The sequence below is a fragment of the Salvia splendens genome, chromosome 7, assembly GCF_004379255.2.
Source record: "Salvia splendens isolate huo1 chromosome 7, SspV2, whole genome shotgun sequence".
In the NCBI taxonomy this organism is placed as follows: domain Eukaryota; kingdom Viridiplantae; phylum Streptophyta; class Magnoliopsida; order Lamiales; family Lamiaceae; genus Salvia; species Salvia splendens.
The window spans coordinates 6,024,032-6,306,162 of NC_056038.1; the positions used below are offsets into that span (position 1 = coordinate 6,024,032).

The 282,131-nt window shown below is 38.0% G+C and overlaps 33 protein-coding genes, 2 long non-coding RNA genes and 1 other non-coding gene across 59 annotated transcripts; 16 read left to right on the top strand and 20 right to left on the bottom strand.

Moving 5' to 3' along the window:
• The first annotated feature begins 5,381 nt into the window (after nt 1-5,381).
• Nucleotides 5,382-8,268, top strand: LOC121742112 (ETHYLENE INSENSITIVE 3-like 1 protein). 2 transcript variants are annotated; one of them, XM_042135151.1, is made up of 2 exons: nt 5,382-5,610; nt 6,360-8,268. In XM_042135151.1, the coding sequence occupies exon 2, from the start codon at nt 6,437-6,439 to the stop codon at nt 8,033-8,035; it is 1,599 nt and encodes a 532-aa protein (XP_041991085.1). In that variant the 5' UTR covers nt 5,382-5,610; nt 6,360-6,436; the 3' UTR covers nt 8,036-8,268. The 2 variants fall into 2 exon arrangements, with proteins under 2 accessions (XP_041991085.1, XP_041991086.1); XM_042135152.1 differs by lacking the exon at nt 5,382-5,610 and adding an exon at nt 5,638-5,927.
• A 2,331-nt stretch (nt 8,269-10,599) lies between these two features.
• LOC121742363 lies at nt 10,600-13,323 on the top strand. 2 transcript variants are annotated; one of them, XM_042135482.1, is made up of 6 exons: nt 10,600-11,053; nt 11,778-12,171; nt 12,377-12,461; nt 12,566-12,652; nt 12,756-13,001; nt 13,095-13,323. In XM_042135482.1, exons 1-6 carry the CDS (start codon nt 10,893-10,895, stop codon nt 13,166-13,168), a joined length of 1,047 nt encoding a protein of 348 aa, XP_041991416.1. In that variant the 5' UTR covers nt 10,600-10,892; the 3' UTR covers nt 13,169-13,323. The 2 variants fall into 2 exon arrangements, with proteins under 2 accessions (XP_041991416.1, XP_041991417.1); XM_042135483.1 differs by lacking the exon at nt 10,600-11,053 and adding an exon at nt 11,078-11,677.
• Nucleotides 13,324-14,348: 1,025 nt separating this feature from the next.
• Nucleotides 14,349-15,056, top strand: LOC121810307 (NDR1/HIN1-like protein 13). The gene has a single exon (XM_042211105.1). The coding sequence runs from the start codon at nt 14,349-14,351 to the stop codon at nt 15,054-15,056; it is 708 nt and encodes a 235-aa protein (XP_042067039.1).
• A 1,654-nt stretch (nt 15,057-16,710) lies between these two features.
• Nucleotides 16,711-18,151, bottom strand: LOC121810308. Its single transcript, XM_042211106.1, has 2 exons — nt 17,333-18,151; nt 16,711-17,250 (listed from the first exon to the last, which is right to left on the bottom strand). Exons 1-2 carry the CDS (start codon nt 18,149-18,151, stop codon nt 16,711-16,713), a joined length of 1,359 nt encoding a protein of 452 aa, XP_042067040.1.
• A 3,038-nt stretch (nt 18,152-21,189) lies between these two features.
• LOC121741641 (nitrate regulatory gene2 protein-like) lies at nt 21,190-25,958 on the bottom strand. 3 transcript variants are annotated; one of them, XM_042134490.1, is made up of 6 exons: nt 25,478-25,958; nt 23,831-24,981; nt 23,422-23,493; nt 22,560-22,774; nt 22,091-22,305; nt 21,190-21,921 (listed from the first exon to the last, which is right to left on the bottom strand). In XM_042134490.1, the coding sequence occupies exons 2-6, from the start codon at nt 24,933-24,935 to the stop codon at nt 21,258-21,260; spliced, it is 2,271 nt and encodes a 756-aa protein (XP_041990424.1). In that variant the 5' UTR covers nt 24,936-24,981; nt 25,478-25,958; the 3' UTR covers nt 21,190-21,257. The 3 variants fall into 3 exon arrangements, with proteins under 3 accessions (XP_041990424.1, XP_041990426.1, XP_041990425.1); XM_042134492.1 differs by having other exon boundaries at nt 25,396-25,483; XM_042134491.1 differs by lacking the exon at nt 25,478-25,958 and adding an exon at nt 25,155-25,466.
• A 1,535-nt stretch (nt 25,959-27,493) lies between these two features.
• On the bottom strand, nt 27,494-30,142 carry LOC121740856. The gene is made up of 3 exons (XM_042133489.1): nt 29,839-30,142; nt 28,667-28,994; nt 27,494-27,887 (listed from the first exon to the last, which is right to left on the bottom strand). Exons 1-3 carry the CDS (start codon nt 29,987-29,989, stop codon nt 27,683-27,685), a joined length of 684 nt encoding a protein of 227 aa, XP_041989423.1. The 5' UTR covers nt 29,990-30,142; the 3' UTR covers nt 27,494-27,682.
• Nucleotides 30,143-41,668: 11,526 nt separating this feature from the next.
• On the top strand, nt 41,669-49,441 carry LOC121741787 (serrate RNA effector molecule-like). 2 transcript variants are annotated; one of them, XM_042134695.1, is made up of 12 exons: nt 41,669-42,217; nt 42,622-42,737; nt 46,194-46,251; nt 46,614-46,688; nt 46,831-46,905; nt 46,974-47,021; nt 47,147-47,215; nt 47,308-48,102; nt 48,171-48,216; nt 48,300-48,571; nt 48,702-48,881; nt 49,074-49,441. In XM_042134695.1, exons 1-12 carry the CDS (start codon nt 41,757-41,759, stop codon nt 49,132-49,134), a joined length of 2,256 nt encoding a protein of 751 aa, XP_041990629.1. In that variant the 5' UTR covers nt 41,669-41,756; the 3' UTR covers nt 49,135-49,441. The 2 variants fall into 2 exon arrangements, with proteins under 2 accessions (XP_041990629.1, XP_041990631.1); XM_042134697.1 differs by having other exon boundaries at nt 42,622-42,734.
• A 728-nt stretch (nt 49,442-50,169) lies between these two features.
• On the bottom strand, nt 50,170-52,044 carry LOC121810310. Its single transcript, XM_042211107.1, has one exon. The coding sequence runs from the start codon at nt 52,042-52,044 to the stop codon at nt 50,170-50,172; it is 1,875 nt and encodes a 624-aa protein (XP_042067041.1).
• Nucleotides 52,045-54,323: 2,279 nt separating this feature from the next.
• On the top strand, nt 54,324-56,373 carry LOC121811094. Its single transcript, XR_006052507.1, has 5 exons — nt 54,324-54,439; nt 54,641-54,699; nt 54,963-55,007; nt 55,919-56,012; nt 56,136-56,373. It is a non-coding gene; the product is annotated as an uncharacterized LOC121811094 (long non-coding RNA).
• Nucleotides 56,374-56,663: 290 nt separating this feature from the next.
• LOC121741660 (protein FAR1-RELATED SEQUENCE 3-like) lies at nt 56,664-62,187 on the bottom strand. Of its 2 annotated transcripts, XM_042134513.1 has the most exons (7): nt 62,039-62,187; nt 61,693-61,797; nt 59,290-61,605; nt 59,077-59,166; nt 58,369-58,515; nt 57,515-57,631; nt 56,664-57,081 (listed from the first exon to the last, which is right to left on the bottom strand). In XM_042134513.1, the coding sequence occupies exons 3-7, from the start codon at nt 61,498-61,500 to the stop codon at nt 57,037-57,039; spliced, it is 2,610 nt and encodes an 869-aa protein (XP_041990447.1). In that variant the 5' UTR covers nt 61,501-61,605; nt 61,693-61,797; nt 62,039-62,187; the 3' UTR covers nt 56,664-57,036. The 2 variants fall into 2 exon arrangements, with proteins under 2 accessions (XP_041990447.1, XP_041990448.1); XM_042134514.1 differs by lacking the exon at nt 57,515-57,631.
• Nucleotides 62,188-65,176: 2,989 nt separating this feature from the next.
• On the top strand, nt 65,177-66,426 carry LOC121811106. Its single transcript, XR_006052509.1, has 2 exons — nt 65,177-65,671; nt 66,354-66,426. It is a non-coding gene; the product is annotated as an uncharacterized LOC121811106 (long non-coding RNA).
• Nucleotides 66,427-69,421: 2,995 nt separating this feature from the next.
• LOC121742642 (bifunctional aspartokinase/homoserine dehydrogenase 1-like) lies at nt 69,422-74,222 on the bottom strand. 2 transcript variants are annotated; one of them, XM_042135841.1, is made up of 12 exons: nt 74,011-74,221; nt 73,758-73,908; nt 73,588-73,665; nt 73,152-73,267; nt 72,916-72,969; nt 72,411-72,498; nt 72,190-72,282; nt 71,589-71,629; nt 70,996-71,049; nt 70,750-70,913; nt 70,516-70,585; nt 69,422-69,837 (listed from the first exon to the last, which is right to left on the bottom strand). In XM_042135841.1, the coding sequence occupies exons 1-12, from the start codon at nt 74,104-74,106 to the stop codon at nt 69,694-69,696; spliced, it is 1,149 nt and encodes a 382-aa protein (XP_041991775.1). In that variant the 5' UTR covers nt 74,107-74,221; the 3' UTR covers nt 69,422-69,693. The 2 variants fall into 2 exon arrangements, with proteins under 2 accessions (XP_041991775.1, XP_041991776.1); XM_042135842.1 differs by lacking the exon at nt 73,588-73,665 and having other exon boundaries at nt 74,011-74,222.
• A 6,477-nt stretch (nt 74,223-80,699) lies between these two features.
• LOC121742138 lies at nt 80,700-82,496 on the bottom strand. The gene is made up of 5 exons (XM_042135183.1): nt 82,185-82,496; nt 81,850-81,914; nt 81,714-81,774; nt 81,265-81,411; nt 80,700-81,040 (listed from the first exon to the last, which is right to left on the bottom strand). The coding sequence occupies exons 1-5, from the start codon at nt 82,423-82,425 to the stop codon at nt 80,937-80,939; spliced, it is 618 nt and encodes a 205-aa protein (XP_041991117.1). The 5' UTR covers nt 82,426-82,496; the 3' UTR covers nt 80,700-80,936.
• Nucleotides 82,497-83,734: 1,238 nt separating this feature from the next.
• Nucleotides 83,735-87,928, top strand: LOC121742137 (BTB/POZ and MATH domain-containing protein 4-like). Of its 2 annotated transcripts, none has more exons than XM_042135181.1 (4): nt 83,735-84,312; nt 85,078-85,423; nt 85,617-85,893; nt 87,552-87,928. In XM_042135181.1, exons 1-4 carry the CDS (start codon nt 83,921-83,923, stop codon nt 87,737-87,739), a joined length of 1,203 nt encoding a protein of 400 aa, XP_041991115.1. In that variant the 5' UTR covers nt 83,735-83,920; the 3' UTR covers nt 87,740-87,928. The 2 variants fall into 2 exon arrangements, with proteins under 2 accessions (XP_041991115.1, XP_041991116.1); XM_042135182.1 differs by having other exon boundaries at nt 87,608-87,831.
• Nucleotides 87,929-88,013: 85 nt separating this feature from the next.
• Nucleotides 88,014-92,410, bottom strand: LOC121742136 (transcription factor GAMYB-like). 3 transcript variants are annotated; one of them, XM_042135180.1, is made up of 5 exons: nt 92,199-92,410; nt 90,652-90,801; nt 90,096-90,454; nt 88,626-89,604; nt 88,014-88,524 (listed from the first exon to the last, which is right to left on the bottom strand). In XM_042135180.1, the coding sequence occupies exons 2-5, from the start codon at nt 90,662-90,664 to the stop codon at nt 88,244-88,246; spliced, it is 1,632 nt and encodes a 543-aa protein (XP_041991114.1). In that variant the 5' UTR covers nt 90,665-90,801; nt 92,199-92,410; the 3' UTR covers nt 88,014-88,243. The 3 variants fall into 3 exon arrangements, with proteins under 3 accessions (XP_041991114.1, XP_041991113.1, XP_041991112.1); XM_042135179.1 differs by having other exon boundaries at nt 91,662-92,410; XM_042135178.1 differs by having other exon boundaries at nt 90,652-92,410.
• An 8,364-nt stretch (nt 92,411-100,774) lies between these two features.
• Nucleotides 100,775-107,323, top strand: LOC121810299 (molybdopterin biosynthesis protein CNX1-like). The gene is made up of 13 exons (XM_042211096.1): nt 100,775-101,010; nt 101,388-101,514; nt 102,061-102,191; nt 102,756-102,857; nt 102,968-103,051; nt 103,787-104,014; nt 104,209-104,399; nt 104,521-104,625; nt 104,823-105,128; nt 106,018-106,175; nt 106,327-106,433; nt 106,694-106,750; nt 106,861-107,323. Exons 1-13 carry the CDS (start codon nt 100,840-100,842, stop codon nt 107,074-107,076), a joined length of 1,983 nt encoding a protein of 660 aa, XP_042067030.1. The 5' UTR covers nt 100,775-100,839; the 3' UTR covers nt 107,077-107,323.
• Nucleotides 107,324-117,976: 10,653 nt separating this feature from the next.
• On the top strand, nt 117,977-119,413 carry LOC121740949 (molybdopterin synthase catalytic subunit-like). Its single transcript, XM_042133614.1, has 2 exons — nt 117,977-118,052; nt 118,709-119,413. Exon 2 carries the CDS (start codon nt 118,769-118,771, stop codon nt 119,324-119,326), a length of 558 nt encoding a protein of 185 aa, XP_041989548.1. The 5' UTR covers nt 117,977-118,052; nt 118,709-118,768; the 3' UTR covers nt 119,327-119,413.
• A 51-nt stretch (nt 119,414-119,464) lies between these two features.
• LOC121740948 (G2/mitotic-specific cyclin S13-7-like) lies at nt 119,465-121,888 on the bottom strand. Its single transcript, XM_042133613.1, has 7 exons — nt 121,641-121,888; nt 121,070-121,260; nt 120,796-120,966; nt 120,586-120,708; nt 120,090-120,500; nt 119,819-120,000; nt 119,465-119,725 (listed from the first exon to the last, which is right to left on the bottom strand). Exons 1-7 carry the CDS (start codon nt 121,678-121,680, stop codon nt 119,581-119,583), a joined length of 1,263 nt encoding a protein of 420 aa, XP_041989547.1. The 5' UTR covers nt 121,681-121,888; the 3' UTR covers nt 119,465-119,580.
• A 2,405-nt stretch (nt 121,889-124,293) lies between these two features.
• On the top strand, nt 124,294-124,366 carry TRNAA-UGC. The gene has a single exon. It is a non-coding gene; the product is annotated as a tRNA-Ala (tRNA).
• A 2,840-nt stretch (nt 124,367-127,206) lies between these two features.
• Nucleotides 127,207-130,667, top strand: LOC121741604. Of its 2 annotated transcripts, none has more exons than XM_042134442.1 (2): nt 127,207-127,339; nt 128,579-130,667. In XM_042134442.1, the coding sequence occupies exon 2, from the start codon at nt 128,611-128,613 to the stop codon at nt 130,534-130,536; it is 1,926 nt and encodes a 641-aa protein (XP_041990376.1). In that variant the 5' UTR covers nt 127,207-127,339; nt 128,579-128,610; the 3' UTR covers nt 130,537-130,667. The 2 variants fall into 2 exon arrangements, with proteins under 2 accessions (XP_041990376.1, XP_041990377.1); XM_042134443.1 differs by having other exon boundaries at nt 127,218-127,339; nt 128,587-130,667.
• A 374-nt stretch (nt 130,668-131,041) lies between these two features.
• LOC121741605 (probable E3 ubiquitin-protein ligase RHC1A) lies at nt 131,042-132,795 on the bottom strand. 2 transcript variants are annotated; one of them, XM_042134444.1, is made up of 2 exons: nt 132,688-132,795; nt 131,042-132,236 (listed from the first exon to the last, which is right to left on the bottom strand). In XM_042134444.1, exon 2 carries the CDS (start codon nt 132,169-132,171, stop codon nt 131,221-131,223), a length of 951 nt encoding a protein of 316 aa, XP_041990378.1. In that variant the 5' UTR covers nt 132,172-132,236; nt 132,688-132,795; the 3' UTR covers nt 131,042-131,220. The 2 variants fall into 2 exon arrangements, with proteins under 2 accessions (XP_041990378.1, XP_041990380.1); XM_042134446.1 differs by having other exon boundaries at nt 131,042-132,250; nt 132,688-132,787.
• Nucleotides 132,796-141,901: 9,106 nt separating this feature from the next.
• On the top strand, nt 141,902-144,052 carry LOC121741274 (elongation factor 1-beta 2-like). Of its 2 annotated transcripts, none has more exons than XM_042133982.1 (6): nt 141,902-142,092; nt 142,199-142,315; nt 142,491-142,557; nt 143,060-143,174; nt 143,432-143,545; nt 143,681-144,052. In XM_042133982.1, the coding sequence occupies exons 1-6, from the start codon at nt 142,007-142,009 to the stop codon at nt 143,842-143,844; spliced, it is 663 nt and encodes a 220-aa protein (XP_041989916.1). In that variant the 5' UTR covers nt 141,902-142,006; the 3' UTR covers nt 143,845-144,052. The 2 variants fall into 2 exon arrangements, with proteins under 2 accessions (XP_041989916.1, XP_041989915.1); XM_042133981.1 differs by having other exon boundaries at nt 141,905-142,092; nt 142,196-142,315.
• A 204-nt stretch (nt 144,053-144,256) lies between these two features.
• On the bottom strand, nt 144,257-148,975 carry LOC121741275 (ABSCISIC ACID-INSENSITIVE 5-like protein 6). Of its 2 annotated transcripts, XM_042133983.1 has the most exons (5): nt 148,734-148,975; nt 148,534-148,642; nt 147,641-148,445; nt 147,470-147,541; nt 144,257-144,486 (listed from the first exon to the last, which is right to left on the bottom strand). In XM_042133983.1, the coding sequence occupies exons 3-5, from the start codon at nt 148,313-148,315 to the stop codon at nt 144,415-144,417; spliced, it is 819 nt and encodes a 272-aa protein (XP_041989917.1). In that variant the 5' UTR covers nt 148,316-148,445; nt 148,534-148,642; nt 148,734-148,975; the 3' UTR covers nt 144,257-144,414. The 2 variants fall into 2 exon arrangements, with proteins under 2 accessions (XP_041989917.1, XP_041989918.1); XM_042133984.1 differs by lacking the exon at nt 148,534-148,642.
• A 10,625-nt stretch (nt 148,976-159,600) lies between these two features.
• On the top strand, nt 159,601-160,455 carry LOC121810311 (zinc finger protein ZAT1-like). The gene has a single exon (XM_042211108.1). It carries the CDS (start codon nt 159,601-159,603, stop codon nt 160,453-160,455), a length of 855 nt encoding a protein of 284 aa, XP_042067042.1.
• A 6,064-nt stretch (nt 160,456-166,519) lies between these two features.
• Nucleotides 166,520-173,598, bottom strand: LOC121741919 (la-related protein 1A-like). The gene is made up of 14 exons (XM_042134874.1): nt 173,249-173,598; nt 171,837-172,374; nt 171,513-171,678; nt 171,086-171,179; nt 170,741-170,812; nt 170,036-170,586; nt 168,889-168,958; nt 168,340-168,429; nt 168,005-168,273; nt 167,723-167,869; nt 167,544-167,607; nt 167,180-167,325; nt 166,986-167,090; nt 166,520-166,908 (listed from the first exon to the last, which is right to left on the bottom strand). The coding sequence occupies exons 1-14, from the start codon at nt 173,501-173,503 to the stop codon at nt 166,755-166,757; spliced, it is 2,721 nt and encodes a 906-aa protein (XP_041990808.1). The 5' UTR covers nt 173,504-173,598; the 3' UTR covers nt 166,520-166,754.
• An 11,081-nt stretch (nt 173,599-184,679) lies between these two features.
• Nucleotides 184,680-185,129, bottom strand: LOC121810312. The gene has a single exon (XM_042211109.1). The coding sequence runs from the start codon at nt 185,127-185,129 to the stop codon at nt 184,680-184,682; it is 450 nt and encodes a 149-aa protein (XP_042067043.1).
• Nucleotides 185,130-197,886: 12,757 nt separating this feature from the next.
• LOC121741185 lies at nt 197,887-198,998 on the bottom strand. The gene is made up of 2 exons (XM_042133881.1): nt 198,737-198,998; nt 197,887-198,529 (listed from the first exon to the last, which is right to left on the bottom strand). The coding sequence occupies exons 1-2, from the start codon at nt 198,935-198,937 to the stop codon at nt 197,996-197,998; spliced, it is 735 nt and encodes a 244-aa protein (XP_041989815.1). The 5' UTR covers nt 198,938-198,998; the 3' UTR covers nt 197,887-197,995.
• A 2,951-nt stretch (nt 198,999-201,949) lies between these two features.
• LOC121811683 (GATA transcription factor 15-like) lies at nt 201,950-202,935 on the bottom strand. The gene is made up of 3 exons (XM_042212583.1): nt 202,714-202,935; nt 202,515-202,622; nt 201,950-202,440 (listed from the first exon to the last, which is right to left on the bottom strand). The coding sequence occupies exons 1-3, from the start codon at nt 202,732-202,734 to the stop codon at nt 202,183-202,185; spliced, it is 387 nt and encodes a 128-aa protein (XP_042068517.1). The 5' UTR covers nt 202,735-202,935; the 3' UTR covers nt 201,950-202,182.
• A 1,577-nt stretch (nt 202,936-204,512) lies between these two features.
• Nucleotides 204,513-208,372, bottom strand: LOC121742366 (importin subunit alpha-like). Its single transcript, XM_042135486.1, has 11 exons — nt 207,968-208,372; nt 207,562-207,658; nt 207,374-207,465; nt 207,150-207,281; nt 206,832-207,017; nt 206,569-206,732; nt 206,363-206,441; nt 205,930-206,058; nt 205,588-205,715; nt 205,133-205,510; nt 204,513-204,942 (listed from the first exon to the last, which is right to left on the bottom strand). Exons 1-10 carry the CDS (start codon nt 208,175-208,177, stop codon nt 205,135-205,137), a joined length of 1,593 nt encoding a protein of 530 aa, XP_041991420.1. The 5' UTR covers nt 208,178-208,372; the 3' UTR covers nt 204,513-204,942; nt 205,133-205,134.
• A 5,392-nt stretch (nt 208,373-213,764) lies between these two features.
• On the top strand, nt 213,765-222,356 carry LOC121742130 (heparan-alpha-glucosaminide N-acetyltransferase-like). Of its 4 annotated transcripts, none has more exons than XM_042135166.1 (12): nt 213,765-214,095; nt 214,207-214,344; nt 214,543-214,624; nt 214,842-214,918; nt 215,059-215,165; nt 215,406-215,535; nt 215,764-215,880; nt 215,989-216,080; nt 216,445-216,634; nt 216,718-216,861; nt 217,099-217,150; nt 221,987-222,356. In XM_042135166.1, the coding sequence occupies exons 1-12, from the start codon at nt 213,913-213,915 to the stop codon at nt 222,046-222,048; spliced, it is 1,374 nt and encodes a 457-aa protein (XP_041991100.1). In that variant the 5' UTR covers nt 213,765-213,912; the 3' UTR covers nt 222,049-222,356. The 4 variants fall into 4 exon arrangements, 3 of the variants coding, with proteins under 3 accessions (XP_041991100.1, XP_041991101.1, XP_041991099.1); XM_042135167.1 differs by lacking the exon at nt 221,987-222,356 and adding an exon at nt 218,074-218,200; XM_042135165.1 differs by lacking the exon at nt 221,987-222,356 and having other exon boundaries at nt 217,099-217,300.
• A 2,510-nt stretch (nt 222,357-224,866) lies between these two features.
• Nucleotides 224,867-225,385, bottom strand: LOC121810313. Its single transcript, XM_042211111.1, has one exon. The coding sequence runs from the start codon at nt 225,383-225,385 to the stop codon at nt 224,867-224,869; it is 519 nt and encodes a 172-aa protein (XP_042067045.1).
• A 22,777-nt stretch (nt 225,386-248,162) lies between these two features.
• On the top strand, nt 248,163-248,567 carry LOC121810314. Its single transcript, XM_042211112.1, has one exon. It carries the CDS (start codon nt 248,163-248,165, stop codon nt 248,565-248,567), a length of 405 nt encoding a protein of 134 aa, XP_042067046.1.
• Nucleotides 248,568-251,633: 3,066 nt separating this feature from the next.
• On the bottom strand, nt 251,634-257,690 carry LOC121741800 (CTP synthase-like). The gene is made up of 23 exons (XM_042134715.1): nt 257,326-257,690; nt 256,567-256,646; nt 256,294-256,380; nt 256,159-256,209; nt 255,948-256,065; nt 255,800-255,856; nt 255,567-255,631; nt 255,384-255,467; nt 254,992-255,042; nt 254,845-254,907; nt 254,710-254,756; nt 254,418-254,487; nt 254,276-254,338; nt 253,870-253,959; nt 253,726-253,764; nt 253,411-253,560; nt 253,250-253,327; nt 253,081-253,166; nt 252,723-252,771; nt 252,557-252,637; nt 252,261-252,354; nt 252,067-252,149; nt 251,634-251,931 (listed from the first exon to the last, which is right to left on the bottom strand). Exons 1-22 carry the CDS (start codon nt 257,441-257,443, stop codon nt 252,082-252,084), a joined length of 1,689 nt encoding a protein of 562 aa, XP_041990649.1. The 5' UTR covers nt 257,444-257,690; the 3' UTR covers nt 251,634-251,931; nt 252,067-252,081.
• A 6,650-nt stretch (nt 257,691-264,340) lies between these two features.
• LOC121811306 lies at nt 264,341-268,639 on the bottom strand. 7 transcript variants are annotated; one of them, XM_042212138.1, is made up of 10 exons: nt 268,513-268,639; nt 268,333-268,420; nt 267,669-267,816; nt 267,473-267,565; nt 267,272-267,364; nt 266,575-267,009; nt 266,213-266,472; nt 265,586-265,809; nt 264,799-264,960; nt 264,341-264,721 (listed from the first exon to the last, which is right to left on the bottom strand). In XM_042212138.1, exons 1-10 carry the CDS (start codon nt 268,553-268,555, stop codon nt 264,657-264,659), a joined length of 1,611 nt encoding a protein of 536 aa, XP_042068072.1. In that variant the 5' UTR covers nt 268,556-268,639; the 3' UTR covers nt 264,341-264,656. The 7 variants fall into 7 exon arrangements, with proteins under 7 accessions (XP_042068072.1, XP_042068071.1, XP_042068073.1 ...); XM_042212137.1 differs by having other exon boundaries at nt 267,272-267,385; XM_042212139.1 differs by having other exon boundaries at nt 267,272-267,385; nt 267,669-267,905; nt 268,513-268,550.
• A 4,596-nt stretch (nt 268,640-273,235) lies between these two features.
• On the top strand, nt 273,236-276,870 carry LOC121742109 (dnaJ protein ERDJ3B). The gene is made up of 10 exons (XM_042135149.1): nt 273,236-273,520; nt 273,606-273,754; nt 273,898-274,030; nt 274,876-274,987; nt 275,424-275,540; nt 275,626-275,712; nt 276,018-276,077; nt 276,177-276,254; nt 276,342-276,413; nt 276,528-276,870. The coding sequence occupies exons 1-10, from the start codon at nt 273,450-273,452 to the stop codon at nt 276,684-276,686; spliced, it is 1,038 nt and encodes a 345-aa protein (XP_041991083.1). The 5' UTR covers nt 273,236-273,449; the 3' UTR covers nt 276,687-276,870.
• A 407-nt stretch (nt 276,871-277,277) lies between these two features.
• Nucleotides 277,278-279,591, bottom strand: LOC121811588 (transcription initiation factor TFIID subunit 13-like). The gene is made up of 6 exons (XM_042212452.1): nt 279,546-279,591; nt 278,482-278,601; nt 278,347-278,384; nt 277,941-278,000; nt 277,755-277,829; nt 277,278-277,566 (listed from the first exon to the last, which is right to left on the bottom strand). Exons 2-6 carry the CDS (start codon nt 278,576-278,578, stop codon nt 277,456-277,458), a joined length of 381 nt encoding a protein of 126 aa, XP_042068386.1. The 5' UTR covers nt 278,579-278,601; nt 279,546-279,591; the 3' UTR covers nt 277,278-277,455.
• Nucleotides 279,592-282,131: the final 2,540 nt, after the last annotated feature.

The following is a 282,131-nucleotide window of genomic DNA, read 5'->3' on the forward strand; positions in this document are numbered from 1 at the left end:
CTATTTCTTTAACTTTTAATCAAGGTTCATCTAATTCAGCGCCACAAGGAAGGTGGAGACAACTTTCATTTGTGAAGAGAACAAATTAAAATTTCTAATTAATTATTTGAAAGAGTAATATGAAGATTCGACCTTGTTTCTTTCATGTTTAGATTATAACTTCCTCGGCCATTTCTTTAGCTTTGGCTCAATATTTACCTATTCTTCCATATCTATTGTCACACCTTATGAAAATTGGTCATAAAGTTTGAGTTCACGTGTTTCTCATGAAGCTGAAGTTTGGAAAACAAATTGAAATTTCTATTTAACTGTTATAAAGAATAATAAGAAGACTCAATCTCATTTTTTCACGTTTAGATTCTAACAACTTCGGCTATTTCTTTAACTTTCGCTCAAGATTCACATAATTTTTCTACATCTATGGTCACATCTATATGCTGATGACAATTAGTCATCAAGTTTGAGTTTGCGTATTTCTTACGAAGCCGAACGTCAGAAAAAATGTCTGGCCGCAATCTGCTAAAATTGACATGTAATATTAATTAACATAAATGTGGGGTTTTTCAAATTTTATGTATTTTAAGATATAAATATAAACATCAACTTTGTGTTCGATCTAATTAAATTAGTATAACAAAATATTACTCCGTATAAGCAAATAAACAATAAACATTAGAGAATATAGCCATTTTCATCCACCAAAGGCTATTCCAGTTTTTTGAGTTTGTCCGGTCTATGAATTTTGAAATTTTTGCCACCCTTCAAAAAACGCACCTACAAAATTATGTTATTCCTCCAGTTTAATTGAAAAGTCATGCTTTAAAAAATAGACTTTAAAAGTAGATATATTTATTAAATATAAGAGACCACATGCTATACTTTCCATCCCAATTAATTGAGCCACGTTTTTATTGAATATTCTAAGTTCAATGATTTATTTTCCCTTTAAAAAAAACATTCAGCTTTAATATTTTGAATTAATATTTTGAATTATTAATAATAAGATTCGATTTCATTTATTCTATGTTTAAATTTTAACAACTTCAACTATTTCTTTAACTATCGCTCAAGATTCACCTAGTTTTTCTACATCAATCGTCACAATCAATCTATTGGTGACAATTAGTTATAACATTCGAGTTTGCGTATTTATCACGAAGCCGAACGTCAGAAAAAATGTCTTGCCGCAATTTATTGAAAATTTACACATCATATATTTCAAAATTGAAATAAAAACTCAAACAAAAGATAATAAAATATATGTCCTATCTAAATCACTACAAGGATGGTGGAGACAATTCTTCCATATTTATATTTTTTTGCTCAAGGTTCATCTCATTCTTCCATATCTACCGTCAGAAGGATGGTGGAGACAACTCTATTTACGATGAAAACAAATTAAAATTTTAATTAAATATTAAAAAAAAAGAAGATTCGACCTCGTTTCTTCCATGTTTAGATTCTAACTACTTTGCTAACTTTTTAATTTTAGCTCAAGATTCACCTAATTTTTCCACATCTATCGTCACATCAACCTGCATGCGAAAATTGGTCATAAAGTTCGAAGCATATTTCTCACGAAACCAAACGTCGATAAAAATGTCTTGCAATATATTTTAAAATTGAAATATAAACATCAACACAAGATAATAAAACACGTGTTCTATCTAAATCTTTACAATTTTTTTTAATAGAATCAAATGAATAATACTCATTACAGATACCAACCTATTTTCATCTACCAAAGATTATTCAGTTTTTTAGTTGTTTTTTTTGCCCGTCTATGAATTTAGAAGTTTTTGCCACCCATAATAGTATGCTTTAAAAAATGATTATAAAAGAAAATTATATATTTTTCATTTTTTATTTTGGAAAAAGTCATTCTTTTGAATATCTTTATTTATCAAAAAAAATTATCCTAGATTTTTTTTCCCAATTGAATTTATAAAAACATTATATTTTAATTTCCTTGTCTTAAACTAACGAGTGATCAGTACTTGATTTCTATGTCAATTTTTAGTGAATACTAGTATTAACCCATCTAAGGTTCATTTAGGGAAATAAAATCGTCGATTAATAGCCAAACTCTCATTTACAAAGAGAACGAACTAATATTTCGAATTAATTTACATTAAGACAATAAGATTTGACCCCATTTCTTGCATGTTTATATTCTAACTACCTTTGATATTTTTTAAATTTTCTAACAAGATTCACCTAAGTCTTCCACATCTATCGTCACATCAACCTGCATGCGAAAATTGGTCATAGAGTTTGAGTATGCATATTTCGCACGAAGTCTAATGTCAGAAAAAAATATCTTGCCACGGTTTGCAGAAATTGACAAATCATATATTTTAAAATAGAAATATAACCATCAACAAAAGATAATAAAATATATGTTTTATTCAAAATCAGTAAAAAGGAAATAGAAGTAAATGAATTATTCAAAGAGAATATCAGCCAATTTTTATTCACCAAAGATTGCTCAATTTTTTTAAGTTGTATTATTTGCCCAATCTATGAATTTAGATGTTTTTGCCATCCATCTGTTGTTCGTCATGTTTAACTAATTAAAACGATAGTATGTTTTAAAAGTGATTATAAAAGAAAGATATACATATTATTTTTTCTTTGGGAAAAAATAATTCTTTGAATATCTTTATTTACTAATGTTATTTTTACTCCTAGTTTATGTATCTCAACTGAACTTATTTAAACATTATAACTTAATTCTCATTTCTAAAACAAATGTGTCAATTAAATTAGAATCGAAGGAGTATAATAAGTAGAATGGTGGTTAGGAATAGAGTTATATAATGCTAGAAAGTAGTACCACTACTCTCAAGTCTCATGTGTTGTGAACAGTAATTGACTTGTTTTTTTATTGAAACAGGCAAATATTATATGTCAAAATTTAGTAAATACTAGTAGTATTAAACAATATCCGGGGTCCATTACTCCATTTAGGGAAATAAAACGTCGATTAATAGCCAAACTCTCAACTACTAAAAAATAAATTATAATTTTAGCTAATCATCATAAAGATGAGAAGTTTCGACCCCATTCTTCCAAGTTTAGATTCTAACTAAATTTGCTATTTTTTTAATCATCGCTCAAGATTAACCTAATTCTTCCACATCTATCGCCACATCATTCTGCATGCGAAAAATGGTCATAAAGTTCGAGTTTGCGTATTTCTCACGAAGCCGAACGTCATAAAAAATGTCTTACCAAATATTTTATAATTGAAATATAAACATCAACATAAGATAATAAAATATGTATTCTATCTAAAACAGTACAAAATATTTTAAAAAAACAGAAGCAAGTAAAAATACACATTATATTAGAGAATATCAACTAATTTTCATGAGTGTACCGTTTTTTTTGAGTTGTTTTATTTGCCCAGTCTATGAATTTAGAAGTTTTTGTCTTTTCTAATAAGATACTAGCTAGTATTTTTTAAAAATGATTACAAAAAAAGATACATTTATTAGTTTTTCTTTTGGAAAAAATATTCATTTTAAATTTTTTACTTATTCATTTTTTTTGTCTCCTAGTTTTTTTTCTCGACCGAATTTATTAAACCATTATATCTCATGAAATATTACTGTGAACAGAACTTGACTTGTTTTTTAAATTGAAATAAACAACATTATATGTCAATTTATAATGAATATATACTAGTATTAAACAATATACATGGTCCAATTACGGCAATAAAACGTCAATTAATAGCCAAACCATCATTTACTAAGAAAACAAATTAAAACAAATTAATTAGTACTTAGAAAGATAAGAAGATTCGATCTCACTTCTTCACTGTTTAGATTCTAACGACCTTTGCTATTTTTTTAACTTTCGCTCAAGATCCACCTAATTCTTCTACTCTATCATCACATCATTCTGCATGTGAAAATTGGTCATAAAATTTGAGTTCGCGTATTCCTCACGTACTTGAACGTCATAAAAAATGTATGGCCACAGAAAGTTCACAATCTGTAACTAATATTCTGTTAATTCTATAAATGTAAAGTTTTTCGTATATTTTAAAATTAAAATATAAGCATCAACAAAAGATGATACTATAGTGTGTCCTATTTGCAATCTAGTAAAAAAAATAGAAGCAGATAAACAATATATATACATTAGAGAATATCGATCAATCCTCGTCCCTAAAAAACTATTCAAATTTTATCTGCCCACCTGAAAAGTTTATGTTGTTTATCATGATGTTTAATTTGAAAGCTATTCTCTCCATCATCGGCTAATTAAGTTACATTTCTAATTTACATGTGTTCGAGCTAAATGAGTTATTTTATCTTTTAGCAAAAATCATTATTTTAATTTTTATTATTAATTTTGTTTTGTCTTTTACTTTGTTTTCACAATTTAATTTAATAAATACAGTACGTATATTTTTTTTAAATCTTACGATGGTAAACAGATGATTCAAATAAATTATGTACAGAATGAAAATGGTATACTGAGTAATAAATAGAATGATGGTTTGTGATACATTGCAATAAAGCTAGAAATTAATTAACTCAGGAAATATTATTGTGTACAGTAATGATTCGTTTTTTAATGTAATAAACACCATTATATGTCAATTTGTGAATATTAGATAATATACCTACGGTCCATTTAGGGAAATAAAACATTGATTAAAAGCTAAACTCCTGTTGCGAATCTAAAAAATTAAAATTTTGAATTAAATATTAGAAATAATAATAAGCCTCATTTCTTTCATGCTTGGATTCTAACTACCTCGACCATTTCTTCAACTTTAGCTCAATATTCACCTAATTTTTCCGCATTTATCGTCACATCAATCTGCTGGTGAAAATTGGTTATAAAATTCGAGTTTGCGTATTTCTCACGAAACCAAACGTCAGAAAAAGTTTATTACCACGAGTCGCTGAAACTGATATGCAATCTACTAATTCTATACATGTGGAATTTTTCGTACTTACATATTTTCATATATTTTATAACTGAAATATAATCATCAAAGGAAGATAAAATATATTCCAAAGACTACAAAAATAGTACTACAAAAATATCATTAAATCAGCAAATGACTTAATTTTAATGATACAAACAACATTACATGCCAATTTTAATGATACAAACAACATTATATGCCAAACTCTCATTTACTAAGAAAATGAATTAAATTTTCAAAAATTAATACAATTAGGAAATATTGCTCTGAACTGTAAATAATTAGTATTTTTAATGTACTAATAAACAACATTTTATGTCAATTTCAGGTGAATATTAAATAATATATAGGGTTCAATTAGGGAAATAAAACGTTGATTAATAGCCAAACTCCTGTTGTGAATCTAACAAAACTCTCTCTCTCACACACACACGTTGTATTAAATTTTCTTACACGGCTCTGCTTCACGAAACGACAATCCGATTTATGAAGCACCACTCCAATAATTGTCATTATAAATAACACTCCTCTTCTCCCATCAATTTCTTCATCCCTCTCTCATTTTCTACACAGGGTCAATAGTTTTCTGCGCCAAGGACAAAAGGGGATTGGACCTCTTTTTCTCCTTCACAGGAATTCTCTCAGCTACAAAGAAAACAGTAACTATCTACTGCTGCTTCTTCGTTTCTTCTTGCTTCATTCCTTGCACGCTTCTAATTATGTCTTCCTTCATTTTGAGTTGAAAAGTTGGAGTCTTTGATCGATTTGTTGTTTATAATAGTAATTTATTTTGAAAACGTGCGGAATTAGGGGTGGGTTGCGTGATGAGTTTTTCTTCTTCAGTGCCCCACTAGTAATATTTTCAATTACAAAATTGGGGGTTTTCAGTTTCATAAATATTAGGCTTCTTCTTTCTTCCCTGACTTTGTGAACAGCTTATGGATCCGATTTTTTGGAGAAATTGATTTCGCAATTTGTATGTAAATCGTTTTAATTCAAATTTCAGATGATTCTGGGCTGTGGCATGAGTTTTTACCAAATACTATAGCTATTTGATGCTTCAATTTGTTTCACAGCTTTCATGTTTTTTAATATTTCTTCTGCAATTGCTACCTTTTTTCTGTAATCTGTTAGATCTGCGGTTTTGCTTTTAGATTTTAGTAGAATTTTAAAACTTTGAACTGAAAGCTCACCTTTCTCTTTTCCAACTTTTTGGTTAAAGTTCATGTGATCTCTGTGATATGCTAAATTTTGTAGTTAGGTTTATTACTATTATAAATTTCTGCATAAATGTATAATCGAATAAACCAGAAATGGAATCTCTGCATGTGTTTTAATTTTGTCTCTGTATAAATTTTAGCAATCTTAGCTGGAAATTTCTTGATGTTCATAATTTGCTTGTTTGCAGGTAGGAACACCTTTTTTGGTGATTCCTTTTTAACTCTTTCAAAGCTTGAAGCTGAATAGAGTTCAAAATCTGAAACGATGATGATGTTTGAAGACATGGGGTTTGGTGACATTGATTTCTTTCAATCTCTCCCTGTAAAGGGAGCAGATATGTGTGCCGTGCAGCCTGCGGAGTCTGAGGCCGAGGCGGTGGCAGAGGATGATGACTACTCCGATGAGGAGATCGATTTGGATGAGCTCGAGAAGAGAATGTGGAGGGACAAGATGCGGCTGAAGCGGCTCAAGGAGATGAGCAAGGGGAAAGAGGGTGTTGATTGTGTGAAGCAACGGCTTTCGCATTCGCATTCGCAGGAGCAGGCGAGGAGGAAGAAGATGTCGAGGGCGCAGGATGGGATCTTGAAGTACATGTTGAAAATGATGGAAGTGTGCAACGCTCAGGGGTTCGTGTATGGGATCATCCCGGAGAATGGCAAGCCTGTGAGTGGGGCGTCCGACAATCTGAGGGAGTGGTGGAAGGAGAAGGTGAGATTTGATCGCAACGGGCCAGCTGCGATAGCTAAGTACCTGTCGGATAACAAGATCCCGGGCGAGAAGGAGGGTTGTAGCGCTATTGGTCCGACTCCTCACACGTTGCAGGAGCTTCAGGACACTACCCTTGGGTCTCTGCTGTCTTCTCTGATGCAGCACTGCAACCCTCCCCAGAGGCGATTCCCATTGGAGAAGGGGGTTTCGCCTCCGTGGTGGCCGACTGGGAATGAGGAGTGGTGGCATCAGCTAGGCCTGCAGAGGGACCAGGGTGGCCCTCCGCCTTACAAGAAGCCTCACGACTTGAAGAAGGCGTTCAAGGTTGGCGTCCTGACTGCGGTCATCAAGCACATGTCTCCCGACATTGCTAAGATCCGGAAGCTCGTGAGGCAGTCTAAGGGTTTGCAGGACAAAATGACTGCCAAGGAGAGCACGACCTGGCTGGCCATTGTTAACCAAGAGGAAGCCATTGCTCGAGTACTCTACCCCAACCACTGCCTGCCCCTGTCCTCCTCCGAGAGCAGCGGACCATTCCCCATCAATGAGTACGACGTGGAAGGGGCCGAGGCGTCTAGCTATGACGTGCACGAGCAGAAGCCTAGCCCGCTTGCTCTGTTTCATCCCCCCATCAAGGATGAAACCATCATCGACTTGGACTTCTCCAAGAAGCGAAAATTGATCAATGAGGCGAATGGCACGACGATGATAATGGATCAACCACCGGCACTCTACAACGACACTCGCTATGGGTTTCGTGATCGAACGTGGAGAGACAACCACAACCACCAGCCTGAGTTTGGGGTTTCGAGCTTCAATAACAACACCAACAACAATCAGATGAACGGGATGAAGCTGCCAACCGCGTTTCCTCCAAATCCAGGATCTTTCGATCTGTCTGGAGCTGGGGTTCCGGAAGACGGGCAGAGGATGATCAACGAGCTTATGTCGTTTTACGAGAGCAATCTGAATGCAGGTAATAATAACAAGGAGGTGGAGACTGTGAACGTAGCCGATGATGCTGGGCTGTTCCGGTCAGCTGATGGTTTCCCGGCGATGTTTAGCTCGCCGTTCGACATGTCTGGGTCGGCGGACTTCGGCGAGGGCTTTCAGAGGGACAACATGGCGAAGCAGGATGTGTCTATGTGGTACTAGCGAACTAACGATGCGGCCTCAATCAGAACATGGCTTGAGTTGTGGAGTAATAAAGCAAATGAGGATTTATGTTTGAATCCTGATTAGGTTTATGTAGATATTATATGAATATGTAGTTTATCATAGTAGTTTAATTTTGTTGTGTAGGTTTGTTTTTATTTGCTCTGTTTCTATTATGTTTGGTTGTTGATGTACAAAGCTTAAAATATCATGTGTTTTAACGTTTCAGGAAATATTTTGTTGGCTCGAGATCTATGATAAGTTGATATCTGATAGTATCTCTCTCTCCTCCCAAACACACACACACACAGTTCATCCACATCCACATCCATAAAACTTGTCTCAATGCAACAAATATTTTCGATGCAAATAAGGGGAAAATTATGTTTAAATATCATACTTTTGTGTTTTTTTGCAATTACGATCAGATCCAATTATAAGTTATTAGTTCTCTATCAAAATATAATTAATCAAAATTAAAATAAGATTAGGTTGGATACATTGAATCCTAACCAAAAGAGTCGGATCCACAAAGTTTCCTGTTATAGCAACTATTAATTGGCATAAATTCATTTGCTGTTTTTGGGCATACTAAGGCACATGTGGGTGTGCATGCATCCACACACTTTGATCTATGCATGTATCCTCGCTCTCAGCATTATGTCACATATATTAAGTCAAAACTTTCTCTACAATGTTTTTGTTAACATCAAAACATAAGGGGTGTAAATTTAAGCAGTCATAAAAACTAGTACTATGATACGGTTGTTGCCGAGCAAGCAACAGACAACTTAGACTAGGAACGCACACTAGCCCGAAGAAGACGAAGAGAACGATGAAGCAGTGGAATATATAGAAGAGAACAACGTGGAGGGAGCAGAGAAGGCTGGAGAGAGTACTCAAGAGAGTGAGAGACGAAGGAGATAAGGGCGAGTGCGCGCCCGAAGAGAGCCACACGGCCACCTAATCGTCTCCACGATTATGTGGCGTGTTAATTAGTTATGTTCGGTCCTTGTTATTAATTGACTTTTATTATTTTTATTACTAACTATTGATTGAGTCGAGCATAATTATAAGCTCCGTTTTAGGTTTTCTTTGTTAGTCATTTCCGAAGATGAGTAGGAGGTCGAACCAAGATATATGGTTCTTAGTCTTTATAAATAGGGATTGGTATTACTCATCCAATTAATGAATGATAAGTTACTACATATTTATCGCCAAAAGTGATCACAAACCCTAAACCTACTTCAGTCTTCAGCAAAGTTCGACGGGAACCCTTTTCACGTATCGAGCCAAAGCAGACGATCGCCGAGCCTCCGCAGGTCGCCGATCACCCCCTGTCTGCCGAGCTAATCGTCGCCGGATGACCGTTGAGGAAAAAACGCCCTTAATAATCTAGTAGTGGTATTTTTAGCATATTACACATATTTCTTGTGGACGAACAAATATAGAAATGATATGTTTTTTTATGATTAGAGTTAAATTTTATTTGAGATTATTTAGTTGTAACTATATGGACTATATAATAAAATTCACTTTTTTGTCATATACGTTAAAAAAATTACTTATTAATCGGATATTAAATTACATTTTTATGAAAAAAATGTGTATTACTACAATTTTTGTAAAAACTTTTCCAAAGAGTTAACAATAATACTAATATTCTACTTTTGGCAGGTATATACGAGTTAATCACATTTTGGTTCACTTTTCCAAATTTGTATTTTTATTACTATATCTTTTATTTTTATTACTAGTACATTTTTTGTAACAACTATTTATATTTTGATATGTCTCTTGAAATTAATTTTTTTTTTTATTTTAGGATAGTTTTTTTTAATCTCTAATAAGGCAAGATTTACTCTCAATTATTTTTATCTTTCTACTATTTATTTTTTACTTTATTAAAAATAGTGTAACTTAAAAATTTTATATTTTGGGGGAATGAATTTAATATTAGTATTAATTTTTTTATATTTCCAAGCCGACCAAGCCCAATGCATTGAGTTTATTACTCAACCTAGGGATTTTTTTTTGTTCTAGAATAGAACTTAGATTCCGTGTTTGTACTGAACTTTTTTTTTTTCGGGTTTGGGAGAGACGCATGACCCTCATGCGTCTCCTTTTAATGAATCGCATGACGGAGATGCGTCTTTTATAGAGACGCATGAGGGACATGCGTCGTTAAATTTTTATTTTTTTTTTCTTTATTTTTTTTAAAAGACTCATAAGCGTCATGTGTCACAGGCAAAGACGCATAAGCGTCACGCCTCTTTCATTTTTTATTTTTATTTTATTTTACTATTAAAAAAAATAAAAAAAATAAAAAAATAAAAAAAATGAAAGACGCGTGACGCTTATGCGTCTTTCAAAAAAATAAAGAAAAAAAATAAAAATTTAACGACTCATGTCCCTTATGCGTCTCTATAAAAGACGCATCTCCGTCATGCGTTTCATTAAAAGGAGACGCATGAGGGTCATGCGTCTCTCCCAAAGGCGCAATAAAAAAAAAAGTCCGGTACACTAGAAGGAATGTTACATGTGGTCTAGAACAAAAAAGGAAAAAACCCCTCGACCTAGGGTTTGAGTGAGCAGCCGATTTTAGATGATCATCTCTGCTTATTCACGGCAATAATCACCCATAACTCTCGATCTTCTGTAAATCTTCGCCGGCTAGATTTGGAAAAAGCGCGTTCCTCTGTTTAGATCTTCATCGGTTTAGGGGTTTGCAAGCAAAAAATCATCATCATTGGTAGTTAAGTAGCATCAGAACCCTGCTATGATTTAGGAAATTGATAAATTTGGGGAGAAATACATTTCGTCGAGTTGAGTTTTGAGCGATAAGGAGCTCCGAACAATGGCGACCAATGCAATTCGTGATGCGCTTATGAAAAATTCCAACTTTGGGAGCCAAGCTTTCAGCTCCAAAGGCCTATTCTCCGGAAGCTTCGTGGGTGCCTCCTCCTCCGCCACTTATTTCGCCATTGCAACTCCTTTTGCTTATCGAGCTTTGTTTGGGTATGTTGTGTTTAATAATGTGTATATTTTTGTTTGACAAATGCAGTAGGTTGAAGCATTGAGCTGTTGATATTTTGATAGATGATAATTGTTTTTGCTTTTATTTGATCCAACCCAGTAATTATATTGGGGAAAAGTTATCATTTTTTATCCCAGCTTAGGTGGAATTGAAGTGTTAATGTAGGGATACTGATGCAATAGGAGCTTGATTGGTTGTAGTAGTACTAAATTAGTGATTGATATAGTAAAACATCGGCTTCTGCTTCCACCGGTTTGCATGTACCAGTCTATCATAAAGCTGTTGGTTATTTCTGCAGTTTGAGAAAATTTGCTTGGTTCTTTAAAGAGTTAGGATTGCAAAGTTTGTGTGATCATTCATGTATTTTGTTAATCCCAAGTAAAAGCCCACTATGAGATTTGAAGAAAGCATGGCTGTTTGAGATTATCATAAGTAATGTAAATTTTCATTGTTATGTTTATATTAATCCCGGAACAATTATTGCTATATCTTTGCTAGTCATTTCCTCAACTTCTTTCTAGAATGTATTGTTTTCAAGGGGGACTTTTATGCGATGGTACCCATGCTATGCAAGGTCTGGATAGTATCTGCATGGCTTATGAAAGGTCTTGTGTCCAGTAAATTTTTTGTATCACAATTACTTAATATTGCTTGTGGATTGATCGGATGGTGTATTAGTATTAATGTATCCACGTTTTATCTCAGGGATGGCCCTATGCACATTACCTATTGTGATGCTGGTGCAGTCCTAGATGAAGATTTCAGTTCTGTTATGCAGAGCGGGCAAGTTGGCTATGTTGATGCATCTGTTGCTGTGAAGAGCAGTAAAAGTATTTCCACTTGGAATACTTTCGGGAATGAAGTAAGAGATAGTTTCAAGCAGTATGATATCCAGTTGAAACCACTCTTCTCAGCATTTCATTGGAAAAATTTTGGCCTGACATCATTGAGGTCTTTTATGTTATTCTATTTGCCTCTTTTGGAACCCCGTCCACCTAGAGAGGATGACGAGGAAGACTTTCTAGTTGAGAATCCTGAAGAGCATCATGTAGATTTGGTTGAGCCATTTAAGAAATCAGTGATACAGATAGCCCGTGAGGTAATATTCTTTACTTGATATCAGTGTAAAAATGGGTATAGTTTATTTTTCCAGTCTAGCAGTATGCCGTAACTAAATATTGATGAGAATTGAGAACCATACATAGAGTCTTGGTTCTTCACCAAAACTAAATTTTTGGCTTCAAGCGCCAGAATTGAGTGTTTTTTGGCTAAATTAACCTTTTTGTCTTGCTGTCCATGTTCAGACGAGTGTGGTTACCACAAGGCGTATCCTTGAAAGACTTGCTGTTCATTTCGCTTCACAACGCATAGCATGGAAACTTCTGAAGGGTAATAATATATAGTACAATCTTTATATGTTAGTAGTATATTTTTTTTATACCAGTTCTTCACACGTTCTCTAAATGCCTTACATTACATATTAACCACCGCAGATGTTCCCAAATCCGCAATTCGGAAGGCAGCAAGGAAAATGCCAACTTGTACATTCTGTTTCTGTGTTAGCAGAACCACCCTCAGAGGTCCCATGTCTAAACCTTGGACTCTTGCATAAGCTTTCGTTGGTGAAACCTAGTACTTATCATTTTTTCTAGATCGTGCTAATACCTATCTTTCTATTAATAGGACATCTCCTCGGAGTTGTAGCTTCATGGGCTGTTCAAGTTGGCATCAATATCTATGGATTTCTTTATACTATAACTAAATCCAAGAATGACAGTGATGCAACAATTGATACAACAGAGGAAATTAAGACACTCGGAAAGAAGGTTTATGGTACCAGTGTCCGATGTGTTTCCTCACTAGTTTTTGCATCTATCGGAGCTGGCATTGGAGCTACGTTGATTCGTCCCTCAACGGGGCAGTGGGTTGGTATGACACCATAATGATTCATGATGATAACCATACTGATTAACTGTAATTAGTGGAGTAGTACTAAGTATTTTATGATTAATTTTTTTGCAGGGTGTTTGCTTGGGGATTTAGGAGGACCAATTATCGTTACATTCTGTTTCGAGAAACTTGGCTGGGCACTTTAAAGGCTCGTACCAACAGAGAGAACAATCGCTTCTACAGACAGACACTTATATTTTTTACTGGCACTTTTTCATTTTTTGCTCTGCGCTGGTTGATGATTGTAACTTATAAATGGAGTAATTTATTTCAAAAGAAATAAAATTGAATTATTTACTCACACGTTTTGTTTTGGTATAAGAATCCGTCTGCAAATTAATGTTGTAATTGCATCCATGAATTAGATGGTTGTAATTTTGGTTTAACAGACATTGAATGGTAATGTATAATTGGATACTGAAGTAGATTCTTAATAGTTTTATTTGCAATCTTACATTTCTGGATAGTCATTTAATTATTTAAAATAATAATAGCTCTGTTCCTTCATAGTTGATTCATTGGGGGACCCCCTGCCTATTCCCCCGCAGCGACAAGCGACCCATGCATCTGGAGCATCATCCCCGGCATCTGGGGGATCGCCCCGGGCATCTGGGGCATCATCCCATACCACTGCGGGTACATGTTGTAGTATCCGAGCATCATTCCCGGTGGCATTTGAGACTGAGGCATCATCCCCGGCATTTGAGGTATCATAGTGGACATCGGCGTACTCCCCCCGATGGGAAAATGGGGCGCCGGTGACTCGCTCGAGGCGGGGGAATCGCTGTTGTGGTGCTCCATTGTTGATTCGAAAGAAAGGTATTTTTAGAGAGATAGAAACTTGTTAATACAAGTGGTGCAAATGAAATGAAGTTCAACGGGATGTATATATAGGAACCGAAAAAAAATATTTAATGAAAAAGCGGAATTCCGCGGGCGTCAACGCAATGGCGGACGTCTGCACGGAACGCCGCGGAACTGCGAATTCCTTCGTGGAATTCCGTATCTATGCCTGGGACGCGCAATGGCGGACGCCCGCTACGGAATTCCCGCACGCCGGGGGAAATTCCGCGTGGACGTCCGCCATTGCTGATGCAACAACTGTTTTCACGCGGATGCCAACTTATCAAACACAAACACACACACACACATATAAAAATTCAAAAAATCTCCACGCTGCGTGTGTATATATTATAAATAGATATCTTGCCCGTAGGGACGTAGCGCAGTTGGCAACGGAGGGGCAGATCTTGCTGCAATATTATAAATAGATATCTTTACTGCCTCATTCCCAATTTCCAATTTCCCATTCCCGATTTATGAAGAATGGCTGCCGCCGCAGACTCTCCGCCTCCGCCTTCGCCTTCAACCGACGCACCACCACAAGCTGAATCCGACCAGATTAAGAAGCCTCCGCCTCCGAATCTGGCTCCTCCACCCACAACCTACGTCGTCCGGGTACCGAGAGAGCAGATCTTCTACTATCCTCCGCCGGGGAACACCGCAAAATACGAGAAGCTCAGCCGAGGTAGAGAACGCCGGAGCTTCTGCTGCAGATGCTGCTGCTTCACCTCATGCCTCCTCTTCCTCTTGATCATCGCCGCTGCCGTCTCCGCCGTAGCGATGTACCTGGTCTTCGGATTCCAATCGCCGGGTTACACAGTGACCAAAGTCGCTATACACGGAATGAATCTAACTTCCGCGACGCCGATCTCACCGGGATTCGACGTCACCGTCAGAGCCGAGAACCCTAATCGCAAGGTCGACATCTACTATTTGAAGGAAAGCTCCGTAAATGTTTACTACGACGGAGTGATGCTCGGCTACGGCGTTTTGCCCGATTTCTACCAGCCGAGGAAGAGTGTGACGGTGGTTCGGGCGACGGTGGCGGGTTCCGATATCGTTCTTGGCGGTGCCGCTAAAGCGAAGTTAAGGAATGCGCAGAACCGCGGGAAAGTGCCGTTACTGTTGACGGTAGAAGCGCCCGTTAAGTTTGAAGTGGGAGCCGTTAAGACGCCGTTTTGGACAAGTTGAGTAATACTCCCTTCGTCCAGCAATAGGAGTCCTGTTTTTCAGTTTTGGGATGTCCGGGAATAAGAGTCCCGGTTCTACTTACCATATTTGGATAATTAAATTAGCCTCCCTCTTCCCACTAATTTACTCAAATGCCATTAAAAAAATAACCCCCCCCCCCAATATTCTCTCACTCTCTTCATTACCCTCCCTTGACTCTCTCACTTCTATGCTCTCACTCTCTGACTCTTGCTTTCACTTATCTTCATCCGTCGAAACCCTAAACTCCGCCGCCTCCTATTCCTCCTCCCCCCACGTCGACCGTCGATGGAAAATGCACCCTCTCCACCCCGATCCCCCATCTATGGGTAAGATTCGGCTGGAAATCGCATTGAACTTCCACGTTGGCCTCGGCTGAATCCGGCGCCGGAGTGGACGTTCGACCCGTCGGAGGGGTCGATCCCGACTCCTATTGCAACCCACCTGTCACCTATTCCTACATACTCCTGGGAGGCGGGTGATTCGATGTCTACCGTTGTTCCTGAAACTCCGACGGTCGACGTCCCTCCCTGGACCGATTCCCAGCCCCCTATGTACCTTGAAACTCCAGATCTGGAAGCTATACCATCGACCATGCTCGAATCTGAGCTTATTGTCCCTAATACGCCGGCGACCATGCTCGAATCTGAGCTTATTGTCCCTGATACGCCGGGTTACGAGAGATCGGAGTCCAATTTGGACCCTGAAGCTCCGCGAGTGAAGAGGCGGAGGCGACCTGTTGAGGAAGAGGATTGGTTCAAGGAGATCCTCCTGATTCTCTTACCCGGCATGAAAGATCTCCTCTAAACTTGTGAGTTGTGTAAGAATCACCCCCTGTGTAGGGTTTGAAGATTCTGGATTTTAGGGTTTAAATTTGGCTATTTTGTTTTGTTGATTTAGCCACCCCCTTATGGGTTAGGAGGTTTAATCTGTGCCTATTTGATGACATTTGTGGTTGGAATATGATGAAATATGTTGTGTTTGGCTGATTACAATACTACATTATCTGATGGAATATGTATGTGGAATATGATGAAATATGCACTATTTGGCCGATTACACTACTGCATTATCTGATGGAATATGTTTGTGGTGATTATCTGTTGATGTAATTGATGGATTATGATGAAATTGGAATTCGGTTGCTGCATTATCTGTTGGGATATGGTTGTGGTGTCTGTTGTGTGTGAAATAGCCACCCCTTAATTCTGGTTTGGAGGCTTTTCACTATGCATATGATGACATTTTTCTGAGGTGATTGCATAATGCTTCATTATTGCTCAAGTACTTATGGAATATGTTTGTAGTTGCTACATTATCTGCTGGGATATGATTGTAGTTCCTGTTGTGTGTGAAATAGCCACCCCAATTTCTGGTTTGGAGGCTAGAGCCAATGGCCTATGATGAAACTTTTATGAGGGTCTCATATTCATTGTCCTGAATCTGTGCATTACACTGGGCTTGCACTATGTATGTATACCAAAAACACCAAAAAATTCAGACCCTAACCCAAAAAACATAGGGGCTGACCAAACACACCCAAAAAAATCAGCCTACCCTATTCACTAAACACTATGGCCTGACCAAACACACCAAAAAGATTAGACCAATATCCCATACCCAATCTGATGCTGACCTAGAAGCCAAATGCATTTGACAGAGGCTCAATATCATACATTGCCCCAACACTGTTCTCTGGCATTTGTAAGTAGTGCAACACATCTCTCACAACAACCTCCTCCACTTCCAGCACATTGGGGAGTTCCCCATTTCTATGCAGTCTGTCCTTGTTGATATGTGGGACTTTGTATCCATTTCCACCTCTGCACTGTAGGATTTCATTGAGGCAAGCTTGCAAGCTTAGGAAAACTTTGTTGAGAGTTTGTGGTGACAACTCTTCAAATGAGCTACACACATTCCCCACAAGTTCATCCACAGTCTTGCAAGGTTTCTCATGTTGCAGTGATTGAATTGCTCTAAAAAATCCAAGGTCTAAGATGTTTGTGTCAGGGGAATTAGGTGGTTGACAAATCAGTTGGATTCTAAATCCATCTGAATTGGCAACAGCCTGAAAATCTGCATCCATGGCAGTTATGTGTGGGGTTGCATTGTCTTGCTGAATGTAAATGTCTTTACTTGCCCCAACAGGCCACTTGGCCTTAATTGCAGGTATAATCTGACATCAAGAACAATAACATAACTAGATGATGATCTTTTTAGAATTATTAAGATCTGATAGAATGAAAAATGTTGCATACCTGTTGGATAAGGCAGTCCTTCATTACTGACTTTGTGACTGAATTGATTGCTTTGGTTTCCATGGTGCCTCTTGCCCTGTTCTTTGACCTCCTCTGTGCTGGCAGAAATTCAGTGAAGGGAAATATTCCCACCTTACCATCATAAGTGGACTGCCCATTTATACCAAAGTGTGGTCTACTGACAGCACACATAAACATGACTTTGGTGATGTATCTCTTGGATTTGCATGTCCTATATGGCTCATCCTCATCCGGCAAGAGGTAGTACCTGTCTGATACCTTGGTCATATAGAACCATTTTTCATCTATATGAACTACATTATGCATGCTCTGAAACTTAACTCTACCTTGAGTAATCTGTGGCTCAAGTTGACTAAGACTCCATCTAGCTCTTGCTATCTTATTCATATTGGTGAGGGCAGGTTTGATTGCATTTGTATGTGGCCTTAGTTTACCTTGCTTCACCCAATGACCTAATGTGCTCTTACTCACATTCAATTTTACTGCCATTTTCCTCAGGGATGATCTTTCAAGAGTAGATAAGTTTCTAACCTTTTCTTGATCAAGTTCTAATCTGTCAACATGTTGATAACCTTTAACCTTTCCTTCCATCAATGCAGGTTCTCCCCTTTGCATCTGCTCCTTGGCTGCCTTCCACAGCCTGTATACTGTCTTCCTACTGATGCCATGAGCTTCTGCTGCCTCCATTACAACCCCTCTTGATAGTACTCCATCATGGCTATGCTTGAGTAGAAACTGCACCACATTATTCTTGATATTGCTGCTCAAGTGCAGGGTTTGCCTCTGCCCATTATCCATCCCAATGATGAAAATTTTCTGAGGGAATTAAATTTACTTGATGATTGGGAGTGTTTTTGGTAGATTTTCAGATTTTGAGTTGGTGTGAGGTGGATTAAATGAGTGTAGTTGATGCATTTATAGCAGCCATCAATGTAACTGTACTTTTTGAAGAGGGAAATTTGAAAATTTGCCTTCCCTCAATTTCTTTGTAGAGGGAAATTTCCCTCAAACTCTATGTAGTTGGTGCATTTATAGCAACCAGCTGGAGCAGCTTTATTGAGGTGATTTCACCTAATTTTGATCAAGTTGTAATGAAATGGATATTTTTATATATTGAGTGTTCTTTTTAAATTCAGTTGTCCATGTCTTATTCCCAATTTAAATTTTGGCAGCCATTAAGGTACAATTGCATTCCATGGAGTCAGCCGAAACGTGCTGCATTATTACATGCAATCAAACAAAAATTGAAGAATTCTTCCTACTGTTATAAAGGCACGTAAATTACCCTTTTGGCAGTCATCAATTTAATTGGCTGCCATTCAACTTTGGTAAACATCAATTTAATTGGCTTTCTTGAATTCCATAGGTTATGCTCAATTTTAATTTAAACTAAAATTGGTGGGTCCCAAATTCCACTACCACACACCATTTATTATACACTCTAACAACTTTCTTAAAACCCGTGCCCGGGAGAATTGAGACTCCTATTGCTGGACGGAGGGAGTAAAGCACAAATTGTTTCTAAGCATTGTGATTATAGCGTTAGAACATCCGCGAGCAGGACGGCGTCCGTCCGTGTCAGCGGTACGGAGACTTTGTCCGCCGTTGCGCTCGCGCCGCTGTCATGACGCTACTCGATGCATCGAGCACGTCCGTGCCAGCGAGCAGGTGACGTGGCAGGCGCTGATTTTTTTTTAAATCGGTTTTTAATTAAAAAAGCTGATTAAAAAAATATTTTCCCACTTTTCAAAAAAATTATATCCTTTTTCTACCCACTTTTAATTTTTTTTTCATTTTTTCCCCTAAAAATACACATTTTCATCTATAAATATCCTCACTTTCACACCAAAATATTCACACCACACTACACAATTCTCATCTACATTCTCTCTTTCCATTCTCAATCTTTCTTCCACTCTTACAACATAACAATGTCCGGCCACGACGATCAACGCCCGGGCTCCCACGGTTGGAATCCCGATTGGTTCGGTTCACAACCGTTTCCTAGTCCGGAAACAGAATATTCAGCCCCTCCTCAAACCCAAAGTTCGGGAGTTCCGGGTGGCTACCGGCCTTACTCGATCGACGACCAAGATGCCCTCGAAGGGCTATACGGGTGGACACCCGAGCCTAGAGCGAGGCCGAGCTGCCCCTCCCAAACTCCGACTACTCCTACTCGCGGTGTCCGCACACCGTACACTCCGGCGGAGATGGAACAATTGTTCAAGGCGTTCTTGTCAATCTCCGAAGATCCGGAGGTTGGCACGAAACAATCCGGCGATCATTATTGGTGGCGCATCTGTCGCCGGTACAATGAAAACCGGCCGGGGGGAACAATCGAGCGCAACGAGAGTATGGTGCGCAACGCCATATACAGAGCCAAAGAAGAAATCCAAAAGTTCCAGGGGTATTACCTCCAGGAAGAGCGGTCGGAGCGAGGTCGACATCATCAGTTCCGCCTTGTCGACCTACCGATCCATGGACTACAAGCCGTTCAAGTACCTCAACATTTGGCAGGAGACGAGGTCGCATCCGAAGTATAGGGGAGGCGTAACATCCTCCTTTAGCGGCTCCTCCAAACGGTCAAGGTCGGTATCCCTATCCGACGCTGGCTCCGAAGACGTGGCTAGCCAACTTGCCGGAGCTAACTTGGGTAGCCCCGACGCCGGCCCGAGCGGTTCCCAACGCCGACCGCAAGGAAGGAAGAAGGCGGCGGCCAACTGCCGTTGCGCCGCGACTCCATCCGGCGATGCTCCCGAACCCGCTCCAGTTCCCGTTCCCTAGGCGCCACCTCCACCCCCCACAAACTCGTTGTGGGCGATTTTGGCCCAACTCAATATGGCCGATAGGTCAACTATGACCCCCGCGCAACTTCGATCGCATGAGACCATGATATTGGGTCTCCAAAAACAATTGGGGGTAGTGCCGCCGGATGAATAGTCTTCCAGGTGAGTATTTTTAGGCTTTAATTATATAATTTTTAATTTTTAGGAGTTTAATTATGTAATTTGTAGGAGTTTAATTATGTAATTTTTATTTTTAGGATTTAATTATGTAATTTTTATTTTATTTGGAATTTGTAATATTATTTTGGTTTTTTTAATGAATTTTAATATTATGGAAATGTTTTTATTTAAATTGAATAATAGAATGGTGGGACCCTTGTGCTCGTCCTTGCGAAAGAGCACGATTGTGGGTGTTGTGCTCTTGCCTAAGACCAGACATAAAAAGTGGAGCCGGGCCCACAACCGTGCTCGTTGACAAGAGCACGGTTGTGGATGCTCTTACACTTTTTGGATAGATACGATCAATTAAAATTCATTTTTCTTACTACTTTAGGGCAGAAGTCTAAATTTTAAATTTCTGTTCATTTATCAATAAAAAATTTTAAATACTACGAAATTGATGAAATTTCATCCATAAATTAGCAATTACTAGCACTTATCTCCTTCTCGTCTCCTCCGCGCGCGAAAGCCTTGAAATAAATTTCCTATGCCGTTTATTTTTGGAATAATAGTTATTTAATTTGGTCAAATTCTTATTTGGCCATGATCTTTGAAATCAGAAATTACTTAAATCACTAAATTTCAATTTTTTCAAGTGTCTCATTCATGCACAAATCGATGACTTTTGATGATATTAAAAACGACCATATTTCAAATAAAAAAATAAATAAGAAAATAAAGAAATATTTATGTTAATGAAACAAGTTGTTTTGAACATCATTTAAATTTGACATTTGTACATGACGAGACAATTGAGAAAAATTAAAACTTCGTGTTTTAATATTCAAATTTCAAAGTTCATGAGACAAGCCAAAATTTGATCACACTTTATAATTTAAATGATTATTATTCATTTATTTTTATTTATATAATAATAATAATACAACATGCATCCTAACTCAGACCACAACCTGTGACTGTGATCGTTGCAACAAAAACTGTTCATAGCTCATCTTGGCATCTTGGGTGGCCTTCTGCAGTTCAGTAAACATCCTCAGCGAACATTCTGCAAAGCTGTTTAGTTTCACAAGAAAACCTTCCAAGCTCGTCCTAACACGGTCCAGACGAGGCACAGCATAGTCTAGATCTCTCAGTGTATCCATTGCAGCCTTGTTTCTGTTGGCTTTGGCCTGCTTCTTCTCTTGACGTGGGAGAAACTGAGCAACTTCCGCAGCCAGTTCCTTGATAGAATCAGCAACGCCTTTAGAAGGCAGGGTGTCGATCATTTCCAACCAGGCACCACATAGCATGTATATAGGCGGACCGCAGTGTCTCATGGATGGTGGTCTCATCCTTCTGTTCCTCTTGGAAGGTTTCTTCTGTGGCACTGAGACGCACTTGAAGAGCCATTTATCGATGGCTTCCACGTAGATTTTCTGGGCGCTGATCCATTTCGTGAAGCTGGATGATAGAGAGCTGAGTCTATACCCGAGCTGGATGATGATTTGTCTTTGTGAATCTGATTGCATTTTTAATTTTGTGCTTCCGGGGGCATGAGATTTCGATATGATGAGTTCTTGTAGCTTGTGGCAATCCATCATTGTTTCCCACATCTTCCGTAACCTGTCATCAATGACATGAAAAAAGTATATGAGCTGACAGGCTAACAGGAACCATCGAAAGGAAACAACAGCGAGATTAGGCTATGATAATTGTTTATTAACAAATTTGGCATCTACAGAAATGGAAGATATCGGGTTAACATTGATTGTAAGCTTTGGATCGAACTTACTCCTCAATTAACTCCTCGAGCTGTGGCTGAAGTTCGGTATCTCTAATAACTTCTATTTTCTGTGAGATTGCATTGATTCTGTGAATAGCCACTGTAATTCTTGAATGTAGATCTTTGGCTGCTGCACGAGTTTTTTCAGTATTCTCTCCGCGTGATTCTCTCTGTCGAAGAAGCTTGCACTTCTGTTCAAAACTACTTTGAAGTGCCTCACTAGCCTGCAGGCAGAGATGGTATCCAAACACAAGAGTTACAATTGTGAAGCGACTCAGGCGATAAATCAAAGTGATGCCTGAAATATCAGCATCAGTTCTAATAAAGTTAATTCAAGATACTTCATCTTTATCTCCTTTCATGTATGATGAGAATGAAACCAAAGCTGGCATTCTGCTGTTTTTATATTGCCATGTAAGTAAAATATCAGAAACAAGATTCCTAATATCCAAGTAAGGAGGAGGGAAATTGAGCTGACCTTCACTTCGTCATAGAGTTTCTTCTCCCATGCGTAAAGCCTATCTAAGGTTGAGGCATGGCTTCCAGAGACCATGCAGAAGTTGTCGAATAGAGTGTTATTAGGATCAGCAATATCACCATTGGAGTTTGTAGCTACAAGATTTCGAGATGATAGAGAACGAAATGATGCTGACCGGGGCCATGTTAAGTACTTGACTGAATTTTGAGAAGGTTCTGATGAAGGAAATGCAAAGTCAATTAAATAAGTAAATAATCAGATAGTGCCTAGTAGAGCAACAAACTGAAAGTCGTACTAAGTTGTTAATTTGCAATCCTTATCTCAAAGCAAGAAATCAGTTCCACCAATTACTAAGAAACTAGAGTAGCTTCATGCTAATTCTATTGTGCAACCTTGTTTAATTGTACACACAAGTCTCTTGATTAAATCACATTTATCTAAAAAAACTCATTAGTTAAATAGACCTTACATATTATGCCACAGAGATAGTACTACATTATAACAAGTGTGATTAATCATATGCATGCTTGAAATTAAGTTCTGTTCTTGTTCAACCTTCTAGACAAAATGATATCGACCCAAAATAAATTGAAAGAAAATACAGTGTCACATGCTATAAAAGTGTATGTTCTAAAATGAATCTACACACTTATCTTTCTCCCACAATGCATTTTTCTCCTAGAACCACTTTTCATATAACATCTATAGATTCAATGTATGATTTGTTTAGAAGCAAAATTAAGTTATGTCTAATACACCAACTCAATCTAAGGTATTTCTTTCCCATCCAAGGATCATGTGTCTTTCCTTCACATTACAATCAGCTATGTCATATTGCAAATCTCAGGCATGATTCACCTACCTTGTTGAACCTCACTTGGATCTTTCCCACAAGAGAAACAAGACTTTAGGAGTGATGTAGCTGCTAACCTACCTGTCAAACAAAGAAAGATTTATTTCCAAGTGAGACAGAGAGTATACGGAAGGAGAAGGCTAAAGAAAATATATGTGATCAGTGATCCACTATGTTAGAGTCAATTTATCACTTAGTAAAAAAATTTCCTTGTAAAATACACCTACTCCTATGATGCATTTCCCCTAATAACACATTATCTTGATGATGCAGTAAATGAGTGCAGAAAGAAGCAACATATAAATCTTCCATAGGTCATTAAACTTTATTCTGAAGTCTCATTTGAAGGGTTGCCTCAGAGAAAATTACTGATTAAAAGCATGTCTAGATAAGAAACCAATAGGCGTGAGAGAGTTACGTTCTCTCCCAGTCAAAACTGGACGGAAATGGAGTTTATTTGCTTCTAGCATCCGCGGAACTTCTTTTCCAGATTCAGATGCTTTAACAAAGAGCTGTTCAATGTCACTGATGCTAGAATACAAGTCCTTAGGCACAACCTTGTCTTCAAGTGCACCTCTGACATCAGCTCTAGTTTCCTTATCATTTCTACGAAGCGATAGACCAGGAGAATTATTTTTTCTCCCATTTGCAGAATTGGTTTCCAATACTACAGCTTCAGGATGCCTGTCGGCTGAACTACCATTTACAACATCAGCTTTCCTTCCGTTCATATGATGCGTGGTTTCTGATTCTGTACTAATGGCAGACTCACCATTGCTGACACCCTCTGCCCCGGTGTTGACATTTTTAAAACTTCTAACAAGTGAAGCTATAGGAGGTTCATCAAATTCTTCTTCTGATCCATGTGTTTCTTCTGAGGACACACTCACACGTACATCCTCCAAATCAGGAATCCCTTCCTCTTTCCTAAGATGCCTAATCTCATCAGAGTCCTCGGAACCCTGATCAAACATCCTCTTTCCTTCAGCAGAATAGTCATTGTCCACATGGTGGAACAGGCCAAAATAATCCCAAGGAGACTCAGGTCCTTCCGTTGAACGGGGAGTGGTGACAGGAGGAGTAGTTGAATCAACTGATACCACAACAGGAACAGGAGGCTTTTCTTCAATTTTGCTGGAAACTGTCCCTGTAAATTTCATAGGATGAGCCTGGTACTGGCTCGAGACTCGAGGTGAAGGGGATGGCAACAGATTCTCTGTTGCATCTACATCTTGTGATTGAGACGGAGACAAGGAAGATAACCGATTGAAAGACTTGTCAGTCAAAGCAAGGAGCTGAGGAGTAGCAGTTATTGATGGATAGACTAAAGATTCAACTTGAAGATGATCAGGTTCCACAAATCTCCTCAAAGCAGCTCCTATGATTTTCAATTCCCCAATATAAGCAGTGTGAGCTGCTGCAAGAGAACACCTGCCATTAAGTGCTTGCTTGATGAACTTCTTCCTAGCGCGGCAGAGCTGCAGGCTCTTGTCTTCCTCCAACCGGGAATTCGAAGCCCCCATCACTTGCACCTATTCAATATACGGCCTTCTTCTAGCTTCAAATGTCCTATGCCACAAGATTAGCATGAAACATCAGATCAGCCAAATCTAATCTTACCTAATCTAGAGATTTTCTTTCTAATAATCACTTGAATAATGATGGTTTCAAATTTTCAGTGCATGAATAATGTGTTCTTAGTTACACCCTCAGCCATCTTCAATAACTGAAAATTGTACTACCTCATAATGAAAAATAAGAAAGTTGGAATGAAATGAAAATTATTCAACACAAAGTGAGGATAATTCTCCTGCAATATGCTAGAAAGGAAATTAGGAAGTCCTTGAAATTGAATTGACAATACCAAACACCAAATCAGATAAAATGCACATTCATACAACAGAATCTCAGAATAACTAGTGCAATTAAAGCATGACAATGCAGGAGCTGAAGCAGCAGAAAATTACAAGCGAAAAAGCATACACGGAAAAGGGGGAAAAGAAAAGTGAAGTAAGCAAAGCCACAGCAAAAAGAAGGCAAGGGATGAAAAGGAATATTTGGCCACCTTTTCCCCTTTATACATGGGAATTATAGATTTATGCGCAACGGAATTCAAAGTGGCGATGATAGTGGTGGTGAAGGAGTTCACTGCAGATTAAGATAGAGGGAATCTTCGCCACACATACACACAAAAAGGAGGAGAGAGAGAGAGAGAGAGGTAACTTTTGATGCGATTGTGTGTGTGAGTGCGTGTAAGCCTGTCACCGTCACGTAGGAAAAAGGCAAACCGGTAAGATCAGCAAAGGTTGCATGCAAATGAAAATCCCCATTCTCCAAAAAGTGAGAGAGAGAAGGTAATCTGACATTGCAGGCAGAAGAGATGAAAATTATACTACTGTTATTCACTTTTTAGGGTGTCAAAAAATGCATACTGGCAAAATAAGTCAAAAACTGAATATTTGATTTATTAAATTAAAATTTAAAAAATTTAATTCGATTTTTTTGATTCAGCTTAAACTTAGCAAATTTGGTTTTTCGATTCGTTTGACAAAAAAAATCGAATATTCATCATAGGCCTCTCTCTCATCTTCCCAATAATATGAGCGTTACACCTACGCAACAGGCCGGTGGACCTATCTCTCTCTCCTCTTTACTGCAAGCTTAAATAGGGTAATATCACTCACATGCCAAATTTCTCTATATTGGAAAATAAAAAAGATTACAATCTACTGGAGTACAATACAAAATTTATAATTGATCATTTATAATCTCTAATTAAAGCTAAAGATGGAATTGAAGAAACAAGCTGCAACACTTAACTGCAGCACAAATATTATCAACATGGGCTTGACGATGAAGATGAAATGCAGCTTAATTGTTACGTCGTTTCTTCTTCAACAATACCACAAATTCGAGTTAACACATATGGTAAATATATCGCTAAGTTAATGAATCATATTGTCACAAGTAATCACACAAATTCGAGTCAACACCCAGGGTAAATATATAACTAAGTCAACGAATCATATTATCACATGTTATTACACAATTTACATTTCACCTATTAAAATCTCACAATTGATTTGGTTCGTCAATTTATGTGAAGTGGGATCCCTATAAGTTGGTGTCACGTCTTATCACATAGTAAATGCAATGTACTGCATGATTTCGTTAAGATTTTTTTTCATTTTGCAGTTGTCGGTCGTAGCTAAATGTAAAATAAATCAAACTATTTATTAAATTTAATTTAAGGCTAGAAGATTGATTACGGTGGATAAAATAGAACTAGTTAAATAAAGTATTGCATTAATATTTTCTCAATTAAATATCACTGCATGAGTGGTCATGAGTAGAGGATGATACTACATACTGTACTATACACCATGACAAAAATTTATACTAGTAGTTTCAAGTTGCAGTGTCAAGTCTTATGTCCTTGGCCCAACTGCCTTATCCATCGGCCAGCTGTTTCACTCATCGATATGCCTATAAATTAGTATAGTGATTAATCATTGGGTTCGCCGATGGATATCATTAGTAATTAAAAATAGAAAAGAAAAGAAACAATTCCAAATTAAATCTGAATCTTTGTGCATTAACGTTAAAAGATTAACCTAATTTCTTAATTATTTTAATCTTCGAACCCGGTCGAGCAAGATTAGTCGGATTCTACCAAAGGCACGCTCGACACTTTTGGTCAAACCAAAAATAAATAAATAATTTAAAACTAGCTCATAATAGAAAAAGAAAATGAAGACATGACCACCACCGTGATATTCGTCACTCTAGATATTTTCAAAGAGACGCAGTTGGTATATTTTCGTTTTATTTGTTTTGTAATATTGCTAAAATATAAATTTGGCCACCACGAAAAATCCCTCCATGTGCGGAGTAACTACTTTTACGTGTTTGTTTTTGTCCAATTACAATTTTTACAACGATTTATAGTAGTAATAGATAACCTACTTCCAAAGAGAGAAAAACAACCCCTGAGGCCCTGACAATAAGTAATTTCAATCACAAGAGAATTGTAATTCTCATATCTGAGGATTGACCATCAATATATATAACAATACATGCATTGGTGAATGCAGCAATCCCGAGGCTCCGAACAATGAAGATCGAGAAAGCAAGAACTTCCATCTTAGCTCGTTGATCTGATTGAACAAGACAAATATGTTTTACAGTTCTTACGTATTTTGTATCATCACTTGGAATCATCAAACCTCAAAACTTAGAAACAAGGAATACATCCCTAATGCTAATATCCTTACAAAGAGATTATTTTCCGATGCAAATGCTCTCCATTTGAACCAGCTTCGCCATCATGATCGTGGAAAATGAGGGTCAGAACTCCGACTAAACATAGAACTGATCCTACAAGAAGCTTGTCGTAGCGTTCCACCCAGTGAAACTTGAGCTGACTTGCACCGTAAAATGAGAGAGCCACTAGCGACGTCATTACAGTTATCGTGCTGCAATGCCATATCATAACATGTCAAGGGTCATATTTCTAACTAAGATAAAATAGCATGAATTCCAAGATTTACAAAGGTACTAGTGTAAGGTTCATTGATTGCACATATCATTCTTGTATCTACAACATATAATCCAAAAACAGGCACACTCCGGTACATCAAGATGCAAAGTTCATTCGTCCTAATTAAATCCTTTTTGGGGATTAATATACCCTAATAAGAGATTGATGAACCTTATTTGGAATTTATCTGGGTGGATGTGCACAAGTTTTTGCCATTCAAGAAAAAGGAATGGAGCCTTCTCTTTTTTCCATTCTCATTACAAGCCAGAAAGTTCTCAATGTGCAACCTTAAATACTTGGATTGCGGGCTTTTGGCTAAAGTAAACAAGCTGGTATGATTTTTATCAGTGTGAAGTTCCTATGACCAAGAAGGGTTGAAGCTTTAAAACTACAAGGTTGTGTTGTAAACTAGATATTGGTCAGATAAATTGAATAACTAAATGATTTAATCTCTTTTAACTTTTAAGGAAATAATTGCACATAAAAGGAAAGGACAATAATCACGCGATGGGAAGATCCATTAGCATTAACCAAAATGCCAAATATTTGAACATAATATTACAACCACAACTGAATATGTCAAGTAAATAGTTTATTTTTGAATCCATCAGTTGAATTAACCATACTTGCTGCTAGATGTAAAACTTGTGGTTATAATAAAGTTTGACAGCAAAAGATGATAAAAGTAAGAAATACACACAAGATATTCATTACCTGAATAACAGGACTATGATAGCAAGCACCATCATCGAGGATGAGTTTCCAACAGCAAGAAATACTGGAAGAGTGGTTGCACAAGGAGACAATGCAGGGACGAGAACAAGACCGGCAACAGCCATTTTTTCCATAGGTTGATTGTGAGAATGGCTATGACCACCCTTTCCAGTAAGAAATAACACAATGTAACCACCACCAAGAAAAATCAGCAACAAAGATGCAAGTTTATGCACAGTTTCCTCTCCAGCTATAGTGTTTGTTATGGTGATTGCTGTTATGCCAAGCAGCGAAGTGGATAGAACATGCAATACTGCTCCAAAAGCAGCTGCAAACAGACAAACAATTAGCGCTCAGCACCATTGCAGTGACAAGAAAGTGGCACATTGGTAGTAAAACGATTGCTAGAAAATGAACTTATACGTTATGACTTTGCAAGGACCTAAAGCACAAGGATAAAACAGAAGCCAGAAAAATACTAACAAATGGCAAATCTTAAGAATTCAAGTCAGTATGTAACCCCAAGTTTACAACACAACCATCTCATTTCTCAAAAAATGAGGTATTACAAAATTTCTCAAAAATTTGTGCACTTCCATCCTAATGAAAATCAATAAGGGTTCATCAATCCTTGACTAGGGTGGATGCACCATACATCCAGATGTACCAAAGGTGTCCCTTAAATATAAGCTTATGTATATTGCTCAGGTGCTGATATTTTTCAGGAAAATTATTAAATACGAAAATTCAGTGGGAGTATAGATTAGGCCCAAGAGGCTGGCACAAGTCCTATATAAGGGTTAGAGACACGCACCTGTGTTTCAGGTGCAAGGACTCAAATTCTTGCACCGGTTTTCAAGAAGCACAGACGATTCTTTTCTTCCAAAACACAATAAAAACAGATCAGACGCTACATTTTACAAACAATAACCACAAACAACACACTGCTCGGATTTGCCTAGCATACAGCACCAAAATGCTTCACACACTTCCACCATGTCATTTCTTAGCCATGTAAAGTTCGAAATCCCCAATTAGCTCAATTTTAAGGTAAATAGGGGTTCAGATGCAGCAATTATGAGATCAATTAAACAAATTAAACAAAACGATCTTACGCAAGGAAAATCAATCTAGATCCCGCAAAACCCTACTAAATCAGGAGCATCACTTACTGACGAGAAGAGTGCGAGAGAGAGTCCATTTCTGAGCGCGGCCGACAATGGAAAACGGGAGCCAATGTGTAGGGATGAAGGAGTGCAGCAGCGAGACGGTGGCTATGCCGCCGATCGTCGACAAGTCCTCCGCCGTAATTCCACCCTCCATTTCCTATCGTCTTCAACCTTTACCCTGGATCGCCACTCTATAAAATACAAGTACGGTTGACAGAGCAGAGATCAGATTCAGGTACAAAGAAAATTGCGTTCCGGTGATATATGGAGTTAAATTTAAGCATAAATAATTAAATACATTACGTGTTTAATTTGCATAAATATAGTACTATCAATGAATATGACTCTAATTTTCTACCTACACCCAAAAAAAAGGATAAAGTTGTAAAACAGAGTGGACTATCTAAGATGGATATATTGTATTAATCTAATTTTAATGAATATAAAAAATGATATAATTAGTCTATTTTTTTGGACGAAAAGGAATAATAGAGTGAATTATAAAAATGATATTAAAAAATGGAGTTCCATCTTTTTGCTACATAATTATAAGAAAAATCACATTTAGGTACTGGACGACGGATAATCACATTTTAGTTATCATTTTATAGTACCATTTTGCCAAGGAGATCATTAAGAGCTTATCGGTCTTTATCAGGTCAGTTATGACATTTAATTTATAATTTTAATTAATTATTATAACTCACTTTTACTTACTAACTTTTTATTTAAAAATAAATTTTATTTAAACAATTGTTATAACAAACTTTTTCGTTATTTATTTTAAACGCATTAACTAATTTCCACACTCAATTGAGGCTTAAATCAAAACCAATTAATTTCGTAATTAGTGTTACGATCTAATTAAATCGTAATTTAACGTGAGAAATAGTAAATGGAGTAATAAATAACTTTTGTTGCTTTGCTGAAGTCAAATCGACGTGCACAAGAAAATATAATCGCTTCACACATTAGAGCATCCACAACGGTGGCGGAAGAGTCGGCGTCCGTCCGCGCCGCTGGCACGGTGGTGTCTCGCCGCTGCTGCGCTCGCGCCGCGCCAGCGAGCAGGACACGTGGCGTTGGGCGATTGGGCAACGGCATAGCCGTTGCCTTTAAATGTTTTTTTATTTAAAATCGGTTTTTAATTAAAAAACCGATAAAAATAAAAAAAATCACTTCCCAAAAAATATGTCCGTTTATTACCGTTTTTTACACATTTTTAAATTTTTTTCCCCCTAAAAAATACACACTTTCATCTATAAATACCCCCACTTTCACACCCAAAAATTCACATCAAACTACACAATTCCCATCTTCATTCTCCAATATCCATTCTCATCTTCATTCTCTCATATCCATTTTCATCTTCATTCTCTCATACCCTACAACATAACAATGTCCGGCCAAGGCGATGACCACCCTCCCCCTCTCATGGTTGGAACCCCGAATGGTTTGGTGGACAACCGTTTCCTAGTCCGGAAACGGAATATTCGGCCCCTCCTCAAACCCAAGATTCGGCCGTTCCGGTTGGCTACCGGCCATACCCTATCGACGACCAAGGTGCCTCCCAAGGGCGATACGGGTGGACACCGGAGCCTAGGCCGACCGCCCCCTCCCAAACTCCGCCGGCTCCTACTCGTAGCGGTGTCCGGACACCGTACACTCCGGCGGAGATGGATAAATTGTTCAAGACGTACTTCGAAATCTCCGAAGATGCGGCGGTTGGCACGAACCAATCCGACGATCACTTTTAATTTTTAATTATGTAATTTTTAATTTTTAGGAGTTTAATTATATAATTTTTAATTTTTAGTATTTTAATTATGTAATTTTTAATTTGTAGGATTTTAATTATGTTTTTTTATTTTATTTGTAATTTGTAATATTTATTGTGGTTTTTTAATGAATTTTAGTATTATGGAAATGTTTTTGTTTAATTGAATTTTAAATTAATTGTGCTCGTCCTTGCGGAAGAGTACAGCTGTTGGTGTTGTGCTCTTGCCAGAGAGCAGACATAAAAAGTGGGACCGGACCCACAACCGTGCCGCTGGCAAGAGCACGGTTGTGGATGCTCTTACAGATTCGTTTGATAAGAAATATGAGATATAAAAAAATATGTGAATTAAGATAAGTAATATGGACTTTGTGTCAACATATGGCCAAATTTTACATTGTTATTTGGTAGGTGAGATATTAATAAAACTTGTGTATTAGATAACACATGAAATAACATAATTGCCCTTCTTTAAAAATGTGCCGTAGGAGTTTGCCGAAAGAAACAAAGCAAACCTCAATTTGAATCCAAAATCATTTTAAGAGCAATTTGTTTGGAAAATCAAATATGCTCATATAACCACGGTATCATCACTACTTTCGAGAATCAAAGAAGCATTTGGACCATTTGAATGAAGAAAATCAAAGTGAAAAATTGGTATAGATCAAAATCATCACTGCCATATCTTCCATTAACAAGAAATTGAAGAAGAAAAGTACTAATTGTCAGATGTCGAAGAGAAAAATCTATCAACATACAAGAACATCTTTGCCCAGATTTTTTCATCATCAAGAAAAAGAAACAAAGAAACCCTCAATTCAGATTTTAGAACCATATTCGTCCAATCGTAGAATCCATGGGAGAAACCCATCCCACATTCGAACCAACATCGGAGTGAATCGCACCCCACAGTTGACGTGCCTCGAAGAATTTGCCAGCCACTGTAGAAACCCAAGCCATTAATCGACTTCGGCCAGCGATGTTCCAATGGCGTTGATGGACGCCACACCTCGGTATTTCTCTCCCTCTGTCTCTCTCTCGCTTGTTGATGATGGCATCGCCGGTGGGCGACGTCCGTCGGTTCTTGTAGAAATCATGGTATTAAATATGCCCGGTCAATGGATTTTGACCAAATAATAAATGTGACGAGACATTTAATTTTGTGAAATTAAATGACATAGCGTCGATCTACATTTTACGCAGATAAATGTAGTATATTCACTTTCTCAAATCCGATTTCCGGTGAGTGAGAAATAGTGGATTAAAGTTGGGCATGATTAGCTTTTAATTAAAGCTTGGAGTTGGAGCTTAGGGAATAATTAACTAGTGTTAATTATCCCACATTGGAGGATTAACACATCTTTTAATGTGTATAAATTAAGTGACTTTATGTTACTTAATAATTATAGTGGACCAAGATGGATGAAAGAGCCCACACGCGCGCACACACGCGCGCCGCCGCCGCCGCCCGCCCGAGCCCGTGCTCGCGCTCGCGCTCGCGGGCCTCGGGCCCGATCTTGGGCTTGGACTTGGACTTGGACTTGGATCTTGGCAATTGGTCTTGGGGCTTGGCCCAAACTATTCTTTTTGGACCACCGCCGAGTCAGCAATCCAAGTGGCTTGACACGTCGTCAAGCGAGGCACAGTCACGGCTGCCACGTGAGAAATCCACACGCTCCACATGCGAAAGGCACACGCCTGCCACACGCTCGTAACCGACGTCGGTTACGAATCTGCCATGATGAGCCTTCATGGCTCGGTTGACCCTGCATGGTGGCTTGGCCTATAAATAGGCTAGCCATACCACTGCATTAGGACACACAATTCCAAGCATTCTCTGCATCATAAGCTCTCTCCCTCTCTGCATTGTCTTTCTGTCGAAGCTCTGCCCTCTCCCTCATCCAGTTCGCCGGAGCTCTACTGATTGCGGTGCTGCATCAAAAGAGACGTAGTCGTTTTACCTTTGGGGACGAAACGCCAAACCGAAGAGCACTACCGGGGCGTATCTAGTCTTGCGGGAAGAGGCCTCCTCGACTCGGCTAAACATTCACGGTTTATTTGTTTCATTGTAATTCAGTTCAGTTTCGTTTCTTGTATTCCTTCTTTTGGGTTGTATTACGTCCGGCTTTTATCTCTTGTAATCAGTAGAACCAACAATCGCAAGACGAGATAACTTGCTTTTGAAGGGATTTTTTTACCTCTAAACTGAACTTAAAATTTCGAAACTTAATACACCTTTGCTGGAGATGTCGACGGAATCCAACACTACCACTGCCGCCGCCACCGCCGCCATTCCTTCAACCATGGCGACCATTGGACCTGTCAACACGTCGTCGATTCCGACGATGATGCCCACTCCCGGGCGCTATCCTTCTTCCTCAACAACCCCTTGGGAGTTCGTTAACCCCCTTGGGCTCACTGGTGGATCCACTTCGAGTGGGTCGGTTGGTTCCACTTTTAGTGGTTCCTTCGGGTCCTTTAATGGATCGAGTGCTGGGGCCTTCGGGTCTCACACGGGTGTTGGGGCCTTCGGGTCTCACACGAATGCTAGGGCCTTCGGGTCTCATGCGGGTGCTAGTCCCTTCGGGGCTGGTACGACCATGGCGGGCTCTATGCCCAACATGAATGGTGGGGGCTCTATGCCCAACCATGTTGTTGGCTCCTTCGGGGGCAACGGAATTGGTTCATTCCAAGGACCAAGTGCGGCACCTGTGGCACCAAGAATGATGCCACCTGCCGAGAAGCCACCAAAGTTTGGAGGATCAGACTTCAAGCGGTGGTACCAGAAGATGTTGTTCTACTTGACAACATTGGGCGTCGCCAACTTCCTCACGGAGAACGAGCCGCCCGCGCCAAGCGACCAAGAGACTAGGCTCGAAGTCATGGCGGACTATGAAGCTTGGAGAAAAGGGGATTATCTATGTAAAAACTTTATTTTAAGTGCATTGGATGATAGCCTCTATAATGTATACTCCAATATAACCACATCTAAACAAATGTGGGAAAGCCTAGAGAAGAAATATAGCATAGACAATGCTGCAGGGACTGAACAGGTTGTAGCATCCAAGTTTATGGACTACAAGATGGTCGACTCTCGACCCATCATGGAGCAAGTCCAAGAGCTCCAAATGATCATCCACTCCTTAGTGGCTGAAGGGATGACATTACCCGATAAGTTCCTAAGGTGCACGATCATTGACAAGCTCCCTCCAAGTTGGAAGGACTTCAAGAGTTATCTCAAGCACAAGCGAAAGCAGATGACCCTTGAAGACTTGATCGTGAAGTTGCGCATCGAGGCCGACGTGCGCAAAAGTGATCAAAAGGCTAAGGGCTTCACCCCAAATGAGGCCAAAGCCAATCTGTTGGAGCGGGGCGGACCCTCCAACAAACGCCCTCGCCCAAACCGTCCAAACGACAAAGGGAAGGGAAAGCAGCCTTCAAAGAAGTTTGAAGGCGACTGCTACAAGTGTGGCAAACCAGGCCACTTTGCTAAAGACTGCCGCAGCCAGAAGAAGAAGCCGGCAGCCCACGTCGTTGAGAAGGAGTTCAAAGACTGAGATGAAAACGACCTCATTGCTGTGGTCACCGAAGAGGTTAACCTTGTGGATAACAAGGGTGGCTGGTACATCGACACCGGCGCTACTGCTCATGTCTGCTCAGATAGGAGCAAGTTTGTCTCCTACACTGCTGCTGAAGGGAGGAAGGTCAACATGGGGAATCAAGCATCGTCCGAAGTCCTCGGCGTTGGCAACGTGATTCTCATGATGACGTCTGGCGTCACAATCACTTTGAAGGATGTGCTGCATGTCCCGGACATCCGCAAGAACCTAGTGTCAGGATCAATACTAGTTAATAAAGGGGTTTAAACTTGTATTTGAGTCTGATAGGTTTGTCTTGTATAAGTTTGGAAAATCCCTCGGAAAAGGTTATGTAACCGATGGGCTTTTCAAGCTTAGTGTAGCAACTCGCAGTGTTGCAAAGCCATTGGCTAATAATAATAAAGCATCTACTTCCTCTTATTTGACCGAGTCTTCAAATTTGTGGCATTGTAGATTGGGACATGTAAATTCAAAATCCATTAAAAGATTAGTAAATTTAGATTTACTAAAGCCTAATGAAGTGGATAATCAAGATAAATGTGAAATTTGTCTTGAAGCAAAAATGACTAAGTTGCCGTTTCATTCGGTTGAACGAAACACAAAACCCCTTGAATTAATTCACACGGACGTATGTGATTTAAAGATGGTGCAAACAAGAGGTGGTAAAAAGTACTTTATCACTTTCATAGATGATTGCACAAGGTATTGCTACATTTATCTTTTAAGAAGTAAAGATGAAGCAATAGAAGCGTTCAAAAATTATAAGAACGAGGTTGAGAATCAACTTGGTTGTAAAATCAAAATGATTCGAAGCGATAGAGGAGGCGAATATGTAGCCCCGTTTGAGGAGTTATGCAACACAAGTGGTATAATTCATCAAACAACTGCTCCATATTCACCACAATCTAATGGTGTTGCAGAATGCAAAAATCGAACTCTAAAAGAGATGATGAATGCACTGCTTCTAACTTCAGGATTACCACATAACATGTGGGGGGAAGCTGTTTTGACAGCCAACTATATCTTGAATAAGATCCATCTCAAAGGAAAAGATGTCACTCCTTATGAGTTGTGGAAGGGAAGGAAGCCATCCTACAAATACCTCAAAGTGTGGGGGTGTTTGGCAAAGGTGATGGTTCCTCCGCCCAAAGAAGTTACAATCGGACCTAAGACGGTTGATTGCATCTTCATTGGATATGCACTTAACAGTAGTGCATATCGATTTGTTGTTCACAAGTCTGAAATATCGACTATCACAGTAGGAACAACAATTGAGTCGAGGAATGCTGTATTTCTCGAAAATACATTTCCTTGCAAAGACAATGAAAAAGTCTCAACCAATTCTGAGACAAGAATTGAAGAAGCCACTAGTTCTAAACAAGTGGAAGAAGAAGCCACTAGTTCTAAATCAGCAGATGCGGAACCTGAATCGCGCAAGCGTGCAAGGCCCGATCCAAAAGATACAGTACTAAGACGTGGTAATAGAGTCAGAACACCAAAAACTTTTGGTCCTGACTACATTGCTTTCATGTTGGATGAAGAACCAACATCGATAAAAGTAGCCTTTGCTGGCCCAGACGGGCTGCATTGGAGAGAAGCTGTTCAAAGTAAAATTGATTCAATTTTGCTAAACCACACATGGGTGTTGGTTGATTTGCCCGAAGGTGCTAAACCTTTAGGATGCAAATGGATTCTTAAAAGAAAGTTTAAGGCCGATGGAACAGTTGATAAGTATAAAGCCCGACTAGTAGTAAAGGGTTTTAAACAAAAGGAAGGACATGACTTCTTCGATACCTATTCACCTGTAACAAGGATTACATCTATCCGGGTGCTTCTCGCTATTGCTGCATTGCACAATCTTGAGATTCATCAAATGGATGTAAAGACCGCGTTTCTGAATGGTGAACTAGAAGATGAAATCTATATGGAACAACCCGAAGGGGTTTGTAGTACCTGGACAAGAGAAAAAGGTATGCAAGCTTGTAAAGTCCCTATATGGATTGAAACAAGCGCCATTGCAATGGCACTTGAAGTTTGATAATGTGATGTTATCAAATGGGTTTAAAATCAACGATTGCGACAAATGTGTCTACATCAAGAGCACTAATAACGGTCATGTTATAGTGTGTCTCTACGTTGATGATATGTTAATCTTGGGTAGCAACACTCAAGTAATTAACGATACAAAGGCCATGTTAAAGAGAAACTTTGACATGAAAGACATGGGTCTAGCCGATGTAATTCTTGGAATGAAGATTCTAAGAACGAATGATGGAATCATCTTAACACAATCACATTATGTTGAGAAGATATTGAATAAATTCAAAGCCTATGATGGCGCGCCAGTTAAGACTCCAATTGAACTCGACGTTCACTTGAGCAAAAACAAAGGCGAGCCCGTTGCACAAGAAGAGTATGCACGGGTCATCGGGTGCATTATGTACTTGACTAATTGCACTCGACCTGACATTGCTTGTGCCGTGAACAAGTTGAGTCGTTACACGAGCAATCCAAGCAAAGAGCATTGGAGAGCTCTTGTAAGGGTTTTGAGATATTTAAAACATTCTCAAAATTATGGGCTACGCTTCTCGAGATACCCCCCGGTACTTGAAGGGTACTGTGATGCCAATTGGATATCCGATAATAGAGACTCACTTTCAACAAGTGGATATGTCTTTACTATTGGGGGTGGTGCTGTATCGTGGAAATCCACAAAACAGACCTGTATAGCCCGATCAACAATGGAATCGGAGTTCATTGCCTTGGATAAGGCTGGTGAGGAAGCCGAGTGGCTTAAGAACTTCCTTGAAGACATTCCATGTTGGTCTAAGCCAGTGTCACCAGTGCTGATCCACTGCGATAGCCAAGCAGCTATTGGAAGAGCAAACAATGGCTTCTATAACGGTAAGTCTCGACATATACGTCGACGACATAACACCGTGAGACATTTGATCACAACAGGGGTGATTACAATTGACTATGTGAAGTCAATAGATAATCTAGCGGATCCGCTAACCAAAGGGTTAAACCGTGATCAAATGAATAAGTTGCTAGAGGGAATGGGTTTGAAATCCACAAACTAAAGAATTATCATAGTGGTAACCCAACCATGATGACTGGAGATCCCAAGAACTTGGTTCAAAGGGACAACTAAGCTATGAGAGTTCATGAGAAACACTCAACTATATCTATTCCCGAGAGAGCAATAGAGTGTTGAAGAGCTTGCCTAGTGGTAAAGGCTAAGTCTATGACTTTTAATGGTTCTTAAGGATCTCAAAGAGATGGAATTCTCAAAGAGACCAAGTATGGCAAGGTACTTGACTAAGAATCACCTATGTAAGTGCGAAGTGTGGTCGCTTCATAAAAAAACGCACTTATGAATCCAAAGTGGTGTCCAAGACCGCAATGGACACAAAACGTGAGAACGGATGAGGTTGAGGTGTTTAAGCGTTAACACCATTGTCTCGGTGCACGCCGTGAGGGATTAGTTCAAAGCATCGCGCTACTAAGCCGCCTGTGTATCCGATGGTGTCGACTATGGAGGGTTCAAAGTCAACAACTACCTATCCTTATGCTTATATACCTCTCGAGGGTTGAGCTTGTGTCTGCATGTATATGCATTCGGCTATTTCCACTCATGTGGGGGATTGTAAAAATCATGGATTAAATATGCCCGGTCAATGGATTTTGACCAAATAATAAATGTGACGAGCCATTTAATTTTGTGAAATTAAATGACATAGCGTCGATCTACATTTTACGTAGATAAATGTAGTATATTCACTTTCTCAAATCCGATTTCCGGTGAGTGAGAAATAGTGGATTAAAGTTGGGCATAATTAGCTTTTAATTAAAGCTTGGAGTTGGAGCTTAGGGAATAATTAACTAGTGTTAATTATCCCACATTGGAGGATTAACACATCTTTTAATGTGTATAAATTAAGTGACTTTATGTTACTTAATAATTATAGTGGACCAAGATGGGTGAAAGAGCCCACACGCGCGCACATGCGCGCGCCGCCGCCGCCGCCCGCCCGAGCCCGTGCCCGTGCCCGTGCCCGTGCACGTGCACGTGCTCGTGCTCGCGCTCGCGCTCGCGGGCCGCGGGCCCGGGCCCGGGCCCGATCCCGATCCCGATCCCGATCCCGATCCCGATCCCGATCTCGGGCTTGGGCTTGGGCTTGGACTTGGACTTGGACTTGGACTTGGATCTTGGCAATTGGTCTTTGGGTGGTCTTTGGGCTTGGCCCAAACTATTCTTTTTGGACCACCGCCGAGTCAGCAATCCAAGTGGCTTGACACGTCGTCAAGCGAGGCACAGTCACGGCTGCCACGTGAGAAATCCACACGCTCCACATGCGAAAGGCACACGCCTGCCACACGCTCGTAACCGACGTCGGTTACGAATCTGCCATGATGAGCCTTCATGGCTCGGTTGACCCTGCATGGTGGCTTGGCCTATAAATAGGCTAGCCATACCACTGCATTAGGACACACATACAAGCATTCTGCATCATAAGCTCTCTCCCTCTCTGCATTGTCTTTCTGTCGAAGCTCTACCCTCTCCCCTATCCAGTTCGCCGGAGCTCTACTGATTGCGGTGCTGCATCAAAAGAGACGTAGTCGTTTTATCTTTGGGGACGAAACGCCAAACCGAAGAGCACTACCGGGGCGTATCTCGTCTTGCGGGAAGAGGCCTCCTCGACTCGGCTAAACATTCACGGTTTATTTGTTTCATTGTAATTCAGTTCAGTTTCGTTTCTTGTATTCCTTCTTTTGGGTTGTATTACGCCCGGCTTTTATCTCTTGTAATCAGTAGAACCAACAGTTCTCTCGTGCCCTTCGTCCAAATTCTTCTTCTCTATCTGTCTCTCTCTCATGGCAAGTCCCAAAAATCGGGACTCTAGCACCTTCGTCCTCGCCGGCGTTCCTCACCCAAAATCCGGTTTGGCCTCCCTATTCCCGTCTCTTTTGCTCCTCCGACCGCAACCCCTCACAGCCATTGTCCCACGCAGCTCCATCATCGGCTTGGGTTCGCCATCCATGGTTATTTTCCGGTGGTCTGCCTCTTCGAGGTCATCGTGCAGCGTCTGATCGAAGAATACTCTAGCCGCATTGCGTCGTTTTCCTGCCGCTCTCGGGCAACCGAAATCGTGCCTCCAGATGCGGTCGTCGGCGTTCTTGCTCCACGGTGGTATGAATTTTATTGAGCGAAAGGGTGAGAATCATTGGAATATGGGATGGGTGAAGAGTGCTGGAGAGGGAGGGTAGAATCAGATATATTGAGAGAACGGTGATATAACCCACCAAATTGGTGGGATACATAAATTAGCATAACCATATATATTTGGTCGGGCCGAGACGAGCTTAGGCTTTATGTTGGGCTTTGAGATATGTATTTCTATGATATCAAACAATTAGAAAAGTCAATATATAAATCTCTATCTTGGCATTACAGCCTTATCAAACAGACCCTAATAATTACATCAAAACAATCTCATAATAAAATAAAAAAAGTAACATTATAATATTACTAGGGCATATACACCGCTCAATCTTAAATCTTATTGCATTAATATTTTATTCTAAAACATTTTTTAATAATCCATGTTTTAATAATTCTAATAGGTCCGGAGATTGGAAAGTATAAATCCAAGTATACAACCCAATTAACTACGCAAATGATTAAATTATTGTAAAAACGAAGTATTATTTATACTACTAAATTGGTCATTGGTAAATAAGGTTCGCACCTTTTTATACTTAAAAGTAGGAAAAATCACTTTAGGTATCTGAACAGAGAAAAATAACAAATCAGGCATCTTAATTGACCAAATAAAAGACTAATATGCCCTTAAAAAATTTCAATTTATTTAAAATTAAATATTATTTTAATATTATGAAATGATATTTCATTGATAAAATCAAAATTCCATAATTGAAATTTCTAGTATATAATTACAATTTATTACAAATGAGAAAATACATAATCCTAAAATCGAAAGCTTCGTTGAAAAGCATCCGATGAAGAGTTATGCCAGAAAACTATTGTGGGAGATCGGTTACACGTTGCCAAATCTCGATCAAATATGTTAGATCACAGGTGATTTGGGATGGATCGGAGAATACAAAGCTGGAAAAATAAACAAGGTGAAAAAAATGATAATAGTATTAAATAATTTTGTTTCCAAATAAAAATAAATACTGTAAAAATTATTGCGGCCGTATACGAAGAGCGTGTCCCGTGAGTACTAATTACGGGACATCTGCAACGGGAATTTGCCGTTGGATCATCCCGGCAGGTTATTGGTGCAGTGCAGGTGCTTGTGCTTTAAGATAAAAACCTTTTTTTTTCTTTTTTTAATCTTCCGAACTTACCAAACGATCAAGGGTATCAATGTAATTGTATTACTACTAATTTATAGAGGTGAGTACTAATTAAATTTGGTCACAAAACCCCAACCCAATCTTCAAGTTTGGGGCACGCACTTGCACGCACAGAATCGAATTAGGGTTTCGCCACTCAAACCGATAAATCATCGCCGATGACCGAAGTTCTGAGCGCCACCGACGAAGATAACGACCGCCGCCGCGAAAAGGACACCGACGAAAAGCCCCCCGAAGCCGCCCCCTCCGATGCTCCCCCGGGGGACGCGTCACCGCCGCCCCCTCCGCCTCAACCGCCGCGCCGCGGCATCCGAGACCGAGAGCGCGACTCCCGTGATCGGCGTGATGACCGGGACTATGACCGTCCTCCGCGTCGCGAGTACTATGATCGCAACCGATCGCCGCCTCCGCCCCCACCGCGGGAAAGAGATTATCATAAGCGGGGCAGGATGAGCCCGAGCCCCCCTCCGCCTCCATATCGAGACCGGCGCGGAGGAGGTCCGCATTCTCCGATTCCTAGAAGGTCTCCGCCGTTTCCTCCTTACAAGCGGAGGAGGGACGATGGTTATGATGGTAGGAGAGGGAGTCCGAGAGGAGGATATGGCCATGGGGATCGAAGGTGCATTGTGCATTTGGTTAATTTAGCCACTATTGCTCTTAGACAGCTTACTGTAGTTTATGTCTTCCCATTGGTTTTTCAGTAACTAGTTTAGGATTTCATGGAGACTGTTATTTGGTTCAGATTTCTGGTCTTGATTTTACGCTCCGCTGATTATCCATTGCAACATATAGTGGTAGAATATAAATGTTCACGAGTTTGTGCACCTTGTTTAAGTTACATTTTTAAGCATGAGAACAGGATTTCCGCATTGGCAATTCTGCATCCCATTACGTTTTGTTTATCTGCTAATAGGAGTATAATAGTGTTCCCATTTTACTTAGTTCCTTCGGTATAACAATAGGTGCATTTTGCACATAAGGATTTCATCGTGCTGCTCAACTAGACATAATTTTTTGGTTCAGGTTTGGGTATGATCATCCTGGTGGATATGACCGTGAAAACGGGGGCAGAACTGGTTATCCTGATGAAAGATCTCATGGTCGATATATGGGCCGCGGAGGTGGCGGCTATCAAGGTGGTATGTCTGTATTTTTTCTGTTTTTATGGCATTGGGATGTGTATTCTATGGGCGGTTGCTATCAGTGTTGTTAAAAACGCGACCCGAGCGCGCTCGGGGCGTGGGGCGCTCAGGTCGAGACCGGCTTCGCCCCGACATGGGTGAGTCGAGCGAGATTCATGGGGCGCAGTTGGGGCGCAGTTGGGCGGTGGGGGCGACGGGCGACTGGGGTGAGCCGAAGAGGTTTTCCGTTGTGTTAACAAAATTTTTTGGGTTTTGAAAATGGAGATGTGCTTTAATGGGTAGAGAATCGAGGCATTCATTATTTAATCCACCTTTTCCTCTATTCAAGATTAATTAATTGTTTTCTCAGCCTCATCATCTCTGCGACCCACTTTTTGATATTTCCCTAGATTAATTAATTAGTTTTTATACCACTAGGTTAGTCTAATTAAATTATTAATTCTTATTCACCCACTCAAGTTAGAGTCTGTATCAATTTCAATGCATTAGTTAGTGCAGTTATTTTATTACTCAATAATTCTTTTTTTACCCACTCTACAAGTTAGAAAAGTAAAAATTTTAGTTTTTTTAATTAAAATATTCATTATATTGATTAAATACCTTTAAATATTACTACATAAATGATAAATAATCTAGAAAATGGTACTTTCACACCAAGAAGTCTTTTTCACACAATGTATTTCATTAACCTGTATTAAAAGTATAGATATAGCTTAATTAGGCTAATAGTACGCCCTGATTCGTGGGTCCATATTCAGATGTGATATGGAGTAATGATGTATGTAGATTTATTTGATGTGATAAACATTCAAACAACAAACTTATAAAAGAGACACAAATATAATCATCATTCGGCTATTCTGGCGCCCCGATTCGTGGGTCTCTCGCCCCGTCGCCCCATCGCCCCGCGACCCGGGGTCCCCCCTCATCGCCCCGGGCCGCCCCGCGACCCTAACAACACTGGTTGCTATATCTTCATTATTTATATGATAGATAAAATGTTATTTTCATTTTACCATTACACATCTCTAAGATGTCCATAATGTTAAGCACTTATCCTACCTTGATAATCAAGTAAGTTGTGTTTGATGTTCACTCCCAGCGTGTAATCTTAACTGAATCTCTCATGTTAGATTGTGCCAACCCCCATCCCCCAAAAAACAAAAAGTTGTTATAGTGAAAATGCCTTTTATTTTATTCTAGATTGTTCTATCATTATTCATTAGTGGCGGGAAGAAATGAACAATCTGGAGATAGTGTAATTCAAATGTATGTTGTTCAAACCCTTATCATAAGCCTCTGGTGCATCTCATGAGCTACAATAGAAACTGAAATAGATGAACTGAGAACAACGGTATGAAGAATGACTTTGGAGTGATAAGACCCAGGAACTTGAAAACAATAAGAATTACATATAACAATATTGTAGATTTGTTAGGAATGTTTTATTCAAGACGATATTCATATGTTATCCTTAAGATATAGTACATTGTTTAAGAGTATGAAAAGCAATTTGAAAATGCAATAGTTGCTATATAATTTAAATGAAATACGTAATTGAGGGCCTGTTGCCTCCATAGTTTGGGAGGGGTCGTTGGTAATGAAGTCTCTTTAGCTGCCACTTGGAGAAATGCAATGATGTTTGGTGATGTTAGAGATGGTAATTTGCCCCATCAACCATTGGAGCTAGAGATTTTTTGCTTTACTACTATGTAGTCATCCATAAGGGAGCTTTTATGCTTTGAAATACACTGTATCTCCTGAACTGTCACTTCCAATTTGCAGTTGTGAGTTGATTAGCTTCATGTTCAGAATGTGATAATAATTAATAAGTAGCTCATTGAGTTTAATCTTATGACCTTTTTTTAATTCTTACATACTTTGAACTAGTTATCTTTTGTATCTCTGATCTTTCTACTTTAATCTATACTGGTTGAGTAGCTTACCTTCATGATTCTTTGTATACCAGTATAAATATTTTCGATACTGAGTCACTGACAGAATATGTTGATATGTTGAGAAAAAGAAGCTTTCTTATTCATAGGACGGAGGACCTCAGTTTGTAGAATAAGATGCTTCCTTTTGCAAAGTAGAACAACTTGCACTAGGATTAAATTATGTATTCTAATTTTCATTTTAGGTAGTTCTAGACTTTGATTTCACTGCTGTAAAAATACAATTTTCAGTCGAGATTCATTTTTTGGCTTCCATGGGGCTGGAAAATAATGGACTCCAAATATTTTACTCCCTCCGTCCCTTATTAATTAGAACCGTTTGACTTGACACGGGTTTTAATAAATATAGTGGAAAGTGGGTGAAAAAGTTAGTGGAATGTGGGTCATACTTTTATATATTAATTTTGTAATAAAATGTGAGTGGAATGAGAATGTGGGGTTCATTACCAAAATTAGTAAAAAGTAAGGGTGCCAATTAATTGAGGACGAATGAAAAAGGAAATTAGTGCCAATTAATGGAGGACGGAGGGAGTAATTAATAGTTTTACTACCATTAAACTATCTCGCCATTTGGAGCGCACGGGTTTTCCCATTTTCACTTTTTTGGTGGGTTTGGTATGGCATTGAGTTAATCTTGATTGGGAATTTTTAACTACAATAACTTTGTTGCAAGTAAGCCTTGGATCTATCAGACATCGGAATACTTAGCAATTTAAATAGCAAAAGCAGAAATTACAAAGATTCCTCTGATGTACTCTCTGCAAAGTAGTTGGTGTTTTTCACTCTATATTGACCATGCAACTTGTTTTAATGTTTGTTTTTTGTTCTCATTTTTATGACTTAACAATTTTCCTGTATTGATGCAATACTTCTCTTACCTCACTACTTTATTTTCCTGTTTGATGCAAAATAATTGGCGTTTTTCTCTCTATATTAACTTTTTAGATGAGAAAATATTTAGACTTTTAGAATTTTGATTGAAATTCAGGAATTTGATATTCCAATGGATTTCAAATAAATTTGAAATCTTGTTTGGTTTGGAGTGGATTACTGTCACTAATTTCACACCCTGCAATTCATTTGTTTGGAGAATTTGAGAAATTGTTTAAGTTTCTTCAATTGTTATTTAGTACATATATTAAGAAACATTTATGCAAATTTATATGTAATAGTATATACTATGACTATAGATTCAGAAATGTGTCTATTATATTAGTGTGAAGTATTTGAATTGCATATATAGTATGTGGTGTGTTAGTGTAATGGCCTTTTTTCGACCCAGATGAGTGGATTGAACTATGGATTTGATGTCTACTCTCGAGTCCAATCAAATCCTTCAATCTGAATGCAACCTTAGATTTTTTATTTATGCTTTCAAGGTTTACTGAATGCATACACCCAGGGCTTCCTATGATATCGTTTGGGTGTCGTCATAGCTTTAAATTTCTATATTGTTGTTCCTTGTCCAATGTTTTCATTTGATCTTCTATTTATGCAGATTGGGATTCCGGTCGTGGTGCTTTTGCTGATACTTTTGGTGCTGGTGGAACCCAAAGGTAAAAATCGTGCAATTGTACTGTATTCTGATTATTGCAGTGAATTCTTAGGACATCCGAGGTTTAATAATTTTCTTATTCCAGTACATTCAATTCTTATATATTACAATTCGGTTTTGTTAGTTCCTCTCTCGAGTCACCCTTAACTCTTATCACCTTATTCTATATAAATGTAAGATTAAAGGTAACAGAAATAGTTCTTAGAATATACATATATACACACATACACTAACCTGTGACATCTAAAAGTTGATGTTTGCATATAATGCATTGCTGTTCAGTTTTGAGTATTCTTTTATATGAATAATGTTGTTTCAGTGCTATGAAGCTAAATCCATTGATGTATTTGAATTATTATCCAGGGAAGGAATGATGTCTTACAAGCAGTTCATTCAGGAGCTTGATGATGATATCTTGCCTTCTGAAGCAGAGCACAGGTCTGGGTCTAAATGTTGTAAAGTTTGACAATTTGACATTATTAGATGGGCTTGCTTTTCAAGTAAAATATATCTTTACTTTGCCCCTTGTATTAGTTTCTCATTCTGTTACATATTGTACTAAATGGCTGAGCATGATCAGATATCAAGAGTACCGGACAGAATACATATCAACCCAGAAACGAACTTACTTCAATTCACATAAAGATGAAGAATGGTACTTCTTTTTCTCATCCTTAAAAATTATGCTAAGTGTTCCTTTAACAAGTTTGTTTATTCATTCAGGTTGAAAGACAAATATCATCCAACAAACTTGCTCGCTGTCATAGAACGGTAAGCTTACCAGTGGAAGTTTCCGTTTGGGCCTCTTTTCCACTTCAATGTGAAATGGCTACCAATCATATCCAACTTCCAGTTTGGTGTATATGCAAACTTGTAAACACGATGACCCTTTGCAGGAGGAACGAACTTGCGAAGAAGTTGGCGAAGGATTTTCAGCATGATCTGCAGGGAGGGACTTTGGATATGTAAGACTATTTCCTGCATATTTACTTTGCTTGTGCACTCTGACCATTTTTATAGAGTTAGACTAATCTAGCCAAATTCTTTATGTTAAAAGAGGTCCTGCTTTTAGTCCTTCCTCATCAAACAAGGCGGACCAATCCAGTGAACCCAATTCTGAAGATGAAACAGATGGCAAAAGAAGGCGGCCCAGTCGGGGTGGAGCCAAGGAATCCGAACTTTCTTCTGCACCAAAGGCTCACCCTGTCAGTTCTGAGACTAGACGAATTCAGATTGACATTGAACAAACTCAAGGTCTTGTACGGAAACTTGATAAGGAAAAAGGAATTGAGGAAAACATTTTATCACGATCTGATAATGATAGAATGAGCAGAGATAAATCTCATGGAAGTTCAAGTGGTCCAGTCGTCATCGTAAGGGGTTTAAATACAATAAAAGGTCTGGAGGGGGTTGAGCTTCTGGACACTCTTCTGACTTATCTCTGGCGTATTCATGGAGTTGATTATTATGGGTTGTTTGAAACAAATGAACCCAAAGGTCTCCGGCATATTAGAGTTGAGAGGAAGGACCCCGATGGAATTGGTAATGGGAATGAGTGGGAGAAGAAATTAGATTCTCATTGGGAAGAGAGACTAAAGAATTTAGATCCTTTGGAAGTAATGACTGCGAAGGAAAAGATAGATGCTGCAGCTGTTGATGCTTTGGATCCACATGTCCGCAAAATAAGGGATGAAAAATATGGCTGGAAGTATGGATGTGGAGCTAAAGGTTGTACAAAGCTCTTCCACGCCGCAGAGTTTGTTCACAAACATTTGAAGTTGAAACACCCAGAAGTTGTGATGGAAGTGACATCAAAAGTGCGTGAAGAGTTGTACTTCCAGAACTACATGAAGTAAGTACTTCCATTATAATGTCTATGTTGCTTATTTGCTACAAAATCCTAAAAGGTTCGTCTTGCAGTGATGAAAATGCACCTGGAGCTGCGCCTGTCATGCAACCTTCATTGGTATGTCTTATACCATAGCTACTTGTTGAGATAATGGTCTTGCAGTATTTGGGTCTGCATTATTGACACATATCCATGTCCAGAGGGAAAAGCCACAAAGACGAAGACCTGGTCCAGATAACAGAATGAAAGATGATAGGGGGAACCGCAGAGAACGTGATAATCGTGCAAATGGCAGTGAACACTTTGATAGGTCTGAGAATCCTCTGTCTGGGGATTTCAACAATAGCGATGGTGCTGCCGGGAACAACCCAGACGAGCCAATGTTTGATTCTTATGGCGGGCAAGGAATTCCTGTTACCGCTTTCCCTTCAGACATACCTCCTCCTGTTCTGATGCCTGTTCCTGGTGCTGGGTAAGTTCGGATCATTGTTTTGTCCATATTTTTCTCTCAGTACTCATACTGGGCATGGTTCTTATGTGTCTTCAGAATGTTTTGTATGTGAATTACATATTGTTAATTGGATAAAGTTTGTTGAATGCAGCCCACTCGGTCCTTTTGTTCCTGCCCCACCAGAGGTTGCTATGCGGATGTTACGTGACCAAGGGGGCCCTGCCCCATTTGAAGGAGGCAGAAATGGGAGATCTGGACATCAGTTAGGTGGACCTTCCCCAATAATTGCTATGCCACCTGCACTTCGGCAGGATCCTCGTAACTTGCGAAGGTTGGTGTCTTGTTTATGTAAAATCCTAGCTAAAGCTTCTTTGTCTGTTAGTTTTAATGCACAGTGCACGAAAACTAGAATGTGCAAATGAGTGCTCTGAGAACTTAATATGGCGTCATTCTGCTAGAAGTGATCTTTTTTGCCAATGTTAGTGCAATTGTTACAACTTACCCGAGTTAAACAATTTTGCAGCTACAATGATCTGGATGCTCCAGATGATGAGGTGACAGTTATAGATTACAGGAGCTTGTAAGGAGGCACCTTATATGAATGCTGTTGAGTTGGGCTTGGGCTACTCGAAATTATCTATATGTTTGACGACGTGCTGGGAAAGTATGCGGAGTTTCTGCACAAGATTCTTTGTGAAGTTGGGGATATGTTGAAATAGCGTTTGTGTTGTAAAACAGTCTTTTTTCTATGGCTAAGAGCTCTTTATTCTTTCAAGGCCTAGAATCTGATGAAAGAGCTGACCTCAATTGGGAAACAGAAATCTTACTTTTTATTGTATTTTCGACATTGTCTTTCTTTTTATTTGTAAGGTCAGATTGAAATGAGATCAACATACGGATTTCTGCATACTACTCGTATTTGAGCAAAGAAAACAGCAGGTTGAAGTTGAATGTAATAATTCAAATTAGAACACTTGCAAATAAAAAATACATCCAAACCAACAACGTTTCTATTTTGGGGTTGTATAAAAGAACATTTGACCTCAGTTTCTAAAACGGTCATTTTTAAAGGGCATATGGTCGATTTTTGTTCAAGACGTTTATATAAAAATATCCCATGATTTAGAAAATCAACATTTAGTACTCGTGGTTTCATTTTGAGAATAAATTGTTCAGTAAAGAATTTCAGGTGATCGAAATATTAACGCGACATTTGAAATTGCACACCAGTTCAGTTGAATAATTGATGTGTAATTTTTGGTAATCATTGTGTAATTTGACTAATGAAAATTTCAGTTGATACGTCGATATTCCAATCGCCTTCATAACGATTTATTCAAAAAAAAAGAACTAATAGGTAGTAATTACTTAAAGGGTGCGACATTTTCAGGGACATTTCCTTTTCTAAATTGCCCACCATCCCACATTGTAAAATGCCGCATTTTCTATCATGGTCATGTCTACCAAAATAAAGAGAAACTATCAATTGAACACAATGAAACACATAAGAAATTTGGCCACAAGTTTCGGTTGCAAGGCAATCCTTGATGTAGTAATTTACAGAGTAATTGGACTTGTTATAGAATGGGAGCCATCTAAATGGGTATATCAATTGCTATCTACTGAATCTTTATTTTCAAATTCTTAAACTTATGCAGCAGTGATTCTATTGATCTCTCTACTCTTAAACTCTCAGCAAGCCTCACAACTTCAGACGCCTGGTGCAAGTTTTGGATTCCGCGGCCCAAGCTCGCAATTGAAGGAGCAGAAGGGATCGATTCAGCAGCACACTCGATCCCATCTCCACACGCGAGTAACCCTGCGCAGGTTGCAATGCTACACCCGAAGGTCGCCCATGGCGCCACTCCAACTCTCCGCACTTGGCGCTTCCTCATTATTTCGTAGAACGCTGATCTCATCGCTGAGAGGCTTGTTTTCTCAGCAGAAGCTATCACACCATGAGTTACAGCACGTATCTTCTCAGCCGACACCACAGCCTTAAAAGTCGAGCCTTTCAGCGTGGAACTCGCCATCCCAGGAGCCACCAGCTTTGTCGGACCAAGACCCTTCCCAAGAGCCAAAAGAACAGCCTTCTGCGTCTGCGCCAACAAAATTTGCAGAGAGGCCGGGACGTTAAGAGTTGCAACTTTCATCAAAGTCGATACTGGAACAACCTTGGAGAGGGAGGAGGCTCCAAGAACCGCTGTTGCACCAGCTCCTACCGCCACCATGGGCTTATTCGCTAGCTTCCATTTTCTGTTCCCTTGCGTGGAATCATCATCAAGATTGATGACAAGCTGATCAACCATATGTTTAACCTCTAAAGGGACCTCAGTCGTCCAGTTCCTCCTAAGCCCGGCTAATCCACTAGCATCAACAACTGCAACTATCGATTTGTACTTATTTGCCTGGCTCCGAAGAGCCTGTGCAACAATAGAGTGAGCTTGATCATCCACGGGGAGGTCAGAAAACTCACACTTAGCCGTGGCAGGCTTCCTAACCACCCGACCTGCATTGCTCAGAGCAATCCGCAGCCCCTCAACTGCGATGGGGAATGCATAAACCTCAGAAAGGACCCTATTGTCAACAGTTCCCCCCTTGTTGACATCACACAGCACCTTCTGTGCGCAGGCCAAAGCCGTCCCCATAGACGGGATATCCACAAAGATGTCATGCAAATCAACAAGCAGAGCGTACACAGATCTTGCAAACTGTGGCACCTCATAATCAGTCAGTGCACGAACCTCCTCACCACCCACCAACTTCATAGGCGGGCTCGCAGGAAGCAAGATGGACGACAAAGACTTCACCATCCGAGACTGAACTTCATCTAAGGCGCGGAAAGCCCTTGAGTTCAGAGACACAATTGAACTCCCTACACTCTTGGAAACCAAACTACTCATCTGCAAACCGAACAAACCATGTAAGCCACCGTTTCCTGAATCTTCCCCTTCCGACTCGCCCTCAACACTGCCATCAAAGTTGAATTTCATGAAAGGCGAGTCAAGCATCATGAAGGAAGAGCCTACTTCCTCAGCAGCCTTCTTGGCTGCAACAAGGTGTCCATTGAAACTCACCCCGAAAATCTCCCTCAACACCAAACTCCCTGCAACATCCTCATACTTCTCCTTATTAGCCTTGTGCATAAAGCAATTCATCAAAACCTCAAACACAGAGGTGGGAACAGTATCACCATCACTAATCAATCCAACCCTAGTTTCCTTCAATCCATCCATATCCGTTTCACTCAATTGCACAACAACTGCATCGGGTTTAATCTCTCTGATCAAACACTCGGCATCAGCAGCCGACCTCTCCGACAGATTCTGGACGGCTAGCACGTATATCACGGACTGCGATTCGCGAATCGCGTAGACGAAATGCTTTGTGCTTTCGGGAATCGATAATTTACTGACAATCCTATCCGATTCCCTCAAGTCGTTGTGGTAAAATAGAGTGGTGAAAGGCCATAGGTTTTTAACATAATCTACCATGGCCAGCATGATTACTGAACACCATCAAACGCGGTCTTCAAGAATCGACTTCTTCAATCATTAAATCCGATTAACAAGATTGGAGACTTGCGCAGGTGGAGAGGGGAGAGCAAATGAAATGAAAAGGATTGTTAAATTACCTGATGAATTAGGGATTCTCGGAGGTTCCTGAAAACCTTGAATCGGCAAGATTAACGCTATGCGATGGATAATCTATTCTCCCCATTGGCTTACTTAGACCATCATCAGCGGTGGCGCGGAATTCCCAAAAACACCTCGTGCCATATCATATGGACTTCCCACTGCACTGACACGTCATAAAGACTTCTCACTGCACAGTGGCGGACATCCCCAAGGACTTCCCGAAAGGCTTCCCACAATTAAAAAAACCACAAATTCACAAATTAAACAATTTTCAGAATTAAACAATTTTCGGAATTAAACAATTTCAACACAAATAGGAAAAAAATTCCATTAAATAAAAAAAAAAAAGTAAATTTCACCAAATTAAAAAAAAACATTTCAATAATTTAAAACTACATCAACGGCGACCTCTCCACTACCATACTTATTCAATAATATCGTTTTGGAGCCGAACATGGGCTTGTCTTTGGCGCATGTCGGCAAATGCACGGACTCGATCGACATCGTCATGGGGTATCCCCATGCGTACATTGCTAGTGGCCACGTCGTGGCTTGGACCTGCAGCACCGGCATCATCATTGGTCCAATCAGTCAGTGCTGGACCTTCATCTTCGACAATCATGTTGTGCATGATAATACATGCGTACATGATGTCGGCGATGTTGTCAACATAACACAGCTGTGTTGGACCCTTCACTGCCGCCCATCGAGCCTGGAGCACACCAAATGCCCGCTCCACATCTTTGCGCGCTGCCTCCTAGCGACCCGCAAAATATATCTTCTTTTCATTTGTTGGGCATCTGATCGTCTTCACAAAGACGGGCCACATAGGGTATATCCCATCCGCCAAATAATAGCCCATACTGTGCTGGTTGCCGTTGGCGACGAAGTTGACGGCCGGACCAACGCCCATGCACTGCTCGTTGAAAAGGGGCGACGACTGGAGGACGTTGATGTCGTTGTTAGACCCGGCTACTCCAAAATAGGCATGCCAAATCCACAGCCGGTAGTCAGCTACTGCTTCAAGGATCATCGTGGGATTCTTGGTCTTGAAACCAGTAGTATACATCCATTTCCAGGCAGCGGGACAATTCTTCCATTCCTAATGCATACAATCTATGCTGCCTAACATCCCTGAAAACCCGTGCTGATTCTCGTGCATATCCAGCAGAACCTAACAATCTTCGGGGGTAGGCCTCTGAAGATACTTATCCCCGAATATCTCCCTAACGCCCTGACAAAAATACTTCAGGTAATCGCGGGCAGTCGTCTCGCCGATGTGGAGGTACTCGTCGAACATGTCGGCCGCGCCTCCGTATGCCAGCTGTCTGATTGCGACAGCGCACTTCTGAATCGACGTGTGGCCGGGTTTACCAGCCGCATCCTCCAAAGCGCCCACGATATGCAGAAAGAGCGGGGATGCATCCTAAACCGTCGCCGGAACAGGTTCTCCCCAAACCGTGGCTCCGGCGCAAAGTAATCCTCATACAACCGAGCTTGGGCAGCGAGGTGGTCCCGGGGTATTATAGTTCGACGATGGATGGGTCGAGGTACCGCCTGCACCAAGGCCGCTTATTCCTCCCTCTCCGCTGATTCCCGCACACGTGCATGAATCAGACGCATCATGTGTTCATAATGCACACCACTACCACTACCACTACCACTACCAACCATTCCGGATATATAAAAGAAATGTAGAGAGAGAATCTTGTTAAAACAAGTGGTGCGAATGAAATGCAGTTCAACGAGCCGTATATATAGAAATTAAAAAATGCAATAAACGTGAATTCCGCGCGGACGTCCGTGGAAGTCAACGCAATGGCGGACGTCCGCACGCCCGTCGCGACGGAATTCCGCGTAACGTCGCGGAACTGCGGTGTCCTCGGCGGAATTCCGTATCCGTGCATATCATGCACAATGGCAGACGTCCGCCTCGGAATTCCGACACACCGATCGGAATTTCGCCGGGACGGACGCCATTGCTGATGCTTTAATCTCCTCAATATTTTGACATTCAAATTTTTTTTCCAATTCAACTATACATAGAATATATTAATATACCAACTTTGATTAAAAAAGTATAATACGTGTATATACGAAATAAATTCATAATTCTCAAATTTTAATTAAATAATAGAACTAGTATATTTAAAAAATTATACGTATTTTGATCCGCCGCCACCAAATTCCACTCTACAATCCTAACCCTCTCGCAGATTCGTCATCTTTCTGTGTTGCTTCCACTGATAAGGTAATTCCATTTTCTAGATTATTTGGCCGGCTATTTTCGATTTAAATGTTGTCGAATGGATTAACGAAATGTTTTAGTTTATTTACGCAATTCTCGATTCAGTTCGCTCAGCTAAAACTTCGTCGTTCTATCCATCGATTTCTATTTTACTATTATACTCCATTATTGTTTTGTGATTTGAACCCTAGACATTTTTTGCAGTGAAAATGCCCTCTGTCCGACCAACATTGACTCCTGAGATCGCCAACAATGTCACCAAGGTCAGACTAATTCTTATTTTGAATTTGTTTCTCTCAATTGCTAAACCCTAATTTTATGCTAAATTGGAATTTGAAAACATCAAAATCAACATCTGCTGCTGTTTTTTAATATAAATGAAGCAACGATGAACATGGAATAAGTTTGATAATTTTAGGACCCCTTTCATGTTGCAGCTTTATCAAACTATAATAACTATATACAAGTTCACTTATGGTTATTTTTATGCTACTTCTGCACCTTATTATGGACCTTGTATATGCAGCTTTATCGTGAATGCCTACGGCGAGCTCATTCTTTTGAGCCTCAGGTATTTTGTACTCTGTGCTTAGGGTGACAATGGAATTTTATTTTGCATGCATTGAAGAGTATACATGATTGTTTCATGCGTTGAATCCTTTGTTTTTGCGTTGTTTTGAATTCTGAGTGTTTTGGATCAAAGGACTTCCTCATTGGGAGAGCAAGTCTTCCCTCTTATTCTTTGGCCGGAGCATAACTTTTTTACAAATAAGTAAATTAGCTTGTAGCTCTCGAGCCAGAACAGTTGATAATTAATACCCTACTTCTTGCCACATCCACATTTGCCTTATGACTGGGCGCACTTCATGAAGGGTTTGCGAATCAGCTTGGATTAGGTTATAAGTATAACGTAGTATAGCCTAGAGCCTCTTTAATCTTAGTGTTTCTAGAGAGAGCTGCTGTGCCTTTAGGATCAAAAGTTTGACTGATTCTGTAATGCTTAGTTTATTTCTGAGCGTTCAAAAATAGAGGACTCGTCCCTTATTCCTGCAGCAAAGCAGCTAGTCCAAAGCTCATAATGGAACAACAAAGGATGAACCATGAATTGTGTTTACTGTGAAACTACTGTACTTTAAGAAGAAAGAAAGGCTCCCAAGTATCCATTTGGTTTATTTTGATTACTCCAACAGATCTAGACTTCTAGTGGATTGTCACTTGTAGTCCTTGGTATTCAGTCTTGACCATGGTGAAAATCTGCCTGAATTGGGTGGAAATATGGTGGGTGTAGTTGTACTGAGAAAATGTAAAAATATCTCTATCAGGATTACAAACTGAATAAACCAAAGTAAAAAGCTGCCATATGGTTAATTTGAAGCTGACTGACGCTATTACTTCAAAGTTCATTACTATTTGGGCTATGATTGACCTCCCTGAGAAGTGTTTCTTTCAACTAATCCGTTTCATCTAACTATTCGATTGCAGCAGAACAGAGACTTTTAATTACTTTGGTGCAATCGCAGTTCAGGCATCATAAGGATGAGACCAACCCAGATAAGATTCAAAAGTATAAGGACGAGTGAGTTCCATTTTCTCTCTCTCTCTCTCTCTGGACTACATTCAAATTAATATCAACTTACCTTGCGAGACTCACTACATTAACTTGCTTGAGACTGTTTTGATAAGATTTGCTATGCAACAGTGCGGTAAGAGGAGTGATCGATCATATGATATTCGAAGCCCACCAAACGCAAAGCACTGATGAAAGCTGAATGCCAGTATGTTCTTAAGTTGCTATTAGCTTTCGTTCCTTTATGGTGAGTTGTGGGGAATATTTTCTTCAAAGTAGGGTAAATTTGATGCTGCCTTTGTCCATAGCATCACATTGATAGGATAATGTATGCAAAACCATAATTCGTGTTTAAAATTTGATTGACTTTATCAATCGAATATTGTTTTTTGGTTACAAGATCTGTACAAGATCTGTATTTTATTTTATCAAAGCAACGCAATTTTAGTAATTACTTGCACCAGTTATGTTGCTATACTAAACTTGCTGATGCAAATATGCAACAATATATTTGGCAACAATGAATGATATAGTAGTACAAAGAAGATCAGAGGTTGAGCGAATCAAAATATTTTCCATTTTACTATTCGTTTATATTTTGAATATTTTTGTTGTATACAATCCGAATTTCAAACAAGCTTTTTTAGGCTAAACTCGAGCTTGGGTATGCAAAAATTTTCTTATTCCATAAACATAACCTGGGTACAAAGTTACACTGGAAAATCCCATTTTACATCAATAGCTTGCTAGCTCTACAAAACCATCTAAATAAATGTACAAAGAGTCATCATCTATGCGTCATACAATCTGGGACATAACTATCAAACAAAAATGAGATAAAATAAACACTCTGCTCTACTGAAAGAAAGATCACATTTACAAGCAGGATATACCAAACAAGATTATATTGGAACTAAACTACCCACAAGATGAGAGCATCCGGGGTGAAGTCAGAGAAAGGAATGTTCAGAGAAGAACCTAAGATGAGTCGCACCTAAACTTTCATGTGTGAATGCGTGGCACCAGAAGACACCTACTTCCGTTGTCTTTTTGTTAGATTATCTTGCTTGGGCTCAATCTGCAATGATATTAACACATCAGCCAGATAAAGGTCGCTGTTAAAAGGCGAGACTGGTACAATCAGCTGCAAAGAAAATATGAGAATCACTGGATGAAAGCAATACGACATCTACAGCAGTTTGAGAATTTAACAAGGGAAATATAGGTAGTCTGCAGATGTTGCACATTGTCAGTACAATAAGTAGTTTTGTGACAAACCGTGATATTTGCAACTTATGATATTATTAAAAGCTCGGATGCTAAGTTATTCCCCATCTAAAGGTTAGGGACGAATTTGCCATCTTTACCAACAGATTCTTGTTAGACTAACTTCTACCAAGTAACATAAGAGGAACTAATGTCAAATAAAACTGATAACTTCTTTGATTAGGTAATCATAAGATTTTACAAGAAAAAATCATGTTTTTCCAGCATATGTCAATAATCCTTACTGTGCTTGAAAGCTGTTCTCGAATATAGGCCATTGATCTCAGCATGGCACCTAAAGTATCCTTAGAAACCTGAAACTTCACTTCTGATTCTCCCGAGGTTGTCTCTGTGTCTTGAAGCTGAACATAAGAGCAGATCATATGAAGAGAATGATTATGGCTTAGAACACATCAGAAGGTAAGTGTCATAGCCATCTGATGTTTGATGGAAGAAAATAGTTATTAACACTTCATCATTGATGATTACCTAAACCTACAAGAGACCGAGAGATTCTTGGCAGAAATCGAAGAAATGCGATGTCCACATGAAGTTTACAAGAACCCAGTCAGTCACACATGGCAATACGAATAAGTTAAAAAGGGCTTAACATTATTGCCTGACAGACATTTACGTGAGATCCAAACTCTAATGAAATGCTAATAAAGGGTACGTCCAGTCCAGAAATAACATATGGGTATGCAAATGAACAATTAGCAAAGTTTCTCCTTAGGGTGGTCCGTGGGATAACTGCAACTACATGTTACTAAGCAGGTGATTGCCTCTCGGATACTACTTCCTCTTTTATTGCACCAATTTTGAAAAGATGATACTTTTGCAGTATACTTTACCCTTCCTGTGAATCCAGATTAGTAAAGCGACACTTATAATCACCATCAAAGTTATTGCATAGATTAACTTAAGTATCTCAAAAATACAGTTAGGGCCTAGACACACAATTCCCCTTTGTCCATTCAGGATTAATTTCTGTAGTTGTTGGAGGATGATCTTTAACATGTATAACTGGAATCATGCAAAAGATAAGGGTGTCCATACAATTATTTCATCCAATTCAGTATCAAAATTGAGAGTCACAAACCTTTAAATTGATGACAGCAACCTTATTGGCAGTTGAAAGCTGTTCGCTGATGTAGGCCATGGACCTTAACGTGGGCTCCAAAGTCACCCTTGATAGTGTGAACTTTACCTCTGATTCTCTTGCTGGAGTCTTGGCGTAGTCTTGTAACTGCAGAAGCAGAAAAAAAAACATGTAAATTAGAAACAGCAGGCATAAATTCAACTTCTTCATTAAAGTTGATATCATAGAAGTGGCAAGTATTGAAAGCCATCTAGACAAAAATTAAAAACAATTATTCAAAGCCATGAAGAAAACTAAAATCGCCTGACACTTGTAACAGAAATATCAGTATCATATGAGCTTTTTGAGCTGTAGATTAGTTCCGGTCCTTCCTGAACAAAGGAGACTCAGGGAAATGACATTAATATGGGGTCACATTATTTTTCAAAAGAAATCTATCACCACATAATAGTAACAAATAAAAAGGGAGTAACTTGCTTTTGGCGGATGCACACATTCTCTTTTTGTCTTTTACATTCCTCTTGTTTAAGATTAGCTGTTATATGACTGTTTGAGATTCAAGGTAATATATTTCTGTAACTCTCCTTTGGAGCAACAAATTGGGTTTCAGAAAGACTGGAATTGGAAAAGTAATTAATGGAAGGAAAAAGAAGCTACAGGTGGTACACCAATAATTCTGGAATAAAGTCATCATACTGGAGCACATACCTTCAGGTTAATTACAGCTACCTTATTAGCTGGAGTTGAGTTCTTGTTCTCCATTACCCAGGTCATTGACTTAAGACAAGGAAGAATCATCTGTATCCCAATGTAAAAAAAGAGATTTAAGTGATTAACAACTTTCTAAAAGATAATCTATTTCTATAGTTCCCTTGTAATCTCTCCAAAAAAAAAACAAAAACAAAAACAAAAGGGGAATACCATGTTTTCGGAGTGACCACCATCACGGTTAAGAGAAGCTGGTGCCATGCGTGGGACACTCAGATCTGAATGAGTAGGCACACCAGTATCATTAAGATTAAAGTGTCGAAAAATATCATCTTGGCGTGACCAAAGTAGAGGGGTCATTTCAAGGTTTGCTGTCGATGTTCTACAATCATCATTAGTAACTCCACCAACCTGCGAGCTAGAAGGTGCAGCTTTTGCTACATTTTTTTTAACACCAGCAACCTTTATCCCTCCTTCTCTAAGACTAAGAAGTGATGCTCTGTATGTCTCTAGCGATATTGCCCCTTCTTCAGCGAATCTAATTGCTTCCTTGCATAAATTATTATATCTTGTCATCAGAGATCCCTGCAGATCACATTGTTCATCGGCTACAATGATGCTTTTAGCATTTCTGGTCCACCGCTTTAAGATGTAGTGAGATGGTAAAGTAAGTACATTTGTTACAGTAAATACTGTTAACACGTGTCTGCACAGGATGCCGGAATACTCAAACATCTTACAGCTACAATTAGCTTTCATTTCCACAATATTCAGTTTGACGAAATAGACTTTCGTGACATCCTCAAATTTAGCAACCCTGAATGTACTACTATTCCCATCTCCATCAATTCTATTTGCAGTATATACAAATGTCTCTACTAATTCCTCTTGAAATTTCAAGAATATTCTCTTTGTATACATGCTAGCAGCCTCATTTTCCATTGGGGAAGGTGTCTTCAGCACTGGAGTGGTGCATACTGTATCAAAATCAGCTTCTACTTCCCTCTCAAATGAGTTCTCTAAAGCTCTTTCATATTGTCTAAAGAACATTGGCAAAGTAGTTTGCTGATTCACATAGCCATCAAAAAAGGAGCTCTGAAATCCAGGACTGGGGGAAATGGCAGCAAAGAAGGAGTTTCGACAATAAACAGGCACCCATTGCTTGCGAGAATTATATATAGACTGAAGCCAATCATTTCTATTCAGATCATACTTATCAAGTATTGATAGCCAAAAAGACTCAAATTCCTCAATGGTCTCTGTCATGTTGATGCAGTTATAGAGCTCCACCTGAAAGTTAGGATGAGCATGACATACATGAGCCATTCTATCATGGCCTTCTCTTAGCACGTCCCATTTGTTTATACAATGGCGAGTTTCAGGAAAAACCTGTGTAACTGCAGCCTGTGCGGCTCTGTCCATACCTGTGGTCAGGGAGACAGGCGCATGATCATTCATGGCAGCCAGAAACGTTTTAAATAGCCACATAAATGTAGCTTCAGATTCATCAAAAAGTAGCGCACAACCAAATAAAATAGTTTGACCATGATGGTTCAACCCTGTAAATGGAGCAAATGGTACTCTAAATTGATTCATCCTGTACGTTGTATCCAGAACAACTGCATCTCCAAAATGACTGTAAGCTCTCCTTGACCTAGAGTCTGCCCAGAATGCATTAGCCATGCGATTCTCTTCATCAAGTTGTATAGCATAGTAAAATCCATGATTCTCTGCCTGCATCTTCTTAAAATAATCAAGGAGATTTTGAGCATCCCTACCCAATGTTCTTCTTTGGTTGCAATGCTCAAGTGTAAGGCCCAGTGCTCCAATACTTTTCACTGGATGATTTAATCCGGAAGCAGATATATTCTTCGCTACATAGTTAATATCTGAAGAATTGCCATTTCCATCCACGGAAACATACATGACGCCACTAGGAACTATGTCTACACCATGGAAAGTTTTGGCCGCACTGTTTGTGGTAGCAGCAAAATGTCTTCTAGGTTTAAGGCACCGCAACTTACTACGACTAACAAATGCGTGGCTATGATCTTTCACAAATTTTGACACAATCCATATGTTTTCACCCCTTTGTTCAACTCTGAGCATTGCCCCACAGCTCTCACCAGCACTTTTCTTTAATCCATTCCTGGAACACAAAAACTCCGTGGAGGTTGAACGGTCATAGGAAACTCGAGCATTAAACCCCAGAGTTCTTGCATAGTCTTCGTAAAACATCTTTGCTGCATTTTCAGAATCGAATTCCATCCCAACATACGGTTCAGAAAAAATACCATCCTCAACCAGCAAGTGCCCAGAAGCATCCATGTCACCACTAATATTAGAATCAGCATCCCCATCATATGACAGCTCCCCATGATGGCCCATATTCACCTCTTTGGTACCTACCAATTCAGCATCCATACACTTTATCCTACTTGCACATTAATCAACTCCCACAGAAAACCAAAAGTACCGGCATTTCTTCTCAACTTCATGTGCCAAATTTGCATGAATTTCGGCAGTCCACTACATGCAAAGTAAAAAAGGTAAAGCCGTAATTACACTTCACAAACACAATATAACGAACCGCAGATATTCGGAAAGCACACAAACCGTATCCAGCTAAACGTGCATTCAACTTTTAATCACTCAAAGTCATCATTGATCCTTCCATCCCACCATAGTGGTATATTGAAACTTCAAACAGCATATCAACTTCTGCATCACATACACATATAAAAACATACTTAGATGGCTAGGACCTTTCCTATAACTTTATCACTGAATCTCCTATACAAATAAATTATTTACAAGGATAATACTAAGCGTTCACAAGCACTTGAAAATTGTGATATACACACTAACCAACTAACGAGACAAGTAATTAAGCAATCATATTGGGGGAAATGATTTTCATAACGTAAAAGATGCTGAATATATGAGATATTACAACAAATACCTTTGATCAAAGCCAAATACGCAGATAAGCAAGAATATCTCTCACGATCCGACATAAATTAGGCGCAATTGAAATTTTATGTGTCAAGGTGATACGACGGAGCACCGGCGACGTTGATTGAAGGGAGCGGCGAAAAGAGGGAGGGAGAGAGTGAGTGGGTGTCGCGTGTATACCGATTGATTTTCGTGGGCGCGGCCTTTCTAGCCGTTGATTTTGATCAGCGGCTGAGATTACGTTGAAGAAAGTCCACAATTTGCCTGACTTGCGTACGTGGCGTGGGGTTGTAGTGTGTACAACTGTACATCATTTGCCTGACTTGTTTTTATTATTTTTAATTTTTAAATTGATTCACTTTATACTCCTTAGTATAATATATAAAATACTTTTTTATATAAATTCTATTTCATTAATAAGTACAGTTTTCATTTTTAGGTAAGAAATAAAAACCCTACTCATTTTGTTCAGGATAAATATCTTATTTTGACTCTGCACGAGTTTTAAAAAAATTAAAATAAATTTACCTAAAAATAAAAACCCTACTCATTTTGTTCAGGATAAATATCTTACTTTGACTCTGCACGAATTTAAAAGAAATTAAAATAAATTTAATGGAACATGAATCCTAATTCAATATATTATTTATATAATAAAATATGAGTAAAATTAGTTGTTGAAATGTGAGTTTTATTTCATGTGAGGAGCCAAGAATAAAAACCAAGGGAGCAAAAATTAAAAATTAGAAAGGTTTAATGAAAAATTAGGTGCTAGATTAGCCACTAGTCCATTTTTTTTGGCAAATAGTAAAAGTAAAAAACAAATATTTTGTTGCCTCAAAGTGATAGTATGAGATACTATTTAATGACATATGGAAGGAAGAAATATACATTTCCATTTATGTAATGTTGTAAAACGTTGACGTGAATTTGGAAACTTTAGAGGATCAGTATTTAATGTCGAATTTCTGATAATTGTACATAAAAAAAAGTTGCCTATGTAACATCTATACAAGTATAAAAGGCGAGTTTTGGGGGTATTTATGGAAATACCATTTTAGTTAAAAATTAATACGATCAAAAATAAAAATGGCTGATTAAACATATGATTAAATGTAAAACGTGTGATTAGGAGAATTCTAATAGTAACTAATAATGTGTTTCTTTAATAAATGGAAGACAATGACCATTTGAATTAAATTTAATTCAATAAAACCTAATAATATGAGTAGTGGTTGAACTTCTACATGCATTTGGTTCAGATTCACAAAGTTTTCATTCAGAACGGTTAAAATTTTCTATGCCATTTTATTACCCCATCCGTCCTGCTTAAGATGACACGTTTTCCTTTTTAATTTGTCCCAATTAAGATGGCACATTTCCTTTTTTGGAAACTTTATCTCTCCAATTAATACACCCAACAACTTTTTTTCACTCCTATTAAAATATTCATCTTTCTTTCTATCTCTATTTTAATACTTTCACACACCTTTCATCTCTCCAATTAAACACTTTAACCAATAACTCCTAAAACTCCGTGCCGGCCAAGGAATGTGTCATCTTAGCTAGGACGGAGGGTGTCACGACCGCCCATTAGGGTTAATAAATACGGGCGATCGTGATTAAAAGAATTAAGTAGAAGACGAAAGGAATTAGGGTTTCAACACAAGTTGGACCAACAGCTAATATCCAAATAAATAACCAAGAGTTTAATATTATCCAACCAGGAATTCAGAATATCCATTACCCCAACAATTAAAGTTGTCGGCCCAAATAAATCATAATTTAAGACACGTCACAGCGGAAACGACCAAGAGAAAGAGTGACGTCATGTGTGAAGACACAACGACACTCAAGGTTCAAAGACATCAATAACATATTTAATTCACTTGCTCAACACCAACACGTCCTCGTCGCCGCTCAACCTGCACATAGGGAAAACACATGCAGGGCTGAGTACTATAAGAATACTCAATGGGCTCATGCCGAAAACATTTTGATAAAAGTTATGTCATCCATACCATAGTGAACTCGAGTTTTACATTTAGAAAAGAAATATCATCGAGTATCACAAAAACAGTTTCATAGCCTGGCCAGGCAAAACAATCTCCCCACTTTCTCAACAACCAATCAATCATATCCTCTTTCCATAGTGCGACGAAAGTGTGGCCACACTATTCGCCCACGAGACCGGCCGACTAGCAAGGACGGCTCACGATCCCACATGTGTACACAGCCTGATAGGGTTTGCGGCCCTACTCAGACCCGAATTCGTTTAACATAGCCCTATAGCCTAATGGAGCGCACTCACAAACTAGGCATCAGGCAACAATCTCAACATAGCCCTATAGCCTAATGGAGCGAACTCACAAGCTAGGCATCAGACGCAATCTCATCATCAAAACAAACATGGCATGACATAACAATTTAAACCACCCTTATTACACCATAATCATACTTTTGAAAATCGTAAAAGAGTTTAGTAAAAGAAAGCCCACCTCGAGTGCTTAATTTGAAATTACATTCTTTCCCTTGCGATCACGATTCCCTTGCCATGATTCACCTTTAACAATTAATATAATAGATAAATCAACACACTGTTTCAAATAAATAAATGGAAATGCATGCATCCTAGGCAAAGTCTTTTATCTCGATTTAACTCGGTTTTCGATTATTCGGCAGCCGCTTGCACCCATAAATCCTCCGTTGGCTCCTCATATTTTCCACCACGATGTCAAATAAATCCCCAAAAATTATTTAAGCGCATGATTAAATTATCACAACTATTTCCCTTCGCAGTTATATTTATTTCAAGACTTGGGATATAATTATTCATTCGTTGAAATATTCCGAAATTAATTAAATAATTCGCCACTATTAATTATCGGCCCAATGATTTATTTAAAAGCCTCAAAGTTTAATTATTTTCTCCAACTTATATCCCCAATTTAATTAAGAAGCCCCAACAATTTAAATTGAAGCCCAACTAACCCAATCTTACCATTTAAATTAAAGAGGCCTAAACAATTTAAATGGAGCCCAAAAAATTTAAATGATTCACTCAAGTCAATTAATGAGGCCCAAATGTTTTTTTTTTAATTAATATTACCCAAGCCCAACTCTTCTCCATCCTCTCCCACATCTTTCTCCCTCTTTCCCACTCTCTCTCTTCGACCAAAACTAGGATCTCCACATTCCGTAGCCTTCACCAACAAATCCGGCTCCGTTTTCCTCCAATTCGCGGCCTTGAATTCATCTGAAAACTGCTTGGGTTTCGACTGGGGTGGGGCTGGAGCTGCTGTTCGTCCTCAGCGTTCAACCCCCGCCGCCGTCATCGTCCTCAGCATCGCCGATTTCTGCTGCCGTCGCCGCATGCGACTCGCCGCTGGGAGACGCTGCTGTCGCCAACGTGAGCCGCGACGCCCCTCCGCTGCTCCTGCACAGTCACCGCCGCCGTCGGCACTCTGCTCCCCTGAACCGCCGCCGCTGCTGCTCGTCGCCGGGATCCGCCGCCGTCGCTGCCGGGGACGCGACGCCACCGCTGCCAGCAGCAGCTCTCGGTCAGTCTCCGCCACCCGTCGCCCCAAGTTACCCCGAAACAGACCCGACGCCTCCAACCCTAACCCGATTCGCCCCGCAAGTAAGGTTCTTAGTTTGGTTTCGTAAATTCCAGTTTGATCCTTTAAAAGGTTGCTCTTTGGTTTATTTTACTTCGAGTTTCAAGTTTCGACTGAACAACCAAGCGATATGCAAGGGGATTTGAGATAGAGGGGAAGGTTTATACCTTCACTGAACAGGTCGGCTCAGGCAAAAAAAAAATCAAAGTTGTTGGTTTCTTCTCCCTGAATCTGGATTCTTGGTTTCTGTAAAAAAAAGTATGAACTTTCCGTATCAATGTACATTCTTCTTGAGGAATAGGATGATAGTTTTCCTTTGTTACCTTAGTGGATGAGAAATCAAATTTGCAAGGATTTGGAAAGAATGGTTCTTGAGTCTCTGTTGTCTCGGTCCTATTCAAAAATTTCCATGAGTTCGACGAGTTGATTTAGCAGCAAAAACGTGTACAGAGATGGAGTTGCAAGTTTACCTTGAGTAGGAATTTGAAGAGAAATCTTGTGTTGCTGCAGAGGTGGGAGGAAGAATGGTGCAGCAACTATTATAGAGGGGTAGAAGATTTGATTAAGAGGTTGGAGAGATTTGGGGTGAGATTCATGAGAGAGAGGCGGTTGCAAATCGTGTATTGAGGGGGGTTTTGATTTTTATTTTATTTTTTTTTCTCTTCTTTTTGATTTACTTGAATTTATTTGGAATTTTATTTGTAGATTACGGAGGATGAATATCTTTTCACGGAGCAGGAAAAATCTGCGTAAAATCTTTAATTAAGATTTGAATTAAGGATATTTTATTTTAATTAGTTTAGTTTACTTCGCAGCTCATTGTATTTTATTTTAACTTGTGCAATCCATAATTTATTTATCACGGACTGAACCTTTATATTATTTGTCCAATTATTCGATCCAATACGCAAATTGAGTTCAATAAATATATTCCTCACGGAAAGGAATTATTTAAATTCGCGTAATATTTTATTTCACAACTTCTAGTCCAACAACAATTAATTCACCAATTAATTTACCGACAATTAATTCACGGACTTCGCAAAATTAATAGCATTAAAACCAGTAATTTAGGGTTCACAAATTAGGGTTCAAAAAGTGGGGCGTTACAGAGGGAGTACTACTTTAATTTATAATAAATTAAATTAGAATCACTAAGAGTCAATAAAGAAGAATATAAAAGGAATTAGAATGCCAAAAGCTACTAAATTATCTATAAATACCAATTCTTTTAATTAAAATTGTAATGACCGTGGTGGAAAAAAAGTGCGGTGATTCTCATGTGTTGCTGCCTCAGACATGCTATCGTCGTCATGAACTAAAGGTTTCACAGCGACAATCCAGCAAATGCGTTGTTGGAGGAAGAAAGAAAATAAACATTACTCCTGAGAAGATTGAGAAGTTACCGAAAATAACATAAGAAGCATGGAGGAGTTGCTGGAAATTGCAGGCGGTGAAATGTGGAGAAGAAAATGGAGGAGGAGATTATTTTTAGCTCAATTTATTTAATTTACATTTTTGTAATTTATTTTTGTTCAATTATTTGATGTTAGGAAATTACTTATCGGGGCCTTTGGAGTTTAGCTGTTTTATGATTTTGGGTTTCTTTATCTTATTTGCTCAATATTTAATTTTTTAATTTGGCAATATTTATTAAATTCTATTTATAATAAATTGGTTTGACACAATCTATCCCTATAATTATGGATTAATTAGATTAAATATCATGTTATTTGAGTGTTTAATAGATATAAATCATTTATAATCTATCCCTATAACTATGGAATTCAAATATGGACGGAGTATTAGGATTTAATCTCAAAATATAAAATCGTATTCATGAATTCATTTAAAAATTAGAAATAATTGTAGAATTACTTCAGTTGAGTTAGTTGATTTTTTGGTACAATATTATTAACAAAAATTGTGTACTAATTTAAAATGCTAAAATAAAAAATAAGCATGTGTTTAACAATAAATTAATTGAAGATGTACAATGCAAAATAAAATAAATTATCTCAATACATTACATTAATCTAGCTTTTAAAAAGAATGCGTAGTCAGAAGTTTTGAATGGTGATAATATTTTAAAAATCAGATCAGCTAGTGTGTGAACCGGCGAATAGAGGATTAAAAATCGGACCAGTGTGTGAAAAATAGATGCCTCTACCCAGTGGCGGATCCAGGATCCGGAAATGGAGGGAGCGGAATATATAGTATTAGCTTGGTTTAGTGCGGACATGGCTATTTTTTTTTTATTGTTCGGGGCGACGTCGGAGGCAAACGGAGGGGGCGGACATGGTAAATTTACATCCCTAGATCCGCCACTGCCTCTACCATAACTTTTCACTTCCTCCATTTATAATAAAAAAATATTTTTTACCTTCCAAATTCAAAACCTATAAAACGTCCCCTTTAAGTATGCTAAATAGGTCAGAAAACTAAATATTAAATTTAAAAATTGATTAGCGTTCAAAGCTATAATGACAGTTTTTTTTTCTTATAATGTAGGTAGGGTAATATTAATTGTGGAAATTAAATGTTGAATCACAAAAGATATTTAAATGTTTTTATGATAATAGAAAATAATAAATTATTATTATGCATATTTCAATAAAATTAGAAGTTGGAAATAATTTTTTTTTTATTTTTATGATAATTAGGCGAAGAGGAAGTGAGAAAGTTTATGAAAATTAACTAATACATATCTCCATATAATTGAGATGAAGGTAACGGTTTAGATCCATGTTTCAATGTTTAGCATTTAGGGTTTATGATTAATAGTTTAGGGTTCAAGTGTATCGAGCCATTCTAATTGATCTCAAATCTAGAAGCTAATAGGGTTTAGGGTTTAGTATTTATGGTTTAGAGTTCAAAGTTTAGTGTTTATGGTTTAGGATCCAAATGTATCGATCGAGCCACTCTTATTGATCCAACACTCTCTTTTATATATGTATAGATTTGCACAATTTAAAAAAAACAGAATGTCATCATTTTTTTTTAATTAAAATTGCACTTTCTTAATATGAGCATATAATCAGATTTACAGCCAAGATTCAGGTAAAAAAATTCTCTACTATCAGTAAGGATTATCAAGTAGGCCGACCCAGTGTAAGATATCAAATACAGATTTAAAACCCCCAAAATAAAATAAGTGATCAACAAAGTAAAATTGAACTGGGGAGGAGGGAGAATTTTATTGATATTTGGCTAATTTGTTGGTCATGATGAGTATATTTGAAAGTTAAGGGTTTAGGATTTAGGTTTCAAGGTTTGAGTTTTTAGTGTACAGGTCACTATATTGCAATGAAATGAAGCTCGACTAGGAAGTGTCTCACCAGTGCAATCTTAAATTATTGCAACGTAAACTTGCTCCTACAGTTATAACTCAACGATTAATTCATATTTTCACAGATTTAAAATGCTTTTTAATTTTAAGTCTGATATTTAAATGTCAAGACAAATATGTGTTGAAATTTTAATGTGATCGTATTGACATTTTTAAGAAAAGTTAGCATTTAAATGTACTCTTGTGGTCATGTGGGGTTAATGTGATTGAAAAAGTATAATCCAAAGCAAGAGGATGTTGAATATTCTTTTGTTTATCATTTCACAAATTTTATTTCACATAATGAAATAAATATGAAGAAATTAAAATGACCCGTGCATCGCACGGGCGTGATACTAGTTGTTTAAAATAGATAGATAACCATCATCTTATCTGAATCTTGTAAAACTTAATCATCTAAAATTCAATTCAAAAGACTATCAGATTTTTGAAAGTCGAATTTTTTAGGATCATTATATTTGAAGCTGAATGAATACGTAGTAGTACAAAAAGTTTCCAGCAATCCATCCTTGTAATCACCCAAAGTAATCGATGCAGCTTAAATAATCAAATTCATCAAAACGTCCATTACTAATACTATGCCAGATAAGGCTAAACGATAAACTCATAAACCCTTTATTAACTGCATCATAAAAATTTGAATTTCCACCAGATTCCACAAGGAAATCGACACTATGGTCCTGTGTTTGGCAGTGATCAAGCCGCAGAAGGTGAGTGTCGAAACATGTCCTGTATGTCGAGGATATCAGCAAGGACACCCACTGCAGTAGTGTCGTTGCCTGCTCCAGCACCTTGAATAACCAGTGGTTGTTTGCTATAGCAGCGGCTATATATCTCGACCTGCACTTGAAAATAAGCATGCATAAAATCCCTTCATACTATCAAAATTTAAGGGGCGTTTACTCCACATCATAGACTAGACTGACAATGTGTATGATTGCACATTTGATGGATCGAGCAACACAAAATTGTACAGTATGTGGTCGATGATCCTCTATTTTTTGTGTATATCTAAACTATACCCGCATTTCAATAATGGAATAACTTCATACTATTAAGGTGAGGTGGGTTGGGGGGGGGGGCGCAAAAGAGATCATTCAATTACTAGAAACTATACAGAAAGCTAAAATATTTCAAATGCAGCAAAGATAGTAGAAATTATATAGAAGATAATTAAGTTAAAAGCAGTTAAAGTGGACAGAAAACAATCGTTGTCAACTTGTCATATAAACAAACATAATATCTAAAGAAGTATAAATTCAAGCCCAAAAAATTCTTCGCATATCAACTTCCCTATTGCATGCAGAGAGAATACAGCTTTCAATAACTATATGTTATAAATGAAAATTACCAAAGTTTTGATCTACTATTTAAATGTTTACATATAATGTGGAAGCATGTCGTATAACTAGTTAGGATAGAAATTGCATCGAGGGCATGGAAGGAGAATGGGATGTGAATCATAAGTGTGAAATCACTGAATATGGATAATTGGATATCGATGAAAGAAATGCTTACCACATTATCACTACCCTGCAATCTACCCAAGGCTGAATCTTTTGAAACTTCTTGCAAACCAACTTCACACCTGCCGGAGGTGTAAAATGCATGTCAAATTATAAATTATTATGATGACAAGGATAAAACCAAGAACTAACCAGGAGTAGACAACAACTTATTATAAGAGCATTTATTAGTTTGTCTATCTCTTCCTTATGTGGCAATAGTACCAAGTATGTAATAAGAAGATACCTAGACTCTTCGATCAGACAAACATAGCGCAGAACATTTCCATTTGAAGCAGCACTTTCTATGCGTTTTTGGATAGCTTCATCAAGCAAGGGGAGACCGTTTGCCAAAAATTCATCTAGGGGAATATTAGCAGGTCCCATTTTTTCTGGATATAAACTTTCAACCTGAGGAAAGACACTTGTTCTAAATATCTTATTCTGAAGCAATCAGGAAAAGGTTACAATCGGGCTGATAGCAGGAACCAACCTTGATACTGTCCAACTCAATACGATGTCCAAGAAGTCGTGCAAGGATCAGTGCCTATTTATACAGAAATTTGAATAATTAAGTACCTTTTGAAAGCAAGTATGAGATGTTTTCTTCTAAATTGAATAGGATATGCAATAGCTTAAGAGTGGAGAGTATTTAACTATTTATCACGCATCAGTTGTGCTCATCTAACACTAACTTCTTCCTTCTCCTGTTTGGGTTGCAATCAAATTAAAAGGAGATACAGTTCAAATCCATATCAGCCCTTTCGGCAAGATTTATGAAACTAAAAATTATGGCATCTTATAAGGATAGTATATAAGCAGACTTGCATGGTTCTTGTTGAATGTTAATACAATAATTGAGTAACTTTTCCAGCATCCCATCTCAGAGACTTGGCGGCATTAAGCTTAGTGAAGATGCAGATATGAAACTAATCATTCTTAGAATTTCTAGAAAAGTCATTGCAGATGCAACAGTTAATGAGTGTCGCGCCTTCAACCTAAAATAAATACCTATCATCAACTTTCAAATCAACAAAAGTGTTCTATGCAAATGTCAGCTAAACTGAGAGGACAGAGCTTACAGACCTTTCTAGCTACATCCATCCCGCCGAGATCATCCCGAGGATCTGAGAGAAAATATTAACCTTGAAGTCAGAATAGACCAAGAAAACATAACATAGGAAAGGGTCCCCAATCTTGCTTATGAATATGCAAAACAATGAGCCTGTCTGAATTACATTTCTGAGATCTGAATGAAATATGCAATATCCTACTAGGCCCATGTTGAATACAAGTACATATTACAGACGATTTAAAATGTGTATTTAAGGATTCTAAAGCATTATTTCACATTATGTAAATCCCTTCTAGAAAAGAGATGTATTTATAACAAAATATATCCAGATATTAAGTTTAAAGATGTCTTTCTTTTCCATTTATAACAAAATATATCCAGATATTAAGTTTAAAGATGTCTTTCTTTTCCAATGCAGCAAGGCATTCCCCATACCGAAGAATAATTTATAAATCACATAGTGAAGAATCCATGTAGGCCTTAGATTTCCTATCTTGATCATAATCTACCAAGAATTCCCTAATATACGTCACAAAATTACATGTAACAACCTCGAATGAAAAAGCATAGATTTGTAAATAATTTAGAAACACAATAATCCAATTTCATTACCAGGTTCAGTGAATCCAAGCTTTTTTGCGGAAGTGACAACTTCGCTAAAGGGTCTTCCGCCTTCAACCTCACTCATCACATAGCCCAGGGTACCTTGTAATCAGAAGAATGAAATGTTTCCCAACCAGGCAACCATAAGTTAATAATTAATTACTTAGAAGAACAGCACAGGGCCTAAACACAAAGAAAAGATAGTCCTAAGCAAGGAAACAAGAGCATACCACTCAAACTTCCAATGATACGATTTATAGGATCTCCTGATGAAAGCATACGATTAATAGTTGCTATGACAGGAAGACCTGCACCAACCTAACATGAAACAGGAATTAGACAGGAGTTATGCTTTACAACTCCCTTCAGAGCTGATATATACAAAATTTTGAAACTTTATAAAGCAAAGCAACATGGGCATTCAGGAACGGGTAACCCTTCAAGCACCTCAATTACAGAATAAGAAATCTAATTGTTCCTTATCACAATACTGGAATTTGTTATTTATCTCCATTGCAAAAGTCTTTTAGGGATAAAAGAAAAATATAATGAAGAAAAGCAGTCAATGCAAAACATTTGCAAGATAAAGATCTTGAGTTTGACTGTGAGGTAGAACCTAGGTAAGACTTGTAAGAGTCTGGATTTATTGACTTGCTACATCTCAACATTAAATTGTGTTTGCAAAACTTTACGGCTCCAGTCCAATATCCAAAGTTGATGCTTAGAAACACTTACAGTTGACTCGTGTCTAAGGCGTCGAGGCTGCGAGACCAGCTTGTCATAATATTCCTGCTTATTGAATTGGAAAAGCAATTGATTAGCTATGCAGAAAGCTTGGTTACTACCTGAAGAAATATCTATGATTCAATATTGTTGTAGAAGATGACAACGTTGTTACCGAACCAGTACCAAATATTGGTGCAAAATAAAAGATGTGGGAACAAATGGAGACTTAAAAAAAGTTACTATACCAATGGAGAAGTAAGTGGTTTCTTGTTCGCCAAGACCACACAGCCGTCCAAGTTAATCACTTGACTCAGCAGCCCAATAGTTTCAGAGCTCGCTGAGCAGTCAATTAATGCCAGACCTATCAAAACAGGCACGGTGCGCACATAGTTTGAATTGATGTAGTCAAATTATGGTAATGTAACAACGAGGATATAAATTAAAGTATATGCTAAGAAAAATCATTTAAAACCACAAAATAATTAGCAAAATTTACTCTCGTACATTCTATGCCTTGTTAATTCATGCCAGTGCTAGCTGCGAACAATAGATTGTACACTACCCAATGCATATATATTAGGATCCAACTAAATCAAGAAGAAAATAGCTTTGAAAGAATAACTAAACGAAGAGCTGTGATTACATCAAGCTCGTAAACAAAAAGGTTGAGCCATATCCTACCACTTGAACTACTTAGAGCAGTAGCAACATCAATCACTTTCCTCCCAATTTCTTCACCGGAATACACTTGACATTCGCCTTCATTTTCACAAAAATGATCAATAACTCTAGTTAAAACAACTATGGCGCATTTTGACAGATAACAAATAAGTAAAACGAACTCAACTCACCAGTTTTAGTAAGATCGAGGAAAGAAGAGCCGTTGGACTTAATCTCGCAAAGTTGCAGCAAAAAGTCATCACGGAATTCGGAGGTCAAAACATCCGGTATAGCCACCATAGATTTACTATCACACACTCCCACCACCCTTAACCTCACCCCCTGCAAAATTCAATTACATTTTTATACTCCTCAGTGTTTTCCATTATCTATCAGCACACAGTCGCATACATAATAATAAATGCGTGATTGAAAGGGAGAAACCTGTTGGGAGTGGAGAGGGCGGCAAGAGATGACGTGGTGGAGGAGCTGGCGGCCGACGCCGCCGCAGCCCATCAGCAGCAACGGAATGCTGGCCATTATCCAATCACTCTGGTTTGAGCAATTTGGTGGCAACTCGATTCCGATTGTTGAACTGCTTTTGGAGTTCGATTGAGGGGAATAATTTTTTCTGTGTTTTCCTCAGTTAATTTTAAATTAGTGTGTACTAATTTAAAACGGATATTCTTACCCAAATGGAAATTGATTTTTTATTTTCTTTAAAACGGATATTCAACTTTTGTTTTTTTGAGCATGAGAAATAGTAACTGTTAGAAACAATTATAAGTTTAGAAGAGAAATAATTGTAAGTTAGTTGATGAAACTCTCTTTTTACAAGATAAATTATGTCATAATTAATACTTTTTGATAGATGTGTTGTTTACAAAGATAAATACTACAATTTTCTTCTGGCGTGAAGGAATACCTCAAACTCACTAGCATTAACGAACTTAATGAAATTCTGGGAATCAAACAAATAATGCTCTTAAATATGCTAAGTGATAGATGTGTGTAATACAAACACTCATGTTGATATGAAATAGAGTTATTACTTATAGAGAACAAATCAAACATGCTTTTGTCTCTTCCAAAACCACACTTGACACTTGTGTATATAGGCTGAAGGCCGAAGGCTTCAATAGAATGACAGTTGCAAGGCCAAATGCCACACGTTCACAACATATCATAAATGTCACTGCCTACACTGATTTAACACATCTCACAATACTGTCGGATCTGGATGTGGGGCCTCTTAGAGTTGAGGTTTCAACCTTTTGTATGATAAATTGGTTGAAGTTAGTGTAATATCCCTAACCTAAAACATACACTATTTTATTGCCATTATGTTATCATTGATATTATAGGCAGTATTGTAAAAATAAAAAATAAAAAACGGTACTTTTAAGTCTAGAATATGTATAGTTACAATATACTACTTGTGTGCCTATATTTATATTTATGCATACACTAACCATGCAAATAAGATTTCAAAGCATTGAAATATAAGTAGCTAACAAAAATAATAAAATAAATAATAGATTTTAGCATATATATATATATATATATATATATATATATATATATATATAGGGTAGTGATCTATGGCAAACACCCCTTAACCAAATAACTAGAGAACAAATCATAGCCACAAGATCAAAAAAATCAAGGGCTAGTATTAATTTTTGAATTTAAGGAGATATTAGTTCCATTAATCATAAATTTACTCTATAATAAAAATGCAGGGGTATTATGGTCAAAAGTACAGATCTGTGGCTATAAACTCAATAGAGAGACCGATGTCAATTCACGACTTCGCGGTGACGGAGAAGTACGCCGTGATACCGGATATGCAGATCGTGGTGGATCCATGGCTGATTGTGAGGGGGAGGTCGCAGGTGGGGTGGATCGGGAGAAGGTGGCGAGATTGGGGGTTATTCCGAAGTATGCGGAGGATGAGGCAGAGATCGTGTCGGCGGGGTTTAATCCGCTGAACTGCGTGAATGCGTGCTTGCTCTCTTTAGATTCTATTAGTCTTGACCACACTTTGCAGAATTTCTGCATCGAATTGTCACCAAAAAAGCTACCAATTAGAGTTGGTCGTATTTCTATGTCATCAATGTATAAATGTGCTTTTTTATAATTAATATTGGTTTTTATATAGTTTAAGCTTAGTGATATGATAGTTTATTCGAATGTTAAGGCACTTGTTTTGCAATATCGATTAATCTGCAGTACATAAGAGGAAATTCCTCTTACCAATAAAGTTATAATTCATCATCAATTATAGATTTATAGAATTTCAAATGATCCAATTTACTGTGCTTCATTAGTTTGTAATTAAATTATGGCTAGTGTTTCGTTTGTATATTGAAGTTAGCAGCCATACAGTAGTATATTACATGACGATAATATAGTGAATAATTGGAATTATGATGAGCGTAATGATGGTAGTTTACTAAATTCTATGCATTTTGTAAACAAGAGTGAAGTAAAATCAGAATAAGAGTGATATGTTTTGTAAACAAGAGTGAAGTAAAATCAGAATAAGAGTGATGTGTTTTGTAAACAAGAGTGAAGTAAAATCAGAATAAGAGTGATGTGTTTTGTAAACAAGAGTGAAGTAAAATCAGAATAAGAGTGATGTGTTTTGTAAACAATGGTGAAGTAAAATCATGCTAATAGTGATGTGTTTTGTTAACAAGAGTGAAGTAAAATCATATTAATAGCATGTGTTTTGTTAACAAGAGTGAAGTAAAATTATGCTAATAGTGATTTGTTTTGCTAACAAGAGTGAAGTAAAATCGTATTATCAAGATATAAACAACGAATTGAGGTCCTTGTGGAGTTGGCAAACAAAATTTAGATGTATGAAAATGATTATGAAATGAGATAATCGTAGCTAAAATTATTCAATCTAATTCAAATTATATTCATATATATTCGTACTTGTTTCAAATTTTGAATGACAAATTATGAACCTTTCCATTCTTATATCGGTGAAATCGAAGCTAATATAGTGGACTACGTACAAATCATTCAATGATATAATTGGCATAATAATTTGATTCTGTTATATCTTTTTATTAACATTTTCTCTCATTTTCTTCATCCCCTTTGCATCCTTTTATTATATCTTTTCTTTTTCGCCATCAACAATTGCGGACGGCCACTGCATAAGCGGCATCAGCTCTCTCCATTGCTTCGCTGCCTTAACAACATATATCTTCGCAGGCAGGTTGAGGTCGAAATCCCGATGGCTAACAGTGGACCCCACCACTTACGATGAACTGGTGGCGGCAGCGGCGCCGTCGTAGTGGCGACGCTTGTGCCCTCCCAAGACTTGCCCCGTGGGGAAGCGCTTGTGGCAGATTGCGCACTCGTGGACTCTCTCTCCGGCGCCGGAGGAGGGTGCCGCCAGAGGAGGTGCAAGCTGCTCCGCCACCTCTTTTGTGAGAGAAGGAGAGAGTGTGTGTTTGTGTGTGAGCGTGAATAGTGTGTATATGAAAATATGAGAATAAAGTTGATTTCCTAAAATACCCCATTGCAGTTTTTATTAATTAAAAATGTTTACTTATTTTAATCATTGAATTAAGATAATGAGTGGCTGAGATTTCTTCTCTAGTTATACACTTAAAATTAGTTATATCTTGATCACTATCCTATATATATAGGGATGTATTCATTTCCTTTTCCTATATTTCCTCATTTTTCCTTCTTAATAGCAGCCATTAGATTAGAGAAATGGATGGTCAAGATCAACATTGGGTAATTAATCCCGTGTTGCATTATTTGTCCTATTTTGTGCATTATGAGGGTACAATAGTAATATAATAATGGCTGGAAACCGCTACGAATAATGCACCACATGATAACGAGTAATGCATATAATTACCTATATAATGCACAATATGTGAACTGCAATGCATACGAACAAGATGTGTTGTGTTATGATGTTTGACACACGTTTCTTGTTTCCCCTAAGGGTTTAATAAGCTTAGGGGCTAGGGTATAGTACGTAGACACGTATGTAATCTTCACATGGTAACGAGTAATGGATATAATTGACTATATAATGCACAATTTGTGAACTGCAATGCATACGAACAAGATGTGCTGTGTTATGATGTTTGACACACGTTTCTTGTTTCCCCTAAGGGTTTAATAAGCTTAGGGGCTAGGGTATAGTACGTACGCATTAATAACAAATTATAAAACGATACGAATAATTCACCAAATTGTCACGAGTAATGTATGTTATTAACTATATAATGCACAATATGTGAACTGCAATGCATACGAATAAGATGTACCATGTTATGATGTTTGACACACGTTTCTTGTTTCCCCTAAGGGTTTAATAAGCTTAGGGGCTAGGGTATAGTACGTAGACATTACTAAATGCACGTATGTAATCTTCAATCCGTTGATTAACTCATATACACAATACCTCTAATAATGCATAATATATTGAGATAATGACAATTAACAGCTACATAATGCACTACCTAAACCAAATAATGCACATACGTATATTCCAATAACAACAATTTGTTAGTAATGTCTACGTACTATACCCTAGCCCCTAAGCTTATTAAACCCTTAGGGGAAACAAGAAACATGTGTCAAACATCATAACATGGTACATCTTATTCGTATGCATTGCAGTTCACATATTGTGCATTATATAGTTAATAACATCCATTACTCGTGACAATTTGGTGAATTATTCGTATCGTTTTATAATTTGTTATTAATGCGTACGTACTATACCCTAGCCCCTAAGCTTATTAAACCCTTAGGGGAAACAAGAAACGTGTGTCAAACATCATAACACAGCACATCTTGTTCGTATGCATTGCAGTTCACAAATTGTGCATTATATAGTCAATTATATCCATTACTCGTTACCATGTGAAGATTACATACGTGTCTACGTACTATACCCTAGCCCCTAAGCTTATTAAACCCTTAGGGGAAACAAGAAACGTGTGTCCAAACATCATAACATGGTACATCTTATTCGTATGCATTGCAGTTCACATATTGTGCATTATATAGTCAATTATATGCATTACTCGTGACCATGTGGTGCATTATTCGCAGATACCAAAATGTGGCAGTTACTTTTCCGTCAAATGTCAATAATTACCCTGTAATGCATACAACCACCTTCTATAATGCAACACGGAACCAGTTTTATAGAATCAATCTGATCCGTTGATGCCTTAGATCTAACGCGTAATATTAAGAAGGAAAAAAGATCTAAGATGTGAAAAGGAGAATAACGCTCCCCTATATATATATATATGCATACATGTGTACATCTTTGAGGTTTACAACATTTTACTTGGAGGATATTTACTTTTGCTTCGTATATGACGTGTAGCAACTAGCACATGTTAAATTGTGAGTAAGCTTCGTTTATGCTACATGTATTTTGGTTAGACAATGTGAATAGTCATAGTATCACTAATAGAAAATTTAACTTTGGTAGGATTTTGCCGAAGGAGGAAGCTTTCATATTTTTAAAAAAAAATGCATGATGCTAAAGCTATTAGGAGTGGGTATTCTAGCAGAACTGAAATAGAAAAGTTTTAGTGAAGTTAGTGAAGAATACTGAGAGATGCAAAGCAAAATTACAGGATTGAGAATTGTAAGTTCAAAAGGTAGAATTAGGAGATCAGTTACATTATTCGTAATAAGAATCACATTATTAATTTTTACATATGTTATTGTTTCGCAGTTCATTCTTATATGTAAGATTAGAACGAATATTTAGATTGTATGATATGAACCTAATTTAGTCATGTGATATTTGGAATTATTTTGAGGAATGTGATAAGAATATCTGACTGATGCATTGGATATGTTTTATATATTGTAAAGGAATCATTTGATGGAATATGATAGAAATATGTAATTGATGCAACGGGCATGTTTACACATGATTTTAGATTTATTTGAATCATTGAATTAAAGAGGATCCGTGACAGTCTTGCCCTGGATCTGAAATCACAATGGATATATTGGGACCTTCGGGTCAATCATATTGGGACCTACGGGTCATATTGGGACCTTCGGGTCAATCATATTAGGACCTACGGGTCAAATCACAGTGGGACCTACGGGTCAATCATATTGGCATATTAGAAATTTCGGACAGATACCAAGCTTGATTTGTCACATAATAATAAGCTGGACATAGAGGCATATGCATATGGATGTGAAATTGTTTATGATATTTAATGTTTATGGTTATAGGTGTTGCTAAGAGAATTTGTTTGATAATTGTAATGTGAATTAAAGGTGAAATTTATACACTGGGTTGTGGCTCATATAAACCATCAGTATTTTTCAGGAGATATAGATTAATATTGGTTTTTTTTAATGTATCTAATATTAGTGTTTTATGTGACATGTGGGTTAAGAGTTTTAGTTTTTTTTTTTTTTTGATTTTTTTACTATAAGAATATACGTTAGAGAGGTAAAGGTGTGACCGTTAGATTAGTTCAAACCAATTTTTGCAATAAATCAATTCGTTAGAAGTGCACATGTATGCAGGTAAACACAACTTAATTTTCGTTATATAAAATTTAAATGGAACGATAGCTTAGAACTTTGAAGTTTGAACCTTTCACAATTCCGTCATACCAACAATCTGGTGGACGTGATGCGAGTGAACTGAGGCAATATTATCGACACACTATTATTTACAAACTCATCAGTTCGGACGTTTGTATCCATTTTGGCTATGCAATAACAGTTTGGATTCATAAATGATACAAACATTTAAAGTTTGAAATTGCTCTCATTTCTCACTTACGTAGGCAATTCTTTCTCAATATTTTGTCAAACTCCAACTCCTATAGATTTCAACGAATCATCAAAAGTCATTCTTTAAATATTCAATCTTCTTAATTGTGTTACCACTATAAGACCCTAATCATCTGTTAAATGTGGTTTTCAACCTTGCTCCTTCAAACAATTTAAGCATTTGATCACAACTTAACCTTTGATTAATGGATTCGTCTTAAGTTTATATATTGGCCTTATGTAGTCAACTGAAACACCACGTGGCTATGATCAATTATCTTACAATATTGTGTCGTTGGCAGATATGTTCAGACTTACCGTTATATAATCCATTTTATGCTCTTTATTAATGAAAATGCATACAAAGTCATTGGCTTAAAATACAAAGTTTTGCCATATCAACGTCGATTTTTAATATCATCAAAATTTCAAACCATCCCTAATGTATAGAGAGAGAAAGGGGCATTGAAATCAAGTTTTTGAATGAGGAAAGCTTAATAAGAAAGATAATTGGGTAAAATGATAAAACCCATGGGTGGTAGCGCAGCAACACAGAATTAGGAGGAGGCTGTGGTGTTTGCTACTTTCTCTGCCTCGCCTTCACTGCTTAACTCCTCCTCCTTCACTTTAAATACTTTGAAGATTGCTAGATTAGTGTCGCCTGAACAACAAAAACATCCATCAAATATATTATGCATTAGCAGCCATCAAATTATGAAATAGGTATGTCATGCTTTATGAAGTAAAGGGACCAACAATATGTGTGTGATGGGTCAACTCAAGAGTAGTATGATTGAAAGGAATTATCAGTAGTATTACTATTACTATTACTATTACTATTATCATGTTCATGAATCATGATCATGCACACAAGAAATTGCATACCAAATGTGATGAGATTCCCTGGTGATGCAGGGGAGACTATTCCAGGCAGAAGCCGCTTCTCGTTGATGAAGGTACCATTCGTGCTGTCTAAATCCGTGATCAAGAGGTTCTCTTCTGTCTTCTCAATCCGAGCATGCGCACCCGACACTGCCAATAGTTGTCCAACACAACACAAACCAAAGAGAGGTATCACAATGAGAATCATGTCTAGGATCAATAACACTTCCATTCAAGATTTCAAACCAAACAACTAAACCTTCCTTGTCAACAATTACACTGCCATTGTAAAACACACACACCCACACACCCCAAATCTAAGATTTTGCATAATCATTAATCAACGTGTATGATGCCAAGATCAGCAGCAAGGCTAGTAGGTGTAAACTATGATAATGAATTAAAATGAAAGAAACAAAAGAATACAGAGCATGTATTAGTAATTCAAGTACCTGTAGGCACAGGAAGAACTATATCCGCTTTGTCAGGAACGCGCCCAACAGTAACTACGTTCTGAATCCATCTCAACAACAACCATTCAGTAATGAATTACTTAAAAATAATGCCAAATTATATCCTAAAACTTACAGAATCAATTTGGAATGTGCCTGGCCTCGCAATCTTATAACCTATATGCCTAAAATCGCCATCACCTGTTTAGCAATTAACACTGTAAGAAGATTTTTCTCCCAAATAGTAGAATTTTGCCACTCAAGCAATGCAATGGAGACATCAGTTAAATAATAAGGTGATTTTTCAAACCCTTGGTGTATCAAGGTTTGAATCGGATGAATGAATAACGTATATCTTTGCAGATTACAGACAAGCTCTAAATTTTTCCTAATAACCTTTAGATGATCAATGTATCAATCTCCCTCTCTCTCTCACGCACACACACAAAGAAGGAGATGAGGTTAGCTGACCTACGGCTTGAAGAAGCCACGTTGAAGAGGCATTGGTTGCAGCTTCAGTGGTAGAATCCGAAGCTCTTACGGCGACGAAATTCCTCAGCTCTCTGGCAGTAAATTTGAGGTTTCTGGGCAGGCAATTATAGCCATTAAAATTGACAGTGGCGCGACCTAAAGAGGTGGTTTTGGCTGCGGAAATTGGTGGGGAGAGAGAGTTGGCCTTCGCATATGAGAGAGAAAGAGAATGGCCACTCATTTCTACTACTTTCTCTTTCTCAGGCTCCGGATTTTTTTGGTGTGAATCTAGATTTTTGAAATTAAGGAGTAGTATATAATATATCTGTTTCTGATGTTTTGTGATCATATAAAATAGATAGGTGAACAATAATAGGTGGCATACGATTAATGCTTTGGATAACCAAAAAATCTTGGTCGCTGTCGCCCCTCCCTCATCATTATCATAATCATTTTCATCGTTCTAAATTATACTCCATTTGGTTTTAATTTTGGCCAAATAATTATTAATTTGTAAAGTTCAATTCTAATTGCAAATTTGCAACAGGTCAAACTTTCAACAGATTTGCGATAAATATGCAAAAAATTTCACTAGATGTGATCGATGACTTAAAAATAAACTAAAATATAGATGAATAATCTAATGAAGCTATTGTGCCCTGATTAGTGTGCTTGTTGGGCACATGAATAATTTGGATAATCAAATGAATGATGGAGTAGATATTTAATTGGAGCTACAGCTAAAAAATATGAACTGTATAAGTTTAATGTGGAATTGCAAGGTACTAAGGTCATAACAAGTTCTATATAAACTTATAAAGGGATGTAATGAAATTGTTTGAAATCCATATTTAATAGAGTTTTTACTGGTTGTTGATAATTTGTTGTTCATTTTTGCATTTGTCTATTCTAAATACATGTAATCTAAGTCTTTAAAATAAGAGATAATTGATGCGTAATATCATAAAATTTTCAAAAAATTTATTTTTTCTTTGATATGTAATATCATAAACTTAATTAGTAGTTGTTGAATTTTCCCAATGACGACTAAATTCAGCTACACCATCACATTTTATTAGGTATAGTTACCACAGAAAAATGATAGTGATATGAATATAAAGTTCATAAAATGAAATATGATTATTAGTCTCATTTTAATGTAGTCAGATTTTGTCAATGATAGAAAAATTCAACAACTATTTAAAATCGTGATATCATATGTCAAATTTAAAGTTTGTGGGAAAAAAATAAATTTTTGAAAAGTTTCGTTATGTTAGGCGCCAATACTGCTTTAAATAATGTTTTTGTTGTATTTAGTGTATTTTCTCAATCCATTAGTATAATTTATGATAATGAAATATACAAGGAATAATTTTTTTAAGTAACACTGTTGAATTAGAAAGGTGTTAATAATATATCTTTTTGTACTTATTTGTATTAAATTGATTATTACACTACGTAGTTTAGTATATAAACTAAAATTTCATAATTATGACATAGGAGTACTTGTATTATATTTTCAAACAATATGGCAATAGAGTTTGTGGAAGCAAATTTTTAACAACTACAGGAGAAAAAAAAATTCCCCAAAACAATTTGAATAAGAAAACCCTAAATCCCCAAATTCCCCTCTCTCGTCACCACCCTCCCAAATTCCCAATTCATCGCCATTCACGCGCGCTATGCTTACAGCCTGATTATCACATCGGGACTTCAAGGTATTTCTCTGCTAGAACATGGCGGAAACGCTGGCTAGGACGCCGAACCAGACATCGCCGACGCGTTCGAGGTCGGTGACGGAGACGGTGAACGGGTCGCACCGGTTCGTGATACAGGGATACTCTCTGGCGAAAGGCATGGGCGTCGGTAAACACATAGCGAGCGAAGAATTCACGGTGGGAGGGTACAAATGGGCCATTTATTTCTACCCCGACGGGAAGAACCCCGAGGATAACTCAACCTATGTCTCGGTGTTCATTGCGCTGGCGAGCGAGGGTACTGATGTGCGGGCGCTCTTCGAGCTCACGCTCATGGATCAGAGCGGGAAAGGGAAGCATAAGGTGCATAGCCATTTCGATAGGTCGCTCGAGAGCGGGCCCTATACGCTGAAATACCGCGGTAGCATGTGGTGAGTTTATCTTTTCATTGTCATTCTTGCAAGTTCCTATTTGGATACCCGGCTTTCGTTTACACTTTTGCGGCGTGAAATGGATGATGTGTTGCTGAGACTATGTGATTTTATCTGAATTGATTCTTTAATGTTTTTCTTGCCTTTTTATTTTTGGTCTTACTCAATGAACAAACGACTATTTTTTCTTCTTTAGATTTTGGGCATGCTAATTCTATGGGTTGAGATATAGGCTGCTATTTTGTTAATCATCATATGTCAGCCAGCTTCCATTGTTTCTTGGGATGAAGTTGGATTGTACCCTACATGAATTGCATCTGTCCCAGTTTAGTAACTTTAGTTGCATTACCAAGAGGGTTTAGACTTGGTGCTAACTGGTTCAGGTATATATCATGATTCTTTAACTCTATTTCCCTGTATGATCAATGCTGGACTATAGGTCAGGGACATTTAATATTGGACTTACACGAATAAAGGAAAAACTGCATTGTTGGGTTAAATAAAAAGTGGTTTATGTTACACTATCAGGTTTATAAGATTAGCTCCACATTTGGTAACACGTTTTAATCAGTTCCTCCAGGATGGTTTAGTACCTAGTAATCTATATCAAAAGATGTAATGAAAATTCTTATCACAGATTTACAGATTGTGTTAGTTTGGGCCTAATGAATTTTATGAATCATATCAATATTCTTTAATTGGGTAAAGTTGGTGGTCTTCCTTTCTAATAATTACGTTTTTAACTTCTTCTGTGCCTTAATGCAGGGGGTACAAGCGTTTTTTCAGGAGAGCTATGCTTGAAACATCAGATTTTCTTCGAGATGATTGCTTGAAGATCAACTGTACAGTTGGAGTTGTTGTTTCTGCCACTGATTGTTCTATGTTACACTCTATTCAGGTTCCAGAATCTGATATTGGGTCAGACATTGGGATGCTTTTAGAAAACATGGAAGGTTCTGATATCATATTTAATGTATCCGGGGAGAAATTCCATGCCCATAAGTTGGTATTATCTGCCCGTTCCCCCAAGTTTCGGTCTGAGCTCCTCGAAGGAGTGGATATTGAAGCGGAAGAGGTTATGGTACCGGACATGGAACCTAAAGTTTTTAAGGTGAGTGTTGTTATAGTTTTGATCTGCTCTTTCTGGTTCTACTAGAGTAATTATCTTACCTAACAGTAAGCTTTTGCATTTTGGTGATTTGCTATTTCTGCCCTTAAATTAGTGAGGTTGATGAAATGGCTAGCCTGTTCATTTCCATAATGGGGAATGTGGATACATGCTAATGTTCTTTGATTCACGACAGGCGCTGCTGCACTTTATCTACCTAGATACCTTGGCTGAAGATGAGCTGATAGCATCTAGTTCTTGTTCTACACATTTGGTAGCTGACACCCTGACTGCAAAATTGCTGGCTGCAGCTGATCGTTATGACTTAGAAAGACTCAAAAGGATATGTGAATCTCATCTGTGCAAAGATATATCTGTAGATTCAGTTGCACAAGTACTTTCTTTGGCAGATTGTTATCATGCTGCAGAATTGAAAGATGTCTGCCTTAAATTTGCCGCTGAGAACCTGGCAGGTATATGACTTGTGGACTTCTTTCTTTAACCCGTGATTATTTGGAATCTTGTTATTTCTGATATAAGAGGAGATCCTCATTTCATTACCTGGCTCCTTTCCTTATGACAGTTGCTATTCATTTCATTGTGGTTGTCCATAAGATGCTATGGCATTTATAGGCCTATATTAGTTTTGAGAATGAGATGGAAATCTCCTCTCACTAACACATTTTGAAGTTTCATTTTATGGTACCAATAGAATTTATGCCAATGACCTTTGATTTGCTTTTCCCAGCTTGTTTTTCAGTATGTATGTATGTCTTCTTACAGTAGCATCCTAACTTGGAGGAAACATGATTCTTCTAGGTGTTGGTCTTTAGAGATAAATTAGATTTGTGTAAATTTTGCCAATGGCCAAGCTAGTTGTCTTTTTTTTTGGGGGGGGGGAGTAAAGTAAAACATATTATGAAATTGTTGAAGGAAAGTGCTTCCACAAATTCTTCGACAGACACTTTACTTTTTTTTTATCTTCTCGGACGATCACCTCTTTCATGAACAAACTCTTTCTTCACCAGTCTTCGCCTTCCACTCTCTTGAACTTCAACATCGAAGATTTTTTCTACTTTCTTTCTGTCCATTTTTAAGAATGAATTGAAACCCACAACTGTGTGCCTATTTATAGACCGCTGTGTCACTTTTTCATTGTAGTGTTCTCAATTATTCATGTCATTTGATAATTTGTTTCCTTATTAGAGCTAGACAGATAAGTGCATCTGGGTGCTAACATAAGCATCTAGTAGCAAAAGGTAGATTGAAAATTTGAAATTATAGTATGGAGTAGTATGTTAACATAAAAATGTGTAAAAATCTAACTAATCTAGGGGTGATATATGGTGGATTATTCACAAAAAAGCGTATAATAATGATCACACAATAAAAGTTCATTTTTAATTTTCAAATAAAATATAAGGTATCACGCATTCACGCCACTTATGTGTCATATAATCAGCTATTCTGCTTCATATTTTCTTCCCTTGTCTCTATAACATTTTTATTCTTTGTTACTTTTCAATTAAAATGTAACAACTATTATATATGAGAATGTATATTTCAGTCTGTGTTGCTATGTATTTACTGTATTTACTTTTTGACGTAGTTCAAATTGTAACTATATATTAGGTGGTATTTAAATGAAATGTAGCATGCTTACGTAGTTCAGTATTGATGCTTTTGTATTTCTTAATGTTGCTCACAACATTTTGGAACTTCTCAGTCGACCAAGGTTTAGAATTGGAAGTTAGTATATGTTGTATTTGCATATTCTGGAATGATTAATAGGTACATAAGGGAAGTGCAAAGTTGTATTTGCATAACAGGCTCCTAGTGTAACATTTCTGCATCATTAAGTAAGACATTAATAATTATAGTACAAATCATAAAATGATTATATTGTTTAACTCATACTTTGATACCCGCAATTACTTGACTTGTGTTTGGATCTACATTGTGGACAATATACTAGTATCTTCTTCTCCATGATCTTTGAGTTTGTATCTTTGAGGTGACTCAGACAAGCTAGAAATTGTAGCCTATTAGATTGCAACTGCCATGTACTATGTATTTTAGCTTTGTATATTGATTCCCTGCGATATACAATCTCCCATGACTCTTTTTGCAGCTGTCATGCGTTCGGATGGTTTTGAATATCTTAAAGAAAATTGCCCATCTATACAGTCTGAGCTTTTGAAGACAGTGGCTGGCTGTGATGAAGACTGCAGCAATGGTGGTGTCAAGTCCGGGAGTGTGTGGGCTCAGCTCTCTGATGGCGGTGACAACAGCAGCCGGAGAGTTAGGCAACGAACTTGATTTTGGAAGGTAGGAATGATAGCTAAGGAGTGAACAATATTTTCTGTAACAATTGTAATTAGCAAGTAATGTTTTGTATTTCGTTCAGAAAATTATGGTGACAGATTGAAGTTGGTTCATTTACTCTGCTTATTGTACCTTATTGTGCTTTGATCCAAAAATTGAATTCAAAAGTACTCCTTGAAACAAGTGAAAATTAGCTTTTGTTTCAGGCAATTATATGATAAAGTGCCTCAAACCAAGTGACTAGAACGTAAAGAAATAACAACATATATTCGTCAAAAGCCCTCATAAATGAAACAAATATAAATGCGCACAAGTTGTTACAATGTGAAACTGCTAGACATCAAGACAATTCATCACAGAATTGTTCCTGAAAAAGTAAGCAATCTGCCCCAATATTGAGGCCAGAACATAAATTCACGCGACAAGTAGCAATGAAAAATAGAAAACATGTCCAGAGGCAGTTGATAATCTGCGTTTTCTCGAATGCAAATAAGTGGACTAGATGGTAGGCATGACATTCCAAGCACTGGAATCATGATCATGGTGGCTTGGAGTTGATGGAGTTGCCACTGCATCAACTATTTTGCAGTCTTTGCTCAAATCGTCACCATAAAAAGCTTCGATTGCATCTTTTACAGTGTGTTCGTTAGTTTGGTGCTTAACTGGGCTGAAGCAGTTTGAGGCAAGCAAAAAATCGGGTCTGGAAAAGATCATCTGGTTTCTTGCCTCAATGCTATCATCATATGGCAATAGGGCCCCGTTTATAGCTTCTTCCTTAACTAAAACATCACAATAATGCAGGATAAAATCAGGAAAAAACCCCAGTGAAGTAAATGCAGCTCACAAATAGAGCGATGAAGGTTGTGTAAGGAACTCGTACCTGGAAAAGTCCCCGTATGGAAGGTCTCATCCAACGAGTTCCCACTGAACATTGATGGGGAAGAATGACCTAAAGGAGAGAGTTGATTATCATACGCTCCCCATTCCGTCTCGTGGAGAGTATGTAATGAGTCATCCATAAAAGTGGGTGCATGTGGAGTATTAACACTGTTGCTCTTGGAGTTTCTTATGGTTTCTGATTCAGATAGAACTGCTTCCAATAAACCACTATTTTGGGGTGAAAGATTACATGAGTTCATGGGCTCATTTGGGGGCGACTGGATTAAATTTTCATCGGACTCAAGGTAACGCAACGGGGAAGAGGGTGAGGGTGAGGGTGAGCCCCAAGTACCCATCTGTGTTTGGAGTGAAGGGAGCTCCGGCTTCGTTGCCCAAGAAGGCTCTGAAGAAGAGTTTCCATTTAAGACGGCATGGCTGCCATTAGGTAAACTCGAAGTTCTCGCATTGTCAGTTGCAGGATTATGATCATATGCAGAGAACACTGGCGATTTCCCAATTTGCATAGAACTATCAAAATGGTATTGATTCCCACCTGGGAAAGCATTACATATAGGAGCATTTAAGCCAGGGAACATCGGTTCTGACCCGCAAAGACGCTTGGATGGATGAACTGTTGGGAGCAAGGACTTGTTATGGTACGGATTGCTTAGACTCTGCGTAAGCAGGCTACTTGCGGGAATGTCAGGCAAGTTACCAGGAGGAAAGTTCAGCATGAATATATGGCGATTAAGTTCCAAATTCTTAAATTCCACAGCTGGAATGTCAAAATTGTTATTTGGCATGAGTTCTGGATGGTGCACGTTACCAGAGGATAAATTACTCATGTCGTCACTTTGCAGGTTGTCATTCAATGGCTGCGAACAGATATCAGGTGGATAAATTGGTAAACCAGCACGTTGTCTTCTTTTGATTCTGGTGTTCCAGTAATTCTTAATCTCATTATCTGTGCGGCCAGGCAACTGCCAGTAGAGAAGAAAAGGATGAGAAGCTGAGCAAGAAGATGTTATTATGCTGAATATCAAATACTTAGTAGTTAATGGAGCAAAATATTTCCATCACACCAAACAGATATAAAAAAACCCATGTAACTACAATATCTCATACGATGAAAGATTATTGCTAAACTCTAATATATTGTGCTACTAAGTGATCAATACCAGTAATATCATAATTGTACTTGACAAGCTATAACTCAAAATATAACCTAGAATGGCCACTTTACGGCCCCATACACTATAAACCTGTGCACATAGCAAGAAGCCATCTCTATCACGTATACAATGTGCACCTTTAATCCTTTCTTTTACATTTGAAAGCAGGTGAAGGTCACATGTTTCATGATTATAATGATGACATGAGAAATGAAACTGCCTAAATGAGGAAACAGATATATCATATGCCAAGATATTTTTCACAAGACATGAGAATAAACTGAAGCACTGGGACACACCTCAGCAGCCATTCGAGCCCATTTGTTTCCCATCTGGGCATGGAGTTCAATTATGCGATGCTCCTCCTCAGCCGTAAACGCACCTTTCTTAAGATCTGGTCTGAGGTGATTCGCCCACCTCAAACGACAACTTTTCCCACAGCGGGCAAGACCCGAGTGTTTCTGAACTGCATTCCAGTTACCCTCCCCGTTTTTGGTAACATATTCAACTAAAATTGCATCTTCTGCAGAAGTCCACGGACCTTTTTTAAGTGGGCCATTCCCTCCGACATTTCCTTCAGTAACATCATCAACAGATGGGGAATCTACACCACTATTGGGCTTCGTCCTCTCATCACTTTCAGTCGACATTCTATCTCCTAAATTTTGAAAAAACAAGAAGCAAACGTGTGAGGCAGCAAGTGGGGCTTTATGCATGGTTTTCTAAAGAGACTTTAAACTTTGTGCAACCCAAAATACCCAATCTCATTTTCTTCCAAAAAACTAGTTATCTCACCAATCAAGAAGCCACGAATTTTGAGAAAGAGGAAATACAAATTGCCAAGAATATCTTTACCTATATAAACCATAAAGTCCCTGCACGTTATATGAGATAACAGACATAACGCACGTAGAATTCGTGATTGCACAAGTCACGTCACGTCAATAGGGTCGATTCCAATGGAAAAAGTTGATGTCTGAGAGGCCAATCAAGTTCGAAGAGATCCTACAAAATATAATATCAAATTTTGTAACACATTTGCAACACGCCATCAGAAACAGGCGAAGGACAATGCCAAAAGTTCACAGTTTTATGAGTGAACTGTCCAAATATAACTGTACAAGTCAAACTCAAAACACTTAAAGTGACATCTTTTCTGGGTCCTATAATTTAGAAAGGAAAATTGCACAATTTATACATTGGCATGATGCATACACCCAAAGAACTAATAGATGAATTATCAATTACAAGTGGTGAAAGTACAGCAGTTTGAGAATTTTCCTGAATAGAAAGAGAATCAGAATCCAGTTTCCTTATAATCCTTGGAAACAAAATCGGTTGACCAATGATTTTCCATGAAAGCTAAGTTCAAGGCGAGCAATTCAATCGAGCGTTACAATTTGACAAAACAAACGTTGCCTCCAGAAAGACACTATTCCTTACTTCTGCAAGTCCCTAGAGAATTACCAAAGACGGCATGCATGCAAAAAAGAAGCCTCACGTGATTTGGCAAAAAAAGCAAAATGTAACTATAATCAGATTATAACTATATTCTGCAAAAAAAAGTAACTCATTACTTTCTGCAACACACAAGCATTACAACGGACTACGTGAAAAAGTAGGGTTATAAAATTAAGCAAACACAAGAAAGGGAAAATATTAAATGGCAGAATCTATAAACAAATACACTTTCCATAATTCCAAGGCATAGTTTTCACAAAGTTCTTGTCGACAAAAAAGAACAGCCATTGAACTACAGAGGTCTAACATCCGAATAACATTCCAAATTAACATAATATCACTAGTATCTACTATTAATCACACTAACGATTATGCAAATAATATTAAATGCAATTATTATCTACCTTGATCCAGCGATCTCTCCAAATTAAATCTTTCGAAATGGAAAATCTAGTCTCTTAGTATCCAAGTCTCAATTTTTTTCATTTATATTTCCTGGGAAAAGGCTTTTTTCTTTAATAAGAAAATAAACGAAAGCAATGCCGCAAACTCCAATCTGCGCTTAATTTTGACGAATACAAGAACAAAATAAGAGCTGAAAACTTTGAAGGTCGGGCAAAATCGGAATCATGGCAATAGGGAAATAGATTAAAAAAAAGATTTAAGAATCCGGAAACCCTAGTGAAGAATAGATGAAATGGCACCAGATCCACTTGTTCATGAAAAGGAGATAAAGATAGAGAAAGAGAAAGTGAAACCATATATATAGAGAGAGAGAGCGAAGAATAAGCTAATAGCATGTGAAACTATGAAAAATAAAAAAAATTGAAAATAAAAATAAAAAATGAAATTGCAGAATTGAAAGAGAGGAGAAAGAGTGAGAGAATTAGCTGGCAGGAGAAGTGGTAAAATGGAGGAGAGGTTTGAGGGGTGAAAAACACCTCAATTTGGAGTAGGAATGGCAAAAAACACTCATAAACGCACTACTCCTTTTCCGGGACTTCATTTATTTGTAGACATTTGAATGTTTATTGTATTGATTGAACTCTACCCTATCTTCAATGCTTGCCACTTTCTCTCTCATAGTGAGTGAGTGAGAGAGAGAAAGAGGAAATCAAAGCCAGTAACCTGAAAGCCTAAAATTCTGCTAGAGGAGGGAGAAAGCCAGAGCTGGAATTTCATGTGCCGCGGTGCACTGCGCCAACAATTTATACTATTACCATAAAATTATTATTAAACTCGATATAATTTTTCTAATGTGATGAAAATACAAATCCCATAAATAATCATAGGGAGTTTTAATTTACTGAGATAATTTATACTTCATATTTATACTTCATATTTCATTTTGCATTATGTCTTCTTCTCGTGGTGGACCGGGACGTGGTGATCTGGGCAAAGGAATTGCCCAAGATCAAAATAGTTGTCCCCAAAGATCAAAGCGACCTAGTCGTCGAGAAGTTATGGAAGAGGTTTCCGAGTGGCGGCTTAACGCATGCAAGTAAGTTCTAAATAATAAAATTATTTTTACAATTCATAATTTCATAAGATTGAGTTTTTTTAAAAAAAAATTGTGTTCCTAATTAAAACTTCAACTTATATAATATTTATAGATAGAAGAAGATCATAGGATGGTCATGCTACTCGCTGAAATGCATCAAGGTGGGGGAAGGGGCGGTGGTAGTTCCCAACAACAAGATGACGAGTACGACGTGTCTATATCGTCAGACTCAGACAACAATGATGATAGATCTCATTCTCGTATTCCGTCTAGCACCGGCGGAAATAGGGACATGCCTCCCCCTCCACCCACTAAAAAAATATTGAAATCTGATATTTTTGTTAAACACTACAGGAAGGTCCCGATGGTAATTCCAAGTCCTAATGATCCGCTCTCTCAAGAAGAGACATTGGCGTTTCATGTATATTGTAACTATTGTGATAAAGTCTATAAATTTGCGAGTGGTGGGGGATGTGGCACCCTCCGTCGTCATTTGGTGACAACGCATCCGGTAGAATGTGGCACTGCCTCTACCCAAACCCAACTAAACTTCCAACCCGGTTGCTCAGGTTCGTCAGGTACGCCTCTTTTTAAATATGATCCTAGAAATTTTGCTGCGTTATGACTATATGGGCTGCAATGAAGCATTTTCCTTTTAATGTTTATGATGACAAAAAAATTGAGGTTACTATGCAAAGTGGTTTGAATGTAGCTGTCAAAAGAGTAGGTCGAATGACCGTTCAACGATCTACCGTTCGACAATGTTTGGAGAAAAAAGTTGAATTATCACGTTATTTACTCAACTTGGGACACAAAGTGAACATTTGCTCAGATGTATGGACTGATTGTTTTAATATACATTCATACATGGGCATTACGGTTCACTTTTTGGACAATAGTTGGACTTTGAACAAGCGTTTGATTGGTTTTAGAGAATTTGAGACACCACACACTGCACCCGAAATTGCTTCTTTAATTATTCAAGTTTTGAATGAATTTCAATTATGCAATAAGATATTTTCTGTTGGTTTTGATAATGCAACTGCTAACACTGCAAGTATTAATGACTTGATTGCGGCTTGTGCTCCGGTTATTGGTGGTAAGTATTTTCATCAAAGATGCATATGTCATATTTTGAATTATGACAAAAGCATGTTAGTCCTATTAGAACTGCAGTTAGATTAATCCATCAAAAACCGCCTATTGGCAAAGCTTGGAAGAAGTATTGCCATCAAAAGAAGGTAAGATATACGAATTTTACCATAGATGTGTCTCATGGATGAAATTCGACATATGATTGTCTGAATTCTACTTTGACGCATAAAGATTATTTGTGTTATTTTTTTAGAACCTATCCCGTTTCTGATTTATATCTGTCGCATACTTGTTGGGGTCATAGCGTGAGTTTATTTAAATTGTTCAAATATTTCAAAAATGCGACTGTTGAATTATCGGGTGTTTATTGTTGCATTGTTGTTCGTGTTTTAAAGCATTGCATGTAAATATCACTTGGTTTTAAAACTGCGATGAAAAATGCTTCCTCTTCTCGTGAATTGATGTGTGTTTTATATTATATGATTGAAAAATGACTTAAGTATTTCAGTAAGATTCCAACGGTATTTTTGATTGCAAAGGTCTTTGATCCAAAATGGAAATTAGCCGGTACCTCCAGGATTTTAGATTTTTATTATAATAATTTGAGTTCTATTGATCTTGATCCACTTTAAGCATTGCAAGCGGATACCAATAACCAATATGGAGTGAACCTAACCAAAACATTTCAAATAAACCTCTCGGACTGGTCAATTGTCCAACAAGCCTTCGAGTTTAACTTGCGTGCTCTCTACACCGAATATGAAACCAAGTATAACAATACCCACCAAGTTAGAGGACCTACCCCTCCTCAACAACATAATTTTGGCTTCGCATTTCAAACTGATTATCATGATCCCGACGCGCAATCCCAATTAGCCGACCTATACAACTACAGCACTGGCGGAAGGTCGACCTCATGTATGGTAAGTGAGTTAGATTTATATTTCGATTCACTCTTTTCCTTTGGTGATGAAGGTCCTACTCCTCCCGCCCAAATCGACGTCCTCGATTGGTGGGGAACATACGAGAAAGATTTTCCCATACTTGCGTCAATGGCCAATGAGATTTTTTCAGTTCCGGCTTCCACTGTCGCCGTCGAGTCCGCTTTCAGTGTTGGATCACGTGTGTTGGATGAATCAAGAAGTAAGCTATCCGCGAAAAATATGGAAGCCGTGATGTTACTTGATGATTGGGCCAAAGCTGACGTCAAAGAACAAGAAAATGATTGAGATGATCGTCAGGAGGAATCACAAGAAGAATTCACCGGGGATGAATCGTAGGCCAACCGTCAACCGCCATCCAAGCAAGCCAAATAGATAAGTAAGGTAAGAGAACTACGTGGGCTTTGATTCCCTAAAGCAAATGAGCATTAGGGATACGTAGGCACCTCAACTTAAATTTAAAATTTAAGTTGAGCTCAAGTCCTTTTTCCTTTATTTCTTTTTTTTCATTTGTTTCTACTTTAAAAATATGCAAATACAATTCTACCCTAGTCGGTTAAGTAGATTTCTCTATAAGGCTAAATCCGGGAAACTTTTGACAATTCTACTATAATTGTTGATTGTTAGACTAAACTTAACATTTAAGGTTGAATTGCTAAAGGTGTCCTCAATTTAGTTATGTAGAAACATCTCCTTCGCCGACTAAGAGTATATATACTTATAAATTTATTGTTCAGAACTTCAAATATTTTTTGTAACTAGTGTTATCACTCGTGCTATGCACGGGACAAAAGATTTTCAAATAATAAAAATATATTAACAGATAAATATATATTAAAATAAAGAATATAGAGTAAATAATATAAAAACATATTTACAGATAAAAATATAAACTATTATAAAAAGTATTCATAACATTATAAACAATCAAAATATTATAAACAACAATAAATATTATAAACCCACCGTCGTCTTGCCGCGCTCGTCATCCATCGTCGGAGCTGTCGCCGGATTCCAAGAGCTTTGCTCTGCTGCAATCAAAATAAAAAAATCAGAAATCAGTCTACATAAATATTGATTCAGTAATTAATGGTGGTGTATTTATATAAATATTTAATCTTTTTTGAGAAGCTACTACTATATTTCATTATACCAATTTTTTTTGTCAAATAATATTTGTCCCTCCCTCTAAGTTTCCCTCTCTCGGTCTCTCTCTGTCACAAGCAAAAAATTGCACACTGCTCTATGCCGTCAGACTTTTCTAAGAATGACAAAAAGGGTAAATAAAATAGGTTTACATTTTCCCGCCAAAAAGGGTAATATTGTCTTTTTAATATCTAATAGTATGAGTGTAGTAATATTAAATAAAAGAAATAAGAACAAAATAGGAGATGTGTGGATGAAGTAGAATAATATATACAAATAAAGAAAATTGTATCACTAAATCTAAAAGATAAAAAAGCAAATAATTTGAACATATAAATAGATCTTAATTTCGTTCGATCAACAAAACATATGCATTCATAAGTGCAAACAAAAAAACTTATAAAAACAATAGCAGACCGGTAGTTTATAAATTTTGAAAAACTTATTTGTAAACAACATTAACAGTAGAATCACTTCTACTATAATTTCATCTCCACAAACTAAAATCTTCAAACCTTCACGACTCATGACTCTAGATATAACAACATACAGTTTGTCCATGACTAAACACTGATTTATTCAAAAATATTTACACGATGTGTTCAATTTCAATTCGTTAAGTTTTATTATCATCGATAGAATTTTATATTCTTAATTAAAAAAAATTCACAATAGTTCGAAATATGAAATATTATTATCATCGATACTTTTATATTCTTAATTACTACTCCTTCGGCTCCATAGTAGTGGAGACATTTTTTTCCAACATGGAGATTGAGAAAAAGACGTGTGAAAAAAGTGAGAGAGAAAGAAAAGTAAGAGTGAGAAAATGTGTTTCAAAATGAAAAATGATTCTACTACTATGGAATGGAGGAAGTAGAACTTTATGGATTCTAAAAGAGAAATATGAGTAATTGTAAATCAAAGTCAACTCAATTTTCACTATATACTACGAAATTTAATTACTTAGTAAAAAAGACTTGAAAATTTTATTTTCCCTCTTGAGTTAAAGTAATACCAAATGTACTATCTAATAATACCAAGAAAATAACACATAATATGTGTTCGTATTAATAAAAATTTTAATGTGATGCAATATTGTTCTTTTTTAATAATGACATTAGTTTAATTTCACTTTATCATTATTTATTGGTGTTTTAAATTATTATTTGATTTATCTAAATTTAAGTTCAATTTACACAGTTCAAAATTTTGTGAAGTCTAAAAAATAGAAATATGAGCTAACCAAAGTCAACTAAATTCTAACTATATACTATAAATTTAGTTAATTAATGAAAGAAAATTTAATTTAAAAATATATATTATATAAAATCCAATATATTCGAAATCCAAATTAAAACTTAGCTTAAAATATAATAATAGAGACAACACTCAAAATAAAATTCTATTTAACTAAAAAAGATGTACAATACGATAAATTGAGTGCATAATTTTATACCATTATTTGAATTCTAAATTATACTCCAAAACACAACACACTAAAAGCCCATTAAACATTAAACTAAAGTCCAAACAATATACATTGAATTAATATTCCTCAAACCCTAATTCCTTCCTAATAGGCAGCGGAAATCAGCTCCCGGCCAGAGCACCGCACCTTCTTCCTTGCCGCCGCGCCTTCCTCACCCGCGTTGCTGCTCTGCCTCCTTCCTTACTCGCCCACGCCCGTCGCCCCACCGTCAGCCCTGCCTTTCGTTTCACGCATATGCCGCCTTGCTGCCGGTAAAGATCGGATCTTTGAAGTGGCGGATAGAGATGCCATGATAGGGAGGCTGCGAAGGAGGGACTTGACGGAGGAAATTGAAGGTTTTGCGGAGGATTTGGTGGGTTTGTAGCCGCTACCGGTGCAGTACATCTCTCTCTACTTCCTCTTCTTTTTCATCTTCTCACCTTTCGTCCCTATCTCTCTCGCACCTGATCCCTCACTTTCTCTCGGCCAACCGTCGTCTTGCCACGCTCGTCATCCATCGTCGGAGCTGTCGCCGGATTCCAAGAGCTTTGCTCTGCTGCAATCAAAATCAAAAAATCAGAAATCAGTCTACATAAATATTGATTCAACAATTAATGGTGGTGTATTTATATAAATATTTAATCTTTTTTGAGAAGCTACTACTATATTTCATTATACCAATTTTTTTTTGTCAAATAATATTATTTTTGCCAAATAATATTTGTCCCTCCCTCTAAGTTTCCCTCTCTCGGTCTCTCTGTCACAAGCAAAAAATTGCACACTGCTCTATGCCGTCAGACTTTTTTAAGAATGACAAAAAGGGTAAATAAAATAGGTTTACATTTTCCCGCAAAAAAGGGTAATATTGTCTTTTCATCAAACTGTCACTTTAGATTAGTATAGTTTAGCTTCGTTGTAGACTAGTAGCGTCGTTGTATTTAATTTTTTTGTTTAAGACTTCAAGTTTTTTGTGATTTGTATTTGTTGTAACTTGTAATCTCAATAAAATTGTAATTTTCATCGTGCTTTTTTGAATTTTATTTACGCACATTTCATAAATAAATAAGAAAATACAAAAAAAAAATTACGAACCGCCGAACCGACGATTTCGGCAAAAAACAGGCGGTTTTGAACCGCCCCATGAACCGGCGGGTTTTTGAACCGGAACCGGACCGCCGGAACCCTTGGCGGGCCGGTTCCGGTTCATGAAAATGTTGAACCGTGAACCGCCGGTTCCGGGGTTCCGAACCGGAACCAGCGATTTTTGAAGTGCATGCCTACTATAATATATGAGGTAGTGAATAATCATTATCAACCATTTTTTTAATTTAAATTCAGAACCGGCGATTTTGAACATTGTGCATGCCTACTATAATATATGGGGTAGTGAATAATCATTAGAGCATTAGCAATCGGGCGCCCTAAGGAGCGCCACGTCAGCAGTTTTATCTTCCTACCTCCCCACCTGCAGTGGGGCGCCCTAAGGTGCGCCCTATGGCGCGCCACATCATCATTTTATTGTTTTGTTTAATTAATTTAACTGTTTTCAAATAACAAGTAACGAGTAAATAAAAAACGGTCTAAATAACAAACGGCGAAGTTTTAATAAAAAAAAGTTACATCATTGAACTAATAAAAAAAAACTAAGTCGGACCAATTCCCAACTTCCGACGCAGCTCATCGAGTAACGCCCGGAGATATTCGGCTTCGTCGGGGTCGGTACACTTCTTGAGGGCCCTGTGCGTCTGCAACATCGTCCTTGCCATCGACGCTGTTGCTAACGACTCAAACGCGGTGGCCGTCTGGGTCGGGAGCTCTACCGGGACCGGAGCTTGGGTTGCAGCGGTCGACGATGAGGTCACAGTCGCCTTCCCCTTGGCCTTCGCAGCCTTGACGCCGGGAGGACACCGGTGTGCCGGAACTCCCTTCATCCACGTACGTCCGGTTGAGGTCAACAGGGTGGTTGCCGCTGCCGCTGCTCGTGTAATCACCAGCTTCAGTGGTCTTCGTCCTCTTCGGCGCACCAGTGTGCAGAATTCCACCTTGGAACTTCTGCTTGTCCCTCAAGAGCGCTCAGATGGCCTCGTGCTTGAAGTCACCGTACATCGACCGGTACGACAACAGCGCTTTAGCGCGCACGTCGCTCGCGCTCTCGCCGCTCCCCTGTGACCGCGTGAACTTCTCGAACTCCGCCGCGTACAAGTTCACTTGCTTCTTGACTTGATCCCAGTGCTTGCAGAGTTGCTCACGCTTGCGCTTGTACGCGGTCGACGGCTTCACCGAATTGTAGAGGGTCCGCGATGCGTTCCCAGTACGCGATCTGTCGCTGGTTGTTCGCGAATATCGGATCTTCCGATATATCTACCCAACACCGGGCCAAGGTGAGAGTTTCGTCGTCGTTGTAGTTCGTACGGCCGGGGGCGTACTCATCACAATCACCGGGAGGCGGCAACTTCTGCGCCCGCTGCCGGTTCCGCTTCTTTCTGGCTGGGGCGGAAGCGGTCGCGGCGGGGTCGGGATCGGCCGCTGCGGTTGGGCGGTGCGGAGACGGCTCCATGTCAGACAACCCATATGATTCCGTACTGAAATCGGGATCGTAATGGGCGTTGGTGTCGAACGAACGATAATCGCCGGGTTCTGTACCCGGCCAATGCGCCCCTGCGCTAAACGTAGGACTATTGGGGTTTGAATCCATTTCGTAGTAATTATGTAATTGTAAGTTTCGAAAATGAAATCGAGTGAAATGAAATGTTACAAATGAACGGTATTTATAAAAAAATGAAACCGCGTGCCATCGTCCGCGCTATCCTCCGCGACCGAAGTATAGGGCGCGACTATCGTCCGCGCCCTATGGCGCGCACCCGCAATGGGTGCGGACGATGGATGGCGCGAACGATGCGCGCCATCGGGCGTGCCATCGTCCGCCCATTGCGGATGCCCTTATCAACCATTTTTTTAATTTAAAACCATCCACCATATTTATAATTTAAAATAAAAATAAATACCACTCTTCTCTTTTTTTTTACTCACACCTAAGCTAATGAAACCACATGATATTCCTATATCATCTATTTATCATCCAAGAAGATGGTGACACCTGTCACGATCCATTGATTCATACTTATATTTTTAATATCAATATCAATATAATTATATTTTATATAATATATTAAAAAGTAAGAACTATACCAAAAATTACTAATATTTCAAAAGGAACATTCAAATTTGAACTAATTTATAGAACTAGTTTAATACTATGGCCTATGGCTATGGTAGTGAAGGCAGTGCAAAGTCCAAAATCAAATGAGGAATTTAGTGGGCCTTTGATTCTTCTATTAGTCTAGTCGAGTATATTCCTTCAACCACTGTAGACTGAGGAAAGTGGATAAATACAGTGAAACGAGGACAAAACAAGCAAAAGCAAAGAAATGGGGGAAGCCACAGATATCTTGTCCGTTGAAGAGGCGTCGGAGATAGTGCTGAGGGTCGCGGAGCGCCCGCCGCCGGTCACGGTGCCTATCCACCACGCACTCGGCAAAATCTTGGCCCAAGACGCCACTGCTTCCGACCCACACCCCCCTTACCCCGCCTCTATCAAGGTCTCTCCCCCACTCTATCGTATCCCGGATTATAAAAATCGATTCTTTTTACTGGTTCACTGAGTTGTAGTATTGTTTAATTACTGCGAAATATCAGAATCAGTTCGTCAAAATTGTTTCTTTTAAATTATAAGGTTTTTATTGGAGGGACTATCTGATTGCATCTATGAGAATCGTTACTTACATGTACTGCTTTTTGTGGGTTCATTCATGCATTTGAGAATGAACATTTTTGTTGTGCTTTTAGATTTTAATGCCAAGAGTTGGTTGTGCTACTTTATGGTCAAGCTTTGCTAGCCTTGCTTGGTTCACTTTAGCTTGCAAAGTTCTTTTCTTTAGATTCTAAAAAACAAATTTTCTGTTATTTGGTTTTCTAGGATGGGTATGCTGTGGTTGCTTCAGATGGTCCTGGTGAGTATCCGGTAATCACTGAGTCACGAGCGGGTGATGATGGTATTGATGTCACAGTGACTTCTGGAACAGTTGCTTATGTGACAACTGGAGGTTAGTCACCTGGTGGTCCAGATTTTACTCTTTCTCCTCTTTAACCTCATCTTGTGTTAATGGACAGTGCACCATTTTTTAGACTGTGTTGCAATTCTCTGAGTTTCAGGGAGTTTTTAGGTTTCAGACGTCATGAGCTAAGATCCAACAGATTTTAGAAGAGTGATTGTTTTAACTTACTTAAAATAGTTAGACCAGAGCCAGGATTGAAATTCAACAAGATAGAAGTCATATCCCTTAGGCTGATAAACCTGACTATTTTTAGTCAATAATTGAGGAACTTCAGTTGCCTATCTGTTTGTCCAAATTCTGGTTTCATTTATCCAGAAAATCAAACTTGATTTAGCTTGTTTGACAACTGTAAAACTGAGCGGGTCCAGATATTGTTAAATCACGCACAAGAACACCACAAACCCGTATTCTCATTTTTAGATTCCTTCTGAATATAGAAGGCCAAAAGTTCAATTTCAGCCTGCTAATAATGTGAAGTGCTTCCTGAATTATTAGACACTGATTTTTTATGCTTTTTGGTTTTTCTGAGTTCAGGACCAATACCTAATGGTGCTGATGCTGTTATTCAAGTAGAGGACACTGTACCAGTAGAGAGCGCAGCATCAGGTCAGAAGCGAATCTGCGTGTTGAAACAAGTCTCTCAGGGACTTGATATTAGGCCAGTGGTATGAAGGCTTTCCATATTGTTATGTTCATTTGTTGATTAGTGTTGATTAGATTAGAACTGCAAGGAAGGAGCTTCATGGTATCCAGACATTGCCTTATTTTGAAATCCTATTAGTAATTCCATTTAAAATATTCTCAATCAGAGTTATGTTATAATCCCTGCAAACATATGCTGATCTGTAATTGAATGCTTGGATCAATTCTTTCACATGTTTTCTAATTTCTAGTTAAAAGCTTGGCAATCTTTATAATTGCACAAATACCTGTATATTACTGCTGAGAATTGTTCTTCCATTCCACAGTGATACAATCTTGCTGAATGTCCAATTTTTTCCATTTAGGTTAAGAAGATATAAAAGTAATTTCTTCTTACTGTAGGCTCTATTTAAGTTTTCACATGTCAGTTTCTACACCATGATCCTTCAGGTTGAATATATGCTTAGTGTGAACGGAAACAACTGCTTCATTGATGGCGTCTATTTTATTTGCAAATAATTGCTGCTATTGTGTACTGTCCTCCCATTCACGTTTGTCTCAATTAAGTTCTGTGTAAATGTTGCTAGGGTTGTGATATTGCTAAAGGTGATGTAGTATTGAAATCTGGAGAACGTTTAGGACCTGCGGAAATTGGTCTACTTGTGACAGTGGGCATGACTTCGGTGAAGGTATTAATTTTTTTAATTCCTTGTTCTGTATCGTTCTCTCTTCCCCTATGCCTCACTGGTTCTGGTCCTACAATGACAAGCTAAAAGCTTAACAACAATATTATGTACAGGTATATCCTATGCCAAAAGTTGCTGTGCTTTCCACAGGGGATGAACTTGTTGAGCCTGAGACTGAATCTCTAAAACGTGGCCAGGTAGTAGAAAATTTTCAGTTACACTATTAGTCCTTACAAGACTAATATCTTGAATATAAGTCTTTTTTAAGTTTGAGTAGGCCCTGTTGAGTTGATCTCAGATACACATTGTCTAAACAGGAAGGATCGTGGTGACCAGTATAATTATTTTTTATCTAGGTTGTCCATGGGAAAATTTCCCATATTAAAACTTGGAAAACTCTTGTGATTTTTGGATTATTTGCGAACTCCATGTTTTGGTATAGATTTACAGACATGAAATTTTGTTGATTTCTATCTTTTAATTTTGTAGCATAATGTGTGCTTCTTCCTCATCCAGCAAATGGTATCAAAATCATTATGCTTATGAGCTATGCTCTGAAGTCTGAACAAAAGTTTGTTGCGTCTGGATGGTAATCTCATGCTAAAAATGCTTTTTTAAAAACTTTCTGATTTTTTTTGAAATACATGCATCGTAATTTGTAAATATAGTTTACTTTCCCTCTCTTCTACTGGCTTCCATCTCCTATTTCTGACATTTGAAAAAATCAGTCATTAATAGTGTTATGGTTTGGCTTATTTTTATAACGCACCTCTTTGTTTTTGTTTTGTTTTGTTTGGTTCGTTTCTTTACTTTCTTTTCCTTGGCTGTAAATCTACTGGATAAGAAATTTGGAGATGTAACGACATCAGGACAGGACTTTCTACTTCCAATATAGTGCATCTTGATTTATTTGGATGCCTGCTCTTCTGCAGATTAGAGACTCCAACCGTGCCATGATTATTGCTGCTGTACAGCAGCAGCAGTGTGAAGTTCTTGATCTTGGTATAGTTCATGATGACGAAGAAGAGATCGAGAGGGTGTTTGATAGAGCTTTCTCTAGTGGAATTGATATACTAATAACCTCTGGAGGAGTTTCAATGGGTGACCGGGATTTTGTAAAACCCCTACTTGCAAAGAGTGGAAAGTTATATTTTCACAAGGTAATTGTTTCGTTTTTCTGCTTCGTAGTTTGATTTCTCTGTAAATGAAACACATGTGTGAATCCATGGTTTAGATGGCTGAATCTGATCTTGATCTTGTCATTGCCTGCTGTTCAATTCACAAACATCTTTTTTTTTCATGTATTACCTTTCAAAATGAAGTTTGTTTTCTTTTGACATGACCTTTCATTCAGGTTAACATGAAACCTGGAAAGCCTCTTACATTTGCTGAGATCCTTCATGGATCAACTGATAAGAAGTCGCAAACGAAAATTCTTGCTTTTGGTTTACCTGGAAATCCAGTGAGCTGCATGGTCTGTTTCCATCTCTTTTTGGTTCCTGCGATTCGACAACTTTCTGGATGGACCCAACCTCACCTTCCTAGGTTTATGAAAGTTCTATATCTCTGTGTTTCTACTTCTCCGCCATCTTTTCATTTTAATATTTTGTCTCCCAATCTTCCTTCCAAGTCGTCACCTTTTACTATTCATGCATATGCTTTGCAGAGTACATGCTCGTCTAAAGCATTCAATAAAGGCAAATCACATTCGTCGGGAATTCCATCGTGCAACTATTAGGTGGGAGTTCGATAATGGAACAAAAACATCTGGGTAAGACTTTGTTGCATCATTATATTGGGTTTCTTTCACTCCCTCATTTTCCCCCTCTCTCAATCTCTATCTCATATTTGCACCTGTCTTCTCGTTATAAAATGATGCATTTTTTAGCGTCACAAGTTAGTACAGCTTCGTAAAAGATTCCAGTTATCAAACCTGGTTGTCCTTGATGGGGTGGAAATGATTTCCAGATTCATCGCTGAGAGCACAGGCCACCAGATCAGCAGTCGGCTTTTGAGTATGAAGTCAGCAAATGCCTTGTTGGAGCTACCACCTACGGGAAACCTGATTCCTGCTGGGACTTCTGTGGTTGCAATTATTATTTCCGATATAATCGGTTTTGCTGAGACTACTAGTCTGCCATCATTAACTTCAGAAGCTATATCACCTCAAACTAACCCTAGCCACGTAAATGTCAAGTCTGAAGCTTCTGAGTATAAAGTGGCTATTCTCACTGTGAGCGACACTGTTGCGTCTGGGGAGGGGCCAGATAGAAGGTGAGAATCTGTCACTTTATTCAATTTGTTTATTGTTTATTATCTGCTAATACATTTGTTATTGTAACTGGCCTCACTAATAAGTCATGCTCTCATACTGCATTGATATTATGTTGATTATGGTTGCTATCTGAGGTATGGAATCCGATTTCCCTTCAAGGGGAGGGGACTGGGGAGTGGGATAACAGGTAGAAGAGCGTACGTACGAGCTCTAAATATCTTATTGCTGGTTTCAATGTAAGTTGTTTAAATTTAGGATAAAATGAGATCTTAGAACATATAAGATGTTTGTAATGTAATTTAGAATGAGTTAGAATCCTTAGTTGCATATGGCGGTGAAAATCTAAAATTGAAAACATTGCATCTTGATACATCTTTCAGGATCATAAATCCTGAAAGGTCACTATACTGATGCTAAAACAAGCGCAGCACTGATACTAATCCATGTGAGAGATCAACATGGAATTTTGTGAAGACTATGCAACATAATCCCGTTTGAATTTTATCACATTTATGTGGTTGTGTTCACGGTAATATGACTGCTTTGGAGACTTAGGGCTTTCAGCCCAGTTGATCTTAACTGTAGCTATAATATAAACAAGCCTCATAAAGGCATTGTTTTTATTTTTATTTTCCTCGTTCATTCGCATTCAATCTTAACAATCACATACTATGGAATTTTTTATAGTAGAACATAAGTAGTAATTAGGTGTGAGGGCTTCATTTCGATCAAAAAGTAAAGCTTGGTCACAAGTAGAGCAGTCAAGTATGATTACAATGTATTAACGTGCTCTACTGGACTCTTGTTCCACAATCTCTTCGCATTGCTGATAAACATCGAGCTTTGATTACCTATTTTCCGGCTTATAAGATGTATATAACTTTGCAGTGGCCCAAGGGCAGTATCCTTTGTGAATTCAGTGTCGGAACAATTAGGCGGGGCAAGTGTTGTTGCTACAGCAGTTGTTCCAGATGAAATCCCAAAAATCAAGGAATCATTGGAGAGATGGAGTGATATCGATAAGATGGATCTCATTCTTACACTTGGTGAGCATGTCAATTAACATCTTTGATGAGATTGATATAGGATCTCTGTGTGTGAAAAAACATCTTATTCATAACTGGTTCCTTTATTCTTCCGTTGGTTCGAGTTTACTTTCCACTCTTCTGCAGTAACGTGACTTGTAAAATGAAATAGGTGGTACTGGATTCACCCCGAGAGATGTAACTCCCGAAGCTACCAAAGAAGTGATACACAAGGAGGCACCCGGTCTACTTTATGTCATGATGCAAGAGAGCCTAAAGGTACCTAAATTTCTAATTTTCTTCATCTTGGCTACTTTCAATTTAAAAATGTTTCTCTATTTTCCTGAGTGTTTTCTGGCCTCATCCTATATACAAAGTTGTTTCCTTTCCTGCATCTAATCACTGGTCACGAGCCAATGTTGAGGTCCTATAAATATGATTTCGATTCATAACACAAAATAATGAAACTCTTTTAAAAAAATTCATAATTGTAATAAAAGAAAAGATGAATTTCTTGTTACTGATTTTTGTGTGCGCAGGTGACGCCATTTGCAGTTCTATCACGCTCTGCAGCTGGAATACGAGGATCAACACTGGTTAGTTGAAAATATGATTTACATCCCATCTAGTTAATATAGGCATTTTCACTGCTGTACGAAGCTGCAGTTACTCAGCCGTGTTCTCTGATATTCGTGTGTATCATCAGATCATAAACATGCCCGGAAATCCCAATGCTGTGGCGGAATGTATGGGAGCTATACTGCCTGTTCTTAAGCACGCACTGAGGCAAGTGAGGGGCGACAAAAGAGAGAAACACCCTCGCCATGTGCCCCACACAAAAGCTGCTCCGGTTGATACCTGGGAACATAGCCACAAGTCTGCTGCCGCTGCTCAAGAAACTGGCTGCTCTTGTTCCCATTAACACACTCACTTGTCTTCTGGAATGAGATTAGCAACCAACAATAAATGGAGCATCAAAAAGAGTCGAGTGTCAGTAGAAACGGGAGTTGTTTTGTTGTAGTAAAAAAACATCTGAGTCAAACATATATCACGGCACACTTTATGCTTCATGTGTAAGCTTATTATGTTGTAATGATGTTTTTTTGTAATGAAGTTGTATTGCTCATATCCATTTTTATCCAAAGCATACTATACATTGTTTTGTGCTTCGAGACTGCTTTTGAGTTTGGACTATGTTTATGTAATGCCACTCACTATAATGCGAATTATGCACCTGCCCTAACTCCATTTTCGTCTGCAACGTTAGCATTTTTATCTTCCAGTCCTGCAATAGCCTGGGCTATACACCCACCCTATCTTTTGATAACCATTTTGTATTTTTTTTTTTTGTATTTTGAAATAAAATAAAACATAAATTTAAAACCATAAAACAAAACAAAATTGTGGAAAATGGAAAATGTGAAAAAAAAGGAATTAGAAAACATCGTGTGGGCGCCTGCAATAGCGGATGATAGATCGTCCGGACTTGGCTCTCGATATACATAGTGAGGCCTTCGGGCAGCATCCACTATAGTGAGTAAGTACCCTAAGGGCGTGTTCGATTCTGAGTAATTGGTTTTGCATGAAAGAATTCTTGAATGATTAATATCTACTGGGGCCCACTAAACTACTGTATGTATGGTCTTCAACACTCTCATCTCCTTCTCTCTCACTTCTCGCTTCGGCGACTATCGCTGCAACCGGAGTCGCGGTTTCTAAACTGCCGTTACTCTCCATCTATCTCTCGTCATTTCCCAATTCTCTCTCTCTCGGCCCTCCGTCCGCTGCGGGCTGGACACCATCCTCCCCGACGAGGTCTGCAACCTCGCCGCCCAGTCCCACGTTACTGTCTCCTTCGCCGAGAGCTTAGAGAGAGAAAGAGCTCCAGTTTGTTCAGTTGAGAGTGATTTTGGGGAACGTCAATTTGAGGGATTAGAATTTTTTATGGGCAAAGAAGTAAACTCAGTACCATTTTTTGCTCCACTGTGTGAACATAGAAATGAATATCAATCCTTCAGCGAAATGATTCAAGTGAATTAATTTTCACGCCCGCATTTTTTAAGGATATAAAACACGGTTGATCATGACTAGGGGAGGATTAAAGAAGCGGGGAAGAAAGAGAAAACTAACACAAATCGACCATAGCTCGAAACAAATGGGAATAGTTCGAATAAAATCAGAGTATCTCAACAATCAACAACTCAAAAATAAATACTCCCTCCGTCCGGCAATAGGAGTCCCATTCACAAGTGGCGCGGGTTTTAAGAAAGAGTTTGAGTGTGTAATAAATGTAGTGTGATAGTGGAATATGGGTCCCACTTAAATTGTTGGTTGAATGCAAAAATTGAGCTATATGAACAAATGTTCATAATTTCAGTGTGTTAAATCCAAATTTAATTGGATTTAAGTATTCCTATTTTAAATAAAAACAAACTGGAATAAATAAAACATTAATTGCAATTTTTAATTGATGCAAAGAACCTGCCTTCCATACATTAATTACAGTACGTACAAGAGGTGACCAAAAACAATTCAAGTTTCCCTCTTTAACATTTTAGAGGGAAATTTTAACCTATGCAGGGACAAAACCAACAACCAATACTCCTCACAAAGAATTCATCACAGAGCAGCCTCCTAACCCAACATTGGGGGTGGCTACACCGTTCATCATAGAGCCAGATATCCCCTACCCCCTCGGAATCCCATAAATGGCCAACCCTATGAACCTCCAAACCCTAACAATGTAGGGGGTGGTTCTAAGGGAAAATTGAAAGAAAGACTCACAGATTTAGAGTAGATCCTTCATGCCTGGCAAGAGTATCACCAACATTTCCTTGTACCATTCCTCCTCCTCAATCGGCCGTTTTCTCGGTCGCCTGACCAGCGGCGTTTGAGGGACAAAAGGAGTGTCCCACTCAAACTCAGTGACTGAAGTCTCAGGGAGTAGGGCTTCCTCCATCAGCGTCTCAGGGACAACAGTGGTGGTGCAATCAAACTCAGGCGAAGCAAACACCGGAGTTTCAGGGAGTAGGTCTTCGCCCATCGGAGTCTCAGGAACTACAGTTGCATACATGTAGGCGGTGTTCTCCCAAGAATATGTTGGGATTGGAGAGTAGTGGGTCGCGATTGGGGTCGGAATCGACGCCTCTGAGGGGTCGGAATCGACGCCTCTGAGGGGTCGAACGCCCATTCTTGGGAAGGAGGCGAGGCGGGGCCGATTAGGGTTTGAGGAGGCGGAAATGGAAGGGGGTTAGGGGTCTGTGAGAGAGATATTGGTGATAATGGTTCGGAATCGGAGTCCATTTCACTGATCTAGTCAGTGACGATTAGATTTTCAGGAGGAGAGGTAAGGCGGCGATTAGGGTTCGACGAGGAGAGTAGATGGAGAGAGTGAGAGAGTGTTGGGGTTGAGAGAGTGAGCGGTGAGAGGATGGAGAAAGTGAGAATTAAAAAAAGGGACAGGTGTTGGGGTTTGGGGGTGTAAGGAGTATTAAATTGCAATTTCCAAATATGGTAAGTGAACCGGGACTCCTAATCGCGGACGTCCCGAAATGGAAAAACGGGACTTCTATTGGCGGACGGAGGGAGTATTATCTTAGCGATACAAGATCTCAAAAGAAGGACAACTACTCAGCGGAAGCATTTAAGAGAAGGAATATGCCACGTATGAAGACATGACACATTCTAGACACTTAAATTTCTTAACTGGACTTGCTCAATACCCACCGCATCCGTCACGCTCAACCTACACATTTTTAAAAGAAATGCTTGCACATTTTTAAAAGAAATGCTTGCACATTTTTAAAAGAAATGCAGGGCTGAGTACTTGATGTACCCAGTGAACACATGCCATAATAATTTTCATAAAATATTGTGTCAGCATTTAAAAGTGAACTCGGGGTTTTATAAAAGACCAAGTCACCAAAACATTTTTTCGCTCAAAAGTATGACTGCAGCCCATTTTTCTCTCTCCTCGTACCATATCTGAACCTCATATGTGAAACGAGAACGTGGCCACATTCTCGATCACTGGACCGGCCAACTCGAAATATAGCGCACGATCCCCTCTGTGTACACTAGCTTGAATAGGGACTCACTCCCTAGACAAACCCGAATTCGATTAAACTCATAACTTCTAGTAGGGACTCACTCCCCACTAGGGCGATCAGATATGCACATTCTCAAAAATAAAATACGGCATGACACAATATATTTGGAATTTAAGCTCATAACTCATACTTGAAAGATATTGCGTAAATTTAAAAGTAAGCTTACATAATAATATAGGATAGAAAGCCCACAGTAAAATTTTAGTTCGAAAGCCCACCTCGTTCGTTTAAAGCTTTAACTTGTGTTTCATTCCATCCTCAAAGCTTTAACTAAAGACAAGGCCCAATAAAAATTTGGTACAATAGCCCAATTACAAAATAATCCACTTATTTTGAAAACTTCCCCCCCAATTTCACGTCACCTCTTTCTCCCTCTGTTCTCAATTTTCACTTTTCATCCCCTTCGTCGTCTTCTTTCTCTCTCAACTCGACTATTCTTTACAAATTCTGCGCCGACGTCAATCGTTGCTCCAGCCGGCGCCTTGCCCACTCCAGCGACCTCCACTGTGGCTGTTGCTGCTGTCTGCGCGTACGACCTGCCGCCGCTGCTGTTCGAGACTCGTCGAGCAGCCGCGCGGTGCTTTCGCCGTCCTGTCTCTCTCCTCATTCGCTGATTTCCGCCGGCAAAATACAACACCACCGCCGCGACGCAGCAGGAGCTGTTGCTGCTCTTGATTCCGAAACTCGTTGCAGATCGTGCTGCCGTGCAGACGTGGTCGCTGCTGCCAGCACCAAGCCGGCGCCACCTTCCTCCAGCACGTCGATCAGTAGCTGCGTTCGGTTGAACGGGATCCATCACGCTCCTAACGTTGCCAATTTTCTTTCTCATACGTCCTGTCTCACTCCTTTTCTCTGTCCGTAAGCAGGATTCGCAGTGTCGTCGCTTACATGCTGCCGTTTCCTTCATCTCCACAACATGCTTACTCAACTCTGAAGGGGGCAGATTCTGCATCTCGTTGCCTTTCTCAATTGTCAACTGGATCGCTCGTTTCTCCAACTCCTTTAGCTATCTCCTTTGTTTGTTTTTTTCTAGAATTTGGAAGGAGGGTGAAAATCGTGGGGGATTTTACATATATATCTATACATATAATTTGTAGATATGAAACTGATTTGGAGTGGTTGATATATATATATATATATATATATATATATATATATATATATATATATATATATATATATATATATATATAATAAATTCTGTAGAAATTTGGTTTGGTGGAGAGATTTTAGGGAAGTTGGAGATATTAAAAAAAATATCCCAAAATGCAAGGAAAAAAGGCGGGCGTTACATTAATGGGGTAACAATGCGGGCCTAGAGGTTTCGCAATGCCTTCCTCCACCAACCACGTCAGGATCGCGCAGCCGCGCAGCTACTACAGATACACTCTCTGCTCCGACTCCTGTCCTTTAGTCTTTACCGAATATGCACTTCCAAGTCTCCCAGAAAGGCCAAGACTTGTTCCGCATAAATTTGGCTTTAGAGCATCCACAACTGTGCTCTTGCCAGCGAGCACGGTTGTGGGCCCGACGCCACTATTCATGCCTGCTCTCTGGCAAGAGTACAACACCCACAGCTGTGCTCTTCCGCAAGGACGAGCACAATTCAATTTAAAATTCAATTAAACAAAAACATTTCCATAATATTAAAATTCATTAAAAACCCACAATAAATATTTAAAATTACAAATAAAATAAAAAAGGCATAATTAAAATCCTAAAAATTAAAAATTACATAATTAAAATCTAAAAATTAAAAATTACATAATTAAACTCCTAAAAATTACATAATTAAACTCCTAAAAATTACATGAGGAAGACTACTCATCCGGCGGCACTAACCCCAATTGTTTTTTGGAGACCCAATATCATGGTCTCGTGCGTTTGAAGTTGCGTGGGTTTGATGTGAATGGATATGGGAGAATGAAGATGAGAATGAATATGGGAGAATGAAGATGAGAATTGTGTAGTTTGATGTGAATTTTTGGGTGTGAAAGTGGGAGTATTTATAGATGAAAGTGTGTATTTTTGGGGGAAAAAAAATTAAAAAGTGGTAAAAACGGTAATAAACGGATATATTTTTTTGGGAAGTGAATTTTTTTAATCATTTTTTTAATTAAAAAAAAAATTCAAAGGCAACGGCTATGTCGTTGCCCAATCGCCGCGCGCCACGTGTCCTGCTCGCTGGCACGGTGCTGCTCGATGCATCGAGCAGCGCCGTGCCAGCGGCGAGACACGTCCGTGCCAGTGGCGCGGACGGACGCGGGTTGGGCCACCACCGTTGTGGATGCTCTTAGGGTCAACCTGTAGCAGTAAGAAAAGGAAAATAAGTACATACAGAACATGCACTGCGCTTTCCGTGCGTACATGGACTACATGTTCCCACTGTTGGTCGTCTATGTCAATCTTGTAGTTGCCGTTCGAATTAAACCCTACACCCGTCCTGTCCAGAATATTACGCGGGCTAGTGTAGATTGTTTTCCAGGAGGTGATTTTGGACACGATATGCGGAGTGCCTTTGATATCCGACGTCAGAAATTCTTGACGAATGTTATCCTCGCACCTCTAGAGATAACCAGATCGAAACTCGTTGTCCGATTTCCACCCCAAAGCCACAAGTTCCACCAACGTCGCAGCCAAAATTTCTTCTTCCCAGTGAGACCACATACGACGGGTTCGGTCACCCTTTTTATATTTGCGACGGGGTTTGTCAGGGTTCCCTGCAAGATATGGGAATTATTCGACCAATAAAAAAACAAAACGAGGTGAGGCCAGATACCATGTCCTACAACAACCTGCAGCACTGCCGGCTCCATCAATTCCGGACCCTACAACAACCATCGACTGCGACATATTGACCTGTGCACCACAACAACAACGTCGTTAACACATAACAGCCACAAAAAAAAATTTGATTACAAATCAAACTCGAAAAAGAGAAAAACGACGGAGGTCGACACCTTGCACACGGTGGTTTGTGTAGACATAGTTGAGAGAGAAGTAGTGTGTATATATGCTGCGAGTTGCCGCGAATAGACGAAAATTTTGGAGGGTAATTCAAATGTTTCGTTTTCGTTCTTACCGCTTTAATCGACGGTGGGGTAGTTGAGGAATTAAAGTTACTTGATAGGGACAGAAATGTCAGGCCATGCACTACGCTGTCTCTATACCGTCTCTTAAACCGTCCCTTAACTACTATTTGAGGGCCCCACTGTCCTTTTTTCATCCATCCCTTAACTAAGAGACGGAACCTGCAACGCTCCGTCCCTTAACCGTCTCTATACCTTCCCTTAATTACTATTCATTCAATTTCATTTATAATTTTTTTTCAACCCAATTCAATTTAAACAAACACACTTTATTAAAATTAAAACAACATTACAACTTAAAATTAAAAAAAACGAAGACATAATTAAAATTCTAAAAAAATAAAAATGACATAATTTAATCTGCTCCGCCAAAGTTTTTCCAAATGTGCTCAATTAGATCCTCTTGGAGTTGGGTGTGGGCGCTAGAGTCGCGTGTCCTTGCCTGAATAGCCAACCGTTCTTGTATAGACGGATGCGCTCCACTTCGCGGCGGACTACTTGCGGTTGAGCTTCCGGGGGATTCGGGGTCGAACCAATTTCCCGCATCGGGTCCTTCGTCGTCGTCGATCTTCTTCGAGTGATAGTTCCATTAATTGACGCATTTGCTCAAAAGGATCCATTTGTTTGAGTTGATTGAAGATGGAAATTGGAGTGATAGAGAGGATTTGAGAGGAATAGATGTGTGTTTGTGTTTGAAATGAGTATGAAATAGGATTATTTATAGAGTAAAATATATAAAAAAAATTAAAAAAATGAAAATAAAAATTTAACGGTAATATTACCGTTTGAATTTTTTTTTATTAAAAGTTTAATTAAAAAAAAAACGAATTATTGCGTCATCAGTGACGACGCCCACTCGCGGGCCAGCGAGTGGGCGTCACGCACGCATGGGGACGAGACACGTGTCGCTGGCGCGTGGCGGGACAGCGCGTCCCGTGTCTCGACGAGACGGGCGCGGGCTAGGGACGGGATGGTCGCTGCAACGCGTCCCGCAGAGGACCCGTCCCTCCGGGACGAGACGCAAGCCCGGCACGGGACGCGTAGTGGATGATCTCATAACGCATGGAAGCTACTTGCATGTTGTCAGCCAAATATGGAACAACAAACACCTCACATATATTTACGGCTTGGTGGGACCAGTATGATACAAATAAGTCAACATACAATTATGCCTATTCAAATTGTAAAGAACAGAACGAGCCCTAAATAAAAAAACCTATTCAAATTGTGAAGAACCGAACGAGCCCTAAATAATAAAAGAAATTCTATATTAGAAAACCCAACACATTTTAAGACCATGTTTATCAGCAACCCCCAGACCCAACCCAACCATCCACTTTTTCAATATTTAATTCATTTCTATCTCCTCCACATCATCTTCCACATCATTAATATTCATCCAACCCAACCACACATATTTTCATGGTTTATCAATGACCACCCAACCACACTATTATATATTTATTTTTACATTATTTTTTAATACTATTATTATTACATGAAATACTTATTATTGTAAATTTATCAAAAAACATAATAAATGACAAATTAAAAATTATAAAAACAAATAAATAAAAAACATAAATTACATTCATTCAAATACGAAATTGAAAATACATAATTAGTGCTCAAACATAAGATGAAAACTAGACATTCAATTGTAATTGCCAAATTTTGCACATATATGCTCTACCAACAAGGGAAACTAAAAAATATGAAATTCTACTAAACAATAAGGATTATAGGAGGAGAAAAGATAATATTTTTTGTGTGCAAAACTATAGCAAATGTGGTCTCTATTTATAGAGGAAGAAAAATTATGAAATTTGGTATAAATTTTATAATTTTTAAATATAATATATTAAAGATATGTTAATTATTAAAAATAATAATATCAGCCAATGAAATTGTGCCATTTGGCACAATCTCATTGGCTGAGTGGTTAAATGAGAAGAGAGACCGAAGGTGTGTTTGAGGAGAGAAGGAGACTTGGGTCGAGGAGAGAGGGAGACTTGTGTGTGAATTAATTTTTTTTAATTGCATTACCTACATGGCAACCGACCCACCCATCCCGATAAACATGGTCTAAGGCCACCCGCGCCACGCGTTACGCGGGTGGCCCGTGTTTCGTTCCACAGTGACGGAACCGGGACGGGACGCATTGCAGCGTTTAGTCCCGTCCCTAGCACGTCCCGCAGTGACCAATCGCGTGACGTCTTTCCACGCGCCGAGGTGACGTGGCGAGCTCCCAGGCGATGCGTGACGCCCACTCGCCGGCCCACGAGTGGGATTCGTCATGCTGACGCAATAATTCATTTTTTTTTTAAAATGAATTGTGAAAACGGCAATGTTACCGTTTTTTATAGTCGTTTCCATTTTTTTTTACTCTATAAATACTCATAATTCATCTTCATTTCACACACAACTACACATCTATTCTTCCCAAATCATCTTCATTTCCTCTCCAATTTTCATCTCAAATCATCTCTCTTTTATTCTTCCCCAAATTTAATCGATCCCATGGATCCATATGAGCAAATGCGTCAAATAATGGAAGAATCACTTGAAGAAGATCGACGTCGGGAAGCGGAGGAAGCCGCGCCCCCCAAAGACGCTCCCGAACTTACATCCATTGTAACCGGGAGGAAGCCGCCGCAAGGTTAGTCCGCGACTACTTCTGCGATAATCCGGTGTGGGGAGATACCTACTTCAGTCGCCGTTTCCGCATGCGGCGACCGATATTTCTCCACATCTCAAATACATTGGCGGGCCGTGAAGAGTTCTTCCAAGAAAGGTTCGACGCCATCGGCCGTCCCAGCCACACGACGCTGCAGAAATGTACTGCAGCAATCCGTCAGCTTGCGACTGGACAAACGGTGGATGTGTTCGACAAATACCTCCACATTGGAAACAGCACTGGGAGAATGTGCTTGCTCCAATTCTGCAAAGGCGTCTTGGCAGCCTTCACCGATGAATTTCTCCGGAATCCAAGCACGACAGATTGCCAGTTCCTACTCCGCCTTCACGAACAAGTGCATGGCTTCTCCGGATGCTTGCCAGCGTCGACTGCATGCACTGGCAATGGAAGAATTGCCCGGTGGCGTGGAGGGGGTCGTACACGAGCGGCCACAAAGGCACCCACCCCACCGTTATACTCGAGGTCATCGCCGACTACCGGCTATGGATCTGACATGCGTACTTCGGGGTCCTCGGCTATAACAACGACATAAATGTGCTCCAGCAATCCGACCTCTTCGCCGAAGTTTTGGATGGTAAAGCACCGGCCATCAACTTCACCGCTAACAACCGGCGTTATATAATGGGGTACTATCTTGCCGACGACATCTACCCGAAGTGGCCAACCTTCGTGAACACGTGCGCTAGGCCTGTGAATGCAAAGCAGGCGCTTTTTGCGCAGAAGCAGGAGGCTGCTCGGAAGGATGTGGAGCGGGCGTTCAGGGTTCTCCAAGCGCGCTTCAACATTATCAAAGCCCCGTCTCGTTCGTGGTTCATGGAGAACATGGCCGACATCATGTATACGTGCATAATCTTGCACAACATGATTGTCCAAGACGAAGGACCCGAGGCGGGAAATTGGTTCGACCCCGAAGCCCCCGGAAGCTCCACAGCCAGTAACCGTTCCTTAAACTATTATTTGCGGGTCCCACTGTACTTTTTAACTCAATTTCTTAACTAAGGAACGGAATCTACAACCCTCTGTTTCTTATCCGTCCCTTAACCGTTCCTTAAATTACTATTCATTCAATTTCATTTTTTAATTTTATTTCCAACCAAATTCAATTAATAAAAAATACACTTCATTAAATAAAATAAAGTTACAACATAAAATTCGTAAAAAAAACATAATTTAATAATGTCCTAAAAAATAAAAGTATACAATTTAATAATTTCATCCGCCAAAGTTTGCCCAAATGTGCTCAATTAGATTCTCTTAGAGTTAGGTGTGGGTGCTAGAGTCGCGTGTCCTCCGCCTCCCGTCGTCGATCTTCTTCAAGTGATTGTTCCATTATTTGACGCATTTGTTCAAAATGATCCATTTAAATTTGGGAGAAGAAAAACAGAGTTGATTTGAGATGAAAATTGAGGTGGAAATAGAGAGGATTTGAGAGGAATAGATGTGTGTTTGTGAGTGAAATGAGTATGAAATAGGAGTATTTATAGAGTTTAGGGATAAAAAAAATAAAATAAAAAATTAAAACGGAAAAAAAACGGTAACATTACCGTTGCAAAAAAAAAAATTTTATTTAAATTTTTTTATTTAAATTTTATTTTTTTAAAAAATTAATTATTGCGTCACCGTGACGAAACCCACTCGCGGGCCAGCGAGTGGGCGTCACGCATGGCCTGGGAGCTCGCCACGTCGCCTCGGCGCGTGGCGAGACGTCACGTGCCGCGTCTCGCGGTCGCGGTCCACGGGACGAGCTAGGAACGGGATGGGGACGGAACGGCCGGCTGCAACGAGGGCCGGCCACGCCACCCCTTACGGATGCCCTAAGGGACGGTATAGTGACAGCGTTGTGGATGGCCGAACTCCATTTCAAGGCCCATTATATGGCCTAACTCCATTTCAAGGCCCATTATACTAAAAATATAGTAATTAATACAGATGCATACATATATACTCTCACGAGAGAAGTTTCAATTGGCTTCTCTCTCATCCCGTTCACGTTGAAGCTGAGGTCAGAACTCCGAATTGATTCAATGAGCTTGCTTCTTTCTTCTTCTTTAAAATTTTTTCACTTCACTTTATTTTGTCGGTCACCGTTGGGTTGTGTTATCCATATCGTGAACATGCTTTTCTTATTTGCTTTGACCTTAGGCGTTTCCAGTTAAAGGATTATTAAATTCTTTTGGAATTAATCGTTTGAAAGATTAATTGTGATTAATTTTATTGAATAGCTCGTTCTGATGCTTCGTGTCTGGATTTTGTTGAGTTTTGAGATTTTGGTAGTATCATAATAGTGGCTGCAATCCATCTTTTTTGTTCGATTTTATTTTCAAAATTGCAACTTTCCTTAGTGTTTTTGTCCCCTATAAATTGCTCCAATCTTGATTAAATTTTATGGTTTTGCTAGAAATTCTGTTCTGTGTGGCTTCTGTGTTTTGGACTTTTGGTGGACAAATTTGGAAGGGAAGGGTTAAAAAAGATGAATCTTTTAGCAGCGCTGAATTGTGTTCACTTTTAGCACTTCCAATTTTATGCATTTTAGGGTTATATTGCCGAGTTAGGATTAATGGAGCTAAAACTTGTTACAAATTTGAAGCTTGTTTTAGTATTTTTGTGTTTTGGACAGAACAAAGGCTAAATTTGTTGAATTCCTTTGCTTTTCTGCAGAATATTCTGAAACATTGAGCTAGCTATTCTTGTGGATTCTTTCTCCATATCTGAGTAATAATGGCCTCAGAGGAAGAAGACATGAATCTAATAGAGATATTGGAGGAGAATGTGGCTATTGACACGAGCAGATACATGAGCTATGTCCAGTCTCCGAGCTGTGGCGCCATAGCAACATTTGGTGGCACCACTCGCGACACCTTCGAGGGCAAGACTGTCTTGGAGCTGAGGTACGAAGCATACGTCCCCATGGCTGTACGATACATCAAGACGATATGCACTTCTGCAAGATCATCATGGAACCTGAATTCAATTGCAGTGGCCCATCGCTTAGGCCCCGTTCCTGTTGGTGAAACAAGTGTTTTCATAGCAACCTCAGCCGTTCATCGTGCAGATGCCTTGGATGCTTGCAAGTTCATCATCGATGAGGTTAAGGCATTGGTTCCTATATGGAAGAAGGAAGTTTATACCAATGGCGAGGTTTGGAAAGAGAACTCTGAGTTCCTCGAGAGGCGGGACGAGCTCGGGAATTCAAGTTGCCAGAAAAAAGTTGTAGTGGATGGACCAGAGAGAAAGGGTTGCTGCGGAGGAAAGGTGAAGATGCCGCCAGAGGCATGAGATGATGTGTGGTGATGAAAAGAGAGGCCTTTTGTTGTTGTAATACAAGGATTGTTTTTAACATTTTACTTGTGTAAACTTGTAGTATCTTGAAACATTGAAAGCAAGATTAACAAACACAATTTACACATCATTGGCTTTACTAGAAACATAAATTGAATTAATTCATTCATCAGTACAGTCAAATGATCTCTAATTTGACTTGAAATTACTAATATAGTAAACGGTTGTATTTACTAACAGTAGCAGCAAATTCAAAATGGAACTGGAATGAGAGCACTGGCAGGAGGAATGAGTGCAACAGCTCCTCTCTCTGGATTTGTGTATTTCCGATACACAGCCTTGAGCTTGTTCTCTGCTGCTCCGAAGTGGAAACTGACCAGCATCTTCGCGCACTCCCTGATATATATCAATCAGATACGCCGAGAATCAATTAATACACACGTATTATCTAAAGTCAGATGGAAAAAAGAATAGTATAGTTTTGCATACATCAAGTGACCCTCAGAGTAGCCAGTGTGATGCTCGAGTGTCTCAGTCCACGAGGGGCTTCTGTTAAGCGCACATCGTGCAGCATATACAGCAGAAGCCGCAATCTTCGAAGGACTATGCTCTATGATCGTTGTGTAGCTCATCAAGCAAAGTTCAGCATAGAAGAACACCATGTTCTCCATCTACAACAAATAAGCAAGCATTCAATTTTCACATTCTTTAAATGCAAAAATATGTGAAAATTTGTTTGGATGAATAAATCTTAATCTACCTCCTTATCAGAAGGGACAGATGCTTTGATGTATCGAACCAGAAACACGTAAGGTGTTGGAACAGTCAGGTACCACTCCAGCTTCCCAAGAATAGCCTTCTCCATGAAAAGCACTTGCTCCCTCACATAAGCATTATCTGATATGGCTATAAAGTCGCTCACCTCCGGTGCCCATATCTCCTCGTACTTGCAAGCAATCAGCATCGAGCTCATGCCCACCAACTGAAGCTCCCTTCTCAGGACAGTCTTCACTGCAAGAAAACGGTCCACTATGTTGATGGTGAGGTAGAGGCTCTCCGGCACCAGTTCAAACTTCTTGTGAACTTCAATCAACCAATCAACCAGAATGCCTCTCATTTTAGAGTTAACCTCTGGCTGTGAGTCAATGTAATCATGAACTCTGCCATCTTCCTGATTGAGTCAAAGGATTGAAACATGTTACACAAACAATCAATGATGAAGGTGAGGATGAAATCAATTAGTATGAATCGCACACCTCTGTTTGCTTATAGAAATTGTACATATCCTCAACATACTCCACTGCTGCCAATTCATTATCCGCATCAACTGCATCGATGTCTATCAGATTCTTCAGCTTCTTAGTCACTCCAGAAGCAGCCTAAGAGAACAAACCGATACCGTCAGAACAAGTTCTCAATATGATGTTGAAAATAATCTCAAGTAGAAGCATCTAACTAAGTCTCACTTTGCTTCGAGCTGTGAGGATTGCAGTGAGACTTTTAGCAGATTTCTTGGCTATCACTGCATCATTCTTTGGCTTAGCAACAGCAACGCCTTCCTTCCTATTCATGGCCCTATTAGCTTTTGCAGCACCATCTTTTGCCACTAGAATGTTGGGGTTTTCCGCCTGCTGTTTCTGTAGATGATAACAAGAATCAGCTGTGGGAAAAACATAGAAAACAAAACAATCCAAACGCCAAAGAAGTGCATTGAGCAGAATTCTTTTTTTAAGGTCTTGCCTTGCAGTTGTTCTTGTCTTGAACTTGACCATTTGCCAATAGCTGAGCACCAAATCTCCTTGTTATAGGACGAGTGATCTGATTCTGCGGCTTTCCCTCAGCTACCGGTGCTGGAACCAAGTTTCCGATATCTCTCAAGACCCTCCGATTCCTTGCTTCCGGCTGAGGATTCTTCTGCTTCCCTCCTCCAACTGATAACCAAATCAAGAATATTGCTGTGTGAGATTACTCGTCATATTAAAGAAAAAGCAATTCTTAAAATGTAAATCGTTACACTTCTCCAACATTAAACAAACACTCAGTTCAAGACAGTCTAACTCAACAATCATAAATTTTAGGCCAGGTAAAGAAAACTATGAATTTCCTCAATAGAAAACTGAAACGGAGTGAATAGCCTATCATCAAATCTCCAATCAGATTGAAAAGTAAATTGATGGATGAATAAATAATTCTAAAACCTAATTTCAGAAGGGCTTTGAGAAGAAACACAAATAAAAAACAGTAATGAGTGGAAACAAATTGACTCAAAAAGAAGAAAAAAAGAACGATCAGCGCCAATTGTATAACATACCGATGGGTTGCTCAGGGGCAGCGACAACTCTTGAAGCCATCTCCAAATCTAATTCCTCCTCTTCTTCTTCGCTTTCGATTTCTTCTTCACGGCCACCGAAAACCTCTCCAAGACTGGTCCAAAACGATGACAGAAGCACACCGAGACGGCCGCTGCGTATCTCTCCTCCTTCGGGTTTATCTGTCGTCGCCACAATGCACAAACCACAATCGGCCTTCTCTCTGTAGAAATCTGGTGATGGAAGAGCGACAATGGAGAGAATGAGATTTCGCAACAACGGTCATATATAGTTCAGCTTCGAATAGGGTACGTTGGATCTCTTATGATCGTACGGTTTCCATCCGCACTAAATTTACTAGCCGTTGTGACAGAGCACTTAGAATTACCGTTTGATAAATTACTCCACTTTTTAAGTTTTTTTTTCTTCTATCCCATATATACTATGATGCGGCACAAAATAACTTTCTATTTAAATTTATAGTGGCGATAAATATATTTTTACTATTATAAAAGGTATTGTTAAAATAAATTTTTACTATTCGGTTGGTTTGTCAATAAATTTTGTGTTCGATAACTTTTGTGTGTATGTGTTCGATTTGTGACAAGAGAATATGATTGATGATGGTGCTCTTACAACAGCGGCATGGGAATGGAGAGTGAGTGACTTCGATATTTGTGTGTATTCGGTGGTCATGGGTCATGGCGCTCCGCAACTAAGGATGAGGCGATGGTGTGTGAGTATGTTTTAATTAATATTTATTTTATTAAAGTGAATTTATTTTATAATTGATATATTAATTTATTAACATTTGATTCAAACTTTATTAATTAAATTTTTATTATTTGTCGCATATAAATGAGATAAATATATTTATAAGAATAAGAAATTAATTTGACAACTTAATCCACTAGTATAACTTGCAACATTTTTATCTTGGTTTTAATCTTATCAAACAATAACGTGTAAAACCAATAGTAATTCAATCTTCATTTTAATATCCACAATTAATCTTTGTTTTAATCGAGGAATGCTACCATGCAACCCCTCATATTATAATATTCTCACTCGACTCTTTAATATTGTCATCATTGTTCTGCTAAAAAGTAGTGAATCCTCATAGTGTAATATTCTCATTTGACTCTTAAATATGTTATTATTGATCAACTTAAAGTTTTTTAGAAACTTTTTTTTGATATATCAAATACAGTAATTACATTTTAATAAATTTTATTTTCCATGTATAGAAATAGGTATTTCTAGTTTGCAAATGCAAGCAACTCAAAACTGGTGATTTAGTAATTAATTGATAATGAATCCAAGAAGAAAACATTTTCAATTTGCCCAAATCATTCTAAATTTTCGAAAACAATACTCACTTCGTGCTAGAAAAACCATCATTTTTCAATATTTTTGTATATCTCACAACAATTTTCATTTCTTATTTTAGATATTATTCCACCGCCAACTCAAAAATTATTATTTTTACTTTTATAACTTATTCACGCTCGTATCTGACCATTATAACACTAACTCCACCCATATTACTACTCATGGCTCACCTCTTTTTTTAAGAGTAAACTACATAAATGGTACCTGATTTTTTACTTTCGTACATAAATGGTACCTGATTTTTATTTTATATCGTTTTTGGTACTTATAAATCACATTTTTTGTACCTGATGCAATTTTCACCCCAAAATACCCTCTAAACAAATTCATTTTTTCATTTGTGTCATAAAGGGTTTTTGGGCATTGACAAAACTAGTACCAAAAGTGATATTATAATATCTTCTCTCATTCTCCTCCCTCTTTATACTAGTATTATTATTAATCAATATTAATATTATTATTTTGATGTTATAAATTAATAATTAATTTATTTTTTAATATCATTTAAATATACTTAATCATAATTATAGTTATAATTATATTTAATTATTATAATAATATTATTGTTATAATAGTAAAAACTAGTAGTAATTAATAAATAATAATAATTATTTTATATTAAATTAATAACTAATCAATATAGTCCTAATCAAAATTTAAAATTGTGAATTATATTCATAATGATAAAGAGTTGAATATTTTTATTAGGTGTTTCAACCCTAAAATGAGTATAAATAATTTAATTAAAAATATTCAATTAATCTAATTACTTTAAATAATTAATTTAAATAGGTGTTTTGTTATTGATTTATATTATGAATGCGATTAGATGTATGTATAAAACACTAAAAAGAAAGAAGAAAAAGAAGAGAAAAGAGAGAAACATAAACTAAGGAGAAAAAAGAAAGGAAGATAAAATACTAAAAAAAAAGAAGAAAATGAAGAAAAAAGAAAGAAGAATAAAGTAAAGAAGTAAAAAAGAAATAAGAAAGAAAGACAAAAAAATCACATATTTGGTTCTATTTAATTTAAATTTCTAAAAATATCCTCCATAACAAAATAATCACATGTTTGGTACCTAGGGTTATTATTGTCATGTGGTACAAAAAATGATATAAAATAAAGATCAAGTACCACTTATGTACGAGTGAACTTTTTTTTAAAACATATGCCACCAAAGCTTCTTTTTTACGGGAATGGAAGTGATATAGTTTTCGGACAATTATACGTATATTTACACAAATCAGTGACAAAGTATCAATTGGGGATGTAGCTCAAATGGTAGAGCGCTCGCTTTGCATGCGAGAGGCACGGGGTTCGATCCCTCGCATCTCCATTTTTTAAATTATTTTTATTTTTGTTATTGTTTTTACTTTTAAACGATGGAGTACTAATTGTTGCTGATTATAAAGACAAAAGATCAAACACTAATACACAAAACAACAGATACAAATTTCCCACGTTTTCATTGAAGCCTTGATTAGAAGCTAAACTTATTTACATCATTTAAATCTTATCACATCTAGAATTTACAAACAAGAAACAGTGGTCTATGTTCCACTCTTGTTGCTAACAAAAACAAAGGGTGAAAAACCAACCAACAAAATACTACTAGTATCAAAGTATAACAGAGCTTTTGTGGGGAGGAAGGCTATCAATTTCATAAATGTTCATTAAAAAAAAGCACTTCAAATCTAAAAAGCATTTCAAATCTATAAGAGACATCAGCAAAAAATGCATATTAATATCACAAGTCACCCACTTTACATTACTGTAGAAACAGACCAAAATCACACAACTTTTATTTGGACGACATAAAGATATACACCTACTAAAAAGCATACACAATTAAATTGTACCTCTCCTCTTGATCTCGGCAGATGGCTCTAAGTAACACGTTGAATGAGTTCGACTGCGCCTTTCAAATTGTTGTGTCTGAGCTCCATCTCCGCCCATTCACACCAAATGCTAGCAAGATCATCCACAGCCTTGTGATCAGCCTGCACAGCCTTAGCAAGAATGACCCGGGCATTCGAGACTTCTCCATGAGCCTCATAGATGGGATCAACTCTCCTCACAGCTTCTGTGTATGTCAAAATCTGTTTTGTCGGATTCCCTTCGAAAATCCTAACTCTCTTACGCGCCACGCCTTCACATTGTGGTGGTTTAAAATAGTCTTTGAAGAAAGAGTAATACTGGTTATAAATCATCTCCCTAAAACCACGCCCATTATATCTTTATTCAATAAGGTATGTTAGTATTATTTACGCCAAACAATTTTTTTAAATATTACTCTATTTTCAATGATAACAATTTCACAATTTATTATACTACTTAAATAATTCTGCATATTAACATTGCACAATTTGCATAACGAATTTAGTACTACTAGTTTTGCATGAACAATATATTTTTGGTTATCTCTAAATCCCATTTTTCGCACGTAATTACATCATCATAAGGTAAGTGTCGATCTTGCCAATTTTTTAGATAGATATAATATTATTTCCTAAATTAGTATTATTATAGTCGTATCTCGTTTCATTCACAACAAACTATGTTTTGCATTGCCATAAGTTCGTTTTGCATTAAATTTTTGTTTCCTTCAATTGCAAAACTTCAGAGATGCAAGATATTTTCAATTGTAAATCCTTTTTTTCCATCATCAAGATATTATCGCGAGGCAGGTGTCGATATTGTCTAACTTTCGATAAATATTAGTAGTATATTAAATTTTCATTAAGATTATCTTAACTTTCTACGCTATAATTTTGCATCACAATAATCAATAATCTACTACATTATATATAACTCGTTATACATTCTATGCATTTGGTGATACATTTCCTGCTACATAATTATAAAAGTATTAGGTGATCCGAACAGGCTCCTAGAACCGGCTCTTCTCTGATAGTGAGATCCAACATTCTCAATAGTTGCACAAAATCCTTTTCATTTATAGAAATTAAGGATGAACACAAGAATGACCATCCAATTCTTTACATTCTAGTGCCAGTTAGTGTAAGGAGAATACAACCTTTGAAAATTATTTTATTACTCATTAATCTATAATATATCATTTTAATTGTGATAATATAAAAACATAAATGTATACCATATCTCTAACTAACTAAATTGAGAAGATATATGTTCCATTTATCTTATTAGAAAGATAAGTATAATTAACTTCTTAAAAAAGTGAAGAAATTAAATTGAAAAGGTATAAAAAATAACTACTATACCATTTTACGTATTATGTGGACAAGATGTAAAAAAGCATCTTTTAAACTGAAAAAGGTATAATACGTTCTTAAATACCTTTACCGTTAAAGAATAAGTTTTATGAAGAAAAAGTAAATATCATAGTTATTTCTCTTTATCTCTCTATTTATCTTCTCTCTTGGAGATATTCTTATGGGCTTCTTGGTATGATGAAATGGAATGAGGAGGGAATGAAATGGAATGAGGTTGGGAATGTGATGGAGATTTCATTCCATTCTTATGCTTAGTGAATGTAAGGAATATTATGTAATTGTATAGTGTGTGGTGTGTGCAATGTGTGTAGTGTGTGCGCAATGTGTGTGCAATGTGTGTATAGTGTGGATTTTTTTAATAATAAAAAATTCAAAAATTTTAATTTTATTATAAAATTAAATGACAGTGGATTTAAATATAATATAAACGTTTTATAATTTTGTTAGCATCTAAAATAAGAATGAAAAGAGAATGAAATGGAATGCAATGGAATGAAATAACCCATAGTAAAATGGAAGGAATGGCTATTTCTATAAGGAATGGATTGGTAATTCCAAATATAATGATAATTCTTGAAGTAAAAATTATCAAGCAAATGAATGGAATAATAGTAAAAATACCATTTCATTCCTTGGATTATATTCCATTATATCAAATAGTCCATTAATGATATTAGAGTTGATGATCAGAATCAATCTAATAAAATTCTAAACCAACATATTTATAAATACGCGGTGCATAATTTTTTTTTCATAGATACGCATAGCATTTAATACCCAATTATGACAAAAATGCATCACTTGCTAATTTGTCAAATAAAACTAATTTCCCTTTTGACTTTATACAAATGTGACTAATTTCAGCCTCGCATTATCCCCACCCGCCTCTCTCCACGTATATATATATACGTCTGTGACGCTATACAATTCACAATTTTTCTCTCTCTATACGCGATTTCTCCGACACTAAACTCCAATCCTCCTTCCTCGTACGGGCAACCGACTGACGCCGCGGCGCTCGATATCGCCATCGATCGCATCGATCCGTTATTAAGGTGAGGCTTTGCCGCGTTGCGTGGCTTTATTTCGATTTTGATTAGGGTTGCGGCGTGGTTTTGATTTTTTTTATTTATTTAGATTTTGGAATGTATCGCATTGGCATTCGATTAGATGAATTTGATGGCGGCGCGTTTGGTTTTCTCTCATTGCTTGTGTTTTGTGGGGGCTTGTTTTGTGAGTTCTGGCTTCTTTATTGGTTTGCGATTGATTGATCTACGGACTGCATTTGTCATTTCGAATGGTTGTATGAATCTGGTTTTGTAAATTCGTGATTGAATTTCTTTTTCTCAGTGATTTTTCTATTTTATTTATAGGATTGTTGAGGGTAGATGTGTCGCTTCCCTAATTTTATTTGGGAAATGGAATTTGATTAATAAAGGTGGTTTTTCCTTGAGGAAACCTGGTATTATTTGGATGTGTGTCTGTAGGGTTGTATTCCCTTCATTAGCCATTCTACGATTAGCCTTTTGAATGTTTGGAATGTCAACATCAATTAGGCATTATTGTGTATTGATTGCACGAAGATGATTGATTGTCTATGTATTGCTTTTGTTGGATCTGGGAGATTATGTAGTTATTTTCTCTAGATTTGAAACGTGAATGTGGGGAGTTTTGCTGTATGGTCAACAAATTTTAGATATTGTTACAACAAGTGAGGAAAATAAGCATAAATGCTTGGTGCTCAGACTCAGAGTGGTTGACGTGAGGGTAGTTATTGAGGCAGGGAAATAATAACTGTGGAGATGACTTAATACGTTGAAAATAATGTCGACACAATGGCTTTCATGAATTATTGAATTACTATATGACAATCACTAAGGAAGTTACTGCAGGGATCTGACTATTAGACTCTAATATGTCTTGCAAATATATAGTACTACTAAAAAAAGACATTAGAACTGAATAAGGCAACAATAGATTTTTGCTTCTTATAACCAGTATTCAGAATCAGAAATATGTATACTTGCAGGATAAGCTCAATATCAGATACATTTGATTTTTTGCCAATTGATTAGGCATCTTGGTCAAAGCTGTTCATTTGTGTGAAAGGTTGCGAGTCTTTGATCCATTGCACCCTGGATTGGATATATTATGTGACAATAGGAAAACATCAATTATTTTCTCATATTCTAACCGAGTCACTTGCCAAGAAAACAATGAATGGCAATATTCATGCACATGTTTGGCTTAGCCTGTGACATTTTGCTGCTGGTTAATGCTTCTTTATTCTTAAGTTTTGCAGAAATTAGAGCTTGAAGTTGCAGACATGTCGCCAGCATCCAAGGCTAAGTCTAAAGATAAGAAGACTGGCAAAGAAGCTCCCAAGAATTCTCTGAAGCCTTTGAGTCATGTTAATGCCAGTAGTGGGACCACAGCAAGTGGATACAATCCTGTTTCAAGAACATTCCATACATTTGAATCTGCACCAGTGCCTACGGCCTGTCCACTTCATGTTAATGGTCGTTTCCGGAATATAGATGATACGGATGACCATAATGGAAGTTCATCAGGGACGGGCATTGAGTATGACTCTATTTCCAATAATGGTAGTTGGTCTGGCGACTCTGAAGACCATAAAGAAAAGTCATCACAGCCGCTTACTCGTCAGGATATAATACCTGGTGCTGACAATGACAAAAGAGAGAAAATACGTCAGAAGAATGAGAGGAAACATCAGCGTCAAAAGGAGAGGCGAGCGCAGGAGTTGCATGAACGGTGCTGTAGCTATCTCATGTCGAGGAAGCTGGAAGCTCTGGCACAGAAGCTTGTTGCTATGGGTTTCTCCCAAGAGCGAGCGGCAATGGCTCTTATTATGAACGAAGGCAGGTTAGAGGAATCAGTATCATGGCTTTTTGAAGGAGGTGAAGAAGACAAGAACTCGGAAAACAATCTTGATGGTGGTGGTAATTTGAAAATTGACATATCAGAGGAGCTTGCTCGCATTACATATTTGGAAATTACATATAAGGCTTCCAAACAAGAGGTGGAAAGAGCTGTAGTATCCTGTCAGGGTGATCTTGAAAGGGCTGAAGAGACATTAAAGGCACAAAAGGAAGAGACTCCTGCTGTCTTGTCTAAGCCTGATGAAAATGGCGATCCTCCTACTGTTGCAAATAGCAAGCTAGCAACGATTAGTCAGAATCCATTAAGAATACAACCAAAGTCTACTTCAGTAACCACTGTACAGCAGAGAAGAGATGACAAAGATTTCAACTACATCAAACTTCCAGCCACAGTAGAGTCTGTAGTGGATCCTGTGACCAAAAGTATGCAGGTGGTAAAGAAAATACCACTTAAAGCTGACTGGGCTAAACAACAGCAGATTGTGCCTGCAGAGAAAAGGTGGGCAAGTGCAGGATCAGATTCTTCTGCATCATTTTCTTTAGCATCACGGTCTCTGCCATCACCAACTCCAGCCAAGACGGATGTTCGCTATGTTGGTGTTGGAAATGAATTGAAGAAGTTGCAGCTAGGATCAGTCAAAGAACCAGTAATCGTCATGCAGCGACCTCAGTCCGTTAATGCAAAGCAGATTCCTAGCACAAGTATTAGCTCATCTCCTCCTGGAGAGATGGCTATGAGTTGGTATCCTAGTTCTGTTGAAACAGTGAAGCCACATGGGTTTGTGCCATCTGTTACTGTGTCTAATGGTTTTAGCTCAAATCAGTCGCACAGCCAACCTCAATATCAGTCATCACAGCAGCAATTTATGTCCAGTAGCAGCCCAATTGATTCATCAGGAACTAAAAAATCCAACATTTACTGGGGTCAAGGCGGATCACCAGCACTTGCTGCACCTTCCTCCCTTGGTCTCTTCTCCTGCATTGGTGCCAGTGGCTCATCTGGGACTTCATCTCAGGTGGACTGGAGCACCGGCAGCTCAATGTTGCAATTTGATTACACCAACGTTGACTGGAGTTTGGATCGTGGGTCACTATTCCCAAAACCTAACGGCCCGTGGACTGGGGCTAACTACATTCCAACTAATTCTAGCCTGTATGATTCATTTAAATATGGTGCGGGTTTGAAGTCTACCATGAGGCCTGGTCTGCCCAATGGGAATGCTGCAGCGATGGATGGGCCGAATCCCAACGACCTGATGGCTGGTAGTTCACGGGAATGGACTTCACCATTTGAAGAGAAAGACCTTTTCAGTCTACCCAGACAAGTTGTTTCCTCTCCTACACTGTAAGAGAATGGTGATGGGTTTTACGAATAAAGAAAAGGGTGTTGATGTTGGTGTTTGTTCTTTTATGCTTTGGATTTGTATTTAATATGAATAGACATCATATCTTAATGGGAAAAGCATTACAGTTTCTTTGATTCATTGGCTTTCATATTTTGATTTCTTGCCCAAAATCTGTTGAAATCCACCATCCAGCCAAAACTCACTACAAATATCAATCTCATGTTTCCGGATAATACAATTCTTGAATTTATCTTGTTAAAATCCGTGTCTTATTTGCTGCAAATGTATAACGAATTATGTACAGAGAAATGATAGTAGGTGCGCGGCAGCGGCCAACGATGATTCAGTGAGGACGGAGGTTGCTGATGACCCACCAAACGGTAGTAGCTATGCACAAGAACTTGTCATACATCACCAAGTGGAAGCACACAATTAACACGGAATGACAAACTGTAACATCGAGCGCAAAAAAAACCAAGAGAGATACTAAAATATATGGAGGCACAAGTTTGTAAGGACATGTGGGGTTGATCTTTTCATATGTGGTGTAAGTTTAGCATACAGGTAGGGAAATCGTTTTAACTCCAAAAGGGATTTACTAACAACCAGAAACTGACTTTTTCGAGGCAGACAACAACAAACACGACTGAGAAACGAATAAAAAGAGGGAGCATTGCAGACGTAAAATCAATAGTCAAAAGGCCAGCGCGTTCTGCTATGCTCCTCATTTGGAGCTGCTGCACCGTTTCCTTCAGTTCCTGAATGGCGTTGAGTGTTCTGATTCGATGAGTTTGAAGGCCACAGAAACGAAAATGGATTCCACCTCCCTTGACTCTGAGAGTTACTACTGCCCCTTCTGCTGCTGTTGCCACTTGCATTCACTGCTCTCTGATTCAAGTTAGAACGAGAATTTGCAGAGTCTAGTGAAGGCAGCTCAACACGACAGACAGGGCACGAATTATGTTCGACTAGCCAAGGCACAATACAGTCTGAATGGTAAATATGATCACATGGCATCTGTCTAGCTCTTGTCCCCAATTCAAACTTATCTTGACACACAGGACAGTGAGCATCTGTATTGAGATGCCTTTGCAAAATCTTGATGGTTGGCATAGCATCAATCGCGGAACGCGGTGCTGGAGGAGGACCCCGCCTGTCATTCACACTCAGCTGCTCTATCAGTTCCTGTAACCCATGCCCCATAAAGAAATCACCAGAATCAGCCCGTCGTTGCCCCATAAAGATCTCACCAGAATCAGCTCGTCTTTGCCCCACTCCATGTCCATCACTAAAAAAGAAATCAAATGGATCGACAGCAACTGGTGTTTGGCCATGGTATATCAATAATTGGCCAGGAGGCCTGGGGCCAACGCCCACACTTGTTCGTCCTCTGACATCAAAGTTCGGGTCCCTTCCTATCATCCTGCGCCTCATTAGGGCTGCAAACGCATCCATAATACCAAATCTTGGATCTTGCATAAACCCGAGTCCAGAACCATCACCGGAGTGAGTGCCCATAACTTCGGCCAGCTCTTGTATAAAGCCACCATCACAGTACGGGCAGACCAAGTTACGGCCTCGAGGTCGTACAGGCTGTGTGCACTGGTGGCACCAATGAGTGTTTCCACCACTCGACATTATTATTATTATTATTTATCTTAAACAAGAAACATAAGCCACAATCTCCAACCCCGGAACTTTTCCTGCATCCAGACATCTATGAATAACCATAACTCAACTATGAAGCAGTTTTAGCAAATTCAAAATTTGAAACAAATGGAGTAACTAATATGAGATCCAATCAATTATGCAGGGTTCTATTTGATTAGCTCATCATGTAAATTTACAGGGTTTAGATCTGCTCCACAGAATTCAATCCTCTAACTGACATAAAGATAGGGGAACTCTCCTAACAAAAAATAAAAATCTAGGCAACGAAAAATCATGTTGATCAGAACAGAATAAGTTCACGAGCAAAGTGTACACAGCAATCAAGCATCAACAACAACTTTTATTGGTCGGAAAAATCCAACAAGCAAGGAAACAAAGACAAAGTTGTATAAACTGAAAGCGATCAATCAAGTTACAATAGAAGAAATCTGGGGGTGGTTGAAATTAAGAAGAGCATGAGTAGTTAATGTAGTAAGTACTTACGAGAGAGACAGTAATGCAGGAGATTGTGACAATTTCCCTAAATTAAGGATTTGGCAATGGAATCACAAAAGACTTGTGTTGGAGTTGAGTAGGATGTATATATAGGACGAATGGATCTATTCTGACCCGACCCGAACCACCCGCGCTTCTTTTCTTTTGGATCTCCAAAAATTGATAGGGATTTATAATCGGATATTACCATTTCTTAAAATAACGAATTACTGAAGTCTTATTACTACCATAGCCAAAACCAAAAGCAGTGGAGAAGAAAATGAGAAAACGACAATAATTGAGCAGTACTGGTCTGTCGGTAATCGGAATGTTAATTGGCACAATACCTCTTTAAATCACCCTACCCGCAATCACACCCTCGTGCCTTTAACAATCTTCATCCTTCAACACGTCCCCCGTGACACAGCTTGAACACACCAAACTCATTTACCCCTAACCAAAATACACATTAGTACCGACTATATTTTCAAATTTTTCTTTAGAAGTTTATTTTCACGTAATTTAGATTATTAATAGGGGCTTTTGTAAAATTTAAAAATAATTTGTAGAAAAATATTCAAAAATTCAATTCATTAGGCCATCCGCAACGCTGTCTCTTATCCGTCTCATCCCTTAACTATTCATGGATCCCACTGTACTTTTCACTCCATCTCTTAACTAAGAGACATAACCTGCAACTAGACGTCCCCAAACCGAACCGAACCGTTCGAACCGGCCCGGAACCGTCACCGGCGGTTCCGAACTGGAATCGGAACCGTAGGCGACGGTTCGAACCGTGCCTGGAACCGTCGATTCCCCCAGGCCGGTTCAGGTTCCAATTGTGCGCAAACCGTAACCGGCGGTTCAAAACCGCCGGTTTCGTCGGAACCGGCGGTTCGGCAGTTCCAGCAGCTTTTCAGGCATATTTCCGACCTAAACACTAGGCTTTTTAGAAACCGTCAACGGAACCGCCGGTTTTAGTCAGAAAGCGTTGACGAAACCGGCGGTTCCGTCCAAAAAACCGCCGGTTCCGCCAGTTTTTCGAAATTTTGAATTTTTTTATTTAATTTAATCACATTTTCCCCCTATAAATACCCCATTCCTCTTCATTTCTACTCACCTCATTCTTGTGCTAACAAGTCTTTCTCTTCTCAATCTCAATTTCTATATTCTCTATCCACATTCTCTCTAATTGCTCAAGTTGTTTACGTTATTTGCGCTCATAATTTACTCACGTTGTTTACGTTATCATATTTACACAATCACACTACTCTCTATCATATTCACAGAATCACACTACTCTCTATTCCTTTATTTCTTTTTTCTCCCATTTTTTTCGAATATGTAATTTGTAAATTGTAATCAAGACTTTAAGTCTTTTGTAATTTATAAATTTTAAGTTGTAATTTGTAAATTTTAAGTTGTAATTTGTAATTTTAAAGTTGTAATTTGCAATATAGTTGAAATTTGTATCAATAAAATTGCATTTGTACATCGCATTATTCTAATTTTATTTATGCAAGTATATTTACATTTTTTACTTGAATTACAATTTTAACAAAAAAAATATGAACCGCCGAACCGGTCCGGAACCGGCGGTTCCGGACCTTAACATGAACCGCTGGTTCACGGTTCAGGAACCGGAACCGTCCAAGCTAGGACGGGCCGGTTCAGGTTCAACAAAATCTTCAACCGGAACCGCCGATTCCGAACCGTGGTGACGTCTACCTGCAACCCTCCATCTCTTATCCGTCTTTTAACCATCTTTTAACTTACTATTCATTCAATTTCATTTTTTATTTTTATTTCCAACAAATTCAATTAATAAAAATACATTTCATTAAATAAAATAAAATTACAACATAAAATTCTTAAAAAAATTTAAAAAAATATATAATTAAAAATCCTAAAAAATTTAAAAATACATAATTTAATTTCTTCCGCTCCCTACGTCGATCTTCTTCAAGTGATTCTTCCATTATTCGACGCATTTGCTCAAATGGATCCATGAATAGATTAACTTTGGTAGAAGAATAAAAGAGATGATTTGAGATGAAAATTGAAGAGGAAAGAGAGATGATTTGAGAATAATAGATGTTTGTTTGTGTGTGTGAAAGAGGAGTATTTATAGAATAAAAAAAGAAAATAAATATTTTTTTTGAAAATTACAGTTGAACGGTCATATGACCGTTTTTTATTTTTATTTTATTAAATTCGATTTTTTTTAAATAAATGATTTATTGCGTCAGCGTGACGACGTCCACTCGCTGGCCGGCAAGTGGGCGTCACGCATAGCGCCGGAGCGCGCCACGCGCTCGCGCGAGCGTGTGGCTAGACAGCTCGCGCGCCGTCTCGGTGGGACGGGCGTCTCGGCGGGCAGGGGACGAGACGGGACGCTGCAACGCGTCCCGGTGCCGTTTCGTCTCGGAGGGACAAGATAAGGGACACCCGCGAGACGCGTTGCGGGTGCCCTTAGGGGCCTTTAAGCCCTCTCCCCCTGCGCATTGCTCGAGACCTCAGGTCATCCTATTCGTGGTAAGGAAGTGAAATCATACAAAATGGGCAATCCAGTCATGTTATCATCATTTTCTTCTCTGGTCCTTTTTTTTTCTCTTGTCATTGACCGACTAATGCATCAAAGTGAATATTTTAATCGAGGGACTCTCATTGTCACTTCCATCATCAGAGCCACACACATGGATATTCATGTACTAATGTTAAAAGGGATTAAAAATGTTATAAGCTACTACTACAACATAATCACATTCTTGGTTTGGATTTGTGAATAAATCTTTAACATTACACCCCCAAGTCACTGACAAAAAGCTCAACTATGAAAGAAAACAACTTTGATACATAACACAACCTGATAAACTATCAAATAATCAAATACTTGCACATCAAATAAAAGTCTAAATAAACTATCATCTTATATAAAGATGTGTTAAGACTACAATGAAAGGTATATAATGAAAACAACTTGATAAAGTATATTTTTTCTCTTTTTAATTATACTGCTATTACTGCCACAATATGGTAAAACAAAAGTTGTGAAACTATATATTACTGCCACACAATATATATATATATATATATATATATATATATATATATATATCGCGTTATTCTCCTATTCATCCCTTAGATCCTTTATTCTTTTTAATATGGGCCATTAGATCTCATTCATCAACGGTCCAGATGATCTGCATTATTATACTATAATGGTGCATTATTAGTCGGTGTGCATTATTGTAACACCCCGACTTTTTCTACCTTTTTATTTTGTTCTTGAAAGAACCGTCGTTTGTACACTTGAAAATTTTTCGACCTTGTTTCTTTTATCGAGAGAAGTATTTCACTTTTGGCCTTTGGGGCCAAACAATTATTCTTTCCTAGCCCAATTTGAAACCCAATTGTTATGAGCCCAAAATGATACCTACACGAAAGAATAGACCACGTATCAAATACACTTTCGACAACAAATCAAGACGAAAAGTTGGATAAGAACCGCGTCACATCAAGACGAAAAGTGGATAAGAACCACGTCACATCAGGCACGTTTTCCAACGACGGCCGCATTAATTACTCGTCGCATCAAAACGAAAAGACGTGAAATTTTGTCTTTTATGAAAAAAAATTTCTATATATACAACCTCCCTCCTTTTCATTTCTTTACTTCACAATCGAGAGAAATCCGAGAGAGAGAAGAAAGGGGATGGAGGAATGAATTTCCGACCACCTACCTGTCGGGAACGGCGTCGGCGGCTGGGGGAGATCCTCGGCGACGGTGGCTGGGGCGGACCTCGACGGCGAGCCGCCGCGCATACAGCAGCGGTGGCGGTAGCGTGGTGGCGGCGTGAGCGTAGCCGAGAAAGAGAGGAGCACGGCGTGAAGGCTTTAAACGAACGAGGTGAGCTTTCTAGCTACCGTACAGTTTTTACGAGAAGTTTTTACGTGGGCTTTCGAACTAAAGTGTTTCCAAGAACTTTCATATATCGGTTTGAGCATCATGTTATATGTGATCAAAGTGAAAGTGTTGTTGCGCATGTTATGTGATATATGTGTTGATTTATCGAGTGATTTGTGATTTGCTCGACTTGTTGATGTGATATGAGATGATGCTCGATCTTGACGGAACAAAAAAATGATTTATGTTTCAAAAACATTTTGAGGAAAATAAAGTTGAAAAGATTATGTCAAGCCATATTTTGTTTTGGAACTATGCCTATCTGACTGCAACGATGAATGGAATGGATTGATGGGAGACCGTGTGAGGTAACCACTTCCCCGCACTTGAATGTTAAGATATGATGAATGATGAAAGGAACGATGAATGATGAATGAACAAGAGATAGTGAAATCGGGTTTGTCAGATACGGCATATGTTCCAGGAAAATAGATCGAAAGATCACTTTTGAAAAAGGAAAAGAAAAATGTTTAGTGTTCTCGGACTTTTCCTAAAATCCCGAGTTCACTCAAAGAGTGGCTTGACAAAATCTGTTTTTATAAAATATATTTTGGCACGTGTCCACTGAGTACACCAAGTACTAAGCCCTGCATATGTTTTCTCTATGTGCAGGTTGAGCGGTGACGAGCGCGGTGGGTGTTGAGCATGAAAGTGAAGAAGATTATAAAAAAAACTTTCTGAATATATTATGTCTTCATACATAATAATATTCTACTCTCGAAATGCTTCCGCTGAATATGGTTTCTTTCGCCAAGTATTGTGCTCGAAAATTTTATATCGAGTTGCTGATTGTTGAAAAGACACTCTGATTTTATTCGAGCTTTTCCCATTTGTTTCGAGCTAAAGTCGAGTTTGCACTCTGTGTATCATACACTCTGATATATATTATTCTTTTAAGCTAATTGAGCCTTTCTTATGAACTGTTATCCTTAAATGTTATTCTTAAATGTTTGTCCCTTGGTCACGATCGCCTCGTTTGTAACACCCCTGGGGTGGGCGGCCGTGACAATTATTCAACTGAAAATCTGCATTATTACACTATAATGATGCATTATTAGTCGGTGTGCATTATTCAACTGAAAATCTGCATTATTAAATGACACGTGCCACCAATCTAACCGTCGGATGACAAAATCGTGGGGCTGAGATTAAAAAGAACAAAGAACAAAAGATACAAAAAGGAAATGAATACATCCCTATATATATATATATATATATATATATATATATAGTAAAACAAAAGTTTTATTTCACAGGTAGAGAATGCAAATATATTTTCATACACATAAATATTTTTTTGGTTTTCTGAATTCTTGTTTGCATAGTTAAATCTTACATTCTCTGACAAACTATACATAATTAATCTTGCATAAATATTGTTTCACATAGATACATAATTAATAGTATAATAATCTTATCATCTTTTCATCTATTTTGTATCTTGATTTCTTGAAAATTTTTTTGCTTGATTATATACTTAATAGAAGAGCTTTGAACATACAATAATAATTACCCATAGAACAAAATAAATTTCATGAGATTTCTGTAGGGAAACATCAAACTACCCTTCCATAGTCTGAAAGTGAGAAAGTTAATTTCTCAATGAAAGCACCAATTGATACGTATTAATTTCTAATTAATACAGATTGGAGAGAAAGTTATGAAAAGAGAATGATAAATATTTTATTTAATTCATTTTTTTAATACTCCCTTCATCCGCGAATAAAATCTAATTTTTTTCGTTTTGGCACATGTGTCAATAAGAGTCTCAATTCACTTTTAATATGAATAGTAAATAAGTCCTATATTCTGACATTTTCTACTCACCTTTTATTATAAAACTGTATTTAAAAGTGAGAGTTACACTCTCTTGTTGTTTCTACCCAGTTTTCTTTGTACAGTATTTCTTAAAACTCGCACCTAACTCAAACGTTACTCCTATAGCAGACGGACTGAGTAATAATCAAAGACTCCACACATAAATATAACATATGAGGTACAAAAAGATCTCGAAGTAAATCAAATCCTAAATTAATAATTTAAATAATAGTGAACTACATAAATAGTACCTGATATTTCACTTTCGCACAAAAATAGTACCTGATATTTCACTTTCGCACAAAAATAGTACCTGATATTTATTTTATATTGTTTTTGGTACCTCGTGACAAAAATAACACTATGTACTAAATATGTGATTTTTTAGTCATAGAGGGTATATTTGGAAATTTCAACTAAATAGTACTCCTACCAAACATGTGATTTCTTTTTTTTTCCTCTCTTCTTTCCATTTTCTTCTTAGTTTATATTTTCTCTTCTTTTTTTTTCTTCCTTTTTCATTTTTTTTAGTATTTTATACATACACCTAATTAAAATTCATAATATAAATTAAGGACCACCTAATTAGATTAATTGTTTAAACTAATCAAATCAATTGAATATTTGTAATTTAAATATTTTATATCATTTTAGAACTAAAACACCTAATTAAAAATATTCAATCATTTTTTATCGTTATAAATATATTCATATATTAAATTTTATTAAGACTATATTGAGTAGCTATTAATAAGATAAAATAATAATAATAATTATTATTATTATAATTTAATATTATACGATTCATATTTTAAATAAGTATATTATAGTAATTATTTATTAGTTACGCATTATTAATATTATAATAATATAATAATAATTAATATAATTAAAACTATATTTTTGATTAAGTATGAGTCATAATATGAATTATATTAAAAAATAAAATAAATATTAATTTATATATAATAATAGTAATAATAGTATAGAAAAGAAAGATACTACTCCCTCCGTCCCGGAATATGTGACATCCCTAATATGAAACTTGCATTATTTTCCATAGCATATTTGATTATCATTGCATATTATATTGTCATTTGTACTATAGAGATATTTAAGTGTGCCACAGTGGGTATATTTAGTTTTATGATCGACTGAATATAGTCTAATATACAAATAGTCTTGATTCACGAGAATTTTAAAATAAATACATACATACATATTTTGTACAGTATAAATTATGTTATACTATATATGTAATAATTTATTTTAAATGTGTATGATTGTGTACCATATAGTATTAGTTATATAGACGTTCTTATATATATATATATATATATATATATATAGGATTGTGATCAAGATAGAACCATTCTTAAACGTAGAACCATTCTTAAACGTAGAACAAATGTCAAACGGAGGTCGTTAGATCTTTTAATCCAATGGTGTTGATTTGCACAGCAACTTCCCATTACAACCAAAACTATTATTAATGGGTGAATGCAGAGAAGTGAAAAAATAAAGCATGCATGGACTCTTCTTCATTTCATTCATTCTTCCATCAACATGTGAGTTTTTTCACATGTTGAGTCCGGAATGTCGTGAAAACATAGTCTAATATGTATGATTTTTAATCTTGACCGTCATTTTTTCCTCATCCAATGAATAAAATATGTAGAGTTCTAGGTTCTACACTTAAGAATGGTTCTATCTTTAACGCAACCCTATATATATATATATATATATATATATATATATAATATGCATGTATTTGGATAAATTAAAAGTTACATGTATTGAATTGATATATGTACTTGGCTTATCAAATGATCATTTTTTTTTATAAAATTACACGTTTCTATTTTTACTATTTTACGTGTTTTTCAGAGGGTTTTCCTTTGAAAATGGGTAAGATGAGTCAACAAAGTTTCAACCGACATATAAAATTAGGAGTATATGATAAGAGATATATTTTTTTTGGGGGGAAAAGAAAGGAAAAGAAAAAGGGGAGGAAAAAAGAGAGAGCTAGAGACGTGTATGTTGAAAAATAAAATTTTACGATCTTGTAGTGAAATAAAATCACTTTCTCTCGGACTTAATGTCAGATGTATGCTCGCAAACATATACTTTTGTTTTGATTAAATATTTCGATTGATAAATGGTAGTAGAGAGGCGAAGGTGGTAGATCAAGAGACAAATTTGGGAGTTTGGCTAGATTGTCTATCGTATCGTGATCATGTGTGTATAAATTATATTTTCATTTGACAAGTGCTATGTGGTAGATTTCTATGTGTTAAATTGCAGTCAATATTTGATTTATATGATGAAATATGATATGAATATATGATTCGTGTAAGGGATATGTTTATCTATCGTATTGGAATTATTTGATAGAATATAATATGGATATCTATGTGGTAGATTTCTATGTGTTAAATTGCAGTGAATATTTGATTTATATGGTGGAATATGATATGAATATATGATTCGTGTAAGGATATGTTTATCTAAAATATTGGAATTATTTGATAGAATATAATATGGACATGCATTTGATAGAATTGATATGTTTTACGTATAGTATTGAAAGTGCATGAATCATATGATTAAAGAGGATCTGTGACGGTCTTGTCCTAGATCTGAAATCATAATGGACATATTGGGACCTTCGGGTCAGATCATATTGGGACCTTCAGGTCAATCATAATGGGACCTACGGGTCAATTCACTGTGGGACTTACGGGTCAAAATCATATTGGTATATTGGAAATACGGGGCAGATGTCAGAATTGATTTTGTCACAAAATAATAAATTAAACATATAGGCATATGCATATGGATATGAAATTGTTTATGATATCTGATGGCATTTGTATATGCGGTGAATGATGGATTTTGTAATTATAACATTTTGGATGGGGAAATGATAAATATGTGATTTCTTTACTTTAATTTGTATTTGTTTATTTTAAATATATACGTCAGAGGGGTTGGGGTGTGACAGAATAGGAGTCCTATTTAGTTATGACACAAATTTTAATAATATATAGGAAAGTGGGTTGAATAAATTAGTGGAGTATGAGTCTCACTTATATACATTAGTTTTATAATAAAATGTGAGTGAAATAAGTTGGTGGAATGCGAGATCTATGTACTATTTATGGTAAAAGTTAAATATTAATCTTATCATGGGACGGACCGAAATGCCAAAATAAAACTCTTATTGTGGGATGAAAGTAGTACTATCATTTTAGGTCCTCTTTTCTAGTATGCCCAAAAATATCTTTTATAGCAAAAATGTGAAAATGTGATTTTTAGGTATTAAAAACGACATAAACAAAGATCATGTACCATTTTGGGCGATCGTGAAAGATTGATTATGTTGTTCACTATTTAAATAATTATAAAATGATTCAAATCGTGTATTACATCTCATCTCACGATCTAGGGTTTTTATAACTGCCCCCTCCTATATCTCTCCCTCTTTCACTCTCTTTCTACTTGCGCCTAGGTTATCTCTGCATCTCTCTCTTCCTCTCTCCAATGGCTGTTACCTTCGCAGATCTGCACACAGAAGCCGGCCTAAAGGCCCTTGACGCCTTCCTCTCTGGAAAATCATACATCTCTGGGTAACACGCTTCTTACTTTCTCCTTTTTTCTACAATTTCACTCTCTTCAATTTAACCCCAGTTATTCTAGCGATCTGTGAATTGTTTGATTGGCGATTTTCAGAAGTCAATTGACTAAAGACGATGTTAGAGTTTATGCTTCCGTTTCGGGGAAGCCTAGTGCTGATCTCTACCCTAATGCCTCCAAGTGGTACGAAGCTGTTTCCGCAAAGCTAGCATCGAGGTATTTTCTTCTGACTTTACAAATTAATCCAATTTGCTTTCGTGCTTAAGTTTGCTTATTGATTGAATTTCGCGATGCCGATAGTTTGCTTTGTATATCCTGTATTTGTGTATATTAATTATGTTTGTGATTCTTGTCGTACTTGATTGCTGAGTTGCAATTTGTTATGGTGTAGCTTTCCTGGAAAACCTGTTGGAGTAAGTATCGGAGGTCAAGCTGCAGTGTCAGCTGTTGAAGCGAAGGTAGCTGCTTCACCTTTGTTTCGTTTGCCGATCTCCATGAAAATGGACTACTTGTTTCCATGTTATTTAATTTACGGGTCGATTGATTGGGGAAGATGAGGCAAAACATGATAACAACACACATTTGAGTAATCTCCTAACAAACGGTTGTGCAAAGTATGGACTTTTTGCAATCCTGAACTCAATGCAGCGAGAAGTTGTTTGATTATAGGATGTTTTGGGGATTGTTACTTATGGCCATGGATGAACTATAGTTCTGTATTGATATTTTTCCTTTTCCCAAGACATTGTAGGTAGCCCTGGTTATTGGAATTGGTATTGTCCCACAACATGGTTTACCTTTTTGGGGCCTGCTTATATTTTATAGATAGCCCTGGCTCAGTATACTAGAGGCTTAATTGTTTGGAAGATTCATTCTTAGGCCTAATGCCTTTGTACTGTTTATTTTTGTGGTGTGTATTGGAGTAGATAAAAACTGATATGTAAAATCCATTTCATCCAGGAGGATGCTGCCGATGATGATGACGATCTTGATTTATTTGGCGATGAGACTGAGGAGGAAAAGAAGGCTGCCGAAGCAAGAGAAGCTGCCAAGGCGCCTGCTAAGAAGAAAGAAAGTGAGTCTATGGCATCTTAATCTCACAGTGTTTGCTTTTTAAGTCATTATCTGCGCATATGGCTGCCATTATCATTTCAAAAATTGATGCAGCCTTTTACAACACATGACCAAGAGTTATTTCGAGATCATAATGTATAGATCAATTGATCCCATATGATTGTATCCATATGTTAGAATATCTGTTTCCACACGTTTCTACATGTCTACACTGTTTCATTGTGATTCTAAGTTGTCCTGGTTGTCTTCATCTTGCAGGTGGCAAGTCATCTGTTCTCATGGATATTAAGCCCTGGGATGATGAGACCGACATGAAGAAGCTTGAAGAGAGTGTTCGAAGCGTTGAGTTGCCAGGACTCTTATGGGGAGCATGTATGATTTCTCTTCTGTTTTTGGCATCCTTTCTCTTCCTACATACTTTTATGTATTACTCCTTACTACATTGCACTAGTTATCATTTATGCATTTGGTGCTTTACTTAACTCAGTCTATAACTTCTCCATGCAGCCAAATTGGTTGCAGTTGGTTATGGAATTAAGAAGCTCCAAATCATGCTTACCATTGTTGACGATCTTGTCTCCGTTGACACTATGATAGAGGAGGTACTCACCGTGGAACCTCACAACGAATACATCCAAAGTTGCGACATTGTTGCCTTCAACAAGATTTAAAGTTGCGATGTCTGAGCCTTTGTCCGGCTATAATTTTGTCATTCACTAGAACTTTTGCTTGTTTTGGTTTATACCACCTTTATTGTTACCAAGGGAAGAGGAATGGATGTTAATTACACCGTTTGCGGATTTGATTTGGTGGTGTTTGATGAAATTTGCTGTTTTTATAACCTTTGGCGGCGTTTGATGAAAGTTACTGTTTTTACTAGTCATGGAGTACTATACAACTTAAAACACTACTGATGTTAAATTAATACAGTACTATTTCTGTTATTAAAATTTTTTATAAGAATGATGGTTATGAGTTAACGAATGTTGTTAGGTTTTAGGAAAAACTTTAAACTGCATTTTTTGCTAATAACCACGTTCACTGATATAATTTAAAATCAACTATACATTAAAGTGCTGTTGCATCATTTTTTTTCTAATAACAAGCATCTAGGTCTTCATCTCCTACAAGAAGGGGGGTAACATTTGTACATACTACAGTAGCAAAGTAGGGATGAAATGCAGGCCAATTCTACCCTAAATTGTATAGGCTCCACTCAAAAACTTTGTTCGCATAGAGTATTAGAACGAAGAAGTTCTTCGCAGCTGAAACCTTAGTGTGCAGGCCTCACATGTGGTTATCTGTTCGAATTCCTGCAACACAAAAGTCAACAAAACAAAACTAAGTGCGCCAGTGTAGGCATCAATTTAAGATAAAGATAGTGTTTAAATTAAAGGAATATGGAACAAAAACACCAAGCAAGTTTTCAACATAAAGGTATGTTTGAGGTTTGTTTATTGGCGAATCTAGTGCAATACTTAAAAGTTCATAACAAATAGACATCAAGTAGCATGAGAAATTTACACAGCTAAAGTGCAAGGAATTCAAAATCTCGACATAGTTTTTCCATTATTCATAGTGGAAGCGTATCAATAAAGAAAAAAAGGGAGATATTCAAGCTGCAGAATATAGCCAAATAGCTGCTAGTGTGGTGTTAAAAGCATGAATCGTGATGGCTTAACTTGAAAGAACATAGCTGATGAGTTATGTACGGAGGAGGAACAGAGATATTGGAGCATCCACAGTAAAAGTTGAGTTGAAGAACAAGAAGCTTTTAGCTCATTTTGTATGGTTTAAAACAAGCTGCTGGCAGAGAACAATACAGAACTGGCACATTGTTCATGTAAGAAATATGCTGCGAACTCCTTGACGTGCTTTCCATTCGAGAAGTGAAGGAATAACAAACTAATAGGACTAGTTCTACGAGAGACACCAAGTGCATATCAGCCAATCAGCAAGCTAACTTTTTTGTATGAGCCACAAAATACAGAACAAGAACTTTGTTCTGATAAGAAAGAGACTATGCTGCTCTTTACTATGAAGTTGCTAATTTGTAGTGGATCAATGTCACATGAAAAGTATCCTTACGGGATATCACAGTTGACAGTATAGCTGTCGAACGAACCCCATTTGTTTTCACACCAAGACAATCTAAAGGTAGAATAAGCTAACAAGGGTAGTTACATGAGAAATCTGAAATGTTAAACATCAGAGAACAGGCCAAAATCTTGCAGGTTTATACAAAAAAAGGACAAATAACAGCTCACAATCAATGAATCAACATGTGGAAGAAAATAACAGCTCACAATCAAGCCAGAGGTACAGTTAGATCATATTAGATGTTATTCAGTAGCTTTTGCAAATTTGTATAACAAAATTCACTTTCGAAGTCTATATAGATGTCTAAAATCCATTGTACTTACAAGTGTGAAATGTTAAAGTAGTTGTAAGGGGCACTTTGAACTATACCTAACATTTCCTAGTAAGTTAGGCACCAATCTTTGATACTCGCTAAGAGTAAGGTTCTTTTCAATCCTAATTTCAACAAATTGTAGATTCAGTCACCAGTCCATAATTTCAGGCTGAATTGGATAGTTACACGACCCATGCTTCCATTTAGCTACTAAAGGAGTACTTTAAATTCTCCCAACTCCTCCTAACAACTAAATCACCAACTTTGGTTCACTCTCAACATATTTCTTCTTGAGACAATCCTCTTGAAGTACCAACTCTTCTTTCATCTCATATGTGTTGCTGCACCTAGACAGTACCACATGCAAAGTTCCAGATAATTCTTCTTCTTTAAGTTTATTGTGAATATTTGCTGTTTTTCCAAACGTGATATAAGTTGATTAACCCACCAGTGAAAAGGAAAAACCAATAAGTTTACAATAATTAGTAAACTAGGAATGGAGTCAAGTTGATAATATTTTCTTTTATATTTCCTAGATCCTTTGCTTTTCTTTCGTATCTTAGCGTTAAGATGTTTGGTGCTTGTAGTTACATTCACTTTCCAGTTTCAACCACACACAAATGTTTCTAGTGTATTAACTTCCAAGCCACTACCACCAAAATTTGGATTATATATAAGATCCATAGGTCTTGAAATTTAAAATTTGTTTGGAATATTCAATGGATCAAAGTGATGCCAACCTGAACCATGTTCCCTACAGATTTCAAGATGTGAAACAAAAGACATATTGCTGCTAGATGCCTCACTTAACTCCAATTAAAGAGAAGATACCTGAGTGTGGTTTATAATGTACTAGTACTTAACTCAAAGCTAGATTCTGAGAATGTATGATTAACGTAGCTAAATTTTCTTGTTTTAATGTTTCACTGTTTTCAGCTTTATATGGTTTTCCATATAAGTTCGGTGCAGACTACTACTTCCTGCGTCCTATGTTACTTGAGGTGTTTCTTTTGGGTACGAGATTTAAGAAAGTTGTATTTAGGGGTTTAAATGAAAATAAAATAAAGTAGGAGAGAGAAGAGAGAGTTTTGTTTTTAATCATGAAGGGAAATGACTCAAGTAACTTGTGAAAATCCGAAAAGGAATTGCCTCAAGTTACTTGGGACGGAGGGAGTATTACTTTAATTATAATTCATAGGTAACAAGGCCTATCCACTTGAAAATTTCCAAATTATTTTTCTAGTTATTAAGGTTCAACAAGTATACTAGGGGAAAATAACCAAATGTCTAAATGTACTTTGCGAAATTCAAAGAATCAAGATTCTACCCCTCAAGATCAAATGGACTCTGTTCATCAAAGGTAACTGAACCTTCCAGCATGTGCAAGCTGGTGAGAATGACATTAAACAGTAAATGAAAGAAAATGCTCGTATTTAGCAACCACTCATAGAAATCAGAAAAAAACTAAAAGTTGAAGAATTTATGTTCAGGAAAAAAGGTTGTGTGCAATTCCAGAAAACTGTGAAACTTCGTGCAGTTAGCTGCAGATATCACAAATATGAATCCACTAACTTTTATCATGTGAAGGTGACAAGGTGTAGTAGTCTCTGATGCATGCACTTTCGGATAACTTTTTAGTCAAAACTTGATTTGTGGTTGGTTCAAGTCCATTACGTTAAATGGAAAACTTCATCACCCAAAACAAATATTTAAACAGGAAAAGACACTGAGTTGTTGGCCAGTTAAGATCGAATCACATAATTGTACCCGAAAATTAGATCGATAACATTTCACATTAGCAAAAGTCTTGCTGTCACATATATTACCAGCATGCACCATGGAAATGCATTTATTAAAGAAGGATACAAATAGGTATTACTTGCCTTTTCCTTCTTAAGCTTCGAATTTTCCTCTTCAAGTCGTGAGACCTTGGTCACCAACTCATTGTGGTAGGCCTGTCAATGCTACATGAGTAAATATCCCGATGCCAATATATTCAAAATGCACCAGCAGCATAAAAATATAACACAGCTATGCGAATTTTCTAGTCTTGCCTGTTTCCTTGCACGTGAACGTGCAGCAGACTCTCTGTTCTTAATTTTTCGCCTTAGCCTCCTCTCGATGGTCTTCTCAAGATCCCCAGACATCCTCTTCCGGCCAGGCAATGGAGTATCTGACAAATCATCGATTGAAGGCGAAGGAGACAATGACCTCATTTGAGATGAGAATTTGTGGGACTTGAGTGCGCTATCCAAGGACATCATGGGTTCAATAGAAACGGTGGAAGCATTGGACACGTACATCCCTGCTTTCACCAAAAAATCCTCCAAAGTCATCTCACCAAGGGTCGGGGTTCTTTCCTGGCTACCGAAGCCCTCCACATTGCTCATCTTATACCCTCGCTGGATATCCCTCCACACCTCATTCACCGTCTTCCCTGTGAAAGCCCTAGCAAGCGACCAACTCGCTTGGCGCTGCAGTGACGCTGCAGGGGATGTTTCGATGCTCTCCATCCCATAGGAGCGGCTAGTATCAGTGGTCCACACTTTCTTGAGCAACTCATCAAGGTTCATGCTTCCTAATGGCTTTGCCAAATTACCTAGCAAGTGCCTCTCGACTTCGTCTAGCGTTAGGCCTAACCACGAGTTGCAACGTTGCAGTGGATGATGCGGTACATGAGATTGCTGCCCCCCACCACTCACATGAGAATTCATTGTCTGAATCCCCATTCACACTTCACCTCCACTTTTCTAAAACTACTACCAATTGAAACCCTCAAAAACCTAATCAACTATCCTTCTAGAATTTTCCGAAGCCAATCCGATCTCTAAAAAGATACAACTCCTTACACCTCAAAACCTGACCATGGATTAAAAAAACGCATGATTGAAGCAAATCAATCCAATAATGTGAGAAACATCCAATCAAAACACAACAAACTCCTTACAAGCAAATTCACAATAGATGAACCGAAACGTTGAGAAGAAACGAAACTATTCGCAGTGAGCAGGACGGAGCTAGGACACACGATTGTATTCAACAAACAGGCAATTTCGCTTGGACACACAAAACAACAAGCAGCCAAAAATTGCGCAATTAGAGAAACAGATAAAATAGTAGTAATTGCAAATAAAAAACATAAATTACCTGGGATAAGAAGAGGATCAGATGATCTGTTACCGGAAAACGAGATTCCTTTTGTATTGTAGGAGGGATCCACGTGTTGCAATTGGGAATTTCTTTTAGAGATAATAGAAACAAGTATGTAATCGGGTTGAGGTGTTGGATTTGTGTTGCTTGCTTTTTTTTTCCGGTTTTGTATATTTTTTTTCATGCGAAAACGAGAAAAAGCGATGATTATTGCGTAGAGAGATGCCTTTGTGGAAACGACAACATGTCTTCGTTAAGGCTCAGTCCACATATGCATAAAAAATATCCAAACCAACGCCACTCCACTCCCCCAATCCCCTCAAAATTAAACAAATACAAAAATAAAGTAATTAAATTTAAACTAATATCTATGTAATTGAATTTATATTAAAAATTTCAATCGAGAAGTTTGATCGATCATATTTTTGGCTTATGGAAAGAATCATTATTTATTCAGTAAAGGCTTATACAGCTCCTAAAAGAAAAACTCTAATAGATGGATTCAAGGGTACTAGACAGAGAAACTAAGTGTGTTATGTAATGCTATCAGATACGCGACTCAATCTTTGTTATCACAACGAGATCGATTCCGGAACGAGAAGAACGAATACTTGATATGAAAATGAATAAGCAAAAACAATTCTTGGAGAGTCAATGGAAATCTTGTGTTTTATTTGTGTGGAAGATTACAAAACTCATGGATGAAAAAATTCTTTTTCTTTTTTCACAGCTCGGCTCTATTTAACTAACACTTATCTAACCACTAGTTCAAACCTAACGGCTTTCATTTAAAGCTAACTAACTAGTCGCATCCGACGACGTGCATCAGTTAATAACAACTGTCAACTCCGAACTCGATTAAGTTCGGCCAACACCGAGCACCAACACCGAACTCGTTTAAGTTCGGCCAACACCGAGCACCAACACCGAGCACTGAGCACCGAGCTCAACACCGAACATTGAGCTCGGTTAATCCCTGAGCACGACTACAAACTCGACCAATCACCGAGCATGATTGCAGTTCGTCAGATCACTGAACAGCATATCGGTCCCTAATCGCCGAACAGTATATTGGTAACCGAACTGAACTGATTGTGCAGTTTTGCCCCAATCCTCATAACAAATCTCCACCTTGGGACATAACTGGACAATCCATAGATTTCATCCATCTTCCACAATCACTCCAGCTGAATCAGATTCACCAAATCCATGCAATACTTCAACTTAAGTCCGGGCAACACCTTTGTTAGCATATCAGCTGCATTGTGCTCAGTAGCTACCTTTTCAATCTTCACTGAGCCCATTTCAACTTCATCCCTCACAAAATGAAGCTTAACATCCACATGCTTGCTCCTCTCATGGAATGTCTGATGTTTTGACAAACATATGGCACTATTTGAATCACATAATACAGTCACAGCTCCTTGATCAACTCCAAAATCCGAGCAGATTCCTTTCAGCCACATGCTCTCCTTTACGGCCTCAGCCATGGAAATATATTCTGCCTCAGTTGTTGAGAGTGCCACCACAGATTGCAAACTCGACTTCCAACTTACAGCAGCTCCATACATGCAGAAAACATAGCCGGATTGGGACTTCCTTGTGTCAATGTTAGTAGCAAAATCAGAATCACAATATCCCAATAGAGGCTGTGCATCAAAATTCTTACTTCCATCAAACAGTATGCCATAATCCTGAGTACCATTCAGATACCTTAGTATCCATTTTAAAGCATGCCAATGCTCCATACCTGGATCTGCCATGTATCTGCTCACAACACTTATGGCTTGGCTGATGTCTGGCCTTGTACACACCATGGTGTACATGATGCTTCCCACTATGTTTGCATATGGGATTTTATCCATCTCTCTTCTCTGACTATCATCTTTAGGGCACTGATTTACACTGAGCTTAAACTGCTGGCTCAGGGGCACACTCACTGGTTTGCTTTTATCCATCTGAAATTTCTTGATCACATTCCTGATGTAATCTTTCTGAGTTAGCCATATCCTTTTCTTGTCTCTATCCCTTATGATCTCCATTCCAAGGATCTTCTTTGCATCTCCAAGATCCTTCATATCAAATTCAGATTTCAGATCACCTTTCACTAACTCCACCTCTTCCTTATGCTCTGCAGAGATCAGCATATCATCTACATACAATAGTAGATATGCCACAGCAACTCCACCTCTTCTCTTGATGAAGACACAATGATCATACAAAGACTTCTCAAAACCGATCTTATGCATGAACTCATTGAACCTGAGATACCACTGTCTTGAACTTTGTTTTAGACCATACAAGCTTCTTTTCAGCAAACACACCTTTCCTTCATTTCCTGGTTGGACGAAACCAGGAGGCTGCTCCATGTAAATTTTCTCTTCGAGCTCTCCATGAAGAAAGGCTGTTTTGACATCGAGTTGCTGCAATTCCCAATTTCTCTGAGCAACAATGGCAAGTAGAATCCTGATGGAGCTATGCTTTACCACAGGGGAGAATATTTCATTATAATCTACTCCCTCCTTTTGTGTAAAGCCTTTGGCCACCAACCTGGCTTTAAATCTGATTTGATTGTTGTTGAAGGCCTCAATTTTCTTCTTAAAAATCCATTTACAACCAACTGTTTTCTGATCAGTTGGCCTCAACACCAAAATCCATGTGTGATTTTTGTACAAGCTATCAATCTCCTCTTGCATGGCTAATAGCCACTGATCCTTCTCCGGACTCCTTATTGCTTCCTTATAATTTGAAGGCTCATGATAGTCCATCTCCTTAGCTATGGCCAGTGCATAGTGCATCATATCAAAATCCTGAAATCTGGAAGGGAGCTTGATCCTTCTTCTGGTTCTGTCTCTTGCAACCAGTCTCTGTGGAGTCTTGATGTTACTTTCATGTTCAGAGGATCCACCAACACTGGTTTCTTGTGAATTTCTCACAGTATCTGGTGGACTTCTTACAGCATCAGATGAGGATTCCCTCTGACCCTCCACCTCAAACTCAACAGTCTGAACTTGCTTCATGAAGAAAGGCATTTCAGATTCCCTGAAAATAACATCCCTACTGATGACAACCTTCTTATTCCCTTCCTCACAGCACCATAATCTGTAACCTTTAACTCCAACCTGATAGCCTATCATCACACATCTGAGAGCCCTTGGTTCCAGCTTTCCTTGTTTGATGTGAGCATATGCTCTACACCCAAATGGTCTTAATTTTGAATAGTCTCCATAAGATCCATACCATCTACTATCCGGAGTCTGATTTTCAATGGCAGCAGAGGGGCATTTGTTGATTAAAACAACAGCTGTGGAGGCTGCTTCTGCCCAAAATGGTTTTGACATTCCAGATGCTATCAACATGCATCTTACCCTTTCAAGAATGGTTCTATTTATTCTCTCGGCGACCCCATTTTGTTGTGGGTTGTGAGGCACCGTTCTATGCCTTTTAATTCCTTTTCTCTTGCAAAACTCATCAAACTCATGGGACAAAAATTCCAGCCCATTGTCAGTTCTTAGGCATCTCAAAGGCTTCCCCTTTTCTAGCTCAACTGCAGTACACCACTCCTGAAATTTCTTGAAGGTCTCTGACTTTTCTTTCATGATCATTATCCAAACCTTTCTTGAAAAATCATCAACAAATGATAAGAAATACCTGCCTCCTCCAATGCTATTTACTGGTGCAGGGCCCCATATGTCACTGTGAACATATTGGAGAGGTTGTGTTGAGTTATGTTTGCCCACTCCATATGGCAGCTTCTTGTTTTTGCCAAGAATGCATTCTTCACACGATCCAATGGCTCTTTGTATCTCTGAATCAGCCATCTGAATAATGCCTTGCTTTACCAGCTGCATCAGCCCAGTGTCCCCCACATGGCCCAGCCTAGCATGCCAATTGATGGTCTTTTGTGTGTTGTTAGCTGTTCCAGCAACTGCCTCAGCTTTCAGATAATAGAGCACATTGTTTCTGACAGCCTTCATGATCATTTGGCCATCCTTTTTGACAAGCATCTCTCCACCAAAGAGAGTCAATTCGTAGCCATTCTTCTCAAGAAGACCCAAGGATATAAGATTCCTTTTAATGGATGGGATGTATCTCACATCAGTGAGAGTTCTGAAAATTCCATTGTCCATCCTCAAACATATGCTCCCAACACCCCTTACATCACACACATGGTCATCTCCCAGCAACACCGAGCCTTCAGATTCCTTTAAATCTTGGAACCAGTCGAGATTGGAGGACATATGGAAACTGCAGCCTGAGTCCATGATCCATAGCCTTGATAATGGGCTATCCTCCACCACATTGAGAGCTCTTGCCTCTTCAATTTCCTCAGTGATAGCTGCTGTGCCATCTCCTTTGTGATTTTCAGATTGCTTTTTCTTCCAAGCAAAACAATTTTGCTTGATGTGTCCTGGTTTCTTACACCAGAAGCAGCTTCTAGATTCCTTTTGATCTCCTTCCTTAGATGATCTTGGCTTCCACTTGTCAGATGGGGGTTTCTTGAATTTGAATTGTTTCTTTGAAGTTGCCTTCACATTGAGGCTTTCAGCAGCTTGATCGATTGGCTTGCTGACACATTTCTGCATTGCCTTCAGCTTTAATGCAGAAAATACCTCCTCCAAAGTCACTTTCGAATCCCTTCCAAGAAGTATTGAGTCTTTGAATTGCTCAAAACTCTGAGGCAGAGCATTCAATAACATCAAAGCTTTATCCTCATCTTTCATGGGATCATCCACACCCTCAAGATCATCTATATACTTTCGAAAATCTTCCAGCTGATCCGCCAGATTCTTGGAGTCAGAAAATCTAAAATTGAACAATCTTTGCTTGAGATGCAACCTATTGGAGATTGACTTCTCCATATATATTTTCTCCAATTTCTCCCACACTCCCGCGGCATCATCCTCTTTCTGAACCTCCCTCAAGACTCTATCGCTGAGGCACAAGACAATCGAGCTATACGCCTTGTATTCCAGTTCTTGACATTTCGCCGCATCCATCCCTTGAATCTCTTTCTTGTCCGTCTTGGATTTCACATAATCCCAGACGCCTTGCTGCATCAGAACAGCTCTCATCTTCAATCTCCACAGGCCGAAATCATTTTCGCCGGTGAATTTCTCAACGTCGAACTTTGCGGTAGACATTGTTGAATTCGTCGTCCTTCTTCGATTCCCACAGACGGCGCCAATTTGTAATGCTATCAGATACGCGACTCAATCTTTGTTATCACAACGAGATCGATTCCGGAACGAGAAGAACGAATACTTGATATGAAAATGAATAAGCAAAAACAATTCTTGGAGAGTCAATGGAAATCTTGTGTTTTATTTGTGTGGAAGATTACAAAACTCATGGATGAAAAAATTCTTTTTCTTTTTTCACAGCTCGGCTCTATTTAACTAACACTTATCTAACCACTAGTTCAAACCTAACGGCTTTCATTTAAAGCTAACTAACTAGTCGCATCCGACGACGTGCATCAGTTAATAACAACTGTCAACTCCGAACTCGATTAAGTTCGGCCAACACCGAGCACCAACACCGAACTCGTTTAAGTTCGGCCAACACCGAGCACCAACACCGAGCACTGAGCACCGAGCTCAACACCGAACATTGAGCTCGGTTAATCCCTGAGCACGACTACAAACTCGACCAATCACCGAGCATGATTGCAGTTCGTCAGATCACTGAACAGCATATCGGTCCCTAATCGCCGAACAGTATATTGGTAACCGAACTGAACTGATTGTGCAGTTTTGCCCCAATCCTCATAACATGTTATGCATTTATCATTGTCCAAGAATGTGGCATACTGGATGACTATAAACACGTCGGTTAGGGAGATGCTATCAACGAGAAAGGTTCATTTGATTAGGTGGTTGTTCAGCCTGAGCATCCGCACTCCGCAATGGTGCGGATGTCCCGACGGACTTCCCAAAAACACCTCCTGCCACGTCATAAGTACCTCCCACTGCACTGCCACGTCATAAGGACATCTCACTGCATAATGTCGGACATCCACAAGGACATCCCGACGGACATCCACAATAATAAAAATTCACAAATATGTAATTTACGGAATTAAAATTTCGACACAAATACGAGAAAAATGCAACGATTTTATTTAAATAGTAAAAAACATACATAATTATTAAAAAAAATACATAGTAAAAAAAATTACACCCCAAAGCTTCGACAAACGTGGCCCCCGTTTCACTCCTCGTCGCCCCCAGTGCCAGTCCCAGCGTCACTCCCGGGCAGGGATGGCATCCCCAAATCGCGCCTCATACTGTCGATGGCATCCTTCAGCATCATCTTGTATAAGGGGTCAGTCGCTGCATGCCACTTGTCCATGGAGTTTAGCAGGCTCTGTGTTTGCTGCACGCGGGCGAGATGGGTGAGCTCGGGATTGAGCTGGGAATGAGCTTCCGATTGGACCTCGTGGGACCCGCTGGCACTTCCCCTAGCCATCCGCATCGCGGTCATTTGCCCAACCGGGCGACAGCGGTGGGAAGACGATTGAGGGGCCGGGAACTCTGCCTCGGCGTCGGGGAGGTCGTGGGAACCGGCACTGCTGCTGTATTCGCCGGAGGCGTTGATCTTCGTCCGCTTCGGCCAGCCAGCTTCAACACTCGTACTAAACTTAGCTGAAGTCTGCACCACAAGATAGACCTCCCAATATTTGAATTCGCCGAACTTCAAAGACCTGTCGGGGTACTGCTGCATGGACAGGTTCTTCACATCCTCGGCGGACATGCCGCTGGTTGCCATGGGGAGGTTGTTTTGGTAGATGCCGACAAATCGGCTGAGCTGCCTCCTCATCCACTCCCACTGTTTCCGGCATTGCTCTCCATCGTGAGGCTTCCCACCTGGCGGTTTGAATTGGAGGTAGCTTTGGCTAATGCGCCACCACATTCTGTCGATATGCTGGTTAGCCCCGATGTAGGGATCCTCGACTACACCGACCCAGGCCTGAGCCAGCGCGACGCACTCCGCCACGCTCCAGATGGTCTTCTTTCCCTCTCCGGCCTCCTCCTCCCCGGCCCACCCTCGTCCCCCGCACGCGAGGACGAGGTAGTTCCTTTGCCCTTGCCCTTCTTCTTCGACCTCCCTATCGCCGGTGGCATCTCAGTGGGAGACTCCCTGACCGGAGATAGCCCCAACTCCTCAAAAGAGAAAGTCTCAATGCCGGTAAACTGAGTCTCCAAAGGAGTACTCTGGGGGGAATCGCTAGACAATAAATCTATGTAGGGATGATAGACATTGTCCCCAGGTGATTGGAGGCCCCCAGGCTGCTACCTCCTGCAGCGGCAAGCGTGCCCTGCATCATACCGGGCATCATTCCCCCCACCCCCGCTGCCATTCCGGGCATCATTCCCCCATCATCCTGGGCGCCATCCCCGTCATCCCTCCACTCACCCCGAGAATTTGGGGCATCATCCCACCCATCCCTGCACACCAAGGGTACATATTGTAGTACCCGGGCATCATCCCCGCCATTTGGGGTTGGGGCATCATCGGCGCCATTCCGGGCATCATCCCGGACATCCCTGCAGTTCCGCCGGCCTTTCCCCCACCTCTAACGGGAAACGTCGGCGCTTGTGACTCGCTCGTGGCAGAATAATCACTATCGTGCTCCATTTATCTTCAAAAGAAATGAAAGTAGAGAGAGAAACTCGTTAAAACAAGTGGTGCGAATGAAATGATGTTCAAGGAGCCGTATACATAGTTTTTTTTAAAAAAAATCAAAATTCGGGACGTCCTCCGGGATGTCTGTCGTGGCACCGCAATGGCGGACGTCACGACGGATGTCGCCGGAAAGCCGCAGATGTGAGGTATCCGCAACGGACGTCCGCATCCGCCCCTCCATGCCTAATGGCGGACGTCCCGCAGGGGCATTCGTCACGCCGGTCCGACGTCCGGCGGGAAGTCCGCCATTGCGGATGCTCCAAGAGCATCCACAGTGAGACGGATGTCCCGGCGGACATCCCGACGGACTTCCCAAAAACACCTCCTGGCACGTCATAAGGACCTCCCACTGCACTGCCACGTCATAAGGACATCCCACTGCATAATGACGGACATCCCCAAGGACATCCACAATAATAAAAATTCACAAATTCACCAAATTAAACAATTTACGGAATTAAAATTTCGACACGAATACGGACGGAGAAAGTGCAATGATAATTTCATTAAATAAAAAAAATAAAAAAGTACATTTCAAAAAAAACCTCAACAAATTACATTATAAAAAAATACTCGTTAAAACAAGTGGTGCGAATGAAATGAAGTTCAACGAGCCGTATATATAGAGTTTTTTTTAAATAAATTTAAAAATCGGGACGTCCGTCGGGAACCCGCAATAGCGGACGTCCCGACGGATGTCGTCGGAAATCCGCGGAACTCCGGTGTCCGCAAGCGACGTCCGCGTCCGCGGGTCGCTCGCCTAATGGCGGACGTCCGGCACGCCGGTCCGGCGTCCACTGCTGCGGATGCTCTAAGGATGTGAGTATACATTGTGGTGTGGCAACATAAACGAGTTTCATTAACATGATCATTGGCCAATTAAGGCGGGTTAAAATCAAGTTTGACGACGAGCTACACGTCTTAATTATGTTATCTTATATGCGTCAAAGTTAGGTCGGGATAGTGGCAATAGTTAGCACTTCCTCCACAATGGCTAAGCTGAGTGTGTTGAAGTCCGATATTTAATGATTAGCGATGAGATAGTTAGGTTATGGAGTCTAATAGAGTTTAATTAAGAGACCACATGCAAATCAGGATAAAACACTTCATATTATAGGATTTTCGTTTCTTATAGATAACATACTCATTGTAATATAGGTTGTCATGTCATGCTTAAAAAATATTAATGATTTAGAAATTAGTATTCTTAATCATAATTACGTAAAATTAATTTATTAATTAGATTAAAAGAATTGATTTATTTTTATTATTATTCTAATTATAAAATAAAAAGCATTTTACATATAAAAGTAGAACTACCATTGAAAGCATATTATTTGTGAACTTTCCCCACGAACATGTTTCAAGAAACAAAATTCAACCGAGAAACAACTACTGCCTCGGCAGTTCTTCGTCATGAAATGACAATTTTATCACAATTGGCAAATAAGCAAAAAAATCAGTTATAATAGGGTTTGAAGGGGGAGAAGAAGTTAAATTGTAAAAGTAACATAAAATCAAAAGCAACGAATATATAAAAACTGAAACCTAGCTTTATATACATTCAGAAAATTTTAATATACCTACGCGTTTTTGGTTTTTTTATTGGTAACAAATTCCAAAAACATCACGCGTATGTATCTCAATTCATTATTAATTAAGTATGATTTGTCCACAATTGTGGGCTTGCAATTTATGAATTGAATAATTAAAATAATAATTTATAAGATACATTATTAAAATTTGAATTATATCTTACAATTATCGATATACTCTAACAATAGTTAGTGGTACTCGCCGAGATCCTCTCAAATAGCATATATACAACATATCAATTTTGTATATGAAAGTGATATTGAATAATCCCAAAGCCATATCAATTTTGTATATGAAAGTGATATTGAATAATCCCAAAGCTAGAAACCCCATTTATCCCCATCTATTAAATAAAGCCGAGAAATTTTAGAGTATAAATATTGTATTAATTAATAAAAATTAGGGATGTGTGTGTGTGGGGGGGGGGGGGGGGGGGGGGATAATAGTGAAGTTATCACTCCATCAAATTTGAAGATACGATACAAAATTAGATGCTTGACATAATTAATATAATCGTGGTTCGTAAAATATTAGTGTGACTAAACGGGAACGTAATTTGCACTGCACTATAAATTGGAAAAAACAATGAAACGGGATGTCTCCTAATCTTAGATGGAAATATTAAATAAATTTATATGGAAATATTGCCAAAATCCACAAAAAAGATTTTCCGTATCTTGAGAGGTACAGAGATTAACTTACCATATGGGAGGAAAAATAAAGTTTGACCTTAGAAAAATATTGGTAGTTTTTTTTTACTCAATGGTATATCAAATGACAATAGTCTATACATAATTATTCTAGGGTGCAATAGGTAAAATTCTTTTTTTTACTCAACTATAGGTTTCTAGGTAATTTCGTATTTTCATCAAAAGGCAATAACTCATCAACACCATGGAAAAAAACACGCATGTTGACTCTAAAAAAAAATCCTCTACAATCAATCATAATAGCACGCAAAAATATTTTGGAAAAAGTACTTAAATATATTTATGAATGAATAATTGCGTTATAGAACTTTCCCTATACCAGGCAAAGAGACTTCACTCCAAAATACACACACAATGAGTTAAGAAAAGAAAAGAATTCACATATTAATGTAATTGGAGCACACAATATTATTTTGGAAAAAGTAATTAAATATCTTTAGGAATGAATAATTAAATACCAATGCGACTTCATCTCAAAACAGCTGAAAAGAAAAAAAAAGATTATGCTAAGCTAAGAGGATTTTTAATTAAGATATTAATTATTAATATTTTAATTAAAAAATAGTGTTTTGAGTGTATCTATAGTTAAAGGTTGTTGCTCTCCCTCCATTATCTTCCCTTTTTGTCGTTTGATTTCCTAAAGGAAACACCTCTTTTCTGCGATTCAAATCGCAAATAATCTCAATTACTTGGAGATTTACCATATTTACTCCTCGATTGCCCTTCTGTCTTCTTATATAGGGTTTTCATTCTCTCTGTCTTTTCATATCAAACCAAATCCAATCTCCTTCTCTCTTCAATCTTAATTAATACTCGATCATCAACATCAATTTCAACCGCTTCTCCTTCTCAAATCTTGAATTGATTCGATGGAGGAGGGAGACAGCGGCAGAATTCCGGTGATCAAGATAAAAATCCCAAAGAAGGCGGAGGAGGAAGAGGGTGTTCCGAGCCACTACTGCAAGGAATGCGACCGGAGCTTCAGCTCAGGGAAGGCGCTGGGAGGGCACATGAGCTCTGCGCATGTTCAAGCTAACAAGGAGTACTCGATGAGGAAGGCGATGAGCTTCAACTCCAAATCCAAATCATCATCGCCTGGATCTCCTTGTTGCTCCTGCGGAATCTGCGGTAGGGTTTTCCAGTCGCAGAAATCCCTCTTTGGCCACATGCGGTGCCACCCCGAGCGGGATTGGCGCGGGATGGAGCCTCCATCGACGCCGCGAGACGCCAAATCAGAATCGTCGGAAGAGCTAGGGTTTTTCAGTGGGAAGCCTTGGCCTACTTGCAAGAGGGGGCGGCCGGCGGTGGAGAAGGAGAAGGAGAAGGTGGATGAGGTGGAGGAGATGTTCAAGGTGGCGGTGCAGGTGCTGGCGAGAGGGAAGATGGAGAGGGAGTATCGGTGCGATACGTGTGGTAAGGTTTTCAAGAGCCACGAGGCGCTCGGAGGGCACCGGGCCAGCCACAAGAAGTTCAAGATGTCGATCATCAACACGAGCACCCGCCATCTCGAGCCCAAGAAGATGCCAAGGACCAAGAAGAATAAGATGATGATGACTAAGCCTGATTTTGTCACTAGTGATCCTGGTCCTAGTGATCATGTTGATAGTAATGCTGATTCGGCCTCGGCCTCGGGCTTTCTCATTGATATCGATCTGAATATGTCTCCTCCCGAGGAGGAGGTCGAGGACAAGGGCATAGAGGACTCTTGGAATGATATGCGGTAGCAGTCTAGTTCATTACTTCTATTATGTGTTTCTGTTTCTAGGTTTTGTTTTTGCTGTTTTTTTGGTGATAGTGAGAAGAGACATAGCAATTCAAGTTGCATAGTTCCAATTGTGGTGATAAACCCCTTTGTTTCCTCTAGCTCTACTCACTAATAATGCTACCAATTTCAACTTTGTTGTTCCAATCTATTGCTTTTTTTGAGATCTAGGTACAGGCTTGATTATTTTGTGATTAGCTTCAAGTTCATTAAGCCAAGTGGGATTTCAATCAAATTGAGATTTTATATGTAAAAGATCTGAGTAAATTTTAAGTAACAAATACATATTCATGCCTGAGCTGTTTGATATTTTTCCCAAGATCCCATGGGTATGGTATGAATGTTGAAGAACATAAAATATTGCACCAATGTGAAGCCCTCAGGTACAGTATTATCACTATAGGGCTATTCTTAGTGTAAAAATACTTTTTTTTACTGAAGATGTATGAACAAAACAAATTAGTATCTCATGCTATACATAAATTAATTTGATATTAAAAGCATTATAAATATATTTGACTTACTTTTTGTTCTTATATATTGATTAGATGGAACACAACAGATTAACAGTTAGATTTGTTTGCTCCTAAAATTACTCACTAGTAGTATTAGGGATCAAGGTTTTAGGGTCCAACAGTCAGCAGCTGATGCTTTCATATATATGAATTTTGAATTTTGAGTTCATTACTCTATTTCTGATATGAATTGGTTGAACTCAAACCCAAAAACTAGTTACGTATTGGTCAATTTTTTTTTAAAAAAAACAAGTATCTCAACTAAGGGACGACGTATAAAAGCGTCCAAAAAAAGGCAAAAGTTGTATAGTGGACAATTGTGACTCAACTTAAAGACATTGTTCTTAAATTTTTTCTATTTTTTCTACTAACACAAATAATCGTGTCTTTAATTTTGAATTGGTTGACTTCATATTAGAATACCAATGTAGACTTGGTAATAGTAGTAGAACTGTAGAATAAATATATGTACAATTTATATACATTTATCTTTAATATAAATCAAATTTGGCCGAATAAAACTTATATGCTATATATTTCAAAAGGACCGACAATTTTCTTTTTGGCGTGATCAAAGAGCTCAGATTTAATCATTGTTAACCATAAGTTTTCCATAAATATTAATAGGACGTAATCTATGCTAATTAAAGAACTTACGCATTTATAGTCGCACGAGATATTTCAGCATCTCAATTATAAATCGGTTAATTTTCTCTTGGTTTTGAATCTTTTGATACACTCTTACTATCCCAAATCAAATTATGAGATGCTCTTTTTCTTATTTTTCTCTGTTATATATTGCATATATCTGCAAAAAAGGATTTTTATTTTATTTTATTGAGATCAATTTTATTTTTCTGATTCCAATCTTCGACTATCCTAGATTGAAGCTCCTAGTTATACGGAGTACTATGATCTTGATAGCATTATTTTGCCTACATAATCCAAGTAAGCCGTTTATGGTAATTGGTGACCAATTTAGTACTCCCTCCGTTCCATGTTAATAGAGTCATTTTTCTATTTTGGGAAGTTTCAAGTTAATTGAATCGTTTCTATTTATGGCAAAAAGTAACTTTGTCTTTTACTTTAATCTCTCATCATCTCTTTTACTTTACTCTCTCTTACTTTTTTCACCATCAATTTAACACACTATTCTTAAACTCCGTGGTGAAAAGAAATGCCTCTATTAACAAGGAACAAGGAACGGAGGGAGTATTGAACATGTAGCTAGCATTACTTTTTATTATATGGAACCTATTTATTTAATTATTTGGTTTATGTGGAGCATTAGGGTGCCACCATATTTAGAGTGACAACATACCACTAATCCTAGCCCTTAGATCGATAAGATGGACGCCTAGGATTGAATTGATAAAATAGAGTTCGGATTGCAGTCTTATGTGTTGGATGTTGCAGGGGTGGGTATTTTAGTCAATTCCCAAAAATTTATATAAAAAATGGATTTGGTAATATTTAAACTGCAAATACTACTTTGTAATACTGCAATATTCATAGAGTAATACTGCAATCTGTTAAGGTGAAAAACCATTACGAATTATCCAGACACGTAATACTACAATATTTATAGAGTAATACTGCAATATTCATAGAGTAACAGTGCAATCTGGTAAGGTAAAAAAACTATTACGAATTATGCACACGTAACACTGCAATATTCATAGAGTAAAACTGCAATATTCATGGAGTAAGACTGCAATCTGGTAACAGACTGAAGACGGCAATCTGGTAACAGACTAGAAATAGAGAGAATATCGATTTTGCCCTTTAGCGTTTTTTTTTATCTTCCAATTAAATAAAAATAGGCTGCCACATGGCAGCTTAAGAACCACACGATCTTAAGATCTAACGGTCTAAATTGATAGTATGGTGTTACGATAAAGAGTATTGTTCGTATTAATGAATCCCTTTGGTTTATATCTCCTATATAATCGACGGGTTACAAAAATGTTCTATTCAAAATATTTGTAAAACTAGCTTTTTTCATACGGATCACATCTATCAACCTTTATATTAAAAGAAAGCAAAACTCTCCACGTTTTTCGAGAATATGTTATCGTCATATATGTTCTTTAATTTTTAATATAAATACTCCCTCCTCCGTTCCATAGTAGTGGAGTCATTTTGTCATTTTGGTACGTTCCATAGTAGTAGAGTCATTTCCCTTTTTAGTAAAAGTTAACAGTTAACACATTTCTTCTCACTTACTTTACTCTCTCTTACTTTATTCTCTCTTCATCTCTCTACTTTCTTAATCTCCGTGCCGAAAAGAAATGCCCCCACTACAATGGAACGGAGGGAGTATTATTTTAGATTAATTGCATAATAGTAGTAATAATTTATAAATATTATATCTCAGTCATATCTATCTAAACTGGTAGGTTGCATCTTTAGAGAATGCTACAAATTGTAATACTGCTACTGTTTATAAATTATTAATATCTTATAAGAAATTAATAATTTTGAAAATAGCTTAATTATCATAATCTTACTAGTTATAGATATATATTGAAAACCCTACTATATTGGATAAATAAGATTGATTTTCATACTATGATTTCTCTATATCCAAAATAGAATTAGATTATAGTATTAGTCAAAATATAAAATAAGTAGTATAAAAAATTAGAAATATATGAACTCATACTAAATTAGAAATATATGCTAATTTTATAATCGTGTTAATAAATAGATTGATAGTGTAAACTTAAAATTCATTTTAGAGTTACTTTTGGATTCATGTCGGAACTTTCGCCGAAAATGAAAAGTATGTTTGTAGAAGCAATAAAACAATTTAAGAATATGTGTGTGAGTTGGTCAAACGATAGAATTAGGGGTGAGCATATGGAGTTCGGTTTGGTTTTTTGCCAAAACCGAATCAAATCCAAAAAACTGAATTTAGTTCAAAACCCAAACCGAACCGAATCCGAAAAACCGAAAATCGAACTTAAAAAACCGAACAAAACCGAAAAACCCAAAATTTAAAAAAAACGAAAAACCGAAAAAAAGATGGAGTATATATTAATATATTATATAATATATATTTTAATTTATATATACTAATAGAATATAAATATATATAATATAAAATTAATATATATTACATATTATATAAAATATATTAAAAGAATATATATTATATATATGATATAATATATTAAATTAATAGAATAAATATATATAATATTATATTTAAAATATAATTCATTTTTCAGTTTTTTTTTGCCCGAACAGAACTGAAAAACCGAATTTTTTTATTTTTAAAACCGAACCGAACCAAATCGAAATTTTTAAATTTGGTTCGGTTCGGATATTCGATTTTCTGCTTTTTTCTCACCCCTAGATAGAATTGTAATATCTGATCAAATGTTTCATGTTTGAATCATACCGCATTACCGCGCAATCTTTAAATATTTTGAATGTACATGAATATTATCATTCATAGTGCACCGATTCCAAGAAGATTCTCCTATAGTGGGCTTGGCATATAAATAGGGTACCTATTTCTTGCATAACATGACAATTATTGATTACATGACATAAAAACATATACTCTAACCTTTTTTGCATCCATGTCATTTTTGAATATCTTTCATCACCTCTTTCAGCTCGTCAAAGCTCATTTTGATCATGATGTTATACCTACGAAAAGGAAGTTTTATCTTTAGAGACAATGCACCTAAACCAATCGAATTATCGGAGCACATCTCATCTTTCAAGAAGAAATCTTCCTCAACTCAGTTACTATTTATTAGGTTCAGTTCAGTACACCGAATTTGGATTCAATCGGAATTGAATTCGAAAGCAAATTCTTTGATCGGTAAAAATGATGTAATTGGTACCCTCACCATCCCATAAAAGTGTGTGCATTTAAAATGACACTGGAATTAATGCACAACCGGTAAAACAAGAGAGAAAATTAGAAGAGTAGTTAAAGTAGTGTTAGTGGGTTGTGGTACCCACATTATTATTAGTGTTTAATGAGTAGTAATGGTGGGTCATAATGATATAATTGTACATAAATTGATGTACATGGATAATGAGTCGAGACAACTTTCTCTAAATGGAAATGTCCATAATTTCATGTGACGGACGTAAATAGAAAGTGCATATATTTTTATGGGACAAAGGGAGTATGAAACTGAATAAATTGTATAGTTTGTGTAGTGTGTGGATGTGTGCAACGTGTGTTCGTATGTATAGTATGTGTGCAATGTGTGTTTATATGCATGCTAACTAATTATCAATCACAAATTAAGACCAAATCTTATCTATTAAATTAGGAGATCTAGTGGTTGAAATAATGCCACGTGAATTATATTTTAAATTAAAAAAGTTATTAAATAAACTTAATGGGTATTAATGTCAATCCTTTCTCATTAAAATCATCTCAATACTTTAAATTTACGTAACTCTCTTGATTTAAATTAATTTTGTGCAAAAAATATATCAAATTAAAGATAATTTTATAAGGATTCCAACGAGATCTCAATTGCATATGTACCGACGATGTTCGAGTGAAGAAATTTGATAAATTAAATTTAACTTTCGTACATGTTGATAAGCATATTTTATCAACAAATGCAAAAAAATATTAATATAGTGTATGCAAAATCTCAATATAGTGTAGGTATAATATCAATAAAACTGTGTTGATATTTTCTTGTACTTGTGTTGATATTCTCATATCATATTGTTGATATTTGTAATACACTATGTTGATATAAAAAAAACACTCACGAAAATTATAATATGATAACATAATGACAATATTACCCTTTTGTCTACTATTTATTGAAATTTGTGAGCTTTAATCTCATCCACTCATTTTAAAATCTAAGGGTGTAAATTTAGTCTTAGTTTTGGATTATGGTGTTATAAGTATTAGAAGAGGACCATGTGTGAAGGTACCCAATTTATAAGTAAATATTTGGAATTCTAATTATATATTTTTTTATATGAAATTCAAATTATTGAATAGGGAGAAATTGGAATGGTAATTCAATTTTAAATCCATTTTTTTCGGTACCAAGCAGTGGATATGAAATAGAAGACTCATATTCCAATTTCACATACCCAATTCCATAATACGAGGAGCCTGTACGGATTTTGTTTGATTTCTTTGTAATGTCAATTCTAAAATTGTGTTTGCAATTGCATATATTCCTTCTACAATTGAGTAGTATTAGTACCCAACAAGTTATTGTATCTGGTTACAACAATAATTATCCACTCCCCTCCGTCCCACTCAAAATAACCACATTTCCTTTTTTATTTGTTCCAATCCAGATAACCACTTTTCAATTTTAAAAATAACCTCCTCTCCTCATTAAGGGATTCAAGTTGACCACCTTTCCTTTTTTGTTTACTCCAATCGATGACCACTTTCCAATTTTGAAAATAACCTCCTCTCATCATTAAAATATCATTGAATTTATTCTATAATTCTTGCAAAACTAAAGCATGAAAAAAGAAAAAAAAAACAATTCCAAGTTGTACAAAGTCACGTCTTTATTAGCTATTTTTTGCATAATTTTTTTTCTATACAGTTTAGAAAACCAAAATAGGAAGAAAAAAAAATCCGATACTAGAATGTCGCCAACATTCTATGTACAAAAATGTATAAATACACCTCTATAGACGTTAGAGTTATCCCCCAAAATTTGCGACGTTGTCAGTTGCAGAAAGCTTCGAATTCACTGCAACTGCCAAGTCGAACCATATCCGGCTAATGGCTGTCTTCTTTTACGGCTGCCTTCTTAGCTTTAGTCCGCTTGAAATCTTCCATGCTGCGGTATTCCTCTCTCAGCAGCCTATCCAATTCAGGATGCTTCTTCACTGACTCTTTCTCATCCCGTGCCTCCCGGAAATGATGAAATGCCCTGCCAAGTCGAACTGAGATTGTGAGCACGTCTAAGTGATTGTGAACAAAGTAAGATTGTGAAGATGTAGCAATTACCAATACTTCTCCAGGCCATACAGATTCCCTTTTTCGTAGAATTGGAGTGTCAACTGCTCAAAGTCAGCATACAGATCCCCTTTGAATTCCTTCTCCAATCCATAACTGAAAAACAAAAAATTGAGGGTTAGAGAATCCCGTCTAGGAAAGCCGGCTATTTGTAAGAGAGAAAATGAAGAGCACAACTCATGTACCTATAGAACCGGAAAAGGCATTCTGTTCCATAATTGTAACCAGCAGCAGCATCTTCTAGAGCCAGCTTACGGAACTCGTTGTACATGGAAGGGACAAACATGTTCCTTAAGAATAAACACCAAAACCTGTACAATGTGTTCATCTCCTGCAAGTAAACAGGCATGAAATGCATCAGCCTCAGCAAATTAAGGTTACCAAATTCCAAGACCCTGCGCAGTTCAGTCCAATTAGTTGTTATTTTATGGCAAGTGTATGAAATAAAATCACAAGGGGGAAACATCCATTACATCCAAGACCTAAAATCCAACGAAAGTATATCTTGAAGGAGTTCAAAGAGAAATTCATCTATAGTTTCCAAGTTACCTCACTGCGACCAGTGCCCATTTTCTTTCGTTCACTGAGGCAGCATTTTTTATACTTGTTGTACCTGAAGAAAGAAAAACATACCAGATATATGATAGGGGCACAATCAATGAGTCCTTTGGCTAAACATGCATGCTAGCAACTATAGCATAAAATTCCTTAAAATTGTATCTTCTTACAACTGCTGTTTGAAACCATTTTCCTCCAGAAGTTTATGGCTTGCATGCTGAAATGGTGGAAATGACTTCGGTACTGAACCAACCGGAGGACTACTTCCTGAGAGGCTGCTGCTTTGAGGTGAGGTACTCAATTTTGAATGGCTGAACCTGAAAATTAATGGGTTTCATCAAACCAGAGAAAAACCTATAATAAGTCTAAATGAAATTTAGATGCTTCACATCTGGTCTGCGCAGATTATTCATTATATCTTGTGTTTCAGAGTATAATTGTGGGATACTCACCCATAACTATCTGGGGGTGTAGAACCAAAGAAAAAACCAACTGCATCACTAGGTGGACTTCCAGATAACGCTCCCAAAGAGTTCCGGCCACTTACATGGCCTTTAAGATTTCCGTAAAACAATCGCTGGTGTTGCTTCAAGTTACTTTTATTTTGCTTTTTATGAGACTTGGATGTGGTAGCACCGTGAGCAGAATTTCTGGAGCTGTCATCCCTGTCTTCACCAATTGGCTTATTATGTCTACGATGTGACCTTTTTAAGCTCAGTTCCTGCAAATGGAGTTATATTAAGAAATTGTTTTCCATCAAATAGGATGTGGAAACAAATACGGGAACCTGCTCATAACAGTATAGGCCATCATTTATCTTGGAAGCATCCTCACTGGATAATAGCTTTGATTCTTCCCCGGCTCTCCTTTGACTATTCTGCATCACAGAACCTAGTGTCACAAGCTTAAAGAATTCAACTGATAATGTCGTTCAGTTACGACTTTGTAGTAATTTATTAGGAGCAAAGCATGTCTTTGAATGGACACCTAAAACATCTAGCATAGGCTCCTTTGCCTAACAAAACACAGTTGATAATAAAGAGAAACCGAATGTTTCAAAGACATGCTTAGTGTAATTAGATGTGGCTTATAATCAATATCTGTTTAACCAAATGAGGAGAATGAAGGAGATAAATAGAAGAAATATAGAGCTCTAAATAAGCATTTTTCCCAGTTCAACCATGTTATTAAGAGGTAATAATATATTGTGAAAACAAAAGATGATTTCATGTATGCAAATCTATTTTACCCTATCACTGAACCTCAAATAAATAGCAGATATGACCTAATCGAGAAAATATCAGTAGAGCAATAAGCATTCTAAATTAAGCCTCACTTGAGTGACAATTACAAGCCTCTCGACAGCTTGATCATTAATACTGATTTCCTCATCTTCATCATCAATCCTGCATGCACCCAAAAATTAAATGCACAGAGCACCTATCATGAAGCTTTCACGCAACAGGGACTAGGAAAAAACACAAGCAATTCAAAAGGCAGTAAAATTCCAGAAGGATGTACCCAGAGAGAATGAAAACAAAACGATAACCAATAATTAAAAGGCATTCAATATGCTCACGATGGAAAAAGGTAGCAGTAGGATAACTTGTGGAAAGATTTAACAATGAGGCCTGAACAAGTGATGTTCAACCAATTATCACAAAATTACATCATGTGGATCTGTAGTTACGAAAACTTTTCCAGTGATTTGTAGCTTCTCAGTTGCTGATATTGTCCATAATATCCCAGATCAACTGCTTGCACAACTATTACCTGTTTATAATTTATAGTTGCAGAAGCTGTAATATTAAGTAACGTAGAAACAGAAACTCTATCAACTACTAGAAATGAGGCTTATTTTAAATATCAGACCATGCCTGCATGATTAGAATAACTACTGGTGCATGGACAGAATTGACACAAACAACTTGATATTCATGTATAACATCTCTACTTGGAAGTTGAGAAAGGACATAGCCAAAACGTATTAAGTGGATCCAAGGGAGACAAGAAACTATAGTAACTTGTAGTATTTCATTAAAAGGAATCAACAAAACCCATAGATCTTCAATGCCAAGAAGAATTAAATCATTTACGGAAGAAGGTACAGGAATATGTCTGTGCATATCAGTCATCAGAAATCAACATTTAGATATAGTGAAATAACACATGTCATGAGAAATTTGGTATGGAACAATATATGTTTGCATAACCAAAATTGCAGACTATCATCCATGTATTTTACAACGATGAGGCTACGTACTAGATTCTTTGTACATGCTACATACTAGATCCTTTGTACATTTCTGCAGCAAATATAATCCACCAATACTTTCCTGTCCATAACAAACACATGCATTTTCTGTTTGAACCCACTTATGCATTTTCCATTTAAAAAATTTTACATGTAACAAAGAAACGAATAGGCGCATCCAACAATTTTAAGATACATATAAATCAAGCAGGAAGAAATCCTATACTACCTTCCTGCAGTTGACGAAGGGTCACGTCCTGTTATTTTCTGCTCCAATTCCAGCTCTTCATCAAGCATAAATGTGCTTGAAAATTCATCAGATGACTCACCAAAGTTCTTCAATTTCGGTTTCGAAAGATCCTGTATTTTATTGTTTTTGCCATCTTCTAATAAGACCGACTTCACAGAATCAGCTCCTAGAGAATTTTCATGGAAATTTGATCCATCGCTAAGTACACTAGTATTGTTTTTAGAGCTGGGTTGAGAGCCCTGCTCTAATCTTGAATTACTTTTTCCTGAAGCAACTCTTTGTTCTTCACCATCCTTGCAATGTTCTGTAGAACTTTTAATGGAGCTTCCCAAAGTATCAGAAGCCAACAGCAGAGATCCCAATGAGCTTTCAGCCGGAGGAAGCAACCCAGATGTTCCACCAGGACCGTCTCTTTTATTCTCATTCTGATCATTAATGTTCACAGAATTTCCAACTAGGGATGTAGAGTTAGCGTTCACAGATTTCGGAATCCACTTAGACCACTCATTGCGTCTCCTCACCTTCTCACCCTGCAGAGATTGAGATCAAACATGCAACAAAGGGTTCAGAAGAAAGGAAGTGAAAATGAGAAACAAAAAGGCATAATAAATAGCTTTCTGTACAATCACCAGAGATGAAAAGGCATTTAAGTGAAAAGTGCCAAGGAGAGGAAATTTATTGAACCTGCACTTCAATGGTCTGTGAAGTTTTCAATGCATCAATAATAAATGGGATATCTTCACTCATTCGTTTAACCTGAAACTCAAAATGACAGGAAAGCTCTTAGTAGCAAAGACTCAGACAGAAACAACTCATCTAGGAGAAGTAAATCAAGTGTAAGAGACAATGGATTTGCAGAGAAGATCAAAAGCTTTTTCTCTCTCAGTTCTTTTGTGGGTTGGGGGATGGGAGGATTTCTCCAACGATAATGAGTTCAAATATTCTCAGATACCTTAAGAAAAAACTGTCATAACATTATGTAGTATTACCATGCTAAGAGACTGAATAACAAAAAAATCATCACTTTACCCTGTTAAATTTTGCGATGCTCGATACCGGGACCCAGCCGTGATGGTCCATCAAGGAGATCAAGTAGACATCATCACTCACCAGATTCTCATCACTGCCAAAGTATATTAATGTTAAGTACAGAGTTATCAGGATAAGTTCTGTGTTATTTTCTTGCTAGTTTTACCAATCTCAAAGCATGGCCAAATAAAGTTAGTAGCATGTTTCTTAAAATACCATTCAAAACTAAAGAACACTCTACGAAATTTTTTCCCAAACTTAAGCATATGAAAGAGTAAAACAAAGTGCAAGGACATCAACTTTAATAAATGCAGCTGATACAAAACAATAGGCTTGAAGAAATGTTTTGGTTCTTATGGGACTAGTTCCAACCCTCCTGCAGTGTAGGCTGAATTTCAGAGGCATGAGATCTGTTTAAATAATTCACCTGAAATAATACTCAATTTGCTTAACAATGCTGGTCCTCAGAGCTTCCAGTGGCGTGGGTGATATGGGAACTCCAGGGCTCAATGGATATGGAACAAAAGATGGCAGATAAGGAACCCTAACAGAGCCAGGGGGGCCAGCAGGATAGAGGAAAGGTCCTGATGGACCTGTTGATAGAAAACTTTGTTAGATAACTGTTCTCATATAAGAATAGAAGAACAAAGTGGGGAGAAGGATAGAAAGAATAAAACTGAAACGGAGAATATAAGATGTCAATTTAATAAAACAATAAGTCAAAAATACATACACAACGTAGAGCATATACCTGGATAGTTTGGCCCGTCAACAATGCCTGCAGGCCCAAAAAATGGAGGCCTAATCAAAGGTCTTGGCCCCACATTTTGTTGCATATAGAAGTTGTGAGAGGCAGGCCATTGATTGTTGTAGGATGGATTCCTTGGTCCATGTTGCTCGTTTGTAATACGCCTTCTTCCACCAGAACCAGAATCATGGCTACTCGAATCTGCATGCAGTGAAGGCTGAAAATTTCCATTCATTGGTGGAACATAGGCTTGTGCTGGATCAGTACCGGACTTCAGCATTTGAGCATCAGCCCTTGGAAAAGGTCTGGCTGGAAACTGATAATTGGATCCAGGGACAGGAGTTGGTGAAATTGGAACCATACCATGAAAGTGTGGGGTCATTGGCGGCGGAGGGTAAGGACCGTAAGGTGAGGGACCAGAAAATGGAGGTATATTATTTGGACCATGCTTTGGGCCATTTTTATTGTGATGTGTGGCATACGGCCTTCGGGGAGATTTAAAGTTACCACGACCATGAAACTTCTGCGGCTCAACAGTAACCTGGATGTCACCAAGAACTGGCAGATAAGCTACCAATTTAAACAAAAGTGTACTTGTACAAATAGATATGTAGGTTCTCAAACAGAGCAGAAGTAAGATGAATTAAGTGATATTGTATCCCGCATTACATGTCGATATAAGCTGAGCAAAAGGGAAATATAGTTTTACTACAACATGCCAAACCAACAAACATGATAAAGAATGCAATAAACAGTACTTAGATAGTCGAAAACATAATACATTGACATAATGAATTGAGTAGAACAACATAACCTATTGAATTCATATGCTTTATTCAACTGCTTATATAGATAATTTTTTTTACTTACCTGCGCAGAGGATCCTCCAATAACAGTTACTTTGTCTATTTTGCTATGCGTTGCTTTAGGTCAGTGATAAACAACGGGTAAATCCTATTATCCATCAACTAACTAAAACTTCAGACCAATTTTCCGTAATAGAAAATTAGGCACAATTCTCATTCTAAAAAACTCAGATGTTTCTAAGGTGCATGAAAAACAACGAGTGTTCCATAATCTGAGGGGTCCTATCATTCCATCTAAAATCTACTTGTATTACCTTATACACTAGTGATTTTACTGTCTTCGACAATCAAATTCTTACTCATATCAAACTTATATCTAATCTCTGGCAACAGATAAAGTAAGAACCTTCACATGAAAATTTGACCTAGCATTACACGACTTGATTTTCCATCCATTAATTTAGATTATTAAAGCAAAAACGAACTCGCGCGAGTTTAAACAAAATTATACCAATTAATTCAGCCTCAACGGATAGAATGCAAATAGCGAGCATTAATTAATACGATAAAACAACAAATTCAGTAAATTAGAAGAGGATCATCACCCACCGGTGGCGCAGAAGACGTCTGAGGATCAGCACGGCCATCGCTCCCGGCCTCAGTCGGGGGAGGAGGCGAGTTAGAGGGGTTCAAAGCGCTAGACCTCGATCGCTGCTGCGCGTCGGATAGCGCCGGCCAATCAGCGCCGGCCACTGGAGACGCGGCGGCCGAAGTCTTCCACGGCGACCTTGGAGGAGCGCCGGAGAAGGCGTCAGTTTGATTCTCAGGCCGATCACCGGCATCACTACCCCCATTGTCGCCCATGCCCACGACTGCTTGCTTTCCTCTGAATGAAAGTAATAAAAAGGGTTTTGATTGTTGAATGGTGAAAAGGGAGTAAGGAAACGAGACTAGGGTTGTAAAAGTATCAGAATTAATTTTCAAAGATTGTGTATTTTTATTTTTATAGTATCTACTAAAATTGGAGATATGTGTGAGAGAGAAAACAAATCTATCGTCAAATTTCAAATATTTGGATTAAAACATATCTATAATTATTAAAGGGAGTAGAACTAATAAATAAATTATTTTATTAGTTGGTTTGTTGAGATTTTATTGGGTTTTGATATTAACTAACAAGTATTTTGATATTATTGTTTCCTTATTCTTTGGAATGGAATACTTTGATTTAATAAAAAAATGTGTACAATACAAATAATTTGTTGTACTAAGAATGACAAAGCATGATTTAACTAAAATAATCAGATATTAAAAAATGATTTGTTTTCGCCTGTTGAATTGGTTCTTCAAATTAAATAGCTAAAGGCATCAACAATTAAAGGTGTATATATGGTTAGTTGAATAACCGACAACTGAACAGATTAATATTTATCAATGATTATGATCTCAATTTGCATTGAGATTGACTGTTGGTTATGATCGAGAACTTGCTCTATTAGAATCGAAATAACTAAATTTGATCAATACAATAATAAATTAGATTTAGATGACAAGATATTTGAGTGTGAATATTTTATATATGGAAAAATGTCTTTAATCACAATAATGACCAAAGAATATGGAGCATGATTGACGATGCATATCTAATAATCTCACTATCCCATTAAAGATGAAATACTTTTTTTATTTGTCTCAACTAAAATGACTAATTATTAAAAATAGAAACGCCTTTCTATTTACTTTATTCCATCTCTCTTACCTTACTCTCTCCACTTCATACATAAAATAAAGTTGCATAAATTCTCGTGCTGCCCAAGAAATGTGCCATCTTCCTTGGGACAAAGGGAGTAGATACGTTTACCTGGACAAATGATTGGTTTGCCGAGTTTAATAGTATCATGTTTTGCCTTACAACTTACAAGGCCTTTCGTCCGGCACCATTCCTGGACTGTTAATATTTGACATGATAATTTAGCCCCCACCCTAACGGACATATGTCAAATTATCAATTATCCTTTTCAACCCAAAATGGACTTTAAGAGGAGCTCATGTTTTTTTAGTCGCACCAAAATAAAAAGTGAGAAAAAACTATAAAAGGGTTGCAATTGAGATCCCTGCATTTTTGTCTATCGTGATTGCTTGAAAAAAACAAAAAAGGGTTGCGATTGAGATTCTTGCATTTTTATATCTCGTGATTGCTTGTGACACGTTGTTTGTCACACATTAGCTCAACTGTGTGGGCTTCAACCAAGATTATAGCTTGGAAAAAACTACAACTCGATGCAGGTCATACATCAACCAACACGGTGCTTATAAGAGTGAATGTGACATATGGACATAGATTGTGAATGTGAGACTTTGTCCCCAAAACTAGTTTCGATTCATTGTTATTTCAAGAATTCATTAGGGGCCTATTTCAAGATCAAGCTAACAAACAAGTCTGAGTGTTGAAGACGACCATGGTGAAAGATTAATGGACTAGATTAGATTAATAGGAAATAATTCTATTGGGCTTGGTCCAATGTTACAATTATTCTATTATATATATCCTCTATTGTAGAGAACACAATATAGAAAAACCTAATTCTCTAAGAGAGAAAAGCGACGCTACGTTCAATAGAGATTTCCTAGCTTTCTCTATAGAACGATTGTACCGAGGAATTGTTCCTGCATCGGATCAGAATACGCGTGGACCTCGATAGTAGTGGATTCAAATACAATCGTAGAAGAAGAACAACACAACAAGTAAGATTTAGTTCGTTGTGTGTTACGTGCTCAACTTACAATGTAATTATGAATCTAGATCTGTTATTCTTGTCTGCAATTTCCGCTGCGCTCATTAGATGAATACAAGAATTCCTAACAATGGTATCAGAGCTCGGGGCTTGATTCATAATTAATTTTGTTTACTAATTAATTTGTGGATGATTTTGGAAATCAAAATTCTGAAATTAGATTTCAAAATTCTTTCATCGTCGTCGCCGAACAACAAGCTTGTGGGTATGCAAACTTGTTCCAAATTTTCGATGATTACGTGTCATGGTTATAGGATACACATGTTCAGTAATCAATATGTGATTTGATTTTCAATTCGTATTGATTGTTCGTGAATTGAATCACAACGCGATTCTTTCACGGCGGTGGCCATGACAAATTCGAATCAATTCGCGACGACGACAACTGAAACAACGGCAAGCTTGGCGGCGCTTGTCGCAGTGGCAGCCTGCTAACAGCAGCAGTCCAGGTTCGGCGCAGCGATCGGGTCATCGACGCAGCAGCGTTGGAGATGTCCAGCAGCAGAGGCGCCAGTTCAGCCGCGGAAAAGCAGCGACGGAGCAAGGCAGACAGCTGCGAAGACGACGTCGCAACAGCAGCAGCGCTGTCAGGCATGCTGTGTCAGAGGATTTCCGATTGGCAGGACACCGACACGGTGCGGACGCTGCAGCAGCAAGGCGGCAGTTCGATTGACGGAAATTAGGAAGTGTCTTTTCCCAAAACCCTAGCGGGTTCTGAAAATCCGGGTCGGATCCGAATCGTGATTTTTGATCACTGTAAATCACATTGTTAATTTAGAATTAATAATATTAATCAAGCCAATAAATTATTTACTATCATTATTTTGAATAATAATAGTAAATGTGTTTTGATATTGTTTTAGAATTAATATCAAATATCTGTTTATATTAGTTTGGAATTGATATAAATTAGATGATAAATTTATTAATTGGATTAATGGATTAATAAGCAAGAATTTGCTAATTATTATTTTTGGAATAATAAATAATATATGTGCTTGATGATGATTTGTAGTTATTACTTGATTTACAAATTTATTAATTTAGAATTAATATAGATTGGATTAATTTCGTTAATTAGATTAACAAATTGGGACATAGTTATCATCTGGAAATGATAATATATACTCCACAACACAATATTAATTTGGAATTAATATTAAATATGTATAATTATATTAATTTAGAATTAATATAATTAAATCCACATTTAATTAGAGAATAAAATTTGATTTTATTCGTTGAGCATTATTTGATATCTTATGTGATAGGCATGCTATTTGATTTTATGCTTATTTATTTTAACTATAGTAGTTAGAGACCGTTTTATTGTCTGGGTAGGCGGCGCCCAGTATGTGTAGTCTGTGTTATACTATGTCTGGGTAGGCGGCGCCCAGTATTTGTAGTCCGTGTTATCCTATGTCTGGGTAGGCGGCGCCCAGTAATTGTTTGAAATTTAATATTGGATATTATATTCACAGAACTAGTATCACACTTTTCCCCACAAAATATAAGTCTTGTTTTGAAACAAACGCATCGTCCATCATAATTGTTTGATGTTCCTAGCCTTTTCGACCACGAGTTTTACGCCAAAGTGTTTACTCTAAATCTACAAGGCCTAGGCTCATTCATAGATGCATGGTTGGCATCGTGTGATGGGGTTGACTTGCTTAAATTGTTTAGTGACGCCAAAGCGACCTAAATAGTTTATGGATGCATATTAATTGGATTAATAAACCAAGAATTGCAAAATAGTTGTTGCAATTGGCTTGGAGGCCCACCTTGTGATATTATTGTAGTGATCAGCCAAAGCAGGGGCTGCAATAATATAGACTTGGATCTTGGACCACTAAAATTTATATTTGATATAAATTCGTATTTTATGTTTGGGGGACAATATATGTTAAAATTAGTGGGAGCTAATCAATACAATAAACCCTTGTTTGATTAGTGATGCGAATGTGATCTTTATATGTCTTTCTAATTTGCCTTTCGTTTTATTTTCTGTTCAGATAATATGTCAAACTTATCTTATGAGTGTATGATGGAAACAAACAAATTGACTAGGTCAAATTTCACGGAGTGGCAGAGAGACTGCCCAAAACTCAAGGCACAAGGTGCAATGAGTGGGAGTTCAGCTATGTTTGTCATTGAGATAAATATATCTATGAATAACTCACAATCCTGGGTATTGGATACCGCTTGTGGTTCACACATTTGTAATAATGTGCAAGGTTTAATTGACAGCAGGAAAGTGAGACCTGGGGAAGTAGACCTACGTGTTGGAAATGGAGCAAGGGTTGCTGCCGAACGCGTAGGAACTTATAGATTAGATCTTCCCTCAGGACATAGACTAGATTTACATAATTGTTATTTTGTTCCAGTTATTTCAAAGAATATTATTTCCATTCCGATGTTGGACATCGAAGGTTTTTCCTTCCATTTTGCAAACAGCAGATGCTCGTTTTCTAATAATTGATTGTTTTATGGAAATGCCTCTTTAGAGAATGGATTGTATATGCTTGAATGCAAACGGGACATTCTCAATGTGCAAAATAAAAGACTTAAACTAAGTAATACGAATAATGCAACTTATCTTTGGCATTGCAGACTTGGTCATATTAATGAGAAAAGAATAGCAAGATTGAGAAAGTTAGACTATCTCACTTCATTTGATTTTGAATCATATGGTGCTTATGAATTCTGTCTCAAAGGAAAGATGACTAATAAGCCACTTTCTGGGAAGGGGGTGCGTGCTAATGATGTGCTAGAGTTGATCCACACAGATGTGTGTGGACCGTTTCCAACTCAAGCAAAAGGTGGCTATTCGTACTTCATTACTTTCACTGATGATTTGACAAGGTATGGATATGTGTATCTTATGAAACACAAATCTGGGGCCTTTGAGAAATTTAAAGAGTTTAAGTGTGAAGTTGAGAAACAACTTGGGAAAAATATCAAGACTCTCCGATCAGATCGAGGAAGGGAATACTTGAGCCGGGAATTTCTTGATTACTTGAAATCACATGGAATTCAGTCAGACTGGACACCTCCTGGTACACCACAAATGAATGGAGTATCTGAAAGAAGAAACCGAACATTATTAGATATGGTTCGATCCATGATGAGTTTAGCTAGTCTTCCTTTATTTCTATGGGGTCATGCCTTACTAACGGCTATTTACATTCTAAATAGGGTTCCTTCTAAATCAGTCGAGAAAACACTATATGAGTTATGGTGTGGCAAGAAAGCAAGTCTTAACCATATCCGGACCTGGGTTTGTCCAGCTTTTGTTAAGAAAATGATGACTGATAAATTGGAAACTAAAAGTGAGAAATATTATTTTGTGGGATATCCTAAAGAAACTAAAGGGTACGATTTCTACTGTCCTGAAAATCACAAGGTGATAACATCAAGGAATGTGACGTTCCTTGAAGACAATTATGTCTGCAAGGAACAAGGTCAAAATACAGTAGATCTTGAAGAAATTCAAGAATCACAAGTTAACAATGAGGATGAGGTATTATCCACTGGATTGGACAATAACTCAGTGGGAGTTTTTGATGATCTATTGGGAGGGGAAATTACTCTTAGAGAGGACCTTAGAGAGACTCTCGAAGGACCACCTCAAGACAATGAGATGCATCAAAAACAAGATGATACAATAGTTGCATCACCTCTACCTCAAGAAGATCATAGTGATATTCATGAACCTTCTCACATACAGAATGAACAGCCTGAACCAGAGCAAAACCAACTCAATAGGCCTAGGAGGATTCGTCGTGCACCTGAGAGACTGAATCTAATGGTTGAGAACCAAGATGATGAAGTTGATTTAGATGACGATGAGCCTAAGACCTATACCGAGGCGGTGTCAGACACTGATCTAGAGAAGTGGCTTGAAGCCTTGATATCTGAAATGGACTCGATGTACTTCAACTTAGTCTGGGAACTAGTTGACTTGCCAGATGGGGTTTACCCCATAGGCTGCAAATGGATCTTCAAAAAGAAGAGAGATGCAGATGGCAAAGTACAAACCTACAAGGCTAGGTTAGTGGCAAAGGGTTATAGTCAGCGTGAAGGCATTGACTATGATGAAACCTTTTCGCCAGTTGCTAAGATCAAGTCCATTAGGATATTACTTGCAATTGCTGCATACTACAATTTCGACATTTGGCAAATGGATGTCAAAACCGCATTTCTCAATGGAGAATTAGAAGGCAATGTCTATATGACACAGCCAGAAGGTTTTGTATCGAAAGAAAGGCCGAATGCAGTGTGCAAGCTAAAGAAGTCCATCTATGGACTTAAGCAAGCTTCGAGGAGTTGGAATATTTGTTTTGACAGAACAATCAAATCGTTTGGTTTTGTCAGAAGCAAAGAGGACCCATGTGTTTATAGTAAACGCGAAAATGGAAACGTCGTATACCTTATCATATATGTTGATGACATCTTGATTATGGGAAGCGATCGTTCCATGATGCAATCCGTGAAAGAATGGTTGTCTAGTTCCTTTATGATGAAGGATCTGGGTGATGCTTCCTACATCCTTGGAATTAAGATCTATCGAGATAGACCAAATAGGATGTTAGGATTATCACAATCCACTTACATAGACAAGTTGTTAAGGCGCTTCTCAATGGAGAATTCTAAGAAAGGTTTCCTTCCTATGGGGCATGGCATTGTATTGTCAAAGAAGGATTGTCCTTCTAATGACAAAGAAAGAGACAGCATGAAAAGGATCCCGTATGCTTCGGCTATAGGATCTATTATGTATACCATGATTTCTACTAGGCCAGATGTGGCCTATGCGCTTAGCATGACACACAGATTTCAGCAAAATCCCGGTGAGGAACATTGGAAAACTGTTAAGACTATTCTTAAGTACAATAGAAGGACTAAAGAATATTTCTTAGTCTATGGTGGACAACCAGAGTTATCAGTTACTGGGTACACTGATGCTAGTTTCCAAACAGACCATGACGACTATAAGTCTCAGTCTGGATATGTTTTTATCCTCAATGGTGGAGCAGTGAGTTGGAATAGTTCCAAACAAGGTACAACTGCTGATTCCACCACCGAAGCCGAGTATATTGCTGCATCTGAAGCTGCCAAAGAAGCAGTTGCTTTGTTAGAGTTCGTTAAAGAACTGGGTGTCATTCCGAGTGCCAATAGTGCAATATCTTTGTATTGTGACAACACTGGTGCTGTTGCGCAAGCAAAAGAACCCAGAGCTACGAACAGGAACAAGCATGTTCCCAGAAGATATCATCTGATCAGAGAAATAATTGAAAGAGGCGACATAAAATTAGAAAGAGTACCCACTGATGATAATTTGGCTGATCCTTTCACCAAACCGTTATGTATTGCAAAACATAACAAGCACTTTGAGAGCTTAGGTGTTAAGAATGTTGGTAGATGGCTTTAAGTCAGTGGGAGTTACAGTTTTATATGTCTTAGAAACATTTTTTGTTGAGACAATATTACTTGATCACATTATATGAAAATTTTGTTTTCTATGGGTTTTGTGCACTTATTGGAATAATTGTTTAAAATGTTTGCATTTATTCTAAATAATTGTTCCGTTGAATTATGACTGTCGTTAATGGTGTGAGACATTAATGATATAGTGTAATTCTAAAATAGCCCTAACCAACGATCATCAATAATGGGATATTAATGATATGTTATAGGTTAGCATGGGGTTTGCATCACATTCTTCGAAAATGTAGTTGTTCTCACAACTATGAGATATTAGATACTCGTGATGGACACATGGTATACTTTGGAAAGTATTGGTATACCCTACTATTAAACTGTTTTGTTGAGTGTCTACAGTTTATTAGTACATGAAGTATGTAATATCCTAGGATCTGAGGTCATTACACATTTTGTTTGTTGAGTGGTATGCTTTGATCTTGTCCAACGCTTTGCCTCCCAAAGGAGGATTGAGACACGGACTTGTGTTGGGTACATCATAAGATAAATGGAAATGGTAGTTGAGCCAAGAATGAGATTCATTCATCGATTAGAATTTCGAGAGAACACTCAAATTCTCTATATTACTTGACCATTAAGTCATTGGCCAATGCAAAGATATATTCAATTAAAGTAATTGAATATGATCGAATGGGTCATTTAATAAAGATGAGATAAAGTGATTGAGCTATTTGGATGACACATGACAAATCTTAGGCTCAATCGGGTGGTTCGTGAATGAAAGGATATTACTATAAACTTTGTGTAAAGGCTTGTTTACCGAATTCACGTAAACGTCCGTCATATATCGAGCTACGCTGCCAACGCAGTCTAGGAGTTTTGTGCAGACTTCGATTAGATCGTCGTCGATAATGGGGGCCTAAAGGGTCACACTATATGTGTATTATGATCCGCTCAAGGGTACAATGTTATAGTTGTGTATTACATCTAATGCTAGTCCAAGTGGGAGATTGAAAGATTAATGGGCTAGATTAGATTAATAGGAAATAATTCTATTGGGCTTGGTCCAATGTTACAATTATTCTATTATATATATCCTCTATTGTAGAGAACACATGAAAAAAAAAACCTAATTCTCTAAGAGAGAAAAGCGGCGCTACGTTCAACAGAGATTTCCTAGCTTTCTCTATAGAACGATTGTACCGAGGAATTGTTCCTGCATCGGATCAGAATACGCGTGGACCTCGATAGTAGTGGATTCAACTTGCAGGATACAATCGTAGAAGAAGAACAACACAACAAGTAAGATTTAGTTCGTTGTGTATTACATGCTCAACTTGCAATATGATTATGAATCTAGATCTGTTATTCTTGTCTGCAATTTCCGCTGCGCTCATTAGATGAATACAAGAATTCCTAACACATGGTGCACATGGATAATTTCGTTGTTTTAAACTCAGTTCATATTTGGGTCACATTAGCCGATGTGTTTGTGTTTGTGTTTGTGTTTGTGGTTGTGTTTATGGAGATGTGTCCCTTTCTCGTCTAGTAACACACTTATCGGCACTACTCACATGCTAGTCCACATATATATGTCCCCTCCAAAGCACCCACATAGACTTATAAAGGAGGCACCACTCAGTCTATTGCACAATTTGCTCAAATATTCAGAGCTTGCATTTTAAATTCCAGTTCCGCTATTGCCTAACAGTTTATACCTCTGCCTAAGAGTGATTGTGATATACTCCACATTTTGTCAAATATTATGCTTGCATCTTAAATGACATCTTAGAGCATCCACAACCGTGCTCTTGCCAGCGGCACGGTTGTGGGCCCGGGCGGTACTATTCATGCCTGCTCTCTGGCAAGAGCACAACACCCACAACTGTGCTCTTCCGCAAGGACGAGCACAATTAATATAAAATTCAATTACACAACAACATTTTCATAATACTAAAATTCATTAAAAAAACCACAATAAAAATTACAAATTACAAATAAAATAAAAATTACAAATTACAAATAAAATAAAAATTACAAAATTACAAATTACAAATTCGATTGGGTATGGCCGGTAGCCACTCGGAACGCCCGAATCTTGGGTGAGAGGAGGGGCCGAATATTCCGTTTCCGGACTAGGAAACGGTTGCGAACCGAACCATTCGGGGTTCCAACCGTGAGAGCCGCTTGGGTTGTCGTCGTTACCGGACATAGTGGTGTTGTAGGGTGTGAGAGGAAGATGAAAATGGATATGAGAGATTGAAGATGAGAATGGAGATGAGAGAATGATGATGAGAATTGTGTAGTGAAAGTGTGAATTTTTGGGAGTGAAATTGGGGGTATTTATAGATGAAAGTGTGTATTTTTGGGGTAAAAAAAATAAAAAAAAAAATTAATATGGGGAAAAACGGTTATAAACGGATATAATTTTTTGGGGAAGTGAAATTTTTTTTTTTTATTTTTTATCGGTTTTTTTAATAAAAAACCGATTTTTTAAAAAAAAAATAAAAAATTGTTTGAAACCAACGGCTATGCCGTTGGCGAATGGGAGAGTGACACGTGTGCGTCCGCTGGCACGGACGTGCTCGATACATCGAGCAGCGCCGTGCCAGCGGCGCGGTTGCAGCGGCGGCGGTTCTTCGCCTTGCCGCTGGCACGGACGGCGGTGGCGCCAACCGCCACCGCTGCGGATGCTCTTACTTTCTTATTCTCTCCTGTCTCCACATAAAAGACTTTGTTTTCACTCCATCTCTAAGTAAAAATCTTATTTGACCTTTTCCATCTGTCCCTAAATAAGAGTGAAATATTACAAACGATATAAACTCCAAATTTCATCTACTTACTTCTTCTTATAAAACTAATATATATAAATACAACTTATATTCCATTAAACATCATTTCTTAAAACCAATAACATAACAAAATATAGTAACTCTTTATTTTGGAACTGAGGTCAAACAAACTGATCAATTGGAACTGAGGTCAAACAAACTGATCATGTCCAAAACGCCATCTAATTACTTTGACATCTTTCAAAGACAACCAGTCATGACTACCTACTTAGACTAGTTAAATGTAGAAATCGTGAGCCAATAATTGCATTTCCAAGATCATTCCATGTGTTAGGAAAGAGTAATGATAAACAACCAAATTTTGTACGACCAAAAAAAGTTTATACTATTAGTAATTTGAAGTATTAATTACATATTAAAATAATAAATATAGTTAATGGATAAGTTAAAAAAGACTTGATTAGTCTTTAGCCTCATTTTCAAAAAAAAAATTATATTTGAATAGCCTCTATATTAATTTTCAAATTTAAATTAAAGTATGCATTAATTACATTTATGGTTCTGAAAAAGTAAAAAATTTATACACAAATCATTAATATAATCACAATATTATGCATGTTTTATGTACGCCCATATATTTTAATTAAATGCATAAATAAACTCATTTTTTTTAAATAAACTAGTTTTTAATTGTACAAAATTTGATCAGATAGATTAGGAAAGAGTATAGTATTCCCATTTCTTGTATAGCCGAAATATTAATTCAACTTCCAATTCCAAACAACTAAATTGATCAATATAGAACTTGAGCCACTCTTTCGAAAAACTCATGACTGCAAATAAATTGAGAAAAATTTAATAATCCGAAGCACACATCCCAGATCGAATTAGTACAAATATTTTTCTATTCATTTTGTCTTAATTTCAATATCTCAAAAGATTATTATTAATATACATATTTCATCATTTTGTTTCATTTTAATACACAAAAGCGGCAAACGACATCTACCCAAATCACCAATCCTCGCCGCGAAGCTGCCGGAGAACTCTGCCGTGCGGAGAGTCCGGATCCCCTCGCATCGCATTCATCCGAAATATCTCCGCCGCCCTCCTTAGCGCCTCCTCCGCCGTGTCCAGCTGCTCCGGCCGCCACACCCCCTCCCCCCAATTCCCATCGTAGCCGACGCTCTCGCTCTGCGCCGTCCCATCCGTCGCCTGAGTCACCGGCTTCCTCGTATCGCAAACCTCGATCTCCGACAGCGGAGACGCCTTGTGGTGCTCGTAATACTCCTTGTTGTCCCTCTCCTGCTCCTCCCGCTGCGTTTTCCGGTCCACTCCATCCTCCTCCTCCGGCCACGGGCTGCCGTCGATCCCCGCGCACGAGCTCCGCCGCTTCTGCTGCCCGAAGGGTCGGGCATAGGCCCCACGCCGCTTGATACGAGACATATCTTCTATATCTCCCATAATTTAGTAATTAATATCTTTATAGTATATTTTGCTTAGTTGGTTAAGATTAGATTAGATTTATTTGTCGAGGATTCGACATTATAAATATGTGGGAATATTTCATAATTATCAATCAAGAAATAAAGACATTTACGCTAGTTTCCCTTCTTCTTCAATATCAAACCCTAGTTCCTATCGTCGTTGATCGTCGGGCAAGGATCCCGCGACTTCACGGGGAATTGATCATAGTTCTTGTCGTGTGCGATCGACGGGCAAACGTTCCCGCGACCTCACGGAGGAATTTGTGCGAGGTCAAGGAGTAAATCCTTAACACCGCTGGACTCCAGCTTCGGCGCTTTCTCTATCGGGGACTTCGGAGGAGTGTATGTTTCGTTGTCTTTGCTCGTTGGCTCGTGCTTCGGCGGTCGCCGCCGCTTCTCGTCTTGCATCGCATCCGTAGGATACACATCCTTAGTAACAAGGATAATCAATTTATTCAAACCATCCAACATTGAGAATTATTAAAAAAATATGCAAACAATATATAAGAACAACTCATAAAAACAAAATCGAAAAAACTTGGTCAAAATCAATGTTTTAAAAATTGGACCGGTGAGTGAACCGATGAAGCTACTAGTTCATAGTCCAATCGGTCCAATCGGTTTGATTACTAGTCGAACCATTATACTGTTATAAATGTATATATATTATTAAATAATATATAAAATATATTTAATTTAGTGAATGATAAAATATATAATATTAATAGTATATCCCAAAAACATTACACCTCTACATATAAAATTTTAGTGAATGATAGAACTTTATTATTTTTTATCAATAAATATAATTAAATACATAAATTTTAAGTTATTGTAAATAAAAAATTAATATTTTATGTATAAAAATAAATAAGTTCATATTATTTTAAAAAAATTATTATGGAAAAATAATTTTATACGTAAAGATATCTAAATAAACATGAATTAAAAATATATGTTTAGTAAACAATATTAAACTATAATTAATAATATATATTGTGAATAATATAAGTAATTAGCGATACATAATTAAAGTTGATGATAATTAAATATCATAATTAGTACTAATTACTTTGCTATTAAAAGAATTATTAATTTATATATATATATATATATATATATATATAATATTTCATGTTTAATAGTATAAGAAAAACTACTGTTTATGTTACATTCAAGAAGTCTTTGTGGTGTAGTGGTAGACTTGTTGCTAAGTTTGTCTAGAGGTCTTGAGTTCAAGCCTTATTAAGGCAAAAATTTTTAAATAAAATTTTGAAAGGCATTTAAACCGATTTTCGGTTCCCAGTCTAAACCGGCGGGTCACGACGGTTTGATGTATAACTGGTTTATAGTGCCAATCGGATCGCGTACCGGTTCGTGGTCCGACCGGTCGAACCGACCAGTCCGGTCTGGCTTTTAAAACATTGGTCAAACCAGATAATCTATACAATATACAAAATTTTGAAAGGCATTTAAACCGATTTTCGGTTCCCAGTCTAACCGGCGGGTCACGGCGATTTGATGTATAACTGGCTTATAGTGCCAATCGGATCGCGTACCGGTTCGCGGTCGAACCGTCCAGTCCGGTCCGGCTTTTAAAACATTGGTCAAACTAGATAATCTATACAATATATAAAAGGGAAGTTTTGGAGATATTTACAAGAATGTCATCTTAAATAAAAAAAATACTTACAATTTAATTAAAACTGTTTTTAAAATTAGTTTCTATGTTATAGATGTGATTTACAGCCATTCCAATTTTCTTTATCTAAAATTGGAGTAAATTTACTGTTATACTCTACTAATGCCATTTGACTAGACAGTTACCTATTGGTTATAAAACTTTATTCAAAGTTAATTTATGGTTATACTCCACTAAGAGCATGTCCATCGGTGCTCTTGCGCAAGGACGGCGTCCGTGCCGTCGGCAAGAGCAGACCCCTGCTCACCGCTGTGCTCTTGCCAACGGCACTGCCCTACTCGATGTATAGAGCACGTCCGTGCCAACAGCAAGAGCACGAGCAGTCGACGTGGCATGCTCTGGTTGGCCGTTGATTTATCATTTTTTATTATTAGTTTCTATGTTATAGATGTGATTTATGATCATTCAAATTTTCTTCATCTGAAATTGTAGTAAATTTACGGTTATACTCCACTAATGCCATTTGACTAGAAAATTACCTATTGGTTATAAAACTTTATTCAAAGTTAATTTACGGTTATACTCCACTAAGAGCATGTCCATCGGTGCTCTTGCGCAAGGACGGCGTCCGTACCGTCGGCAAGAGCAGACCCCTGCTCGCCGTTGTGCTCTTGCCAACGGCACGACCCTGCTCGATGCATAGAACACGTCCGTGCAAACGCAATAGCACGAGCAGTCGACGTGGCATGCTCTGGTTGGTTTATCATTTATTATTATTTTTTTAAAAAAATTTGAAAAATCTGAAAAATTCAGATTTAATAAAAAAAATCTCACTTCCTAATAAAATATATTCGTTTTTTCCACACTTTTAATTTATTTTTTCATTATTTTTACCCCAAAATTCATACTTTCATCTATAAATACTCTCATTTCAAACACAAAAAATGACACTATACCAAACAACTCTCTCAATCTCAATTTTTAGGATTTTTTTAATTTTTAGGATTTTAATTATGTAACTTTTAATTTTTTAGTAATTTGTAATAGTATTTCGCGTATTATTGATGCATTTAATATTATGAAAATGTTTTTAGTAATTGAAGTATTTAAATTAAATAATAGAATGGTGGGACCATTGCGCATGCTATTGCGGAAGAGCATGAATATAGGTGTTGTGCTCTTGTCAAAGACTGGGAGTAAAAAATTAATAAAAGTGGGTCTGGGCCCATACGCATGCTCTTTGGCAAGAGCATGGATGAGGATTCTCTAATGCCATTTGGCTAGAAAGTTATCTATTGGTTATAAAACTTTATTCAAAGTTATTAGTTTCAATTGCGCCCTTTTCGTTTTTCTTCTCGATTTGCAGAGGCAAGCGATTGAGTGGGAGAACGGGGAAAGGATGAACTACAATTGCAAGTGAGGGTTCGCCTTGAATTTCGGTTGAATTTGTGTAGATTTAGAGGCTTTGCATTCCTTTTTTGTTGATCTTATTTTTATGGGTCTGTGATTCTAAATTTTGCAGTTGCATCAAGGGTTAAGTGCATAATATTTTAGCTTATAAATATGTCATTTAAAGGCTGGATATCCACGCATACCTACTTACCTTATAGAACTCAAGCATACCATTTTTGGTCTTACAATAGGAAGAAGGCTTCATGTCATGGAACCATTCCACACCATGCTCAGTGAGCTCAAGGCTTCCTTAATTTCTTTGGTTGGCTAATTTTATTCTTTTTAATTATGTTTTCATTCCTTTTTCATTTTATTAATTATATTTTTCTTTTCTTAACATTTTCTTAATTATATTTTTTTGTTTTTTTTCATTCATTTTTATATATCAATTTTGATACATCGTATTTGTTTTTAACATTATTTGACTTATTGGTATTCTTTTTTTTAGTTATATTTTTCATTTTTTTCCATCCATTTTTATCCGTTACTATGTTTTCTTTTTTAGATTGATGTTACCACCATTTTCTTTCTTTTTGTTTTTAATAATTATAATATTTTTTCAATAGTAATGATTAGATTTTTAGTCCATCTATGTTATTTAAAGGACGTTGAGTCATATGAAAGGATTATTCTATTGGTAAATTTAATGTATAATTTAATTTGTTTTTAATTTTATTGAAAACTATACAAATCGTTAGGCGAAAGTAGCTATACATATTGATTATTGATTTTGTGCATTGCAAATTGATTTTATTCTTTATTTTATTGTAAAACGGCGAAAGTAGCTATACATATTGATTATTGATTTTGTGCATTGCAAGTTGATTTTATTCCTTATTTTATTGTAGTTTTAGGTGAGGCGGGGGGCTTTAAAGATGACAAACGAGTTATTTTACCTATGAGTTCTGTTGAAGAGTGACTTGTGAAAAATTGAAAGTTTTGGTTTAAGTTTATATTGACAAGGTTAATTTTAATTTTAAAGTAGTTTATAAAGAAGTTTTTAAAATGATGAGTATTATCCATTGTGATATATTTTTATCTTCCTACTCCATGATTTCATGTTAAATATTATATTATGTGATTTATTTATTATGTTTCAATGTTGATTTTTATAGATTTTTTATTCTCATATAACTAAAATTGTTAGTCATATTGTTCATTATTAATATTGATTCTAATTTTATTTAATTAATTTATAATTAAAAATTAATATTTTAAAAATATATTAATACGTGGGCGTCATACTAGTAGGGGAGTTTTGATGGATATGCATAAATCACTAAAATTTACAGTTATTCAAAATTAATACAGTACTTCTTCCTCGACGGCGTGGATAGCTGGATCAGCAGTTCTGCTGGAGGTGGTGGCAGCCGCGTAAGCTCTGCGGAAACAGAGTGCGGTTGAATTTGGCGGCGGCGAGAGTGAATCTGGATTGCATTTTTCCTCTTAGTAAATTATGCTGTAAGATATTGATCGGAGATGATGTTGTGCAAAACAATGAGAACTCGATGAAAGGAAATCGTGAATGGAATTTTATTGAATCTTGAAGAGTAATTTTTATTCTACAACTTGGAAAAACTTGAAAAACAATTCCCTCTCAATTCCCTTTAATAGGCGCCAAAATAAAAAACTAACTAACAAAATTTAAATCCTACGGCTAGGATTTAATCATCACTTAAAACCCTCATCTAACGGCTCCTGAGTCTTCCCGCCTTCATTGCTTAGATGAATCTTTACTGTCCCCTGCACAAACTCACCAGCTTCAAGCATAATTCGAACGTCTCCTTTGGTAGTGGTTTGGTTAACATATCTGCAGGGTTCACTGCTGTGTCAACCTTGAATAGCTTCACCTTGCATTCTCTACTTCTTCCCTCACGATATGCATTCGCACATCTATGTGCTTGCTACGTTCATGGAATACTTGGTGCTTTGCTAAGCTCAAGGCACCATTGTTGTCACAGCCAATGGGGACTGCTTCTTGCTCCACCCCAAAGTCAACAGCTATACCTTTCAACCAAGAACTCTCCTTAACCGCAGCTGTCAATGAAATATACTCTGCCTCAGTTGTTGAGAGAGCTACCACATTTTGTAATCCTGATTTCCAACTAACAGCTGCTCCATACATTGTGAAGATGTACCCAGATTGAGACTTTCTGGTGTCCACACTCCCAGCAAAGTCACTATCACAAAAACCAATCAGAGCCTCCTTCTTATCATACTCACTGCTCTTGAATAAGATTCCCAAATTCCCAGCTCCTCTTAGATATCTGAGAATCCATTTAAGAGCTTGCCAATGCTCTCTTCCATAATTGCTCATGTATCTACTTGTGCAGCTGATAGCTTGTGCCACATCTGGCCTAGTCTCAATCATAGCATACATCACACTACCCACCACATTTGCATAGGGAATATTCTGCATTTCAAGCCTTTCTTCCTCAGTTTTTGGTGATTGTTCAACTGTAAGTCTGAAATGCTGTGCAAGTGGTGTGACTGTCACTCTTGAGTTGTCCATTATGTATCTCTTCAGCACCCTTGAGATGTAATCAGTTTGACTTTGCCACAGTTCTCTTTTTCCTCTATTTCTCACAATGTTCATCCCCAGAATCCTTCGGGCTGCTCCTAGATCTTTCATATCAAAAGCTAAGCTCAAATCATGTTTCACTTTCTAGATTTCAGTCTTTGAGGCTCCTGTCACCAACATATCATCAACGTACAGTAGCAGATAAGCCACTGCAACCCCTTTATTCTTCTTGATATAAACACAGTCGTCGTAGCTGGATCTCTCAAAGCCATTACTGAGCACATACTCATCAAACTTCTTGTACCACTGCCTACTGGCTTGTTTCAAGCCATAGATGCTCTTTTTCAGTAGTCATACCTTGCTCTCCATCCCATGCTGAACAAATCCCTCTGGTTGACACATATAGATAGTCTCTTCCAAGTCACCATGTAAAAATGCCGTTTTTACATCTAACTGCTCAAGCTCCCAGTCAAGCCTAGCCACAACAGCCAACAAGATCCTTATTGATGTATGTTTAACCACGGGTGAGAACACCTCATTGTAGTCAATCTCTTGTTCTTGAGTGAAGCCACGAGCTACCAATCTGGCCTTGAATCTGATCTGCTCACTGTCTGCAGATTCAATCTTTCTTTTAAACAACCATTTACATGTTACTAACTTCTTTCCCTCCACTTTATCAACCAGAATCCATGTGCCATTTTGAGGAGAGAGTCAATTTCTTCAATCATGGTCTTAAGCCATTTATCTCTGTCTTTGCAGTTTATTGCTTCCTTGTATGACCCTGGTTCAGAAAACTCCACCTCCTCTGCCACACAAAGTGCAAAATACAACATCTCACTGTCTGCATATCTGGGCAAACGGCCGACCTCTTCGATGAGTATTTGCATGTCGGTGAGTCCACTGGAATCCTTTGTCTTAAAAATTTTTGCGATGGCCTTCGTTCAGCTTTTGGTGATGAATTTCTTCAGGCACCCACCACCGATGATTGCCAACGGTTGCTTCGTCTTCACGAAACAGTCCATGGCTTTCCCGGTATGTTTGGCAGCATTGACTGCATGCATTGGAGGTGGAAGAATTGCCCGACTGCTTGGAGTGGGCAACACTTAAGCGGCCACAAAGGCGGCGGCCCAACACTTATCCTTGAAGCGGTCGCCGACTACCGCCTATGGATTTGGCATGCATATTTCGGTGTTGCCGGATCAAACAACGACTTGAACGTGCTCTATTCTTCACCCCTCTTCAATGATGTGTTGAACGGTGTAGCACCGGCAATCGACTTCACCGTCAACGGAAATGTATACCACATGGGTTACTATCTCGCCGATGGTATCTACCCAAGGTGGTCGACTTTCGTGAAGACGCTCAGCAACCCGCAAGACCCGAGATGGGTTCTTTTTGCGCAGCGTCAAGAGTCAGCGTTTAAAGACGTCGAAAGTGCCTTTGAGGTCCTTCAAGCCCGATTCAACATTGTGAAGGCCCCGTCTCTGTTGTGGTACGTGAAAAATATCACCGACATCATGTACACGTGTATTATCTTACACAATATGATTATAGCCGACGAAGGACCGAGGGCGGCTAGCTTTTACGACGAGGATGAAGCCGGAAGCTCAAGCGCGAGGTCTCCCCCACGCCGAGGTGTGCATACGTCGGTGGGTGAGAGGATCGAAACAAGGCACACAATGCGCGATACCCGAACCCACGTTGAGCTACAAGAAGACCTAATCAAACACATTTGGGCAAAATTCGGCCACGAGTAGTGATTTTTTTTATTTTAGGAGTTGAATTATGTATTTTTTATTGATTAGGAATTTAATTATGTAATTTTTATTTTTTAGGATTTTAATTATGTAATTTTTACTGTATTTTGTAATATTATTCTGGGTATTTTTAATGTATTTTAATTTTGTGGAAATGTTTTTATTTAAATTGAATAATGGAATGGTGGGACCCTTGTGCTCGTCCTTGAGGAAGAGCACGGATGTGGGCGTTGTGCTCTTGCCTAAAAGCAGACAGAAAAAGTGGGTCCGGACCCACATCCATGCTCGTTGGCAAGAGCACAGATGTGGATGCTCTTATGATCTCAATTGCATTGAGATCGACTGTTGATTATAATAGAGAACTTGTACTATTAGAATCGAAGTAACTAAATTTGATAAATACAGTAATAAATTAGATTTAGATGACAAGATATTTAAGTGTTTTGGGAAAATGTCTTTAATCAGAATGATGACAAAAGAATATACTTCGAGCTCGTTCGGTGCAAGAGGAATGTAATGAGCAGTAATGGTATGGAGCATGATTGACAGATGCATATCTACTAGAAACGTTTACCAACGTTTACCATTCATATAAAATATTTCATCCATATTTCAAACGAGTACAAAAAGTTTTAACTTATCATATATCATACAAAAAGTTTGATTAATGCTTCAAATTAGTACATTCCGTTAAAAACCATTAACACCGTTACTTTATCTTATTTTTCATCTTATTCACTCCCAAATTAAGTGATCTAAGAACATTATTAGAATAGATAAGTATCTTCACGAGGAGTTTGCATAACGAAATTGGGGTGGAATTTCGGTGCTGCAAGTCATCCCAAAACTATAGTTGCAGCAGCACATTCATTTTTAATTTTTTTTGGGAGAAAGAGATTGAATCTGTGCGTGTTTGTATGTGAAAACAAAGGCTAAAACCAATTAAGAATAGGATAAAGAAAATAGAAAAAATTATATGGTCAGCTAGAAGGAAACGAATCATTCACTGAAATATATAGTACTATATGGCTTATATACCTTATCAAAGATAAGGTGGAATTGTTTGTGCGTGCAGTTTGAGAGGATGAAAAATTCGTTGAAAATTATTTATATAGATTAGCTGCAATTATTTGCATATTTACCATATGATAAGATGCCTATATGGCAATGCATGAGATATTATTTGAAGAAATAATATCATGCGGAAATAGGATAATAAATAAGAAATAATTTTGGAAAGAATAGCGTAAAAAAATAAGATAAAAGTAACGGTGTTAGTGGTTTTTTAACTGAATGTACTAATTTGAAATACTAGTCAAATTTTTTGTATGATATATGCTAACTTAAAACTATTTGTACTGCGAGTTTAATAGTATATGTTTTGCTTTACAAGGCCTTTCGTCCGGCACCATTCCTGGACTGTTAATATTTGACATGATAATTTAGCCCCCACCTTTAAGCATGAGAGGCCCTCTTAAAATCCAATTTTGGGTTGAAACGGATAATTGATAAATTGACATATGTCCATTAGGGTTATGTCGCATCAAAATAAAAAATTGAGAATAAAAAATACAAAATGGTTGCGATTGAGATCACTGCATTTTTGTCTATCGTTATTGCTTGAAAAAAATACAAAAGGGTTGCAATTGAGATCCTTACATTTTTCTTTCTCGTGAATCGTAACTGCTTGTGATAGCTTGAAAAAAACTACAACTCGATACAGGTCATACATCATCTCAAGGGTGTGGGCTTCAACCTAGACAGTGCTTACAAGATTAAATGTAACAACAACGAGTGGACTTAGATTGTAAAGGTGAGGTTTTGACCCAAAACTAGTTTCGATTCATTGTTATTTCAAGAATTCATTAGGGGCCTATTGTTGCATTTGGTTACAAAGCAGATCATGTATTAATCATCTTCTGACTCTGTTTTTTCACATACTAGCTTTATATTAATGGATGTTTTATACGGGACAAGTTATGAGAGGAAAGATACTTTGGAAGGATCAAGCTAATAAGTTCGAGTGTTGAAGACGACATGGTCCACATGGATGATGTCAATGTTTATATATATGAAAAACGCTCTCTCCACAACATTACGACCTTGATATGTCTCATGTTACAACTCATATGTACTGACTGAGCAATTCTGTGTCGTATCCTCATTTTTTTAAGTGGTACCTCACCCTTTATACATGGGTGGAAAGCCCTCATTGTTGGCATAATCAAATATGATACTAATTTAAAACGGGGTCAAACGCCATCTATGTACTTAGAGTATCTCTTAGGGAAAAGTTAAATGGAGAGGTGAAATTATATAACAGCCATATTTACTTTTTTTCCATGAAAAATCATTTTTCAAGAGGAGGGTATTTGAGATCTCTAAGGAAAGAGGTAAATGGAGATGTAAAGTCATATTACTATTATATTTACTTTTTTCATAAAAAAACATTTTTCAATGGGAGATGTATTTGAGAAGGTATTATACCTTTTTCATTTTGAATAGGTATCATTACATCTCCATCAATGGAGAAGTAAAATCTTATAACTATCATATTTGTCTTTTTTATGAAAAATTATTCTCCAAACGGGGAAAGTATTTGAGAAGATATTACACTTTATATTTTTTCAATGCATTTTATATTATTATTTTATTAATTTACCTTTCTATATATCTTTTTCCTTTGAAATGTGTTACTTTCTAGAAGGATATATTTCACTTTATATCTTTTTCCTTTGAAATACGTTACTTTCTAGAATGATATATATATTTTTCCTTTAAAATGTGTTACTTTCTAGAAAGGATATATTTCACTTTACGAAAAGTAAATAGATAATATACCTATTTCATTTACATCTGCTTGTCAGAGATGCTCTTAACATGAGATCTTAAAAAACAATTTAAAAAATAAAACCAACTGCTTGTCAGAGATGCTCTTAAGGCCATCCGCAACGCTGTCTCTTATCCGTCTCTTAACCGTCTCATCTCTTCACTATTCATGGGCTCCACTATACTTTTCATCTCATCTCTTAACTAAGAGACAGCACGTGCAACCCTCCATCTCTTAACCATCTCATCCCTTAACTATTCATTCAATTTCATTTTATTTTTTTCCAACAAATTCAATTAATAAAAAACACACTTCATTAAATAAAATAAAAATACAATTTAAAATTCAAAAAAATAAAAAAAAAATAAAAATCCTAAAAAATAAAATTTACATAATTTAAAATACAATTTTATAGAAATTAAAAAACTACTCCGCCGGTCAATCATCCCCCGAAGGCGGTACCTAGAGGTTGAATACCAATTTGTCTTGCCATATATTCAATTCCAGCAAGATGGGCTTGATATTGTAGAGGCGTCATGCGGGAAGAGTCTGCCATCATGGCGGTCAAGTACATGGACAATAGGGTGTTCGAGCCCGAGACCGAGCCCGCCTGGCTTGATTCGCCTTGGCCCCTCCTCCCTCTAGCCGCCTCGGTCCCTTGCGGCCGACGGCGCCCACGGGAGGAGCCCCCTGCATCGGTGGTCGTGCCCTCAACCTCTTGTCAGGCAACCTCTTGTGAGGCGTTGCCTGACCCGCCCTCACTAGACGAGTATCAGCCACCCGTCGTGCGCTTCGAGCTCGAGCCCTCGCTGGACTGGACACCGCCGGCCCACCTTTCAACGTCTTTGACGACCTCCCAAACATCGACATGTTTGAATTCTTTACTGTTGTCGTCAAAGAAGACTCGCAAAGCCGCTCTCATAATGTCGGCTCCACTGGCTCCGCTTTGGTATTGAGTTGTTTCATTCTTGTAGATGCCGCAAAAATTTTGACATCTCTGTCGACGCCGTCAAAATGACTGCATAGCATCTTCAGGGTGCGGCGGCGGGACCGAGCCGGCTTGTTCTCGTTGTAGGCGGCAGTGACCTTTTTCCAAAAACACTTGCGGGTTTGTTGATTCCCGACGATGGGATCGTACGAGACACCGACCCAAGCGTTGAACTGAGTCATCGTGTCCGCCCGGCTGTATGGATGACGGCATATATCCTCCTCCTCCTAGGCCGCCTCCTCCTCTTCCTCCACGGCGTCGAATGCGCGACCCCTGGAGCTTCCACCGCAGCATCCTCCTTCCGGATTGGGTTCATCCGGAAAATCCTCCATAATTTGGGATAATCCCTGCGATTGCCCATACCTCGGGGCGGAGGGATGAGAGTATGCATCCACATCAAAATAGGGTGGTTGGTATGCCGGCGGCGTCGACGAGCCTTGGGTGCCCGGCGTCGACGAGCCGGAACCGGCAGCACCCAAGACATTGTACATGCCCCCCAATCGCCAAACGCGTTCAAGTCATATCCGCCGGAGCCGCCCTCGTTTCCGTCGCCGGACATTTTTTAGATGAAAATTGGAGATGTGAGATGAAAATTGGAGATGTGAGAGATATGATTTGAGAAGAATAGATGTGTTTTTGTGTGTATAAAACGAGGATGAAATAAGAGTATTTATAGAGTAATAAATAAATAAATAAATAAATAAATAAATAAATGAGGAAAATACCGTTGAAAGCAGGTAAAAAAACGGTAACATTACCGTTTATATTTTCTAAAATTTTTTAAATTAAAATCGATTTTTTTTAAAAAAAAATGATTTATTGCGACAACGTGACGACGGCCACTCGCCGGCCTAGCGCCAGCGTGTGCCACGTGGCGCGGGCGCGTGGCGAGCTGGTGCGCCAGCCGTCCCTCAAGGATGAGACACCCACCGAGACGAGACCGAGACGCATCCATGCAACGCCATCTCGCTTTCGTCTCGTCTCTCCGAGACAAGATAGAGACCGCAACGAGACGCGTTTCGGATGCTCTAACATGAGATCTTTAAAAACAATTTAAAAAATAAAACCAACAATGAGTACCTAGTTAAATATAAAAACCGCGCATCCGCCGCCGCCCCGCCGATCTATAGTGCATGAAGCGTCCGCCCGAAGCAGACGCCATTTTTGGGGCGGAAGGCCCTCCGGCGATAAGGTTGCGAGGACGCGCCGGTGCTTGCACCCGGTCACGCCTCGGTGCGCCGGCCGCCCCGGAAATTTTTTTTAAAATTATTTTCAAAAATTATATTATAAATACTAATCCTCCACCATCCCTTTTACACCTCGTTTTCTAATTATTTAGATTCCGATAATTTTAATTATAATTAATTTAAAATAAAAGAAAAAATAAATAAAATGAAAAGTAGCTAAAAATTTTAGAGCTATTGAAAATGTCCACCTTATAGCTGGAGATACTTCTTTTTGTGGATGCGGAAAAAATAAACTGGAACGGTGAAAAAAAAAGGGGCGGAGCTATTGGAAGTGACCGCTGATCGTGGATGCCTTAATAATCCAAAGCACACATCCCAGATCGAATCAGCACTATTATAAATATACATGTTTTTATCAATTTGTCGCATTTTATTTCACAAAAGCGGCAAACGACATCTATCCAAATCACCAATCTTCGCCGCGAGGCTGCCGGAGAAATCTGCCATGCGGAGAGTCCGGATCCCCTCTCATCGCATTCATCCGAAACATCTCCGCCGCCCTCCTTAGCGCCTCCTCCGCCGTGTCCAGCTGCTCCCCCCAGTTCCCATCGTAGCCGACGCTCTCGCTCTGCGCCGTCCCATCCGTCGCCTGAGTCACCGGCTTCCTCGTATCGCAAACCTCGATCTCCGACAGCGGAGACGCCTTGTGGTGCTCGTAATACTCCTTGTTGTCCCTCTCCTGCTCTTCCCGCTGCGTTTTCCGGTCCACTCCATCCTCCTCCTCCGGCCACGGGCTGCCGTCGATCCCCGCGCACGAGCTCCGCCGCTTCTGCTGCCCGAACGGGTAGGGCATCGGCCCCACGCCGCTGGACTCCAGCTTGGGTGCTGTCTCTATCGGGGACTTCGGAGGAGTGTATGTTTCGTTGTCTTTGCTCGTCGGCTCGTTCTTTGGCGGCCGCCGCCGCTTCTCGTCTTGCATCGCATCCGTAGGATACACATCCTTAGAAACAAGATTAATCAATTTGATTCAAACCATCCCACATTGAAAATTATTAAAAAGTATGGAGAACAAACAATATACTAATAAGTACAACTCATAAGAGCGAAATCATAAAAACTTTGTCAAAACTGATAATATCATACTAATATTGAATTCAGATGTGCATAAATCACTAAAATTTACAGTTATTCAAAAGTAATACAGTACTTCTTCCTGGACGGCGTGGATAGCTGGATCAGCAGTTCTGCCGGAGGTGGTGGCGCAGCCGCGTAAGCTTTGCTGCGGAAACAGAGTGCGGTTGAATTTGGCGGCGGCGAGAGCGAATCTGGATTGCATATTTCCTCTTAGTAAATTATGCGATCTCACTAGCGGTAGAGCTTCTTCGAAAAATGTTGCCACAATATCCATGTAGCATCAAACTTTTTATCATTAGGAGATAGGACACGTGTCTAGTTAATGAAACGTGGCATTATTTGTTGGCGTCTAGTTTCTTTGTGTCAATAATGGGATTTTTAACTCTCTATAATCAAGTTATGTTATGACTGGAAGATATCAGAACTTTCTCCATTTTTCTTCTAGACAAATCTTCTCTCTAGCTCATTCGATTTTGTTGTGCAGATAATGTTTTAGAAACATTTTATTTGATGAAATATGCTAGAACTTTCTTAAATAACACTAATAGAAGTCTTTAGAAGTACTTTTTTTCTGAGGCAATCTTCATAATTTCCTTAAATAGATAGGTCATAGAGTTGTGTTTAGTGACCATTTTATTTGTATCACTTTTAAGAATAATTTATACACATTTACATTTGTTTTTGACAACTAACTTAAATAATTAACATTTCAATATCCTAATTACTAGTAATTAAATGTTTTAAATCGTTTAACTATTTGCTTTATTGTATAGCTCATATTTTATCTAAACTAAAAATAGTATATACAAGCCGCCATGCCTCAAGAAATTCTGTCTATTTATTAGAGGATGATGGCAATTGCTCGATAGCGATAATGTTTACTCTATCCACCTCCAAATCAGCCGCGGAAATCTTTTCCCCAAATATGATAAGCACGATTCCATCCCCTACCGAGAAATGACATTTTTCTCAATTTACCATAATAAAAATGAAGTGTCAACGGATACATCTCATTGTCTCTACATAAAACCTCGCTTCCCGCGTAAACTACATATCCTTACAATATAATCATCTATAATAACACTCTAAAATAAAACACGAAAATAATTCCAATTGTATTTCCAAATTACACCATTTTAGAAGTTTGATCAAGATAAATATACATTTCAGTTTTACACTCAAATAGATCTAATATCATTTTTCAAATTTTGTGACAAATTTTGTGAGTATAAAAACTAAGTGAATTTTTTTTTAAGTTCAAGTTTTAAGTAAATAGTTATAGTCAAATTACTATTTAATATAAAAATATATATTAGAGTGAATTTGAATTTAATATGAATGATTAGTTTCTCAGAGTTTAAGCAATCTTCTAGCGCATAATTTAGTTTAAAAAAATTTGTTACTCAAGTTGAGAGTTGATGGTGTTAGAAAAACTGGCAAATCCTCTACAATCGAAAAGAAAATAAAGGATATTAGAACCTATTTATTTCTTGTTTTCAAATTTATTGTATAATTTAATAAATGTATTAGAAAGTTGGTTGAAAAGGTTAGTGGAAAGTGAATCTATTACCAAAAGTTAATGGAATGTGAGGTACAGAGGTCCATTACCAAAAACAGTAAAAAATAAATGGAAAGTTTATTAGTGGATGAACGAAAATAGCAAAATGAAACATTTATTAGTGGACGGAGAGAGTATATATATCAAGGCATGTAATCTTCACACTAATTTTCAATATGAAAATTAAACTGTTTAGTTGAATATGGCAATGACATAGACAGAATTTGTCGCAACAACCACCATTACGTGCTCATGATAAGGCTGTCTCCGTCTCCATCTCCATCTCCGACGCTAGAGTCTGGAGATGGAGAAAGCAGGAAAAAAAAATGCAGTGTTAGAAAACTTAGTGTTACTTTTTTAGCTTTTTTAAACGACGTTATGTAATAAAAGGCCGGCCACATAGACGTTTAGTTGTACCACGCTGGATTTAATTCTGCCTAAATTTGATTTTAAATAAGATTACTACTAAAAGTTTGTGTATTTTTCACTATTTGATGAAAATGAACTAAACAGACGTGTATTTACTAGTAGTATTTAGTATATTTATCGACTATTTAAGCCCAATAAATAATGTAGTAACATTTCTATACCCTAATTACTCGTTAATTAGGTTAACTAGTTGACGCTGAAATGTCATGTATTTTCCTCTGCTGTAACGTCTTCGGATATGGGCCAAACAATTTTATTTATATAAATTCATTTTTTGGCGTTCATAGACCACCATCTTTTAATGCGCCACCATTGTCTAATTTAGTACGGTCACAATAATAATGCTAATCATAAATTTAGGTCTGCCTTTTCGTGACCCAATAAAATATACTAATATAATTAAATATGTGAGCACAATTTATTTTGAGGTGATCCATCAAATTCTATGAAGTGGAAATTTGGGCACCGATACTATTTCCTTCTATCCATTCTTTCCATAAATTGAGATTCACTACCATATTTATAATTTATTTCCATAATATTAACTAAATAGGGTTTTTGATCATGGTATTAATAAAAACGATCCGACTTTTTCCTTTTTCTAATATAATGTCTACCTTATTTTCCTTATGTGTGATTTTCTTTAAAGATGCATATATATTAATTTCCAATTATGTTATGTTTCATTTATTTTATTCGCATGGCAATAATGTATCTGTATCATATATTATCACATATAACAATAATGTTTTTTAGCCATATCTACATTTGTGACATGCACATCATGCCTTACTTATATACTCCATAATTGTTTGAGGCATAAAGTAAAAAAATGATTTAAAATTAGGAGGCTCTTCGTTTTGTTCTTCTAGAATTTCACTATATTAACATAATATACATCAAATGTGGATTATTGAGCTTGTTTTGCACACATTATTAAACAAAACATGCATCCATTTTAGTTACACAATTTCCGAATTAAACTTGAAAAACCAATTCCATCATTACTTCAGTTATAATTTAATGAAAGATTAAGAGCAAAATCCAAAACCAGACTTGATCAAACTGTCAACCACTTGTATTCCCAAAAAGTTCAAAATGCCCGCGTCGATTGGGAAATTTAATTTTTGAAACCCAAAATGTTGGAAGTTGGAACGAATTTATAACAAAGAATTTATCATGTTAGATAACATTACCACTTTTCCCAAGACATCCAAAAAGCTACTTGTACCATCAATAACAAAACTAAATGGAGAAAAGAAGAAAAAATAAATTAAAACAGCTTATATACACAAGTCAAAAATCAAAATCTAAGGATTTAATCATACTATTACTATGAAAAACATGACTAATTCAATCATTGTTAGTCATTACATCAGCGAATCACCCACCCTAAAAAATTAAACCTAAATTTTCCCCTCAAATTAACATCACATTCAGTTAGACACTTAGACTAGAGCTCTCCAATTTTTTTTCCTTTTTCCAGATTTCAAATTCAGGGTACAACCGGAGAGGGCGGAGGTACCACTCCACTAAGCGTAGACAGATGATCCACACGAAAGCGCCATCAACAGTATCGCCGCTCTCTCTTCCTCTCTCAACTTGTTCATCAACTTTCCCGATCTCTGCAACACAATCTCGCTTTTGAATCGCATTTTTAAAATCTCTCTGACCTCGTTGCTTCGCACAACGCTCGTTCGCTTTTTCTTCTTGTTTGGCTTTCCCGAATCCAACCCTAGAAGCTGCCTCCTCTTCTTGTTGTATTTTATCCCGCAGGCATTGCATAGAGACTGCAAATCAAACAGAAAATTTCAAATCAAACCGTACAATTATTTTTTTTAAATACAACGTTTCATTTTTATACCTTCGGTCCAGCTGGACCGCCTCGCCATAGCGGAGTTCTCGAAGTGTGACAGTCGCTGCAGGTCTTCAATGGAGAAACACTGCCATTTTTCTTCTCAAAATCTGCTTTCTGAAACAGCAAAAGCGAGATGTAAAACAGTTGCTGTTGATTGAAGAACCGAAAAAAAAGTGGATAATGATGCGATCGCTTGATTTCTCACCTTATCTACTTTCAGATCCATGTGATCGGAGTGTGGATTGATGAAATTAGAGCAATGCTTTGAGAATGTTTATCCAGAAAATGGCGTGATCATCATCGCATGGAGGAAAAAAAGAAAAACTTAAAAAGAAATAATTTGTGAAAATAAATAGAAATAGGAAAGGATAAGATTTTTGGCGAAGGGTTTAGAGTGTGAATGGGCCGAGTGTGTGTAGTGTGTGTGTTTTTGTGGGCTCGGTTAATCTTTTTATATGTCTGTTGACAGAAAATAATGGAAAGCCAGCGATAAGCCAAACCCTAGCTGACCTTGTTTTGTGTGAAATGACTATAATGCCACTTGATGTTTCATATTTGAATTACAGTGAAACAATCTCGGCCGTTGGTTTCGTGATTCTGTTGTGATGGAATCCGTGCATGACTTCTCATTTTTCGATTTTTGGGGTTTGATGATTTATTGGTCGTTTTATTTACTGGTCATTATAGTAGAGGTATACTAATACTCCCTCCGTTCCATAGTAATGTATTTTTTTTGGTACGTAATTTAAGAAAAATTGCGTTGAGTGAGTTAAGTAAATTAACAATAAAGTAGAAAAGGAAAAAAAAGGTTGAGAGATGAAGAGAGAATGAAATAAGTAAATATAAATGTATTGACTTTTATTAAAAATGAAAATGACTCTACTACTATGAAATCCACTGCTATGGAATGTATTAAATGATGAAATACCTTCACTAATATAAAACGAAGAGAGTATTCAATATCAACTGTATTATTCCCAACTTATAAAACAAAAAACGAGGGCCAATTTATTTAGAAGATTCTTTAGCTAGTTTGCAACACAACAAAGTAGACTCTGAACCTATTTTAATGATTCATAATTCATACTATAATCAATTATATACTACTCCACTAATGTTTAAATAAGGTTCAAGAATCTAAAGGGGACAGATGGCATAAAGGTACAACTAATAATAACGATTCTGATCATGTTATGAAGCAGAAGAAGCTATATAAGAATCTGCTGCAGTTCCTTGCTTGTACTCCTTCCGTCCCAATTGAAGATTATTCATTTTTTTCCCAATTAAAATGACCTATTATTAAAAATGAAAATACATTTATTTCTACTTTATTCCTTCTTTATTACTTATTTACTTTACTTTCTCCACTTAACAAACTAAATATTAGTATAGCAGGAGTATGTTTTTCATATGTCAAAATCCAGTGTTTTGACTTTTGAAAATTCACTGACATTCAGAAATAAAAATAATTCTTGAAAACAAAAGTTTTGGATCAAATACTCAAATTAAAGCTAAACTTTAATTAGTAGGAAGAATGTTTCGCTGTGAGTAGCAAGTAGCAAAAAGTTTATCTAACAAAAAAAAGTGAGCAAGAATAATACTCTCCGTACAATAAAAATAGCACATTTGTGAATAACAAGAATATTAGAAGTTACCAAAAATTAGTTGATTGTAAAGTCAATGAAGAAATATCAGAAAGCTTTTGCTGCTTAGCAATCAATTTATAGTGTCCTTTGCTACTGCTACCTTGTGATTTCTTAATTATGTGATTTTACTGATAATGAAGCTAACACTGGTAGAAAATACTGCCAAAACTGAATATTACTACAACATTTGAATTGTAACCTCCAAATTCCCAATTTCATTTGAGCAAAGCCAATAACGCTGATATTATATCCAATATAAGGTACTCATATACCTCGAGAAGAAATATACACAACAGCAAAACTCGAGAAGACATAAACACGAACTGCTTAGGCTACTGATCGCTGAAGCAAACGAATGTGCACAAGATTTCATTGTATTTACCAAAATCCAAAAAGAAAAGAAACAAATACAGGACAAATCACATAAAAACGACTCAATTTCAACTTTATATACTCTGGCGGGCATGGAAGATGTTTTCAATATAATATAGTACTACATGATATTCATGCTACCATTGCAGAAAAAGGTATGATAAGAAAAAAAGATTTTGCAGATATGGTTCTCTGCAGACAAAAACATGTGAGATAACCGTCTTGACGCCACCAGACAATCCCTTTCTAGTATCCCACCACCTTCAGGTAATACTACACCTTGGACGCCATCTCTCATATCCACAACTGGCATTACGATAAGTTAAAAACATAAGAGACCGACAGCCGACCAGACTCCAGACAAAATTCAACCAGCCAGATCCATTGGACATCCATTCAAGTTCCTCATGAGCTTCCTGTAAATTTCAACTATTTTCATGTTACGGTTGGTCACATTCACATATACATCACAAGGGAAAGGATCCGAAACTATATGATCAGGATTAACCATAAATAAAGCTAGACATAATATTGACTAAGTAGATACACAGAGTGGTTACTAGACAGGCCAAGATAAAAGACTCAAAATGAAAACATTTACTTCACCTTCAACTGAATTGAAAGCCCCCTGTTGGAACAGGTAGGTCGCCACCTCCAAAGTTAAAGCCAGATTGCTGTGTAGCATCTCCAGCCATGACCTGTTCATCATCGTCTTCCAACCAATATGTTTCAAGAATCTTCACAGACTTCTCATAGATTTCATTGTTGTCATGACTTTGGAGATTTTCAATCTTCTCTAGACCTTCTGCGTCATCAATCATCTGAGCATAGACATTCACATCTCCGGTGTTACCTTGGCTCTTCTCAGCTTCTCCAACCTTAAGAATGTTCTCGAGACCTTCCAAGCAGACTGTGACAATGCGTGGATCGGGACAAATAAGAAGGTCGCACATCGGCTTTATACATCCCTCACCAACCAAAAACCTGTAGATGTTAGATTAACTTTCAAGCTACACATTCCACGACATGAAATAACTAGGAAAGAGGTTGAAATTTTTTACTTGATTTGGTCTGGAGTTCCACCAGAAGTGGCATTTGAAATAGCCCAGGATGCCTCTTTCTTTATCTCAAATTCAGCACTTTGAAGCAGAGCAAGAAGAGGAGAGAAAATACCAGCAGCAATCACAGCCTGAACATTAAAATAACAAGCCTTTTAAATTATAAGTAGCCTTTTAAAACAGAAAAACCACTATTTTTCGAGAAGGAGAATAAGAAGCTAGTCCATAGAAGCAATTGGCGTAACACAATACATTTACTGACTGTATCTACATTTTCCATGCAGTAATGGTAATTAGTTACAATGAAATTCTAGATAACTAGTTCACTTGTCCAAGTTTGGGTACCTGGATCTGGTCCTTATTTCCTGCTGTTATGTTCGAGATGGTCCAACAAGCTTCTTTCTTGATACTTTTCTTATAATTTTGTGTCAACAAGTTAAGCAGGCAAGGAAGAGCCCCCTTTTCAATGATGACCTGAAAATGATTGCAAAGATCCTGAGTGTCTAGTTCAAAGCAAAGCCACTGCGGACTAACAACAAAATTATTGCCTTCCCAAAATAAGTGCAGGTAAACAATAAACATCAATTTTTATATCACTAAAATGTCGCTTTTGTTATCACATGTCAACGTATCCTTATAGGACAAAAATCAGTGTCTTCCACACAGAGAGTGGCGGGAAAGACATGCAAACAATCATTGAAGGTAATCCTAGGATGAACTTTCTGTTGTGAAATAAACAGTTTTATTACTGATCGGAGAAATATGTCCGTCTAAATACCTGAGTCTGGACATCATCACCAGTCACAATATTTCCAACAGTGCGCAGGGCAGGTATCAAAACAGATGGTGATGGGTGTCTGAAAAGACCCAGAAAAGAATAAATAGAAAACAAACTATAATCGTCAAAAGTGTACCAAACTAATAAATTAACGGGTATAACTAAACAAGAAATTTGGGTAGTGTAGTACACACTCTGCCACTTACAGTAAAAGCTCAATAAGACGAGGACAAACATCAGCATCAATCACAGCTTGGATTTTCTCATTAACACCATCAGATAGATACGAAAGTGCCCAGCATGAATCTGTCAGGACCTCTTCATCATTCATATGAATAAGAAGAGTAAGAGCAAGGAGGGCGGGCTTCACCTGGTCAAGGATTTAATCATGACATGTTATAGGCTATCAAATGGGATTGGCAGTGAAAAGATGCACAAAAAAACTGAAACAAACTACTGAAAAACAAACCTGTTCAAATGGAGGCTGTGGCTTTCCCCTACAAAAGTTTGACAGAGTCCATGTTGCATTTCTCAACATGGATAGTTTCGATTGGTCACTAAATTGCGATAACAACGGCATTAAAGCCCCATAACCGAGAACCAGATCACGACATTTTGGTGAGTCACCTGCGACGTTTCCTAAAGCCCAGACTGCCTGCATAAGAAGTCAAAGAAAATCAAATGATCTAAAAGTAACAAGTTCAACATAAATCATTTGTGCGTGCCACTGGAAAAGTGGCAATACAAGCATAAAGATAACAGTATATATACATCCATGTATGCATACCTGTTCGCGAACATCATCACTTGGAGAAGTAAGAAGTTTCACAAATATTGGGACAGCGCCATGATCAATCACAACTTTGGTGTTATCAGATGTTCCAGAGGCAATGTTTGTGAGGGCCCATGCTGCCTCAAACTAAATAAAGGAAGAAGTCATCCATCATTGCATAATCAAAAGTCATAGCAACTATTCATCAAAATAACACAAAAACATTCACAACAACATACCTGAAGCTGCGGATAATCGTCCCTTGCAAGAAACTCTACAAACCTAGGAACAACTCCGGACTGTATTACTTCCTCAATCGGCGGATTTCGCTCTATTATAACAAACCATAATAAAATAATTCAGGTTGAGCTCGAAAGTGAAAACAATAAACCCAGATTGTATCACTAAGTAGAGCTTAACCAATTACCAATTGAAAGAAGTTTCCGGAACTGAGTTGTGGACTCCAGTTGCCGCGGACCATCATCAGACCAAACACCATCAATCAATGCTGGAAGACTTTCAAGCTGAAAAGGGCACGGCATGCACGATGCAACCCACAGCTCAAAATTAAAATGTAAAAGCATCTCACAAATCGCGACATGAAGTTTCTATAAACCCTATTGATCCAACTATAACATGCTAGGCAGACCTAATTAGATAACTTAGACATTTAATCACCAGATCATATATGACAATTAGAAATTTTATAATACTAGACAATAAATTCAATAGCAACAAGACAAGCAGATTCATGAATCAATAATCAATCCAATTCGATCAGATCCAAACCTAACTTTAATTAAAGCAAAAAAAAAACGTTGAACAACCAATACCTTCTTATCAAGCTGCGGAACGTTGACCACAGAGGGTAGCTGCTGAGGTTGAAGCCCCTCCCGCCGCTTTTTGAGCAAATTCTCCTCCCTTCTGTTCTTCCGGATCTCCACCATGTTGTCCTCCCGCCTCCGGCGTCCCTCCTCCGCGTCGACCGCCACCTTGTAGCGGCTCCGGCGGACCTCCGTCCTGGCGTTCGGCCTCAACGACATCGATCAAAAAGGGAGGGGCGAAATTTCAAATCCTAGAAATGGCCGATATTGCACAATAATTGCGTTGCTTTGTTTGGTGTCAGAGGAGATGGTAGTGCGGAAGAATATTTATGGATACGGACGAAAAGTTTCAGAATTTGAAGTTCTTTTTCAAATGGAGAGAGAAAATGAGTTTGAGTTGTATAGAGAGAGAAAGCTCGGGACGAATTGAGAATGGGGCGATGATTGTAATTTGTAGCGCTTCCAACGACCCTCCTCAACTGAACTACCCTTTTTCTTTAGTTATTTAACGATATTGCCACTCAATTTGTATTTGTGGGCTGCAATCTCCTGCATCGCGAGATTAGGGTAAGATTAGAAGTGAGCGTATGACGGCAGTATATTAATTAAACTAATCGAAACATAATTAATTTTTGTATTTCGGATTAAAAAATGCTAGTAGTACTACTTATCTGGTAAAAATGATGATAAAATTTTCCCTTTATTAGTGTTTTTCGGTGATTTCTTTGTATTCTTGTAATTTATTATCATAAATTCGTAACATAATTTTCTGTAATTTAAGTATGATCATCTCATCTCATCGAAAGTGTTTGTTTATATATGATCAAAACGGGTATCGTTTAAAGAGTTTGGATCAAGATGGAGTATTGAAATTAGAAAAATGTCGGATATTCAGTATCAGGCACACCTGATTAATGCTATGTTACTTTATTTATTAAGGGAATACTGTCGAAGAATCTAAAGGTCCTCTAGTCAAGCCAAAAAATAACATAATCGTCCATCCTAATGTAAAGGTTTATTTATTTTTAATTAATGTTTTTTTTATTTATTTTTAATTAATTTTTTTTAGGAGTTCGAGATACATTCGGCAAGCTACCTAGCCCCTCCTCATTGCCACCCTCATGGCTCGGGTCCAGGCTCGTAAGCTTGCCAAGCCCAAAGTCGAACTCGAGACTTAATCCCAAGTTGGGGCATCCAGGAGTCAAGCTCGAGACCTCCAAGATGGCGCGGTATCCTTGCCACCCTACTCAACCACTTGAGCTAGGGGGCTTGGATTTATTTTTAATTAATGTTAAATGGAGTAAGATTCAGTAGTATGCTGATTAGCTTGATAATCAACAGGCTAAAGGTCCAATGTTAAATATTAAAAGGATACACTACACATTACGATTCTCCAAATTTGAAATCTATGAGCCCAAATTTAAATTTGATAATTTCACCAAATCATCTCAATACAACCTAATATTGTATTTGTTTCATATATCTCCTAGTTTCGACATGGGAATGATGAAATAATTTGTTCCAGTCGAATATTAGAAAATATTCATTGGTCAAGGCATACCACATGGAATAATGATGTGGCATGTCCTTCCAATAATTTTTGACAAATAGACATATACAATGACACAACCTCCGACTAGAGTCTAGAAGCATATATGACTATGCAATATATGGAAATTAATTCACCTATATATAAACATAGCTAACGGAAGAAAATTAATTTGGTTTGAAAATTTTGCATGCTCATATATACAATACATAAATTAAACAAACTTCATAATAAATTTAGCATAATTAATGAACAAAATTTTATTTTTTTAGTCAAGTAAATATGTTCTTCAATTTATAAGCTTATTTAATTCTTGCAACGAGATAAATTTGTAGTAATTATTATGTGCGGATCTGAAACTTTTTAAAAGAAATTATTTGTTAAATATCATTAGTAAGAATTGTATTTTTGTTTCTTGTGCAAGATACATATAGGGGCGGTATGTAGAGATTTAGAAAAACAGGTTGCCAGTATTACGTGTGTTTACGATTATTTTCTTTCTTTAATATTTTTTCTTTTTTGATTAAGTTATTATATATTCTACATATTTAGTTTTATAAAAGTTAGTATTTCTTATTGTTTTTATAGTTGATATCTTTTAACCTATATAATCTCCTTTCAGTTGCATAAAAATAAGCTTTTGAATATTTTAATCATTTACATTATTATATTAATTATCTTTATATTTTATTGTGTGAAATTCTAGCAATAAAAATGAAAAAAAATATGCCATCAAATATCATGTGCAATGCTAACAATAAAAAAAAAGAAGAAGCAATCCTATCATATAAATTGGTGATTAAATTTATTTTAAAAAAATTCTTCACAAAAGCAGCATTAGCAATGATTACTTTTAATTGATGTGAAAAATTGAAATTCATTAAAAAATAAATCCGTGAATGTGTATACATGTATGTATGTATGTGTATTTATGGCTATATGTATTAATATGCAAAACTTCCATATTTTTTGCAAGGCCATGTTTGATGTTAGTTGGAGGTGCGGTTAATGTATATGTCCATTTATCAAAATATTATTGGGAGGACATACCACATCATAATTCTATGTGGTATGCCTAGATCAATGGATATTTTCTCATCAAATATAAGTGTTGGGAACATATAGGAAATTGCCGAGAAGGAAACACAAAAAAACGATGATATAATGTGGAGTTGCAATTCGGAGGGAAAAAAATGACAGGGAGTGAAAGAATTCGATGAGTTTGTATGTGTGATCAAAATTTTATAGTAGATGACTTTTGATTAGTCAATTAGACCTGACCTATATGGAGAAGTAGAATTGTGGAAGAATCGAGAATCCGTATTGACGGGGGAGAAAAAATGTAAGTCGCATATTTTATGTAAACATCATTCGTAAATACCATTCTAGTGTACGTTCCAATGTTATTTGATTAATATATTTATAAAATTATTATTGATATTTGAAATTTATAAATCTCATTTTATTTATTTTTTCTATTACTTCAAATAAATAAATAAAAAATAAACTAATCGCACGATTGATTTTTTATAAAAGTTTATATTTAAGTGTCTCACATTTTCTTTTTTGTCCATCTACAATTTAGTATCTCATTTACATTTTAAAGTACTCACTATGGAAGATCCATTTTTTTTTTATTATTTCCACATCAGCATTTTATCCCACTTATTCTTAACGGCCTATCTCCCTGCAATGGAATTTCCTATCAAGGGTCTATCTTACTTTCCATTTCATTTCCACATCATCAATATTTGTATATTTCAATTTTAATTGTTTCACTCGACTAAAATGTGATAGAATGGTGAATAAAAAAAATTTAATTCAAGACAAATAAATTATAGAAAAAATACTTAATTAAAAAAACTACATTTAAAAGAAGTATGGAGTGAGAAGAGGGGTGAATGTGAATAATGTGGTATGGGGGTATATATAGAGGGTTAAAAGTAAATTTTTTTAAAAAAATAAATAAATAAAATCGATGTTAGGACCGATGATCGGCCCTATCTCCACAATGGAGGGCCGATCAAAGGCCCTATGGCGTAGGTCAAAGCCGATACAACAGCTCTTTGGGGGGAGGGTGCATGGGCCGATGATTGGCCCCTCTTCCATAATGAGGGCCGATGGGGGAGCTGATCACCGCCTCGTTTGATCGCCCCCATAGTGAGTGCTCTAACTACTTTTGGTAATGTGGTCACATTTCACTAACTCATTATACTCACATTTTATTTTAAAAGTAATATACTACTACTTAAAAAAAGTAGGATCCACATTTCAACTTTTTTATTCACTTTTCATTACATTGTAACATTCCACTAAGAGCATCCATAATAGGGACGCCCTAGCAATAGTCTAGCCAAAAACTCCTTCTGCCACATCATCATGTCTTTACCACAACCTAGCAATAGGCTAACCAAAACAACAGTCTAGCAATACCCTAGCCAATGCCCTAGCCCTCCCGAGAAAAAAACACAAAAAACAACAACAAAATGAATTATAGAAAAAAACCATAGAAAAAAATGAAATGAGAACATGATATTTTAGAAAAATAAAAAAAGTTAAAAAATCGGCTAGCCGATCGCTCTTCCGCGTAATAGTGGACGAGCGATCGGCTAGCCGCTCTCGTCCACGCCCTAGCTCTCGGGCTTAATTCTTTCGTTCGTCGCCTAGCCGGTTGCAATAGTGGACTAGTCGAGCGCCCTAGCCACCGGTGAGCGGTTAGGGCGTCGGCTAGTCAACTATTGTGGATGCTCTAACTCATTCTTCTCACATTTTATTTTAAAATTTATATACTTTATAAAAGTATGACTCATATTTCAACTCTTTCTATTCATTTTTTGTTATATTTTTAAAAATTCGTATCAATAAACTTAGTTAATCGTGGACGGAGAAACTAATGACAATTTCAAATATATTAAAATGAAATGACTAAAGGTCAAAATTAGTCCTAAACATAAGACTATTTTACGATTTTGGTCCAAAATATTATCTTTTGAATTATTTGGTCCCTCACAATTGAAAACGGGCCGAATTTAGTCCTTTTTGGACTACACCGTTTAAAAATGACGATCAATAGCAGTTTAAACTATCTTGACTGGATTATGTTACTAATTACGTTTTATTATCAATTAAATTATAACTTTATTTTTTGGGTTAGAAATTACGTTTCTTCGCTCTTCTCCTTCAGATTCCCTTATAGCAAAATTCAAACACATAAAGCTAGCCCATCAATTCAAATCAATTACTATGGTGATTCCGACGCGATTTATTGTCGTCGCCACATTCCTAAATCCCTCATTCAGCCGCCCCTCCGGTAAGAGCTGCCGCCTCCGTCGGTGCAACCAGCTCTCCCCTCAGGTCAAGCATCGTGCCTTTACCCCGACGAGGAAGACACCATCATTCATGCCCACGCCCGTTTCGTCAACAAATGGGCCACCATTGTCCCCCCCTCTCCTGCCGCACTGGGCAACGCAATCAAAAACCACTGCAATTCTACCCTCAAGCGCAAGTTCTCCTCTTTCACCGAAGACGACGACTCCTCTCTTGAAGAGATCCGTTAGTGCCGACTCCACCTCTGCCACTTATTTCGCCCTGCCCAGTCCCTCCACCTCCGGTTCTACCCACACCAGCTCTCTGCTCACTGATCCGCCCACGAGGCTTAGTCTCTCGCTCGCCGAGATCGACATTGTTAATCACAACACTGACTCACGTACAACTCATTCCCCAAAAATTCAACCTAATTCTGCACAATTGCTGCCACCGCAGCCAATTCAACCGATCCAACGGCAAGCGAGGGTCAATTGGCATCTTCTCGAGATGGGATTCGGCGTTGGTCTTGTGCCGGATGGCCCAGATGAAGCCCAGGAGAAGTGCAGAGAGCAGATGGAAGCAAACCAAGAGCAGCAGCAAAGGTGGGGGCGGGCAACGGCGGCGGCGGAGGGTGGTGGAGTGGAAGGGGAAGAAGAGGGTGTTGAGAGGAGGATAGAAGAGAGCGTTGAGAGAGAGGGGGGGTCAAATTTGTTTTTAAAATAAGAAAAATATTAAATACTCTAATTTAAATATCTGATTTAGTCAAAATAATTTAAATTGTAGTTGACCGTTAATTTTTAACGGCACCGTCAAAAAAAGACTAAATTCGATCCGTTTTGATTTGTGAATGATGAAATAATTCAAAACATAATAATTAAGACTAATTTCATAAAAACCTCATATATTTAATACCATTTTTGAGCTTTACTCGAATGAAATTAAATGGAAAAAACAAGAAGATTCCTTTTGTAGCTAAACCATCAAACATTGGTGTTGAATTACTGAATATAGTTTTGAAAAAAAGTAGCCAACGCAAGGTGAAGACTCCGATAAAATTTGGATAGTAGAATCGTTCAGAGGCGGCGTAGAACAGCTGCGAATGGCTTCAATCACGGCGGTATCTGCTGACGCCGGCGGAGACCGTACGCCGCTTCTCCACGACTCTAACATGGAATATTCTGGCGGAGAGGCGGAGAATACTATACCGCCACCCCCTATGATTTCAACTAATCCTAAACAGCGCCTCGTATCGCTCGACGTTTTCCGAGGACTCACTGTTGCGGTTCGCCTCCCCTAGAATCATAGAATTACTCATTTAATGGCGTGATTTGAACTTGCCTTCCATATTTTTTTTAGTTTTTGATTTTTGTAAATTTGGACAATTTTTTTACAGTTGATGATATTGGTTGATGATGCTGGAGGAGCATTTCCGTCAATAAACCATGCGCCGTGGTTCGGATTGACTCTCGCAGACTTTGTTATGCCGTTTTTTCTCTTTGGAGTTGGTGTTTCTGTCAGTCTCGTGTTCAAGGTATGAATTAGAGCTATACTTATCAGTTTTGAAGCTTCTACAATAACAAAAAAAAGGAAACGGAACAATTTGGAATTGATATGATTTTCTCAATGATTTGCTTTCAATTCAACAAGTAGACTTCAATTGGCAATCAGTTCATTTTATTTCTGTTAAGAGTAGTAGTAGTTGAACAGGCTTTTCCCGTTTCTGATGCAGAAAGTAGAAAACAGATTAGAAGCCACGAAGAGAGTAATGGAAAGATCTATCAAGCTCTTTCTCCTAGGAATGATCCTTCAAGGTAGAATCATAATGAGGTTTAGTATTGAAATTGTATTGAGGTTATAAAATTCCGTGTAGGAAGTATTATTATTATTATTATTATTGTTATCCCGAGATAGTTGAAATGTATATTGGTACTTTGCCTCTCTTGAGGTGAAGTTATTAGTGGCTGGGCCCTTAACATCAATTGCCCTTTTGGTCACAATGTTTGAATAGTCTCTTTGGTATATGCTTAGGTGGTTATTTTCATGGCCGTGGTGATTTAACTTATGGAATTGATCTGGAGAAAATGCGAATAATGGGTGTGCTACAGGTATCATGACCTGCCCTCATTCTTGAGAAATATGGTGTTAATATATGGCCTTGGAAGCTCTGTTCTTGTATCATTTCAGTACATACAAAAGTAATGCAGCTTCTTAGGTTGTCATCACTTCTGAACTTTCTGTGTTCTAGAGGATTGCAATTGGATATATGCTGGCTTCAGTTTTGGAGATATGGCTTGTAAACAATACTGCTGTTAATTCAGCAATAACATTCATGAAGAGATATTCGTATCAGATGTGAGTGTAAGCTCTCTGTTTTTGGAATATTGCTACTCAGAACTTCAAGTGAGTGAGGACAAATTTAAATGATAATAATGCACAGATCATTTTATATTCAATTTGACAGAGTCTATATAGTTATTAGTCACTGGAAGGTTTAGATGGCATCAGACGAATTTTGTTTTAGGTAATTCAGTATAGTATATAATGATATAATATATGTAACGTTATAATAATATTTTCTTTTCTTTTATGTAGCGTGGCTGGAATTTTAGTAGGTGTAATATACATGGGTCTGCTGTATGGCCTTTATGTTCCAGACTGGAACTTTGATGCATCAAGTCTCATGATGACCCAACGAGTGCTACTTGGTGCTAATTCTCAAACTGTGAGTCAAGTGCAGAGATCCCTTATGGAGCATTTATTTCAGTATTTGTGAAAGACATTTGATATGTGCTTTGAAAATCAGTTTCATACATTCTTATTGCCAAATTTAATTCATCTGAAAACAATCCTTAAATTGTACAGTACTACAAATGTTCGTCTGACACCTAAAGTATTAGTATTTGCCATTATTTGTAAGTATTGTACTCATCATATAGTTTCACATTTCCAGGTCTACTGTGGGATAAGGGGTAGCCTTGAACCTCCTTGCACTGCAGTTGGTTTCATTGATCGAGTTATTATCGGTGAAAATCATCTGTATCAACGTCCTGTATATAGAAGAACCAAGGTTGCTATTTGAAATTCTTCTTGCTATGCGTTCACTGTAGGGTTCATTATAGTAGTAATTTTTTTCAGCACAACTCTAACCATCTATACATGGTTGGTTCATCTACAGGAATGCAGTGTTAATTCGCCAGATTATGGTCCTCCACCACCAAATTCCCCTGCATGGTGTCTTGCTCCATTTGATCCAGAGGGTATTTTAAGGTTAGGGATGAATTAGTTTTTTACCTTCCATCATGAATCAGTTAAAGTGACGAATTTGAATGACAGTTTTCAAAGTTTTGTTTATACTCTTTCGGTTAAGGTTCTGGTTATTGATAATTGCAAACTAGGCTTTGTTAATACTTCAATTAATAAATGTAGCTCTTTGATGGCTGCCATCACATTCTTGTGCACTGTAAGGTAATATGTGTATTTTCTTCTTCCTTGTATATGTGGATGGAGGCCCGGTCTTCATCATATCCCTAGTGTACAATTTTTTCCTTGCAGGATCAGAAGCAGAGAATAGTTATCTGGTTTGTATCATCTCTCCCTCTTCTGATGTTGGGCTATCTTTTAACTGTCACAGGTACTTCTGTTTTCTAGTGAGAATCTCTGCGTTTTCACTTCATGTAATGTACTTCATATTCCCGGAAATTCGCTACTATATACTCTTCATTTCTCCAGGTGTCCCACTTTCTAAACCACTGTACACATTGAGCTATATGTTTGTCACAGCAGGGGCATCTGGTGTTCTTTTGACCGTTATCTATTTTATCGTGAGTTCCTGCCGTGAATGGTTATCTGTTTTGTCACGTCCGTTGAATTCATTATTGACATTCAATTAAACTCTACAATGTAGGTCGACACAAGATGCATTAGGAAGCCTACTATATTATTCCAGTGGATGGGAATGAACGCTCTTGTAGTGTATGCTCTGGCTGCTTGCGAAATATTTCCAGCTGCTGTTCAAGGTGTCTACTGGCGTTCGCCTGAAAACAATCTGGTAATCCTCCATCTCAGTATCTCCACAACCTTCTTGTTGTCTTCTCTCGTACTACTATATTTTTCACATGCCTCTGAAATCATTTATGCAAATACCTGTCTCATGTTTCGTTCACTAATCCCTGCCTCGTCTATATATTGGTCTGATATCTAATGAATGTGACATGATGATGGCGAAACATTAGATGTAACTCGAAAATTTCCCGTTGCTTACTGTGAAAAATGGCGTTACTCGTAGGTAGACTTGTCGGAAAGGCTACTGCAATGGGTCTTCCATTCAGATAAGTGGGGTACGTTGATCTTTGTTTTTGTGGAGATCTTATTTTGGGGTTTTGTTGCTGGTTTCCTCCATTTCAAACGTGTATATATAAAATTTTGAGCTTGTTGACTTTGTTGGAAATATATTATGTTACATATACAACGATAGTAATTTCTTAGAATGGGTGAGATTCTCTCTTGATTGACAAAGACAAATCGAAGAGAAATGGAATGACCGGAAAGATGAATAGCAAAATTGAAATATGAGATTTATATTTAATTCATACTACTACCCCAGGCTTTTGAGGAAGATGAAGAAGAGAATGAAAATGATACTCCACCTTGTTTTTTGTTTTTGTTTTTGTTTTTGTTTTTGTTTTTATTTTTGTTTTGATAATTATGAAAATGATACTAGTACTTTAGTATATTAAGAGTGGAGGCAGGTCGATGCGGTCAAGGTTGTCACAATATCATTAATATAAGAGCATTAATATAAGAGCATCTGCAACGGTGAACAGGACGGCGTCCGTCTGTCCGTGCTAGCGGCACGGAGACGCTGTCCGCCGCTGCGCTCGCGCCGCTGACACGGCGCTGCTCGATGCATCGAGCACGTCCGTGCCATCGAGCAGGTGACGTGGCCGGCGCTGATTGGGCAACGGCATAGTCGTTGCATTTGAATATATTTTTTTAAAAAAAATCGGTTTTTAATTAAAAAAATTGATTAAAAATAAAAAAAATATTTTCCCACTTCCCAAAATAATTATATCCGTTTTCTACCCACTTTCATTTTTTTTCATTTTTTTCCCTCAAAAAAATATTTTTTCATCTATAAATACCTCCATTTTCACACCAAAAAATTCTCGCCACACTACACAATTTTCATCTACATTCTCTCATTTTCATTCTCATCTACATTCTCTCATCTCCATTCTCAATCTTTCTTCCACTTCTACAGCATAACAATGTCCGGCGACGGCAATCACCCCACGGGCTCCCACGGCTGGAACCCCGATTGGTTCGGTTCACAACCGTTTCCTAGTTCGTAAACGGAATTTTCGGCCCCTCCTCAAACCCAAAGTTCGGGAGTTCCGGGTGGCTACCGGCCTTACCCGATCGACGACCAAGATGCCCCCGAAGGGCTATACGGGTGGACACCCGAGCCTAGAGCGAGGTCGACCGCCCCCTCCCAAACTCCGACTCCTCCTACTCGCGGTGTCCGCACACTCCGACGCAGATGGAGCAATTGTTCAAGGCGTTCTTGTCAATCTCCGAAGATCCGGAGGTTGGCACGAACCAATCCGGCGATCACTATTCGTGGCGCATCTGTCGCAGGTACAATGAAAATCGGCCGGCGGGAACAATCGAGCTCAACGAGAGTATGGTGCGCAACGCCATCTACTGAACCAACGAAGAAATCCAAAAGTTCCAGGGGTATTGCCTCCAGGAAGAGCGGTTGGAGCGAGGTCGACGTCATCACTGCCGCGATGAACACCTACCAATCCATGAACTACAAGCCGTTCAAGTACCTCAACATTCGGCAGGAGACGCGGTTGCATCCGAAGTATAGGGGAGGCGTAACATCCTCCTCTAGCGGCTCCTCCAAACGGTTAAGGTCGGTATCCCTATCCGACGCCGGCCTGAGCGGTTCCCAACGCCGACCGCAAGGAAGGAAGAAGGCGGCGGCCAACCGCCGTCGCGCCACGACTCCATCCGGCGATGCTCCCAAACCCGCTCCCGTTCTCGTGCCCTATGCGCCACCTCCACCCCCACCAACTCGTTGTGGGGGATTTTGACCCAACTCAATATGGCCGATAGGTCAACTATGACCCCCGCGCAACTTCGATCGCACGAGGCCATGATATTGGGCCTCCAAAAACAATCGGGGGTAGTGTCGCCGGATGAATAGTCTTCCACGGGGATATTTTTAGCTTTAATTATGTAGTTTTTAATTTTTAGTATTTTAATTATGTAAATTTTAATTTTTAGGATTTTAATTATGTAATTTTTATTTTTTAGGATTTTAATTATGTCTTTTTTATTTTATTTATAATTTGTAATATTATTTCAGTTTTTAATAAATTTTAATATTATGGAAATGTTTTTATTTAAATTGAGTAATAGAATGGTGGGACCCTTGTGCTCGTACTTGCGGAAGAGCACAACTGTGGGTGTTGTGCTCTTGCCTAAAAGTAGACAGAAAAAGTGGGGCCGGGCTTACACTCGTGAGCATGGTTGTGGGTGCAATTAAAATTAAATAAAAGTAGATGCCTCAAAAAAGTGGAAACCTGTGCCATCGAGTACACAAAAATCTGAATTCTGAAGCACCGCAAAATCATTTTTTATGATTACAAAAAGTTAGAATTACAGCTATACATCCGCGCATTCTCATGCTTTCAAAATCTAAATTTCACTCATTATTTTTACAACATTAACTTGTTATCTACTCTAGTCTACTACAAGGAAATAACATAAATATTGATCGACAGTATAAACACATTTTTCTCCACATTTCAACTGTACTACTACTAGCTTCTAGGCCGTGTATATTATAAATCAAATAAATATTCTTTTTACTTAGACCATCCACAATAGGAATAGCCCAGCAATAGCCCAGCAATAGCCCAGCCACTGCCACATCAGCAGCACTAAAAATCCTTCTGCCACATCATCAAAACAAGCAAATAGCCCAGCAATAGCCTAGCCATAGCCCAGCCACATAATATCCACATCACTATTAACAAATATATACAAAATGAAATAATTAACAATCACACAATATGCGAAATTTAATTTACGACACAAAAACGAGAAAATTCACTAATATTAATAAAATTTAAAAAGTACATTAATTAAAAAAAATTACATAATTAAAAAAAACTAACGGCGGTCAATCCTCCGTGCCCATAACTCTTCAATTAAATCCTTTTGGAGTCGAATATGAGCCGCCGTTTGGCGCATGTCGGCATGTGCTTGTAAGAGGCCGGCTTCTTCGTTAGGTACCCCACTCCGTACGTTGGGGGCGGCCACGCCGTGGCTTGGACCGGCTTCATTTTCGTCGTTGACCCAATTGGTCAGTTCGCCACCTTCATCTTCGACAATCATGTTGTGCATGATAATACATGCGTACATGATGTCAGCAATGCATTGGACATCCCACATACGCGTTGGACCCTTAATTGCCCCCCATCGAGACTGGAGCACACCAAATGCGCGCTCCACGTCCTTGCGCGCCGACTCCTGCCGTGCCGCAAAGTAGGCCTTCTTCTCATCTCCTGGGCATCAGATCGTCTTCACAAAGACGGGCCACCTAGGGTATATCCCATCCGCCAAGTAGTAGCCCATATCATGTTGGCTGCCGTTGGCGACAAAACTGATGGCCGGACCGACGCCCTGACACTGCTCGTTGAAAAGTGGCGACGAGTTGAGGACGTTGAGGTCGTTGTTCGAACCAGCTATCCCAAAATACGCGTGCCAAATCCAAAGCCGGTAATCAGCTACGGCCTCCAGGATCATCGTGGGATTCTTTCCCTTGTAGCCGGACGTGTAGAACCCCTTCCAGGCTGTGGGACAGTTCTTCCACTCCCAATGCATACAATCAATGCTGCCTAACATACTCGGGAACCCATGCTGACTCCCGTGCATCCGCAACAGATCTTGGCAGTCTTCGGGGGTAGGCTTTCGCAGATACTGATCACCGAATACTTCTATCACTCCCAGACAGAAATTCTTCAGACATTGCAGGGCAGTCGTCTCACCGATGTGGAGATACTCGTCCCACATGTCTGCCGCGCCTCCGTAGGCCAACTGCCGGATTGCCGCAGTGCACTTTTGAATAGGTGTGTGGCCGGGTCTGCCAGACGCATCGTGTCTGAAGCGGAAATACAGATATCGAGACTCCAAAGCGTTGACAATACGCATAAACAGCTCCCTGGTCATCCTAAAACGACGCCTGAAAAGGTTGGCGGTGAACCGAGGCTCCTGTGCGAAGTAGTCTTCGTATAGGCGCTGATGTGCAGCTACGTGATCCCGATCAATCACACTGCGGCGGTGGACCACGTGGGGAGGTCGAGGTATCGCCGGCTGCAAGGCACTTTCCATCCATTGGTTTATCGCGTTGGTCGTATAGGCGTCCAACGCCTCGGCCATACGACGTTCGTACTCCTCAGCATCCCCTCCGTTACCACCACTACTACCACCAGCGTTACTCATTTTGCGTTGTTGATCTTGAACAGAAATTAAGATAGAGAGAGTACTCGTTAAAACAAGTGGTGCGAATGAAAATGCCGAGCAAAGCGCGTATATATAGTGTTTCGGAAAAAAAAAATTTTAATTTCGCGCTGGGCGGTGCGCTGGGCGATCCGGGAGCTGCAATAGCGCCGAACGGACCGCCCAGCCGACCGCCGAGCGCCACGCCACCGCCCAGCGCTGCGCGGTTTCTCTCTCCACTCAGCCGCTGGGCGGCTGCAATAGACCGCCCAGCGAACCGCCCAGCGCCGGCGCTCGGCTGGGCGGTCGCTGGGCGCCTATTGTGGATGGTCTTACAACGCATGTATTACCAATTAAAACGTATTCTTCGTAAAAAACAAATCCTTCTTGAAAATGATTTTACGCCAGATTCTTAAAATAAAACACTTGTAATAGTACTTAGTAATCAATCCCATTAAAAATAAAACCTTTTTTTAAAAATTGTCCTATTAAATTTTTCCTAGTATGAATAATAAATTTTTTTATTTTTACTTTTTTCACTCTCAATTAACCGAAAAATAAATATTTTATATTTTAGTCCGAAAATTATTCCATTAAAACGGATGCTCATAGCGGTCTCTCACTCTCTCACTCTCCCCTCTTCTCCCTCTCTGCAAAACTAGTATGGAAGAAAGCGGGCGGCCGAGTTTCCGATCTGGCGGCGGAGAAAGGAGGCTGGAAATAGTGAGCGGAAGAGGCTACTACTCCTCCTATAACGTCGCCAACCAAATCTACCCGCCGACGAGTTTCCCTCACGATTCGCCGCCGGTTCGCATCGACGCGACTCCGGCGGCGAAGCCATGGGGATTCGGCGGCCCGCGGATGAATCGGCGGAAGCGGATAGCGAGATACAAAGTCTACACTGTTGAAGGTAGGGTGAAAGCTTCCTTGAGAAATGGTTTGCGCTGGATCAAAAATAAGTGCTCTCACATCATTCATGGCTACTGATTTACCATTTTTTTTCCTTTTAATTTTCAACATTTGTTTCTTGCATGCTGGTGTATTTTCCCCCAATTTCACCATCATATAAAGTTTTTTTTCCTTTCGAGATACCACTGCTTGCTGTCGTTTGTTGTATTTTTCTTAGCGTTTTTACTCTTTTTTGGTTAACGAAAAATTGTGGAAAAAATATGGTGAATCGTTTAATTTATGATTGAGTAAGAGATAAATCGTTCAATCTCCGTCTACCCTTAATAATCCATTAGTAATAAGTTACTATTAATCAATTTAGGCATTTATAATTAGTTTCCCCAACAAATTCATGACAATCATGAAACCCACACCACGCGCAATTCGAGTAAAGGATGACGAATTCGAACAAAACCAAACACAATCTCCAGCATAAAGAAGAATGATTTGGCTGAAAGGATGAAACAATCCCAGTACTGAAGGTGAAGAACAACAATTGGAACAAATTGTTTGAATGGACATGTGGAACAACGCTCACAAACTAAGTGTTGATTTAGTAGTGGAGTGGTTAATGAGTCTATATTGTGATATGGGCTTTTAAGTTATGCTCATTTATCAATAATAATAAAAAAACTTATCCCAGCAATAGCATATGCAACCAATTTGAACATAGGCAGAGAATGGTGTGGCTTAGAAATCAAAAACTTATTGGCACTTTGGCAGAAAGGGATGAGGGCAATCCACAGCAACAGGGTTGTCATCACCAAATCAACGACGACGCACACCTCCTCCGAAAACATTGAAGGCCAATATGTCATCACAGCCACAACCCACATATCTAATGAAGGAGAGTGACGACTGACTACCATGAAGAGTGATAGTCCATCCTAAATCGAACAAAATAAACATATACTACTCCATCCTTTCCATTCAAACCTTTTCATTAAAAGTGACGCTTCTTTCTTTTTGGATTATCATATTAAAAGTGACATATTTTCTAAAATGAAAACAACATCATTTCAATTATTTCAATATTTTACTTTATTTTTTCTCAACTTTCTCATAAAATAACATTATAAAAAATCTTGTGTCGAAAAGCAAATGTTTCAGACATATGGAATCAGCGGCGGATGAAGGTGGGGTCGCGTGGGTCGGCCGACCCCACCGCCGACTCCGTCGACATTGGGATAAAATTACCCTTCACAACCTCCGACCCCACGGCGTTCAAACCCCTGCTCCGTCGCCTACTCTTCGTAGTCATTCTTCACTTCTGATCTCTGAAGCGGTGGCGCTTATTATCTAACAAAAACTCCCACCGCCCATTCTCTGCAAAAAAAACTCTCACCGCCCGCTTATTCTCTAATTTTAATTAAAAGTAGGTTGTCTTACAAGTGGGCCTTTTATTAGGTTTATAAAACTTGTGTTTTTACAGCCCAATATACTTTTTTTAATATTATTCCAATTCCTAACAAATTCAAACAGAATTAAAATTTTGACTTCTGATATGCGATGGCAGTAATTTTGAAGTAGCCAATTCTTGCTGAGCATTTGCAGAAAGAATTGTGGTATGTATTACAAGTACGTATTATTTTTTTTCTGATTTTATAGTAATAATCAATTTTTTTTAAATTTCTTTTATTAGCTGATTCTATTTACCCTAACTTAAATAATAGATATCGTAATTATCCTTGTATTTTACTACAGACTTAAATGATTTGTTTTAAATCTATTAAAGTATTGATTTTTGTTACTTTACTTCTAGGTTAATGGAAAAAAATAAAAAAAAACTCATGTTTCTATCTATTCTTCTAATGTTGAACAAAAACCACAACAATTGAAAAATCATGGAGTAGTTGATAACAATCTTGACGAGATTAAAATTGATAAAAGAAAAATTAAGGTTGATCCAAGATTACGAGATTCTATTGATAGTTTTTATGTGAACATTCGAGATCATATTTGTAGAGAATATGTAGTCAAAGGTCCTTGTCAATCAAAAAAGACCATGATTTCCAAAATAACTAACTAGAAACTCAAAAGATATGAGAAGTTTTAGGATGTTTGTATAAAGACTGTGTTTGACTCGAATATAGTATGAAAAAAGATGTTGCATATTGCTTTCGGTATTTTTTTTCAAGCTCGATTATTTATATTTTAATATTTTATTAGAAATAATTATTTAAATATTATATTGTTTTTAGTTCGACCTCACGGTTATAAATTCCTAGATCCGCCATTGTATGGAGTATTAGTATGCATGCAAAATTCTGAGAGGGGCATTTGCATCCCACTACCGCCTCGATTCATCACCAATACGTCTAATCTCTTATATATTGCGGCATATATGTATGAGAATACGTATGTATGTTAGTAGTGTGTAATGTGTATACGAGTTTATTCATGTTACGATCATGCGAAATACAGTGATGGACCAAACCACGCACATACCTACGTGTATACGTCTAGTTCGTGTACATTATACACACACATATATGTATATGTATATGTGTGCTAAATATGAATCAAATGAAGCATTCCTTTTCTGCTGAATGCTCACCTCCAACACAAATCAAAGCAGATGGAAATTTGATCAATTAAACTCCCCTATCCTGGCGGTGGATCGAGTTCTGGTGGTGAATCGATTTATAAAATCGAGAGATGAATTCGTCCGCCTTGGCGTCGATCAACTCATCTCCTTCAATCGCGTCAAACACCTCATCCGGATCTCGCTGCTCTTCCTCATCCTCGTTACACAGATCCCGCAGATTCGTCGCCGATGCGTACTGGCTCATCGTTCCGCACGACGATCCAGAGCACGACGGCGCCGGTGAAGCCGATCCGTCAAATCCGCCGCGCGACGGAGACGCCGGGACGTGCAGCGGCCGCATCGACTGCACGATGTTCTTCCAGTCGCCGCCGCCGTTGCTCTTCTCCTTCTTCATCGTCACCGCCTCCTTTTCGTCGGTGCGCTTGCGCAGAATGTGCAGCGCCGCCCTGAATATACGGAACGGGCCGCTCTTCTTCTTCCTCTGCATCTTCTCGGCGTTCAGAGGCGGCGGCGGCAGGATTTCGTCGGCGACGTCGACGTCGTAAGCCGGATTGAATCCCGTCATTTCGGTATGTATATATATATATATATGTGTGTGTGTGTGTGTTACACACGGTATAATGTGTGAGTGTGTGTGATTTTGCCCAGTCCCTTCCCTGCTATGCAGGGCAGATATGTATAAGAGAGGCTTATGGGATGAGCTTCATAGCTGCATTCTCAGATCTATATATACACACATAATAAATCTGAATACTAATTAGGTAATTACCTTACTATCCATTAATCTCGAACTTAGAAGTAGAATCGGGGGTAAAACGGTGAATGGCGGTAACAAATTTTATTTGAGAGGAGGAAAGTGGTTTTCGCGGGAATAAATGGTGCGAAAATACAGCGGATTCTCTATATCTACCTCACATAACTTAGACTGTTGCCTTGCGGTCGTTAATTTTCTTTTTGGTGAGTTGGTAGGTCAATCAGATTATCCTTATAAAATAACACTCCATTTAATTTATCTTAATTAAGTATGATGAATAATTTAATTTATACGTATGGTGGGTTGTTTGATAAATTTGTTGTTTAAAGGTGGTGAAAATTTGTGATTTTGTTACGTGCCACGTCTGTTGTTGGTCGTGATTTTGAAGGGTATTTATTTGTATAGAAAGAGAGGTTAATCTAGGTGAACAGTTTAACGTAGTAATTAATCGGGATTCTCCTGAGAAATTGCAGTTTATTTTATTGGGCTTTGTTTTCTAAGGCCATCCTCTGAACATGGGCTTTGAAGATAATTAAATTATGCTACCAAATAATTGGCAAATGCATGATAAATTCTCTAATCTGGAGTTAACATAGTCATCAAACTATGCCTTAATTATTTATTTGTATAATCGTGTGTTCGTAAATATGTAAATAAATCGAAATAAGTTGGATAAAAAAATCGAGTTTATTTTGGGAAGTTTCAATGGATTTAATCTACCGACTTAGGTTTAATGGACTTATCCTCTACATTAAGTAGAAAAAACTAATCCAATAAAATTGTCGGGTCGACGAGTCAGGCCCTATGGCCCAATACTTGTATATAAAGGAGCAAAATAATCCAAATTAATTGGTCGATTATTGGTAATTTGGTAGTGTGATAACAGCTTTTAGGTTCCCAAGTCTATGATGCTAATTTCAAATCGAAGAGTAAAGATATTGACAATAGCAGAAATTATTACTATTATATTCTTCAATCCCACCCACATTGAATTTTAGCTAAATGCCTAAATATTACTCCGTATAACAGAGACAACCAGATTGGTGGTGAAAAGCAAATGAATTTACTTCATATCAATTTCTCTTCAAAGTAGGGTGGTGATTTTTTCTATTAGTAAATATTTTCCTAGATTTGTTATGTTTTTTTTTCGACCAACTTGTCGTTAGCTTAATGAAATATGGAGTACTAGATTTAAAAACTGAACCGCATTCTCATCTCATCAACAGTATGAATTATATGTGTAATAGTAATCCTCTATGCAAATATATTATATATACACTACTATTACTCATAAATTATGTTATCTCATCTCACCATACTATTAATAATTAATATGGTGCTGTTTGATTTCCTAGATAAAATAGTAATAATATATATATAATCTAGAATTGAGTTATCAGATTATTTTAGTTAGAAATCTCGCAATCTTTGTACAATCACAAATTATATTTAGAAATCTCACATCTTTGTACAATCACAAATTATACCGAAAAATGGCACAAATTTCATGTTGATGGGACCCAATTTGAAAGTGGACTTTTTCTGCTCTTGCGATCTCAATTTTTAATTTAAATTGTTGCAAAATCCAACCTATGAGAAATGGGTACTTTTTTTTTGTTTTAATCCATTTATACAGTTTTTTGCCAGTTCACTATACAATGTTTTTTTTTTGCTTTATACTACTCTCTCCGTTCCATAATAGATGTTACACTTTCTTTTTTAGTTTTTTCTACAAAAGATGTCACATTTCTTTTTTTAAAAAAAGTTATCTCTCACATTAATATAAATATATTATTTTCTCTTTCCACTTAACACACAAAACAACACCTCCTAAAATCTCGTGTCAATCCTCAAGTGTGACATTTACTATGGGACGGAGGGAGTATTTTATTAAATTACTAAATTTTTTTAGCCTTTTTTTGTCATTTAAGTTTATTTGTGTCACGTTTTCTAGCCATGATTTACGGTGGGCTAGAAATGACAGAATATATGGTAGCATGGATGTGCGGTTGATTTTATACTAATTTTACATTATTCTAGCTGTTTTTTTCTTGTTATATTGGAGATATATTGCGTTCCTTATCTCCCGTCATTTGCACTAAGTCCATCCACAACGCTGTCACTATACCGTCCCTTAACAGTCCCTTAAAACACTATTTGCAGGCCTCACTGTTCTTTTTTACTCAATCCCTTAACTAAGGGACGGAACCTGCAACCCTCCGTCCCTTAACCGACCCTTAAACTACTATTCATTCAATTTCATTTTTTTTTATTTTTTTTCCAACAGATTCAATTATTAAAAAACACACTTCATTAAAAATAAAATAACATTACAACGTAAAATAAAAATATAACTTAAAATTCAAAAAAATAAAAAACACACATAATTAAAATCCTAAAAAAATAAAAATGACATAATTTAAAATATAATTTTATAAAAAATAAAAAAAAAACTACTCCGTCGGCGAATCATCCCCCGGAGGAGGCAGTGGAACTGCACTAAGCCGTGAGGAGGCGGAATGCCAAGTTGTGCCGCCATAAACGCAACTCCGTTAAGCCAGACTTGGTATTGGGCAGGCGTAAAACGGGAAGTGTCCGTCATTGTGGCGGTCATGTACATGGCCATAAGGGAGTTGGGGGGGTCCCCCCGAGCCCGAGCCCGAGCCTGCATGGCTTGATTCGGCTCGGCCCCTCCTCCCTCTAGCCGCCTTCGCCGCATTTCTCCCTTGCAGCCGACGACGCCCGCGGGAGGACCCCCCGGCATCGTCTGCCGGGGTCTCCTCCTCTTGCGAGGCAAACTCTTGTTCCCCGGCCCCGCTGCCCGAACCGCCTTCACCAGACGAGTATTAGCCACTCGTCGTGTGCTTCGTGTGCTTCGAGGTCGAGCTCGAGCTGGACCGCACACCGCCGGTCCACCTTTCCTCGTCCCTGACCAGCTCCCAAACATCGGCATATTTGAATTGTTTGCAGGTGTCTTCGAAGTAGACCCGCAAAGCTGACCTCAGAATGTCGGCTCCTGTTGCTCCGCTTTGGTACTGCGCCGCTTCATTCTTGTAGATGGCGCAGAATCGTTTGACCTCTCTGTCGAGTCGGTCAAAGTGAGCGCGGAGCATCTTATACGTGCGGCGGCGGGTCTTTTTCGGCTTAATCTCGTGGTAGGCCTCGGTGACCTTTTCCCAGAAGCACTTCTAGGGTTGTTGATTACCGACGATGGGATCGTACGAGACGCTGATCCATGTGTTGTACACCGCCAGCATTTCTTTGGGGCCGTACGGATGCCGGCCTAGATCGTCCTCCTCCTCCTCCGCGTACGCCTCCACCTCCGCCCTGGAGTCTCCCCCGCCTCGGCCTTCTTCCGGAGTGGGCTGAACCGGATAATCCTCCCGAATCTGGGATAATCCCTGCGAATACCGCGGGGCGGAGGGACGGGCGTATGCATCAACATCAAAATTGGGTGGTTGGTACCCCCGGCGTCGACGAACCATGGGTGCCCGGCGTCGAGCCGGCGTCGACGAACTGGAACCACCCAATGTGTTGTACATGCTCCCCCAGTCGCCGAACGCATTGAGATCCCACGCGCCGAATGTGTTAAATAGTGATTTTATTATAACTATTTACACTAAACTATAATTTAAAAGAACATTCTTTATCCACTACTTTTTTTAGTCATAAAATTTGAAAAAGTGATTTCCTAATAGGCTAATAGCAACTCCTTCCCCTCCCCCTCCTCCTCCCCTGCATCTACTTCTTCTTCCACCCTCATCGTCGTTGCCGCCGCCGCATTCTCCCCCTCTGCACCACCGTCTCCTCCTCCTCCTCCTCCACCGCAACAGCTTTCTCCCTTCTCATCCATCGGAGGCTCCGCCTCTCCCTCCTCGAACCATCCTGCGGAGAAGTAGTTCATTAGATCTGGGCGAAGAGGACTAGAGGAAAAAGAATGAAGGGTATACGTGGAAGTAAATATATTTTCTTGGTACATAGAATAGAATCGGTGGGTTAGAGCATCCGCAGCGGTGAGCGGGCACGCGTCCGTCCGTCCGTGCCAGCGGCGCGACACCACCTGCTCGCCGCTGCGCTCTTTACGCTGGCGCGGCGTTGCTCGATGCATCGAGCACGTCCGTGTCAGTGAGCAGCTGACGTGGCACATTCTGATTGGCCAACGGCATTTCCGTTGGAAATTCATTTTTTTTTAATTGAAAATAATACCAAAAATTTTTAAAAAAATCAGATTTCCAAAAATATGGCAGTTTTTTACCGTTTTCTAGATTTTTTTATTCCCAAAATCAGCTATAAATACGCACATTTATCATCCATTTTTCACATCAAATCATCTCTCATTCATCTCTCATTCATTTTTTTCATACAACTTATCTACATCTTCCCCTCTCACTCAATCTCCGATGGCGGCTAGCTTTTACGACGAGGATGAAGCCGGAAGCTCAACCGCGAGGTCTCCCCCACGCCGAGGTGTGCATACGACGGTGGGCGAGAGTATCAAAACAAGGAACACAATGCGCGATACTCGAGCCCACATTGAGCTACAAGAAGACCTAATCAAACATATTTGGGCGAAATTCGACCACGAGTAGTGGTTTTTTTTAATTTTATGAATTTAATTATGTAATTTTTAATTTTTATGATTTTAATTATGTACTTTTAAATTTTTAGGATTTTAATTATGTAATTTTTAATTTTTTTGTAATTTGTAATAGTATTCTGGATATTTTTAATGCATTTTAATTTTGTAGAAATGTTTTTATTTAAATTGAATAATATAATGGTGGGAACCTTGAGATTGTCATTGGGGAAGAGCACGGATGTCTGTGTTGTGCTCTTGACTAAGAGCAGGAAGTAAAAGTGGATCCGGGCCCACATCCGTATTCGTTGGGAAGAGCACAGATGAGGATGCTCTTAAGCCAAGAAAAGTTAACTAGAGTACACATGTATTGATACCCGGGTCAGGGCCTTTTCAAGTGCCAATGAGAGTCTTTTTTAGTACTCAAACACCCGAGTTTGACCGAAATAAACCCATTTTCTAGGCAATTCTATAGTATCAAACTGATTTACATTATTCCCAAAATAACATATTTTCCCTCAAAGTCTTAAACTACCATAATCTGTCTAGGAAGATTTCTGCAAAAAATTATTGATTTTGCTGTCATTATTTAAGAACGCATTTATGATTGGTGTGTCGCAGTTTCTGCTAAATTTCCGTTGACTCAAGATGTTTTGTTAATCAGGTCTTCCTTTTTAAAATTAATAATTCGAAACTTTTGGCTGTGTTTTATTTTAAAAATAAAGATTAATTTATCTGTTAAGTATCTCCAATCTCAAATGCTTTGTGATGACAGTAAAGCTCAAACCAAATTTGGTTAATACTGTTTTCATATAGTTTCTTCATGAAACTCATCTTTAACGTTTCGAGATTTGGATTTATTTATGAGTTCCATTATCTCTATTTTTCATTACCTTTGGATAGCATAATATTATTGTATGATGAAAATAGCTTATAAAATATTTAAAACAATGATGCAACTACCAGAAACGAGACAATTATTAGTAATTCGACTTATAAGGCATATTCAGTTAAAATTATATTATGTCAAGATTAGAATGGTCCAGTTAGGGGTGGATATTCGGTTTTCAATTTAAATTTTTCTCGAGTTAGGCTGGACTGAAAAAAATAATTTTAGAAAAAATATAAAATCAATCCCAATTATTGAAAAATAAAAAATCTGAACTACGAAAATCCATCTAGACTGAAAAAATTGAAATTGAACAAATATATCCAAAAACAGTAAAAAAAACCAAGAATTATTTTTCATGAACTTGCATGCAAATATATATTTAACCTGACCATACAACATATCCGAACAATTACAATCATCATAATATCTAATCATCATAAGACCATCCACAACGCGTCTCGCGCCGGGCTCGCGTCTCGTCTCGGAGAGACGAGACCCCCGCGAGACGCATTGCAGCGCCCATCTCGTCTCCAGCTCGCGCCCGTCTCGTCGCGTAGCTCGTCTCGGCGAGACACGAGACGAGATGTCTCGCCACGCGCCAGGGACACGTGGCACGTCCCCATGCGTGCGTGACGCCCACTCGCTGGCCCGCGAGTGGGCGTCGTCACTGATGACGCAATAATTCATTTTTTTAAAAAAAATCGATTTTTAATAAAAAAAATTTTTTTTTTCAAACGGTAATATTACCGTTAAATATTTATTTTCATTTTTTAAATTTTTAATTTTTTTACTCTATAAATAATTCTATTCCATACTCATTTCAAACACAAACACACATCTATTCCTCTCAAATCCTCTCTATCACTCCAATTTCCATCTTCAATCAACTCAAACAAATGGATCCTTTTGAGCAAATGCGCCAATTAATGGAACAATCACTCGAAGAAGATCGACGACGAGAGGCGGAGGAAGCCGCACCACCCCCACGACGCTCCCGGAAGTACATCAATCGGAACCGGGAGGAAGCCGCCGCACGGTTAGTACGCGACTACTTCTGCGATAACCCGATTTGGGGAGATACCTATTTGTTTAAGTTGTAATGTTGTTTTAATTTTAATAAAGTGTGTTTGTTTAAATTGAATTGGGTTTTAAAAAAAATTATAAATTAAATTGAATGAATAGTAATTAAGAGACGGTATAGAGACGGTTAAGAGACGGAGCGTTGCAGGTTCCGTCTCTTAGTTAAGAGATGGAGGAAAAAGGACAGTGGGGCCCTCAAATAGTGCTCAAATAGTAGTTAAGAGACGGTATAGAGACAGCGTTGTGGATGGCCTAACATCCATTAATATAAATCAACTACTAAAAAACTGTCATTTTAACATAAAATATGGAGTACTAGTTTATTTTTAGTTTATTTTACAAAAACCAAGATTTAGAAAATACGAAATTCATTTTTAGATCGTTTACGGAGATTGCTTTTTAGTTCATTTAGAAAGGATAATCTAAAACAATTTTAAAAGGCTTCCGTAATTTAAAAATCTGAATTTTTAAAAAATGTATAGTACTAAATATAAACTAAAAATGATTTTTGCGTTATTTAACAATGACAATTCTGCATTAGAAATTAGTTCTATTTTGATCACAATCATATAAAAATTAATACTACTAATCTAAGGGATGTAATCCAATGCAAACTCTAAATATTGTACAAACTACAAACTATGATCTAAGCCGTTAGAAAATGTCAATAGATGACAAAATAACATCAACAGAAAATGTCAACACAGTGTTAACGGTTGATGCTGTGTTGAGATTGTGTTGACATTTTTGTTGCTGTAATTGTGTCATCTGTTGACATTTTCTAACAGTCCAAATCATAGTTTGTAGTTTGTACAATATATAGAGTTTGCATTTTATCACTACCTACTAATCTAATACTACTATTATTTTTATCTATGAATTAGTATTAATCATTTAATCTAATTATTATCCTATGAATAACAATAAAAAAATATATTAGGAATAATTCGTAATCAGGACGAAGGAAATGAATATTTTTGGAAGGAGCTGTGTTCATTTTCCGCATAATAATAAGATGAGAAATCAAGCAGAAACTTCCTAAGAAACTGTGTGCTCTGTGTGTGTATAAAGGGGCCCCATTTCTCAATCATTTCCCGGTAATCGAATATAGTATTATTAGGGCTGGAAAATCGTGTGGATTGGGTCGTTATCGGGTCAACCTGATAATGACCCAACCCAATAAGGCATAACACGAACCTGACCTGTTAAGGAAACTGTAAATCCGAACACGAACCCGACCTGCTACCTTCAAATCCGAACAGGACCCGCACCCGACACGAACCCGTTATCGACACGATATAATATGGGTTGACACGACACGATAACAACCCGAACCTGATATTACACGATTAAAACCTAATATTACACGATTAAACCTTGATTTTTAACCTAATTTACACAATTAAAATTCGTTTTATACTATTTAAACCTAATTTATAAGAACTTAAAACATTAAAGTAATATATATTTTTTTAAATAATAATAAAAATAATAATATTATTTCTTAATGGGTTACCCGTATCCAACCCGCATCCGACCCGAACCCAACCCGAAATTATCGGGTTCTTAATGGGTCAACCCGATAAGGGCACGGATCCAATAAGACTTGACCCCAACCCAATAATTTCGTGCGGATTCGTGTCGAATTATCGTGTCGTGTCGAAAATTGCCAGCCCTAATTATTATAAAAGGGGCCCACTTATTTTTTCACGTACACAAGAAGGGTGTGTGGGGAATTGCTTAATGATGTACAAATTACGATTAAAAGTTAATGAGTACATTTTTTTACCAATATTATACATGTTTTGCCTAATCTAGAAATATATGTTACTTTTATTAGAGGTTTGTTAAGTTTATATTCTGTCCTCATTTGGGTTGAAAATAAGTTTTGATGATTCATATTGTAAATGCTAGTACTATATTGTTTTACAACAGCGTAGATGATAATTCAATTCTCTAATTAATTACAATAAAAATGGTCACAAACTTATGCATGTATCTATATTTTATAGTACACATTAATACAGTAGTGTATTAGATATTATCTCAACGTCTCCTCAAAAATAATAATACTAAATTCATACACCATCTCCAGCCATACATCAAATTTCATTTTTGGTGTAAAAAACTTCGTCAATCATACTTTAAATTCAAACTCATTTTTGTGTTTTCCTACAAAACAACACCAAGTATGAGTGTGTACTGTAGCAAAATATATTGTGAGACATATACTAAAAAATGATGTAAATTTAAGTTTGGTGTAAATGGTTAAAGTGGAATTACTTTTTGGTATGACATATACTTAAAAATGAGTTTGAGTTTCAATTTTGTGTAAAGAGTGAACTACAAAAATAGTCCATGGACTATGCGTTTATCTCGCCCTTAGTCCCTGGACTTTCAAAATATCCCCAGAAAACCATGGACTTTTATCTCGAAAATTGTCATATTTCACTTTTTTGGGTCGAAAATACCCGTTTGAGCATTTAGACAATTTGATCTTTTTACACTTTTAACATTTTAAATCTGATATTATTTCAGTGATGTATATTATTTCAAAATTAACATTCTTCTTCTCTTTAATAGTTTTAATCAATATTTGATAGTGTCTAATATTTAATCAATAAGGTACGACGACGCCTTAGTTTTAATCAATATTTAATAGTTTTAATCATAAATAGATCATATAACACGATTTATTCTGAAATAAATATGCATCTAATGTAAGACTAGGGGTGAGCAAAAAAATCAGAAACCGAATATCCGAACCGAACCAAACCGAAATTTTGAAATTCGGTTCGGTTCGGTTTTAAAAATAAAAAATTTCAGTTTTTCGGTTCGGTTCGGTTCGGGCGAAGAAAAAAACTGAAAAACCGAAAAACCGAATTATATATATATTCTATTAATTTAATATATTATATTATATATAATATATATATTCTTTTAATATATTCTACTATATAATATATATTATATGCATTATTAATTTTATATTATATATAAATATTCTATTAGTATATATAAAATAAAATAAAATAAAATACACATCTATAAATATATATTTATATTATATTTATTTTTTTCAGGTTTTTCGGTTTTTTTTCGGGTTTTTCAGTTTTGTTTGGGTTTTTCGGTTTTTAAGTTCAGTTTTCGGTCTTTCGATTTCTTGGTATTTCGGGTTCGGTTCGGTTTGGATTTTGAACTAAATTCGGTTTTTCAGTTTTGGCAAAAAATTAAACCGAAACCCGAATGCACACCCCTATGTAAGACTAATATAATTTTCGTTTATTAATTTGAAAACAATCAAAATTAACTAGAAAATTCAACAAAAATTCTCCTATATCAAAATTTTAGTCAACTTCATAATATTTAATCACAAGCAATTTTAACAACCGAACGAAGACTAAATAGAATAGCTCTTATTTTTCCATCATGATTAATCTATACTTCTTCAATTCAGCTGAATATTATATTAAATAACAAAAATTAATAGTTTTAATCAATATTTATAGTGTCCATGAATTAATAGTTTTAATTAAAAAAATTTATTGATATTTAAAAATCGAAATTTAAAATTTAATTTTATAAAATTAAATCTAATATTGAAATAAAGAAACAAAGTGAAGGATGGCAAAATGGAAGAAGAATGATAATTTTGAAATAATATCAGATTTAGTACATCACTGAAACAATATCAGATTTAAAATAAAGTGTAAAAAGACCAAATTGCCCAAATGCTCAAAAGGGTATTTTTCGACCCAAAACAGTGAAAAATGACTATTTTCGAGATAAACGCATAGATCATGGACTATTTTTGTAGTTCACTCTTGTGTAAATGGTTAAAGATGGTCTTAGAGCATCTACAATTATTTATCAAAACTCCAACTCATTTTTAAGTATATATCACATCAAAAAATAATTTTATTCTAACTATTTACATAAAACTCAAATTTTACAGCATTTTTTAGTATATAACTCATAAGAAAAATGCAGTACTTCCTTATATACAGCATTTTTTAGTATATAACTCATAAGAAAAATGCAGTACTTCCTTATATGGTTTTGTTACGTAGAAAAAGATAAAAGAAAATTTGGATTTATAGTAGTATAAGTAAAAAGTTTTTCAATGATGAATCCGCGAATTTTTGATGTTAGTAAATGCTGGTAGAGAATAAAGACTACGACACAAAGAATTTACGTGGTTCGATTTACTGAAGTAAATCTACGTCCACGGGAAGAAAAGAGGGCAGAGTTGTATTGCTTGATCTGTTTTCTACAGCTTACAATACAAACTTGCTATATGATCTTTTATGTCTAGAGAGCTTAACCTCAGCCTATCTGATCTAAGTTCTATTTATACATTGAACTAAGATCGTGGCTTGCATCACCACTAATGATGGTTGTGGATGTCGTGGAAGTCATGGAGATCCTGCATGGGTCCACTACCTCTTTGTTTGGTCCGCTTATCCCGCATGAGATCCTACATGATTTGACACCACTAAATAGATCGTGTAGTGGTTTTGAGATCCTGCATGGGTCCACTATCTCCCAGTTCGGTCGAATACTGAGACCGAACTGCTGAACTATTGCTGAGCAGCTTTTGCCGATCTGAGAGTAGAGCTTGATTGGTCGACTTTTACCGAGCAGTAGGCCGGGACCGAATTCTTTGGTAATGCCGAACTGATTGGTCGGCTTTTACCGAGCTGTAGGCTAGGGCCGAACTCTTTGGTAATGCCGAACTGATACTCTTCCTTGGGCTTTGGGTTGATGGGCCGTCACTGCTATTGGGCTTGTTTAGTACGTACTCCATCACTACCCCCCCCCCCGAAAAGCGAAGTGAATCACTTCGGCGAAGGGAGTCACTTCGGCATTCTGGATAAAGGTACGGGGGAGGCTGACGTCAGGGGACGTGCCTTGCGCGTGACTGCATTAAATGCGACAGCAAAATCCGGCCGTTGAACCTCACCGAGAAGGCGGAGACGAAGCTAGCGGAGTATGATTTCGTCTTCCTTCTCTTAGTTTAGTTTCTTCCTTCTTGTAAAACGGCCTTGAAGCCCTTGTGTAGAAAAAAATTTTTCTTATGAATGAAAAAATTCTTCTTTCTGCTCTTGTGTCTTCGTATAGCCTTTCGTACTCTCTTACTCCTGTTGTGGTTTACTACCTGCTCGGTAAGCTGAAATGCCGAACTGACGTAGCTGCTTTGTATTCTTAACTCTCAAGGAGCTGGAGGTACTTCACTGGAAGCGGCTGTACTCTTCGGCTTTAGACGAAGCTGAGAAAAGAGCTATAGCTGACCAGATGAAGAATGACGAACTCTTGGCTCGTTCAATGAAGCTGGAGGCCGATAATAAGGACTTAGAGTCCGAAAAGAAGGATCTGGAGGCCGAGCTGAACACTGCCGTCGCTGAGAGGACTGCGTATGAGGATTTCATCTGCAGGCGTGGGGGAATGACCATCTCTGAAGTTCAGGAACGAGTTGACGAACTGTGGGAGGAATATCATGTACTCCGGAGGAACAATGCGCTGGAGAGCTCGGCTTGCCAACAAGTCGTGAAATCATTGCGGCGCTGGGCTTCTCGGTACGACATCATTCTTTCCCGGCGTCCCTCAATCGAGAGATTCCTTAGGCATTTCCCGTCAACAGATGGTCACACTCCAGCTCAAACCCCTGATTCACTTGCTCAAAACCTTACTCCAAGTCAGCAATGAACTCAGGAACAGCCGGAAACGTCAAGACAAGGACGGGCTGAAGTTCGTAGAGGAGCTGTGATTATGAGTGAGCAAGATCAACAAATGCTTCGTGAAGAGACTCTTCGCCGCCGAGGTGCTAGAGCTTCCCGGGCTCAGGGAAGAGGTGGTAGGTCGATTAGAGCATCTCGTCGACCTGCTTATTCTTCAGCTGCCGAGAACGCCCGAACTCGGCTTCACGAGGATTTTGTGAATAGGTGGCTCAACTTTAGCAACCCCGGACAGTAGAATAGTCCTTTGTAATGGCGTAACGCCATTTTGTAGGGTAGCGGAGTTGTATGCCGAACAAGATTTGAAAAATGAAATTTTGTTTTCGCTTCTAACACTGTATTTACAGCTTAGCGAAAAAATTTCATCGTACTTGTCCTCGGTCTTATGAAGTAAACTTCTTTGACCGGACTTGGTCCTTGGTCTTATGAAGTAAACTTCTTTGACCGGACTTGGTCCTTGGTCTGATGAAATAAACATCTTTGACCGGACTCGTCTTTGGTCTGATGAAATAAACATCTTTGACCGGACTCGTCTTTGGTCTGATGAAATAAACATCTTTGACCGGACTCGTCTTTGGTCTGATGAAATAAACATCTTTGACCGGACTCGTCTTTGGTCTGATGAAATAAGCATCTTTGACCGGACTCGTCTTTGGTCTGATGAAATAAACATCTTTGACCGGACTCGTCTTTGGTCTGATGAAATAAACATCTTTGACCGGACTCGTCTTTGGTCTGATGAAATAAACATCTTTGACCGGACTCGTCTTTGGTCTGATGAAATAAACATCTTTGACCGGACTCGTCTTTGGTCTGATGAAATAAACATCTTTGACCGGACTCGTCTTTGGTCTGATGAAATAAACATCTTTGACCGGACTCGTCTTTGGTCTGATGAAATAAACATCTTTGACCGGACTTGTTTTGTGTCCTAATTTGGCGAGTTTTATCGCTCGGATCGGACTTTCCGTTGTCCTAATTTGGGGATCGGACTTTCCCTTGTCCTAATTCGGCGAGTTTTATCGCGTGGATCGGACTTTCCCTTGTCCTAATTCAGGCAAGTTTTATCGCGTGAATCGGACTTTTGTTGCAGTTCGTTTCAGACGAAGTGCTTGATTCTTAAGCTGAATTGTGGTCTTGTATCCTCTTTAGAAGCTTGGACTTCACAATCGTTGGCTTATTGCAGTTCGTTTCAGACGAACTGCTTGTTTAAGCTGAATTGTGGTCTTGTATCCTCTTTAGAAGCTTTGACTTCACAATCGTTGGCTTATTGCAGTTCGTTTCAGACGAACTGCTTGTTTAAGCTGAATTGTGGTCTTGTATCCTCTTTAGAAGCTTTGACTTCACAATCGTTGGCTTATTGCAGTTCGTTTCAGACGAACTGCTTGTTTAAGCTGAATTGTGGTCTTGTATCCTCCTTAGAAGCTTGGACTCACAATCGTTGGCTTATATATGTTCTAAAAAGGGGATCAGCCTTCGAAGAACAAGATACCTCAGTAACATTTGTAAGAGACGACACGCACAGAGAGACAAAACACACAGACAAAACGCACAGAGACAAACAAAGACCAAGCAAACCAAAGAAAGCACATTGACCGAACAGGACTCAAGACTGACTGACCGGACTGTCTCTTACAAATGGAACTTCTTGAGGTTGGAAATGTGCCATGTTCGGGGTACCTGTTCTCCTGACATGTGAGCCAATTTGTAAGACCCTTTGCCGAGGACTTCTGACACCCGATACGGACCTTCCCATGTGGGTTCGAGTTCGCCCAGCTTTTCTGCTCGGCTTACTTCGTTGTTTCTCAAGACGAGATCTCCCACTTGAAATTGCAGCTTTTTCACACTTTGGTTATAATACCGGGCTACTTGCTCCTTGTACTTGGCTGCTTTTATGCAGGCCAATTCTCTTCTTTCTTCGGCCAGATCTAGTTCGGCTCTCAGTCCGTCATCATTCATTTCTGAGGAGAAATTTAGAGTTCGGGGACTGGGTATGCCGATCTCAACCGGAATCACGGCTTCAGTCCGTTTGCTTGTGGGTGGGAGACCGAGCTTTTAAACCTCTGCTCTATGACTTCAGAGACGATTTAGTCTTCCCGGCAGGGAGAGCGTCAATAGTTAGGATTACTCCATCATATTGTGGCTCGTTATCGTCTTCGGGATCCTGTTGCCTTTTCGGATCCTGAGGAGCGCAGTTCGCACCTCCCTGCTTTTTGTTCTTTTTCGGCTGCTTGCTTTGGTATTTTTTTAACGTCCCTGCTTTCACAAGGGCATCAATACCTGCAGCCAAATGTCGGCACTCCTCGGTATCGTGACCGTAGTCTTGATGGAAGGAGCAATATTGATCCTGAGGTCGGCGCGCGGCCGATTTCGTCATCCGCCTTGGTTTTTCGAACATATCGGAATGTAGTTCGAAAATTTCCGCTCTTGACTTGTTTAAGGGTACGAACTGAGCGGGCGGCTTCTCAGGATTGAGACGTGGTCCCAATCTGCCTTGTACCGGTGCCCTTTGAATTCTTTCAAAAGGAGTTCGGCGAGGAAGCCTCTGATCGCTATGATCGGGCTTCTTTTCGTCTCCTCTAGATGAGCTGTCTAAAGACCGTTTTCGACGGTCTGCCTCATCGGCACGGGAGAACTGGTCCGCAATGTCCCACATCTCTTGAGCTGTTTGCGGACTGCATTCCACGAGCTTTCTGTAGAGACCTCCGGGCAGGATTCCATTTTGGAATGCCGAAATGACAAGTAGATCATTGAGATCATCTACTTGTAGGCATTCCTTGTGGAATCTCGTCATAAAGTCGCTGATCCTTTCGTCGCGACCTTGACGTATAGAAAGCAGCTGAGCCGAAGTGATCCGGGCTTCCGCTTTCTGAAAGAACCTCCTGTGGAAAGCATCCATTAGATCTCGGTAAGATCTAATGCTGCCTTGGGGGAGGCTATCGAACCACCTTCTCGCGTTCCCGATAAGCAGCTCGGGGAACAGCTTGCACATATGGACCTCATTGAGACCCTGGTTCGCCATGTTATACTGATAGCGTCCCAAGAAATCATGAGGATCCACTAACCCGTCATAAGTCATCGACGGAGTTCGGTAGTTCTGTGGAAGGGGAGTTCGGGTGATATCGTCTGAGAACGGAGTCTTCAATGCTCCGTACATGGCTAACCCGACATCTCTTCGGTATGGAGGAGATGGAGATCTCCTGTGATTCCGGTACCGAGGAGGAACAAGAACATGTCGGGGTTGAGGATTCTTCTTCCTGGAAGACACGGCACTACTGCGGTAGTGACTTTCATGTCTGGATGAGGAAGGAGAATCCAACATTTTCGTCTTCGGCTCTTGGCTCTTTTGCAGGAAGGCTAAGAACTCATCCTGCTTCTCAGCCAAGAACAGCTTGACAGCCTCATTCAAATCAGGCTGCTGGGAAGACTCGGTGTGTGGACCTTTTGAGCGGCTTGTTCCTTCATCGTGAAAACTGGAAGTAGATGTCTCCCGAGGCTGTTTTCCGGACCTGCGGGCTGGACTAGCTTCCTCATGGTTTTCACGAACGGTATTACGGGTAGTATGTGATCTGGTATGCATTTTTTTTGGGGTGGAAAAAGGGTCAAAAATTCGCTTTATCACAAATTTTGTTCTCTGGTTCCCACAGACGGCGCCAGTGATGAATCCGCGAATTTTTGATGTTAGTAAATGCTGGTAGAGAATAAAGACTACGACACAGAGAATTTACGTGGTTCGATTTACTGAGGTAAATCTACGTCCACGGGAAGAAAAGAGGGCAGAGTTGTATTGCTTGATCTGTTTTCTACAGCTTACAATACAGACTTGCTATATGATCTTTTATGTCTAGAGAGCTTAACCCCAGTCTATCTGATCTAAGTTCTATTTATACACTGAACTAAGATCGTGGCTTGCATCACCACTAATGATGGTTGTGGATGTCGTGGAGGTCATGGAGATCCTGCATGGGTCCACTACCTCTTTGTTTGGTCCGCTTATCCCGCATGAGATCCTGCATGATTTGACACCACTAAATAGATCGTGTAGTGGTCATGAGATCCTGCATGGGTCCACTATCTCCCAGTTCGGTCGAATACTGAGACCGAACTGCTGAACTATTGCTGAGCAGCTTTTGCCGATCTGAGAGTAGAGCTTGATTGGTCGACTTTTACCGAGCAGTAGGCCGGGACCGAATTCTTTGGTAATGCCGAACTGATTGGTCGGCTTTTACCGAGCTGTAGGCTAGGGCCGAACTCTTTGGTAATGCCGAACTGATACTCTTCCTTGGGCTTTGGGTTGATGGGCCGTCACTGCTATTGGGCTTGTTTAGTACGTACTCCATCACTCAACATTAAAAACGAGATTGGATGTATGATTAGAGAGGTCTTGTATAACAAACACATCAAAATTAGGCAAGCTTTCGTTTAATTGGATTACCTTATATTGCAATTTAAATAAATGTGAATCGTGTAAAACGACAACTATTTCCATTCTTTACTTAGTAGATTTGCAATTTTTTACTTGGTTCAGAATCTCACCTTTAATTCCTACTGTGAAATGGTGATCCAAACTTCAACTTCAATGATCGACACCAGAATGAAGATCACAGTTGAATAACAATAGTCAGTAGAAAGAAAGCAATAGCAAGAAGAACACAGGGGTTACGTGGTTCGGCGTTTGATGCCTACGTCCACGGGAGAGAAAGAACGGAGTTTATTGATCAACACTTGTACAACGCACACACTCAATGACAATCACAGCATTGAGCTACAACATGAATCTAATCTCAAGACTCACAAGAACACACAGCTTCAGAAACTCGACTATGAACTATGTGTATGATTATAGAAGAAGCTCGACTTCTAATTTGTGTTGGTGTTGAATAATAATCTGAATAATGCACGCTCTACTGCCTCTTTATACTTCAAGAATTGCATCACAACGGCTTCTAGATGCTAACTGAATTCATAATAGAATCTTGAAATCTTGAGACTTAAGCAACGGTCATCAACTGCTTTAAATGAAATAACCGCAGCTTTGCTTCCATGCATCATTTTTCAACCTTTAATCCCAACAAATCTCCACCTAGGTTGAACAATAATTATCAATTCTCTGTCCTCCTTCCTCTCCATCTCTCCCTTCTTACCTCTGCATCACAGCCACCAAGTCCAAACAATGAGAATGTTTGGACACTGGCAATACTTTGGTTAACATGTCAGCCGGGTTGTCATCAGTCCCTATCTTCTGGATCTTCACTTCCCCTTTGTTCACTTCATCTCTAACAAAATGCAACCTCACATCAATGTGTTTACTTCGTTCATGAAATACTTGATGTTTTGACAGACTGATGGCACTGCTGCTATCACAATGCACTGTAATGGCCCTTTGTTGCACTCCAAAATCATTTAATATTCCTTTTATCCAGAAGCTTTCTTTAACCGCTTCAGCTAATGCAATGTACTCGGCCTCTGTAGTGGATAATGCCACAACTGATTGCAATCCAGACTTCCATGAGATTGTAGATCCATAGAGTGTAAAAACATACCCTGTCTGCGATTTCCTATTGTCATAATTTGTGGCAAAATCCGAATCACAAAATCCCAAAGCTGCTGGCCTTGATGAGTCATAACCTTTCTTATATAATATCCCCATACTCTCAGTTCCTTTCAGATACCTCATTATCCACTTAAGAGCTTGCCAATGAGTCTTACCAGGATCTGACATATATCTACTAACACAGCTGATTGCATAGGCTATATCAGGTCTTGTGCACACCATAGTGTACATTACGCTCCCCACAATGTTAGCAAATGGCAGGCTATTCATATATCTTCTTTCTGCTTCAGACTTAGGCTTCTGATCTGTACTCAATTTGAAATGTGGACCCAGAGGAGTCATGACTGATCTTGAATCAGCCATCTGGAATTTCTTTAGGATCTTACTGATATAATCTTGCTGTGTAAGCCATAGAGTCCCCCTCTTTCTGTCCCTGATTATATCCATCCCTAACATCCTCTTGGCATCACCCAAATCTTTCATCTCAAAACGTGCACTCAAGTCTGATTTAACCTCATCAATCTCACACATATCTGAGCCTGCAATGAGTATATCATCCACATAGAGAAGCAGGTATGCTAGAGTTCTCCCATCCTTTCTCTTCATGTAGACACAACTATCAAATTCTGATTTACAGAACCCAATATTCATCATATGTTCATCAAACTTCTTGTTCCATTGCCGGCTGCTTTGTTTCAATCCATAGAGGCTTCTCTTCAATAGGCAGACTTTGTTCTCATTCCCCGGATCAATGAAACCCTCCGGCTGCTCCATGTAAATGCTCTCTTCCAACTCTCCATGAAGAAAGGCTGTCTTCACATCCATTTGTTGGAGTTCCCAATCATTTTGATATACAACAGCCATTAAGATCCGGATTGAGCTGTGTTTCACCACAGGGGAAAATACCTCATTATAGTCTATACCCTCCTTCTGATTATAACCCTTAGCCACAAGCCGAGCCTTATGTCTGATCTTATTTCCAAAAGCAGCTTCAACCTTCCTCTTGAAAATCCATTTGCAACCTATCAATTTCTGGAACTTGGTCCTATCCACCAGAATCCATGTCTTATTCTTGATCAGTGACTCCATTTCCTCTCTCATTGCCTTTAACCATCTTGCCCTTTCTTTACTTTGCATTGCTTCCTTGTAGTTCTGTGGTTCTGAGCATTCTATCTCTTCTGCCACACATAAAGCATAGTAGACCAGACTGGAGTTGCTGTATCTTGCTGGTGGAGTAATGACTCTTCTTTCCCTGTCTCTTGCAAGTTGATAATCCCTAAGCTCTTGTGCTTGCTGATCTTGTGGAGGTTCTGATCTCATCTGAGTCCCTGCATTCTGATCAGACTCATCACTATCAGAATCTGAACCAACTTCCTCAAGAAGCTCCACCTCCACTGAGTTGTCATTCTTTCCAGACTTGCTCTGATTATTCAGCTCTATATATGGCATTTCTCTTTCCCTAAATGTCACATCTCTACTGATTATAACTCTGTTGTTCCCAGGTTCCATAGACCATAGTCTATAACCCTTTACACCCTTTTGATAACCAAGCATAGCACACTTCATGGCTCTTGCTTCAAGCTTGTTTCTTCTGACATGGGAGTAAGCTTTGCATCCGAATGGTCTTAACCTTGCATAATCACCATGTGAGCCATACCATCTGAAGTCCGGAGTGTCCATGTCAATTGCAGCAGAGGGGCATTTATTCAATAAGTGCACTGCAGTTGCAGCAGCCTCTCCCCAGAACCTTTTCTGCATTCCAGAGCTTGCTAACATACATCTTACTCTCTCCAATATTGTGCGATTGGCCCTCTCTGAGACTCCATTTTGTTGTGGATTGTTAGGCACCGTCCTATGCCTTTTAATTCCCTTCAACTTGCAGAAATTATCAAAATCATGGGACAAATACTCGAGTCCATTATCTGTCCTTAAACATTTCAGAGATGTATTCTTCTCAACTTCAACCTCGGTGCACCACTCTCTGAATTTGTGAAATGCTTCTGACTTCTCCTTCATGAAATAAATCCATATCTTTCTAGAAAAGTCATCTATGAAAGTCAAGAAGTACCTGCATCCTCCTATTGTTGCAACTGGAGAGGGACCCCATATATCGCTGTGTGAGTAATCCAGAGGATGCTCTGATGTGTGTTTCCCAACACCATAAGGAAGCTTCTTGCTCTTGCCCATGATGCACTCCTCACAATGCCTCAAACCAGTGGATACTTCAGAGCTTATTACACCCTTCTTGACAAGAGCCTTTAAACCACCCTCTGATACATGTCCAAGTCTCATGTGCCATAAGTCAAGATCTGTACTAGTAACTGCATTAGCTGCTCCACTTATTACTTGAGCTTGCATGTAGTATAGGTTCCTTTTCCTCAAAGCAGTGATAACAACTTTTGAGTCCTTGATGACCTTCATTACTCCATTCGAAGACACAAAAGAATACCCTCTTTGTTCAAGCACTCCCAGAGAAATCAAATTTCTTTTGATGTTAGGAATGAATCTAACCTCTGATAACACCCTAGCTGATCCATCTGCCATCCGTAGCTTGATGCTTCCAATCCCTGCAATCTTGCATTCCTGATCATTCCCTAGCAGCACAACCCCCTCAGATTCTTGCAGGTCCTCAAACCACTCACTGTGAGAACTCATGTGGAAGCTACATCCACTATCCATGATCCAGACATTTCTTATATTTTCATCTGCAACATTCAAGGCTTCTGCTTCTTGGATCTCTTCCACCATATCTGCAGTGTTCTGTGCATTTTGTTGATCCTGCTGCTTCTTTTGAAGTGCAAAACAATTTTTCTTGATATGGCCCGGTTTCTTGCAATAATAGCAAGATCTTGACTCCTTTTCTTGCATTGGCTTTTGTTTCCAAGGTTTAAGCTTCTTCTGATTCTTCTTCTTTACTGACTTCTTGGAGTCCTCTTTGATATTGAGACTCTCGGATGCTGGATCATTTGATCTTAAAGGAATCTTTTGAAATTCTTTCAATTTTAAAGCAGAGTGTACCTCCTCATAGGTCACCTTGGAGTCCCTTCCAAGAAGGATAGCATCCTTGAATTGCTCGAAGCTTTTAGGCAGGGAGTTGAGGAGCATGAGTGCTTTGTCCTCATCTTTGATGATCTCATCGATGTTCTCCAAGTCATCTATACACTTTGCAAATTCCTCGAGCTGCTCACTGATGCTTCTTGACTCAGAAAACTTGAAAGTAAACAGCCGCTGCTTCAAGAGAAGTCTGTTTGAGAGAGATTTCTGCATATACAAAAACTCCAATTTCTTCCACACACCAGATGCAGTTTCCTCTCTTGAGATTTCTCGCAACACACGATCGTTGAGGCTCAAGATCAAGGTCGAATAGGCCTTATCCTGATGTTCTTGGTATTTGGGATCAGCCTTTTCTGCCTCAGTAACCGTCTCCTTCTTTAATGTCTCCCATAAGCCTTGCTGCATGAGCACGGCTTTCATTTTTAGCCTCCACAGGCCAAAATCATTAGCTCCCGTGAATTTCTCCAGATCAAACTTTGCAGTGGACATTCTGTCGAATACCAGGTGCGCAGAGAACTTGATGAACAAAACCAGAGAGTAGATCTCCTTCAAGAAAACCCCTTAAAACCTCTTCTCTTGCTGATCGCCCAATCCGTTTCCCACAGACGGCGCCAATTTGTGAAATGGTGATCCAAACTTCAACTTCAATGATCGACACCAGAATGAAGATCACAGTTGAATAACAATAGTCAGTAGAAAGAAAGCAATAGCAAGAAGAACACAGGGGTTACGTGGTTCGGCGTTTGATGCCTACGTCCACGGGAGAGAAAGAACGGAGTTTATTGATCAACACTTGTACAACGCACACACTCAATGACAATCACAGCATTGAGCTACAACATGAATCTAATCTCAAGACTCACAAGAACACACAGCTTCAGAAACTCGACTATGAACTATGTGTATGATTATAGAAGAAGCTCGACTTCTAATTTGTGTTGGTGTTGAATAATAATCTGAATAATGCACGCTCTACTGCCTCTTTATACTTCAAGAATTGCATCACAACGGCTTCTAGATGCTAACTGAATTCATAATAGAATCTTGAAATCTTGAGACTTAAGCAACGGTCATCAACTGCTTTAAATGAAATAACCGCAGCTTTGCTTCCATGCATCATTTTTCAACCTTTAATCCCAACACCTACTATTCACCTTCTATCAAGACTTTCATTGCCTCTCTTGCTTTGAGTAAATTTACTACAATTTCAATAGTACATAGTATCGTAACTACTCTCTACAAAGCCACTTCTTACATCAAAATTAAAATATTCATTATTTGAATTTATTCATAATTAATACTAACATTATATACAATGGAGTATATTATACGCATCTCTATAATAACAAATTGCATTTAGCTAACAACCAATTCACAAGTATTGCATGCATCGCTACTTAATTCATTTCACCATTAAGCATCCTTCCATCCACATTTAAGGGGACGTTTGGCTTTACTGAAATTATTTAATTTATGTTCGGATTCTGAATAAAAACAAAATTAGCATTTTACACAGTTGTTTCCAAACAGACCCTCCTCACCAGCCGTAAATTAACCATCTGTTCCCTCAATAACGTTAACCACCAACAATACCCCAAATTTCACATTCCAATCACAACCTACAAATTTTAAAATAATTAAACACTAGAATTCCATCACTGTAGTGTATATACATGAAGCAAAAAGCACCAACAAAAATGTCGAAACGCACCTCACTCGTCGCTCACAGAGCGTGGGAGCTTCTACGCAGGCTGCTGTGCACCAGAAGAGGCGAATTGTGCAGAAACAGAGCCGCGATCACGCGCAGCGCGTTCCACAAATTATTCAAAAAAATCGCGGCCTACGGCGATCACGAGATCTCGTTCCAGAGGACGCCGGTGGTGTACGTGAGGATGCACCGCGCGCCGGCTGCCGTGCGTGGCGATTGGGAGGATGAGGACGATGAGGTGTGGTGCGATCGTGTGCCTCGCGATTGTTTGTTGAAGGAGGCGGAAGAGGAGATGAGTGATGAAAGTGATGAGGGGATTGTTGAGAGGGCGGAGGAGTTCATCACTAAGTTCTATGAGGAAATGAAGCAGCAGAGACAGATTTCAAATATATGAATATGAGTGATGCGGCGGTATTGGAATTGGAATTGATATAATTAAACTCTGGTTTAAGCGCTTCTGGTGATTTCTGTTTCAAAATTTTGGATATGGAGTATATATATATATATATATAGGGTTTTGATCTATGCAAAACTAGATTTAAATACAGAAACGCAGAACAATATCATATTTAGGTCACTTTTAGGTCATAATTAGGTAATTTTTAGGTCATGCTAACAAAGCATGACCTAAAACGATCTTAGCATGATATTAAACCCAAATATTATAATATGACCTAAAATTGCTTAATTATGACCTTCCGTGTTTTTGGTTAATTATTGACCATTAGATCATTTAATCCTAGGGCCAAGATTTGGTCTGCATTTCTGGATTTAAACACATACTTATTTTGATCATCTCCCTATATATATATATATATATATATATATATATAGGTATTTGATCAAAACAAAAATGTCCTTAAACCAAGAATTGCAGACCAAATTATGTCCATTGGATTATTCAATCTAATCTTAAGATTAGATTAATGAACGGCCTGATTTAATTTTGGGATATTAATATTTTAATCATTTTTAATCGATAAAGGCTTATATATATATATATAAGGAATAAGAAATGCGTTTTTTTGTTATAACTGCATATGGATTGAACTCACTAGCAGATTCATTCCTTCAAAATTTCAAATGATTTAACATTTTGCCTAGCAAGATGTTTGACTACGAATCTGAATCCCCCATCTCTATGAAAAAAGCACTCAACAGTATCACAATGGCTGCACTTTTTCTACTGTTCGCCTTGGACTTTAATTTTTAATTTTATTACAAATAGTAATTCAATACTCCTATTTAAATGGACAATTTGACTAGATATTCTTAAAATTTTGTTAAATTCTGATTTTGGATTCTAGCTTTTTTATCTGCCTAATAAATTACTACATTCGTCCCCTAAAAATATAAAATCTTTCCTTCTGAGTCCATCCCCTAAAAATAAAAATATTCTATTCAAAAAAAATTCTTTCTTTCTAATAAAGTGGGACCCATTTTCCATTAAATAACTTTTCTTTCTATCTCTATTTACTTTCTCAATTTTGCATTAAAACACGTGCCGTTTCAAAAGTCTCTATTTTAGGGGACGGATGGTGATACGATCATGAAAGTCGTGCATCAAAGTTTTCACCTACAACTGGCTTCAATCAGCATTCTGCCTATTGAGATGACGTCCAAATGCTCTGAAAATGCCACCAATTTCTTCGCCTTCGAAAGAGCTTCGCATGAGTATCTTACACGCCTCAATTGGGGTTCGGTGGAGGGAGTTATGGCCCATTTACGAATGTCGCGCATTGAAGAACGGGTAAATCCAAAGAGAACGCGTGGCCGGGCGAATTGAGCTATGAAAAAACGCCCGATCGGGCGTTTGGTCCAATTTTGGCGAGTTGAGGCAAAAAGTTCACCCGGGCAGGCAAAATGAAGTGTGGGAAACGCTCGGTCGGGCGTTTTGTACTGTGTTGGAGATTTTCTCTATTTTTAATGCTTTTTCATGGAGTTTTTAACACCTACTATATATACTCATTTGTGAAACATTAAAGAGGAGACTTTTGATGAATTAAGATACTTCCTCCGTCCCGCTTTAGGAGTCCCGATTGAGTCGGACACATATTTTAAGAAAATATTTGAGTGTGTAATAAATAAATGTTGTAGTGGATGTTGGGACCCACTTTTAATAGAGTGTGTAATAAATAAATGTTGTAGTGGATGTTTACTTTGTAGGCATTTTTTATTAGTTTATTCCAACCAGGACCCCTATAGCGGGACACTCGAAATTGATCAACCGGGACTTCTAAAGCGGGACAGAGGGAGTATCTCATTTGTGAGTTTTCCCCTTTGGAAGGGTTTATCCAATTCCTACTTTGTAGGTTGCTAGTTTTCTTTCTTTGATTGAATCAAGTAGATGTATACATCAATGGTGGTTTAAACATAGAGTAGTGGAGCCAAAGGGTGATTAGGATTAATGAAAGTTGCCTAGGGTTGTCTCCATCTTTTTGGTTAAGGTCCTATGGTTTTAATCTTAGTTGCTCATCATTTACGCATTCTCCCATTTCCTATCTCCCATCCATTTCATGTTTGGATCTAGTTTTTGTTGCTAGATCCACCCTATTTTTGTTTGATTTTGTGTTTAGTTGATAGATCATCACTTGTGGCACAATCTCGGGTAAATTAATGGATCACAAATCACATGATCCTTATCAGATGGAGTGTTAAATTATTGATTTGTTTTCAACCAATCTATTGTTATGTTTTGATTTTGCAACCAAATAAGATTTGGGGGATAACATAGATTGATCACTTATTTATATGACATTAATGCGTCAACCAAGACAAACATCGCGTTTTGTGCCGCGAAGAAAGTGGGTTTAAAAAGTTAATTGGACGATTATTATAGGATAGACCAAAATAAAAAAAAAACTGAGACACTTAATGGAAAACAGAGGGTATTATACTCCCTCCGTCACATAAAAATTAAAAATTGACACTTTTAGGACTTCGTGAATTTTAATGCACAATTGGTAAAGTAGTAAAATAATTGGTAAAAAATTATCAGAGTATTATCAGTATAGAATATGGCTCACCTCATTAGAGAGAGAAAAATCACTAAAAATAGAATTTGACTATTTTTGCATAACATACAAAATGGAAAGAGTGTCTATATTAATAATCAAAATCTTGATTGACTGTAAACTCCGGATATATCAATAGTTTGATAATTTATACTATTAGCTAAGTTATGTAAACAAAGAAAATCGAATAATTGCAATGTTACAAACATGGTGCAAACTGTTCAAAAAAAAATCATTGCAATATTTTTAAAAATCAACCCTTTTCTTAAAACAAATGAAGACAACTTTCATGATACGATAGATAGTAATTGCCATGCACTGGTTGGGCGTAAAATACCACAAACTAGGCTCTGCAGAAGCAACATTTTCGCTTTTGAGAAACATTAATCTACTTTATAGATGAGCAGAAAAGGATAAGTGTAAAAAAGGTGCAAATATACATCAGATTCGGCACAAAATTTATGAATTTTCTTGTGATTTAGCCAAAATATTCAAAACTTTTGTCTTGAGTACAACTGCATGCGACCAGGGTATAAACTAAGGCTAACAGACTTGCAAAATTACCTGGGGATCTAATACCAGAAATACATACTTACAATTGGCATAGATGAAGATAAATAAATAAACTAGCATAAAAGAAAATAAATAAACTAACTTTTACCAAATATCAAGATAGACACAGGTTCCATTGGCCTAACACTAGTCGAGCTTTCGATAGCATCACTGACCAAGTCCACAGTTTCCCTGCACCAAAAAAAAATACAAAATACTAAAATATAATCCACTTCGTATTTTATGAAACAACAACAATGCAACACATTATTTCTCACTGACAATAACAATACTGGTAGGAAAAAAGAATTTGGGATTTCTATACACCTTGAAGCAGCAGAACTACAAGCTTCCATTACGAGGATTTTGAAGGTAAGGTCCTAACTGCCCAATTGCCGCCAAAATGAAACCTATAATTACAAATTGAATATATAATCAATGACTCAACTTAGTAAAACAACCACAACAATGATATTCACATATGTATGTAGAGAGCTTTATAAGATTTGCAGTTCCACTACCTAAGAATAGTGGTGAGGGCCTCCCAGGGCGTGACTTGAATTCTGGATGGAACTGAGCCCCGACGTAAAAGGGATGGTCTTTGAGCTCCAAAATCTACATAATAGGACAGATTTGAAGAAAAAAATTTACCGCCATTATAAATCAGTTATGAGCAGTCATGGAGAATGCATAAAAATAAGTAGTAGTACATGTTTGACAAATAAAGCAAGTACAAAATGAAACAATTAATTACACTTGGATAAAATTATAAATTCTCGGAAGTAAATGATAGATGAGAACAAAGCAGGGAGCTTACCTCCATCCGTTTTCCAGTTTCATCTTTCCCAACAAATTTTAGGCCAGATTTCTCTAAGGTATTAACCATTTCTGGGTTCACCTGTACAAAGTCATAATAAATAGTGATGAGTTGAAAGTTTACGATAAAAATTTAAGTAAACGCAGTAATTTTCTAATCAGTTAACCTCATATCGGTGCCTATGTCTTTCATCAACATGCTCTGAGTTATGGTACCTGTACCAGAAATAATAGTTAGAATATCTGACATTGCTAACTGGGTCCACTGAAGAGAAATTGCAAGCTTTGGTGCGGCCTTAATTTGGGAAGAAAACTTGAAACAGAATGACAGAATATGCATATCAAGTCAATTTAGTAGTTAGAATAAAATTTGGTAAAAAAACTAACAGCAACTTGCATAGCTATAGCATAATGAATTGGCATAACAATTTTTTTTACTAATCTTGGTGTCATAAATAGGGATCAGAGGATATTCATAAATCATAGATTTGCAATTTTAGGGAGAGGAAAATGGTTCGCGGTTACAGTTTTGCGGTCAAGCAGTCTGGTGTCTGAAATAGTGTTCTTCGACTACCAAGTCTCATTGTGCTTCCCATGTGAGTTTTTGAACCCTAAAAACAAGGAATGACATCTATCAAATAAAAGAATGTTTCAAAGTGGAATAAACCATTAAATAATTGAGAATGCAAGCTACCTCTGGCATGAATATCACAACAGGGTTTGGGGTATCCTTATCAAACTCGGAGCTGTTTGCTCTTTCCATGCCCAAAACCTGAATATCATATTATGGAATTAAGTCCCTGTCTCCACAATGTGGTCATAAAAAAGGAACAGATGATTAAAGGAAAATCTTACATTTCTCGCAAACTCAATCACGGATATCTGCATACCCAAACATATCCCGAGATATGGAACTTTGTTCTCTCGGGCATATTTAGCAGCCAATAGCATACCTTTGACACCCCGATCTCCAAACCCACCAGGAACCAAGATACATGCAGCATTCTGAAAAAATACAGATAGCTTGTGAGATAACAAATTTTTCAAAAAAAATAACAATCCAAGGGACATAAACCATATTAGACCTAATAAAAAGTATTTACTAGAGTAGATGTAACAATTAATGGAGTGAATACAGGGTAACAGGATAGCTAAGTGAAAAGTCAATACCTTAAGAGTTCTCCAAGCTGTCGCTTGAGCTTCCGGTGTCTGCATTGAAAGATAAATAAGTTGTCAATTGTAAGAGACATGGTTCTCGTATCAAATCATGGTAAAGGTAATTAATCATTGAATGAAAATTTCATATATCCATACAGACAACGCGTTGTCATCTTCAAGATCTGAAGCTGCAATCCAATCAATTGCTGGCTTCAATGAACAGGCAATGCAAGCATGCAAAAGGGCCTGCCAAACAAAGCAAGAGAATAAAATATCACACCATGGCTATAAAAATAATAGGAACTCGGGAAAATTTACTATTTAATTAAGGTGAAATGACAAAATTTTCCATTATGCAAAGGGAGGCATACTTTAGCAAATTTAAACACCCCCCCCCCTCCCAAAAAAATATAGATATATAAATGGGGGGCACAACAGGGAAGTGAAATCAGAAACACCAAGGCAAGATATAAAGTATTCCTAGTGAGTCAGTTACAATCGACCATAGACCACTGGATCATATCACTCTATTGAGAGAGGGGGAGAAAGACAAGGAACCCACCTTCACCACTGACAGATAAGAATCTGCCATTCCAACATATTTCCCGACCATTGCAATTCTCACCTGTAAGAGCACTGAGATTTTCATCTGATTTCCGAAAGAACATAACTGGTGGAATACAATTAAGTGGTATAGTGCTAACAGAGTTTGAGAGATTGTCAAAGGTTTCAGCTCTATCAGTCCATTCTTGTAAATTAGGAGTATTGGCAACACTGAAACAAAGAGCAGCACCATGTCATAAACAGCAACAATTCATGCTATATCTGATGCAACAATTCTTTCCGGTATTTCTAGAAGCAAAATTTGTAAATGTTCTGCTTCAGACATAGAGAACATAGACCAATCAACCAACTGTTGAACAACATTTGTCCTGCATAGACATGAAAAATGAAAAATGAAAAATATGATGCTAAAAGCAAAAATAGAACTCACACCTCTGTAGCTCCAGATGTGTTAGAATGGCATCATGTGCATTTTGACTCTGGACAGGAGAATTATAATCAAAGTAAAAAACCAAGAGATGAATAGGGTAATAGACTGGGAGTGCACGCTTTTACAGAGATACCCACCCGAAGCAGTAGAGGGATGTGCCAAATATTTGGCACGTCATGGATATTGAGTATATTGCTAACCTGGACATATCATCACACATAAAGTTAGAAGAAAAACGACACATAGCACAGTTCAGTATAAAAAAATGACAACTAACAACTTACAGGAACATGGCAAAATTGTGACAATTTTTGCCTTGTATTCTCCAACAGAGGCTGCAATATTAATAAAAAACCAACATCAAATACTAGTGAAAGTGTAGTTAAGAGCTTAAAACCATTTCAAACTTGAGCATTGGTGATCAACCACATTTTCAGATGAGGTCTTGTATGAGACAGTGTCAGGGGTCAAGATACATAAGAACGGTACAGGTAACACCAATAAAATTACAAACATGCCACCATATAAGGCCTCGGGTTCCAGTACGGGTCTTTTCATGCGGATTTTGACCCATAAGATTCTCTCTACAAGTTTTTACTTACTTTTAATAGCCTTCAACTTTTGTTCAAAGATTTTCGCTAAAAAAGAAAATATCTTGTCCATAGTAACAATGTACCTCTGCTGAGCGGCAAGCTAGAAAATGTGGGGTCAAGCCTAATGCCCTCAATTCGCGGACACTATGTTGTGTGGGTTTAGTTTTCTGCATCGAGTGGAATGTGGGAGATAGGAATTTAGCTTCACAAAAAGTATGTAAATAACAAGACTGTAGAATTTAATCTTTTTAAATAACAAATACTACCTGTTCACCAACAACTCCGAGAACAGGGATAAGGCTGACATGGATCAAACAGAAATTATTTTGCCCTGCAAAAGAAACAACCAATAAGAAGTGAATCCACTAGGACCATGAGACCCACAATGAGGTGTCTTAACCCTTAAAGCAAGAGAAAGAAATGAATGGTTAGTAACAAAAAGGGACCTGCAATATGAAAGCTTTAGGCTCCCATATGGAGGCAATTTATTCAATCTTACCCACAGAGAAGAGTAGCTGTCTCAGAGCTTCAATGAACGGCATTGACTCAATATCACCTAGAGAAGGAACACTAAGATCACTGAGATAACAAATTTGAAGATTGATTTTGAAATAAAGAACATGAATCTTAGGCAAATAACTCTTTACCAACAGTGCCGCCCAATTCTATAACACAAACATCTGCAGGACCTTCTTTCCCATCCACAGGGATATGTGATACTGATTCAATCCAATTCTTAATGGCTTCGGTAATGTGGGGTACCACCTGAACTCAAACCAGAATGCAACAAGGGATGAGAATAAGAGTCAACGTCACTTGTTCCATCCAAACAAAACAACACCTAAAAACTACAACAACCTGTACTGTCTTCCCAAGATAATCCCCTCTCCGCTCCTGTTCAAGGACAGACTGAAAAAAGGATTGCAAAATTAGCCTCGACAAAAGAAACATATAATAACGTCCACTACAAACCTTAGGCCAATAGTATATTACCTGATATATCTTTCCTGTAGTAATATTGTTGTCCCTAGTAAGTCTCACATCCAGAAACCTTTCATAGTTACCTAAATCAAGATCCACCTATCCAAAAGTTGCCAAAAAATTAAAACTTTATACAAGTTGCAGGGTTAACACACATAAAGCCTGTATATTAAAACTTTATACAAGTTCAAAATAAATCTTAATCTGATACTTCTTGAGACATATAGTGTGTAACAAGTTTAATGCAGTAAAGCTGATACTTTTGGTTAGCAAGATTGGGGATACCTCGCCTCCATCATCAAGAACAAAAACCTCCCCATGCTCAAAAGGGGACATTGTACCAGCATCTGTATTCAAATATGGATCTACATGCATATAAAGGCGAAATAAGTAGGCACCCATGAACAAAGTATGAAAAAATCCATATTTCTGAACAAACAATTAAATTGATATGCCTACAGATAATATACAAACTGGACTACATAACAGAGTTAGACAAAAATACTTATGATGGCAGAATCATCATCTCAAATCATAGTTAAGAATTTCACCAAGCAATCATGAAATGCTTATCAATAAAAAATGAACTTCAAATAAAAAAAAGAAAGTCAAACGTTCTACAGAAAGGGCAGGAATACAACTAAATGAAATTACTATCCATTATGCAATGCATTTCAAGAATATTATATTCAAACAAAAAATCTAAAACATTCATACGTTCGAACTTTCACCGCGCCGCGCATGCAATAAAATATCGAGAAACCAATGCTCATCCCCATCCAAATTTAAGTTAAACAAATTCGATTCAGCTTCTTACCACACCAATCATCATTTCCAAACTCTGAAAATGCAATTCAACATCACGTAATAAAGATTGAAATCAAATACAAATAAAAGCCTCATGCAATTACGTATTCCTTCAGGAATATACTCGCATTCCTATTTTCACAATCCTCGATCCACGCCATTACAGCGGAAAACCCAAAAAAAACACAATAATTGACATATAAAACAACAATCAACCGCGGAAAATAGCTAACACACCAATTTTAATGGAGGTGACACGCAGGCCGCACGCTTTCAGCACGACGCCGATGCTGCTGGCGGTGACGCCTTTTCCGAGGCCGCTCACCACGCCTCCGGTGACCAAAACATACTTCATTTCAAACCGTTTCTTCTCAATCAATCAGGAAAAAAAATTGTGAAATCGAATATTAAATCGGTTATACGGCGTGTCAGAAATCCGAGCGGGAAGGGGAAAGTTCTTAGCTCGTGGAATAAAGGAATCTCTCAGCTATGTAAAACTGGAGTCGCTATCGCTGTTTCTACAACGGCTCTCTGTTTCCATTTCACGAGGGTTTCCTTAACATAAATAGCTCATGGAAAGGCCAAAGCCCTAATTCCTAAAACCTTCCAAATTGACTAAAATGGCAAATGTGATAAAGCAAAATTTGTCAAATCTTTATGGATTGCAAATCATGATGGCCCATTGTGAATGGGCCTATTAACGAATATTTCCACATATGGTTAATTTAAAATCTAAATTTTGCCTAAATTCATTGTATATTCTTCATGATGATAGTCAGGTTTAATTACGTAATTTGTCGCCTTGAACAATAATTTAATCTTAAAACAACGAATACCAAGTTCTTACTATATGTGGAGTATTGATTATGAGATCTGTGCCAACCAAATTGATTTGTTGCGATAAAAGTTATCTATAGTTTGAGTGGAGGCATACCAATTGGTTTGGAATATGGTTAGTTGATTAAAATTTGACAATTCAATGAATATGTGTCACTCGTTCATTGAATTGAAAAAAATAGTGACTCGAATTTCGTGTCTTTCCTAATGTGTCATCCTCATTCACATATGATATTAATGACTTATCACTTATCTAATTTTACAAATAGAGCAACCTGATAATTGTTGTGACTAGATTATTGGCAAACGTCACGTTACATTTTGTCCCATATAATTGATGTTATATTATCCATTCTTATTTATCATTTTTATTAAAATGGGGGATAAATTACACCAATACTATTATCCATAGTTAGAGGGAAAATGAAAAAAATGTTACTTAAATTTTCTCTTATCTTTATATTTACAACTAAATAGGATATACTGTTAACATAAAAATAAAATAAAACAATTAGAGGTCAATACACCATTTTGTTCCTCCTTTGTAAACTTTCGAGCAGTACTACTTTTAAGTACATACCTATGTTAATAGGACAGAGACAGAAAAAAAAATGTTAGTAAAACTTTGTTTTCTAATTTTTTAATTTTTTTGGATTCATAAGAGTAAATTCACGGAAACCAAGGCGTCAGGGAGGGGGCCGAGTGGCAGCTTTTCATGCATTAAAACCGGCCGGTTCCGGCAGTTTTTAGACTGGAAACCGGCGGTTAACCGTGAAAACCGGCGTTAACCGCCGGTTCGGTGGCTTTCGGTGACGGCGCGGGACACGAGGCGACATGGCGCAGCTTTTGGCAGACGGTTTGTTGACCGAACCAGCGGTTTTGTCGTCGAAACCGGCGGTTTTCCGACAAATTCAATTTTTTTTCGGATTTCAAATTCAAATTCTTCCATTTTCCCCCCATTTTTATCTATAAATACCCCCATCTATCCTCATTTACATTCACCCCACTCTTGTGTTAATAAGAGTTTCTCTCTTCAATCTCTCAATTCTCTCTCTTTGTCTCCAATTTCTCATTTGTGTCATTGTGCTTCCATTTAATTACTCAAGTGTTACTCTTATTACGCATTGTTATACGCTTGTACTTGTTCCCGTAGTTTTATAAGTTGTCTTTCTTTCTCAATTGCTAAAACAAAAAAATATATATTATTCCATATTTCTAGATTTCTACTATATAATTTGTTACTATCAAGATGTCTTCATCCCGAGAAGGTCGTGTTGATAAGGGAAAGGAAAAGTCCAAGAGGCCATCTCGGAGATCCGTTATTGATGAGATTTCTCAAATGAACATGGATGCGTGGCAGGTTAATATTTATTATCTACTAATATAATTAATTTTGAATTACGTTACATTATTATTCATAATTTTATTTGATATTTACAATACAAATATTATTTTGTAGACTCGAGAAGAGCAAGATATGACACATGCTATTGCTCTCTCTCGCTCTCAATCCCAAGTCGATGCTTATGTTGGTACCGGTAGTGGTGCTCTCCCGGTCGCAGTCCCTATTCTCAACAAATTCCAACTCATGTGAATCTTGATGAAGACGACGATGATGATGATGACGATGAGGAGGTACATGCGGAAGAGGTTCAAGAAATGCCACCCCCACCACCACCAAGCAGTCGTCGTGGCCGTAGTCGTGGTCGTGGACACCCTCCTCAACCTCCTAGACCAATTGAAAGGTCTTTAACCTCAAACATCATGATGAAACATTTCAAGAAGGTACAAGATAGTAACGATCCTGACACTTATAATGTGTATTGCAACTATTGCGAAAACGTATACACATTCCGAAAGGGTGGAGGATACAGTACATTTACCCGCCACATGGAGAAAGCGCATCCGGTCGAGTTTGGTATCGCTCCAACCCAAACTCAACTCAACTTTCAACATGGAGTCGGGACCGGGAGTGGGACGGGTACATCCCAAACATCAGGTATGCGTAGCAATACTCTTTTTAAATATGATCACAAAAATGCTCTTAATGTGATGTCTAGATTTGTCGTTATGAAACATTTTCAATTCAATGCTTTTGATAACAATGCTTTTGAGTTGAGTATGTGACAAGTTTATAATGCCGCTGCAAGAAAATTGAGTCGAACTTCTATGACTCGAGCCGTTGTTAGACAATGCATGGAAAAGAAGGCGCAATTAGGTACGTTTATTGTTAACTTAGGGCATAAAGTTTCTATTTGCTCTGATGTGTGGACTGATTGTTTTTGCAAAAATTCGTATATGGGCATCACTGTGCATTTCGTTGATCACAGTTGGACTTTAAACAAACGTTTGATTGCATTTCAGGAATTTCCCGCACCACACACTGCACAAGCAATTGCTCAATTGATCACTCAAGTTTTGAATGAATTTCAATTGATCAATAATTTTTTTCTTCCATTGGTTTTGACAATGCTAGCACTAACACTGCTAGTATAGATAAACTAATCAGTGCATGTTCTCCTGTTATTGATGGCAAATATTTTCATGTGCGATGTATTGCACATATTTTGAATTTGTGTGTTCAAGATGTGATCGATTTGTGGCAAAAGTATGTTGATCCTATTAGAACTGCTGTCAAGTTGATTCAGAACAAAGCTCCTATTGGTAGAGCTTGGAAGAAATATTGTCATAGCAAGCAATGCAGGTACACCAACTTTCGTTTGGAAGTTTCAAATCGTTGGAACTAGACGTATGATATGTTGGAGTCGACTTTGAACCACATTGAATATTTATGTGACTTTTTTAGAACTTGCTCTCATGTTCCTTCTGATTTGCTTTTGATACCCGCTTGTTGGGACCACAACATGGATTTATTTTGATTATTCCGCGCTTTCAAAAATGCCACTGTTGAGTTATCCGGTGTTTATTATCCTACTTCTTTGCGCGTTTTGGAGCATTGCATGAATGTGGCAATTGGTTTTAAGACATGTGTGAAAAATACTCAATTCATTGAGTTGAAGGTTATTTTGTTTTATATGGTTGAAAAATGGTTAAAATATTTTGCATGTATTCCAAATGTGTTTTTGATTGGAAAATGCTTGGATCCAAAGTGGGAGTTGCATGGTGTTTATAAAATTTTAGACATGTACTATGGTTGTTTGCACGATTTGGATTTTTCTCAACTCCGTGAAATGGCCTTGACAAGAGGAGAGTGCTTCGAACTAAGTATTCCGGGTGTTGATGAAATCAAACTAAGGTTAGATAGTGCACTTCGTGCTCTCTACGCGGAATATGAAATGCGGTATAACACCGCTCACCAGGTATGTGCTCCTCCTAGTCCTTCCACATTTGATTTTGGTGGCGGGAATTTTAGCAATGTCATGATTGATCCAGTTGTAGTATCACAATTGCAAGATCTATACGGTAGTACAACCAATAAGACTAGAGCTACTAGTGAGTTAGATATATATTTGGAATCGCGCTCTATTTTTCAAGATGCATGTCCTCCTACTCAACAAATTGACGTCCTTAATTGGTGGGGAACACATGACAAAGAGTTTCTGATACTCTCCATCATGGCTAAGGAGATTTTTGTCGTTCCCGCTTCCACCGTCGCCGTTGAGCAAGCTTTTAGTGTCGGTGGTTGTGTCCTGGACGACAAAAGGAGCAATCTCTCCGCCAAGAACATGGAAGCCACTATGTTACTTGATGATTGGGCAAAGGCGGACATGAGAGCACAAGAGCCGGATTTCGCCTTCCGTGTAGAGGGTGATGGTGAAGAATTTTCCTCTGATGGCGATGACGAGGTCAGAAGCGAGAGCAGTCAACCATAGCAATGACGGGGGGGGCAGTGAATGGCGAGCACGACCGACCAAAAAGGTAAGCAAGGTAAGAGAACTACGTGGGCTTTGATTCCTCAATAAAATTGTGGATACGTAGGCAACTCAACTTAAATTTGAAAAGTTTAACTTTGAAAGTTTATGTTGAGCTCAAGCCCTTTTCAATTTTTCCCCCCCATTTCATGTTTTTTTATTTACGTTCCGACGACACTTGTAAATTATATTATATTGTTGTATGTTGTATACTTGTATATGTATTGTATCGTTGTCCGTTACAACTCAAATTCAATAAAATTTATATCATTTTCACCTTATTCGTCTTATTTCAATTTTAAATTATCCATTGTATTGTTCCAATTTATTGTATAAGTCCAAATTAAAAAAAAAAAACGAATCGTGAAACTGCTGGTTTTTGAACCGGAACCACCGATTTTCGAACCGTGGGCAACACTAGTCCCGACGGATTGCCGATGTTCGGCGGTGGTGCACGGTGGCCGGGTACAGACCCTGACGAATACTGGCCCTTCAACTCCAACACCCAGTACGATCCGAATTTCAGCACGGATACGTACGAGCTGTCCGACATGGAGCCATCCCCCACCTGCGCCTCCGCCCCCAAGGAGATGAAGAAGAGGAACAGGCACAGAGCCCAGAAGTTGCCGCCTCCGGATAAGAACGAAGAATTCGCCCCAGGGAGGACGAACTACAGCCTGAGGAAAGCGTTCTTTTGACGAAGTGTTAGGTTGATATTTCAGAGGACCCGGTGTTTGCCAACCACCTAAAGCAAATCGCATACTGGGATTAGGTGAAGAAACAGCTCAATTTGTTCTCAGCGGAGTATATGAAGTGCGTGAGGGGGCAGGGCAGGGGTGAGAGTTTTACCGATGTGCGCGATAAAGCGCTTGCGTCGTACATTTCACTGTACGGCGAGTTCAAGCACTACTCCTCCTGGTTCATCGTGAAGGACAAGCAGAAGTTCCAAGGAGGGATTATGCTCATATCGGCTGCGTCGAAGAGGACGAAGAACACCCCTGCTGCTGATTATACGAGCAGCGACAGCGGCGCACCTCCGATGGACCTCAACCAGCCGATGTATGAGGATGAGAGTTTGGGCACACCGATGTCCTCCCGGCATCCCATTGGCAAGAAGGCTGCCAAGAATAACGGGAAGGGGAAGGCGACGACCTCACAGAACCCGGCCCCGACCGCGACCCCAACCTCGTCCTCGCCCCCTGCTCCGACTTCGGCTGCAGCATATGCCTAAGGGGAATTGGTGAGGGTCGCCACGCAAAGGACGTTGTTGGACACGCACAAAACCCTTAGGCAGTGCGACGACCCGGATGAAGCCCAATACCTCAAGAAGATGCTCGATGCTCTCCAGCGCCAGTTAGGAATGCTTTAGACTAGCCTTTTTATCTGTAGTGCACTTGTTTTTCATTTCCACTTTCATACATTTTTTTTGTAATTAAGTAAATGTAGGATTTGCCTTTAAATTGTGGTGCTTTTTTATTTATTTTGCTCGACATATTTGCAAACATAAAAATTAAATACAAAACAGAAGTTAAAACTATAGGGCGGACTATATGGCATCCCACTGCAGGTGGAAGGGTATGAGGATAAAATGCTGATGTGGCAGAGGATATGGCGCCCTATTAGTGAGGCAACTATTTTGTTTTGCCAAAGGAGTAATCTCATCAAAAATCACTACGACGTTGAAAATAACTATGCGAACCAATGTTTTATAAATAATAGTACTTACTACTCCCTCCGTCCCACAAAGATTTTCCCATTTTTTCATTTCCGTCTGTCCCACAAAATTTGTACCATTTCACTTTTTTACCATTTTTGGTAGTGGACCTCATATTCCACTAACTCATTCCTACTCACATTTTATTATAAAACTAATATATAAAGGTATGACTCACATTCCACTAACTTTTTCAATTCACTTTTCATTACATTTCTTAAAATCCGTGTCCGATCAAAGTGAGACAATCTTTGTGGGACGGAAGGAGTAACAATCAATCACTCTGTGAAGCATATGCACAAGCAAACCGCTTTATCTTTGATTTATAAGTATATTTTACTGAAAATAAAAAAAATGGATTCTATTTTTTTTTTCTGGTTGGCCACTTAAAAATTAATATTAATATTCTTTTTAATAAAATTATTTTTCACAATTCAAAAACATAGAGTACTCCGTACTATATTTGTCTCGTTATACTTAAATTTTTTTTTTTATACACATAAGATTAATGAATAAATGTTCAGTAAATAAGTATACTGTAAAAAGTCATATAAGTGATAATGAAGTAGATAAGCAACATAGAATAAAGTAATATAGAGAATAAAATAAATAATTGAGTATAGAATAATACGATAGTACGTAAGAGATACTATTAACTATTATTAACTATTAAGTGTGTTGAATTTTGCAAAAAAGAAAATAACTTAATTATAATGGGATGCTTGAAAAGGGAAAAGGGAAAATGGCAGAACTGGTATATAAGACGATCTAAATTCTGTATACTATATCTTGAATATTATCAATCTAAATTCTAATATACTACTATATCTTGAATATTATCACATGTGAAACATGTGTCTTGACTGTTGCATTTAAACGTCGATTTATGGAACCCCAAACTCATTTAATTCAATGCGGGGTGGCCGGTGGCCCCTCGAAATGCAATACTACAACTCGGGATTCGAGATCAAAATTTAAGATTCCGTCAACTTTCTAACAATACATTCAAAGCGTATAACTAAATTTGTTAACATCTACCGTTTCATAAATATTTTGTCCTATACACAGTACAAAACAATAGAGCAAGTTTCAATTCGATTCAAATCTTCGAAGCCCACGAGTTTATCCTTTTGGATGCTCATGGCTCATGGGATGGGATTAATATCCTTCCCATGGGTCCCCACTTCACCACATTCTCGCCTGTGTGGTTCTGATACAGAGGATCGTGTTAGAAAATATAATTGAAATGCAGAAAATAAAATAAACAATGAAATACTTTTGGATTACGTTGCATTGAATTGGATGATCCTGAGTTGTAGATAATTGATTTTGGTTGACTCTGATTCTGTCGAAATGCCCTATTACTTCTGCTTCTTTCCAACAGTTTCCTATCATCACCCAGTGATATATGCCACTCAGCTGACTTGAGACGGGTTACTCTTTTACGCTCTGTCCAAATGAGGACGCAGCCTTTAGGGTTGTCTCATTTTGAAATGCTGTCGAGTCCTGGACAAGAATCTGGGAACACTATGGAAGTTGAGGGGCCATGCTCGTTGTTGAATAGAGTGGAGACTATCCTATGGCTGAATCTACACTTATGAGCATGTCGGAGAGTAAAGACAAGAAGAAGTCTTGCAGGACTCTCGGTGTGGATATGAAAGAGGACAAATCTGCTGGCTAATGAAAACAATGTTACCCAGTTGCAACAGTGATTGGTTTTTGGGATGTTTTGAAGTCCCGCCTGAAAAAGGAGAGTGCAAAGAAATACTCTCTTGTAATAGATAGCTCCAATGGCAGAATTCTACTTTAAGAAAACTGCTACCCGTGACTCCAACTCTCATCTCATTATCTCATAGCACCCAATACCATTCGCTCCTAGGTTCAGTTACAGTTTCTATCACTCAAGACTACACAAATACTCTTGCATAACGAATAATATATCAGAAGAGAGACAAAGTTTAGGACCAAAACTCATTATTTTGTGAATTCTTATCAGAAGGTTTCATTATCATCATAAATAATGGTAGAGTAATTTTTACGTCTACAAAGAAACAGATGTAGTCTCATCTCTAACCTGAGTGATTCAAGGGAGGTGATATTTCTTTTAGGTGCATTACACTCTTGTTTAAGCACTCTAGATCCTGCAGATATACTCTTTTCATGGAAAGTTCTGTGTTCAGCTTGGCGCAGTGATCAGCAATCTGGGAATGCAAATTGTATCCAGCTTGAGATGCGTTAGATATGCTTGGGAGCTCGCAAGCAGACCAGCAGTTACTTTCACATACTGTATTATTCAACCTGCAAGCCAAAATGGAGAGAACAGCTCAAATTATGAAGATTATCCTATAACACAAGGGAAAGAAGTTTATAGTCAGCTAACAAAAGCGGCAAAGTATTTTGAAGAACACTGATTCTTGATTTCTATTATGATGATGCTATGTTACAAAAACGGAAAGGCGTAAACCAAAGAATTTAAAAATGAAAATCTATAGCAGCTGGATGGCATGCTCTGTTCTCGACACATCGGTCAGATGGCAAAAAGAAGGGAATCACTAGTCATTCAGAATGATAAAGATGCTAACAGTAATTCTGTGACATGAGAGAGTAGCAACTAGCAAGTAATTGTGTATAACATAATAGTCTCTTAAGGCGTGGTGAAATTTCTTGTGGAGCTTCATCAGGCAAGAGTAGGAATTCTCACTTTTTAATTATGTCCAGATGGCAAGTGTGATTCCGGACGTTGAAGAAGGCATCCACACAGGTCCTGTTTGTCCTAGTCAATCCCACTAATTCGCCAGCTGCCTTGCATATGGAGTGTACTGCAGAATCAGTAGTCCTTAGGTTTATGTTCTTGATCCTTACTGCAACTAGATCTACAGCATCAAGAGGATTAACTAGAAATATGTGACTTCCCACTTCAACTTTACCAGCCGAAACTGCTCTCTTGCATTGGTCTGCATCCTTTGGAAACAATGGATGAAAGACTTAATCATATACTACTATTACATTGAAGTAAAACATACATAGCCGTATGTCCGGGGGGACGGGAGAAGAAATATTTACCTCAAAATCAATGTAACAACACTTAAAATTTTCAGATGTAGTCACAAAAGAAGCACCAGAAACCTTTCCGAATACTGAAATAGCTTCTACGAGCTTGGAGAGACCAACTTCAGAAGGTATGTTCATAATGGAGACAGAGAGTGGATATTTTGTTTCAGATATATTTTTATTGCCATCAGTAGATGTTGGCGCATTATGAGGGGCATGAGACTCAGTAGATGAAGTTGTAGAAGATTTGGCAACTGCTCCAACTCCCTCCTCCCCATTTGGCCTGTAATCTGAAGATATGGACTTGCTACCCGGCTCCTTGTTATCAGTAGGCATCCTTACATTAGAAGGGACACGAGCCTTAGCTGGAGTAGCAAAAGATCTGGCAATGGCTTTCATCAAATCCTTGTGACCTGAAGACTGGGCCTTTTTACGGGAATTTGTTCTCTTTAAATGAGAACAACAAAAAATGAACTTCTGAGACTTAATTATTGCAAAAAGGGTTCATGATGAGTGATGACTAATGGTTGAAGTAATCTCCAAGAATTTTCAAAATGCAACAAATGTGATTGGAGTTTCAAAATGCAACAAATGTGATTGGAGTTTCATAATGCCACAAATGTAATTGAGAAAGTACACAATCATACGAGCAAGATCAATATAGAAAAACATAAGCAGAAAAACAAATATGCACAACAATAAAAATTACCGTAAAATGATCGCATTTTTCAGTAACCAAATTCAGTTTCTTAGCGGAGACATCTGATGTTCCCGGTCCCAGTTCTGAGAAGGCATCATCATCCTCAACAGCAGAAGAGCACAGCTCAAGTCAGAAATGACGCACACAAGATTAAATTAATGACATGATTGCATAAATAAGGGGAGACAATAGAGATACATGTGAACCTACCAAAAATGCATCAGATTTTTCTGTAACCAAATTAATTTCCTGGTCAGGCCAATCTGATACTCTTGGATTCACTTCTAAGGAAACATCATCACCCTTCATGGCATGAGAATGAATAACTCAAGTCAGAAACTACAAAATATTAGTAACATAATGCATAAGAGGAAACAACAACAGTTATTAGTGAATCATATCATACCACAAAATCATCAACTTTCTCGATAACTGATTCAATTTTATTTGGAATGCATTCTGATACTCCCGAATCCAACTCTGAGAAATCATCATCCTCATGAGCAGAAGAGTGAACAGCCCTATTCGGGCACTGAAATCCTCGTGCATGGAAGCTGGCCAGCAGAATGATGCAGCTATTAGCTATAAATTTCAACCGGTTGCATTTCCACAGCGTCATCAGCCATTACTTACTAGCGTATTTTCTAAAATTACATAATAGTAAAAGATATTTAGCCATCAATCTCATCTCATCTATAAAAAGCTAAACAAATTGTTTATGTAGTCTGAACTGAAGGAGCCATTCACCATAAATTCATCAAGAGACCAAAAGCACCACAATTCAATGTTCAATGTTGAATGCCATACAACCAAATCCATTTCATCAACATAAGAGCATAACAAATGCTACATAAAATAACCATTTCTCCTCAAGCACATGTAATGTAAGGTTCTCTTTTCTTTGTAAAAAATACACATGCTTATAAAAACTGTTACCATTCATTGATATTTGATAGTGTGCAATTGACATGACGATCCATTGATTGAACATATGATTGAGTAATCCACATAATTCAAACAGAAATTACGCCAGCTGCAAAGCTCCAAACGTTACACTTGCAAAACTTTACCTGCGGTCAATTTGGCCGCGGAGAAGGTCGAAGGTGGATATAATCGATCGCGATGAAACCTTGCTGCTTGTATTTACCCAAAATTTATCTGCGAAAATGAAGGGAGGGAAAAAAAACGAAATTGAGCGTTGGGAGAGCTACAAGTAGGAAATGCCACACATTAGGGGTCAGCGAGTTTACTAGCAGACAGCAAATATATGGAAGCTTTTAATGCCGACTTCATCTTCGTTGTATGAAGAGCGCCGCAATCGGGCTGGAAATAGTGATAATAAAACTACCCGAATCTAAATGTTCGGCAATTATCGACCCGCATTTCTGACTTAGGCTTTTTATTTTAGTATTGGCCTATTTGTATTGACCCAACAAAATTTTTACTCACTCTTGACGTATCAAAAGAAATTTGCAAACTTTATTTGAAGAATTAAACTTAACTTTAATAGAAAGTGTAAAAAAATTATACTACTAATTTAAACTTGATTTGTTTGGATTAAATATTTTTTAATTAGATGACCAATCTACTGGTTACATAGTACGAATCGCTGAATTTTGATGTTAAATAGAGTTAGTTGCTTATTTGATAAACTTGTTTACAAAATATTGAGTCAAGCAAATAAGTATGGCCCATTAATATAAAAATAATTAAATAGTTCAAATAAAAAATTTCGATCCAAATTTAAATAGATTGATTCATTTACAGCGTATAATTAGTTTTTTGAAATATGACTCTATGATTCCAACTTCAATAATTACGACCTGATTCTTAATGCCATCCACAATAGGAATAGCCCAGCAATAGCCCAGCCATATAGCCCAGCCACTGCCACATCATCAGCACTAAAAATCCTCCTACCACATCATCAAAACAAGCAAATAGCCCAGCAATAGCCCAGCCATAGCCCAGCCACATACTATTCACATCATTATTAACAAATATATACAAAATGAAATAATTAAAAATCACACAATATACGGAATTAAATTTACGACACAGAAACGAGAAAATTCACTAATATTAATAAAATATAAAAAGTACATTAATTAAAAAAAATTACATAATTAAAAAAAACTAACGGCGGTCAATCCTCCGTGCCCATAACTCTTCAATTAAACCCTTTTGGAGTCGAATATGAGCCGCCGTTTGGCGCATGTCGGCGTGTGCTTGTAAGAGGCCGGCTTCATCGTGAGGTACCCCACTCCGTACGTTGGGGGCGGCCACGCCGTGGCTTGGACCGGCTTCATTATCGTCGTTAACCCAATTGGTCAGTTCGCCACCTTCATCTTCGACAATCATGTTGTGCATGATAATACATGCGTACATGATATCAGCAATGCATTGAACTTCCCACAAACGCGTTGGACCCTTAATTACCGCCCATCGAGACTGGAGCACACCAAATGCGCGCTCCACGTCCTTGCGCGCCGACTCCTGCCGTGCCGCAAAGTAGGCCTTCTTCGCATCTCCTGGGCATCGGATCGTCTTCACAAAGACGGGCCACCTAGGGTATATCCCATCCGCCAAGTAGTAGCCCATATCATGTTGGTTGCCGTTGGCGACAAAACTGATGGCCGGACCGACGCCCTGACACTGCTCGTTGAAAAGTGGCGACGAGTTGAGGACGTTGAGGTCGTTGTTCGAACCAGCTATCCCAAAATACGCGTGCCAAATCCAAAGTCGGTAATCAGCTACGGCCTCCAGGATCATCGTGGGATTATTTCCCTTGTAGCCGGACGTGTAGAACCCCTTCCACGCTGCGGGACAGTTCTTCCAGTCCCAATGCATACAATCTATGCTGCCTAACATACCCGGGAACCCATGCTGACTCCCGTGCATCCGCAACAGATCTTGGCAGTCTTCGGGGGTAGGCTTTCGCAGATACTGATCACCGAATACTTCTATCACTCCCAGACAGAAATTCTTCAGACATTGCAAGGCAGTCGTCTCACCGATGTGGAGATACTCGTCCCACATGTCTGCCGCGCCTCCGTAGGCCAACTGCCGGATTGCCGCAGTGCACTTTTGAATAGGTGTGTGGCCGGGTCTGCCAGACGCATCGTGTCTGAAGCGGAAATACAGATATCGAGACTCCAAAGCGTTGACAATACGCATAAACAGGTTCCTGGTCATCCTAAAACGACGCCTGAAAAGGTTGGCGTTGAACCGAGGCTCCTGTGCGAAGTAGTCTTCGTATAGGCGCTGATGTGCAGCTACGTGATCCCGATCAATCACACTGCGGCGGTGGACCACTAGGGGAGGTCGAGGTATCGCCGGCTGCAAGGCCCTTTCCATCCATTGGTTTATCGCGTTGGTCGTATAGGCGTCCAACGCCTCGGCCATTCGACGTTCGTACTCCTCAGCATCCCCTCCGCTACCACCACTACTACCACCAGCATTACTCATTTTGCGTTGTTGATCTTGAACAGAAATTAAGATAGAGAGAGTACTCGTTAAAACAAGTGGTGCGAATGAAAATGACGAACAAAGCGCGTATATATAGTGTTTCGAAAAAAAAAATTTATTTTTTCGCGCTAGGCGGTGCGCTGGGCGATCCGGGCGCTGCAATAGCGCCGAACGGACCGTTCAGCGCACCGCCCAGCGCTGCGCGGTTTCTCTCTCCAATCGCCCGCTGGGCGGCTGCAATAGATCGTCCAGCGAACCGCCCAGCGCCGGCGCTCGGCTGGGCGGTCGCTGGGCGCCTATTGTGGATGGCCTAAAGTAAAGTCCTTTGTATTGTTAGGCTAATAGCATCAAGTGCACAAATATAACCAACCACCATAAATTTATAAACATCTTATATGTTATGGACCATGATAATATGATATTGTATTTGATTATGAATGAAAGTTTAGTATTTAATCTAATTTAAGTAGTTGAAAGCAATTAAAACTACTATAAATTTAGTGAAAATTAAATATTCCTCTGTCTTAAAAAAATTGACTAATTTTACTGTGGTGATATTCCCACAACTAGATGAAGTCTAAGAGCATCCGCAATGGGAGGACGATGGCACTCGATGGCGCATCGTCCGCACCCATTGCGGGTGCGCGCCATAGGGCGCGGACGATAGTCGCGCCCTATACTTCGGTCGCGGAGGATAGCGCGGACAATGGCCATCGTCCGCCCCATTGTGGAGGTCGCGGACGATCGACCGCGGACGATGGCACGCGGTTTCGTTTTGTTATAAATACCGTTCATTTTCATTTCACGTGATTTCATTTTCGAAACTTACATTTACATAATTACTACGAAATGAATTCAAGCCCCAATAGTCCTACGTTTAGCACAGGGGCACATTGGCCGGGTACAGAACCCGGCGATTATCGTTCGTTCGACACCAACACCCATTACGATCCCGATTTCAATACGGAATCATATGGGTTGTCTGACATTGAGCCGTCTCCGCACCGCCCAACCGCAGCGGGCGATTCCGACCCCGCCGCGAACGCTTCCGCCCCAGCCAGAAAGAAGTGGAACTGGCAGCGGGCGCAGAAGTTGCCGCCTCCCGGTGATTGCGATGAGTACGCCCCCGGCCGTACGAACTACAACGACGACGAAACTCTCACTTTTGCCCAGTGTTGGGTAGATATATCGGAAGATCCGATATTCGCGAACAACCAGCGACAGATCGCGTACTGGGAACGCATCGCGGACCTCTACAATTCGGTCAAGCCGCCGACCGCGTACAAGCGCAAGCGTGAGCAACTCCGCAAGCACTGGGATCAAGTCAAGAAGCAAGTGAACTTGTACGCGGCGGAGTTCGAGAAGTTCACGCGGTCACAGGTGAGCTGCGAGAGCGCGAGCGACGTGCGCACTAAAGCGATGTTGTCGTACCGGTCGATGTTCGGCGATTTCAAGCACGAGGCCATCTGGGCGCTCTTGAGGGAAAAGCAGAAGTTTTAAGGTGGAATTCTGCACACTGGTGCGCCGAAGAGGATGAAGGTCACCGAAGTTGGTGACTACACGAGCAGCGGCAGTCACCCGGTTGACCTCAACCGGACGTACGTGGATGAAGGGAGTTCCGGCACACCGGTGTCCTTCCGGTGTCCTCCTGGCGTCAAGGCTGCGAAGGCCAAGGGGAAGGCGACCGCGACCTCATCGTCGACCGCTGCAACCCAAGCTCCGGTCCCGGTAGAGCTCCCGACCCAGACGGCTACCGCGTTTGCGTCGTTAGCAACAACGTCGATGGCAAGGACGATGTTGCAGACGCACAGGGCCCTCAAGAAGTGTACCGACCCCGACGAAGCTGAATATCTCCGGGCGTTACTCGATGAGCTGCGTCGTAAGTTGGGAATTGGTCCGACTTAGTTTTTTTTATTAGTTCAATGATGTAACTTTTTTTTTATTAAAACTTCGCCGTTTGTTATTTAGACCGTTTTTTATTTACTCGTTACTTGTTATTTGAAAACAGTTAAATTAATTAAACAAAACAATAAAATGATGATGTGTCGCGACATAGGGCGCGCCTTAGGGCGCCCCATTGCTAATGCTCTAAATATAAAAAAATTTAATCAATTACACACCACTAGCAATATGGAATCCACACCATACTCCAATAACAATACTTTCACTATTTTTTTTGCATATATCTCACTTATCAATTGCACATTAAAACTATATCTTATTTATAAATTTCTCTATTTTAAAAGATTTTTTTTAAGAACAAAGGAGTATAAATAGTCGTTAATTAAAATAGTACTCCCAAACCGGTTTCCCACCGATCCGATCGACCGGTTGCGAATCGGTTCGACCCAAACCACACGAAAGAGAAATTAAATCTACACGTGGCTAGTTATGATTGGTATAAACAAGTGGAAATGAGCTCTGATTGGCCTAGCTCTTCCAAGACCACGTTGCAAACTGAAACCTACGTCAACTCGAACTCTCAGCGCTTCACTGAATAAATATGAAAAGCTCGTTCTCTTCCACGGTTCAGCTTCTCTCTGTCAGTCGCAAAGAGAGAAATCTCTCGTCGGTGTTCGATTTCTTACGCATTCGCTCATTCGTTTACAATCGAGAACTGATTCCAGATACTCGGTAATTTCTGTAAGCTGGCGTGAAGATCCGTTTAGAAGCCCTAGCTTTTCCGCAGTCGCAATTTTTTATTTCTGTGCCTGCTGTCATGGCGCATCGGAGATCAAAGTTATTGCTGTTTTTATGCTACGCGTTATACTGCCTGATCGCTGTTGCAGCGTAAGTGTTAGGATTTTCGATTCTGTTGTGAATAGATTGCAGGATCCGGTTTTGATTTATCTCACTGATTTTGCGAATCTACCAGGAAGAGCTACTATGATGTTCTCCAAGTTCCGAAAGGCGCCTCGGATGACCAAATAAAGCGTGCGTATCGGAAGCTCGCGTTGAAGTATCATCCGGATAAAAATCAAGGGAATGAGGAGGCGAACAAGAGATTTGCGGAAATTAACAATGGTATTATTTGTCGCGATTTACTTGTTATTTGAATTTTGTATTAATTGAATTAGCTAGAAGACTAGGAAAATGGTGATATGATCACTCGGCATTGATGAATTATTCGGAGGATTATGATTGTTTTGCATCGTCCGATTCTGTAGCTTATGAAGTTTTATCGGATAGCGAAAAGAGAGGTATATATGATAGATACGGTGAGGAAGGTCTCAAGCAGCATGCGGCTAGTGGTGGGAGAGGAGGAGGTGGCGGTATGAACATTCAAGATATATTTAGCTCGTAAGCGCTTACATATTGATGTTCATTTGAGCTTCTCGTTTTGGTCATTATGCTGGTCTATGTGTGTTTACTCCATCAGTTGTACCTGCTTGATTTTATTATGAAAACGAAGGACGTTTTGCAGCTTATGTTTGGTGTACATTATACTTTATATTGCTTTCTTTTTTGTTAAGGAGTTCGGTGTACAACCTTGCCCAACAGATTGAAAGTTAGAGCCCATGCCTTTCTCTTATTTAGATTACCTTTTAAGATGACATAGATTGTCTGCCATCTTGACCTATTATTCATCTTTTTAGGGACGCAGCTTAACTATTACTATTATGAGAAAACATGAAAAAACATAATGAAAACTAGGCATACTATATTGATCTCTGCCTGTGAGTTAGGCGAGAGAAGTGCCAAAGAACTTGCAAAAAGTAAACCATAAAGTTGTAAACTTATTTAATTGAAACACATGCTAGTACCATCAGATATATAAAGCCTTTTTAATGGTTTACTATTTCTAATTTGTTGGCTTGAAAGTCATTTATCTAGCTGTTGCACTATCAATAATGTCCTGAATTGATAGTTTCAAACATGGATTTAGGTTTTACTCCTTATTCAGTTAGTTTATGGTATGTCCTTGCTTCTGTACTCTATATTCACCCTGAAGTGTAAATGTGTAATAGAAACCACCCTGCACTTGTCCACTAAGCTAATATGTCGACATGTCGTAGTGTTGATGCTTTCTGTTTGGGTTTAAATTGCTCATGTATGCCTATCCTTTTTGCCTTGTTTGGTTATTGAAATTGAATTTTTGTTTGTGTTTCCATGAGATAATTTTCTGACAATGAAACACTTTGCAGTTTCTTTGGTGGAGGTCCCGCTGAAGAGGAAGAGAGGGTTGTCAAAGGTGATGATGTTATTGTTGATTTGGACGCCACACTTGAAGACCTGTATATGGGGGGTACTTTGAAGGTACTGAATGTGGAAACAACATATACGTATACCTCTGGATAAATATATTTTGTGATTAAGTGAAGAACTAATGAATATAATGTCTATAAATATGCAAAATAGAATATTGTACTGCTAAATTGGCTGTTGTATCTTCCCCTTTCTGATCATATCTGAGTTATTGAGATTAAATTTCTCTTGTAGTTGTGGCTTTATAGGGTTAAAGGTATATAGAAGAAGAAATAGATGTATGCTGCTTTGAATTGTCCATAGTCTGAATGTCCCGTTTACATGTTTGATATTTGATTCATTTTGGTTCCATTTATGTCTTAATCTGCATGGAATGTAAACATGCGTATGATAGTAAAAAGAACTTTCGTAAAACACAAATAAATGGACTATAATAACAGTTGCATAGCTGCTCATAATCGAATAATTGAGATGTGCAATCCATCAGGTTTGGAGGGTGAAAAACGTAATAAAACCAGCCCCAGGGAAGAGGCGCTGCAACTGTAGAAATGAGGTTTACCACAAACAAATTGGTCCTGGGATGTTTCAGCAGATGACGGAGCAGGTATATCTTTCATAATGAGTAAATGCAACTACGTCTTGAAGCACTAGGTATCACTCAACCAAGGTTCTGTTTTGTTTCTTTTCAGGTATGTGAACAGTGCCCAAATGTGAAGTATGAAAGGGAAGGTGATTTTATCACCGTGGATATTGAGAAAGGAATGCAGGATGGACAAGTAAGCAATTCTTTCTCCCCACCTCATGGTTCTAAATATAGATCCAACAGGGCTTCTGCAAAACTTTCTTATATTGGCGGCTTTTACCTTTCTTGCTCTCGTACTATGAATTATCAATCCCACTCTCTCCAAGCACCAGTCCAACTAGGCTGGCTAGTAGTCAGTATGCATGGAACACAAACTTGTCCTTTTCCTTGAAATGCTTCTGTAGTAAAAGCAATCAGCAACTTTTGATAATGTTTTTTGCCGAGTCTGTCAACTAAAGTCAGACATGTCTCATTTTCTGCACTGTTATTTATTCATAGGAAGTGCTGTTCTATGAAGAAGGTGAACCGATAATTGATGGTGAAGCAGGAGATCTTAAGGTTTGATCCTCATCCTTAATTTAATTTCTGGTAGTGGATTAATCCTCTTTATTTTTCAATTAATGAACATATCTGACGGATTTTATCTTATATGTGTAGTTTCGTGTACGTACTGCACCCCATGACCGCTTCAGAAGGGAAGGCAATGATCTGCATACAACAGTCACTATTACTTTGGTAATGTTTCGGATTTGGACAGTCTTGAACTAGTTGATTGTCAAAGCTTAATGACCGATGTCAAATTAAAACTCCTCTCTATCTCAGGTTCAAGCCCTTGTTGGTTTTGAGAAGACTGTTAAACACCTCGACGAGCATTTAGTGGACATCAGCTCCAAGGTAAATGAAACATTCTTAAGCCACAATTCTCACATATCTTTTTATAAGATCTTCTATTGTTGCATTTTGATTTCTAAGAAAGAAAAATGTAGATGATCTGAAATTTTGTAACAGGGAATCACAAAACCGAAGCAAGTGAGGAAGTTTAAAGGGGAAGGCATGCCGTTACATTTCAGTAACAAGAAGGGTGATTTATACGTGGCCTTCGAGGTTATTTTCCCGACATCATTGACGGAGGAGCAGAAGACAAAGATCAAGGAAGTACTACCCTAGCTATAACATTTTTATTTTGTAGCACGATTTGAGTTTTACATAATCTTTAGCTGTTGGAACATTTTTATGCTCTTCACAATTTTGTTAAAATTGTAGAGATACTTTGTGAAGGGAGAGATGTAACCATTCAGATTCTTTCTTCCTCGTACTATCGAAAACTCGACTCCTACATTTGGTCGTTCAATCGACTTTTGTCGATTACAAACAACTTATATGTTACAGATGATGGATTAGGGTGACAACTTGATTGCAATTTGCTTGTATTTTTCAAACTAAATAAGTTCTTTAAATAAAAATAACATGCCAAAATTTGGAAATCTACATGCATTTGAAATTCAGATTCCAGACCTCTCCTGACCAACAAAAATCAATAGGATCAACTCCCAGCCATTTAAGCCCCCTCAAAAAGTCCAACACGTTTTATTTCGAGCTAAAATAATCAATAAAATAGTGGGTATTCGTATTTACTGCATCTATATATATAATCTCTCTGCAAACACGGCTTCTTAAAAGTCGATTCTCACGGTCATCTCTTTGCTAGTGATAATCGGGTAGAATAATTTTTCCAATTCTTTGATTTTTGATTTTTGATTTTTGATTTTTGATTTTTGATTTTTGCGTAGTGCCAACCCAATTCAACTGAAGTTAATTGCAGTACATATTTTTAAGCATTTCTCCTTCTATGACTTCCAAAGCATCATTGCACTAACAACAAAATTCATACCATAAAATTGTTGAAAATACACTCTGTTTATAACGCATATCAGAATCAGTCAGTCGAAGCCAGTTTCTCTTCGTCAACTTCAAAAGCTTTCCTTGCTTGCTTCAGTTCTTCGTTCATCGACAACAACTCCGTGCACCGGTTGAGTTTTGGCAAATCCTATACAAGCACAGTTGTGTATGATAAACTGACATGACAATGAGCTAATCCTTTATGCTTACGTTCTAGATTTGAAAAATGGAAGATAAGAGAGCTCAAACTTCAACTCATTCATGGTGGAAGTCAAATACTTTATGGGTATCGCTTAGTAGGTAGAGAAAAATCAAATCTCCCACATAGCAACTTACCTTTCGGATTAGAAAGAGGAAATCTTCTGTCAAGAGTTTTCCTCGTTTGGATGCAATATCCTGAGCTTTATGCACCTGATAGAGAAATCAATCCGTTTCATAAAGAAGAACGACCAGAGAGGGAAAAGAGAAATTCTTTGAAACATTATCAAGAGAGAGTGTTGAACATAGTTTAACAAGACTTGCCATCTCCGTGACGTACTCCACAACAATATCCTCAACAAGTGCAACAGTTTCTGGAAGGGGCTGTATTATAACAATAGCAACACAAGAGACATTACAAGTTTAGATCAAATTGCTACCAAATGCATCTTGCATACTAAATTCAAATGATTTGATCCTTATGTATGACAAATACGATCCAGTTTGTTTGTCCCATCCTTTCTTATTCAACTTATTAATTGAACTCCCCGGAAATGAGGATTATATAATTGTGACTTCGTTAGTGCACGTGAATTGAGTGAACATACTATAAAATCAATAGTACAATTTTTATAATCATACTCCAACATTAATGTGCAAGGGTTCTGCTCTGGAAAAATATTATAGTGTACATTGCAAATGAAATAAGGATCAAGGGAATATGACATACATTAGCATCATCTCCGAACCCATACATCATATGCTGCACTGCTCCCTCCAGATAAACAAAAAGTGTGTAAGTCTCTCAAAAACATAGTAAAACTTAAAGGCACAAACAAAAGATTTCCAGAAGAGAGATACTAACAATCCTTCTGAAACATTCCGCGTTTACGCTTGGAGGATTCTGAAGGTTGTGATGAACCCGGCCTCACTTTTGAGGGACCTGCTGCCATGTTACTCATCCTCTATATCTGTCGGCTCCTCACTTCAGTTTCATTTTTCAAAAGAACTTGTTATTACTTAGAATCCACAAATTCAAATTACAAGAAGTACGAGAAAATAACAAGTCGGAAAACATATAAAGGTTTTAGGAATCTGGAAACCATAGCTGCACCATTGTGTGCAATGTATTCAAGATATCGAGAAGAAGCCACAAAACACTAATTGGTTTCTTCACATTTTCATCATCGTCGGCAAGAATGATAAAATTAACAGTACATAGGCAAAAATGATGTCAATTAAATCCACACATTTAGCAATGCAGCAACGCAAGCAATGAAAAATATAAGATTGATTTCCGAGTAACTTATGATAGTCAAACATATGCTTCGTTTATGAATGACGTGAGAATATAAAACGTGACTAGAAACAAATAAAAATCGCACACAGCATTTCCCAGTTTCTTGGTTCCGTTCATTCAAAGCAAAACTATCCCTCACGAGTCCTCAATAGGTTACATCCAAGCAAAACTACCTCATGATTCTTCAATAGGTTACATCACACTAAACATGCCTCAGCCTAATTATGGAGTATCTAACTATTCTCAGGCATTGCCCTAAATTAGCAAGCAATAATCACATATTCGTTAATTTTTCATCACCGAACCATGCCTATCAAAACCATAATTCTGTTGACCGGAATCGAGCTCCAACGACATGAAATCTTGAATCCCGCAGTCACTACTCTTAGACAAAATACTATTTGACCAATTTGTAATGCTTCAGACCTAACATTGCAGTTCTGATTTCCATTCACTTTCACATTCAGTAACCACATCTCAATTCCCAAATCCCAACTCCATCTTTATTCTAATTCACCACAAATAATTTCTTTCATCTAAAATCCTAACTCCATCTTCATTCTTCAACAACAAATTTCGAGAGACCACAATAATTCAGCAAAAGGGGTAGAGAAGAATTGAGAACTTACCTCAAGCGGTGCTGCGGCAGTTCGGTGAAGTATTCCTCTGTTTTTATGTTTTAACGATACATATTAATATTCTCCATATATATATTATTGGGTAAAAGCCCAACTAGAAAGTATTTCAATTGTTGGGCTTTTCCGTTTCGGTTTCATGGGCTTTACACGATAACATATCGTAGTAGTAACGTTTCGGGTTGGACAGTGACAGCCGCTTAATAAATAATATTACTCCCTCCAACCCCTAAAAATACGAACTTTTGAAATGACACGAATTTTAATGTATATTTAGGAAAATAAGGGAGATATATAAAGAAAAGTGTGTTAGTGGAAAATATGTCGCATCTTATTAGAGAGAAAGAAATTTTCTTAAATAAAAAGTTTCTATTTTATGGGACGGATCAAAAAGGAAAGAGTTCTATTTCTACGAGACAAAATTTTAATTAATTCAATACCTCATCTATTAATTTTTGTTACTTGATTAGAGTTAAAAATTTGGTTGTCAATTTCACACTTTTCATATATTGCCTCCATTTCGCTCATTGTCTTCACTGCCACGCCGTTGTTGAGTCATATTTTATTTGCATCACGCGTGAATCGTTTCGTGCTGCGTCGGGTTCGTGTCTTCATGTACAGTATGTCACAAAAAAAGAAATTTAGTTACTTTAATAAATCATTTATCATATTAATATATTACCTTTATTAATATTAATGTAATTAAAAGAACTGAATGGCTGCAAATCCACGCACTATTTATTTAATACCAACCCCTTGACGAAAATCCTATTACCCTGTTTTTAATAAATGCCGCAAAAATAATTTAGAATAGGGCTAAATAAACATGTGGATGAACTCCAATCCTGAAAATTAAATACTGGAGTAATAGTGTATACTAAACCCTTAATTAGATGGGGGCTTCAGTTATATTCTATCTAGAAATCTATAAGATCAAATAGGATGCGGCAATTAATGATGTGTTTTTTATATTTTAATATGAAAACGTGAGTATATCTATATGTATGCCGACATCTAATAATAATAAAATTATCATATCAAAGTATACATCAAGTGTCATTTTAATTGCATAAATATATACCACAATGACATTTAGTTGGAACCATACTCTTTTAATTTTAATAGAATACGAATCACGAAAAAAAATACTAATAGTGGATCCTAGATTCTTAAGTTCTAATTAATAATTTATAATTGCATAGAAGTACTAATTATATAGCAAACGTTTGTTACACCGTCTTTTTATATGAGTTATCAAAATTTGAGTCCGATTTAATCTAATGCATTGTGATTGATTTTCTCTTATTTCTCGTGCTATTTATTATAGTACACCAAATACATAGTTGCACTTGCCAAACGTCCTATTTTTAAGTATAAATAAATATATATATAGAGAGAGAGAGAATTACTACTCCTATTTAATAAAGGATACTGTATAGTCTTGAACACCTGCACCAAATCATTGTTATTATCCATCTCATGAAACCATCGGCATAATTATGAATAGAATGCGTTGGTTGATTTGAAAAATAGATGCTAAAAATTTATACTAGTATGTCTGTCCGATTTCAAATGAGTAGTTTTCAATTAATTGCGTGTGTATTTTCCCATTCGTTGATGTATATGAATGGTGTACTCTTGTATGATGGATAATTTGTCAGTTTTCCTAACTTACTAAAATGACACGACAAGTCTAATTACATTGTTGATATGTTCTACAAAATATATATGGTTAAATTTCACGATGAAAAACGGAAAAAAAGATATTGACGCCTAATATCACAAAAATTTCAAAAAAATTGTTTTTTCCACAAACTTTAAATACTATCACAAACTTAAATAATTATTGAATATTTTCCACCAACAATAAAATTCAGCTATATTTAATTTATTATTACATCACACAAATCATGGTCACAACTGAAAAATAATAGGGATGTGGTTATAAAATTCCTAAAAGTCAAATATAGTTATTCATCTGATTTTAATGTAATTGAATTTTGTAGCCGGTTAGAAAATTTTTAAAATTATTTAAGTTTGTGATATTATATGTCAAATTTAAAGTTAAAATTTTTTTTAAAAAAATTCGTAATAATATTAGGCATCAATATAAAAAAAATAAGTCATAGACTAATACACCTATCTAAACTCAATGGTTTTGTTTAGTTTTTCATCACATCTGATGTCATGACTTGATTTGTATGAATAGTTTAGCTTCATATAATTCAAATCCATAACAGGAGTACTTCATAATGAATCTGGTAGGTCCACATTTTAAGGGGTACTCCCTACGCCTACAAATTAAATTCTCGTTTTGAATCGGCATAAATTTTAAAAAACTGAGGAAAAATGAGTATGAAAAAAGTTAAAGTCGTACCCTATATTGATTTTATTATTATAATAATAAAATATAAAAGTAATGAGTTTGTGAAAAATAGATCACTAATTAAAAATAGAAAAAAGTAAATATAGATATTATTATATTATGGACTAATCAAAATAACAAAGGTGGATATTATTTCATGGACGGAGAGAATGCTATATGTATATTACCAGTATACATTTTATTTTTTCACATGT

Excerpts from the sequence above, each read along its gene's own strand:
- LOC121742112 (XM_042135151.1), top strand. The coding sequence starts at position 6,437 with ATGATGATGTTTGAAGACATGGGGTTTGGTGACATTGATTTCTTTCAA.
- LOC121810299 (XM_042211096.1), top strand. The coding sequence starts at position 100,840 with ATGGGGGAAGCCACAGATATCTTGTCCGTTGAAGAGGCGTCGGAGATA. Across the intron at positions 104,015-104,208 it reads GAAAGTTATATTTTCACAAG|GTTAACATGAAACCTGGAAA; the intron begins GTAATTGTTTCG and ends CCTTTCATTCAG. Across the intron at positions 106,176-106,326 it reads GGATCTCATTCTTACACTTG|GTGGTACTGGATTCACCCCG; the intron begins GTGAGCATGTCA and ends AAAATGAAATAG.
- LOC121741274 (XM_042133981.1), top strand. The coding sequence starts at position 142,007 with ATGGCTGTTACCTTCGCAGATCTGCACACAGAAGCCGGCCTAAAGGCC. Across the intron at positions 142,316-142,490 it reads TCCGCAAAGCTAGCATCGAG|CTTTCCTGGAAAACCTGTTG; the intron begins GTATTTTCTTCT and ends GTTATGGTGTAG. Across the intron at positions 143,175-143,431 it reads GCCTGCTAAGAAGAAAGAAA|GTGGCAAGTCATCTGTTCTC; the intron begins GTGAGTCTATGG and ends TTCATCTTGCAG.
- LOC121741800 (XM_042134715.1), bottom strand. The coding sequence starts at position 257,443 with ATGAAGTATGTTTTGGTCACCGGAGGCGTGGTGAGCGGCCTCGGAAAA. Across the intron at positions 255,857-255,947 it reads AGAATTGGGCGGCACTGTTG|GTGATATTGAGTCAATGCCG; the intron begins GTAAAGAGTTAT and ends TTCCTTCTCTAG. Across the intron at positions 252,638-252,722 it reads GACATAGGCACCGATATGAG|GTGAACCCAGAAATGGTTAA; the intron begins GTTAACTGATTA and ends GACTTTGTACAG.
- LOC121742137 (XM_042135181.1), top strand. The coding sequence starts at position 83,921 with ATGGCGGAAACGCTGGCTAGGACGCCGAACCAGACATCGCCGACGCGT. Across the intron at positions 85,424-85,616 it reads TGGAACCTAAAGTTTTTAAG|GCGCTGCTGCACTTTATCTA; the intron begins GTGAGTGTTGTT and ends GATTCACGACAG. Across the intron at positions 85,894-87,551 it reads TGCCGCTGAGAACCTGGCAG|CTGTCATGCGTTCGGATGGT; the intron begins GTATATGACTTG and ends CTCTTTTTGCAG.
- LOC121810311 (XM_042211108.1), top strand. The coding sequence starts at position 159,601 with ATGGAGGAGGGAGACAGCGGCAGAATTCCGGTGATCAAGATAAAAATC.
- LOC121742109 (XM_042135149.1), top strand. The coding sequence starts at position 273,450 with ATGGCGCATCGGAGATCAAAGTTATTGCTGTTTTTATGCTACGCGTTA. Across the intron at positions 275,713-276,017 it reads AAGGAATGCAGGATGGACAA|GAAGTGCTGTTCTATGAAGA; the intron begins GTAAGCAATTCT and ends ATTTATTCATAG. Across the intron at positions 276,078-276,176 it reads GTGAAGCAGGAGATCTTAAG|TTTCGTGTACGTACTGCACC; the intron begins GTTTGATCCTCA and ends TTATATGTGTAG.
- LOC121810308 (XM_042211106.1), bottom strand. The coding sequence starts at position 18,151 with ATGGATAATGGGCAGAGGCAAACCCTGCACTTGAGCAGCAATATCAAG. Across the intron at positions 17,251-17,332 it reads AGGACTGCCTTATCCAACAG|ATTATACCTGCAATTAAGGC; the intron begins GTATGCAACATT and ends TCTTGATGTCAG.
- LOC121741660 (XM_042134513.1), bottom strand. The coding sequence starts at position 61,500 with ATGGATGCTGAATTGGTAGGTACCAAAGAGGTGAATATGGGCCATCAT. Across the intron at positions 57,632-58,368 it reads TTGCTGTCATCAATTTAAAG|CTTCAAGACACAGAGACAAC; the intron begins GTTTGTGACTCT and ends TCTTATGTTCAG. Across the intron at positions 57,082-57,514 it reads GAGAACAGCTTTCAAGCACA|ATTGAGCCCAAGCAAGATAA; the intron begins GTAAGGATTATT and ends ATATCATTGCAG.
- LOC121740856 (XM_042133489.1), bottom strand. The coding sequence starts at position 29,989 with ATGGAGGGTGGAATTACGGCGGAGGACTTGTCGACGATCGGCGGCATA. Across the intron at positions 28,995-29,838 it reads CTCTCGCACTCTTCTCGTCA|CTGCTTTTGGAGCAGTATTG; the intron begins GTAAGTGATGCT and ends GTCTGTTTGCAG. Across the intron at positions 27,888-28,666 it reads ATCATAGTCCTGTTATTCAG|CACGATAACTGTAATGACGT; the intron begins GTAATGAATATC and ends ATGGCATTGCAG.
- LOC121742136 (XM_042135180.1), bottom strand. Across the intron at positions 89,605-90,095 it reads GGGCTCGAATGGCTGCTGAG|TTGCCTGGCCGCACAGATAA; the intron begins GTGTGTCCCAGT and ends CTCTACTGGCAG. Across the intron at positions 88,525-88,625 it reads CCATACGGGGACTTTTCCAG|TTAAGGAAGAAGCTATAAAC; the intron begins GTACGAGTTCCT and ends GTGATGTTTTAG.
- LOC121810314 (XM_042211112.1), top strand. The coding sequence starts at position 248,163 with ATGTCGAAACGCACCTCACTCGTCGCTCACAGAGCGTGGGAGCTTCTA.
- LOC121742138 (XM_042135183.1), bottom strand. The coding sequence starts at position 82,425 with ATGAGTGGCCATTCTCTTTCTCTCTCATATGCGAAGGCCAACTCTCTC. Across the intron at positions 81,775-81,849 it reads GCACATTCCAAATTGATTCT|AACGTAGTTACTGTTGGGCG; the intron begins GTAAGTTTTAGG and ends AGATGGATTCAG. Across the intron at positions 81,412-81,713 it reads AGTTCTTCCTGTGCCTACAG|TGTCGGGTGCGCATGCTCGG; the intron begins GTACTTGAATTA and ends AACTATTGGCAG.
- LOC121741275 (XM_042133984.1), bottom strand. The coding sequence starts at position 148,315 with ATGGGGATTCAGACAATGAATTCTCATGTGAGTGGTGGGGGGCAGCAA. Across the intron at positions 147,542-147,640 it reads GTTCACGTGCAAGGAAACAG|GCCTACCACAATGAGTTGGT; the intron begins GCAAGACTAGAA and ends TAGCATTGACAG. Across the intron at positions 144,487-147,469 it reads CGAAGCTTAAGAAGGAAAAG|GAATTCGAACAGATAACCAC; the intron begins GCAAGTAATACC and ends TTTGTGTTGCAG.
- LOC121810312 (XM_042211109.1), bottom strand. The coding sequence starts at position 185,129 with ATGGGAGATATAGAAGATATGTCTCGTATCAAGCGGCGTGGGGCCTAT.
- LOC121740949 (XM_042133614.1), top strand. The coding sequence starts at position 118,769 with ATGGCCTCAGAGGAAGAAGACATGAATCTAATAGAGATATTGGAGGAG.
- LOC121810313 (XM_042211111.1), bottom strand. The coding sequence starts at position 225,385 with ATGACGGGATTCAATCCGGCTTACGACGTCGACGTCGCCGACGAAATC.
- LOC121741604 (XM_042134442.1), top strand. The coding sequence starts at position 128,611 with ATGTCGCCAGCATCCAAGGCTAAGTCTAAAGATAAGAAGACTGGCAAA.
- LOC121741787 (XM_042134695.1), top strand. The coding sequence starts at position 41,757 with ATGACCGAAGTTCTGAGCGCCACCGACGAAGATAACGACCGCCGCCGC. Across the intron at positions 42,218-42,621 it reads TATGGCCATGGGGATCGAAG|GTTTGGGTATGATCATCCTG; the intron begins GTGCATTGTGCA and ends TTTTTGGTTCAG. Across the intron at positions 47,216-47,307 it reads CAGGGAGGGACTTTGGATAT|AGGTCCTGCTTTTAGTCCTT; the intron begins GTAAGACTATTT and ends TTATGTTAAAAG.
- LOC121741641 (XM_042134490.1), bottom strand. The coding sequence starts at position 24,935 with ATGGGGGCTTCGAATTCCCGGTTGGAGGAAGACAAGAGCCTGCAGCTC. Across the intron at positions 23,494-23,830 it reads AGTTTTGACTGGGAGAGAAC|GTAGGTTAGCAGCTACATCA; the intron begins GTAACTCTCTCA and ends TTTGTTTGACAG. Across the intron at positions 22,775-23,421 it reads TCCAAGTGAGGTTCAACAAG|AACCTTCTCAAAATTCAGTC; the intron begins GTAGGTGAATCA and ends TTCCTTCATCAG.
- LOC121810310 (XM_042211107.1), bottom strand. The coding sequence starts at position 52,044 with ATGGTAGATTATGTTAAAAACCTATGGCCTTTCACCACTCTATTTTAC.
- LOC121742642 (XM_042135841.1), bottom strand. The coding sequence starts at position 74,106 with ATGGCCAGCATTCCGTTGCTGCTGATGGGCTGCGGCGGCGTCGGCCGC. Across the intron at positions 73,909-74,010 it reads GCCCTCTCCACTCCCAACAG|GGGGTGAGGTTAAGGGTGGT; the intron begins GTTTCTCCCTTT and ends TGAATTTTGCAG. Across the intron at positions 73,666-73,757 it reads CCTCGATCTTACTAAAACTG|GCGAATGTCAAGTGTATTCC; the intron begins GTGAGTTGAGTT and ends GTGAAAATGAAG.
- LOC121741605 (XM_042134444.1), bottom strand. The coding sequence starts at position 132,171 with ATGTCGAGTGGTGGAAACACTCATTGGTGCCACCAGTGCACACAGCCT.
- LOC121810307 (XM_042211105.1), top strand. The coding sequence starts at position 14,349 with ATGGCTGCCGCCGCAGACTCTCCGCCTCCGCCTTCGCCTTCAACCGAC.
- LOC121742363 (XM_042135482.1), top strand. The coding sequence starts at position 10,893 with ATGGCGACCAATGCAATTCGTGATGCGCTTATGAAAAATTCCAACTTT. Across the intron at positions 11,054-11,777 it reads GCTTATCGAGCTTTGTTTGG|GGATGGCCCTATGCACATTA; the intron begins GTATGTTGTGTT and ends GTTTTATCTCAG. Across the intron at positions 13,002-13,094 it reads CTCAACGGGGCAGTGGGTTG|GGTGTTTGCTTGGGGATTTA; the intron begins GTATGACACCAT and ends ATTTTTTTGCAG.
- LOC121811588 (XM_042212452.1), bottom strand. The coding sequence starts at position 278,578 with ATGAGTAACATGGCAGCAGGTCCCTCAAAAGTGAGGCCGGGTTCATCA. Across the intron at positions 278,385-278,481 it reads CGGAATGTTTCAGAAGGATT|TGCAGCATATGATGTATGGG; the intron begins GTTAGTATCTCT and ends TGGAGGGAGCAG. Across the intron at positions 277,830-277,940 it reads TGGAGTACGTCACGGAGATG|GTGCATAAAGCTCAGGATAT; the intron begins GCAAGTCTTGTT and ends TTTCTCTATCAG.
- LOC121740948 (XM_042133613.1), bottom strand. The coding sequence starts at position 121,680 with ATGGCTTCAAGAGTTGTCGCTGCCCCTGAGCAACCCATCG. Across the intron at positions 121,261-121,640 it reads TGCCCCTGAGCAACCCATCG|TTGGAGGAGGGAAGCAGAAG; the intron begins GTATGTTATACA and ends TTTGGTTATCAG. Across the intron at positions 119,726-119,818 it reads TACTCTGAGGGTCACTTGAT|GGAGTGCGCGAAGATGCTGG; the intron begins GTATGCAAAACT and ends GATATATATCAG.
- LOC121811306 (XM_042212137.1), bottom strand. The coding sequence starts at position 268,555 with ATGAAGTCGGCATTAAAAGCTTCCATATATTTGCTGTCTGCTA. Across the intron at positions 266,473-266,574 it reads GTTGTTACATTGATTTTGAG|GATGCAGACCAATGCAAGAG; the intron begins GTAAATATTTCT and ends TTGTTTCCAAAG. Across the intron at positions 264,722-264,798 it reads ATCATCCAATTCAATGCAAC|AACCACACAGGCGAGAATGT; the intron begins GTAATCCAAAAG and ends CCTCTGTATCAG.
- LOC121742366 (XM_042135486.1), bottom strand. The coding sequence starts at position 208,177 with ATGTCGTTGAGGCCGAACGCCAGGACGGAGGTCCGCCGGAGCCGCTAC. Across the intron at positions 207,018-207,149 it reads GTGATGATGTTCGCGAACAG|GCAGTCTGGGCTTTAGGAAA; the intron begins GTATGCATACAT and ends CTTCTTATGCAG. Across the intron at positions 206,733-206,831 it reads CACAGCCTCCATTTGAACAG|GTGAAGCCCGCCCTCCTTGC; the intron begins GTTTGTTTTTCA and ends ATCCTTGACCAG.
- LOC121742130 (XM_042135165.1), top strand. The coding sequence starts at position 213,913 with ATGGCTTCAATCACGGCGGTATCTGCTGACGCCGGCGGAGACCGTACG. Across the intron at positions 214,096-214,206 it reads TCCGAGGACTCACTGTTGCG|TTGATGATATTGGTTGATGA; the intron begins GTTCGCCTCCCC and ends ATTTTTTTACAG. Across the intron at positions 215,166-215,405 it reads AAGAGATATTCGTATCAGAT|CGTGGCTGGAATTTTAGTAG; the intron begins GTGAGTGTAAGC and ends TCTTTTATGTAG.
- LOC121741919 (XM_042134874.1), bottom strand. The coding sequence starts at position 173,503 with ATGGGCGACAATGGGGGTAGTGATGCCGGTGATCGGCCTGAGAATCAA. Across the intron at positions 171,180-171,512 it reads CAAATTGAGTATTATTTCAG|TGATGAGAATCTGGTGAGTG; the intron begins GTGAATTATTTA and ends ATACTTTGGCAG. Across the intron at positions 168,430-168,888 it reads GGCTTGTAATTGTCACTCAA|AATAGTCAAAGGAGAGCCGG; the intron begins GTGAGGCTTAAT and ends TCTGTGATGCAG.
- LOC121811683 (XM_042212583.1), bottom strand. The coding sequence starts at position 202,734 with ATGGATCTGAAAGTAGATAAG. Across the intron at positions 202,623-202,713 it reads TGGATCTGAAAGTAGATAAG|AAAGCAGATTTTGAGAAGAA; the intron begins GTGAGAAATCAA and ends TTGCTGTTTCAG. Across the intron at positions 202,441-202,514 it reads GCGGTCCAGCTGGACCGAAG|TCTCTATGCAATGCCTGCGG; the intron begins GTATAAAAATGA and ends TTTGATTTGCAG.
- LOC121741185 (XM_042133881.1), bottom strand. The coding sequence starts at position 198,937 with ATGGATATTGTGGCAACATTTTTCGAAGAAGCTCTACCGCTAGTGAGA. Across the intron at positions 198,530-198,736 it reads TCCACGCCGTCCAGGAAGAA|GATGTGTATCCTACGGATGC; the intron begins GTACTGTATTAC and ends CTTGTTTCTAAG.